This window comes from Pleuronectes platessa, chromosome 13 (assembly GCF_947347685.1).
Source record: "Pleuronectes platessa chromosome 13, fPlePla1.1, whole genome shotgun sequence".
Lineage (NCBI taxonomy): Eukaryota > Metazoa > Chordata > Actinopteri > Pleuronectiformes > Pleuronectidae > Pleuronectes > Pleuronectes platessa.
In genome coordinates this window covers 7235982-7524339 of record NC_070638.1, presented here as the reverse complement: position 1 = coordinate 7524339, position 288358 = coordinate 7235982, and the positions used below count along the sequence as shown (strand labels likewise).

Here is a 288358-nt window from a genome sequence, read left to right as displayed (position 1 = left end):
AAACACACACACACCTACACGCACACACCTACACAAACACACCTACTACGTTGTGTTTATGTGCTTGTTGCTCCATTTATTTTTAGACCAGAGGCAGGATATTGGGTTTCATTAAATGTCCCAGACCCCTTTCTATTCCTCTTTTCCCTCCTTCCCCTTCCATTCCTCCACCTCTTTGTCTCCCTCCCTCCCTCACACACACACACACACACACACACACACACACACTCACCCCCTCACACACACTCAGTCCCAGGGGCTAGGTGGTGGTGGTGGTGCGGTTTCCTGCTTGTGTTGTGACGTGAGGCAGTCGGGCTCGCTCGCAGAAAGGCCCCTTTGTGCCCGAGCGGCTCTGCCTTTCCCCACTTTCCACCCCTGACAATTATTTTCCCCTCCAACCCTCAGCTGACGATTTGGTGCGCTCGGCCGCTGTCGTCATTCTTCATCGGACGGAGTGAAAGAATGAAAGAAAGAAAGAGGGGGGGTGGGGCAGGAACAACTGCAGATTTGTATTTCAGCTGCTGCACCTTTCATTTCTCTTTTCTTTGAGTGTGGTGACGGCTCACGGGCTGGAATTTGCGTGAAATAGTCCAGGCTGAGGCTTTATGTGTTTTGTCTTTACCAGGCCAGACCACCCAGAGCTACACAACTCTCATTTTACCTGTTGTCATTTCATATTTTAACAGGACAAATACCACAAGGGCATGCCCACACAACAAGGGAAACATTCAGCTTGTTAGGCCCCGATTTTGAATCACCAGTCGTTTTCTTTTACAATATGCACTAGAGCGTCCGAGGCGTAAAAGCTTTCAGCCGACTCCAGTTGCTCCATTACACATCGCCAGCCCCTCGTCTCCTGGGGCCTCCAGCATCATCTGAAGTGGTTTCTGGGTCCAGAGCACAATCTGTGGTGTCAACAGCCGTACTTGTGTTTTTCTGCTGCAGTTTGAGCAGAGACTGTTTTTTTCCCCCTCTGTCCTCGCAAACAAACTTGACTCACATGCACAGCAGCTCTGCTCCACAGAACGTGCACCGCTGCCAAGAAACACTGCCACAGATCATTAGGCCCCTCCGCCAGACGTTCTTTGTTTCCAGTTTTACTCCGAGTGATTTTGTTAAGAGCTTCCCCCCGGTGACTCTGGCTCTCTGTCTCCCTCTTCAGGAGCCACGACTCGTCAGCTCTCAGGAGATCGAACCTCTGTCTCTCTGATCTAAGTGGTGCTTCTCTCTGCTTAAATCTTGTAATTTGCCTCTGATTCACTGCTGCCTTCCCGTCAGCTGCTGCAGAGCCGAGGAGCAACACGGGTGGAGAAACTCTCTGGTTAAACCCCTTGTTTTAAAATGAGCTCAGCCAAAGCACCGGCACGCTCGCCACAGTGGCAGGAACCAGACAAGAGATCTGAAGCCAATGGAACACAGGCGGCTCTCCAGGATCCCACAGCGACACGGACTCTGGCTCGTGTGACACGGAACTCGGCTGCAGCTCGTGAATTTGAGTGACCGCTATTGATTCAGACTTTGCTTCACAGCAGGATGCAGATAGTGAATTGTCTTGCAGCGCCACACTTGGTCGCCGAGCTGCATGTGATGTTGCTGGCTGTGGTTTGTCCCCGGCTGGAGTCAGTTTCCATTCAGATTTAGGATTAATTCAAACAGTTCCAGAGAACCAGTCAGAGAGAATGCAATTGAATGTTTGTTTTTGTTATTTGAGATAAACAGCTGGTGGTCAGGGGATTCAACCATAGACTGTATCAATATAAAGATGGCAGACAAGGTGACAGCTACTTAAAAGTGAAGCCAAATCATCTTGATGGCCCCCTGGTGGCTGGCTGCAGTATAGGTCATAATCCTTGCCTTCTCCATGTTACTAGATGGGACACTTCATGTAATATAGCCCATGTAATGTGTTTTTTCTTGGTTTGTGTCATTTTTGAGACTTTTATCACAATGTTCAAGTTTTATTTGAGGTGATGCGATGAAACGACCGAAACAGCGATCGGCTGGTTTTAACTCAGCTACACACATCACTACGCAAAAGACTACACACACACATATCTGGATATTGTGTATATGCATCGTCCATCTTTGCAGTTTACAGGTGCAACAGGTTGTCCTGATAGAAAGAGCCACAATCAAACCTGAAATAGTGGAAATGTTCTTTAAAAGTTATTTTGAGGATTGTTACTCTTGTGACTCATCATATCTGGTGTCATTGTTTGCCACTACTCTACGTTGGGGCAGAAATTTAATAGATTTGCATCATGTGTGTCATAGCGGCTTTGCTGGATCTGTTTCCAGAGCACGTTGTTGCATTTTTGATAATAAACAAACTTTTATATCCAACATTTGACTCTGTTCCCCACATTTCTGCGCAGGTTTTTTTCCTTTTTTCTTACACAAATTAAAAATATGCATGAAATCACCTTTATGGAAACTTCCAGGCCTAAAATGAGTAATATGATTGATGTCTTTAAAAAAAAATCCTTTTCAGATGACAAGGAGTGAGTGGGAAACCATTATTGGACATGTCAACAGATGAAATTGCCTTTGGCAGTAATTTCCTGGTAACTGCTTTGCACTTTACTCTGAGGGAAACACTTGATTCCTGAAGGGGTTCTTCTTCACCGACAAATTGATGTTTCATCTCTCGTCCTTCTCCAGGTCTTAGACTGGGATATCGGGACAGATACACTCAGACACAATGAGAGTTTGACGTTTTCATTGATTGCCCCTCACTTCACTCTGTGATTGATGAATTACTCTGTTGACGCACTCATCAAATGAAAACTCATTCAGGCTTAAATACAACTGCATTAACCAGCAGGTGCTCTCAGGGGAGTAATGGCTGTGTGTGAAGGACATTCATTTTTTTTTTTAATTCTCTATTACATCCCCAGTTGATTGTCAAATGGGGAGGATTGTAACAGGATGGCAAATAAGAGCCCGTGCATCTCTCTCCTGGCTTTTCTGCAAAACAATTTTTAATCATCTTTGTTACATATTCTAATCTGAAGGTTAATTTCCTGTGGGAGCCGAGCGCTCTGCCAGGTGAGATTATTAATCACGTAGTAACTGAGGGGCAGCACAAGAGCTTCCTGAAACCTCAAAAGTCTGTCAGACAAAAGCCAAACACCTCATTTGGACTTTATTCCCCACAGAGTGACACATACATCTTTAGATCAACATGATTATTTTTGCGTCCGGCTCCTTTCAATAACTGACAACACCAGCGGAGATACCTCAGCCCGGAGAAACAGGAGAGTGCACATAACAAGTGCGGGCAGGTCGAGGATGGACAGCAGGGATGTTGATGGATGATCATCTGTCAGGAAGGTGAGAGTCTGTGGATATCAGTGTCATGTTGACCCCCCCACCCCCACCCCCCTCCCCCCACCCGTCACAACATCCACAACCTCACTCGTTAAGCAGTAGTGTCATAATTCTCTTTTAATTAAACTTAGAGACAAAGCTAAAAAGATAATAATACTTATTTGTTATAATTTAATATATTGTAATAACAAGAAAGATCTTTGAAGCTTGAGAAAAAGGTAGACAAAAGTATGACAATATATATTTCAGATGTAAAATCGAATCTACTGCGCACCTGCATCCATTTATTATACAATTACTGATTATCCTTTGGGGATAATCCCAGTTGCCGTTGGCAGGGCCAGCACACACACAGACGCTCAGTTACACCCGAGGGAGGAGGCCAGAGATAAAAATGCAAACTGGGAACTGAACCAGGAACCTTATCTCCATCCTAAAATCCTACAGCCACCCATTCAACCCATATTTATCTGGTTTATACTCGTTTTGGGGGGGTTTGGGGGGGAGCAAGGGCCAATACCTGCTGATATTTGACAAATAACCAATCACACCATCACAAAAGTGCTTTTGAGCATTTTTGAGCCTCGAATTGACCTCAGCCCAGTCTGCATGTCACTGGAGTATCCCGTAAAAACATGTAGAGGGTAAAGATGCAAACCGTACCGAGCTAAGCTGGGATTCGAACCATCTTGCCAAGAGGCGACAGCACGAACCAACCACACCACCATGCCGCCCTGCAGTCATTCTAACAAAAGCCGAAAATACAGATTTTTTTGTAACATTTGTAACGTACCACTAAAATGTTGTGTTTTTCCGGAGACACCAACTCAATAAAAGCTGCAAAAGGAACCAAACGGATGAGTGGCTTGGTAAACAACATGAGCGCTTTTAATATTTGCACAGGTGACACCATCGATGAGGGAGAGAACTGGTTCAGTCATTGTGTTGCTCTCTGTTCATTTATCTTACAGAGGCCCGTTTTCATCCCCCCAGTGTGCTGACTTAATGTCCTTCCTTGACAAGATGAAGTGGTTCAAACAAGAGAGGATGGCTTGTATGCCGAAAAACTACAAATGGAAGGTTGTATAACGGCTAAATTAAACGATGGAGCCTTTTGAAAGTGGAGGCAAAGACGTAGCTTTTCATTCGTTCAGTAAGTGATATAACCGTTGATGGAAATAGGCAGCATCACAGATCAGCAGCACTGTGAGGGATGAGAGTTTTAATGAAGGCAGTCATGCAGCAGTAATCAGACAACAAACAAGCCCTGTCATTAGACCGTGACGTGTGGATATCAAGCTGCTGGTGGTTAATGTTGGGGACGTGCTGTTTGTTGGTGAACACTCACGGGGGATGAGGATTATTCTGCTCTTCTTCATTTTGAGTGAATGGACTGAACCACTTAGTCAATGAGGAATGACTGGTGGCACGGGGTTTTACCCACAATGTTGAAGTTATCAGAGCGACGCCTACGACAATGTGACACATTCACCACTGACAGAGACATTTAAATCAAAGTTTTTAGAAGCTGATTTATTCAGTCAAATGTTGGCAATGTTGGTAACTTTGGAAACAAGGCCTGAGGGGACTGAATTTATTTGAAATCACATATTGTCCATGATGGTGGCTTTGGTTCTACTCCATCATCCGAAGTGGGTGATTGCAGTGTTGGTCACATGATGGTTAACGGTGCTGTGTCTGTTTAATCAACTGGTAACAATGAACATGTAAATAATGAAGCACGCAGTTTGCACGAGTTGCATCATATTTATTGTCAAAATTCAAAGCAACAGACAGTGTAACTAGACAGTTAAGAACAACAACACAAAAAGGACCAGCAGTTGTTGCACTGGGTCTGAACTCTACAATAATAGATCTACACAGGGCTTTGGAGACACATATGTTAAATGCAGTGATGTAAAATAATGTGTAATTAAAATGATGTTTAAAGACTTGTATTACATATTTTTTGTATAATCAAAACATTTACTGAAAAATAACCAAATTATTTTGGTCTGTGTTGCTATATGATTATTATTATAATTGCATGTTTGCACACTCTCTTCAGAAAACAGCTCAGTGGATTAATTTTGAAGTGAAAAAGAAGTTTCACAGGAGACAAATCACTTCATTGTCTCCTGTGAAACAGAAATTGAATACAAAGGTTCAGCTCTTCCAGCCTTCACAGCTCAACGGTCCCTCGACATCTGATTTACAGACTTTTAAAAGAGCGAAATGATTAAAAACTAAATCACAAACTGAATATGACTAACGTGGATTTTTTATCTCAACACTTAGGACGATGAATACATCTCAAAAGCCTGACGCTGCTGCTGCGTTCAGGACAGCCTCAGCTTCCACACAAAGAGAATCTGTGCGAGGCGAATGCATCATGGCTGACATCAGAAACATGTGTCACAGACGCAAGGCTGCAATACGACCGGCTTCGAGCTTTTCGGTGAATCAACCCTCCCACATTCTCACTGGTCATCTCTTCCTGCCGGCTTTATTTAGCCTGACCAGGCCCAGTGATGTAAAAGCCTCACGGGCTGAAGATGCTAACAGTGGAGTGGAGTTATCGTTTCCAAGGTCACCAATGGGACGGTGTGGGCAGATCCATTGCTCGGCATCGATGAGTCACGGTTGTTGGAGCGTTTTGTCGGAAAATTAACAACAAATTGTGCGGTTTGCCATTAGGTGCCGTAGGACAGAGGACACACAGTGAAGGAAACAACGCACACATGTCCCTCACCGTAACATCAGGGTCAGTCCCTGACATTTAAAGATAAAGCTTTTCTTTATTTACTCTGGAGCCGTCCCCGCTGAGCAGCTTACGGCCAAATCCCACTGAGCCGACAAGATATTAATATTACCTCTATGCCTAGGAGGTTATAATTCATCCCTGTCTCTTTTCCATGAAGCCTGGTGGAGGGATGTGCTGTGGGTCAGGGTCCCATCCATCTACTGACAGCTGAATGTTATTGTACTAAAACTCAACTGTACATATCGTTAAACAGGCATTATTAAGAGTCACAATGTCAGGATAAGTGTAGTTACAAGAAAACAATGGATTTTTAAAATGTACATATCATTGATAACTTTGGTCCTAATAGATGTAAAGCACATGGCATCGTGGGGGGGAAATGCAGCACAATAATTAGCATACATTAAAAAGTAATAAGTAGTCATTAGCATTTCATTAAACATGTTATGTTTCACAGCAACACTCGGTTAAAAATAAATGACCCTGCAGTCAAGTTCAAGCCATGGAATTCATTATCGCCCCCGAGGAGGTTCTGTTTTCACTTTTGTACATTTGTTTGTTTATTTGTTTGTTCTTTGGAAAGCAAGATTACACAAAAACAACGGAACGGATTTCACTTGATGGCGGAATGGGTCAGAAAAGAGTCCATTACATTTTGGTGCAGCTTGAGATCAGTGGGCAGAGCCTGTCCTTGTTTTTTTCACTTTCTTTACCATCACAAAAAAGGGATGTTTTCAATGTCTCAGGGAATAATTCATGGTTCTTAGTTTGAATAATCAGGTATAATAAGGATACTGATATTTTTGTGTGTGTGCAATGTGGTGCACCTTGATTGAACTGAAGGGGGCGCCCTACTGAGGGACATTCTTGTTTCATGAATGAATTTCAGGAGAGTCAGTCTCCTCATCTGTCTTCATATCTGATGTTTTCGCCCGCCTGTCTTTTCACCGGGGCAGAAACTTAAGGATCATTTCCACTTCTCATCTTCAGGCTTTTTTTTTCTTCTTCCAACATTTTCACAAACGTTATTTTTACAGAAATACACACACACTTATATGGATGGAAACTTTCAGGTGCACGGGGCCCTGCAACAAACACTGTGAAATACCACTGATATTTACGAGTGTGGGCATGCTGGTGCAGATCCAAATGAAAATCTGTGTCTGTTGAATGTAAATGGGGTTTGGTATGGGGGCTGTCGGGCCTTGGCGGAGTGACAGTCGAGTTTCATTTTTTCAGATCACGCTTGGTGACATTTACTCTTATAAACCTCCAGAGTCTGTTGTGCGCATTAGTCCACCGCTCTGTGTGCAAAGTATGGCCATATGTTTTCTTGATGAATCCCAAACCTTGGGCCCCGCTCTGCTGCTTATTCACGGTTAATTGTGGAGCTCTGATTTTCCTCTCGAGACACTTTGATGTCATTCAACTGGAGACCTGATGAATGCAAGTCCTGCCGTATCTACAATTCAAATAGGTTTTGCATAAGCACCACTTTGGAAATTGGAGTTTTGAATTTTTGAAAATGTCAGTGAGTGGGATGGACAGAAAAAAGGACTGAGTCTGAATGGTGGAGAGCTTTTCAGGGACTCGGCAGATTGACTAACAATGATCTGCTGTTTTCCATTACCAGACGGCTGAACAGGTCTCTCAACAACACTGAAAAGGCCAATGTAGACCTATAAAAATACAGTGGACAGGTCCGTCACAACAGGGCCCAGGCCACGCGGGTTGCCTGCTTTGGACTTGGACCCCCCCTGACAAGATTGCAGCGGGGTATATATGTGACGACTGATTCCAGTAAACAACACCTGGATGTGCCAAGGCCCCGTTCCTCCAGTAATGAGTGATTGTGTGAGCACTTGTGTCGAGGAAGGTGTGAGTGTGACTCTCTGACACAAAAGAAAGGTAAACACGGTGTATGCTTCACCTGCTGCGACAGCTGCCTGAACGTGGTGTAAAAAAAGAAGATGAAGTGGAGGATGATGAGGAAGAGGAAGAGGAAGGAAAAGATCATCTTCTCTAAATCTTTCAGATGTAGGCTCAGAGATATTTGCACTTTAACAGCGAGATACAGAGATGGATTTTCAAAGCGTAGTTTGACATTTTGGCTTGTGCCACAGAGTTAGAGAAGAAGATGGAGAATACTCAAAGATATGTGTCTTTTCGTTTTCACATCCGGAGAGATTAATGGTCGAGATGGAGAGTTAGGAGGAGTTCATTTCTCATAAAACGACGAGCAACAGTAAAGTTTACTTCTCAGTGGTTTGAAAAAGCAGAGAGAGAGAGGTAGAGCCAATTGTGGGCCGAGCCGCACATAGTATGAATGGGTGAATGTAACTTGGACAGAGACAGGCTAGCTGTTTCCCCTTGAATCCAGTGTTTGTGCTAAGCTAAGCTATCACTCTCCAGGCTCTGACTTCATATGTAATGCTGAGACATGAGAGTGGTATCAACCTTATCGTCTAACTCGCAACAAGGAAGTGAATTAGGTCGTTACCCCAAGTGATTCAGTTTTTAAATAAAATGAATGACGGATTATTTTTGTGTCTCCCGTTGAATTATTATATGACAGAAGCAACCACATACATTTATAAAAATAGCATGTCCATGGGCATCTATTCTAGAATATTAATAATTAATTCAAAATGTACATTCATTGTTCATAAACTCTCTGTAGGTCTTGACAAGCTGCAGACATGCTTCCATTTCAGAGGAACTGGGAATCTTTTCTCCGAGTTTCCAACCCACCTTTCTTTTCTCTTCCACAGACATGAACGTCTGTCCCCGGTTACGTGCCGGAGGTGTTTGGCAGCTCGTTGGATGACACGTCGTGCCAACGCCGCCCGGCCTTGGCAGAGGAGGCGCTGACATATTGTGCCAAAGCGTATTATGAGTCTGTGTTTCTCCACATCGGTTCGTATTCATGAACATAAATAAAATGTGTCTGCCAGACGCCTCAGTCATAATCCTTTTGAAATCAGTTGATTCTCCATGAGAACATCAACACAATGGTCTGGAGGCTGATGTTCATCATCTCTGTCTTTGTCTTTCTGCAGCGACGGCTCTGGACAAAAGCTGTAATCTCATTCATCCTATTTTTAATTGTCGTTTTCAATTCACTGCGTTGTTATTGTTGCCTTCCTCTGCCGCGACGAACTTGATCTCGGCGTTGCCGGTCCTTGACGCCATGCTGCTATCTCTGACTTTGTGCTTGAACAGGAAGGGGAAGGTTTTCCTGAAGGACTTCTGGAAGCTGGCTCCCATGAATCCATAAACGATGGGGTTGACGGAGGAGTTGGCGTACGACATGCAGTTGGCCCACGTCTTGATCTTGTACGTGACGTAGTTTGGTCGGTAGTTTGGATTGAACGACTGGAACAGGACGAAGATCTGGATGGGTCCCCAGCAGATGGCGAAGAGGAAGACAATCACAACCACCATCCTGGACACTTTGCTCCTGATGCTTAACGTTCTCTCAGACAGGAGGTTTACCTGAGGAGCAGAAGGAAGGAACGCTTTTACACAAAAAACTGTTTTGATCTGCTTCAACTCTTTTTTGGCCAAATGGGGCAGCAAGAACTAATTTTATTGTTTAAACGAAACAATGGACTATAGCTGCAGAGAGGTGCTTTGCCTTTATGTTCACAGACAGTCGACATCAAAAGCAGAAAAAGAAGACGGACAGGTACCAGCCGACAAAGAAAAGCTTTTAATTAGCTCACAATCAGCACTGCTCAGCCGTATCCTCAACTCCGGCAATTAGACACAAAACAATCCTTTACCTGGTAGTTGTTGTCCACCGGCTCCACCGTGGGCTGACCCACCCTCTTCACCATCAGGGTGTAGCAGAAGGAGATGGTGAGGACGGGCAGCAGGTAGGCGGCAATGAACTGGTAGAGGATGAAAGCCCTCTCGTGGGTTTTGGAGGGAAATCTCTCCATGCAGTACTGTCTGGGACCGTACCAGTAACCCTCCTCTATGCGCTGGTACATCAGAATGGGGGTGGACAGGATGAAGGAGCCTAGGACAGGACGTGGACCACGTTAGTCGAAGGAGGATGTACGTATATTAATGCACGTATATTAATTTAGTATCTATCGGTCGAGCAGGACTGACCGATCCAAATGCAGACGCTGACGATCATGGCTACTCTCGGGGTGCGGTGCCGGAGGGATTTCAGGGGGTAGATGGTGATGTAGCAGCGGTCTCCACTCATGGCAGTCAGGGTGATACAAGTGGCCTGGACCGTCACCTAAGAAACACCAGGAAATATACACATATTATATATATAATGTATTTTGTGTTTTAATTGATTCTCAAAAGTGATGAATCATGTGCCAGCGTGTCTTTATTTATCTACATTTAGTCACAGTCTCAGAACATCTACACACTGTAAAAGGAAGAAATGTTATAACATCTCAGAGTAACTATGGCCCGGTAGTTGTCATATTTATCAAATTGACAGTTGATTGACATCTGACCGATATATTTTCTCTTCCATCCTGTTGGGCAAGAGTCCCTGCTGAACTGGCCATGTGGTGGGACCCACACAATGAGTCGTAAAAGTAAGGCCTGTGAGCCAAGATGAAACCAGCTCTAAAGTTTCCAGCTAAGATCAAGCATGGAGATAGCATCTCCTCTGGTAGTAACTTCATCCCTGGGGTTTCCCCAGAAACCCCTGCTCTGCTCCTGGCCGTTCCCACTCTGATCTGACCTCTGACACTCAATTGGCTTAAAGCCAGCATCATCTCAGAACCACACCTCAAGGAGGCTGGGCCTCCACAGGTTAATAAGAGGGGCTGCTCATCAATAATCGCGGGCCATTCCCGATTCCCTGAAGATAGAGCTGACCTTTCCAGTTAGTTGATCCAGAGGTAATTTTAGGGAGCAATTACAGACGTTTGTTTTAATTCCATTTTCTTTTATTTCTTTAATTCAGTCGACGTTTTATTTTGATAGGACTTTTTGTTATTTTAACTTGAAGGAGATCGCCAAAGGAAGTCCACTCGCCGGCCGAGATCACAGACTTTATTTTTCACGATCCCCACAACAGCGCCACAGCTGATCATCCCTGCAGAAGAGACGAGGCCGAATTCCGTTCCAAGAGCAAGAGAAGTTCGCTCTATTCGGCCCAGCGCTGACCTCCGTTGCAACCACGAGACCCAGCGGAGCCCCGCTTAAGAGGCCAGGACTTCACTCACCTAATTCCGAGGATTCGCTGACCGCATGTACCCCGAGGAACACAACACGAGATTCACTGGACTTCCCGAAAATCCGCGCGATACGCGCAAGCAACACCGCGAAGGTCACAGTAAGAGGCTTTATTGTCTGGGCAGAGACTAGTTTAAATACTTAGCGTGTCATGTTTATTTGAGTGTTTGTTTGTAGATCGCTGATCTGTTTTTAGCCGTGTAACGCGTGGCGAACTGGAGACGTCACATCCGGTTCCTTTGTTTACTATGTTCTGAGAAGCGCGCGTAATAAGCCGGCACTTCCCTTTTTAAAGTGTTACCGTCAGAGATATTGTGCGGAGATTTACATCTGTTAAAAGATACATCTCACGTAACTGGACTGCCCGCTTCGCCGGAAGTTTGTCTCTGACGATGTTTTGAGAGCTTTCCTGATCTCTCTATCTCTCCCTCTCTCTCTCTTTTCTCCTAAACCTGTTTTTACACACGTCCCGACCTACACTTACATATTTCATGTGGCATAGAAAATTCTAGATTTAAGGAGCCTTGATACATCTCGACGCCATTCGGCGCCAGAACCAGGAGATAAGAACTCTCTTTGTCTAAAGCTCCCCCTTTGTTAAGTTCAGTGACCGGCAGCCATTTTGCTTTTCGCAACGTGGCTTCATTCTTAAACCTCCATCTTGAAAGTACGTGAACGTAACATCTTGATCCTGGCCAGACTTCGTCACCACGTGATCTCGTCATTACGCCATAGCCACTCCCCTTTCTCTTTAGACACACACACCAACATAGAGACACAGACAGGCAGACACACACGACCACGCACACACACACCAGTAGATACCCAGTATTACCTGTGTGACCATTGTGATAAGTGCTTCCTGCTGCTGTTGCCATCTTTGAAATATTGGTTTTGTTAAATGAAGAATCATTGAAATAACATTAACTTTATTTCCCCTTTTTAATAAATACTTTTGTAATTAAAGTATTTGTATTTCTGTGATTATTTGTACATGTGTATGTGAATACAGCTGGATTACTATAGCCTGTGCTCGAACTTAAAACCCTTCATTGTTTATTATATAATCATTAATATTAACTATTGAGATTATTAATTTAACTTTTATCACTTGAGACTGATAACTATAGTTTGACTCGTTTGTCCCTGTAACCAGGGTGGTGCCCCGCTACGATAAGCATTAATTACAGATTGTTTCATTCTTAATTGATAATTTTATTGTTTTCATTAATTATTTAACCATTATTAATTGATAACCGTATCATTTCTAATTAATTATTTTCCTATTCTTAATTACTAGCTTTATAATTTTTAATTATTTTTAACAAATAATTTCTACTTTAATAATCATTTCTCATGATTATTAATAATTAGCCAACGTCAAATCTACTACTACTATTGCACAACAATCCCCTGACCAACATCATGAAATATTGTCGAATCACAAAATTATAGTGGATTTCTAAGGACATTTGATATTATATAATTAGATATGACATTTTTATTCAGACTTGAGACAACACATAAAAATGACATGGTTTGTCTGTATTACATATTAATAAATGTGTTATCTTTATGCTTCTGTTATTTGTTACCAACTCATTTTTTACAGCTGACAGAGCACATCATTTTCCTGTGAGCTAATGGATTTATCCATGGAAGAAGTTACGCTACACAATCAGAGCACATTCTTTTTCTGTTGAGATCAGGCGATTACAGAGTCACTTATAGTTGCTGTGACCAAACGAGTCTTTGAATGGAGTGGAGAGCTTTCCTGAGGAGACAGTGTCTTGTGGAGATTACTCTTTTCAACATCTTTGATCAAAGGACTCAACGACACATAGAACGTTCGATCGTCACTTTTTTCCCACTACGACGAACCATCCATTCATTATCTGTAGCGTTTATCCTTTAGAGGGCTGCGAGCAAGCCAATCTCAGCTGACATTGTGAAAATGGCGAGGTTATCACACAGTGAGAAACAAGTATTCACACTTATGGTAAGTTTTGAGTCTCCAGTTGACCCTAACCCCGATCTGCATGTCTTTGGCCTGGAGGATGGAGAACCCGGAGAATACCCACGCAGACAGAGGGAGATCATGCATCTGACAACCTTCATGGTTTACTGTTGTTGCAAGTCTGTCAGCTGCTGCCAAATCAGACTTCAAAAACACCCTAAGAAATTGCCTCTACTAAAAAAAACATGTGCAACAAAAATATGGAAAAGGGTTTTTATCTATCATTGAATGCTGAATGTCCTGATTAGAACATCCGGGTGCAAATTGCATTCTCAAAAAATCCATCACAAACTTTTAAGAACTTCTAAAACTCTGCTCTAATGGTGTCCCTTATAATTATTCATTCCCTTATCACAAAACAAAGAAGAAGAGTATTGTTTGTCCTCGTTCAGCCTGCATCATTTCAGCCTCTCTCCCAACTGGTGTGAGGCTTTTGCTAATGAACTCTGGGGCCATTAAAGTGACGAGCGTGCAGCGGGAAGAGAAACGTCGAAGGAGGAAATGGAGGAAGCTGCGTGTGTGATAATGGTTTTTAATTAAGATGTGAATAAATCACTCAATACAATTCTAATGGGTTTCAATAGGGCTTGATTCAATTAAAGGCTGCCACATCGGAGGGAATGCTAATTTTCCTAGAGGTTGAAATTCAAAATAATTTGAAAATAAAATAAAATATATTATCATAAATATTTCCTAGAGAGAATGTTTCTTATCATGTATTTCTTTTCTTTTCTTTTCCGTGGGATGAAGCAGACATGCCTCGCACTTCTTTTCATCCTCCTCTGAAAAACAGTTTGTTCACTTCAAACCGCTTCAAACACATGGACCTCTAAGGGCTCCTCTGTGTTGTATGTATAGGTAAGATGAGGCATATTGCTTTGAAAGGTTTGCAGCAGGGTGAGAAATGAGGGGTCAGAAGGTATCCCTGCGCTCTTTTCCAAATAGCATCTAATTGCGTCCCTCTTTTGTCTATGTACTTTATCCGCCTCTCTCTCGCTCTCCTCCTCCTCCTCCTCCTCCTCCTCTTCCTCCTCTCAGCGACTGTGAAGCCAGCATCCATTAGCCTCCAGAGGTTCGGAGGAGCGCATCAGGGTTTCAAAGGATATGATGGGAGGGATACAGAGGGGTCAGTTCAGAGTCAAAGTGGATTCTGCGATCCCTCAATTTTCGAGAAATACCTGGAGTGTTGTTATCTTTGGGCCTTAAAGGGATAGTTCACAAAAAGAGTCAAAATTCAGTCATATCCTGGGGGGGGGGCATCCATCTCAGACGTAATAAAACAACAAAATAGAAGCATAACATGCCTCCATTCTGCTCCTGTGATGTCATCCAAGTGTCCATAAGCCCCGACTTTCATATTTGACTGGAAGCATGGTCATTTACATCGTGTTTGAGGTTTAAATTTATTATTTACACTGTGCCATCCTTTCCTATTGAACTATATCTATTTTATTGATAGATTTTCTCTGCTCACGTTCCGCTGTTGAACTCCTGTTGTTTGTTCACTGTAAAGTGAAATGTGCTACGTAAAGAATATATAAAATAACGATAAACTTTTACCAGAAATGAATGAAAAGCAGCTTGTGGGCTGAGTGTGAGAAGATGGTTCTCAGTGAAACCATCTCACCATCTGATCATCTTTCCACAGGGGTGGATTCTTGGTCTGTTGCTGTTAACATTCGACACAAATAACCTGATAACGTTCATCCCCATCAACACCCAGCAGTTAATCCCTGTGAATCACAACTCATTACAGCTGACGAATATCACGCTCATCATCATTTCCTGTAACGCACCATGGGTTCAATCTCCCCACAGGCATCTCACGTTATTCATTTCATTTTTTAAGCTCTACCTTCATAAATCGAAGCTTCCAAACAACCTCTCATCTCTCCTCTCATTTCAAATCTAGTTTCTAATCCAGGAACTTCATCCCTCATGTCTCGCACTGATGTTTTAATTTTATTTCAGGAGCTGTGCAACGTTTTAATCGTTTTACCGAACTCCAAATTATCCCTAAACTAGTCTCACATTTTCATGGCAGATTTTAAAACTTGATATTCACATGATTATTTGATTTTCTTCTGTTTTGGAGATGATATCTGAACAGCTGCCGGGAACAATAGTTGCACAAACTGTCATACGAATTCTCTGTCACTTTGAGACGAATAAAAACTACTGGTATAAAGTCGGGTGAATAAACTATAAAGCTTTGTTTTAGTTTGTCTTATCAACACTGGCTGTGGCCGCTGCAGGGAACAGGATTAACGAGAGCGCTGAGACCGAGCTAACGCTTTGGGCTGTAGGAAAACGAAGGAGCTGAAATGATTCATAGATGTAGAAGTTTCCATTGATCACACGAAAACCATTAATTTTCGTTGAAGGAAAGTTGAAGGGATAAATCATGTCTGATCTGCTCCAGTCTCCTGTCATTCTCCATCCGTCCACCACCTTTCCCCCGTCACCGCACAGTGTTTATGTACCAGACGTCTTCCCTCAGGAGTGTACCACATTGTTATGTATCATTCATTAGCACACTGCATGTTGTAATTAACTTAATGGCCAAGAAGGTTATGTTCTCATGGCTTTTCATTGTTTTCATTGAAAACTACTTGTTGGAAGGAGGCTTTATGGATCAGGAAGGACACATTTTATTTTGGTAAGGACATTTAACATAGAAGGATAGGTTTTTTTACTTTTACATTTGCACTGTTTGTTCTTTCCGTCCTGTGTCCTGTTTTGTTCCTTTTACCTTTTCCTGTCAATAGCCTGAGCTGTCCCCGTCTCATCTGTTAAAATCAATGGAGGACTCCGTCCTACAAACCGTGAAACCATTCTCAGAGGTTTTCAAATACCTCTTGGTGGGAGAACATTATGCATGTTTCCTCCACTGTTGAGCTAAAGTATTTGAAAGTAAGTGGAAAACGATTTATATTTTCTGAAAGGTACAGGCGTTAGCGGCAGCTCCTCAAGCAGCAGTCGCTCCATTAGTATCGATCACCAAACTTGTCAAAGCCTCGGTTCACGACACCAGTTGTTTCCCCACCAGTGGTTTTTATTGAACTGTAGAAATTAAGAGGAAATTCTCAGGTCCATGTTTCCTTGAAAACAGAGCAGCCAGTTCCCCCCGACTCGTGATAATCAATAACATAAACCTAATCATCCTTCTCTCAAGTACACACATTAATGAATGGCCAAAAGGTTTCCCTTCACAGAAATGATTTAAAACATTTTAAAACGCGGAGCAGCAGCAGAGAAAGTAATGGGAGTCTCTGAGTCTCCATGTTCCGATGAGTGAAGTGAATCGCGTTTTTGTGATTTCAATTTAAAAATGCTTTTAGCCTCTCTCCCTGCCTGCGAACGCTCCCGTCCTGAGACTGACTGACGGGTTCGATCTTTTATGCTCAAATTAGCCTCGTCGGTCTCATCGCTCTGCCTCCATCTTCGTTCATGAGCCTGACTCGTCGTCTCCTCCTCCTCCTCCTCCCTCCTGACTTCCTCGTGAGGGAGGTACACTTAAAGCTCAATCTCCAAACAAAAGCTTACTTACATTTACAGCATATCTCATCCAAGCTCAGTTTTCTTTGAAGGAAAGTTGCTTCTCATTTTGCGTCGGTTTAGCTTTTAGCGGGCAGGTTGCGTATTATCTAAACAAGAGCTGCGGTTTTCTGCCTTTTCGTCTAGACCCTCAGTGACTTTGTTGTTTTTTTAATAATAGTAATTAGTGCGCTTGGCATTTACGGAGGTTTTAAATAACCTTTCTAAATAAGCTACATGGAGCCAGATGGTGCATTTGTGCCCAGAGAAAGAATACTTGTGGAAATAATAACGTCCATGACAAAGTGCAGGAGCTTGATGTCGAGATGTGTTTTCTGTTTCTGCGGCAGAGGGCAGAACCCCCCCGTCAAGAGCGGAGAAGGTTTTTCAAAGCTGCACAAATTGATGTGTTTGCAGACAGGAGTTACCACTCTCTCATCAAACTGAGGCATCAAGACAACAGAAAGGCCACATTAGGGACCGTAGATGGAGAACAGGGAGAATACAGATGTGAGCCACTTCAGGCAGCGATGGGGTGCTTCTGTTCTACTTGTGGCCCAGAACCAATGGATGTGAGCCCATTTAAACAGCACCTGGGCCTATTTTGGCAAACGTGCAGTGCTCTGAGCATGGTGTTATATGGATGTGAGGCTGAAGTGGCCCATGTGATAAATGCACAAAACATATTTAGGCAACTTTTGGCATCTTTGGTTGACACAGGGTTCAGCAATGGCTAACTTGTGGCCTCGATCCGGCAAACAGGAGCGGACCGCCCAAGTGCCATCATTCCACACTGTATGTGGGCCGGATGCCAGTGTTGGCCAATCATCAGCCAACGTGTGGTTTGACTTTAGACCTTGGGACAATAATCTTTAATTCCAGCTGAACAAATCAATATTTTCATGATGGATGAAATTAATTCACGTGTGAGGGAGGATGCTCTCGTCAATACTTTTGTAGACATAGCAAGCTTCCCAAAAGCGAAAGCAGATTCTTCTTGCTCACCCCCTGGTGGCCGGCTTCAGTATAGTTGCTAAACCCCACTTCCTCCATGTTAACGGATGGGGACATGGACCTAAACTAGAAAGTCGCAGTAGCTAACTCCTCCTGCATTCTTCAACCGATTTCTATCGTTCGAACATGAAATCGTTCAGCGCGCTCATTCCGTTTTTCTGCTCTCATTTTTCATGGGCGATGGGTTTACCTGCTGTAGGAAGGCGACAAACTTGCACATGAAGTTGCCAAAGATCCATCCGGGGAGAGGGTAGAGGGTGGCAGTGAAGGGCACGCAGCACACCAGGAAGATGATGTCGGTGGCAGCCAGGTTTGCTGCACAAACACAAAACAACAACCACAGTAAGGAGTGATTCATGCAGCACAGTCTGCCGCAGAGTGTTTTACAGACAGTGGGAGTCGGGTTCTTATCACGTCGATTCTTTCCAAATGCCTGGGGATAAAAGAGACAAAGAAACATCAAACCACAATCACATTCATTCACCGCTGTGATAAACCGGCCTGAAAGTGTATATACAGTTTTTTTTCCCTTGTTATCACTCTGAGCGAATACGCTGATAATTATCTGGTTCCAGGTTCTCAAATGTGACTTATTTAGAAATGAAAATTAATCTGAATATCTAAGGTTTTGGACGATTATAGAGACACAAGAAAATATCAAATATGTCAAACAGGGTTTCAGGAAAATGCAGCAAATTGTTATTTTCCATTTTATCAATATATCCATCTATCAATCCATCGATTTATTATGTACAGTCTCCTAAAATAAAAAGTTAACGTAGAACTCAAGGAATATTGTGTGTGATCTGTGCAATCGGATGTAATTTGGTGCATTTCTCTTCGGTAAATGTTGTCTCCCTGCAGGTGATGATGTTTCCTTTTTCATCCAACTCCTTGACTGAAGCAATGATTTGGTGTCCACTTCAGGATTGTGACCATTTGCGTTGGTATTGTTTACTTGCTGTAGGTGGTTTAAGGAAATCAAGCAGCTGATTGACAACAGGTCGAGCAGAACACCTACAGGCACACACACACACACACACACACACACACACACACACACACACACACACACACACACACACACTCTCACACTCTCACACACACACACACACACACTCACACGCACACACACTTAATTCAAATTCACGGTGGCTGCCCAGTATCTTCATACGAATGCACACGCACAAAAAACTCAATTTCATGTTTGGGTAGCGCACCACTCAGAGGTCGGAGTGACGTGCGGTCAGATCTGGTCCCCCCCCCCCCCCCTCCATCTGATCTGTCATTCTGACACACGATGTCCTGTTTGCTTTACCTGCAGATCTAATCACATCACAGCAGCAGGGCCATTATGTTGAAAGGACGGGTGCAGATGGTGCAGGCGCTAATCTAATGCTGCTGCATATTAAACAGTTTCCATACAGCAGCCTGGAAATATCATAAAACATGGAAACCTAGTCACATGCACGCCACGCTGTGCGAATGCAGAAACACGAAATCATACAAACCATACAATCAGTAATTTACACATCAACAGACGAGCTCATTTACAGACATGTAGTGTCCGTGTGACAGTTTGACAGGTGACATCTCATTTTCTCTGGACTTGACCTCCATTAACAGGTCACATTTTAAATTCTCCACACTTCACAGGTGGCGCCACAGATCCGTCAGATGTGCTGTAATTGACTTGATCGGCAAAAATCAATCACACACGTTTTCTTGGCACCGAGAGGACGTGCGACGGGTGCATGATTAATGTCCTTCTTTGATTTCTCTCGTCTTGTCGACACGTGGACGATTAATGCATTCCTCTAACCAAATACTAATGGTATGGATTGAAGACCTTTTATGTCTTTAAGAAAGTAAACGCTTCCACTTGACTCAAGAGACAAAAACTTGCAGTAGAAGAAAACAGCAGATCTGTGGAGCGATGAGAAGCCGGTGATGTGTCTAAAATTACAAAAGAAACAATCATAAAAACTTAATTTTCACAACATTTTCTTCACTTTTTCAGCGTTTTGAGGCTGAAATTCTTTGAGTTACATCTTCTCGCCGTTCACTCCTACTCTCTAATGGTGTATGGAATAAGCACCGTGACAAACCAGCTTTAAAACACCAGTGCATGGAAAGGCACATTCATTTGCATTTGCAGATTTTCTGGATATTCTGCCAAAATTTGCACAATTTGGATGAAAGCCTAACTTTCATCTCTCATACTTCCAGCCTGAATATTTCTCCTGTTACGTATCAAAGATGCAATCTTATTAAAAACTTTAATATTGATGACTTTAATATCTTTAATGCCCTTGGCTTTATTTGCAGAGCCAGACATTATCGAATATGCACAAACACATGAAACAAGCTTCGAGCCCTGAGCACTTGCACGATAAAAACATCCCTCCTGCGCAATCCAATAATCCCATATTATGTCAGCAACACCTGCTCAACACCTCCAGCAGATCATTATTATACCTGCTTCCTCATTAGGCTCTTAGGTGAACATCTTAGAAACTGCTTTGGGATTCAGGACTCTTCTCAACCCCTGTCTCCTCCTCTCTTGGGGAAAGTAAAAAACCTGTAATGAACATGGCCATCGATGCTGGCTGGTTTCTAATTGGATTAAACAAGAATGCCTCCTCGTGCACCCCCGACAGTCTTTTGAACCCACCATTGGTATGCGATGGAGGTTCACGGGGCAGATGAAAGAGACGCACATCATAAGATCTGAAGCATTAGATGCACAGAAGATGTATTTGAAGCTGAGTCCGTGATCCGCTGTGTATCCTCTCCCACTGAGAAGAAACTCAGTCCTCTCACGGAGCTTCTTCTGCAAACAACCAAAACACAAACTTTCACACACACACACACACACACACACACGTGCTTCTCCTCTCACTCACCGATGTAGAAGTTAGTCGCCGTCCTCATCTGCCTGTGCTTGGAGATGACATAGATGATCAGCGAGTTGCCCACCAGTCCCACCAGCATGATGAGGGAGAACAAGAGGGGCACCAGCCAGGCGTCCGTGAGGAAGGGGTGCTGGTCCCCGTCCTCCTCCTCCTCGTCGCTCCCGTGTCCTCCCAGAGAGAAGTTCATCCTCTCCGTGCCGTTGAGCCAGACCTGCTCGGTGGAGTTCCACGGCTCCTCGGAGGAGAACATTCTGACAGGATGGATGCGAGGGATGGTGTGAGAGAATGAGTGCTGGGGAGGAGGAGTGGGGTGCGAGAGGAGTGGAGGAAAGGGGCTTGGAACTGGGAGGGAGAGAGTGCAGAAGGTGCACACTGAGTCTGCCCTCGGGCTAAGAAGAGGAGAGTGGTGGATACTGGTGGAAACAAATCAAAACAGAAAGACACATGAGGGAGAAATGTAGAGAAAAGTGCAGGTCAGAGGAGGAGAGGACAGAGAGAAGACTGAGGAGAGAGGTGAAGATGTGAGTGAAATAAAAGAAGGAGTGGAGGATAAATAGTTACGTGTGAAAAGGGAAAACTTAGGAGAGATAGAGCCGAGGTGGAAGGGCGGACGAGGAAAAAGGTTCCTGAAGTTGCGGAGTGTTCATTTCATCTTTCGTTCCCTTCGCGCTCACAGAGACAATTCAGATTCAGCTCAGGAGAAGCAGAAAGAGAGGAACGGTCGGTGCAGGAGAAGAGGAGGAGAAATTGCTTCTTTTTCTTCAGGCTGAATGAAAACTAACCCCCCCGACTCCCCCCCTCGCTGGCACCACATCAGCCTTCAGAGCATCTGAGGCGCGTTGCGTCTCTGCTCGTTATTTGTGGAGTGGACGCTGAGAGGCGGACGGATATGCCTCCTGCAAGCTTGACCATCAAACACCCCAGAGTAAAACAACCCAGGGCACTGGCAGCTTCCTCTCCTCTCACCTCCCTCTGTTCCGCCGCCCCTGGTGATGTTCCAGCATGTCTCCGCTCCGTCTCAAGCTTCCACCCAGGTCTTTTGTTCTGGAGGAACTTGATTCACAGAAGACGTGTGATGTGTAGGAGGCGATATTTGCTCTGTAGCCTTGACAAACGCACGCTCGCCAGATAGCTTGGTATTAATGAAAAATCTGAAGTATCATCCGCTGTCCATCCTCCAGGCACAACTGACTTAACTGGGATTTATGTTTCGGCAACAGCAGCCTTGACTAAGAGAGAGAGAGAGAGAGAGAGAGAGCGAGAGAGAGAGAGGGGGGGAGAAGAGCAAGGGAGATGCTGATGGCTTTATAGTACGAGACGGAGCAAGGACACACAGACGCAGCCACACACACACACACACACACACACACACACACACACACACACACAGTGTACTGAGCTACTTGATTCTGAGATAAATAGCTGATTTCAGGGGGTCTCCTAGCAACGTTATCTATCTTGTTTGGAACATTTTGCCCCAAAACCCCCCCCTCTCTCTCTCTCTCTCTCTCTCTCTCTCTCTCTCTCTCTCTCTCTCTCTCTCTCTCTCTCTCTCTCTCTGTTGTCTCCATTCATTCTGCTCAACAGGTTATGTGAATGAAAGTCACTGAAGCAAACACAGGTTTCTTAAAACATGATAACAGGAAATAGCAACAGGGTCGTTGTTAGGTTAAATCTCAGGTTTACACATTGAAAACAATTTTTTAAATAACTTGATAAATAAAAGTTGTTTTCCAACATGACACTACAAATTAAACATGCCTAAAACGGTGAATTTATGTACTTTAAATACAGATTATATTTCCATTTAATATGATGTTTGCACTAAATACAAGATATTTTTTGCTTTTGTTTAATTCAAATTCAAATAAATTTAAAGAATCAAAAAAAAAAAAAACTTTATCTATACTGATAATCATTTTGAGTGTTTGCAGGGGAAGCTGAAGTCAAAGACAGCTGACATTGAGCAAGAGCAAATCCCAGAGACAAACCACCATCACTCCCATTCCCACCAGCGACAACCTCAAGTCTCCATCTCACCGGATTCCAACATGTCTTTGGACTGGAAGAGGAAACTGGAGAACCTGGAGAAAACCCACGACACGGGGAGAACATGCGAACCTCACACCACACACACACACGTGCTGCTTCCTCAACCCAAAGCAACAAACTCCACCATGAGCTCAGAATCAGAATCAGAATCAGAATCAGAATGTGTTTATTGCCAAGTAGGTTTACACCCACCTGGAATTTGCTCGGGTTGTTGGTGAATTCACTGAACATAAAAACATAAGAACACAATAAATGCAACACATAAGAAAAATAAATAAAAAATATATAAAATACAAATATATAAAAGATAAAAGATATAAAAAGTAAAGTAAAAAGTGAAATGCAAAATGCAAAAACAGGAGAGCAAAATGCAAAACATCTGAAAGCAATGTCAATTTGCAATATGCAATGTAATGCAATATAATATAATAAAATAAAATATTAATGAAACACATCCTTGAGGCGTGGGGGCAGGATAAAAGTCCAAGTCAGGTGGGGGTCCCGGGCCTTGTTGATAAGGCCAGCGATACAAGATGCTACACTACAAGTCTCAACTGAGAAGTCTCGCCACCTCACCGGCTGCAGAGCCGAGTGAAAAGAGGACAAATTCATCTCATATCAAGATACTTTTCTTTCGTAGAATTCAGAGTCAAAGGGAAAACATATATCTGAGTGACAGCAACTTCAGGTCCCACAGCTCTGACTCAGAGCCCAATAAGAAGCAACTCCAAATCCCCCGGGTAGGATGACAGGTTTGTGACAGCTTTGTATTTCTCCCCTGAAGGACCGGAAAGTAAAATCTGCAACTTGACCCACACAAACTGGACTTTTCCTTTTTCAGACAGGTTCCACTTTAGGCGCAGTTTCCCTGAGGAAGACTGTCATCTCCCGAAGTCATGAGATTCAGTCAAGTGTTTGAGTCACATTCACCTTAAAATGTAATATTTATTCCACTTATTGTGTTTGTATCATGTGTTTTTTGGTCTTGAACTTTTTCAAACTACTTGTGCAACAACACACAGTCCTCTGGCTCCAGCACACTTTAGGTTCGGCTGAGCATTCGGCTCTGCATCATCTTTCTCATGAGACTTTATCAGAACACATCAGGCTCTAACAGTTCTCGGAACAAGATAATAGGAACAGCAGCGTTTCTCTGATCTCGCATGAGTAATTAAATATTCAGATTCTCTCTGGCAGGGGGAGTCAAATGAATTGTTCAACACGCCACAGTTCCTGCAGCAGAAATGAAGGCTGTCAGGATTTTCACTAACAAACACTTTTTGACAGGAGATGTGCTGATGACAAACGTCTGCTGAACACGCATCCAGCAAACGGAGCCGTTCGTGCGAAAGTTCTCTGAGAATAAAAACAAAGACTCGACTGTGCAAGGTCAAACCCATTCAAATCATTGTTCTGCAAAACTGCTGAGCTCTTTGGATTCAGTAGAGACGTGCTCCTTGCTTTTATTTCTCTCCTATTTCTGAGACAAATGAAAATATAAGACCTTTTATTACACTAGACTGGCACTCAGAACAGGCCATGTGCAGGAGAGCTGATGAGGGAGATGGAAACAAACACACACACACACACACATGCACCAACGCTACAATTGGACGATGGGACTCGAAACGAACACAAAGAGACACAAACTGTCCACAAATCCCCGAAAAAGACGACACACAAGATGATGACAATTCATGATAAATGGATGAAAACATCAAGAGAAACAAAAGAACTATAAAGCGACCACACACAACGTTTCATTCCAGGGGAGCTTGGTGGTCCCTTGTTTAAGGGATGAGGGCCCTTCACTAAAGGGCGTCATTGTTCAAAGTTACATTTTCGTTTTTAGTTTAAGATCTCTGCACAATTACACAATGTTCCCACTTCAGAACAAAGCTTTCATTGTGTATTTATTGATTTTTTGGGCCAATATGAAACATCATTATTTTATACATTCTCCGATGCGTCACTGTAAATAAAAGGTTTGTTTTAAGCACCCTGCTTTCAGAGATACACAAAGGCAATCCTGTTAGAGTGGCTGTTGTCTATTGTAGGGATAATGAGACCTGACAATCATTGATGAAGTGGAGCCTCTTGTAAGATCAGGTGGGTGTTTTGTATTTTGTGTATTGTTGATAACAGGAGAACAGAACATACTGTCCCATATTTCAACTATTGCAGTAAGTGCAATAATATTAATATCTAATAATAAACCTGATTCGTGCTTGACGGTGAACAGACAACAAATCAATGAAAGGGACAAAAGTCAAATCAACTAAAGGGTTTTCTTGTAGAAGTTTACTTTTGTCAAGATACAAATAATAATATTATAAGTAGTATAAATAGTAGTAGCAGTAGTAGTAGAAATCATAGTGGTGCAGCTTGAGGATTAAGAGATTGTAATTGTATCAGTGGTGTTTCCTATAATCCCCTTATAAAGCAAGGGGGGGGGGGCATATGGAATCTTTTACATTCTGTACATGTACAATAATATGTACAGAGGGGGGGGGGGCATGTGGAATATTTTACATTCTGTACATGCACAAGAACATGTACAGAAACATATGGAATCGATGGAAGACATTTTTGCTGAAGCGTCTGTGCAAGCAACGTGATTTTAAATCTGAAGCAAACCAGTCAGTCAGATGTTAAAGTAAAGTGTGATTTCCACAGCCCCCCCCCACAGATTCCACCGGGACGTGTTTCCCTTTGGCCTCCGACCGGTTTGAAGAGATCAGTCGATCTGACCAGGGAGAATTTAACAGGCAGGAATGAGTTGACGTTCCTCTGGTGCCCCATCGCCCTGACAGTTTGACATCTTCCTCACAGGAAGGCTGTGGCTCCCAGTAGCTCTCAGAGATCGTTCTGCATTCAGTTGGATAAAGGCCATCAATAATAATCACGATCAATCATTGATGGGCAGTTGGGAAAGTAAGAATCAAGATGAGAGAGAGAGGGAAAGAGAGACTACTACCATTCACATAATGTTTTATTAATTTACTGACATAATCTAATCATAACCTACTTTGGATTTCTGCTATGATTACAGATGACATGTAGCTTCACATTTCTATTATTTCAATATCTAAAAAATAATAAAACTGAACATGTTGCTTTAAAAATGTGTCTTTTCAATCTGACAAATGTGTATATCAAGAATGAAAATGAAAAAGAAACTACATTTGTGGTCGTTTTTTATTTCTCAAAGATGGATTTCAGTATTTGCCTCACAAAGCCAGTATCTGCCAGGCTGAAAGTGCTCGGATTCAGACTTGTGACATGTGTAGGCGTTAAAAGCCAACACCAGACTGAATATATCGATCTCTGGTGTTCTGTGGAGGGTCCGCGATGGCACAGCTTTGGACACTGTTTGGCATTCTGAGGGCAGAGGACTTGAACTTTAGGATCCATCAATAGACGACGCAGAAGTGGAAAGGGAACGAGTCAACAGAGACAGTGGGGAAGAGACAATAAGAGAAAAGGGGAGGAGAGGCTAAGGAGGAGACAGACGAGGGGGGGGGGGGGGGGGAGTTGCACTGGAGAAAAGTGGATAACTTTGAAAGCGGTGATTGGTTTGTGGGCAGAGAAACTCCAGCAGCCTGCGAATAAAGTCGAGTGCTGTGTGTAGATAGAGTTGCCCGGCCTCCAAGGCAATCGACGAGTATGACTACGGAGGGGTTCACATTTAAAATGGTGTTTTTATTTTGTATCAGAGGCAAGGAAAATAAAAAATCTACTCAATTAACCAAATCATAAAGTCCTGATTTAGGGATTTAGGGGAAGCAGGAAGCAAACAATGTTTTCAGTGTCTTTCAGCTCCTTGTTTTGGTTTCTGAAAAAAGACACACACCATTCATTCACAATTCTTTCTCACTCTCCCCACCTCCTCTCATCAGCTGATTGTTGGGTGTTGATAGTAGACCAATCGGGTTGTGCCGGACCGGGATCTCGATCGGCCAATCATGTCGTTGCTTTCAAACTTCAAAAAACGATTTCTCCTCTCTGTCGCTGTCATTTCATGGATTTGCTCCTTCTCCTGCCCAATCACCTCCTGTCTCCATATCGTGGGGGGGGGGGGGGGGGGTCTAAGCACCAAATCAAATGGTTGATTTTTCAATTGAGGTCACTCCTGATTGAAATTAAGTTTGTTTGATGGCCTTATTCTATGTGTTGATTTTCCGAATCTTGTACTCACTGAGAGAGGAGCCAGCAATTTCCCCCCAGTCTGGTGGAAATCGTTTTACCCTCACCCCAGGACAGGAGTGAATGAAGTACAATTGGGTTGAGTACCTGGATCAGGAGCATTGTCCTTACGGCCCCAATTTGTCCAGAGGCAGCCGTGCTGAGCAGGCTGAGCTCACTGTCTTCCCAAAGATTCCCTTTCTCTGTCCTCATCCATGAAAGGGAGGTATTCTCACATACATCCATCCGAGAGAGCGCTGCAGGATCTCATGTGCACACATGCGTTGTTCGGCATGAATGATGAAAATACGTCGTGCGGGGAATTATAAGTTGCTGACATTGAGTGAAGTGTCTCGTGCGGGCTGTGATGACCTTTTGCGACCAATCCCAGAGGACTGTTCCTGATGTAAAATGAAGGAGCCGGGTGATGCAGAAGGTCCTTGTATGTATGAGGATACAGAATAATTGGATATTACCTTGTATGTTTGTGTATGTGTGTGTGTAAATGTGTGTGTTGAGGAGAGAGAGAGGGATGTGACATGCATGGTAAATGGGCCTATGGGGGTCGGACCAGTAACAACATCCTCAAACAACAAGTATCTCCACCGTTTCCCTGTAATGACTCACCGCACTGTTGTTTTCACCTGTGCTGAACGTGCTGAAGCATCTCAAGTGCAAACGCGGGGGGGGGAACCTTGTCTCTATCAAAGTCCCTTTCATCCTGAATAACATCCTTTGTGCTAAATTATTTAAAAGTGAATTTGCTACAGGTGGAACTGCATCTCTTTGGTGAGGCACCTGATGTCAGATGATTGTCAGGATGATGCTACCCACGGCTGATACTCCAGGTTCTCCAGGGCTGCTGGGTGGAGCATCCTCTCTGCGGAGCTCCGACCCCAGGCAGGGGATTCAGGGGATAGAACACCTCAGCAAACCAAAGTTAAGATGGTTGGTTTGGCTGAGCCGTGTTGGTAGCATGGCTAAACAATCCACTCACCTTGATTTTTTACATGTGTTCAGGGTGTTTCTCTCAGATTGACGCTTTTACAAAATGTTGCACAAAGACCTGCTTTATATTCAAAAAAGCCAAAAGGTACCTGTGTGATTAATATACAGACACTTCGGTTGCTACTCCTGACAAAGGAGAGACGCTCAGTCTCTGTCTGGACTTGGAGTAGAGATTCAATTATTTTTCCAGCGGCAGCAATCGCCATTCATCGAGCATCTGCACTCTGCATTCACCTCTGTTGGAAGATGACGTCCGTCTTGTTTTTCTTCATCTTTCTTTTTTTATACCTCATTTTAGGGCCAAGTTTCATAATGTGAACAGCATGACTCACTGTGAATCAAGCACTTTGATACTATCCCAGTTAATAGCACCTGGGCCTGTTTTATAATCGTAAAAGTCATAGAAAGCCCACTTCCCATGAGGCACAGCGGCACAGTGGTCGACACTGTTATCTGACAGCAAAAAAAGGTTTTGGGTTCAAACTTTCTTTCCGAGGTTTTTCTCACCGGAGTTTGTGTTTTCTCTCTGTGCTCGTGTCTCCAAATATATACGAACCAATCCCATTACTTCTGGGACTGGTTGGTATGTAACCAAATTCAGAGTGGTTGTTGATCTCTCTGGCCCAGTCTCCGCTGGGACTGGCTCCAGCCACTGAGCAACTTATTTCCTGGAGTGACGTTAATAGATTCAACAAAATGATATCATCTCCTGCCTGGGATCCCTTAATTCAAACTTTAAATACAAACTAATCTGCCCTAACCCGCTCGCTGATTCCAAACCAGATTCTTGCCATTTAGAGTCAAGGTCTTAGAACTCAGACAGTCTGGTTGCAACAGAGCGATGCTCTCATGTGCTTTACATTTCCAGCCGCTCAGGGCCGTCCACCTGTGATTGTTGATTCAGGTCTTGTGGGCAGTCGCCACAAAGTGATTCCTCTGCCTTTCAAATGTAAATTTTTTATGGAAGAACTTCAACACATAGCCTCCAGCGCCTCACCTCTCTTACTCAACTAGAGGCTTCGGTGGGAGTCAGGCACAGCCATGTGATTGTTTGAGTCTCAAGGTGTTTCATCCACCACTGTCTCCACACCATTCTCCGTTTGAAGGTTTGTACCGTTACTCTCATTTCAACCATTAGTTGTCCCTGGCCTCTGTTTTTCACATATGGCCTTTTTTGCCCCTGGCTGTTCAGAACAGGGATAGTATTACCCCCCCCCCCCCCCCCCCATCCAAAATGAATTTCTACGTCTGATACAAAAAAAACACTGATAAGAAACTTGTGAAAATATTTCCTATACTATATAATAATTGTTTCTTAAACAGCATGAAAGCTCCATGATATCAGTCTCCACCACTCAACAGCACTAATGGGAGTCTTTTCTTTATAGTGACTAATGCTGCAGGATACATGTTAATAGTTAATTAAGTATTTGGCAATTTTTCTTCGTAAAGAACAGAGGCAGTAAATGATTGGCCCTAAGTTATCAGCAGCAGAGTTTCTGCCCCTCATCAGCCGCTGAGCGCTTGACTTTGGCTCATCAAGCCCATTTAAATCAATTAGAAGTGAGCGGGTGCGTCGCTGCCTGCTGACACAGCGCAGGAAGGAGGGGAGGCAGACAATAGATTCAGTCTAGTCATTTTCTAATTGTGTGCTATTAAGGCTTTTTCCTTTTTATCTCTAATTTTAATTTCATTTTAAAAACTCTCAAATTCCTCCATTCATGCATTTTTCTTGGAAGCATTTAATGTCACAGTGATTTGCTTTATTAAATCTGACTGAGGTGATGTTACATGAGTGATGTCAAGATGCAGAACAAACACGTGTGAAGGGGCAGGTGACAAACACACGTGCAGGGCTGCATCAAGACAAATGAGCCCTATATGACAAATTGTGATTTGTGAATACGGGCTGTACAAATAAAATTTGATTGATTCATGACACACACCAAACAAAATAAAATATATCACATTGATGAATAAAATGAACCGGGAACATTGGACCATCAGCCTAGTCAGATAAATAAGATCTGTGGTTCCAGAACACATATCATGTAGATAATATACGGAGTAACAGCATCCAAGCTGAATACATATACATCCCTGATTACACCATCAATGTGGTATTATTAATAAATTATACACCGAGATTTGGGTATTTGAAGACGCAGAATATGGTGGTTGATTAAACAAATATTACTTCATGTATTTAGTGTAACTACCGTCCTTTTATTGTAAAGGGGTTGCACTGAAGACTGCATTAAGTAATGATGTGATGTCTTTAATAATTCATGCTCTTGAAACCATCAATAATACAGACTTTTGATCATATAGAGAGTTCTTTTCTATTTTTAGCTCAAAGGCCTTCATTAGCTCAGCGTCGACCACACTGTGGCCTTGGTCCTTTCAAGGACCCATCACAATGCCTTTTGAATTATCAGGCATTCATATTTGAAATGGATATTATAAACAGTAGGATTATGGTAGTTTTTATCCATAATACTAATGTTGTAACAGATTATGTAAAGAAATGACAGATAAGGCCTGCATGAGACTGTTTGAACTCGAGAGGAGAAGCGGTGAGGACAAAAGATGCATGGATTCGATTATGAAATGACTAAATGACTAGAATCCCTCTAAACATCTATTTCCTTATGAACCGGTCACAACCATATTGACCCTCTGTGTGATAAGGTCTACAAGCAGTTTTGAGTTTCCCTGACGTCTTTTGCCCTGGATTCAACCTCACAGGCTACAGTACATACAGGCCCCTCTCCCAAAGAGAGGTTTGCTTTATTACAGTTTAAAAAAAAGACACACAAAAAAAAAGGCAATCCCTGTGCTCTTTATTGCAAAGATGAAACTTCTTTGCCTTTAAACACCACTGCTCCTGTCACCTCCTCCCGGTGCTGCATTTTCATACAGGTATGTTTTTTCCACAGTGCGACATGTAACAAGTAAACATTGTACAACTTAGCTTTATAGAAATGACCTTCAGAATCATAAGACACAAGAAATGTGAGGGACCAACGCAGGCGACAAACACAAGCAGAAATGTGTTGATCTCATAATAAAGATGCCGCTGTAGGTTTGACCTCTTCTGATCATTTTCACATTTCATGTACAAACGTGTGGAAGCAGCACAGCGCGGAATTATTGTTTTCTCCCGACATTTTGTTGCTGACAATTTTTTATTGAAATAACAACACATTTAAACAAATTTACTGTTTCCTGCTCACATTGTAAAGGTTAAAAAGTGTGTGGGTTTTATTTGTGATTTAACTGCGTCTTTACTTGTAACTGCTCAGGAGGATCGAGTCGTCCTACAGGAGCTACAGATTTGGTTTCTCTTGTAATCTAAGAATAAACTAAGATTTGAGCATTTCATTGGTGAGAAAAATTCCCTTCAGTGGACTGTTGCAGTTGCCCCATTCGATGACATTGCAGCCACTGTCATCATGTCCCTGCTGCTGGCCGAGGCGATCGACGGGACCCACTGCGAATTGTTTTGTACCTGGATTTCCCATTAATACCCCCCCCCCACTCTCCACCCATCCATGAAAACAGACTGTTCAGATTTGGGTTTGTTTTCCTGATCAGAGCCAGGAAGCGGCAAAACAAAAGAGCCCTAATGGACAAGCCTTTTTTGCCATTGCAACTCAATGTACTTTTCCAGGGTAGTTAATTTGTGTTGCTCAGGGCTGGAAGGACTGATTACTGGATATGCAAAGGGTGGGGGGGGGCTGCATCTGTAGCATTCACACACAAAATGATAGACTCACTGATGTCAATGAGTGATGATTACACACACAGAAATTTCTGGGGAAATTTCATGTACACGCCGCTGTTTGAGTGGAAGCTAACATCCTTAGTAAACCTCATTTTACAACCGGCCGTGTTATGTTCCTTATTTATGAAAAAAAAAAAAAATCTAATCGCCCGTGTTCATGTGAGGAGAGGAAAAGCTATTATATTCATGTTTACGTTCCTTTTCTAGTGCATCACTGTGATGTTTTTCATAATCAAGTATCCCAGAGAACAACATGCATGTAAACACAATCACTTTAGGTTTGTTGATGGCCCTGATGGCTGTGAATGGAACATTTTCACTCCGTCCCGTCTCTTTTATTAACCCTTTGGCATTTGTCAGCATCTTAAGGAGACATTTGTATTTAGAGGGGGAAGACTGCGGAGACATCTAAATACAACACGTAGGAGCACCGTGTGCTTCCTGTTAATGGAATTTGAAATGAACAGTCCGTGCACGTTGCATATGTGAATAAATGGTGCAGTAATAATTGGGACCATTTCCCATCTGACAAAATAAACAGAGAAAAGGAAAAAAGAGAGAACCTGTTTTCACTCAAACAATTTCTTCATCTTCAGGACACTTAATGTCATTTTAAAAGCTGTTGTTTAGATCCACACAACCCACTGTCTGTTTCTGAAATTAAAGCACAGAAGAACAGTTTGAGATTAAATAAATAATGCTAATCTATTTTTATACATATGAATCGGCTGAACTCACTTCTGATCTCTCGGAAATGGAAATCAAACACTGTTCAGATAATAAGTCCCAATCCTGTTTCAAATCAAATCAATGTTTTTATTTGTAAAGTCAAATTCCACAGTTTTCCTTGTACGGTTTGAAAAATCTGTGCACGGTGCGAAATTGTCTTTAACTCTCGACTCGAAAAAAAACTGAAACCTCTGGGAGATTTGAATCTGTTTCATATCGTTTCACACAGTTTTATGTCTTTAACCTTTTCTGGAGCTGTGTTTGCTCCAATCCACGAAAAAAAGTCTTTACCCCAAAGAATAATTTAACCATTTGGTGATTATGAGTGTTTCATATGGAGGAAAAGTCATTTTTAAACTGTCAGCAGTTCGACAAAGTTATGGATTCAATTTCAGTAAAAAAAAAAAAAAGGTTAAATGTGGGGTTTCCATAACTGATGAGAATTTTGAAAGTATATATTTCAAAATGATAAGTGTACATTTCATATTTAAGATCTCAGTTGTGAATATATTCAAAAACAAAAGGAGATGATATCAACAAAATGTGTATAACTTTAGGCACTGATACACATGTGCATGTCATCCTCTGTATTAAGTTATTTTTGTATATATAGTATTGTACATGATCTGTTTCCATGACGCCTATCGATAATTTTATTTATACAATGTGTTTCAGGGCATGAGGATGCATTAAACCGAGCAATATGAATAGGAGCTGGATTTGGTTTACAGAATACTGTGTGCATGTAAACACATTCATACACACAAACCCGCCGGGGCCACTGATATGTGCAGACGTGCCGTGAATAAGTACAGGTCATTTTGGACAATATGGCCTTTTTAAACTGCATTGCATTAACATTAGAGCTGATGGGGTCAGTTATAAAAGGAAACTAATGATCAGTTTTTATGTAATGTGCAGTCAGGCATGCACAGGCATACTTTGGTGTTTTCTTTGTATGGAAACGGAGATTCAATAGGTTTTTCGTTACAGATAAGTTGGGAAAGAATCTACTCACTGTTGGTATCTGTTGCACTACATGGCCAAAAGTATGTGGACATCTTGAGGTTCCCACATCAGTGTGGAATCAGGGAATCTCTGCTGAGGTTGGTGATAAGGTCCAGTTCAGTTTGAGGCTTAAGTCCTTGAACTTAGCACCAAACCATAAAAATCATCCGACACTGAATGGGCAGAAAAGTATTTATCCAAACTTACTTCAGCCAAGGTGCGAATATGAGGGTGGGTGTTTCGTATTTAGGAAAAATCCTGAAGAAATGTGTGGGAGCAGGACACAGTCACACCTGTGAGTGTGATGTGAATATCGCAGGTCAAAGTTGAACTCTATTAAAATCCAGTCTGCGTTTTTATCCCCCACAGGAATCAAAAGTTCCCGCCTGCTGCCACAGACTGGAATTGAACAGGAGGCAAGGGTTCACCACTGCTAGGTTTTCTTAATTGTGACTGTGCCCTAACTCTGTGTTAATGTTAGGCTTTCTCAGAGCAAGGACCCAATCGCAGACCAAGATGCAAAAAAATACTTCTTTATTTCAAAAATAGGTAAACCAAGGATCCAAAAAGGCAAAAAAAGTACAAGAGCAAAAAACTGAAAATCCAATTCAGTAATTTGGCAAAACAGAGTTCCAAAAACAGAGAGGCTCAAAAAACAAAGAGGCTCAAAAATCCGAGTGAAAAATCCGAGAGTCAAAAAACACACCAGATAACAGAGCTCAAAATTGCAGTGTCCTGGCATGGCTTCTTCACAGTCAAAAATGATACAATCCGACAGGGGACAACAGAAAGACTGGGCTTAAATAGAAGGGGGAACAAAGACAAGACACAGGTGAACAAATCAGGCAAACACTCAGGGTGACGATAGGGAGCAGGTGAGGGAGAAAATGAGCGGGAAGCAGTAGAGGGCGGAGTCTCAGGACAACAACAGAACACACATGGCCTGACAACATAAACACAACAAGCACATGACAACATAAAAAAACAGGGGGAAAGATATGACATAAAAAGACACAAGCAGGAAGCACAAGGAAACATTTCTTAAATCACCGGGGTCTTAACAGTTAATCTGTAAACATGCCCAATGCTCCATTGCTGGTGCTGTCGTCAAAACAACAACAATCACAATTGCATGCTTGGGAAACGTTACAGAGCTTTCATGGCAATGTGCCATTGGAGCTTTCAGTCCAGAGCTACAGAGAAATAAATGATATAAATAATAAAATCCATGACCTGATGAACACAGGGTCACCAGCTGCCTCTTCCTCCTCGGTGCATTGATGTGATGTGATTGGCTGGTGCCTCCGTTGTCGCACCCAAAACGTTACCTTTGCTCCACATCTAATGTACGCAGGAACCACACTGTAGCTCAGCCACGCAGGACGTCACCCAATTCAAAGTGAATGAGCAGCGTTTGATGACTCCAGCTGTCACGGGAGAGCTCCTATGTAAAGTTGATATAGGAAGGATTTCATTTGTATAGCCTACACACCAATATGGAATCCATGGGTAACTGATTGGTTATCTCTTTCCTTCCAATCAATTTCCAATTAAAGTTAAAATCCCATTGCCCTCAAACACAATCAACAGGAAAGGACATCACGGTCACCGTTCAATACCAATATCGGCTCAGAAACCACTGGATGCAACTAACCTTTCCCATCCGCTGAGGACTGACGCAGGTTTCTGATCGTTGGAACAGCTGAGTCCAAATACCAATGTTCTGATTAGAAAAACAGAAGTTTAGTTGCTCAAGGTTAAAACCCAATTAAACGGTTGGATTTGAGCAGCAGGTGCAAATAAAAAGCGATGTCACAGAAGGACGGGCTGAAAGAGACGGAGGTCAAACTGACCCCGGAGGCAGTGGAGCACAACGTTACCTGGAGGTATGAACAGATTGATTCAGGGAGGAGACAGCAGAGGGGCGGATTTAAGTTTAATCGAGCACACACACATATAGTTGAGTAAAGAATCATGCAGACGTATATAAGCAGCTTCCCTGGCTATTGTGGTGCATACCCTGGATAATTAATGAACAATATGGTGTCGCAGCATAAACAGAAGTGCAGCTGGGTGTGATTTTTCAAAGGCTTGGCGAAGGGGCGCAGATTAATTCAAAATGAGATGAATTTTTAATCGTTTTAGACGTGCGTGTGCTGAGGAAGAAAACAGGGAAATCTATCATCTAATATATAAGAAATGTTGCTTCAAGTGTTAGTTTTAGTTTTAGCTCCAGCTCATAAGCTAAACTAATATTGAATTAAGATATGTGGCGCATTCTGACCTTAATCACATCATAACGTTGTGTGGAATTACCAACTGCTTGAAGACGCATGCCCTGAGTTCAAGAGTAAACAAGAGAGTGAACAAGACTGAAAAATAAAAGCTGTAGATGTAAAACACTGTGGGTATCCTGACTTTTACTGTACACCGATAAGATGTGTTCTGTCTTTGATATCATTTTAATCTTGTGTTTTTTGAGACTGAAATATAAAAGATGTTTCATCGATGTCCACTCTTCTTGAAATTGATTCCTATGGATGACATTTCCCCGGTTGACATTTAGTTAAAGTTATTTACGTCAACACAAGCAGAGAAGCGAACCAAACTGTTGGAAGGAGCTTGATTCTTTTATCTATTAAATCAAGTTTTGGGATTGAACATTATTGATTCAACGCACAAATGAAATGTTAATCAGAAACCTTCACAAAATAGAAGCAAATATAAAGTCAAGAAATGTGTTTTTTTGTTTTTCTACAAGCACGGCTCCTGACAGCGCTATGCAGGCCGACAGCTGGGCAGAGAACAGGGAGGCTTTTGGCTGAGAGAAAAACAGCCTCAGGTTAGATGCAAAACAAAATTCAACAGTTGTAAATAAAACCCAGAATGTACTACATTCACAATTTCCACAGCTGTTAATATACATGCAGGGCTTCTGACTGCAAAGCAGCTGCATACTAATGGAGGGGAGGTTCTTGTCTCCATTCCAAACCCTCTGGTTTAGAATGGAGTGGACGGCTGAGAATAACAGAAAGTGTTTGGTATGATTGCGGCTGCAGCTTCTTTCTGTCAATTTCGACTCAGTCTCACAAGCACCAGAAGAGCGAAGCATTCAAATCCACATTGGACTTCTGAATGAGGAGGAGCACAGCTAGAGGTCGAGAGATGAAAAAGGAATTCTGAATTCAATGAGCAATCAGAGAATCCACAGCGCCTCATTACAAAAAAAAATCATTTTCAGAGAAATATAAGACAATATTCTTTTCTCCAATCGTTTTCCGCTGCTGCAAAGGGTTTCATATCACAGCTCCCTGAGCAAAGTAGAAATTGTTTTCTTCACGTGACATTTTCTTCTGTCCAGCGTCGTTCAACCCACATGTGTAAGATCTTTGATTTGGATCTTTTTGTTTTTATTTGTACAGCGACCAAACCATCATCTCTTTACCTCGCCAGGTTGAGACATCACAATATTATAGAGAAAACCAACAGTTAGTGCACAAAGCCAACAGCAAGCAATTACGTAGAGTGAAAAACCAACAGAACAAGACTCAATTCAAACAGTCATCTACCTCCACTGGTTAGGGTAAGAGGAGAGATGGGAAGAAGAGACACAAACATAAAAAACAATAATTATCTTATTATTATTGTTGTTGCAGTTTTTTGCAAGAAAGAAAGAAAGAAAGAAAGAAAGAAAGAAAGAAAGAAAGAAAGAAAGAAAGAAAGAAAGAAAGAAAGAAAGAAAGAAAGAAAGAAAGAAAGAAATGACGCATACAACCTCGTGTGACTGCTCATAAGTTATCAACCAAGCTGATCAACAGTGACATCTAGTGACCACTATCCGCTATTGGTGTGGAATGCGTTGATCCACAGACCAGGTAAATTCACGATGAGGTAGATAAAAAAATCAAATAAAGAATAATATATACTATATATATATATATATATTACTATACTTATTAATATATTTTAAAAAGGCAATAGAATAACAATAAATACAAATTCCCTGAGTATATCATATAAAACACTTTCAAATCTGAATTTGAAGAGTGCTCAATAAATATTAATACTTGGGTAATAGGTAAGTAATATATAATGGAACAAGTACTCGAATCGTCGTTGAGTACAGTACTTGAGTAAATGTACTTAGTTACTATGAGTCCTTGTGATGTGTGGTGAGTAACCTTCGTGGTTTCCTTGTTAGGACGCGCACGCTCCTCAGAAGGGAACGCGGCCCCGGTCACATGCTCGTGTGTGAGGATCAGCTGACTGACTCTCCTCTTCCTCCTCCATCAGACTGACAGCTCCTCCTCACACACTCGGGGTCCTCTCCACCTTCCCGTCTCTGGCGTCTCGTCTGACCCCTGAGTCCAGCGTCCCCCCGCCGCCGATCCAGCAGCCTGGGATAGATGTTGTTGGAGTGGATGATGAACGGACACGCCATTCTTTACACGGGGGTCACTGTGGCCTTCTGGACCACCATACTCGTCGTCGGTAAGATCGCAGTTCCCCCCGGAAAAATGAGTCAGGATGTGGAATAAAATGAATGCACACGTTTAATCCCTGGATTCGTGAAGCAGTTATTATACAGTTGCGTGTTGTGTCTGCGTGGAAACGTTTTTTTATCAGCATTTGACAGCGAAGATTAGGGACCAGGCTAAACCATGGAACCACAGCGGCTGCGGCTGTTTCCGTTTTTATTAGCTAGCATCCGCTGGCAAGTGGATTTAGCGGCTAGCTAGACAAGGTTATATTTGCACAGTGGGACGTGGACAATGGGACACAAGTGACAACGCTTTACTGTCGTCGTGTCATATGTTATCATTCGGTGCAAGCTTATTTATCTTGCGTGCTAGTTAGCATTTCGCTAGCAGTAGCGTAACGTTAAGCCACTGTTAGCTCGTTAGCTAGCGTCTGGCTAATGGCTAACCGCTAGCATCCTCATCCTCAAGCAATGAACAACAGTGTTAGAAATGGCCGATGATGAATTCTCCTATTTGTCGTTATTTATTGTTATTTACATTATTTCCCCCCCGTACGTTTGAAGTCATTTAATGAAGCTAAGCTAACGTTAGCTGGTTGGCAGCTCGCACACACAGCTGACTGGGTCCAGATATAGGAACTGCAGCGGGTTTCACGTGAGAGTGACAATCACACCGAAGCTGCAACTTCTCTGCAGGACTTCAACACGTTCATGTGACTCTGCCTCACACACTGGGCAGAGGAAAGGCTCCTTTATACAGTCAACACGCAGTAAATAGATGTAGTGGAGTAATGACGAGCTTTTAGCTCAGTGTACTTGGGCTGTCTGATCCTTTTTTTATTTACATTTCACATGTGAATTAAGAAGTTCTCTGTTTCCTCAGGCCTCTGCTACACCATATTTGACCTTGGTTTCCGCTTCGATGTGGCATGGTGAGTAGTGTGGGCACAAACCCACAAAGTAAAAGATGTGTAAGAGTGTATTTGTCTGATAGCTTCATCTTTTGATTCACAGTTTTACACAATTAATAAATGCCTCATTCAAGAGTGTAAACCCTGAAACAATCCTAGACACAACAAACCTCTAAATATCAACAACATGTATAGTTGAATAGAGTTTTGGAAAAAACAATTCAAATTGGACTTAGAAAATTGGCCAAACAGGACAATTCAGTCTTAAATGCATGTTATTCTGTCATCTCACAACTTATAAGTGTGAGTGTCTGTTGAGTTACTAGTGACTACTACCCTGACTCTATGGCAGTGGCCAAATGATGCTAACTTTCCCCAGATTTCACAACTGCAAGGCAGAAGTGTGAAGCAGCACAGTGGGAGTGCGACCTACAAACACTAGTTCCTTCAAACTGTTAAGATGTTGCCTTTACACTGCTGTGACATTCAGCCCCCCCCCCCTTCTCAAGACATATTTACAAGTCTTATTTTTCAATACACTGCAAATAACAAAAAAAACTGAATACATAGTAAATATTGTTTGTAAAATTGCAACAAATGAGTGTGTTCCTGACCAGCTTCAATATACAACATAAGACAGTTATGCTGTAAATCTGACACTTTAATGTGAAATACAGTTTTGCTGCAATTTTAGATGGCAGTATTTTTTTCCACATCGGCATGTAGCTCGACAAAAATGCATCTGGTCTGTGTGAGAAATTGTCATGAATTAATTGTTCTGTATCCACTTCATGTGCAGAGACATAGCTTGAAATTGGCACTGGTTTCCACTACAGGAAGCAAACCAGTGTGTGACATTCAGTTTTCCATTATCAACAATATTGTGATCCCTTTTTTAAATGAAATTCAGAGGGTTGAACTGTGCATGAGATTGAAAACGTTGCAAAATAAATAGTTAAATAGTGTTCTACTTTTTTATCAAAGTTTAAATATGACATTAACTTTTGCTTCTTGCATGTGTTCAGTAAACTGGCTGTGTTTCCTAATAGTTCAGATTCTAACCGCTCTACTTCTTTACTCGCAGGTTCCTCACGGAGACCTCTCCCTTCATGTGGGCCAATCTGGGAATTGGTTTGGCCATTTCTCTGTCAGTGGTGGGAGCTGCCTGGTGAGTAGTTAACATAAATCATGGTTTAAAGTGTGTATGCTGCAGACGTCTGTCAGGTCATTTCAATGTGTAAGGCAGATGTTGTGCTTTAAAGTCCTTTTTATCATTTCCTCTTTCTTGAATCACTCAGGAAAAACCTTGTGTGTAATAGAGGAAGTGGAAAATCTCAAATTTATTCACATGGGAACTTTTGTGTTCTCTTCTAAATATTTGGACAGTTACAACTTGATGCTCACTTATGTCTGATGCATTTGACTGAAGTGAAGCACAGACTGCTCCCGTATCATGAACTAAAACCAGTATGTGACTTCCATCAGAAGCCGTACATGCCCTAGCAGAACCATCACCATGGCTGTGTATGGAACTGAGCACTAATGTTTGTTTCCTTTTGTACTACACACTTCTGTTTCCATCTTTTTGAGGTTGAGAGAACTCGGCCAGATCATTTTTGTGTGTTGTAATGAACTGAATCTTACTTCTTTCTTTAGTAAGTTGTTTATTATTGCCAGAATAGATTCTCTCTATACCTTCCCTATTCACACTGACTGAAAACTCCACCTCAATGGAAAATGGCTTTTAATCCTCAGTCAACTCTGCGAAACACTGCACGTTACTCCAAAGAACAGTGCAGAGAGATTAACAGATACTACCCAACCTGTTTGAATCTGATTTAACAGTCCCATTATATGCTTGGAATACAAATTGAGAGTTGGTTTTGTGAATCTTAAGTAGAAAAGATAAATAAACCTTTGCCTTTGCTGTCAGCCCATTGGTGAGAGCTCGTGGAAGAAGATTAGTCAGAAATGAAAATTCAGAAAAACTCCACTAAAAGGTTAAAATCGTTTTATTCGCTTGATTGAAAAGCCACTCAGAGAGCTTTTTCAGCCCTTTCTTCTGATGCAGATTCAACAAGCTGTACTAACACAACAGCTGCTGATAAGGGCTGAGTAGAGCCAGCAGTGCAGGACGAGCATCAACGGCTACAGGCGACTGTCGGCCACACACAGTTCACAGTGTCGTTCAGATGTTGTTGGCCGGTGTGTCAAGGCTGGAACGTATTGTATCCACTCTGGATTTGAATTTGCTCGAGTTGGATAAAAGTTTTATACCTCAATGTTTCACCTCTCTGATTTACACATTTAATCCCTGATCTCACTTTCTTTTGCGAGATTATGACGCATGTCACCTTTTGAATAAGTTGATCAAATTCTGTTCTTTGTTAGAGTTAAAATATGCTGCCATGGCGGCCACATTGTTCTGTCATCACCTCATTAAGTGGAGTTTTACAGTTTGACAAAGTGGAGTCAACCACCAGCCTTCTTTTAGTGACATTTAACTTTTCATACCCTCTGTTTTCCAGAACAGTAGATCTTTGATGAGGCGTCATCCTCCTCCACATCCTCCTCACCTGCTAGTTTTTTGTTATGTTAAATATGTCTTTCTGGTTGGTGTTGTGTTTCAGGGGGATTTACATCACAGGCTCAAGCATCCTTGGTGGTGGTGTCAAGGCTCCACGAATCAAGACCAAGAATTTAGTCAGGTAAGTTTAATATAGAACAGAACCGGTTTCAGTTTCATTCTGTTTCTTATGTTTTATATTTAATTCTGTATATTTTACTTGCATACAAACATTGTCAGCTATGCAGTAGCTGTGCACATACTTTAATATTGCGGCTAAACACCAGCAAACAATCTTGTAACATTAGTAGGAACATCTCAGATTATGACTGCAACTTTTTACTGTTTGTTTTGGATATCACAGTGTTAAGTGATTCCCAAACAAAAGTATTTTCATTCACATCAGCAAAATCCCAAGTTATAAGCAAAACTAACACTTAGCAGCCATTGAATGAGAATCCCTGAGTTCCTGTCAGGTTAGACAGTGAGTTACAGTCCTACCTTGCTTTCATGATTGCAGTTTGATTGTTAATCCACAGCAGTGCTATGTAGAATTAGCTGCATGATTTAAAACCAAATAATTTCACTCCATTTATTTCTGATTGTGTTTTTTTATTTCTCCCTCCAGCATCATCTTCTGTGAAGCTGTTGCGATCTATGGGATCATCATGGCCATTGTTATCAGCAACATGGCTGAGGTGAGCAATGAGCGTCTTCATCGTTAATGTTCAGAAAACAGCCAAGTTATCCGTTTCGTGTCTCCAGGGGAATTTCAGGCAGCAGAACTGTACAGGAGAAAGTACTTCCATAACCTACTGCATTGTACACATGGGATATGAGGGAAGCTGCACAGCAGAACAATGATAGTTGGTTGCTTCTAAAAATACATCTTTTGAATCTACAGAACTTCAGTGGAACAACCCCCGAGACCATCGGAGCGAGGAACTATCAAGCTGGTAAGAAACGGACATAAAGCTGCTGAGTGAAGCCGTAAAAGAAATATCCACCTCGGAAATTTTGAACATTAGTTTTAGTACGTTTTCACATGCCTTTTTATGAATTTGTGAATATCGCTGACTCGTTTGATCTCTGTTCTACAAGGTTACTCCATGTTTGGAGCCGGTCTGACTGTGGGCTTTTCCAACCTCTTCTGTGGCATCTGTGTCGGCATCGTGGGCAGCGGAGCGGCTTTGGCAGACGCCCAGAACGGCAGCCTCTTCGTCAAGATCCTCATCGTGGAGATCTTCGGCAGCGCCATTGGCCTGTTTGGAGTTATTGTAGCCATTCTGCAGGTGAGTGAGTCCGGCTGAGTTGTTTTGTCTTCACTGTTCTTTTTTCCTTTGGAGAGGAATCTATGAGAAATGTCAGTGCTAAGTAGAGTGTGGATACCCAACCGGATGCCAGGCTGTGTTTAGACAAACATGGATCAGGTTCAGAAATTAAACAGAATCCTGGTCAGGTTGGTTTTCTCTCCAGTTCGGACAGGCTGGAGCTGCACTCTAAAACAATTATAATTTCCACAAATGTCTACATGGATGTATGTCCTGAAACAGGGACTCAAGCTGTCTTTGCGTTTACAATCCTTTAATAATTTGTATATTTGTTTTTTCTCTTTTTCCCCCACAGACGTCGAAAGTAAAGATGGGCGACTAAAGCGCCTTCACACACTGAGAAGATGAAATGACACTGCTGGAAAACAAAAAAGATGGATTATTGTGTATATACATCGTAAATTATTTAAATGTCTCTATTTGCCTCGTTTTCTTTAACCATTATTCATTCAAGAGTGGTTAGTGCATCGGTTTGAAGTTGAAGCAAGAAAATGTCAATTAGTGCAAAGACAAACCTACATTACATGAAGGATTGTACATTAAGATCATCATAAATGTTTTCCGACCACTCTTGGATGAATGATGAGCTAAAAATTACACTAGAGTATTTGAAAATATTTGTGTGTGTGGCTGTGTGTGTGTGCGCGTGTGTGTACACTGGATATGTGATTTCTTTTTTTCTATTTTCCTGTGAAGCATGAGTGTTTCCCTTTGTGTTTGTAGCTGGGTCTGTCATTTTTCTTTTTGTTGTTGCATCTGTTTTTTTGCGTATAAGCAAGTGGCCCTTACTTCACATCGTGGCCCAAACCCAGTATTTGCCAGGTCTCTTACTTTAGTTTTCAGACAGAATCTGAGGGTTTTGAATAAAAAATCATTATAGAGAGGTAAGAGGGACGGATCCCAGCAGCAGATCTGCTCTGAATATGTCATCCTGTCATTCACTTCATTACTTGCTGAAAATTTTCTTCATTTGAAATCCATGAGATTCTTGAACCTCAGCCACAAGTCCCGGTTTTTCCCCAGAGTCTCCTCGACTTTTTGAGTTCAGTTGATGTTAAGAGGGAAATACAGATGGCCCTTTTGGAAGATGGCTTTAGAAAACCTGGTCGGTCGCAAGAACAAACAAACAAACTTCTGTCCTCTCTTCTCTAGATTCGTCAACCTTGTCTGTTCTTAGACTGGAAAAGAGAATCGTTTATTTTTATATAGAACTAGCTTAATCTTGGTTGTAAGTGCATGAAATCTTTCAGAAATTAATACTGTATAGATGCACGAGTCCACTGACGTGTATTTTTAGCAATCTCAGGTGCTCTGGTGTCCAAGACTCTGGGTAAAAACTATCACCTTGACTTCCTCTTCATTTTACACCAAACATCATCTGCTGACATTAATATCAAATGTAAACTGTACACATCTGTTTTCCTTTATGTTTTCTAACATTCCTTCGTTCGTGTAAATCAGAGTTGTTTGTATGGAGTCCACATTGACGATAAGAACCTCCTGGTACATTACAACAAAGCTGTACACTATTGATGTTACTGTCAACTGGCTGCTGTACAGTATTTCAGGTGTAATTATTTTATGTCAACTTAGAAATCTGGGTAAACAAGTTATGTTTCCTGAGGTTCCTGAACCGTGGGCAGCCAGCTGACATCATAGAAAAGAGTGGATTTAGACTCTGAGTGCAGAATGCTGCATTATTCAGTCTCATGTTTGTTGGTGACATGTACAGAAACACGTTTCGTTCTTTAGGCATCATTCCACATGGGTGACAGACCACAGCTCATTGTGACTTGTCTGAAATCTTTCTTTGACCCTTCTTGTGAAGCTCTGAAAGAGAATAGTGAACATTGAATCTAACAATGGGGGGGGGGGGGGGGAACTGAGTAGACTCAGGAATATGTAGACCTGACCTCTCAGTTGTGTCTCGGCTTCAGTCATCTTTCCCCTTTACGGCGGTTTTATGATTAAACCCAAGATGAAACTCCACCAGGCTCTGTACCACACCCCTGGCTTTCAGTGACTGTAGTTGGTACTGTGTGTTTACTTTGTTGATGTGATGGTGATGAGAAAATAACTGATGTTTTTGACGTTGTGTATAATAAGAAAAACAGATCATCCTTCTGGCTTCCTAAATGTCCATGAGAAAAATAAAAAGGTCCAATCAAGATCTCTGATTCAACTCCTCTGCGTGGTCCTGCTTTGTTGTTTGATCTGTTCACGGTTACATTGCATCCATGCAGTCCACGTGAGTTTCTTCTGATCTCCACTAGATGGAGCAGTACACCGCAACATCTGTAGTACTTAATAAAACTGGTACTGTACATACATACATTTCCAATTTAAAGACCAAACAAATAATGATGTTGATTTTAAAGATGAAATGATGAATCTAATCAGTCAAATGAATTAGATGGAGAGCAAAGATACAAACTGTTGAAATAAACCTTTAAAAAGTGTTATTTAGACAAATTTAATGAAAACCAAGGGGTAATATTTTCACGATGGTTATTTTGTGATGTAAAGTTAATATAGCTTATTTCAAATTTCAAAGATATTATTCTTAACAAACAACATAGTTAATATACAAGGTTGAAATTTATTTCTAAATAAACAAGAAAAATTTGGTTTGTTCGACATAATATTGTATTTTACCCTTTTACCCTAAAACTTAGATCAGCTTCGATAAACTTTTAAACAAGGGACCAAATTATTTGCTGTGAAGCAAGAGTTAACAAATAAGGTAGAAGTATTCAAAGTCAATTCGACACAACTTTATTTGTCCCTGGGGAGGGCAATACTAAGGCAAATAGGGCGTGTGATCGTTGGAGTGTAGATACATACTGAATGATTGAAGAGAAAGGAGTGCAGGCATAAATTATGCACAGTTAAGTTATATATGTACAGGGTATTTGAAGAAATCAAATTATTTACAAATACTTGATATTTTTGTTACCGCCTTGTGAGGTTTGTTATGAAACCTAATGTAAATAACATATATATGTATTGTTATTATTATTGTGATTTTTTACGGGATCATAATAATAATGGGTCATCAAATCCCCCCCCCTCTTTGATGATATCAAAATAACAAAAAGGCGAAGGGGTGTGTGGCCCCTCCCAGCTTCCGTCGGCAGCCGGAGTGAAAGGACCTGCCTCGGAGCATCCTTCCTCTTCGCTTTCTTCCTAATCCTCACCCAAACACAGCGGGATGACGGAGGCATCGTGAGGATGGCGTCTCTCCTCTCTGCGGTTTGCGTTAGCACGTCGTTGCGGGTGATGTTAGCCGCTGTGCTAACGTAACATCACGCTCTCCTCCACCAGCAGCGGCGGCGGCGGCAGCAGCGAGGACGAGCAGACATCACCGGGAACGAGCAGAACTGGACTGAGCCTTTTCGCTTCTCTTATTTATTTTATTTTGTTTACTCCACCGTTGCAACATTTTACGCCTTTGACACTTTATTGCCCCCCCCCCCACCACCACCACCACCCCCACCCCCCGCTCCACCTCCTCCACCTGAATGCAACCAGCTCCAGGAAAACACCGGAGTCCGCCTGACAACATCGAGGTAGGTGCATCGCTGGGGTTGTGCATCGCATCCCCGCTTTCTTTCTTTCTTTGTTTCCACGCGTCTATCTCGCAATCCTGCACAGCTCCAGCCTCCATTGAAGACGTGGCTACTACAGAAATGTGTTTGCATCGCTCTGCCCTTCTTTTGTTATCATGCACACACACAACCACACACACAGACCCACACACACACACACCAATCAGCATCCTTTCTCTTTTTCTTTATCTCTTTTTTTTTTAACACACGCCATACTAGGCTTCACCCTCCACAGTAGATGATCTCCTCACGCTGTTGGGAGGTTTCATTCAAAGAAGATCTGCCTCTGTTTGCAACAATCTCCTCCATCTTTTTTTTTTTTTTAATAAAAGGGAAGGATGCTGAGGAATACAGCATCTCAGTTACATTACAGTGAGACCACCAGGATGTGCATTACACTGGAGGAGTAAGAGAGGAGGAGGAGGAGGAGGAGGAGGAGGCTTCCACATCATGAACTAACCAGGCGTTTACACAGAAGCTCGGCACCTAGACCGTAATCCAACCTGACATCTCTCCCATTTAGGACAAAGTATCCCTCTACAGGAGCAAGTGGACTGGAACTACCTTTGCTCTCAGCATCAACTAAGTTGCAGAGCAGCTTCAGGCAGGAGTTTCCAATGTTCCCTTCCACGCACAAAACATATTCTTATCGTGTCCAGGCCCTACTTTTATTTTGAAGTGATATTTGGTTGGTTTTTTAAATTGTAATTCAGTGAAAGAGCAACGTGTGTGTTCATAGGTTTGTGTAGAAGTGGTTAATGGTTGTTATCACTGTTTATTTGTAGTTGATTTGCTGATGGTTTCCTTGGTTGATCATTCTATTTGTTATATACATGTTAGAAAACAGTGAGAAGCGTCCGTCACTGTGTCTTCAAGCCCAGGATGATCTGGTGAAAACACTTGTGTTGTTTAACCAACTGCTAAAAAACCTTCAATACTAAGAAGCTGGAGCTAGGTCTGGAAATTATGATGGGGATTATTATTCGATTAACAGTTTATATATTTGCTCTTTCCTGTTCTGCGCTGACTGATTAGAGTAGATTCTATTGTAGATCATTTATCCTTTGAGATTAACATCATTATTTCTTTACTATTTAGTTATTTTTTAAACTAAATGTAATTCTATTCAAAACCAAGTTACTAGTGTTGGTAGTTTTGAAAACAATGTTTTAATTACGAATTTGACTAATATTCAAATAATCAAAAGATTGATAAACTATTGAAATAATTGTCAGTTGCTGTCTTGAGATGATCATGTTGTCAAATGAATGAATAACACTTTTCATTCACTGATGATGTAATCTGTACATTATGTACCCTTTGTATTTCATATAGCCTCCATGAAAGTTTCTCATTTGGCTCAAGGTCCAGTTACTGGAGCTTTCGACTGTATCACAAAGTTCTCATCAGCAGATTGTATCTCCATGGATTGATAGAGCGTGATACAGAAGTAAGAAGGTGTATAACATCACTGCCACATTTAATTCAACTGCTCAAGTTGCCGGGTCCTGGTACAGCGCAGGTCTCCTCTCGCTGGGACACCTGAACAGAACATTAACGTGATGAGCAGGTGGACCTCGAGTTGAAATGATTTCCTCGGCTGTTGGATTAAGCTCTCGCTGCTCCAGCATTTCCACGCACACTCGTCTGCAGAAGCGTCGTCCGGCCATCTGCTGTGGAAACCTGCGCTGTCTGTGACTTAACTCCAGGCTCCTCAGATGGAGCACAGAGATGTCTGTGGCGTCAGGCTGTTGAATTACTGGTGGCAGGGTGGTGTCTGGGTCTGTGGTTAATCAGGCTGATCTGAAGTCAGAAGATCACAGTCTCACTCTCGCTCTCACTGTATGTGACGTTAAGTTCTCGGTAACCGTTAACCAGTTTCAAACTAGTGATGTACGTAATCAACTCACACCGATATCACTTGAACAATAGTCAAGACTGAAAGACTGTGCTGAGCTTTTATTTTGGAAACCGTTTATCCCCTTCCAATCAACAAACTAACTTAAGGAGTAGTTTTTACAATATTTGTTTACAAGGTGAAATATGTACTTCGGAGTTGTAGGAATGAAAGTTAAGTAATTTTTTTTTGTGACATGTGATTAAGATCTAACTTTTTACATGATCATGAAACAGAATCTTTTTGTGTCAGGTCAAATAATGTTTGTTGACCATATTTTATAAAAAACTTTTACTTTAAGTTTAAAGGGGTCTAGCATTGTTGGTAAGCTCAGTTATCTATATACCAGTTAGATTTATCAGTTAAATAATTACTAAAGACTCGTCTCTACTGAAGAACTGGCCTGTGTGATGAAACCTGTTTGAGGGTAGTGAGACACAAATGTCCACAGCACAGAAGGTTTGTCTGGAGGTGAACCTGCCTCCATCTCTGGTGAAGCTCAGTGATGCAAACCAGTGAGGAGCAAAGAGCACGTTGCTCACTGGTTTCTGCAGGTTTCTCCTCACTGGTCACTCTTTCATGTTGGGATTTGTTGTCATGGGAACTACTCGGGCCATCCCTGAGCAACCAAGGGTCAGAGTTCAGAGAAGTAAACATCTGTTTGTGTGTGTTTGTGTACTTATCTTTTTGAGACCAAGTGTGACTTTTGGACCCCATGGACTCAGGACTTTGCATTCAGATTTATTGTTCAGTCCACACAACTTTTTAAAGCTTTTTCATGGTTAAGATGTTTTTTTTTAAGAAGTTAATCCGGGAATAAACAAGCTTCAAAGTGAAGTCGGTTAGTTTACTCGCGGCTGGACAGGGACGTGTAGCGACAGCAGAGACTGATGACGGCTAATGAATCGTGCTGATGATTATACGTTAGAACCTGTGAGCTGCAGAGGTTCTGTACAAAGACTGGCTAGCTGTTTCCCTTTGTTTCATGTCTCTTTGCTAAGCTAAGCTAACATGCCTGTAGCTATGATGTGAATTATATAGATTGTTTTCTGAATAATCCCAAACTGTCAAAATCTGTTTCCTGTTGTCTTTGTATAGAGAGCTGTCCCCCCCCCGGCAAAGCAACGATAACTAAAGTCCGTCTATTTAAAGGTAAATAAAGCAGCCGTTTGTCGAGTAGTTCTTCATATATTATTGTTAAAGCAGTATTCCAATTTTTCTCTCTCTATAGTTTATCTTTTGGTTTCTATTTTCTATTCAACATGACTACGGATAACAGGGTGCATGTTAGTGTTTCCCCCTTTACACTTAAACAGATTAAACACTGCTTTTCAAAGTCAATAGAGTCACAAAGAAAAATAACTTCCGAGGGCCCACGTTGATTGAGCCGACAACCATTGAAAGCGTAATTGGACGGTAGTGGCCTTAAGCCTAAAGTCCCACAAGCCGAAAAAGAAGACACTCATTTAAATAAACTGTCTTTAAAACCCCTCACCAAATCCTCATTGCACTCCCTCTACCCACAATCCCCCCAGTGAAGCTTCCCTTCTTCTGAAGCACTTCATTTATTTCTTTGCTCCGATGCCAAATGAGCAGCTGGATTAGAGAGAGAGGGCGAGAGACAGAGAGGAAGAGCACACAGAGAGAGACGATGAAGACGATGATGGTGATGATGACGTTTCCACTGTATGGATTGTAGCTGCAGACGGGACTTTGTTGTACTTGCATATCTCGGCCTGCGCGCTGAGAAACGGGCATTCAGCATCTGACTTAACATGGAAACACTCTGGCATTTCACCAGAAGCCTGTTCACGCCACGCCGTCTCGTTGCTTTCCCTTCGTGTTGTCACTTTCATCTGAAGAAACAAATTCATAAAAAAAAGAAGCGAGAGAAAGAGTGGACCCTCGGCATCAAAGCAGGGAACTGGGCTCCACAGAGAGAGAAGCAGGAACAGCAGAGATGCAATGTGATCTCAGACTTTAAAACAGTTCAAACCTCCTTCAGATGAGAGACAGCTGAGAGGCAATTTAATATCCGCACGGACAGAGCTGAGTGGAGCCGGGTTGAACACTGGAGTTTTGTTCTGATTTGGTCGGGTTTCTACTCTCTCCTCCTCTGTTCTCTCCTCCTCTGTTCTGCCTCTCACCGCTCGGCTCTTTTCATCTCGACTACTCCTTTCTTTTTCTGCTCCACTCCGATTGTATCCTGTTGTCTTTTGTTGTTGCAATGAAATCCACAGAAAGCACCAGGCAAAGGTTTTTTTGGGCCCTAATGATCAAATGGATGGGTAGATGGATAAATCCTCAAGTTAAACAAGGTACATCTAAACTGAACTATGAAGTAAGATTGAAAAACGTACGATCATCCTTATTTTCTTCCAAACTAAGATGAAGCTTTGTACCTTTCCTTTGAAATTCACTTACAGAGGGTTTCCCTATATAGTACAAACTTGATTGACATGTGTCTTAAACAGTCAATGGTTGTGTGTCAAATTTTGAGATTTACTGATTTACTTAATATATAACCTTTACTCTTTGTTTGTCCCTTTTTCTTTGCAGGGATTTAGCCATTTTAATTACAATGATCACCTCATTTGCAAATCCAGCAAAAGAAGTTGACCCATATTATTGCGTAAGGGCACCATCCCCTGTGACCCTGGGAATAAGAAATACAAACTAGAATGTGCAACAAAACGCACACACTCATTAATATCAGTCCCCTAAATATACCAGATTTCTTTCATCAAAATCTATGAGATGTTTTCTTGGTGTTTTGTAAAGATTTTTTTTTTTTTAAACGGCCAATAGCTGTCAATGTTAAAGAAAGTGATTAAAAAAAGATTCCTGTTCTCCTTTTCCAGATCTGCACACTAAGGACGAATGTGTCCTTCTTGGCCTATGTCCTCCTCATCCGCCGAGTTTCTCTGTAGTCTGTTCAGTGCTGCTGAAAAAAAACAACATACAAACAGTCGGGGGTGAAAACACAACCTCTTTGGCGAAGGTAAAAAGTCAGAGCGTTTATTTGTCCTCTATCTCAGAGTGATGGAGAATTCTCCAGTGATGTGAGACGGGTCCAGAGGTCAGAGGCACTAATTTCCTCTCCTGAATTCATGTCTCCATTTTTTCCCCATAATTTATTGCTCCTCTCTTTGCAGCAAACTGTGATCTTACCTTTTCTTTCTCTGTCGGTTTCATATTCAAATACAACAAATATATAAATATCACAACGTTGAAAAATAAACATTTACTACGATCATTGCAAATCTTGGAGAAATGTCAGCCTGAGCCCGGCTTCGGTGTAGACACAGCTTCGTCTCATTTCTCCCTCCAGGCAGGGGAACCGCATGGGCTCTGGTGTTCACCTCCAGCAGATCAGTGGATGCTTGTCATCGATCATGTAATCTACGCTTTGGCCTCGAGTTATCAAACCCATCTGGTGGGACGAATCCGAGGTTATCACGGGACGAGTCTGTGCTGCGAGCTCCACTTTGGACTTCCCTGGTCCCAGATCCTCTGCAGATAAACATTTATCTAGTGAAGTACCAGGGCAGAGGGCAACTAATTGTTATTTCAGCAGCATTACATGTTACGGTTATGAAGTGATTTTTTTTTTTTCCCCTGTTGTAAAAAACTATTTTCTGATCAGTAGCCAAATATATTGACAATGCAACAAATATTTACAATAATATAAAACATGAAAATCAGCCATTTTACTATTATCTTACTTGTGAAAAGCTGTAAAGAGTTTACATTTTTGCGACAGATAAACAAGTTATTAAACTGGATGATAGTCTACAGAACCCTGAAGCTGTGCCCCCCCGCTGCTGCACAAAGAGCAGTTCACCTGTGTCTGGTGAAGCTTGACTCTGTAGAACTTCAATTCATGATCCACAATGTCACTTGTGTTGATGAGTCCCGGCCTCACACAATCTGTGAATACATTGTTTTCAATGTTGATTCTACCCATGAGTTGTTTGGGTTTTAAGAGGATGTGGATATATTATTTACTCAAAGATACGTAGATACAAGGTGCTCTGATTAAAAGCTTCCCTAGAAAGGGGGACAGTTTTATATTTATATGTGTGATATATCTCAGCCTGATAATGGCATAATTTACTTTGGCTTCAGGCTGAAATGTATAAACTGTGTACATATTTTATGATCGCACAATGGTGCAGTCGGACAGTAGGTCATTTTCACAATATGTTGTCAGTGCCATCAATGCCCTCCTTCTTAGTGACATGACCCAGATCCTTCATAATGACTTGTGTAGTGTGCTGTGTCTCTGTCTCTCTCTATTAACATCCCCTCTTTCTCTTTCTCTGTCCTCTCGCTCTTTATTTTTATATCACTCACGGCTTTGAGCTTTCAGAGCAGGGATGTAATCCTCAGCCGAGACCCGGGGAAACATTGGCTTGCTTCGATAATGTATTTGTCGTGTAGAGAAATTAATTTAGAAATTCAACACGGAGATGATTCAGTCAAAATTGTGTAACTTTTATTAGGAAAAACTCTTTTTAAAGTGGCCTCTTTTCAAATATAGATTTACTTGCTTTTTCTAATGTACATTCCCAGTTGGGGGCTGCCTGTGCCGAACCAAACATAACTTCTGTACGTCCCACTGTGCACCAGTTGGTCTGTGGGAGACGAACTTGCCAACAGCAGGATGTGCTGGAGCCATGACAGAGCTCCGAGGCTCCATACGATGGAGTGTAGCATGGCTAATGCATTTTTGATAAGACTGGGAGGGCTGGCTTGTAGGTCAACACACAAGAGGCCCCGGGAAATTTCTATTCTCTGACTCATTTTTATACAATGATCATCTGTTTTATTTACTGTTTTCCTAGTTTGACTATATTTGACGTTATATTATTGTTTAGCCTATAATGAAATACTTTTTTTTCTGGTCACTTGGGAGAAGCAGGAACAAGCCGTAAACCTAAACTGAATTATTACCTTTTTAAAGTTGACATGGCGAACCGTATTCTTATTTACACATCAAGCAACAGCATTTGGAATCGTGTTCCTGTCTAACTGGTCGTTTGGTTTGGTTTTTGGTTTCTACCGACTCCTGTGGGAAATATCTGTCTCTTTAGCAGCTAAATGTTCCCGGTGAGATCACTACCAAGTTGCTAACTTTGTCTTTCTGCTGTTTGGTGCTGAGCAGCTACAGGACACTGGGGACTGATTATCGGCTTGGCCTTATTGGAAATGATGATCAGGAAGTCAAGGACCGTGTACAGGCTACTATTACCGCCGCCAAAGAGGTTATATGTTGACTCTTATTTGTTGGTTGGTTTGTCAGTAGGATTATGCAAAGATTGTTAGATGTACTCTCCTCCAAACTGTTGTTAATTAGCTATATTATTGGCTTTGTATCAGCTTTGTATTGCTTGATGTTTGACTTTTTCCTTTTATAGTATCGATAATTGTGAAAACCTGGTATTTCCTCTGAAAAAAATCTTGGCACCAAATGTTCATATAGTGAAATCCCTACCCTACATACAGGGTGGGTGAAGGTAGCAGCTGTAGAGCCGGCAACCACGGGACCAGTCCTAGTGCAGCCTAGGCAGGTTACAGCTGTGGTGTAGACTGGGTGCTGCAGCATGAAGGGATACCAAGCTGATCATAGGGTGACACGTTGAGAAGAAAACTGTGTTTATCTAACCTTGTTTACATTGTTTCCTTAGTGTGTGATTTCAGCTATAATGGTGCTAATAAAGTTGTTTTGTATTGTTGTTATGCAAACATCAATGCTGTGAGGCTTTTTGTATTAAGGATAAAAAAAATAAAAGATCAGTTAAGCCCCTGGTTGTTGCTATTAATTGAGCTAGAGATCGGACATACTGATACATGTCCCTTTACATAACTAATCTGACGCTTCCGTTTGGCAGCATTCCCGACAGCAAGAGTTACACTAATGTCCCTATCTTCCTGCAATAGGTCGTTTCATGGGCTGAAATCAGCTAAAATCAATAGAAGAAAAACATAAATATTCTGGTTCTATCTGCTGATGTACTCATTAAGAATACAGTTGACAGAAATTTTTGTTTTGTGCATCGGTTTCTGGATTTCTTAACTAGATCAAACTGATTATACATAATTTTGTGTCTCAAAATATATCCTTATAAGGAAAGATGCACCACTCTAAACAATGTTGTTCAGAATTGATCAAAACTGCAAGATGTTGCCATTTTTAAATTTCTGATGGAAATAATTTATGTTGGGAAATATGTTCCCTTTGTGTTCCTGTCTCTGAGGAAATTGTGAAGCATGGCTGCACTTTTGAATATTTGACAAGTCAGGTTGTGTAGTCGGAATGAGAAGTGAAGTGGTATTGCACAATCGAAGCAGAACGGGGAAGAAGGGACAGTCAACAGGACAGAATGAGTGGAAGAGAATGTAGGAATCTTACATTTGCTCTTAGCGATTCAGACATTTAATGAATCTCAAGAATTGCTGGTGACCATAAGTCTCCTTTCTGATGCTTTGACTCTACTTTTCTATTGGCTGGATAAAATCATTAATGTTGGATGTTTTGTTTTGAGTCGTCCTTTCACATTCAACACCCTGAGTTCAGTCACAGTCCATCTCTCCTTCAAACATATGCTTGGCCTCGACTCCATGAATTATGTACCCTCACATATTAGCAGTCTGGCCACCCGTCTGGCGACCAATTAAAATTTTAAGATGCAGATGTTGTAGACATGCGGGCGAACGCCTCCTTCTGAATGTTTATTTTGACATGTCTCAGCGTTTGTGTTAAGTTTGAAAGTGAGAAAAGATCGGACCTTATCAAACAACAGTGTCTCATGGGATTTCATAACTTGATTAGACAGACTGCACCTCGTTGGGACAGATTGGTGTGAACATGCTCACACCATGACTGAATCATTAATGTCTCTTATCACTTTCCTTTTAATTCTTCATGTGATAAAATGTCATACAGATCCACTTTGTTCCAGAACTCATCGAGTGTATTTTATTATTCTGGTCTTGCAGCATCACATCTGTAATTGTGCGTATGAACAACTCGGAAGCAAAGGCAGAAATTACTGCACTACAACTAAGCCCCGGGGTGTTATTAAAATGTAAATTTCAGGACCTGTATCTTAAAGGGTGAACTTTGGTAAAAGTTTAGCTTTCAGCAGAGCATCCTAATACTTCAAATAAAACCTATCACTAACATAAGTTTGCAGTGAAAACCGTGGCAGATTTATCACTCTGAAGCAGCTGGTGGTCAGAGAAACATACACTTATTAAAGATAAAACTTTACAAGTTGTTGAGAAAATATTATAATATAAGCAACATAAAGGTCACAAGATTGTAACCACAAGTTGAGACCAAGGCCGGGTTCAATGAATGAGTATTTATCTCTGGTTTCCAACAATAGACCGGAGTTTCCTAAATTGTAATAAACATGCACTTGCTAACAATGTAATTTGTTCATTGAAGTGAAGATGCTGATCAAATAATAAATATTTATCTTATTGGAGTGTAGAGTGGAGGAAAGGGGCCCAACAGATTGTGCAACCTGGGAAGCTTTGCTAATTGAAAAAATGATAAAGACCATAGTCTTATCTGCAGCTCATTGCTGTAAAAAGTCGTTAGCCATCCAGACCTTTAGGCCAGTCTGATAATTGTAGAAATAGTGTATCATTCTTATAAGAAAACAGTAGAATATCATCAGCAAAGCAGCGTAGCTTAAAGTAAAAATATACAAAGAAAAAGGGCCCAAGTCAGAAGCTTGGGGAACACCACAGAAGAGAGCATCAGTTTCAGACATGTTGGGACCAAAAGACACAGAAAAGCTCTTATCTATAGAGATATGGTATGAGAATCAGTCCCGTACACTCTCATAAAACCCCACCCACTGCCTCAGCCTTTTAATCAGTATGTTGTGATCCACAGTATCGAGAACTGCACATTCACACACTTCACAAGACACCATTATGTCATCGGAGACTCCAGGAAGAGCCGTCTTAATGGATTGCTTCTGAGGGGAGCTGATTGGAATTGATCTAAAATGTAAAGTGTGCAGTCGAGACAGTGAGCTTCTTGGCTACAGCTTCCTCTAAAACGTCTCGGATAAAATGCAGCCCTGACAATAGTTGGGGCAAGGTTAGATCAGGCAAATAAATGCATGTTTAAAGTAAGATGGGTTACGACCAGATTACAGGTACAAGTACATTTTAAAGCATTGAAGTAGGTAAGATACCTGCAGGGCTGTAGGAGGGTTTCATACTGCCCACCAGATCAATGAGGTCCTGCAGGGAGATGGGGGAGAGGGACTACAACATTGATGTCCGAGTTGGATCAGCAGAGAAGGCTGTAAGGGAGGGGATGTTGCCGATTACACCTTCACATGGCCGTGCAATTCAACGTGACGGACATTGTTACTGGCGTCCCTTACCTTATTGAGGTATCACTTCTACCTCTTGATCCACTATGGCTATACCCCTTTTAGAGAATTTCCCTCTTGCAGTCTTATAATTAATCCACAACCCACTGAACAATGAGTTAGCTTGGTTGTTAACCTCTGTGACTAAAGCTGTACTTTCTATAGCTTCTCCTAGAGATTAGTCGGCTCACTAATCTCTGTGATAGGAGACCTACTGGAATGTGCTACACAATTTACAAATTGGTAAATGTCTACACTTGGACCTACCTCCGGTCTAATTATGATGAAGGTGTTGCCTTGTTCAAATGTTCATATATTTTCTGTGACATCATTTTGACCCCCATCATATACCCACGCCAAGGACATTATGTTTCAGCCCGTCTGTTTGTGGGGTTTGGTTTTTAGCAGCATTACACAAAAACTACAAAATGGATAACCATGAAACTTGGTGGAAGGATGGGACATGGGCCGAGAAAGAATCCGTCAAATTTTGTTTCGGATCTGAACAAAGGGGGAGATCCTGGTAGGGTCAGGATGAGGGGGATCATTCATTTTTCTGACTTTTTTTACTAATTTCCCAATAATTGAAAGATCTTGATGAAAAGGAAAAAAATAAGAACAGGCATATTAAACTGTTGGGCCTCGGGGAAGGTATGAGCTCTACTGAATGCTCTCCTAGTTAACTTGTTTCTAATCGCTCTCTGATGACCTTCTATTATCCCTCCCCTCTTTGGCTGCCTATAACTTACTATTTGTCAGCGGTGATGATGGAGATACGGGTCATGATGATGATGGTAGTGGTCAGGCCGATAATGATGATGATGATGACGATGGTGGTGGTCATGATGATAACGATGGTGATGGCGGTGATAGAGGCTGATGATTGACGTCTCCTCCTCAGATCGTCTGGAGCGTCTAGTCTCGAGTTTGCTCATTCAGAAGAAGCCTTGAAACTTAATGGAGATGGAAACAGCTGATTATATTCCAGTTCACATATTTTTATTGCATTTCTCCGTAGCATTCTTGGCAGACATGCTATGATCAGGGACAGTTAGGGAATTTATTGCTGTTGTTAAAAAGACAGTTACGGGGATTGTTGAATAAAGTGGATACTTAAAGGGTCTATTCTCTCCGTCGAACAGGGGCCATCTTTTCTTGTCTCGGCCTTCTCTTCACTTGCAACCTTCAAACTACTCACAGTCTTGAGTCCCGGATTTGTTGTCTCACCCTCAGTTGACATTTACATATGAAGGTCGGAGTAAACAAGTGTGCAACCCCTGTGAGATGTTGCAGATAATGAAAGAAACTCAAGGGCTCGGGAGACGTGAACAACAGAGCCAGTGGAAAAACAGAGATTTCCTCTGCACTGTTTCATTGTCTCTTGTTTTGGTCTGCTGACCTTTTAGCGAGACAAAAAAATCAAATGAAATCTCAAGATTGCACTGGATGTCTCGAGAAAATCCAGTTGAGCAAAATGTCAGCAAGTAAAGAGGCCGAGGTGCAGGTGGATTTCGACCTCATGGACTTTGTTTTATACTTTGCACGAGAGAAAAAGCACTGACATGTATTTTATTTTCATTGATATGTGAAGTCCTGCGGCGGCTGGATGTCCAGGTCAAAGCAGATTGTTAATCCTGTCTGTGGATTTCCTTCTTCTGTTTCCCTGCTGCTGATTTCATCCGTGCCAAACTCCCCTCTTACACGGTTTAACACCTGTTGGACACAGAGGGCAGCCCACTTTGCCCCCGAGCTCTGTAGTCGAAGCGGAAAATGGGGCAAGACTCCTCTGTCCATCTGACGGCCTGAGTATCTATCTGGCTGCCTGACTGCATGTTTGAAACATTCAGACGCGATGTATTACACGGCAGCGTGTTAAGTCGCTGAGGAGCAGCACAGCTGGCAAATAAATCCTGACCTGCACAAGCATTTTGGTGTGATTGGCGTGCGGTGTCTGGGTCCTTGGGTCGAAAGAAATCCATCTCATTAACACACACACACATAGACACACACTTCCCTCAAGGCTCTGTCTTTGCAGTCTTGACTTTGCTGCCCACAGACAAAAGACAGATGCAGGAAGCAGCAGCCAAATATCTGGACGGGCAGCAGCCATCAGCTCCATCACCGGACATATGTTTCAGTTTGCTGCTGGATATAATTCAATTTGTACCAGTTGTATAAATATAATCTCATACCAGTTACACGCACACATTTTACCGCTCAACATCTGTCGGGATAACAGAACGAACTTCCCAGTCACATCCAGAAATAGGTGAGGATCCAAACGCGGATGATACACGAGGAGATTTTAAATCAGACTGGTGAACTACATTCGTTGCGATCTGCGATTCTGGTCTTGATGACCACTCAAAGCATCTGGGTTCAGTATCTTGCCCAAGCACACTTCGGCATGCAGATGAGGAAGAGTGAGATCGAACCGCCAACCCTCTGGTTAGAAGGCAATCGCTCTGATATCACTCTGTTTTTTTTTTTTATCGTCTCCTTCAACCTCATCTGTTTCTTTTCTCCGACTAATTGGAAAAACAATAAAGCAACAGAAAGCATCGCCTGTAGAAAAGCTTTAAGTGCCCCCTCTTTCTTCTGTTTTGTCTCTCGTCGTCTCATTCCATCATCAACGCTTTTTAAACCACTTGCCTGGAAAATTGACTTGGCATGTAAGTTCGGCTGAACAGTCAGGGCTGCTTGTTTGTTTTCATCTGCAGATGCTTTTTTGTTGTTTGGTGTCTGTCGAATACCTTTCTACTGAGATCTTCTAAATTCCTATTTCCAACACTATTCAACCATGCATATAAAATAAGAACAAGGTCAGTGAGAACTCTTAAAATGTCACAGGAAGATCGATGATGTTTTGGTTTGATTTTACTCAACGAATAATTCAACAAGTCACCGCACTGAAAATCATTCACAGCTATAATGAATCGCCCTTCACCTGCTTTGGTTCAAGTAAGCAGTGAAAACATTTACCAGCACAAACTGTCCATTTAGTTCAACATTTGATAAATCTGTGTAATTAAATAACATTTCCTATTGATTAGGCTTCATCCTGTCTTTTGTCTTTTATTGTCCTGCAGGTGCCTGAGACTTTCTGGTTCAAGACGATGAGCGAAGAGGCTGATCTCAGGCCACAAGAAGGCGACGTCCTGACTGAACTGTCTGCAGGCCCACACATAACAAACTGATGAATGTTTCTCAGCAGCAGTCAGAGATGTGCCATCACTGGAATCACCTATTTCTTGGAAGTTTTGGAGCTAGCTAATTCTTGGACTATCTCTTAACCCTGGGGTACCACATGACTGCAGCAGCAACATGACACTGGGATAGTGTCCAATGCAACATATGATTACATGTCCTACTAAATCTAAGTCTGCATTGGGGCCTTATGTCTTAGATCACTCTGCCATGTTGGTAATGAAATAATAATAGTTCTGGGACCAACAGAGCTGATGAAAACATTTGAGTACTTGTCATGCATGTAACCTGGGTACACATAGAACAAGCTGATTTCTCAGACTCTATCTTCCCGATTGAGCCCATGATTCCTGCAGAAGTTGGGTATCAACCAACCCCATGTTTCTAACAGAGATCTAACAGCAGCTCATATTGCCCACTCAGTCGTGGCTATGAGTGCATAACCCCGCCACGCCTGCATTGTCGTGGCTGGCCGTCGCAGGACGGTCACCTTCCTCGGCCATGCCCCGGCTGATGTTGGGCCGGACTCTGGAGCGCATCTGTAAAGGCGTCCTGCTGCTCTGCCTGCTCCACTTCCTCATCATGATGATCCTGTACTTCGACGTCTACACGCAGCGCTTCGACATCTTCAGCCGCTTCAACAATGGACGCAACGGATCCAGGAATAACATCAGCGGAGCAGCAGGGAGTGGACATCATTATTACTATTTCAACCTCTCCAGGCCAAATGCAACGTTAGCCAGCTACCTGGCCACGGGCGAGCAGCTGATGCCGAGCGCTCAGCCGGAGACCAATCAGACGCCTTCGCCCAAGCCGCTGCCGCCGTGCCCCGAGAATCCACCCGGCCTCGGTGAGTAATGATCTCATACAGTGCTCCTCCAAATCCACTACCATTTAAAAGTGATTTTAATATGGTTTTGTTCTGAATGTGATCATCACGAGAATTATGATATAACAACACAGGTACTCATAAGTCATAAAGTAATTTAGATGATAACATGTTTGTCTGTTAACTATACGTTGAACAGTTTCACTACACGTCCAAGTCGTCTCCCGGTCTTCAGGCGAGCTGGTTGTGTCTGTCCTGCAGTGAATTTAACAGTCGCATCCATCAGGGTGACGGCCAGAAAAAAAGCTCAGTCTGTGCTGAGACTGATTATTAAAGTGGACATCTGTGCTCTACTTGAGGCATGTGGCACTGACGGCCCTCAGACATATGGGATAACATTTTACTATTCTTACGACAGGCTTGCAGGTGGTTCAGGTCTTTTATTGTTGTAACTCATCTTTCACATGGAGTCATAAAAAATAGGAAGTTCTAGTCGCGCTCTAGATCTTAAAACATTTAAAACATGGCCTTTTTTCTCATATTGCCCGGTGATACATTTTTCTGTATCCCAATGGAAACCAGGAGGCTTTTCTCCTTGTGTCTTGTGCTTTGCGTACACTCTGTTTTTGTGCTGGTGTGTAATTTTAAGCAGTTGTGTACCTTCCATTCTCAGCTGTAAATTCCTGTTGTACTTTGTTACAGCCCTGAAAAAGTCATATACAAGTATTTGATGTGCATGAATGAACTTGAGATGAGTTTTTTTCTGTCTTAATCACTTTCTGTCCCGCTGAATCACCTCATCCAATGTCCTCTTGGCTTCATTTGTTTATCCTGTCGGCTCGTTGTATTTGTTTTTACAGTGTATTGTACGGCCGATAACGTAAACCAGGAGGATTTGCACATCATTGATTACTGTAATGAATAGGCGAGATGAGACCCTGATCTCAGCTCGATGCTAGAGGCTACTATTTTATATGCAGGAAATAAATGCATCTCCAGTCTTTTTCCAATTAAGGGGAGAGGAAATGTAGCCATAATTTAGTTGTCCCCCCCCAACCACCCCCGGTTCTGCCCGCAACACAAAACGGATTTAATGTCGACGATTTACACGGCAGTGTTTCAGCCTTATGGACTCACAGAGGAGCTATTAGCAGAGATTCATGCAGCCGGACCAGTAAACACACATTTACAGGAAGGCACGCACACAGAAGCACAGGAGCACACCACGGCTTCTGGAAGATTTCTATTGTGTTAACTTCTTCAGAGAAGGCAAGATATTAATTCACTAGTTTACTATTAGAAATCATCTGCATTGAATGTATGAGCCAACGCAGCACTTGGAAAAATTGCCTCACTTAAATGTAAGGAAGAATTTAAGCAAGGAAGAATGGAAGCAGTTTATATAGCTGTGAGAATTGATACTTGCTTTTAGATACTTGACTTTTTTGCAGCAATTTTTCCCATAACTTTCTGTAATTATCTCTGTGTATTCATATGATAAGTTTATGAACCAGAACTACTAATGCACTGTGCAGTGTCTGGATGTGGTATATTCATCAGTGAAAAGCTTTTGAAATAACTAGCAGTGAAAATGAACACACACACACACACACACACACACACACACACACACACACACACACACACACACACATCAAATAGGATCGCAGTATATGTCATATACTCGGGTCATTAATACCTCTGGGGGAAAAAGGTATATCGGTAAAATGTGCCATGTAGACGTGAGTGTGCACTTATGAACACACACATTCCTCATTATCATCAGTATCCATCCACCCAACAAATCAGAGGTTGATTGAGTCAGACTAAGCCTGGGGTTTGCTAAATCTATAATTACACAGTGGACACACACACACACACACACACACACACACACACACACACACACACACACACACACATCTCCCTCTTTGCTCCCTGTCATGAATACTCCCTCATAATGGTTGCACAGAAAGGAGGAACTAACTGCTATCATTATTTCACATTATCTAAAGTACAGGCCTGATCTGCTTCCTGTTTGTCTCAGCATTGTTATACCAGTCAACTCATCCTGATGCCAGTGAGGCAAAAATAATTTGGCTTTTGGCTTTCATCTAATGAATAGAGAAAGTATTTAGTTGATTCTAATTAAGTAAAAGACAGGCTAATAGAAAAAGCTAAAATGTGCTAATCATATTTGTTCAAATATATAAATCTAAATGTGAAAGAGTTTCTAATGGTAAATAAAACATTAGTTATAGATGGTATTCTGTATTACCAGCATCCAGGAATCTCTCAGTACTGTATTAGCATGATGCGTATTGAGATATACACGGACAGATGATGGAGTCTAATTCTCTCTTCCTTCAGTCGTTAACCGTGAATATGTTTCTTTTCTTTGTCATTGAAACATAGCCCAGTGTGTTCAAACCGTGTGGTTGTTAATATAACGGATTCACATTTCAGCAGAGACTTTTGCTGATGAAATGAAAACATGTTTCTCATTTTCTCCCACCTGTTCCATCTGTAAAATGAGCTCTGCAAACTCAATCCTGTGCGAGCGGTGCATTGTGGCAGTGTCAACGTTTTTTCTCTTTACTGATTGCTTTTCTCATTTGATAATGAGGTCTGTAACGTGCTGTGAAATCGGGAGTCGGGAGATAAAGCCGTCAGGTTGATTTGTCTGAAGCCGGGGTGCGCTGATTCCATTATTTGGCCGGGAATTGGCTGTCACTGGCTGCTCTGGAATTTGGCATTCATACCAGGCAGAGGTGTACTCTTGTAGCTTATCTCAGCCTTTTTTTCTGTGTGATGGAGTGGCTGCCTGGGGCCTGTAATGAGCAGCAAGACAGAGAGAGGAAGACTGAGCGAGTCTGTTTTTCAGTCACAGGTGCAGAGAAAGAGAGAGAGAGAGAGAGAGAGGGCGAGAGAGAGAGGACGAGGGATATCTCATGGATGGTGGTATGATGGTTGGTATGAAGGGAGAAGGACGGAGGCGGAATAGAGTGAAGGAAGTAACAGCAGGTGGAGAGGTGAGGGGGTGTGGGAGAAAAAGAGAGGGACCTTGAATGGAGGTACACACACACACAGACACAGAGAGAGACATGCATGCATATAGGAAGACAGAGAGAGAGGGAGGAAGCCCTTGGCTTTCCCAGTACACCAGCTGACAGGTGCTGCCTGTATGAGTGGCTACCATCCTCTGTGTGTCTCTGTGTGTGTGTGTGTGTGTGTGTGTGTGTGTGTGTGTGTGTGTGTGTGTGTGTGTGTGTGTGTGTGTGTGTGTGTGTGTGTGTGTGTGTGTGTGTGTGTGTGTGTGTGTGTGTGTGTGTGTGTGTGTGTGTGTGTGTGTGTGTGTGTGTGTGTGTGTGTGTGTGTGACAGACATACAAATCAGCCGCTCATCAAGAAAAACTGTGACCGAGGTATTGACGAATGTCGGCAGAAGCAATGTTCCTCTGTGTTGCTTCTAGTTCACAGTGGACCGATGAGACCAACTTTAATGTTTGGTTCTGATATGCAAGTTATTATAGCCGGTGATGCTCAGACATCTGTGTGTGTGGGGGGGGTGTAGTCTTCTGAAGCTCGAACCCTGTTATTTATTCTCGCTATTAATCACTACCTTCCACACAAATCACATGTGGATGCTTGAGAACACGCACACACACTCACACACGCACGCACACTCACACACACAAACACCCTGACTTTGTGGGTGTTTAAAAGCTATTTTACAGACCTGGTTTTAATTGGAATCTCTACAGGCTTTGATTCCCCAATCAAATGTAATTAGCAAGAATTAACTGTCTTCTTTCATTGTGTAAAAGTGCAGAGGCCTGGTGCAGAGCAGGATGCACCTGAGCCGAGCTCTTCCAGACAGGCAAGGAGATAATGACTGAGCAGAAGTGTTTCCCCGTTATCTCTGCATCATATGTGCGGCATGTCGGAGTGCACATTCCCTACGTTCAACCTGACGTCTAATTCCCTGCAGATCCTATATTAACTGTAAATCCTGAAATGTTTGCTCTTGGGAGTCATGTTGTCAGAGGATGGAACTCAAACGCTGCACACTTCATTCTTTGTTTAATTACTTTCTTTATCTTGACGTTGTCATTTTCTTGCTCCTCTTTCTCCAACGCTCTACTTCAGCCTCCGTCCCTGCAGGATGGAATTTCACAGCCGGCCGTCACCCGACCAATTCACGCTTCAAATAAGTTCTTGAGTTTCTTATCCTTGTCGTGAACCAGCTGGAAACTGCAATTCCTTCAGTGTGAGGTCCGCGGCGAGGTACCTTCCCCATATGTAAGGAAACGAACAGCGGCTCAATATTGAAATGCTGCTGCATCACAGAGCAGCTCATCTATCAAGTGGTGTGAGAGAGTCTGAGATCTCACTCCAGAGAATCTCGACTTTGCTGCTTCTGCCTCTTTCATTCAATCCTTGTCAAACGAGTGCAGAGTCTCTGAGGTTTGGAACAAAGGTATGATTAACTCAGAGCTTTGCTTCATTCCCTCGATGTTGCTTTACATGTTCCCTTATAATTGATGTCATTAGACTTGTATCATTTACTCTTATGTACACATACTAATGTGAATGATGATAGAATACAGTGAATATATTCCAGACTCTAAAGGAAGGAGTTGAATGAGAGGGATGATTTGTCAATTTCTTCTCCTTCAGAATCGTTGAGACTGGTCCACATAATGTGAGCTTGGTACTGTGGCTGGAAAACACTGAGCCTCTTACAGAAACTGGATTAATACACGATCCTGTGACTTTCACATTGTTGAACTCACATAGACTCTGGTGAGATATGTATTTATAGCCTCCTACATTCAGGAATCAGCTGGGATTATTTGAGAGCTGGAAGGTGTGTTAACCTTCACTGAAGCTTTCCTGTGAAGACGGTCGTGCCCACAGGGTAAAGGTAGTTGTTTGTGGTTTTAAATATGACTTCCACCAAGAAGGTTATTAAGAATATGCAAAAACATCTAAATTGGTTTCCACAAAACGTTGTGGATGGATGGGAAATGGGTTGAGGAAGCATTTTGGTATGGATCTTGATAAAGGGTCTTATTTGTTTTGACGTTTTCCAAGGAAATGATTAATGGACCCTGATTTAAATTTTTTTTTTTTTTATAATAATAATTTAGAGGACTATAGCTATTACTTAGATGGTCCAGTTCAGTTGAATATAAGGGACTGTTGGGCCTTGGTGGAGGTTTGACTGTGATAATTTGATGAAATCTTTTTGACTCGCCGACATATGGACATACTTGTAACCATGGCCACCATATGATATTTGGGCACAGTATGCGTCTCTCACATTAAGACATCACCTTCCAGACAGGTGAGAAATGGCCGTGAAACCCCTGTGGGGCCAAATTCATGAAAGTAGCTGTGCTTTTGAATTCCTGCTGAAATCCCAGAATATCCTGTGGCTGTTCTGCTTCACCTTCACATCACAGATAAAGCTGAAGAGTCAGATTTGAACTGAACCGAACTGAAAGCCACATTTTCAAGCTGGATGCATCTGGTTGTTTAGTCCTCGCCAGAGGTTGAACATTACCTCTGACACCAGTGTGAATAAAACCAATGCACCAGACATGATAAGTGTGAAAAACACCCTTAATGTGTTGTTTTTCATGATAAAAACAAGAATCACCTGACGCACTAAGATGCTTCTAATATTATTCAATGGTGTTATGTTATAAAAAGAAAGTTGTCCAAAGGCATGTTCACTTTTTCATTTGATAAACTTAAACTATTCATATATCGTGTATTTGAGTCTTATTTCCAGGAACTTCTGTTGGTGTAGAAGCTCAGGATTCCCACCTATCGCTGTGTTTATTAGATGGGAACTAACATCAGTCCAGTCAGTGAGAAAGGAAATCTGCCTCTTTCCCTCACAGCTTTCAATCAAGCCAATAAACAAGGCCGTTCCCTTCGCCTTGCACGCCCACACAGCGAGGAAACCAATGCAGCCATGACTGCTGAGGCAAAGGGCTCTTGACAACATAATGGCTGCCATAACTTCATTAAAACAGCCCTGCTTCCTTTGTTCATTGACGTTCGCTTGTTTCTGCAGGCCGTGCTGTGCGTGAGAGTTTCCATCCGTGAGTTTGAGCGTCCATCAGTCTCTCGAGATATCTGGCTATTTGTTTGTGTTATCCGTCTTTCTTCTAGATTTATTCGCTAATCGTTATTCTCTCCACTCTGAATACAAACAAGAGATTGTGCAGCATCAGCGACGTCTGTGCTTTCACACGGCGAAATATGAGCAGCGACTCAGCACCAGTGTGTCGCTGTGTGACTCGTCTGGAGCGACCGTCCCAGCCACTTCATCACCTTGACTGATCTCTGTGGCAGACGGCAGAATTAGTCCTTTCGCCAACACTGTGTGGAGTCAGGGAATTTGATGCGGCGCTACGGAGAGAGAGTTCACCTTCAGGACTCGGAGATTGTTCTCGAATGGGCTCGATTTGGGGGTTGTTACAGCCCAGTTTGTGTGTGTGGGTGTGTGTGTGTTTGTGTTTGTTATTAACCTCAATGCTCTGCTACAGATGAAACCTCCCACCTGCACCAGTTTTCTTTCGATCTTGAAATCTGTTGGAAAACCGTTGCGTTGAGATATTGTTGTTAACTTCTGGCGTGTAGAGGTACTGTCTCCACTGCTGCTTAGCATTTGTTTGCTTATGTTGTACATACATTTGCCTTTCACATGGGCTGCTCCCTTTATTCCACTCAACACATTGTTGGGACGGTGTTCTAAGTGTGTGTGACGCGGGTCGGGCCCCGTGTTTCTGAGTGAGCACGAGCGCAGTCTGAGAGAGCAGTAACCGGGAAGGTCTTGAAATTTGGTAAAGACATTTATTTAGTGTGTGTGTGTTTTGGTCTTGAAGGAGCAATAAAATGCCTCCTCCCATTCCAGTTCTCTCGGTGCAGAGTGCCTATTAAGATGTGTGTGTGCTCTAACAAATAAGCTCTTCAAATGATAAATGACATAACAGACACATGCTTCCACACACTGTGGGTCTCTCTCTCTCTTTGTCTCTCTCTCTCTTTCTCAAATCTTGGATTTTTTTTTTCTCGTTCACAAACATAACAAAAATTGAAGATGAGATGGAGAAAAGATTCGGAGGAAAAGCAACTGCTGTGGTTTAAATTGAAAACACAACAACACGGCAGGAAGCAAGTGAACAAAAGATAACATTTCTGAAAACGGTACAAAAAAACAACACATTTCCATTGATAGAATCTGAATGTGAAGATAACACGGACCTGGACATAGTCTCTAACAGAGAACATATTCATACTCTACATAGTTTTTACATATATATGTGTTCTTTAGTTTTCTAATATCATATTAAAAAAGCGCACCCTCTGCTGCAGATGAGGAGCTCCTGTGTCAGCCTGGCAGACAAATTCAAGTGTCGACTCATCAGCCCAGTTTATTTTGTCATGTCCTTTCCCTCATTTTTATTGCACTTTATTGCCTTTTGAGTTTGGGATGCTCTTAACCCATTGAGACCTGAGGCGCTGTCTATAAAAGGATCCTAAAACCAAAGCATTTCAAAACAACCTCCTTAATCCTGAGGGTTTCCTGGAAAACGTTACGTTCTCTGAAGTCTTTACTCCTCAGCCGCTGAGGCCGATAGAAACATGGGATTCAAAACACATCTTAAAGCTTTTACTGTAAACTGTCACTGTTGAGTTTATTGTGTTCACTTGGACTTGAGGATAAATTGGAATCGATTTAGTTGGTCATAGGTCAAAGTCGCTCAGATGCAGTAAAACATGTTTCGGTCTTTTAACTTAAAAAGGATAGAATAATAAGGTGAAAGGTCAAGTACCATTCTAGTTTCCATCCATATTTTCCCCCATAGAAATCTATCTTCTGTATTAATTCGATCCTGAGTATAAGCGCTTAGGGAATTCATGGATGTGTGGCCACGTCCGAGTAATTGTGTCTTTGTGTAATTTACGTGTGCATATATATGTCGCGCTAACAGCGGATGGCTTGAAATGATCACAGGGATTTGCTGACATCCATATGGGATAATCCCTCAACCTGGTAATGCAGTAGGTTTATCTGACCGGTCATGGGGAGACGAGAAGGGCGCCATTGTTTGACGATTCGATCATGACCCAAGGTGCCACACAGCACGCTCCAGTACCTCAGCACTACGCCACCTTTGTTCGACTTTCTGTCATGACAAGAGAAAGTGGGCGGTTCACAGGTTGGACACGGTGAATTAAGAATACAAGGTGCCCAAGGTCAGACGACTGTCTTTGAGCACAAGGACACATGCAGAGAGGATTCTGTTTAGTCTGAATCAATATCTATATATTTATTTAGCTATATTTCAAACAGTCGACCGATTTTAAGTGGGTCATGTCTTGTTCTGTGTGAACTGTGTATCTGCACTGCAATGTGAGATAATGGTTTCTGCATTTGAATTGCATATGATCTCATTATCTATTGAGGAACTTCTCTTTTCTAATGCTTAAGTGTTTAAGTGTTTTCAAAGCCACTCGATCGCCCCCTGAAGTACAGGTCATAAACCCCACCTCCTCCATGGTAGTGAATGGGACATTGTTTCTGGGACATGGTTTCTATCACTAAGATTTTTCTATATCTCATTGATGTTTGTCCATTTCTAATTTAGTAAATTTGGTTTTATTTAATCCCAAAAAATGGTGGAGTTTGCAGGACAAGCGGCTCAACCTCTCTCCAGGTCACGTGTAATGATACAATGCAAATAAATGTGAATCTAATCTAATACTGTATAATATAATCGAATGATATTTCCAGTCTAAGCTGCTAATAATCAAATGTCAGTGTTCTAACTGTCACCTATGAATGGGAGTATGTTAAACATTATACCTGCTCACCAGTAGTGTATCAGCATTGTCTTTGTGAGCATGGCAGCATTGCGGAGTGCAGCCTCACAGAGCAGCTAGTTGTATCATCATTAAAACCCTTCAGGTTTGTTTAACGCTTTGACATATGAATAAGAAATACTCCAAAGTGTAGCTACAGGCATCGTGTGATTGATGACAAACATCAGGCGTGAAGCTGCTGTAATGCCTCTGCGATATATTCATGAGCTCAACCTGGTTTGATCAACGTGATCTGAGGGAGCAGGCGCAGCACCAGAGCACCAGCAGGAGATAAGGGAGCAGTTTCCAAAATCAAAACTCGTGTTTGGATCAATCTCGTCACGTTGCTGAAATCCCTCGCGTCACTCCTGTCGTTACAGGAGAGACGATGAATCCACGAGTGGGCCGACGTTTTGTCATATTTTGTCGTGAGTGGGCGGAGCCTGGTGCTTTCGATGAGGGATTCGCTGCGTCTAGAAACGAGCGCTCAAGGCGGAGTCTGTGCATGTATATTCACTCGCTGCTGTATTATGCAGTCGCTGTTCCAATGTAAGGTCCCACAGAAACAACCGCCTGGAGGAGTTTCATGGAGACGTGGTAAAGAACTGCAGGGCACTAGTTAAGTAACCTTGAATAGGCATGAAAAGTTGATCAATATTTCTATCTGTAGGTTTTTAATATGATCGAGATCTAAGCCTGTGAGGCGGTTACATCATCGCATTAAAGACTCAAGACCTTTTTCTTTTTACAAAGAAATGAGATTGGACAGAGCAAAGCAGAATCGGGGGATGTGGGTGTTGGTGTAGACAGGTGCGTTTCTTTCTTTAACAAGATGCATTCTGTATCTTAAAGCTTCACAGATGTCATTACAGCTGAAATAAGACATGCTTAAGAAGATGTTTTGTTTCTTTCAATTCAACGTGTATTTTAAAGTCCTTTTTATTATAAAAGCATAAACAGAACATTCACATATTTTGGTTGAATATTTAGCTGTTTAGATTTGTTGACAAACTTTAAACTTCTTAGGTTGATGTTGCCTTTTTGACCATTATTAAGAAATGATGGTTATTATTGGTGCAGGTCAAGAACTCCAGAAAATGTTCGATAAATTGAGCCCAGACATTTTGAAGACGTGTTTCACATATGAAGAACACAGCAGGAGGTTATTTCACGAGAGCAGGAAAAGCCTCTGAGAGCATCTATCAGGCGTTAATAACGGTGTCAACACACCCACTTCCATATATTGTGTTTTATTTTTGTGTGTAACTTTTTAATTCTCCTCCCTTTCTACGATCAGATTATCTTTCTCTTGTTTAACCGCTGTTCTATTTAAACCTTTTCTTTGTTAAGCATTTTGTAGCTTTGTTCAGAAAAGTGCTGTGAAAATACAGTTAACTATTAATCTAGCTAATTACCTTCCCTCCTGTGTTGCATCCTGTTATCTCATCCATTTAAGTCCTATCTGTTGTTTCTTAACATTTTTGATAATACATGTTTTAATTCAAGTGTCTTGCAGACTGAATCGCATCCTTTTTAATTCGACAGGTTGTAATTTTCTGTCTTCCTCCTTCTCGGTCACATCACGCTTGTCTTCTCCATAATGCACAACTGCAGCGTGTCCTTTCCCCCTATGTGAACGTGTGAACACCCACCACGTGAATAGATAAACCTTTTGGCCGGCAGTTCAACAAATTACCATCACAATTTAATAATGCATGCCGGAGCACAGATGAACGGCTGCCGTGGACCTTCATGCCTGACCGATTAGCATTGTAAGAGATTTGATGTGGATTAGTTAAAAGGATTATTACTAGTTGTCATTTCACCAGTGGACTACAAATAAGGCTTTTGGGTATATTTGGAATGTGAGTGAATGGGATGAACCTGGAGAATTCACATTTGAATAGAAATGTCACCTCGTCCCACTGTCTCTATTTCTGTCACCTGTGGTGTGAGGCTTCATTGTGCTTTTGCTGCCTACTGCAAATAAAAACGCAGCCCTCTTAAATTCCCTCTGGACATTTACAACCTTCTCTTCTAATTTCGTTAAACACGTCTCTAAAATAACTATAAAGTGGTTTGAATAGGTCTTATGAAGCGACGAATCTGGCACAAAGGCTCATATCTGTCGGCTGTTATTCGCTCAATTGGCCATTCTGTACAGACGTCCCCTTACGTCCTGTAGCGCCACCATGAGGTTGACCTCTGTGGTGAGTGAAATGTCTCTTTTTGTTGTTACGTTTGTGTTCCTCCCTTCATTGTCCAACACTTTTGTGTCCAAATAACTGCACAACAAGAGACATTCCCACCAGCCTCGGCTGTATTTTGTGTTTAGCTTTTTTTTGAGTGTCTCGCTGCTAGCATCCCTGCAGACTCTTCTGGAACTTTTACTTTTGTTTTTGTAGTTATGACTGTCAGTCTAAACGAGATTGCAGTTTTGCATATAGTCATAAAATGAGAAACAAACCCCCAGGTTAGTCATATTCATTTGAGCACAGCTACTCTTCAAACTGTTTGGAGCATTCATTACAGTGTACAGCCCCTGCAGCAAGTTTAAAGTACGATACTCGCACATGTTGTGCTATGAGGTCACTTTTGGTTTCTCCCTCAAATAACGTTGTTTTGATTTTCAGACTTGGACTAATTTATAAGATGCTGTCTGGATTATCTGATTAATTGTCTTACTACTTGTTTTGGCCTCTATGACTTTGTTTTACTGGAGTTACACAGTGACTGTAAATAAAAATGGACTCCAAACTTTCAGGAAGATTTAAACATCTGAGAAAAATTGTTGTTTACTTTGAATTTTTTGTTTGCTCCCTACCCCATCCACTAACATTAAGAAGGTGGGATGCATGACCTATTCTGACCTATTCAAGATAGGCTTCACTTAAAAATATCTAATTTATTTGACGTGTACTTTGTTATTTTAACTTTTGTCAATGTCCCATCGACTAACATGGAGAGGGCATGTTGGTAGATGAGTTATGTAAATGGGTTATGTGGCTGGCTATACAGCAGTCAGCCACCAGGGGTGATCCAGATGTTTTGGCTTAACTTTTAAGGACCTTCCATTGTGTTACCATAATTGCAATGATCACCTGTATGACAAAAGTAATAAATTGGCATATTTCAAAGTTATTCTCACTATAGAAATATCAATGGATACTGTTGAAGATATAAAAGTCAAAAGTTGACAACTTTTTACGACTCGACCATTTGTAAATGTGGTGCAGCCATATTTAGTCTTGAGCTGCAGTGAAACTACCCAATAACAGGACCTGATATATGAGATCAGATAATACATCATACCTTTTGGTGCTTCATGTTTCATGGTGCGAGGAAGTCTCCCAGGTTAATAATGGGCGACGGAGGAGAAAGAGACAGAACAAATGAGAACGGGGAGCAGAAAATGAGCGGGGAAATGAAAAGATAAGTAGAGGGAGGGCTGGAAGAGAAAGATGAGCTGATGATGAAGAGATTAAAGATAAATAGAGGAGTTGGTGTGGAGGGCGAGAAGGGTGGGGGTGGGGGTGGTGAGAAGAAGGCGGAAAAGATGAAGAATCGGCGTGGATTGAAGAAGAAGAGTTTAGTATGCCAGAGGCAGCGGCGTTGGGGAGAAGCCACATCCTCTCTGGGGTGAATGGATCCATTTAGTTGGTTCGGTGGATACACACACACACACACACACACACACACACACACACACATTGAGGATATTACATTCTAAAATTTGCATAATCCATCCTGTATGGAGAATAATCTTTGACATCATAATAAGAGCACAATTTAACATAGAGACATTCATTTTGCAGCTCATCTAATCTTCTTCTTGAATTTTTTGTTTAAAAGTTTCAGGTACATTTTCCCATGTTTGGACTACTTCAGTATTTTACCTGTTATGCCCTCTGATGAATCATCTTAATAGAGCCGTCTGATGCATTAGCTAACAGCTCTATTCAGGCTTTTAGGTGACTCACACAAATGTCCAATTAAGGGGGAAGAGTGTGAAAGTTGTTCTGAGTCGCGGGACATAGTTTGATGCATCATCTCCACAGTTTGAGGGTTCGAAAAGCACTTAACAGGTCAACAGACGTCTGGTTAATCAGTTGAATAACAGACATTTCAAACTCGAGGCTTCAAACAGCTGCTCATGAACCAGTGGGCGACGTCGAGGTGGGTTGCCTCTTACCCTTAACTCAGTTAAGTCACCAGCAATAAGTTGGAAAGATAAATGTCAAAATGGAAGGAAGCAGGAGCTGGACCTTTTCTGTTATCAAATTATAGTTAGTAATAGGTTTCATTTAGAGTTTAAGTGGTCGTCAAGGCTAGAAAAAGCTCTATATAAATACAGAAATTTTTTTTTAAACTTTTTTTATCAGTTGCAGTTCTTTGCATTAAGAACATCAACCAAAATAAAGTCAGGTTGGACTTTATTGCAGCGGGGCTCAGGTACGAGCTGTAAAATGCAGAAAATGACTATCCTATTTTCTTTTTTCAAACCATTATAATTTGCTGGTGCACTTTCGCGATGACTGATAGCCAAGCTGATCCTGGAGGATATGTCATCAGCTCTGATCCGGCAGCCTGTCAATCATCTCAGAAGCAAGATGAGTTTTTTTTATGAGGGGAAGCCAATGAAATCTGTTCCATCAATTCTTAAAAGCTATTGATCCTCGTTTTGACAGTGGCTGTTTTTTGACCGGTCACAAATCAAGCTGCTCTGTCGCGTCCAATCCATTTTGTGTCAATTTAAAAAAAAAATATTCTGAGATGCTCATTCGTCACTTGTTCAAACCAGCAGATATAATGTTTACTTAAAATTAGCTTCTGATTAATTTTCTGTTGTTGATTGATTGATCAATTAATCCACTAATCATTCCTGTATTGATTGAACAATCAGTCTGCTGGATCGATATCAACCCTCTAACTGACCTTTTTAACGATGTTTGCATATTTTCATGGAGCGTCCACTTTAAATACAGTTTTTCTGTCAGTGTCATAAAAAAAAATCTGTATTTCTCCCATCAGTACCATTTTTTTTTTTTTTCTTTTTTTTTCCCGAGCTGCTGACTCAGTTCCTAGTGTCACAGCGATCCCCTGACCTCATGTTGCTGTATCCGCAAATACGCTGAGTCAAGGTAACGGCTGGGACTGTTTCCCAGAGAGAAAACCGTCGGATTGGTGCATTCGTAAATCGGAAGCAGTTTTAGCATTTTTTCACTCTGCTGGAGGAGTGTGTTGCATATTTCATGAATTTATGTGTCGGCGTAAAAGCAAACGACACAGCGGCAGTAAGGGGGCGATGCCACAGATTGACAAAAAACGATTATGTCGTGATGATAAAACTGACAGACAGTGAGCTGCATAAAGTTAATGACACATTTTACTCCTTCATTTGAAACGGCACCGCTCAGTTAAAGTGCATGTTTTCATTTAAAGAGTGATATTTTCCCCTTTCTTCTTATTCACAGCCGACCAAATGTATTCAGATGAGACGGAATTTGTAGACGCAGGTAGAAGTTATTAAAATGTGTGAAGAACTCTGGCTGTGCAGTGACGTGCAAACGACCGATAAACACCACTTCCCTCCTCATACCTCCGCTTATCTCTCAATTTCTTCATCAGGCTTCCTCCGCGACTCCCTGTGGTGCTAAATTATTGTTGGGGAGTGATTAGTTGAGGTAATGTTAAATACGTCAGGTTGAGATTCATCAAACTTGCTCCCAGGCTCCGTGCTGCTGGATGAAGATGCGTTAAAGGTCCGTGTGCCTTGGACGAAATTGCCGTTCAGTTCAGAAATATTAATCTCATATTTAATGTCTAATGAGTGAGGCCATTATTTAAACTGTCATCTTTATCGCCGGCGAGATGACACTTGTCGGGGAAGGACTCAATCAGGTCAATAGTTAACTGATCGATCAAACTTATGGTACGTTTGCTTTTCAGTAATGACTCATCGTAATGTAGGGAGATTAGTAACACTGTAATGATTGATCAAATGCATATTAAAACGTATTGAAACAGACAGAGGGAGGGTCAGAGATGTGGCTACCTTGATATATAGGAAGTGGTCTGTTTCATATTCTACACAAAGAAATATACGCCTGGGGAAAATACAACCTTTATTGTGTCTCTTTCTTTCAATGAAGAAATATATCCCCCCAAAAAAGGCTGAACCCTTAAGTCATGATTTATTCATTTAGTTATTTAGTCTGTCTCCATAACAATATGTTGTTGTTTTAATCGATCCACATATGTCACCTCGACACAGCATAAAACATTTAGTAATGCTGGCTTCAGCTTCGTTTTTTCCATTTGCTTTTTTTAGTTTTCATTCAGATCTTCATGCTCATACTGAAAAGATTCATATTGTGCATCCGTGAACATCAGACTCTGCGGTGAAAGAAGCCCAGGTGTCTCTTTCACAGATATATTGGTATCTGCATTTGCTGATATGAAAACGATAAAGAAAAGATGTGCGTTCATGTTTACTGAAAAGGTCATAGGTCTAGAGTGGTGTAGTGAAACCATCCATGTGCAGAGAAGATGCTGCTGCTGCTGCGGCCAAAGAGGGTTTAGATCCAACAGCAACATGAGAGATGCTGCTCGACTGTTTCTGACTTGTCTCAAACCGAAGTCACCTGTTCACTGTGGCTGCCACTTCTCATCCCACGCTCCCTCTCAATATTTCTAACTGTCGTGTTCTCCACAGATCCGATGTGATCTTCATTCCATGTCAAGCTTTACCTAGTCAACAGTGATCATTGTCACTGATAGAATTCGGCACAAGTGCCTTTCACTGCACAGTCTCCACAAAGAAGTACTTCATGTAAGAGCACAGTCGCTGCTTCCTCTGGAGACCGGAGGCTCGTTGACCTCACTGTCAGTCAGGCACAGACACACACACACACACACACACTCATACAGACATGCACACACACAGACACACACAAGGTTTTATGTCAGTTCACCTAAATATAGAATAGAGGTATTTTGGTGCTGTTCAATTGCTAGACAAAAGCAAAAGCTCTGAGCACAGACCCAACTGAGACTTTTACCCTTTAACCCTCTGTGTGCCTGTGTGTGTGTTTGTGTCTGTGTCTGTGTGTGTCTTTGCCTGACTAACCCTCTAATAAACACACACAGACTCACACAGACACCCTCAGACAGTAAGAAATCAATGCACTGAACAGTCCTGGTACTTCCCTGGAGTTAGTGTAGGCTGTCAGTTCAGGTGGACGTTATTTAAAGGTTCGGCCTCTTGATCATAAAACGCATCATGTTTTCCTTCATTTCTTTATTTATTTACTTCCTTTCAGCTGCAGCTACTCTGCGCGTCAAGGTGCTCGACATCGATTTGATTGATTGCGCCTTGACGTGTAAAGAAACACCACCAAAGAAAAAGAAAAACAGCGGCAACACGGTCTTTTATTAACTTCGGGTGGATCTTAAAGGACCATTTCTCTCGCTGTCATCTCGTCATCTCATCCTAAGAACTCCTCGCGGAGGAAATCTAAGCTGCCTTCGCCCTTTCTTCAGGCTTCGGTTTTGGGAAGACGATTTGCATCGTGAGCATTTCATCATCGTGGCATCATCTGACCGCGCTCGGTTTTGAATGTGTCAGAATCAATTAAAGCTCACGGATCCAACCAGTGATCTCCGAGATGGAATCTTTGATCAGTCGTCTGTCAGTGCGAGCAGCCGTCACGTGTACATGCTTGTGCTGTGATGTTTAATGTTCTACCATATTTAAGATGAGATTGCAGTGCATGCAAATTAATGTATGCTTTAAGGGGACATATTATGAAAATTCCACCTTTTGTAGTGCTTCTACACGTTAATTTGGGTATCTGGCATGTCTACTGCCCCAAAAACCACTCCCGCGATTTGTTGTGGTTCCTCTGTCAAAAACGATACGCTAGAGTGCGTCGAATGGGTTAATGACCGAAATAAAACGGCCCGGTTAGCCTGGCTCCCCTAGGTCCTTAGGGGCTCCCCCCGGCTATAGGAGCCCGGCTCCCCGGCTAGCCTTAGCTCGCGAGCTAACCGGGCCGTTGGAGCCTGGCTAGCGTTAGCTTGCTGCTGCTACCCGTCAGACATTTAAGTGGCCGCATAAACAAGGGACCCCCGGGACACCTCTAAACGTTGACTCAACAGTGTGGAAGGATGCTGCTGCTGCGCCAGCTCAAGCTCCCACTGCTCCCACTGCAGGGCTGCGCCGGGGAGCTGGGACTCTCGCAGCCAGGCTTCGGCCCACCTGACTCTGGTTCAAAACGAAATGGTTGCAAGATTATATCTTCATCTCCAGTAGCCATATTTCTACAGAGGTAATGGATAGCTAAAAATCTGGGCGCTTGAATCGCGTGAAGGAGGGAGGTGGGGGTGAGGGTGGGGCGGGGCACTCAAAACAGGTCAATCTGAGGAGGGCTGTTTTAGACAGGGTAAAAAGGTGCTGTTTTAAATGATCCTTGTGGTATTTTGACCAAAATATGTTACAGACATTTCATTAAGACCCCAAGGAACCATATCAACTGTGGTAAAATGGGCCTAATATGTCCCCTTTAAAGTTCTGATGTTGCTTATGTGTCGCCGTTGCCAGCTCGCAGTCCTCTGCCAGCTGTCAGAAAATAGCTATCTAGAGGGATTCTGTCCCAACTGTCTCTTAAACCTCTTATGCCTGCTGTCCCCCTGCTGGTGGAGTTCAGTTCCCCTCCCGCTGTGCCCCGTGTCTAGTTTATTTTGTAAAGCCTTCACGTTCCCCGTGGATGATCAGCCACTGTCTCTTGACAGTAGCCTCTGACATGTGCAACATTATTTAATCTGAAATTAGCCTGCAACATGCTTGACAGCCGGGGGTTGTTTTTGTCATTTTGAAATGTTCAGCATGGGGAGCGGAGCCGCTCTGGTCTGTGTGAGGCAGCAGGTCCAGTCAGCCTGGCATCTGAGCTGATTAGAACTGATGCAGCTTAAAGCGTGGGACGTGGAAACAGCATTTACAAGTCTTCGATGACAGCAGAAATTGGCCTTTGATTTCATTTCGTTTTAATTTGATGTATTTAGTGTGCAGGATATTGGAAAGGGACACATATTTGATGAGTAATGAGGCAGCAACATCCACAGAAAAATCCACAAGCAGATAGGAAACACAAAGTGCTTGACAATACAAGGCACACGTACATAGCAGGAAACTTTGGACTGCACACTGAAAGAGCCTATAGGATCGAACCAATGACCTTGTGGGTAGTGGACGACCCACTCTACCTCTTGAGCCAGTACAGAGATGTACATCTGTAATCTTCACTTCAGTCTACAGGGTTGCCCACTCATCCTTCCTTCCATCCATCAAACCATTATTTTTCTGCTTGTCCCTTATGGGTCGCGAGAGGACCGAACACGATCCCAGATGGTCGAGAGGCGGGTTAGACCTTGGACAGGTCACAGGGCTGATAAGAGACGACCATTCACACTTGTTACTCAGTTTAGAGGACTTTGTGTCAGTGACTGCAGCTTCCAGCAAGCGTGGCCTAGAAGGCACTTTCAATTAATTCTGCAAACAATGAATTTCCTTGATTTAAATGTGAAAAAAGTGAAATGTGTCAATCACAACCAGCCAGAACTTCAGTAAACATCTTTAAATCATTGAGTTTTTCCTACAAAAACCCATAGTTTCCCAGTTTACTAACATTAAACCATATATATGAACTTTGAAATTTTGTAAAAAAATCATTTTTTTATTGATTTAATTGTGAAAACCTTCAAGAAATATTTTTAAAAATACTCTTCAGAGAAAGGAAGGAAACACAATCTTAACAAGTTAATAATAATACTTTTTTACCGTAGTTTACTACTATGTTTCGGTAGTGACCATTTTTGGGAGAGGAAAAACATTCCAACCCAGTCTGAAAATACAACATAAAAATTGAGGGTTCTTTTACTAGATATGTGTACTTTAGATATGGTACAATATATATACGGGAAAAGTTTTGGGAATAAAACATACAAAATTTAAAATATTTCCAACCTGACTTTGCACCAATTTGGTAGAATGGCCCATATACAAAAGAGAACTGCAAATATTTGGCATTTAGCTTAGAAGGTTAACTTGGCTCAGCCTTCCAGATTCATGGTGAGGAGCTCAGATACCCTGCTGGAGCTGCTGGAGTAGAGCCGCTCCTTCTTCATGTCTGGGTTAGGGGGACGTCCAGCGACATCCCACTGGTCAAACGCCCTGAGAGGGTCAACCCAGAACACGCTGGAGAGATCATATTTATTTCATTTGGCCTGGAGATGCCTCAGGATGCTGCAGGAGCTCGGCGCTGGAAAAGGTTGCTGTGGAGACGGACCACTGGACTAGTTTGCTTGACCTGCTGCTTCTGCAAACCCGACCGCAGATAAGCGAGACAAAGTGTGTAAAAGGTTGTGAGATTAAATATGAAGGTTTGTGTGTACTGCCGCCTCGAAAGGTCTGCGGCTCCCTGGAAGTGGCCCACTTTCTCTGGTGTGTAATCCAGCCTGGGTTATCTCACATCATGCCGGGATCACGGAAGGATTAAAAAGTGTCTGCTGTTGTTACCTGGACAATGAGGAGGCAGGGATGTTTGTGTGAGGTGGTTCCTCACATCATCATCATTCATTAAGACCCTTTATTTAATTATATATATATATATATATATATATATATTTAAATGCTGTTTATGCACTGGGCATCTGTTAAACTAAGCAAATTTAAAGGATTTGTTGGCACCCTCCAGGCACCCCGTCTCTTTTCATGAGCCCTTTGAAATTCAGCTGACTGATGGATGAGTGTGTGTTTTTGTGAGTCAGAGGAATAAAGTGAGGAAACGGTTTTGTAAGTGATCCGTCATAGATCTCGAGGACTATCGGTTTAATCATCGCGTTTCTTTATATTCCAATATCTTTGGTGTTCAATAATTGCATTTGAAAAAAAAATTCTTCTTGAGGGACGTCAAAATATCTAAAACTGTGGACTCTTCATTTTATCTGAGAAAGCGGTTCTAATAAAAGTGGCCTGGAATTCACAAACAAAATAACTGACAGAAAAATATGCGATTTTCATATGTTGCTTTGTTCCCCCCCCCCCCCCGGCTTACATTCTCCCAGCACTACGACCAGGAGCGTTTGTGTTTATTTGCACATTCGTTTGAGAGTCAGATGCTGCAAAACAACATTTTGGGTAAATGGCCACCTTCCTTTTCACTTTCATTTAATTCAAAGTGGAGCAGAGATTGAAAAAGACACACACATGCACACAGAGAGGATGTGCGGTGCCTCGTAGCTGTGGCTTGCCACATCTGGTTAATTTCATCTCCAGCTCACCAGTCATGAGGTAATTATTTATAGTTAAAGGGTTCCGCTGGTGAGGGTTCTCTTCTGTGTGTGTGCTCGTAGTAACTTATTCTACTTCTACAGTGTGTAAAGTTGCTCCATCGCCTCTCTGCTTGTCACTCCACTAGAAAGTGGAGTTAATACGTTGGTGGGTGTGTATAATAACACTACAATGGTGAAGATACAATTTGGTTTAGGTGCAAAAATTACTTGGTTGAGGTTCAGAAAGTCTCATGGTCGAGTATAAGCTTGAAACACAAAGTGAGCGACCGCTTGTAAATTGCTTTAAGGTTTTACTAACTCATTAATCCACCTTTTAAACTCTCTCTTTGCAGACAGTGGACAGTGTGCGATCTGACCACAGACTGTAAATAAAGATAGACGTCATTACCGCCCCTCAAAAGTGAAGCCAATAAATCCCATCTTCTCCATGTTAGTGAATGGGACATGGAGCAAACTTAAAGGTCAAAATACACTTAAATAAAATGTTCCTAAAGTGTTCATTTAGTTATTTGATGTTGATCACACAATATCACACAGCATTAATTGGTTCTCCATAAGTACATATACATATGTTTCCTGTTGTGCCTCTGACAGACCTGGAGGAATTTGGTCAAAATTAGAGGACGGTTTATGTCCCATTTGCTTTCGAATAATATTTTGCACAACAAAGGGAAATATGGAATTGAATGGACAGATCTGCAGGAATAAATCCACTGACACTTACAGCTATTCTTAAATGATATGTCATGTTTATGGCAGTTTTACCTGGAGATAAAATTCAAGGTTTTTCCTACATGTGGCCATGTTTTCCTCGTTGTGCTGTGTGGGCCGATAGCAGAAGCCTAAGTGGTGGTTATAACCTCATCCTTTCTGCTTTGTGCTCTATATATCTGTCTATTGACAGAGGGGCCGGCAGATGCAGTGCTAACAAACAACATGTTGTAATTCAGGATATTTGGCTGTAATATTTACTTAATACATTTTTAATCATTTGAGCTAAATGAATGTTCTTTTCTGATTTCATTTCTGAATACAAATTCTGCAAAGTGTTAAACATTGTACAGTTTAGTGTGTGTGTGGAGAAGAGGCAGCTGGTGCAAAGTACACCAGGAAACATACAAGAGTGAAGGGAAGAAAGGAAATGTGGTTTATTTCAATGGCTGTTTTCCAGGCTACTGAGAGGAGATCCAGTATGGTACATTAACATGGTACCTGAATTTAGGTCACCGCTTTGAACTGTAGAATGCTTTTATCTTTACCTCTTCCACACTCACACACACATACTTACACAGACACACTCACTTGTGCACGCCTACCCTGCACAAATGCAAAGTATGCATACACTTACACATGTATTGGGTCCACGCCACAGGGGGAAAACTCCTGAACAATTAGCAGTTGCAGTAATCGGTAGCAGCAGACATGAGGAGGAAGCTGTATGAAGCTGTTGGAAGTGTATCCATCACATTCAAAACCTGCAACAGCCCAATGACTTCTTCTTTAGTATTTTGCTGTTGGTTCCTGCTGAGCCTTCATGAACTACAGTTTAGAAATAGAGTAAGTCAATGTATATTTTTTCACATTTTTTCACACAAGTATTATCTGAATAACCAAAGCCTGATTTACAGTATTTTATTCTTCTTTGCCATATATTGTAGTATTGTAAATACTCAAAACTAAATGATTCAGTTGCCCGAAAATGGGCAGTTGCTACAAACCCTACAAATGTGTATTAATCTGCTTATGAAAATAGTTCCCTATAAAACCCAATCTCCTCCTCGTTGATTTGATAAAACTGCAGAACCCAGCTGTTGTAGGAAATCGCAGCAAATAGCATAGTTCTATGAACAAATCTGTGTTTCTCACACTTCTCCAAGAGATTTTCAGCCTCAGAGAGTTTAAAGTCTCAATAGGGATTTGAGATTTGGCCAAAAATGTCGATAGTTATCACGATAAATTAAACATTATTATTTCTCTGAAGTTTAAAGACTGATTGTTTTCTCCTATGTGAAGTTAGTGTTTTTAAATGTGCCTCTACTTTGATGGAAGAATGAAAAACACTTTATAAACAACAAAACATTTCACATCTGAGATCGATTTATAATTGTTTGTACCTCCTCAATGTGCTGGCACAATATATTGATCTCTGTAAATTGAAAACTATATTGCAATTATGAATTCTTGCCCAGCCCTACCTTGTTATTTAGTATGGTGTATTTTGACATGATAAAATGTAAGAACAATGTCAGGCTGGTTCGTCCCTGCAGCCTCGTCCATGTGGTCCACTGAATCTATTAGTGACAAGAGCTTAACACGAGGAGCAATTAAGTGTTAACTGAATTAAGTTTGTTTTAATTAATGATATTTAGCTGAGGACATTAAGAGACTGAGGAGACCAGATTTTTGGTTCTGGTCCACACTCGGGCTAAAACCGTCTGGTTTGGAAATGATCCTTCTTTCCTCTGCTCCAATTAGGCAGAGATCCTGGATCAGCCTCACAGCATTTGGAGTGGGACTCGGCCATCTGTGTGTTCCGTTGTTCCCGTGCCACGACTGTTCTCAGTCAGAGGCTGCACGCGTGCTGTCGGCTCTGCTGTATTGTGTTTTGGGGTTTTGTGTTTCCCTGTGTTCTCCCACAATCCAAAAACACACAGAGCTTAATTAAGTTCTTACAAGTTCCTCCTTCACATCACTTGTCGCATTTAGTCTCAAATTATTAAAATCATCTCATCTCCGGCACCAGAACTCTTGTTTGCTTTGATTTAATTTGACTAAGTGCTGCAACTACTGAAGCAACGAAATGGAGCTGCAATAATAAGTCCATCAAAGGAGAATCAATCTGCAACTGTTTAATATTTAATTAGCAATTTGTGTAATTTAAAAAATAAAATAAAGTTTCACGTTCTCCCTGTACCTGCGTGTGGTTTGTTCCAGCTTCCTCCCACAGTCCAAAGATATGTTGGGTCGATTGGCGTTTCTAAAGGTGTGAGTGAGAGCTAGTTGGATGGAAGTGGGAAATCTTACTACTATTACTTCACAAAGCTAAAATAAGACCTCTAATCAGTTTATGTATCGAGCTATTCAGGTTCGTTGACACTCGTAATCTCTTTCTCTCCGTGTTCCCTCGTTTCCCTCCTACTATTCACTCTTTGCCGTTATTTCCCTCCCTGTCAGTTTCACTTCCCTCCCAGCCGTCCATCCATCGTGTGTGTGTCTGCCACGCGGCTTATCGGGTCTCGCAGAGCTCGAACTATGCTAATGTGGTGCTTGTGCTGACATAAACAGTCTGTGTTCCCTGTTTGCATGGCTTAGCAGACAAAGACTGATGCCCCTTTACCAACCCCTGCACTTGTCTGGCATCTGTTCTCCTCAAACCTCCGGCTCTGGGTTTTGTTGTTGTTGTTTTTTTTTTTTTTTTTCTGCAGCTACATTTCCATCCCACACGCAGACGTTTCGCTGCTTATTGTTTCCAAAGTGGTGAAACCCTCCCCGGTGTGTTTGTTGTGCTTCTGCAGCGGCTCCAGATACAGTGTTTCATATCTGTATCTAAAACCTGCTCGACTGAATTTTCATGTATTGAGCTTCAGCCGACTCCCATTCAACATGAGGCCACACTGACACAAAACGCCAAGTTACACAACAGCCACATTGTTAAAGAAAAAACACAATACAACATTTTGCAGAGTGATGAATTCCAGCAGTGGGGGGGTGGTGGTGGTAGACTGGCATTTGAATATCGGCCCCAAAACACCTGCATCAGCAAATGTCTGGCAATACATCACGTTCAAATTGTCCTTTTCCTCATATTGCTTTCATGTAGCTGCCTGACATGTGTCAAACAGCAATAAAAACTCTTTTTTCCTGGAGTCCAGTTGGCATAATGAGAATAAGATTACACTTATTTGTGTTTTTACTGTAGTTTTTGCGTCTGGCTTTCTTTTCTCTGTGCAGTCAGGCCCTGGTTTATTCAGAAGTCTCCTGTCTGTCATTTCTGTGGCAAATGCTGCATCATGCTGCCTCAAAAATGCCGAATGCGTTTGCTGAGAGAATTACTGGACGGAGGAAAGTACAAGAAACAATAATAATAATTCATCCAAATCATGGGAGGAGGAAAGAAGAAACCAGAGGAGTAAAGTCTGGGATAAACAAACCGTCACGTCATGTTTCGGGGCCCAGGTTATGTTCAAACAAGAGAGGCCGAGACCCGCAGGCTTTTGTAGTCGAGAGGAGCCACTGTAGCCGGCGTCAGGGGGCAGGAAGATCGGTTTACCTCGAGATGTCATTAACCCTGCTCTTCTCCTCCCCTCTCAATATTTAACTGTTTCTCAAATCTTTCATCTCTCCTCCTCGCCCCGCCTTCCCTCTCTCTCTCCACAAAGCGGCAGCGCAGGGATGATAAATGTTTTAGACGTATATTCGGAGCGATTTCTTGCTTGTTGAAGTTTTTGGTTATTTTTTTATTCATCGCCAAAATGCCTTTTGCAGAAATGCACCCTCTTTGTTAGCCTGAAACACAGAGCGGCCACAGAGGAGCTGTGAACCCCCTGAAAGTTATCGACTGCTCCCATCTCAACACAGAGTTTTACCTACTTTAAGCTTATTGTTTTGGTTTGAAGGCTTGCTTTACTATAGGAACTCAGGAAGGTGTGACTTATTGCTCTGCCCCTTGAACTGTGTCTGTGTTAAAAAGTGTAATTTTCGCTAATTCCAGAAAGTAAAACTAAGCATGAATGCATAAATCAATGCATTCAATTAATATTTACTTGCTTCATTTTTGTTGTAGGAAATGTATGTCATTTTATATTACTTTTGAAAACTGTTCCCTCTCCTCTCAAGAAGTTTGTTGTGAGCAACATAGTTCACTTGTTTCCCATCGCCGTCGGTATGATAAACAGAGTTAAAGTCGTGCTTTGGCAACTCAAACCAGAGAATGAGTCTCAGTTGAACATTTGACCTCAACACTAACTTTATCTATATTCCACCCAAACTGTTTTCCTAACCTTAAGCACTTGTTTTTAGGAGCCTTCATCGTGTGGGATGGTTTGAACCATAGACATCCGCTCGACCTCCCCCCCCCCCCCCCCCCTCCTCTCCAAGAAGGAGATCCATGGACAGTGTGATCCAGGCAGCTTTTAGAAACTCTAGATCTGAGGTGTCTGAGTTACATTGCTTTGCATTATGGGAGTAACAGGAACTCTTCAGATAATATCTGCTCCCAGGAAAACATCTTCTATTTGAATGCAAGACGATAAAAACGTCTTTTCCTCCTTATTTCTTTTCTTCCTGTATACAGTTTCATTTTCTTAACACCATGCATTTCGGTGTGCAGGGACGTTTCAATGGAATTTGGGGCCTCCTGGCCAAAGGGGTGCCGGGGGCCCTACACCCCTGTTACCTGCCTGGCCCCAGTTCAATGCCCCTGCCAGTATCGTATGTTGTTGCATTAAACACAGGAACACTGGGTACAACATGTGCTTCATTCAAATGGTGACTATAAGAGTTTCAATGGATGAGGGATAGCTTCCTCTCCTCCTCTCCTGCTCTCCTCCCAGTATTTATCTCTGCACGGCTGGAGATGAAAGAGCATGTTGAACAGGGCGGGGGGGGGGGACAGCTGCTGATGAGGAGGAAACAAAAGAAGCCTTCTGTCCTTCCTCTGTCCTCCTCTTCCTCCTCCTCTGTGCATGCATTCCCCATCTCCCTCTATCTCTGTCCCCATAGCGCGGCCTCTCCCTCGTCCATTCATTCAATTCTCTCTCTCTCTCTATCTCTCGCTCTCTCTCTCTCTCTGCAGCTCTGTACTTTACGTTCTCCCTCTCGTTTACTAGACATCTCTCCCTCGGCTCATTGTTCTCTCCCACTTTCAGCAAAGCTCTCTATTTCTCCTCCTTTCACCTCTCCCACCTCTCCCGCCTCCCCCCTGCAGAGTTCTCCTCATCCCTCTCTTCTTTCAGAGCACGGTGTTGAAATCAGATCTGTCCCGGTGTCTTTGGAGACAGATCGCGTTGCCAAGGGCTTCAACCCAGCAGAAAAGCAAAACTGTGGCTACATCAGTTAAATTGGCTCCTGTTAGAGCCACAGCCAAACATTGAACTTGATGTGTGTGTGTTGTCCATGGATGGCTTTACATCCCAATACTGTATTATAGCCTACTTTTTTAGATCTAACACAAAATACAGTTGAGGTTGGTTCGACTGCCATTTATTGGTATTTGGTCGAAAGCCAAAGTTTTGGACAAATACAATTTTGACCCGATGTAATTGTCGCTGCCCACACACCTCCATGTGTCTCTTACGTTGGCAATACATCCACGAGAGAAGTCAACAGGACTAATGTTTAATTTCACACATGCTGCTGTAACCTGGAAACGTGCCACATGTTCAAAGAGATCTGACATTTTTTTTCTTGAACCTAAACAAGAAACCGACAATCGAGGAAAAAGCCCATTAGTTTTAATGAAGGAGGAATAGACCGGGAGTAAAAAGGTTAATTTTGAGATACCATAATTGCATGAAGTGTGTCCACCATTAGCTGACACAGTACAACAGTTTCCACACTAATAATCAGCTACTCAGTTTCATAATGGCAAAATAATTACTTCTCGAAACACTTTTTTTTACCATTAATTAAATACGACCATTTTTTTTTTACTTCAGAGCCGTGACATTAATGAAATGTGGCTTTCACATTATAATTGTTGTTACACTTCAAATGTTTCTGCACAATTATGCTCGACTGCTGTTGGAAAATATCTCGCTATTCCCCCTTATTTTGCATCGATGCCTGTTTCTACATTCATTAATTTACTATTGGAGTATTTCTCCCTCACGCGGTGAAGAAGCCGATGTGGCTGGTGGTCGTTTCAAAACACCCCCCTCTCATGTTTTCATTTCTGTATTTAGTTCTTGATTCGGTGACTGCTGCTGTTCACAGGGCACAACATGAAAAGAACCAGAGGTGAAAAGAGCTGATTTGTTATGAAGGCAAGGATTTATTGTTTATTGAGCCTGCTGTGGCAGTGCAGTGTGTAGTGGGTAATTGAATTGGCAAAGGTGTGTTTATTGTGTATTGCCAAACCTTGAATGGAATCGTGGTTAACTGTCTGTTCCCATTCCCACAGATAGATATCATTGTCAGCTGCCGTCGGCACAGGCTAACACCCACACACACAAATCATGTGTGGTGTGTGTGTGAGCTCATATTACTCATGTAGTGGGGACATAAACTGGCCATTATGGTTGTGCCGTTTCTTTGCCAGAGACTGTAAATAAAGACGGACAGCGCGTTTCTACTTTTCCTACCATCCAGAAACGAAGCCAGAAAATATCCCATGTGTGATCGCTGCCATCTTGTGCATTTCAAGCCAGGGTCGGGGGGGATGGAGAAGATTCACCAGCTCGACCAATTACGAGTCGGTTTGAGTCGTCAATTATGCCTTTTTTACAGCATCAAACAACATAAGTTAAGTTATGTTTTCATTAAAAACTAAACACTTGGAAAAACGACATAAAATAAAAGAAACAATCCAGTAAGATGGAGGAAGATCTGTTTTATAACCCTCACTGCAGCCAGCCACCAATTGGCAATCAAAATGTCGTCCATCTCAAATAGTCAAAACCGACATGACAAAATTTGATTGATAAATTTGATTGAAAACCTGACCGGAATATCATTTCAAAATTTGTGTCCAAACTCCTCCCGGATCATCGGGTACTGACGGGTCCTGACAAGCTTGAATCGTGTGTGTTTGTGTGTGTGGGTGGGTGGGAGTGGGTGTGTGTATTGTGTAATGGTTCCTGCAGATGGAGAATGCAGTCTGAGACTTCGAGGCCAGAAGAGAAAAGGTTTAAAAACAAATATTATTTTGATTTGCTTTCGTCCTTTTTGTTTGGAAAACTCAACAGAAGTCTTTACAGCAGCAGTGTTTGAAAACAATATAGAAATCCAGAGTCGCTGCAACAAACAAAGAGTCTGATTGTGCTGGCACAGTGAAAAAAATCGGCTTTTAACAGCAGCTGCTGATTCAAGCCACAGCTCGCAGCATAAATCATTAACCTGTGCAGGTTCGCTGCAGCGGAGGTTACTGAATAAGAGAAATGTACCTTTATGTTTTTCCGTCTGGGCTGTGGACCAGGTCTGATCTTTGAAGTCAGATTTCTAAAAGGAGAGTGGCAGAGACCTGAGGTGGGGTCGGGGGGGGGGGGAGTCCGCATCCTGCCTGTCAGGGCTTCTGGCTGAGCAAACACCAGGCGGCTGGACAGACTGAAAACATTCCCCTCCCTCCTCTGCTCTGTGTCTGTGATGCTCTGGCCGTCCCTTCATAATTGAGGGTGTTTTCAGCCTGAAGCCACAGACGGAGCCGGAGACTTCCTGTCAGTCGTCTACCTGCAGAGCCACGGAAACAACATCTCCTGAGGGGAGCGATGACTCACCTCATTATCCTCTGTTCATCATAATGAACTTGTTTCCCCTTCACATCCATATTTGATTTTTAACCACCTCATGCTCCTATCTTATTTCTACTGGAATTGAAAAGCACTTGTTTACGTGATCCTATTATGGTATTACTCTACCACCTGTGGCTTACTGGAACTTTATGGGATTTTTCACCACCACAAAAACGTTTGCCTGTTCAGCTTCACCAGATCACCATGAAGACTGTGATGCTGTGGTCAATGTGATAATACTTTATAAATAAAAACCCGAAAATTCAAAATGTCCCATATAATGAAAACACAGCAAGACAGTTTCCATCTCCTTCTGCTGATATGACTTCTCTTGTGCATGAATATCAGTTGATTGGTCACGATGGACCTCCCACGACTCTACTTATTTCTGCTATTTACACAGCACATTAAAACCATATTCCTTTTTTTATATTTTTCTGTTACTCATCCGTGACTCTGTGTGGCTCCTAATTAAAGTGAAGCACTGTGGAGTAAATGAGGGTCTGACTTATCGGGCAGCTTTTGATTCATTGTGCCTGGAGTCTGGAGACGGGCACGGACGACTTCACTCCTAGTTTTTCTGTGCTTATTTCCCCTAATTGAGTCAAAGAACAAAAACCAACAAGAAGTCATATGCTGCAGCGCTTCCAAACGGCCACTGTTCTGTTCATATCTTGTAGCTGCAAGGCACTCAAACTAAAACACATAGCCTGCTTTTTTACCCTCACAGTCATTAAGTCATTTTACACCCAGTCTAATTGCAATAGAGTGAAAAATCATTAGACAACGAGCCGCAGTGCAAACGCTCTCCGAGGTTAAATTAAGCTATTTGCAGGAGAGGAACCGCTCAGAGGACTTTTTATGTTTCAGAGATGATTTAATGGAGGATCATGTTCAATTTGAGGATTCGGCTGCAGCGTATTTACGAGGATCTGTCTTTGAGACGTAGACTTATTCGGTTCTTCCAAAGTAGTAAAGTACATCTTCATCTCCGTGTCCCTGTATGAGCTGAGTCACTCGTCCGTTTCCATCTCCTTATGTTTTTGCATCACTCATCTTGCTCCATCCCGTCTCCAGCTTGTCCAGAAACACGATGCAAGGCTTTTAATGAGCTCAAAAGACAAGATCCTATTAGGCTGGTTCTTGCAGTAGCCACATCATTTTTTTCTCTCTCCTGTTCTAAATCACAAAATGCATCCTTTGCATTTCTAAACTCCTGCCATCATCAACTTCAGATCCTCTAACCAAAAGCTGCTTCCTGTTTCCACGTCCAGGATTCATCAGCAGCCACTAAACCTCACTTAGATTCCTTCCTCTCACTCTGTGGATGCTTTTAAGATTCCAATTCATTTGTTTGAGTTCCTTTCACGAATACAGGTTCACCAGGGTGTGTCTCTGGTGTCCGTGTGTGTGTGTATGGTGTCCACACACAGTTGGACGTATGTGAACGACTTCCAGTGGTGACGAACAGAGACAAAATAAATTGCAGGGAGAAGAGAAAGAGAGGAGATTAAAGCAGAGGGAGATCAATACAGCTGTGAACAGAGGGTACTGATACTCTGTGTGAAGGTGACTTTGTGTGTGTGAGAGTGTGAAGTGAGGAGTGTGTGTGTGAGTGTGTGCAAACACATGCAAATACAAACAAGCATGTGCAACATTTCTAAATGTCATATTTGTGCATATGTTTTCAGTAAAAAAAACATGTGCTCAACTTATAAAGTATTTTTCTTTCTCCATATAAGCAGCTGCTAAAAAATGTATTATAAAGGTTAATTATCCACATGCTGGTAAATTCATGTTTGTGGTATTTATAGTTGATCCAATCATCCGGATTGACCCACAAGTAGCCCCCTGCAAATCTTATTAGGATTTCGAGTTCTGATCTTAAAGTTTTATGAGAATAATTCACAGTTTGTGTTCAAATTGCTGAAAACAGCTATTGAAATTAGTTGGCTCATATTATGGGGGGGTCAGACCGGATGCCAGCAGACGTATGATGCTGATAATGTGACGCTGATTCAATGAGGTCTGCCTGAGGCAGGTCTGAGGCCTGAAAGTATTTTTTTAAATATTAACTGAGCAGCTAAGATGAGTGTAACTCAGCCTGGCTTCAGCTTTTAAAATCAAGAGCTTTGAGTTCTTACTATCTTAACTTTTGTGAACATAACTGACATTTTATTTTATTTCACACTTTGCCTTCATTTTGAACAAAGTCAGTATGAGTGAACTTGACTGAGATGCAGTTTGATCTTCACATGAGCCCATTTGACGGACAGTATTTCTTTCTCGGTCTGTCTGGCTTGGCTCTAGACAAATCAAGACGATTTTCAGTTCAGTTCCGATTTATAAAACTCTGATGATATGCATGCTAATCCTCTGGCAGCTCCCTGCATCATTTCATCTCTGACCACAGCCTCCTCGTGGAGCCCTGGCAGCATCGTGACCTTGGAGCCGGAACGCACTTGGCAGCAGTTATTTCAGGAAACTGACTCTTCTGCGAAAAGTGTTATTTAAATTTTTTGGGGTGTTGGTGTGTGTGTGTGTGTGTGTGTCGGCAGCAAACGTGCCAACCACCACATCTGTGTGCCAGCTGGACAGTGGGAGTGAGACCTGTAGCTGTGCCGCCAAACAGGCAGACACACTCACATGCACACACTTACACATGCTGTCGTGCCAGCGCTGCTTCTTCTGCCAGTCGGGCAGATTTGATTTCATGTAAGAGGGAGTCCGCAGTCCACATCACACCAACACAAAATGCATCTAGGGAAACACACACATTTGAATTGTTGGTGGAGCCAGATCACAACTCGGCTCCTCTGTGGCTGATGTCCCTCGATTACTTGGGATAGGTTTATTCCAGATTAATAGGATGATGATAATCTGGGATTACGCTCACATAATTGTCTGTTTTCTCTAAATTGAACAACAGTTTGTGGGATTAAAAACAACACTGGATTATTGTCCCTGCCTCTTCCTCCTCCTCATTTCATGTATCTATGATGGAGTTGACACAATTGCTGCGGCTGTTGCGAGCTTACTGCACATTTCAATTTGTGTTATAATGTTTTTTGTCTTTTAATCACACATTTTTTTTATCATTATCATGGTTATTATCCTTATTATATATAGTAATACTATAGCAATTCCAAATAACCTGTTAAATAATCAATTAAATGTCTGACATTATTCACTACTTGAATTACTTCATACATATATAAATATCACAAGAGAGTATTGCTTCACTTTCGGGAAGCAGCCATGTTGTTCATCTTTATTTAAAGTTTATGTAAAATCTGTAAACCTGAACATGAAACTATCTCCACTGCACTTACCTGCATTCTTTGTGTGTTTGGGTCCTTGAACACAACACAACTTAAATAAGTTAACACAACACATGAGTAAATGTTAGCATAAACTAGAATAATTCATTCTGTCAGTGGCTCATCCGTCCATGAATGTTCTCTGTATCATGGTCCGGGTCATGTAAAGCTCAAGTGCATTATTATCTCCACTGGTTTTGCATCATTCTTCGAAACTATGGTATAAACTTAATAACTATTCAAATGACCCCTGACCCAGACCTGGTGAGTACTTTGTTGGTACAGTAAACGCAGCTGGTGTGAACCACTGTGTTAAATTCAAGTGGTAATTGAGCCAAATCCACTCTTTCATTAGTTAGTTCTGCTCGGTGTGTGTGTGTGTGTGTGTGTGTCTGTCACATCCACATTAACTCTCTGGCTAGCTACATGGATGACAGCCTGTAATAAAAGAGAACCTGATAATCACAGTAGAGAGCTCGGCCGCGTAGTGAAACAGCACTTTCATTTCGGCGGAGTTATGTTGCTCATGGAATTTGGCTCACACACTCACCCCATCTGTCACCGGCTTCACTTTGTCTTTCCATCGTTTTCTTCCTGTTTCCTCAGCTCTTTTGTTCTCTCCCTCTCTCACTCTCACTCTCTCTCTTTCACTCTCTCTCTTTCTCTCTCTCTCTCTCTCGTTCCCTGTATTTGTTCTCTCCTGCTGCCGTCTTGTCTGTATCTCAAATCTATATCCGACTCCTTTTCCCTTCTGCCACGCTCCTAACCTTTTTCATATTTCTGATATCGTCTTCGTCCACCATCTTCACACGCTCAGTTTTTTTTGTCTTTGCCAGGATGAGGATACATCGTTGTGTTCCGCTCCTTCCTCCATCTGTTTCTCGCCCTCTACTTCCAACCTCTTCCGTCTCCGAACAGAAACACACAGGTGAACATACTGCGCACATGGATCGGAGCCCCTGAGTGCTTTTTGCCTTGCTTGTTTGGGTAATGATCCGCAACACTGGTATTGAATAGAGGATTGAGCTGCATGTCAATAAATGCTGACAGAAGTACTGTTACTTGGCGCGAGGAAAGCACTTCAACGAAAGACATCTCCACAATAAAGGTCTCTCTATTGTAATTCTCCGTCTTCCTGCCTGCGAACCCGTCTCAACCTGGGAACAGAACAGATCCGAGGGAAAGGGCCAGTGGCAGATTTTGAGTCTTTCATTTAAAAAAAATATACTAAACTTAAAGTGGATTTTTTGATGGGAAGCAAAACAAACACCCCAAGTAAAATCATTTTACGAAGTGAGTTTATTCACTGGAGGGATTTAAAAAAACAATAGGCCCTTTGAAACAGATGAGAAAAAGCTCCACTCCAACTCTCCCAGGAGCGTTCACTCACAAAAGAGTTTGGCCTGAAATGCAAACTTTATGTATTTAAATTAGATATGACATTTTTTTTCATTTAATGAACAGGTTTATATCATGTAAATATAGCGAATAAATTGAAAGTGATATAATTAAATAAAGTCATACATGAGAAAAATATATTTAAATATAATTTACTTAAATTTTTTATTACAACATCTCCTTGTGATCTCTTACTGGAATGACCTAACTTTAAAGTCTTTGAGTTTCTGTTGTTGTTTTAAATCTTTGTGTTGTGGCAGTTTTTTCTCTTTGTAGTTGTTGTGTTTCTCTTCATCGTTGTTTTGCATCACTTTGTTATTGTTTTGCCTCTTTTTGTTTTGTTGTTGCTGAGAGCTGCTTTTTGTAATTTTTGTTGGATCTGACTTCCCTTTGTCACAACTTTAAATCTCTTTGTAGTAATTTGATAGTCTTAACTTCAACCCAGTCTGCCACTGGGTCTATCCCAGTAGCCACATTCAGTAATGTAGCTGTGACTGTAGTTAAAGGACCATATGAAGCATTTCTCACAAAACACTAATGCTTATACCAGTCAGCTGATCAGTGTGAATCAGTTCCATTTAAACAGGACTCAATATTTACTTTATTTTCATTTTAATCCCATACTCACTGGTTTCCTCCTTCACAGAGATGAAAAGTTTATTATTCTCGAAGCGGGATCCTCATACTTTATCATCTCAGTCGTTCATGTGATGTAACACAATTTATTATTCATGTTTTGCCCGTTACTATTGGAATATTTCCGCTTGATTTTGGAGACGGCTGCGTTTCTTTGTCAGTTTGGCGAATGACTGTAAACACACTACATCACCCGAGAGCCTCAACCGCTGTTTCTGCATCAGAGAAGGAAGAAATCAAAGCAGATTTCAAACGGGAAGTGATTTAAACAGCTGATATTTACCGCATGTTTACAAAGTGTGAGTTGTGGCTCCTCTTCTCAGCGTTAGCGGCTCATGCAACTGAACGTCCAGCTGTGTGTTTCTTACAGAAAGGCACCTTGGGAGTCGTAATTCCCCTTAAATCTGTAAGTACGCAGTTTTTCATCTTTGACTTATCAAAGAACAGGATATTTTCAAAGTTTTTAATCTTGATAGTTCAATGTGGAGAGGTATCACGCCCATCGAAGGGCTCCACCGACACTTTCAACGACAAAACCTTACGTTCGCTCTCCAAAGCTCCTTAACTTCAAACTCTGTGCCTTTTATCTTTCGTACAAAACCCTTTCAAACACACCATGACTTTTTCCTTATCTTTAAGGATTTCTGTCCATTTCAATGCAAATTTTTATCAAGAATAACCTTTCTTGAGGATTCCATCATCTGTTATATATGTATATCTTTGCTCTCAAGTAAAGTGGCTTGTGGTGTTAGAAGAGACAGACGCAGTTTTTCCACATTAATCCTTTTTCGTAAAAGTCATGTTTCCTTTTTGTCGTGAGGATTTCATTTTCAAGTAAAATGGCCTGCGACAACTAAGCTTTCTGTTTGTGGATGTTGCTGCTTGTGATTGCTGCGCACACACAACTGTTAACTCCTCAGCACACAGACACACACACACACACACACACACTGGCTGTTGAGCATAAATACCCACCCCCGTGAACAGATGACTGGGTGTTTTGCATGTCGAGGAGATTCTTAGATACAGATAATCCTCTGATCCAGTGAATTCAATTCACACGGAAACACACATACTTACATGCAGATGGAAAAACACAGTCTTACACACACAAACTCTCACTAACAGAGATGTGCATAGTGGAACATGGTCTTTGCTGCTAATGATCTCCACACTGGAGACCCCTTAAAAGGGGTTGTGACAATATGAGGAGAAAAAGAAACGACAAAATAAAAGATAAGTGTATAAGCAGAAGTTTTCAAAGTGTCCTTTCTTCACTTGAAGCCTTTTTTCCTCCACTTTCTCCCCTTCTCTTCATCTCACACACATTTTACCTCCCTCTCATCTCCTCCCTCCGTCACATATTTTGCCTCCCCAGCCCTCTCTGTCTTCTCTCTTCCTCCATCTCTCCTCCTCTCCCCAGAGGCACTTGTAAATGATGGCATGAGAGGAGAAGAAGAGGGTAGACAGGGAAATACATTTCAGAGCTGAAACTCTCTATTGTCACCGAGTCTGTCAGTAGAAGACGGGAAGAGAGGAGCCATCTCTTATTTATTTCTTTCTCCATCCTTTCACTCTCCATTCACTCCTTTTTTCTGTCCATTCATTCACTCTCTCCCCTCATCCTGAGGCCGAGGAGCCAAACTCCATTATGAGGTGAAATCCGACAATGGCATGGCTTCACGTGTCACTTAAGTAACACGGAGGCAGGAGGTGTCTCGGAACAGGACGCCCGGTTCACAACCAGCCTGTCGTGTGGTGTCTGTGCTCAGTCTGTGGTGTCTGTGCTCAGATGGCCTGACCAGTGGCTCTGCTAGGACAGAACAAGTCATGGAGAAGTGAACACGGAGCCAGACTTCACAGGAAAGAAGAAAGTTGTAAAGTGATGTCATAAAAACAGCAAATCAAACCACAGAACATTTTCTTGTTAAAATCACTTCAGAATTTGGACTTTTTGTTTTGCATTGATCCGTGCATAACAGTCTCAGACAAAGCAGTGGATATGTTATTTTACTATTGTTGGTTTAGCATTTCTAAATGTGTTGATTTGCTTCCTTTGGACAACTTTGTCACATTATAAATGAATTGATATATTAGCTGATCAGTAAACAAAATGAAATACACAACTACTCACAAGTCACAGAACTGCAACACAGATCTGTCAGTGAAGTGAATGTTTTTTTTATGATTAGAGCAGTAATGATTTGTGCTGTGGATCAATACGACCCTCTGCCCTTTAAGAGCCACGGTAGAGATGATGGATAAGATAAGTTTTGACTGATACAAATTGGACACATGGAAAATCCGGGTTCCAAAAATAGATCTAGTGCCAATGCTGGTAAGATTCAACGTGCAGTTCACACTCTGAATCTAATCTCCTAAAAAGAGCATGTAATTCTCCTGAGGTGATTGACGCACTGTGTAATCAGATCTGATGGAGATATTGACACACAGACCCCCCCCCCCCCCTCTCCCCAGTGTTTCCAGTTGGCTCCATTAAAACCAGATGAATCTCAGCTCCAATCTCTGAAGCATTTCTTTTGTTCAGCTTTGATTCACGAGTCATGTGGTGAGAAAATGGAAACAGCACGAGACAGGAAACAAGAAACAGAAGCAAAGAACTCACACAATCAGTGAATGAACGACACGTCACACAAAAAACCCTCAGAACCAACAAAACACACGGGTGCTCCCATTTTTCATCCCATGTTTGTTATCAAGTCGGACCCAGTCTGAATCACAGCCTCAGATAGGCCCACTCGCTCTCTGTGTGTGTGTCTGTGAGTGTGTGTGTGTGATTTGCACTCATGCTAACTACTTCAGGTCTTTTAGTGTGTCGTGTACACGTGCTGCTATTCTAATAGCTCTGAGATTTGGTTCATTATTGTGGGGAAATGTGTGTGCTTGTGTGTGCTTGTGTGTGCTTGTGTACAGTGTCTATTTGCAGACAAAGCAGTGATGTATCCCCCAAAGTGCAGTGGGTGTCCCAGATAGAGCGATCAAGCAGCATGATTATAATGTATGCCTCTAATATCAGCACATGAGATATAACGTGTGTGTGCGCTTGTGTGATAATTGTGCTGCCATCAACAACACATTACAACTCTCACTTATCATCTCTCTCTACCAGCATTGGCTCCAAACAACATTCTAGCTTGTTTTTCTCACATGTTCATTATTTATGTTTCCTCACACTTTCTCACACACTTGGTTTCTTCTATCATTTGCATCTATCTACTCAAATCATCAAACGAGTAATTTCAACAGAATCAACACTTTCCAACTCAAATTTGAATGAACACAGATCTCTGTGGTTCTTTAATCCTAACGTGGAGCAACATTAGAGTTTATAGATTTGAATATCCCTTTAACAAAGCCTCATATATCGAGGACTGACAAGGCTTTACATTTTTTAATTTAAAGGAGATGGGAATTAATGTATATTTAATATGTGGCTTCAATAATGACATCACTCAAAGGCATCTGAACTATTTAAATTATACGAGTTTTGGTATAAAAACAACACAGCTTGTGATATAAAAAAAACACATTTCTTTCTGAGAGAGCTTTTTTTCTCGTCCTATTTCTTTTGTTATTGTGTCTTTCATGTATCGCCCAAGAGCTAAGTAGCAGCTCGCTGAGACGAAAAGAAAACACCATGTTCCACTCACTGTCTCATTAGTGTGAGCGAGGAGGAAGAGAAACGGATGGGAGTGGACAGGGTGATGGGCAGCGGGGGTCAGGAGGAGAGGGCTGTGGGGACTATTTGCATTCAGCTGGTGTGCGATGGTAAAGAGGTGCGTTATGAACACACAACCTTGTTGGGATCGATCACGCTACTTTGCCTGTGCGGTGTTGATTTGAGGAGACCTCTCGACACAGAACACCCGTCAATGCTAAGTGGATTATTAGCTCATGTACCTGTACGGGCCTCATCTCTCCGTCTTCATGTCCTCTTGTCCCCTCTGCTCTGCAGGGCAGCAGACGTTCATACACATGTGTAGCACCAAACTTTTCAATATTTCCAAAACCATGTCTCTAGAAACTGGGATCACTGATCTCTGAGAGTTTTTGTAACTTTGCAAAACGACGAGCAAACATGTGATAATCGTCCAGATGTGTGGAGCTGAAAAAGGAAGCAGGGTTTCAACGCTCATTTTCGTTTATCCAAAGTTTATTATTGGAAGACGCCATGAATGCCTCTGAGGAGACCGTAGGGAATGTGTGCCGTTTCCCCACTTTGCCTTTTTCTTATCCTAATGTATTTTCTCACATATTCCCTTGTGAATTAAAATGTACCGCAAAGGCGACTAATGTTTATGTAATAATATATTATGCTCATATGAAGGTTCATCATTTTTAGTTGGCTTACTACTTGAAAAGGTCTAATGTTTGGAAAACGCATCACTTTCCTCACACGGTCCTTTGCTGCTGCTCCTCTCCTCAGCCTGTGTCTGAAACACTTGGTTTTAGCTCCTGTCTCTTTAAGGCCGACTTGCCGCCGGTCATCATGCTGTGTTGACATCAGGGTGATGAAGTATTGGCCAGATTAAAGAAGAGGTTTCTTTCTGTGGGGGGGAGGAGAAAATACATAATTTCATGTTTGCGATATGGATTCAATGACTCTTTCACAGACATGATCCTGTTTAGAGTTATTAATGATTACATTACATGTCATTTAGTCATTTTATCCAAAGCGACTTACATTTTTAGAACACTCAGCATTTATGAGGGGCCATTTAGGGGTTCAGTATCTTGCCAAGGACACTTAGGCATGCAGAGGGGATAGAGTTGGATTCGAACCGGCAACCTTCTTGTTGCAGAGCACCCGATCTATCCCCTAGGCCACGCTCTCCCAATGATAAATATGAAACAATAGGGTTTTTCTTTCTTTTGAACACGTGACACTGACACTGAGGGAGAACGCTCACTAATGAGTGACATTTTGGATTTTCCTACAGCGAGGGCTCTCAAACTCCGACTTGTTTTAAAAGGAGGTTGTGGTTAGAGGGTTGTTTTGTTGGAGCCCAAACAGCGAAGCCTGCTCCTGTGTTTTAATGATCCCGGCTCCCAGGACGACAGGGTTGTATTTATGGTCCGGGGCCGGAGATTTAAAACCAAACGCTCTTTTAAATTAGTCTGAGCCGGCAATTTCTCTCACACACACACACACACACACACACACACACACACACACACACTCACACTCACACTCACACACACATTTAGATATGATTTGATGCATTTGATCCCTGGTGCTCAAGGGGGATAGATAGATTTGAGATGATATAACATATGGCGTAGCTAGATCACTGAGCAGCGTAATTACTTTTCATGTTGTGTTTACACTGACTGACTTCAAAGTCTTTGTTTATTTTATTAGGACTATGTATGTTTTCTGGAGCCTATGCATCTTATTAAATGCTGCATTATGCAGCTCCCTTGATATCATTATTTCTGCACATATTGCTTTGAAGCTAAAAGCTCTCCCTGTCCCTCGATCCCATCGTCTGTTTCTCTTTCTCTTTTTCTCATCCTGTCTTTTTTTCCGTTATCCTCTCAACGATGCTAACTGGTCTTCCCTCTGTCCTCCTCTCCTCAGTGGGCCGCTTGCTGATCGAGTTCAGCTCCCAGATGACGATGGAGCGAGTGCAGAAAGAGAACCCCAACGTGACGGAGGGAGGCCGCTACACCCCTCCTGACTGTCGGCCTAGATGGAAGGTCTGTAACACACACACACACACGAACACACACACATACGCATGCACACACACACACACACACACACACACACACACACACACACACACACACACACACACACACACATTGTTCACATCTTCTTCACACATCAGTTTTATTTAATGGGCCCTTATTCCAGGAGAAACCTATTAAAGAGTACATGTCTACTATCTTTAAAATAACACCTACTCTGAATTAATTTACATTATTTGAGGTCTATCGATATAAAGGTCAGACCACCCCTTGCCCTGATGATCTGATCTTGCTCTTTGTAACTTTAGTGAGAGCGTATGATCGCAAGAAAGTTTGTAGCTGACTGATATTCAGTGGTATTATTGACCACATTCAGTCCCCACAACTTCAACAATAGTGCTGGGCCTGAAGTAGCTTAATGTAGTCATTTCCCATCATGACCAGTGCTCCCTGGCAGAAGAGATTTTGTATCCCAGTGGGAGCTTCCTGGTTTAATAAAGGACAAACACAAATAGATAGTGTATAAAGTGGCAATTTCCTGACACACAGTTAAACGCATTTCTTTTGGGAAATAATGTGAATTACTTCCCTTATTATCTTTAGTTATTTGTGTCCCACACTCTGAAATATTGATTGGAGTCAAATACATTTTTTTCTACAGGCTCATCTAGGGTCATTAAAGCAAGCTTTATTCCCCCCCATTAAGGCCTCATCACAGAAAAGGGCATTAACGCTGATAGATGCTGTATTCAATGGCGTGATTCAATGAAAAAGATAGTGTTGGAAATGATGTGCAGTGTGGCAAATTAGACACAATTAATTACATATGATGAAAAGTACATTTCATTATTCACAGATTGGTGGCGAGGAAGTGCTTAAAGTTCCCCCGATATATTTATATTCTCACTAGTTACCAGACATTCAAAATGAAAATGGCCAAAATATGCTAAATCACTTTGTTGTACTCATAACATCTCCGAGGCTTTAGTGATAGAGATCTCCAATATTCACATGGTGTGAGTTCCCAGTGCCTTCGAGGTTTTACATCTTTATTCGGAATCTATGTAGACATTTATAGAAATTAAAAACGGGATGAATAATTTACATTTTGGAAAATGATTTGCAGCTTGTACAACGTGGACGTGTAAGTACATACAGATTGTTTAGGAGAGTGACAATATGTGAATGAAGAACATTATGTATTTGAGTCGTGAATTATAATATTACCAGTGTTATTTAAATAACAAAACTTGTATATGTGAAATTTAATGTGAAACATTTACTACTTCAAAAAATTCTTTAGGATTTTTTAAATAACTAGAAAGACATTTTGTCCTAATAATTCGATTTGGCTGTGTGGGTCATGGTGTATTTTTAGTTTCTTCTATGTTTCCCAATCAAGCATTCTCCCTCATCTTCCACAAATGTATCCCAAACTTAATCCCTCTGCCGAAATAGGATTATAAATTCTGCATTTATCTCATGACCTTTGATATTTTCCAGTGGATCATGTCTGTGTGTCACTGCTCAGAAAGTAAAAACATCCCCAGCATCAGGAAACATTAGGTATTTATAGTACCTATCCCAATAATTGAGAGTAGACGATTAATAAATACAGTGGGTCTACATTCAGCTTCTTTTTCTAATATTATTAATTATGTTGTCATTTTGGTTTTAATCTTCTACACACAGAAGTGTAAATAAACGAGCGGTCACTGAGGCCGGCAGACAGTCATGGTGAGTCTATAAAGAAACCAAGGTCAATCTGCTGCCAATCTTCATCAGAGCACAAAATTACCATGAACCTACAATTACAGTTCAACCTTGAACTGTTTGGACAGATGAGAGTGACTCACTGCCTCACGAGCCTGAAGCCGCTGAGAGAAGCTTCGCTCATAATGAACATGAAGCCACTCCACAGACCCAGGGACATTAACCAGGAGGAGGATTTTCTACGGAAATGATTTTGTGGTTGGGGAACAGTTCAGTGTCTGATGAAACAAAGCTCATTTTATAATAATCAGTCAAATGAACAGCACTTAGTGCTCTGACAGAGAAACACTCTCTTATTCTCTCTGTTTCTACCTACACAACCGTTTCAGATATGCAGATTATGCTCGTGTCTCGTTTGTCAACTCAACCAGCACTGATTCAAAAGTTGAAACCATTGATTACAGCATCTGCCAATAGTTTTCTTGATTAATCAGTTGGTCTTTATAACACATAAACCAGTAATGAAAAATACTTGTGAATGCCAATGGTTATTTACCAGGGGGAATTCATTTTTGATCATTTGTTTTTGTTTTGCCCTGGCAGCATCAATGAGTGTATTGATGTTTGAATGAGCAGAACAGTCTCGTTAAATTGTAAATTGACTAATCACCGGCCAATCGCTGCAGCTCGTATAGAAAAGACGTCGATTGTGTTTTATAATAACTGGAGCTGTTGTTGTGTTGCGTAGGTGGCCATCATCATCCCGTTCCGTCACAGAGAAAACCACCTGAAGTACTGGCTCCACTACCTCCACCCCATCCTCCGACGGCAGAAGATCGACTACGGCATCTACATCATCAACCAGGTCGGTCAGCTGAGGTCGTTGGATTAACGATTAATCCGCGGATTGCTTTTCCAATTAACTGTCGCAAAATGACTGACAGTCGTGTAATTATTAGTATCGAGGCGATTGTCGCTTGTTAGCACACAGCTTGTGCGTTTGTTTGAAACAAAAGGAAAACGAAACTGGCTCAAGTTGTGGGAGTTATTGATGACCTCAGCGGTGCAGCTCAGTGGAACTCCTTGAAAGACGATGTCATTTAAGTTTTGTGGCCGATCCAAAACTTAACAAAATGTGTGGGTCGTCAATTTATCAGGTCTAACCCTAACCCGGTTACAGACACAGAGACAAACTGGTTAAATGATAAACTCCTCTAACTACCAGCCAGGAGCAGAGGGGAAAGTGATCATGTGAACTGAGAGAGATCATAACTCAATTTAATGAAAATGATTAAATATTCATCACATCACAAGCTTTGTTATGAATTTAATAAAAAATAAAACAGTAGCAAGCAAATACTTATACACATATGTAACATATGAAAAGCTGGAACCACCAGACTTCAGGATTATTTTCATATTTGCGATATTACTTGTTAATCATTGATCAAACTTGTTGGGATTTAAATTTGTTTTGGTTAACTAATCATTTAAAAAACAGGTTCTTATCCTCAGTAGAATTTTAAAATGTCACGTCGCCTCCATTCAAAGTCAAAATTCAGTTTAAAGAAAACTCTCCGGTCAGAGTTTGGATTTTAATTTGGTCGTGGGTTTACAAAGAATAACATCTGCATCTTCTATCTTGTGATAAACAGAGTTAAAGGCCAGGTAAGAAGCTACAGATACATTTTATTCCAAATTAAAGTTGACATGAGCTAGCTCTGTCAGCTTATGTCAGGTTAGGAGCTTTGCACAGGAATAACTAGAACACTAAGGCCATCGTCAGGTGTTCACTCATATGGTGGAAAATTAAGAACATGTCAATTTGTATTTATTTAATCACGTGACCCTGCTGCTTCACATCTCTGGTGTTCATTCACTGTTTTTCTTCTTCTGACGAGATATATATATATATATATATTTCTGAGCGATCTTGTGAGACGGTCTCTTCCACGGTGTGGTTGGGTGGGAGATCTTCCTCTCCCACATTATGGGTAATGAGTTCTCCTCTCTGCCCTCTCTCCCCCGTGGGCCTCGCGCGACACCTTAATCACTCCCCATGTGGAACAGACCTTTGGTTCCACATGCCCTGCCGTGCTCCGCTCTTGATATGGCGACGGTTCCAGTGTGGTGCGCTCGCTCCTCTCTCTCACACTCATAAACACACATATTCTCTAAGCAGCCGAGTCGTTCCTGACTCAAATAAGAAGCAGTTCCAGAGGCCAAGGGGGAATCGAGCTGTGAGAGAGGCCACAGCATTCAGAGCACTTCTTAACCTGACTGTCTCTTCTTTCATTTATTTTTAGAATGGGGTAATTGAGAATACTTTTTCTCCACAATAGTATTATTTTATCCTGAGGCAGTTTTAATGTGACTGTAAAATAAAGTTAGAAAGTGTTTTACATTGTAAAAAACACAATTTTTACAATTTTCTTTTGAAATTAACTTAACTCAAGCAAATGAAAGTGCAGAGAATGAACTAAAAATAAAATGAGAGAGGATTAAAAACTGTTAAGTAAACATGCAGTACATGGAACATATTGAAATTCATTAATTGTAATCACTTGAATCGATCCCAGTAACAAAAGGTCCGGTTTCACACAAGGAGATTTAGTGCCTTGCTCAAGGGCAGTCGCACAGGACGTTGAACCCGCTCATTGTAAAAGTTGAATCCAGACGCCGAATCCTGTGTCATAAATTTCTCGAGCTGCAGCTGCGGCTTCAAACCGTTCAGCTGCACTTCAAACACCCACTCATCCTCTCACTCACACTCTCAGCAAAACTCTAAAGCTTGCTCCTCTCCATGAGAATTTCAGGCTAACGTTAGTATGAGATGGAAATGACCCACATGCATTTTTGTAAATACATTTAACCCCTTGGAGAAACTTTAACGTGCAGCCGGCGATGCAGATGTCATGTGGTGGATTTTTTCCCCCGTTTCTGAATTTGTTTGAAATTGAATGAAACATAAGCAAGTAATAACGAGTCAGTGTTATCATTCATCATCAGCAACTGCTAAAGGAAAACATTTGTTGTTTTCTTATTTTTTTAATTAAATTCAAATCGATTTTATGTTATTTATCAGAAAAGAAAGGTATTTAGTTTAAGGAAATGTAAAAAGTTCCCACAAAGAACTGGTGCCAAAATATATTTTCTTTAAAAAAAAGTTTCACTTTCTCTTTAGACAGATTTTTGTGGAGAATTTTAAATGTATATGTGCATAAAAGCTCTCATTCACTGATATTTGCATTTCAAAGTGAAACCTTAAACGTGTCTGAGTTTCGTTCAGAGAGGTCACTGTGGACACGTGGACACTCGTGTTGCCAACAACCTGACATGAAGCGGTGAGATCAGACAGCGAGGCAGGTAGATCGAGAGAAACCGGAGTCAAGCCGACAGAGGTGGCATTTGTGACGACAAGACGTCCTGATGTATCCGACACGTTGGGCCGATGAAACCTTTACACCCGCCGCCGCTCTCCGGGCGCGTGGTGGAGAGCACTTTGCTATCGTGCTCGCTCGAGTGTTAAATGAGTGAAAGTCTGGAACCTTTTAACGCTGAGCCACTGGAGGAGGGCCGTGGGGGGGGGGGCAGTGATAATTTCACCCCTGCAGTCTCCTTGCTAACAGATAATGGCTGTCATGTCCTCAGAGTAGAAAAACAGGCGTTTTGTGGAAAGAAAAGTGGCCACTGGAGATTAAAAAGAAAGCCCAAGGTGCACCTGCACTTCAGACTGAGGCACGCAAGGACACACACACATGAACACACACACTAACATGTACAAGGGAAGGTCAGTGTGTCTTTATTCTTATATATATATATATATATATACAGGTTAAAAGATTAAATCATTTTATATCATATTAACTAATAAGTGATGTCAGAGTGAAGATGTCAAACAATGTTATGTTTTGCTTTTTCAAAAAATTTCTAAAAGTATTTCTGAATCAAGGTCTGTATCTTAAGCTTATGTATGAATATAAGTATAATATACAGTATAATTTAGAATATATCTTCTGAGAGATGCTGAAAATACTATGTATTTATATCTAGTAAAGTATATAGTGCTGCTGAATACTTCAACTATGCCTGGGTTTCTTAAGTGGTTCAAAATTTGAGTTTGACTGGGAAAAAAAGAAGAAATTACCCCTTGATTCATCCTTGACTTTAGAAACCTTTCTTTGATTCAAATGTTCCAAAGAAAAAGTTTCTCTGGAGCTTTGAACCCTGATATTTCTTGGGCTCAACAGTCATAGTGTCTATCTATATATCCTTCAGTCTCAGAAACGGCTCCTCAGTTGCTGGTAAACCTGCATGAATCCCCGTGAACATTACTTCAGGTGGGAGTTCAGTTTATCTTTCGGCTGCACCCGTCCTTCCGCCCTTGTTTTCACCTCGGACGGACATTTTGAAGCAGCCGTCGTCTGGCTGTGAGAAAGCTCTGCTGGTGCTGGTGCTGCTGGTGGTGGTGGTGCTGCTGGTGGTGGTGGTGGTGGTGGTGGTGGTGGTGGTGCTGCTGGTGGTGGTGGTGGTGGTGAGGTACGGTGAGGGGGCGTTGCAGAGGGATCACGCAGAAAGTGATATTTCAACCTTGCTGCTCTGCCCTGCTGCTCCGTGTCCTCGCTTGCCGGCCGAGGACCGGGGCCAATGTTTGTTTGTTGGCCATAAGCTCATCATGTAAAACTGGACAGGGGCCCAGAGAGAGAGAGAGAGAGAAAGAGAGAGGGACAGAACAAAGAGAAAAGCAGGTGAGAAAGAGAATGTGGAGGAGGAGGGGTGAGTGACAGAAAGGAGAAAGAGGAGCCATCTGCTGTTCTGGTTTTGATTGAAGCTTCAGGTCGATTCAAGCTGGATATACATTTATACCATCCAATACTCTGCAGCCATCGGGGGGGGGGGGGGCTCTCTGAGGAGTTGAGGGATAAGAAATAAGAAAACACAAAGTTGAGCTTGACGCATTGTGTTGAATGTGTTTTAATAAGGTGTTATAATGAAACTGAAACTACGTGAGAGTCTGCTTTAATTGAAACATTTATCCGTTTATATTCTATCTCCAGTTGTTATATAAGTGTGGTCAAGTAAAATACTTTTATTTGAAGTACTAAAGTAGAAGTTTTAAGTGATAGTTGTGTGACATTTAAAAGGCCGACGTTTAATCGCTAAGTGTAAAGAGGTAGACAAGTTCTTGAGTCTGAAAGCCCTGGGTACATTTGATCCTTTGCACAAGCGTCCACACCGATTTCCCCCCCCCCCCCCCCCCCCCCCCTCTTTCATCCTAAGTAGCTTATTTAAAAAAAAAAATGTACTCCTTAAGATGTACCTCAAATGTTCTGAGATGCTTTTGAGTCTCCTAATCTCAATTCTGGTGCCATTTTAGCACCACTGGAAAATCGAGAGGACACAAAGGAAAGCGGGATGAAACGGGACATGCTGACATCTGGCCTCAGCACACAACACTGTACTAAGCTTCTGCCGGGCGCCTTGCTCCGCTAATCCACCAAGATATGACCCGACACCTCCTTTCACCCTCTGCCACCTCTCACACACACACACACACACACACACACACACACACACACACTCAGCCAGTAACTCCTCTGCATCTGTCCAGAGTCTCAGGTTGTGTTGTAGAGGAATGAATCTCTGGTCGGCCTTCACACCGCTTGTGTTTCTTATCCATGTCGGCAGTGGAGCTCCAGCAGTGTCCGGCACTGAGTGGACACCAGAGGATCAGGAGGGATTAAGCTCCGTGTGTCTCTGCTGGCATTTGTTTGGGGGTTTATGGTGAAGGTCACATCAAGGTGGCCCAGGGAGGGAGTGAGTGAGTGAGTTGAGTGAGTTGAGTGAGTGAGTTGAGTGAGTGAGTTGAGTGAGTGAGTTGAGTGAGTGAGTTGAGTGAGTGAGTGAGTGAGTGAGTGAGTGAGTGAGTGAGTGAGTGAGTGAGTGAGTGAGTGAGTGAGTGAGTGAGTGAGTGAGTGAGTGAGTGAGTGAGTGAGTGAGTGAGTGAGTGAGTGAGTGAGTGAGTGAGTGAGTGAGTGAGTGAGTGAGTGAGTGAGTGAGTGAGTAAAACTAAAGTTGGTCAGTGTTAGATCAGAGGCTGAGCAACATGAGCTAAATCAAACTAAAGCCAAAGATCGGTTTTTGAACATTTAAAAAGGATGGATGCAACGCTGGAAAATGATGTTATTTTATTGAACCTTTTTTTTTAAATGAAATACAACCAGCAGTAATCAGTGCATTGACATGATTGTAACATCAAACAAAACCACTTATTGAACAATTTGATTAAAATGATTCATGTGGACACCAGATATAAAGATAATGACACCAATATGATAATAGTATTGGTCCAAATTGAAATACCAGTAAGTATAAGCCTAACAGAGGACGTGAGGCTTCTGCTAGGTGTCACAAACCAAATGACCTCACAGCCACACCACTGTACGTCTGTCTTCCTGGACACGGTGCAGTTACAGCTCGGTGTACAGAAGCTGTGACGGCACGAGCGTTGAATATTCAGTCCACGCTTCTCTTTATCTGTAGTTAGCATTAGCATTTATAATTCAGGTGATAGACGGAACAAAACCTATTGAATTATAACATTCATTATTCTCTTATCTGCTTGGAAAAGGGTGCAGGCCTGGGCGAGATATTTAGACTTAAACCTCTTAGAATAAAGAAAAAGCCTTTTCCCCTCTCTCTCTCTCTCTCTCTCTCTCTCTCTCTCTCTCTCTCTCTCTCTCTCTCTCTCTCTACCTCATGCATGGTTAATGCTCTTTCTATCTTCCTCTGCTAGAAATTGACAATGTTGAAGAAAGAGCTAAAGACTAGGCACGTTTTGTGCAGTTGACTGTGGAATAGGATATCGATCTGATGAGCATCACGTCGCTTCCTCCCTCCTTCTTCTTCTCCTTCTCCTCTTCCACGCTCTAGTGTTGTGCTGCAGCCTCGTTACTGTTTCCTGAAGTACAGTAAAAATAATGTTCTCATTTTCAACACACTCATAAACCCTGTTCAGTCCTGGGTGAAAGGTGCTTGATGGGATTGCACCAGTATGAGCTGTGAAGGATGATGGATTTATCTGATTTAGCCTTTCCCATCCTCTCCTCTTTTCCTCTAACATCCTCTCCTCGCACTCGTCTGTCGTCTCGTCTCCTTTCTCCTCCCCTCCTCTGTCTACATATCCATTAACAGAACTGCTTGATCAGTTGACGTGAGTTTCTATGAAGGCCATGACACCTGAGCAGAACAAATATAATCTGGCTCTTAGACTAACAGATGGATTTCAGACAAATCAGAAAAGATCCGTAAACAGTATGATCTCATTTATACATTTTTCGTCGTCTTGTATAGTGATTATCAAAGGCCCCCCCCCCCCCCCCCCCCCCCGCCCCCCCTACACTGTGTGACTGGTCATTTCATCTTCAGTGTAAATGGAAAGTACTTGATTAAAAAAGATATTGATTAACACATTAATTAACATGCAGTTCAATCACGACCTGTCCTCATTTGATACCTGCATGTTTTTCGCATCTTCCTTTTTCGCAGCAACATTTCACGACTCAATAGCACAGCACGCTCTGGTCGGCTGCTGTTCTACTTCTGATGGTTCGTCTCACGTTCTCACACGCTTCAGGTCCAAGTCAACTTTATTGTCTTCAACGGGCGACGGGAGCTGCGGCGAGCATGAAAAATAAATGCGCAGCGCTCCGCCAGGACCCGAGAGTGAACGGGTACAGGACGTACAAACATAAAACCGGGAAGGAACTGGCACAAATCAATATTTAGTGTGAATGGAACAACTTTTCTGAGGCAGGTCCCGATTGTATAAAGGTACACTCTCCACAGGAGGTGTAAAACGGACAAGCTGTTCTGCTGCTGTCGACGCTGAACGATTCTAATCTGACAAACTGCAACGTTAATTAAAACCCCCACAGTGACGACTCACACAACATCTGGTGGTGGATGCACATTTAGAAGGACGAGCCATTCAAGCTGCTCCGCGTATTTATCAGTGACAATCAAGGATGAAGGGATGATTTTGTCTAAATGTGGAATAAATATTGCAAAGAAAATATTGGCAGTTCAAAGCTTTATAAACGATGTGTTTAGTCCACGATACAGAAGGCAACACACTAGATTGAATCTTCTGTACATTTCGTATATTTCATTCATGAGAGGCTTCAGTGGTAAAATGACTCAATGCCATTTTATTATTAGGTGGATTTCTTCATTGTTCATGGCTCGGCAGGTTTTTATTAATTCATTTGTATTTCTTTCTCTGCAAAACAAGCAGACCAGTTAATTAAAACAGGTAAAAACACTTGATAAAGTAGTTTCAACTAATAAAAATCAGTGTTTAATCTGACATGCCTTAGTGGACACAGCACACGAGGAGCTTGTTTCTTTATAACTTCAGATCCAGACGTCCGGTGACTAAATCTTTTATCAGGTTAGGTTATAGTTGTAGAGTCAAGGTGATGCAACATGAAAGAGTTGGAAAGTATTTGCCTGGACATATTGGAATGTTGATCCTCCTTCCTCTGCTGTGCCTCCACTCAGGGCCTCGGCGCTGGGATGTTTGGACAGCAGCCACTCACTCTTGATGTTTTCATCCTGTGCTTTCAGCCTAACAGCCAAACTTGATGACCTCGCTATTCACAGAGCTGCATCTTGTGTGTGTGTGTGTATGAAACCTTCTAACCAACTCGACAACCTCTCATTAAAACGGCCTGGAAATGTCACTCTGAATCAAACCCGTGCTTTTCGTGGCTGCCTACGAAGCACTCACCTCCTCCTCTCTCTCTCTCTCTCTCTCTCTCTCTCTCTCTCTCTCTCTCTGCTGTTTCCCTCCTCCTCGCTGATCCGGCAGAAAAGACCAGACAAATAAATATGTTCTTTCCCTCCTGCTCACAGAGATTACAGGAGAAGATTAATTATGAGTGCGCTCTCCTACTTTATTGATGATTTGATAGATTTCGGCGTGTTAGCCTGTAGCCTTGCGTGGTCGGTTTAATATTGCTGATAATCAGCAGAAAATCACATTCGCACTGAGAGATTACTGCAGATGTTGCAGTTGCATATTTTTTTGAACTATTGACAGTGTTGACAGGTTCAAAGATGTTTTTTCCTTTGGGAGTTTTTATGTTTTTTTCGAAGGACACGCAGGTGATTCAGTTCTGCAACAGACTGGGAAACCATGATGGAGCCCAACCTACCCAGTGTGCAGCCGTATATGCCACCTCCACAGCAGAGACAAGCATATATACAAATTTTGAACTTTACGTGACCAACGATTTTGCAAACAATAGTATTAACAAAAATGTGATGCATAATCAAAACAGTTTTCCTTTGCTTTAAACTAAACACAAATCATAATATTATTCTAAGTGTAAGAGCAGGGGATCATGGAAGATTTGGCTTCTAACTGGCTGTTCAGGCTGAAAATAAAACTAAATAGAATGCATGTAAAGATAAAAGTGTCTTCGTTGCTGCTTCAGAACCCGATGGGACAATTAATCCAAGAAGATTCAAGATCCAAGGCAGCTTTGAGTAATCCTTGATCCTGAAGGTTTATCAGACGCTCTGCCGTGGTTTACAATGCAATGAAACAAGATTTTACAACTCCTGGAAGTAGTCACAGCCGTAATCATGTTTACACTCTATATCATCAGGGCTGCAAGGTAAGCAGTAGATTCCCCCCGCTCACATCAAGTTGCTATTCTATACAAAACTATTTATAGCTTTTGCTTGGATTTGATTGACCAGCAAAAGTTGAGCCAAGTTAAACTTTTTTTTTGCAGAGGATCCTCAGCCCTCCACGGCTGTAGCCTCATCGAAGTGAATGAGCGGTTATTAACCGTCTGTCTGAACAACGCCTAAAAGCTATTCTTCCTCTCATTGAGCCTTTGATAATAACATCCTGCAGTAATCCTCCGTGTCACAGACTTTTATTTCAAGGAACTTTATACAGCAGATCCATTTCCTGAGTGCAGGTCGTCTCTGAAGGGTTTAAACGATACTGCTCTTGTGGAGGAGACATTAGAAGCAATCAGATTTCAGTCTGGACACAGGAAATCAATGTTAGTGTGGAGGATGAATATTATAATGGCTTGACAGACTGTGGCACACATGCTTATACAAGGTAGGTGTCCTGAGATGTGTGGGGGGGGGGGGTTTGAAAGTGAACAGATGGAAACAGAGAAAATCTTTCAGTGAGAATTGAGCTTTGCATTTCTAAAGAAAGACTCATTGTTAACATCCCACGTGTTTTTAATATTCTGCATCCCATGCCTCCTGATTCACTTTGTCATAAAGGCAAACAACACTTTAATGTTATCGCTCTCTCTCACTTGTGTCTCATTCTTCTCTGCTCCCATATTCCCTCACTTGAGTCTCCTACTGGCAAGACCAGAAGAGCTGAAGATAGGTTATAATAATGTCAGCAGTATTAGAGATTATCAGCGGGGATGGGATCATTGTGTCGAGCCGACTGTGGTGAGCTTTAAAGCACAGAAGTGGGACGGATAAAATACTGTTAGTCGTAATTGTTGAGAAAATTGCCCCAAATTGCTTCTCATTTGTCGTCGTTTCCTTCTACTGGCTGCAGAGAGGGAACCCAGAGTGAGAAGGGAACAGCTGAGACGTCCTGTAACTTCCAACGCTCCCCGAGGGCCGCCTTGTTGTTTGTTACCTCTTGTTTAGAAACAAACCTTTGTCAGCACTGTCTCTGTTTCCGTGTGGGTGTGTGTTCATGTGTGTGGGTGTGTATGTGTGTGTCTGTGTGTGTGTGGGTGAGATCCCACCTCTGCAGCACTATAAGTTCTGCAAATCACAGCGTCTCATCCGTACGATAGTGTTGTGCTTTGTTGTGCGAGATCAGGCTTCGTAAGACCACAACCGAGTTATGACACATGTGAACCGATAACACATGTGGCTATTTATCATGAATATATTAGTATAATCTGCCTCCTCTATAAAGAAACGTCAATCATTATATATGAAATATAATCACATGCGATTATGAGAACTCCCAACAATGTGATATTTATTCACTCCACTCTCGGAGTTCTGAATATGTTTGCACAGAAGTAAACATATTACTATCAAGATGAAGTAAATGAAGAACTTCCATCGTTTTGTTGTTGTTGTTGTTTTGAGTCCCTCGGAGATATTTAGCAAAACAAAAGTTCTCATCTACGTTTCTCTCTCGTCCACATGCAAACACAATTTAATTCACAAAACAGAGATTTGATGGTGTCAAAATTTACGCTGTTGCTTTTTGTCATTAACATAAACAACATCAGCAATGGCGGTAATATATCGGTTCTTCTGTTTGGTTAGCACTGCTCGGCCTAATGGCAGCTAAATTCAGGATCCCTCTATTACCTGCATTCATCAGCACACTGTTCGAGCAGCTGGGTCTCAGGGGGAGAGCGGGGGGGTTCGTCCTTCATCTTTTCGATCCCAGTCTCTCCCATGTCCTCGGGCAAGATACTGAACCAGAAATAACCACATGCACAGTATGAGGGTGTGTGTGTGTGAATGGGTAAATGGTAAACTGCAGTGTAAAGCGCTTCGAGGGTTGTCAGGACTAGAGAAGGGCAGTTTACCATATACTATTCATTATCCGAGATTTATTTTGACCAGAGAGTTCTTCTCTAGTATTTGATGGATCGTAGATGTTGATATTTTGTAAAGCGAAGGTCATGCTGATGAAGGGGAAAACATCAATTTGAAAAAAATATTCACAGGAGTGTTGACAAGGCCTCAGATTAATACATGAGAGTTTTTCTAAGCTATTCCAAATATCGCTTTCAACGTAACTCCAGTGAGTTCATCCTTTATGACTTAGTGTACATTTTAAATTGTCATTCCTCCTTGACAAAAGGTTTCATTATCAAGGACAGGGCTGTTCCCGGTGTTGATGATGGTTAGTGATGTAGCGTTTGCATGATGGGATGTGGTGTGATGGCAGGTGTCATCGTGGCGTATATATATATATATCGAGCCTTACCTCGGAGCGGACTGACCTTCAACTTGTTTATCTCTGCGGAATGAGAAAAGCTATTCGACACCTTGATGAGGGAACTCAGGAGGATATGAGCGAGGATAAGGCCCCGTATTAAATCTGGGAAGGAGAAAGAAAAAGAAAGTTATCTGTCAACAGCAGCTAACACATCTTTGAAAGTAATGCATATTGATTTTCCAAAATGGATCAGATATTGTTCTCCTCAAGGTCTCAGCGGGAGAGGGCTGATATAGTCAGAGCGGCGGCGGCCAAGCCAAAGCTTCCTTTTTGAAAATCAGACAAAGAGGGGCATTGTACCGCATGTGGGGAGAGAAGAGATATCTGACGTGGCTTCGGTTCTGTGGAAGAGGCCATTATGTCTCTTTCTTTCCCGCTATTCTGCATCCTGGGTTTTCTTAGTGGTTTGGTTTCTGATAAACAGGGTTGGAGAAGAGATGTTAGAGATGGAAACTGGGAAGGAGAAATTGAGGACTGTCGATTAAAGACTAAAGTAAGTTTTTTAATTCTGCTTTAGGTTAGTGCATGAACAAATGTAAAGAGCAGCTTCATTCTGGCTATTTGTGGTTTAAACAGGGCCACAGTTCACCTGAAATAAATACTCGAAATTATGCTTCACACCAAATACACATGTTTTGAAGTATTGGAGCAGATTTTGCTGCTCACCTAGAGGCCTTAACTTCAAATTGATTGTGTGATATCACGGTTTTCACAATCATTTTTTATGTTTTCTATAATTTTGTTAAAGTAACTCTACTCCCCCCATCCTGCCAGAACCTGTGCAGGTAATAGAGAACAACTTTTGTGCTTGTTCACTTTGCAGAGTCCTTGTTAGCAGCTTTGCATGATGGGAATGTTTTCAACAACTCTCTTCGTCCTCACCTCTACCTCGCACAAACCAGTGACACCATTGGTGTGAAACACGGTTCAAGTGGCAAACGTACTGTAAATGAACAGAGAGAGTGTGTATTGGGATCTGTTATGATAGAGAAGCATAATTCAGATAAGACAAGATTGTATGAGATCAGTTTTAAAACGATGGAGACCAAAGACCCGCTAGGCAATCCAGTATTTTTTTGGAACAATCTCCAATCTCAAATTGTCCAATCGGTCTTGTGCCTGGTTTCCACATGCAGGAAGCCATCTTTCAGTTCAAAACAAAAGTAAACCTCATCCGGTTGTGACGCTTCCCAGTCAGCTCGCTCTCATTGGCTATCACTCACCCAATGGCTTTCTTTCATACGAGTAAGAATAACCTTTAAAACTTAGTGGACAATACGACAACGAGCATCCTGGTGTCACGAGATACAGCTGACATTTGACAGACCAATCAAAGGAGTGGAAGTGTGTGAGGACTAATGGGGATTCAATCAGAGTCAACATCTTGACCTCGCCGACACCGTGTCATTCACCTGCCCAATCACAAAGGAGCGCTGCCGACTGAAAGGCGATGTTCCCCGAGACCATTGTATCGGCAGAGAAAAAGAAACATCTTTATGCATAAGACGGGTTAGCTCTATTGTGTGTGTTTGTGAGGGTGTGTGTGTGTGTGTGTGAGGGTGCATCTGAAAGAGGCTGTTTATTCCAGAGAGCTGCAGAGGAAGCAGGCGTTCAGCCCTGACTAGTGTGTGATAGGTTAGTGTGTCTCTGTCTGCTCTTGTTTCCCCTCTTCCTCCTGCCCCCTCGTCCTTTCTTCCTGTACATTTCTCTCCATACTCTGTCTCATACACTCTCCCTGTTTCCTGTCCTCCTTCCTCCTTCCTCCCCTCGTCTTCCACCTCACTCTCTCCACCACATGGCATCTCCCAGAGGATGAGAGAGAGAGAGAGTGTGTGTTTTTTCTGCTTTATGTGTGACTTAAATGTCGCATTATCCCCCAGAAATAAGGTTTGTGATACAAGTTATCCTGTCCTCAGCTCTTGTGTCATGTTAGCAGAAATAATGTCGAGCAGAAAGAACACGTTTGTCTTTCAAGCCTGAACATTTTCCTGGTTGTAACACTGCGGTCAGCACAACCTCAGGTCACCATAGGTCCTCTGTGCTAATTACCACTGGGACAACCTACACCCACTGTGAAACTGTGACTGTAACAACACCTATACCAGTCTCATGGTATGTCAATGTTTTTCCTTGCAAGCATACTGTCCCAGTTTCAAAATGTCTAAAAGGAAAATACCTATTAAACAGTTCTGGTCAAAACTGTTGCTACACAGAGGTTAACAGTATTATCTGTTTCATGTCTGGAGTTTCATTCAGTCTTGAGGTTTAAATCCAGCTTTTGCAACATATGTGAAGAAAGGGAACCAAGCACTTGTCCGAATTGAGATCAGTGAGAACTTAATATAAGAGGAGAACTGCTTGGTGTTGCTTCTTTCCCCGAGCTGTCCCCGCCACACACTTCACTTTCCCCTGAACGATCTTAATTCAAGGTAAATATGCACCGGATAGCTTCATTCTATTCCCTCGCCCTCCGCCTCCAATCATATGTTTGACCTTTTAAAGCGTTGCAGAATGGAGGGCAGCCATTGTCAGGGTGTAATTATAAACTGACCCGAGGTCATCTCATACCGCAGAGGGCTCTCGCATATTATTAAAGGATTTTTAGTCCAATGACGCCCTGTTGCCAGGTTACTGCCAGAAGACAGATGACAAAGCAAAACAGAAAAGACGAAAAAGGACAGAAGTGAATTTAGGTCTAAAGTCCTTCAGTTTGGGGCCAGTGCAACAAATCTGACAATGTGTTGAGGAGCATCACGGCTTTAAACCTGTGGGCAATATTGAAATCCATAGAAGGCTCTACTACAAAGAAGAAGTAATTCTCTCTAATCCTCTTATGATCAAACCAATTCTGATCCTCTAAATCCAAAACAAAGATATTAAATCAAATCCATTCTAATCCACTGTGGTGAACTTTCTGCAAACAGCACGTCAGGGTCTGTTTAAAAAAGAGGTTTCGACTCAGTTGTGATTGAATTTCATCGAGAGATTGGTTTTTCATTATGATTATCATGGGTGAAGTTAATTGGATTTTTAATTTAAAGTTTCAGAAGTTTCTGCAGTGATGAAGCACAATGTAACAAACTGTCTTGTACAGTGCTGTTTATCTGAGAACACTCACTACATTTCATACAAGGTCTGAACCTATAAGCCCGGTGTGATATATTATATTTAGTTTGTCGCTCACTTCCTGTTCATGTTGTTCTCATCGGTCTGTTCCTGTTTGGGATTTCTTGGAGCGAGTTCAGTTTCCTCCCTTACACGTTTTGAACATATTGAGACACGAGCAGGCAGATGGTGGTAAACTCATTTCTCGTGGCGTCCTGATCATATTCCAAGACCGGAACCCCCAGTGGAACCGGTGCTCTAATTTCCTGCACCGAGTCTAATAACACGAGCCTCCTCAACAACCACTTATCAGGTGTAAAACTAGCTGGAAAACACGGGGGGGGGGCAACCGACCCTAATGACATGCCTGTAAATGATTAACTGCACAACGTGTTTGGTGCATTTACATATCAAACTGCAGAACTCAGGAATGTTTCAAAGACTGTGAGGCGGCGAGCAGTATTTCAATCAGAGCTTCTGTATTGATCACCCTCAAGATTCGATTCCCAGCCAGTTACATCAGTTATGTTCTATTTAATACTTCCCTGCTGGGTACTTACAGCTAGATAGTAAAACTCTGAATATTTGCAGTACTGTATACAGCATGGCAGCTTCCTGCCTGTTTCTTCTGGGTGCCATTAGACCAGGTAATGTAGACCACATGTCTCTAATCAACAGGAAGTAGACTTTTAAAATAACCTTTTAGTCAAATGGTCTTCAGCATCTCACAGCGGTGGCTCGGTACTCCTCAGCTTATTGTGCAGGGGGGTTCTAATGGAGGCGGCGTATAAAAAAAAAACACACACAATACACGAGTGGCATTGAAGCAGCCGCTCTCTGTTTGTGACAAAGGCAAAGCAGGATGGGTGCAAGGAGAAAGGTTACTCTTAATAACATTAAATATCACTTTGCTGTGTCCAAACTATTAACCAATTTCTAAACCAATTTCCTCAGTGAATTTAAAGCGCCATACATTTGTAAAAATACAGCGACAGATTTACATCCTACTGAATTGTGACAAGCAGCTGCTGTTTCCCCTGGAACTTGACATATACGTGACTTGCTTTTGTATTCTTAGCCACAAAATATGCGGATTAAAAACGTAATAGATAATCAGCTCTCTAAGCTTTGCTCCCTTATTTTCTTCTCTTCCTCCTTTCTTCATTTTTTTCTTTTCCACCTAAACTCCCTCCTTCTTCCACCTAAGCTTTATGTCCCCATACTTTAGCCTTTGTTTCCAGCCTCAGTCTCCTGCACTGGCTTGGTGAGCTGGTGCCTCAGCTGGAGCTCAACCTCCAGCTGAGGCACTTGACTGAACGATCCTCCAGGACGGCTCCGACAGACAAATGTAACCACGGGCCGAAACGATTCCATCCTCTCACGTGGGGTCGTTGCAGAAACACAAAACATGGAAGTACAGTGAGTCAATGCTGACGACCCGGAGGAGAGGGAGGGGCCACTCCCTTCTCGAGCAGCATCACGTCACTCCAAGGCAGGAGAGATGGACTAAAATACATCCACCCCCGCCCGTGTGCAGCGTGGAGCGGCTGGATGTAGTGGTTCAGGGTTCAGCAGACCTATTTAGGATTAAACCATCCAGTGGGTTGATTATATTTCCATCCTGCTCTATGAATCTGCCTCGACAGTGTGTGTGTATGGGGGGGGAGGACAATGACACCTGCTAAATTCAACATGCACCGAGACAACCACCCTTCAATAATGACTTTGTGCCGAGACAGTGACAGAGAAGTGTTAATTGAAGGCGGTAGATAGTTTGATCGACTGATTTGCTCCTCGTTTCCCGTTGTAGTTTGTCTCTATGATACAAAATAAATAATGATTTTCATCTTTCATAACAGCATTTAGTCTGGAAATACTCCGAATGTGATGATCGTCAGTGTTTGTGTTTGTGCTGTGCGGCTCCCTGTGTTTGTCTTTCCGTCGGATTATGATGTTGTCTCAGCTGTGTTTGAAACTGTCAGTGTATCATTAGAGGCTTTGCAATCAAGCCTCAGTGCTCCAGTGTCGGAACGGAATCAAACCAATGTGCATTTTGCTCCTATGTGATTTATAAAGTGTAATCAGGGAGTTGTGTGCGTTCAAAGCGCAAAGAAGTTAGAAGAAACTAGAGACTTTATATGTCAAGTAAGATCAAGTCATCGCTTTACTGAGCAGCACGGTGCTGAAAAGTAGGATAGTGCAGTAAATAATATTCTTGTGTGAAAGTTGCCTCAATGCCAACGGAAAGAGAAAAAGGAAAAAAGTATACTATAGCCAATTTCTTCACTTTTTCAGAAGAAAAACAGAAAGACAAAAAAAATTCAGGAAAGTAAAAGTGAAAGAGTTTTTAGGAGTGACTTAATTCTTCACAAATTGCAGGAGGAGAACGGTTTATTCAGCATCCTGTAGTTTAATCAAAAAACATCTCTCTACCTATTTATTACAACAATATACACACAGACAAACCAGTTTTATTGTGCCTTAGTTGAATTTCTCGAAATTAATCCCAGTAGAAATGACGGCAGCATGTGGATATTATCTTCAAATCCTTCAGCTGAGTGAAAGTGAAGCCGCGAGCCAATCGGATCAGTGTATTACACAGAAGCAGTGGAGATGGACGGCGGCAGCCTCCTTAACCTTAATGACACGAGGTCCTCTTAAACATAAAGTGGTTTTGTTAACAGCTAGTGCCTTGAATAATACCATTAGTGTAATAACCAGCTGAATCACATCATTTGAAATGACCTCACATGACATCCACACATTAGCTCCACAGGCTGTTTCAATTGATTTTCATATTTATTTCCTCATGTGAAACAGCCTCTGAACCAGTGACTTGGTAATGGTTCTCCTCTCTCAAACCCGGCTTCTCCTCCCTCTCAGCTCCGAGTCGACAACATTCTACTCTCGATCCCGGTTTATCGTGTTGAAGTTGCCACTGAAGCGTGTTTCAACCTCAGTCACGTGTTTAAACCATCAAAACCACTCTGAAGTATTTAATTCCTCCGTCCGCTGCCACCATGGAAAAACATCTTTAAGTAAATCTGGTCAATATTCTGTGATCCTCTGTAGTAAAAGGATCTTATAAACTCATGAAGCAATTAATTTTACATCCACTGGTTATTTGCTTTTCACAGGGTGTGAAGTCTAATCTCTCTCTCCCCCTCCCTTCTCTCTATCTTTCTCTCCCCCTACTCTCTCTCTCTCTCATTTCGTTTCATCGCGTGCCAATCATAAAAGTTGATTTCCATCATCGCTGCCGTTAAATCGCTCGCTCTCTAAATCGGCAGATGATATAAGCTGATTATATAAAGTTGAAAATAAAAGTGTGGTAATTCTCTTGAGCATGTGGAAATGCAGAAATTCAATTAAAGCAAATATCTAGGCTGATATTTAGAGGGCAGGAGGATTATAGTACCAGGAGTCACATATAGAAAAAACCTTGTGGCTGATAGAAACCATGTTTGACACACATATTATGATCATGTAATATTCTTAAATTGTATGAATGTATTGCTGCATTGACAAGAAAATACATTTGCAACTTGAAACAACGTCTCAGTTTTGCAGTGTACGAGTTGTCGGTATCACCAGAAACATACAGAGACACTTTGATGTTGCTGTATTCAGATGCTCGGGTTGCGTCAGTAAAGATTTTGTATATTCGTCAGACAGTTATTCCTCCTCCAGCACACGTCTCCAGCTTTATGCCAGGTGTAAAAACTAAAGAGGCTCTGGAGGAAGTATTTTTGAATTAAACCTCTCGATGGAAGTTTTTAGTGCTGCAAGTAATATTTATCCCTCTCGTCAGTTTGTTTAATTGCTGGAACAAGTGTTTGAATTTTTTTCTTTTCTTTGTTGGTTCTGATTTCTCGGAAGACACTCGATGCAAATCTGTTCAGGCAGAAAGACGGAGTATGTTTATTCTGCATGAGAATTGAATTAGGAATAAAGCTCTGCAGTTGTAAACAGAGCATTGCAGCATTTGAGTCAGAATGGAGATCTGTGATGCTTTGCTGAGACATGAGTGTTTAATAGGAGAAATGCAGCCTCGTGCATGTCTGGGTTTTTTTCTGGGTTCTCCTGTTGTCTCATACAGTCCAAAGATGAGCATGTTAGATTAGGTGGAGATGGTCTGTCTGTGTTTTGTAACTAAATATCAGAGATTAAATAAAACAGAAGTGATTTCAGGATGAATTTTTGTGGCGTATTCTGAAAGATTCACTTAAAACCAAAGACTCGAAATAATAACTTTCTTTCTGAGTCACAGAGATTTTAGAGAAACTGCTAATTAGCCACATGGAGATGTTTTTTTTTGTGTCCAGAGAGAATAATGACTTGTTCCTTTTCCCGTTGCCCAGATTGTATTTTTTATCCAAATTCAATTGAAATCGATCACACAAATAAAAGGCTGGAGACACGAATAGCAATGAGACGCTAATTATCGTCCAGTGAGATGTGAGCCCCGGGGGTTTCTAATTAGCACAATAAATTGAGTTGCTTTTGGTATTCCTTATAATGAGGAAGGAATTTTTAATGTGTGCATATTATCTAAAACCCTCTTGTGTCTGATTAATATTTTAGCAGATCTGTGTCATAACTGAATTCACAGCATAATAAGTCGAATTGTTATAGCTATTATTTAAAAGACTATATATTGATTCTTATCCTTTTCCATTTGGGCTTTTCTCCCCTAGTGTCAATGTTGTTGTTTCTGGTCTGTTATTTCTCTTATTCTAAAATGATGGAAGCCTGCTCTTCTTATTTTCACTGCATCATACACAGACACAGACACAGACACAGACACACACACACACACACACACACACGCACACGCAGACACCACCCCTGCTGTGCAGTAAGCTGACTGGCCACATTCTGGGCTTATACAGACCCACTGGGGCTCTGTACCCTTGCAGAGCTCAGACTGAGAACTCCTCATCTCTGCTCACTCTCCTCTCTCAGCGCTGTGCTGGCTTATGACAAGGGCAAATCGTGGGCCTATTCTTTTATTGGACGGCAGAACAACATGCCTCCATCCAGTTATGAGTCAAAGGTTGTGGCCCGTGATTCACTACATCACATCAAACCAGATTACGCCTCACCGACCCCACCGCTTTCTTCTCTCTGTTAATGCAACCGTGGTGTTTTCCGTAAACGTGAAAAGAAGCTTGTTAGTTCACTGTGAGCAAAGAGAGTCTTCTGTACAGAGCGGAGCCGCATGTCAAGGTCGAGCCCCGAAGTCTGTGATGTCTGTAGCGACGATGACATTTACCTCCAACCGAGGAGGCTACGCTTTCATTGCATCCTCCTCCTCAACTTATGCCATATGCTGATAAAGTGGACAATCAGCCTTGGCGGAGGCGTGTGTTCTTCAACTGCCCTTTTCCAGTTTGTACATCCAGCACCGGGCAGTAAACCTTGAAACCCTCTGAGTGCTGTGATGAAATTCTCATGACCTTGGTCCAGACTGAGAGAGTTCTGCACAGACGGTCGTGGTCCCCAGAGGATGAAGCACACAGACTTTGGTGAATCTCTCTTTCTCTGTGAGCTGTCTCGGTCCGCTTCAAAATGTATCATGCACTTTCTTGTCCCGTGATTTTTCAAAAAATAAAAATGATTTGTTGAAGTACAAAATATGTTTGTTAAACAGAAAGTACGTCTCCAGCAGATGTGTTATGAACCAGTGGAGAGTTTCTCTGAGGACTTCAAAGACTAGAATGAAACAAAATAACACAAACTACAGTAGCTTTATACTCGTGTGTAATCTAAAATATTCATCGTCCAGCATGAATCCTCCAACTCATAAGCAATACATGGCCAAGCAGTGTCCTCCGGCCAGGCTTACAGATCAGTACCAGAGAAGTCTTCTTACGACGGAGGGCCGTAACAATTCATCGAGAGCGATACAGCTCTTCTTACTCCCTGAATGGCCACGCTGCTGACCACAGTCATACATGGTGATGAATCATATGGACCAGCTTTAACGATCCCGATAGATCACACGGCCTATCTCCTCGGAGAACAGCTACTGCACATTTGTTTTAAAAAGTCTGATTTATGTCTCTGCGCCTCTTGAGTTTATCTGCGATCCAGCGACGTGCAGCTTGTCAGCGAAGTGAGTGGAAACCCTGGATCTGGATCTGGAGGAGGAGGAGGAGGAGGAGGAGGCGGCGGAGGCGGAGGAGGAGGAAACCAGCGTGCTAGGAAGCTCCTGATGGCTGCGGTGACTTCAATTATTTTAATTAGGGCTGATTGGTATTCATATTACAGTGCGGTCATGTTACCAGGAAACCTTGACAACTCCCCGACTTCCCACGCTTCCTTCCTCTCACACCAACATGCTAATTAATAAATCCTCTCTGGGCAGCTATCGGCTCTGATTAGATCTTCGTCGTTGTCCTTACACCCTCATGATGGAAAAACTGCCCGTGCAAGCTTGATTTAATTTTAAGTGCAGCGACTCGCACGGGCCTCAAGTTTAGAAACAAAATACTTAACTTAATTGTTTTTGAAAGATGTCAAAGGTTGGCTGAGACTTAAGAGATGACGGGAATGACAAACAGTTTAAATCTGTTAGACTGAAAACTGCAGCGAGGGACAAAGTAACGACTGCAAGTAAAAAATAGATGTAGATATCTGCAGTGTAATCAACGAGGCACAGACAGGACAAATGTATCTGATGAAGCATTGTTATTATTATCGTGGACGAGTCTGTATTAGGGAAGTTTTTAGAGACAAAGAAGGATGGAAAAGAAAAATGTGAATTTGGAAAGCAGGTACTTAGAAAGAAGGAGATATGAAAATATGATGTCAGGAAATGAGGCAAAAAGAAGGAAAGGAAGTAAAAACAGAGGAAACAATAGAAGGAAGCAAAGAAGGGGAAATAAATTGTAGAATATCTCTCTCTCACATAATGTCATTGAGATTTGGTGTTTATCTGTTTTGAATCTTTGTGTTCTAAGTGGTTTCTTGTCAGTAGAATCTTAAGAAAGAGGTTAAAACATTTGTTTTCCCTCATTCTCAGGTGAACTAACATCACATCATATAGATGCCTGTAGTTTCTGAACAAAGATTTATTTCTCGTGTTTTACGGTCGTCCCTACTATTGGCTACACTGCCCCCCCCCCCCCCCCCCTTTTCATGTCCCTATACAGATCTAATGTTGAACATGGATATGCCTTCATATTTAAAGGTGGTTCAACGTAATATAGGTGTAGTGACTAATCAACCTTTAGAGATCCATCCGCAGATACACTTAAATTCTGCATTGAACTGAGGGAAACTTCTGTGAATCAGGTGTCAGGGAAAGAATCATGATGTCATTATTAGCTTGTCATCTTATTACATATACACACCATATATGAGGAATGTCTCCTCCGGCAAGATTGGGGAATAACTCATTGGTAATTTGCTTGAGTTCTAACTCACACACACTCTCTTGCACAAGGACACACACACACACACACACACACACACACACACACACACACACACACACACACATACACACACAAGCAGGTCGAGCAATATCTCATACTGATGGAGGGGAAATTGGAGAAGGCTCCGTCACTATTAGGGCGAGGCAGATGGTGTCCCATATTGGTCCTGATGGGAAACGGGCACGGATGAGTCATCTGACTATGGAGCTGTAGGTTTGACGTGCTGTGTGTTCGTCCCTGCTCCCGACACAGAGAGGAGGCGGAGCCAAGACGGCACAGAGAGGAGGCGGAGCCAAGACGACACAGCAGAGGAGAGGCGGGATGTTTACGGCCGATGATGTTGTCGTGATATCGATCAGGAAGAGACGCCCGTGTTCCAAGCGAATCATAGCGATTGTGACATTTTCTGACATTTACATTCCTACATCTACCTTAATGACATGAGTCCACGGCATGTTGATAAACCCCGACAGTGATTTCCTACTAGATGATTGTGCTGATTGGCTGCATTACTTCATGCCTCCACCGTAGGGTCTCATTCAGGTGTTTGAGAAACAGTTCAATGGGAGCTAGCATCAGAGTGGGTGAGGAACTGGGGCCAAAAATAGGCTTGATGTGAATCCTTTGAGGCTGAAGACGCAGGTACTACAGATTCAAGATGGATTCAAAAAGCCTCTGTCTGTCAAGTTGTATGGCCTCGTCTCGGTTGTGATTCACCGACGTTTCCTGCCGCTGCCCAAAACATATTTCTGAATTATCCTGAATAATTCCTGGCTTTTGAATCTTGCCTTTTCAATGTAGAAATAGTATGAATTGATGGTATAAGATTGTTTTTTTTAACCATGGCCTACCTTACCCCGTTCTTCATGTGGCCTTAGTGCTGCCGTCACTTTCTTAAATATAACTTTGTTCATAATAAAACTCCAGGCTGCTCCATCATGTCGGCTTTCCCTTTGTGGATAGTTTTTTCTTTCGGATGCTTTTTCTTTTTGGTATTTTTATCTGGACATTTTATTGGCCGCGGTGAGCTCAGTGTGAGAAATGAGTCAGTGCTGCTTGGAGCCCGATGTCTAACACAGCAGCAGCAGCAGCAGCGGCGGTTAACTTTGCAGGAATATAGTTTCCAGCCGAGAGTGTTGGAGTCTGTGTGTGTCGGAGTGTCCTTGATGCTGGAGAGGTTAGATGTGAGGAGGCACGCTACGGCTGCGCTGCCAGATAGAGAGCGAGGGAGAGAGAGAATCCTGTCTCTGCGGAGGGCAAACCCCTCTTTTGGGGTTTCACGCCATCACAGTTGTTGTTGTTGTCCCATCCAGAGCCCCATATGTCTGTGAGAGCAGGTCGGGTCAGAGCAACAAGCCCAAGCAGCCATCTGGCTCCACATTTGTCAGAATGTCAGGTGGGTTGGATTCTCTGCCCTTCACCTCCCTGCCACTTCCCTTTGGCACGCCGGTCCCTCTGTCTGCACATGTCAGGTGGCTGTGTGTGTGTGTGTGTCTGTCTGTGTGTGTGTCTGTGTGTGTGTGTCTGTGTGTGTGTGTGTGTGTGTGTGTGTGTCTGTCTGTGTTTGTGTGTGTGTGTGTGTGCTTTATGAATCTGCTGTTTCTGAGTGACACATGCCGGCCAGCTCCTGCAGGGCAGCTCTAACCTTTCCTGCCATTTCATTTCTGGCAGCTCCTCTGACATTATTATGATCGTCACCTTTCTTTTTGTCTTTCTCTCTTCTCCTCCCTTTTGTTTTTGTCCATCAGTCTCTCTCACTCTCTCTCTCTCTCTCTCTCTCTCTCTCTCTCTCTCTCGGTCCGTCCGTCTGTCTGTCTTCCTCTCCCTGACCCTCCTCCTCCTCTGTGGCTCACGTGTCATGTTGATGCATCTGGCTCCATGCGAGTCACTCCTCTTTTCTCCTGCTCTCTCTGACGTGTGCTGTCATGTCAGCGTGCTGTTAACTGAACTCTGCTGTGTCTCACCCTGTGTTCCAGCGCCACAGTTTCTGTTTTCATGCATCAGTTACATCCAGCTCTGTCCATCCACATGTTCTCGGGACTTCGCAGCCGATATCTATTCAAGGTTTTGCAGTTTTTAAGGTCCCGAATATGCCCAGAATACAGAACGTGTGAGGCTGATCTTTAGTGAAATGTGTAACAAGCTGATGCAGCGTATGCAATATCCTCAGAGAGCGGTGAATACGGTGACAGCCAGTAGCTGAAGGCCTTTTTATTTTGAGGTTGTTTATTCGTCCATCCATTCTTGTGAATGTAATATCTCAAAAAGGCCTCAAGGGGATTTCTTAATATTTTGTATGTCTTGCGGTCGCAATATGTCAGGGAACAACTTTAGGAAATTTATTTATATTTACGGATTTTGCTCACACACACACACACTCTTAGTGGGAGCAACAATGGATTTATCTGGTGATGCTCAGATAGGGCTGATAGGGTTAATTGGTTTTCATATGGCAGGTAGAGGGAGAGAGACACTGACCAGATTACAACAGAGAGAACTGCCAGGCACAGGAAGAGCAGGAGGCACAAGAGGAGCAGAAGAAACTTTAGGAAATTTATTTATATTTACGGATTTTGCTCATATTCTAGTGAATGTGATGTATCAGGAACCCCCAGTGGGAGTTTCATTACATTTGACACAAACATTCACATTCATTCAAGAATGACCTGATTAGGATAAGAAACCAAAAATGCAAAATATAATTTGTGCAGTTGTTCAAATATTGCAGAAATGTGACTTTCCCACACGGAATAAAATGTATTTAAAAGCTATAATTATTTTGTGCTGCTGGTTTAATCTGGCTGCGCAATGAATCATGCTGGGATTTTAATTTCCAATGCCGTGTCAGCTTTGGGCCCCTTGAGAACATTTGGCCTTTTGGAAGAACCTTTCAAATCTTTATAACCGTTAATTAGGAATAAAACCATTACAGTTACAGTGTGTGTCAGACTATCATATAGAGGGCAGAACTATTGTGATTTCCTTAACTCCTTTTTTTTTCACGAAAATTAAATGTATCTCACATTTTGAATCCTCCACACAATATCTCAGAGAGACAGTGGACTGTTCCGCAGCTTCACTCGTTATTTCCAGGGGGACGTCTCGGTCCAGATTCCTGCAATAAAACACAAGTTCCTGTTTCCGTTTTTTTTATTTACCAACAACAAATGACTTGCCCCGTTGTTTTTAGGCGCAGCGGAGGAGCACGTCATCGCCGGTTGTTGTGGTGTCGGTGTTGTCTTGATCTGCGTCTGTAGCGAGGACACGGAGAGAGGAGCAGTAATTGAATTGCCTGTCGTGGCCCTTCGCATTATGTGGGAGCTCCTCTGTGTCCGGACTGCCAGGAAGTCATTAGAGCAAATTAGTTACTCTGGCCCCACGCCAGCTCCGTCACACTCCTCACTCCTCGGTGCCAGGCTCTAAAGCTGCGTACACACTGCCGCGACTGTGATTGAAGACTGTAAGGTTATGAATTAGATATACACAGACCAGCATTTGTGTGTGTGTGTGCATGCTTGACTGCGGTATCTAATCAAGCTTTGATGAGCCTCCTGTTTCCCAGGTGGCCGGGGGAATGAAGGGATCATCATCTTTTATTAAGAACGCATGGCCGAGTGCATTGAGTCACAAATGCTCATCGAGGCTCTAATGAACACAGCAGCTCTTCGTCCCCCTCTTCTTCAACGCGCTCTTGCTTCAGTTCCTGCTGCAAAGTTCTGATTTCACATGGTGGTGGCTCGGGAGGAGGAGGAGGTCAGCTTAACCAGAAGGTCAGCGGTTTGATCCCCAGCTCCTCAGGCAGGAAACCGAACCCTAGATCCCCTCTGATGGCTGTGTCGTGGTTCAGTAGAGAAAGCACATGGCTGTTTGAGAGGTGCTGTGAATGGTTGTTATAGAATTTAAGGCTCCTGGATCATTTACATACGCTGTTTATTGTTAGCTTCTTAATTAAGCTCCGTGAATTGGTACTTTCCAGAGTTTTGAATGTTTTCACCAGATGTGATTTGAAACCAAGCTGCTGTGGAAAGGGTTGAAAATAGAGAAACATTTCAGAACATTACAGCGAGTCGACCTTTGTGTTGACGGCCAGGTTTACCACCTGGGGCAAGCATTTGTTATTAGGCCCCTGTATTGACCCCTCCACTGTACATGACCGTTTCCCTATTTCCCCTGGCGCTGTGGAACCAACCGGCACTGGAGCTCAAACAATAAGTGCGACGGTTGTTTTTCACGACACAAAGGCAGACATGCACACGGTCATTAAAAGTGAATAAATAATGACGTGTTAAGGGATGAAGGTAGAGAGAGGAGGCAGAGTGTGAGGTGGAGGGAATGAGTAGTTGGCCGGATGCTCTGGCGTGCTGTGGCAGGTGAGTGGGTGTGCGGCGTCATGAGAGGAGCGGCCTGGCAGGGGATCTGGCACCGGCGTCCAAAGGCACCGGAAATAACCAGCGAGCGGCAGGGGAGAGAACACAAGGAAATTAACAAGTGGACATGGGACTGGATGCCGCTGAGCAGGCGTGACAATCTGCCGATGATGGTACTTGAGCTGAGTGGGATGAGATGTGAGGCAGGTGCAGATATAGATGAGCCAGGAGAGACACAGACAGGGGAGGAGACACATGTAGAAACGGGTAAAACACAGGGAAACACAATTAAGACAAAAAAAACTCACTCTCTCACCTAATTGATTGACACAAAATTAATTGGCAACAAACTTCATATTTGCATTTTAAAGCAGAATTCTAAATGTTCTTGGTATCAGCTTCTAAAATCCAAACCTCTCCCTATTTTTCTAGTATTCCTAAGACTGTGCAATCTCTCGACCAATCGCAAGTCGGTTTCAGCCGTCAATCATGGTGTCTCACCCTGTTTCTATAGCATCAAATAACTGATATCACCAGATTTACAGGACAAACATCATAGGTCCATCTTGGGTTGATGCACCTGCCGCGGCTATTTACAGTTGCTAAGCTATGACTGGACTCGTGAGAGGTCAGCTCATTTTTCTTCCTTGCACATGAGCACACACACACACACACACACACACACACACACACACACACACACACACACACACACACACACACAGACAGAGCCACGCATTCAGCTCGGTCTCCATTAGGAGAGATAAGGTGAAATCTCTCTTCGTCTCCTGCTGTCTCGCTCCCCCTGCACTGACCGGCCGGCCAGATGATAGGAAGTGAAACCCCCCCCCCCCCCCCCCCCCCGCTGTCTGTCTGCAGGAGACTGATAAATCCCGTCACACAAACACGGACACTCAAAATTTGTACACAGACCCACACACACACACACACATTGCATTCAAATGCGCACACTGACTCTCTGTTTGGTGACAGTCATTCAGGCAGAGTACAGGCTGGTCCTTAATCTGTCTCCATGGCAACTCTCCAGTTGTGTTGTTTGTGTGTGTGTGTGTGTGTACGCGGTGACCACACTTTGTAGAAAGTTATATGCCGGGCCTCATCACTCACGCACTCACACACACTCTCTCACACACACTCTTAGTGGGAGCAGCAATGGATTTATCTGGTGATGCTCAGATAGGGCTGATAGGGTTAATTGGTTTTCATAGGGCAGGTAGAGGGAGAGAGACACTGACCAGATTACAACAGAGAGAACTGCCAGGCACAGGAAGAGCAGGAGGCACAAGAGGAGAAGAAGAAAAGCAGGTGAAGCAAGTGCAGAGGAGGATTCACCTTCTAGTTTCAGAGAAGAGCCGACTTCATAGAGTGAAACGTCTTTCTTGGCTTTGTTTTTATGTTGTGTACAGAGGAGGGTTTGGGGTTAGAGAGGCCCCCCCCACTCAATCTGCCAGCATGAATTCAGTTCACAATAAATCAAGTGTGGATGTTAGGGTTCTGAATTAGAGCCTGAGTGATGCATCGGCCCTTGTGCAAGAACATTTTTGTTCTGGTTTGGTCTGGACCTTCAAATGTTTCACTTAAGTCTGAACCAAATTACCAGGAGGGAAAGTTGTCCTCACCACCGAAAGGAAATCTAGTCCGATCTGGATCAACTGTACACGTCTGTGCTTGGCTGTGAAAAAGGCAGAGAGTAAACGCTGATGAGGAAAAAAGTTTCAAGAGCACATTTAGCTTTCACTGGTTAGAGATTTGTCCACAGTTTTATCTTAGATTGTTAATTATCAATTTCATTAAAGTTTCTTGACTCAGCGTGGATCAAATCTCATTACTAAAGGATCTGATACAAACCTGAAGAGGCTCCGTTGCACCTTCTCATTATTTATCAACGTTAGTATTTATTTCCCAATTTTCCTCACACACACACACATACACACACACACACACACACACACACACACACACAAACACACTGGTGCACACAATACAGGCTGCCGCTGCCAACAACCACAACAAGGAGCATTACAACCACAGTTTCCTGCTGTCAGTCACTGAGCTGCTGCAGTGGAGCCACTGGACACCTCGATGGCAGATGATGAGCGTTTTCCATTCAATTACCCCTCCCATATTTTCCCAGATAGGCAGGCGGTGATTTATCTGAGCGGTTTTCCAGTCAGAGGTCTGAACTCCCAGCCGCTGCCCACGCTTCATCCCAGTTATCAACCATCTGCTCTGGGGCAAAAGTTGGTGGGATCTTGAAAAGAGAGAAAGGATTCATCTAAAACAAATGACATGTAGCACGTACATTGTGTTTGCTGTTGTAATTGAAAGGACAAACTTAAATTATATATTTATATATTATTAATAATAATATATTCTCTTTTCTATCATGATTTTCAAGCCATGCCAGACAGAAGCTTCTGCCAGTGTGATTTCATGTAAAAATAAATATCAGCGTTATTATTTATAAATGCCAACTGCTGCATAATCAACTAGTCTGTGGTTTGTAGACTCTTGTCTGGATTGAATCAGTCGTGGCCCATTTAATTTGAAGAGAACCCCTACAGGGAGAGGCGGCTCGGCGATGCAGGATCCGTCACTGTGATCTACCTGCTCAGGTTTTTAAATGAGTTGTGTGACAAACGCAGGCGAGCAGCTGCAGAGAGAAAGAACCCACACAGCAAACTCATCTGAAGGCTGAGGGGTCGGATGTAGTGCTGGCGCCGTGCGAATGTCTGTCAAGATCACATGATCTAATTATTACCACCGGGGACAGAGTAATAATGTTTTCACTTCGGTCCCATATCAAGATGGTGTCTAGTCTTCATTATGTTTCCTCTTAATAACTGTGTGAGCCTCAAGAGGTCTGGGCTGAACTGAGGGAAATAATATTTGTTACACACACACATAAGTTGTTGTCGTCGGTAAACCCATTTGCACAATGGTCAGAGTGCACACTCAAATACACATGCACGCTGCATTATGTCTAGCCTGATCAAAAATTAATGGAGCAGAAATGTCCTGGAAAGTCAAAAAGATGCCTGTGAAATTGAAAATGAAAGGAACCAAAAAGTGTCCTCTGTTAAATTGAAGCAGCCTCTCTCCCCCCTGTCCACATCTCATTTCTAGATTTGTCAAATATTCACACTTGAACAGTTTTACCGGTCCCTTTGGGCCCCTGTCGGCAAACTGTGGCCGAGCAGCTTGTTCCAGTGCATTCTGGGTGAGAAGAAAATGGAGGCGGCTTTTGGTCAGGAAACAACAGCCTGAAGTAATAGGGAGGGAGAAAAAGAAAACTGCAGCTGGCAGCAGAGCGAAACGCAGAGTCCACAGAAAACACTGTGCCAACAGAATGAAATAACTCACGCTGAGGAAAAAACTCCACAATAGAGTGGTTGGAATTAGTTTGAGCACGGAGGAGGAATCTGTTCTCCTCTTCCTCTCGGTGGCTTGCCCGGTTGTGTTGCTTGATTCAAAGAAATACTGAAAAAAACATGAATTTATATCTGAATTTCCATCAAGGCATCAGAAATAGGATGTGTACACTCATGACAGCCTGGAAACCGCTGTGTCCGTGCCGCTGAGACATCCCCACTACTTACAGTAAATGGCCTGTCAACTGTAATGGGTGTCAGTTTGATGTCAACTCGCTTATGGCAGGAAGTGATTAGGAAAAGATGTAGAGCATCATAAAGCCGAGACGCCCCAGAGGTTCACACACAGATGTCTTATTAGAACAATAAACAATAACCACAATATTGCTTCATGAGGTGAGGGGCTCAAAAAAGAGGCACTTGTGCTCATCTGCTGCAAGACAGCAACACAACAGGGGGGAGGGGTGATAAGGGTTGATGAGGTGTTTGTGAGAGAGATGGCGATAGAGCGAGAGAAAGAGAGAGAGCAGCAGCACTGGTGCGAAAAGGACTTTAAATCTTTTATGTTATAATGAGAAGTGTCAATACATCCTCGGATGATTATGAAAAGGTGACCGGACAAATTAGACTGAGGCGGGCCACCAGAGTCCAAGTGATGAATGTAATGAATCTATATAGACCTACTTACAGGAGTGGAACTGAGACTCGGAGGCGTATTGAAACATTCAAACAAAGGCAGTTTATTGCAGAGTTTGTGATCTGCATCTTAATCGCTGGAGCGCGGCAATTGCAAAATACAGGAAAACTGAGCCTGGCCGGGCAATGGAGTGAAGCAGGCGTTGGTCCGATACTCCAGTCAAACCAGCAGAGAGGTGAGGTGCTGAGCGGGGAAGGCAAACCACAGATCAGCACTAAGGACCTGAAGCACACGGAAAACAAAGGATTAGACAGAGTGGCACAAAACAAGAGGAAGATTGAGAGAACCGACAGAGGTGATCGTAGTGTTTCTACGACCTGGTGAAGTGTGGAGAGGAGGATGAGGATTTAAATAGGGCAGGCGCCGGCTGAATTGATGAGAAGATGGAGAGGAACATGAGAAACCACTGAACTGTAACACCAATACAACAGAAGTCCCGTATTTATCCATGCATCCATAGCGCTCATTCGGGAGCCGACGTCTCGCTCTGTCGCATCCCATCGGTGTTTCTACTTCTAGATCCAGATCAGGGGACCATGGAGGCCTCGGAAGTTCACTGGAAAATCACTGGCATGTCCCCTAAAACCAGTTTGAGAGACGACTTCTGCTTTGTGTTCATTATCACGCTGGAAGGGGCCATTAGAAGATGGTAAATTGGGGCCATAAAGAGACGCACATGGGCAGCAGCAACTCTCAGATAAGCCGCGGCATTCAAACCACGATTGATTGGTATTAAGTGGCCTAAAGTGTGCCAGAGAAATCCTTCCCCACATCATTACACCAGCAGCAGCAGCGGCAGCCTGGACTGTTGACACCCGGCTCGTTGGGTCCATGGATTCATGCTGTTGATGCCAGATTCTGACCCGACCATCTGCAGCCTCAGCACAAATCCACATTCATCCGACCAGGCTACGTTGTTTTGCCCACTGCGGCGGAACTCTGCGTGGTCGTCTGTTCCATCCCATCTGCCTCAAAGTTTGACTTGTTGTGCCTTCGCAAATGTTTTTCCGAACACAACACATAAGACGTGTGGTTGCATGAGTTGCCGTCGTCTCTCTGTCGAGCTTTAACCCGTCTCTAACCAATGAGACAGAACTGCCACTCCCAGGATGTGTGATGTTGTGTTTTTTTGTCACCATTCCGACTTAACTTGTTGTCGCTGGAAATCCCAGGAGATCGGCAGATTCCTAAATACACACAACAGCCTGTCCGGCACCAACGATCATTCCATGGTCTCACTCACTTCACGTGGTTCACCCCATTCTAATTTCATGCTTCGCTCTGCTGCCACATGATTGGTCCGATAGATAATTGCTTGAATAAGGAGGTGTTCCTAATTCTTCCCTACCTTTTGATTGGAAACACGTTTGGAGAAAACATTAGAGACACCTCAGATTATAATGTTCCGGACAATCATTTCACCCTTGTATTGCATTAGAATTCACATTGGGAAAAATCTATTATATGATGATATCATGTGTTGAAATTTTGGAATTAAATCATTGTTTTTCTCCAGTGTTGATTTAGAAGTTGATCTCTTTACTGCCTTGTCTACACTACAGCGCATATTTTGTTGAACAGATATTTTCCCCTCCGTCTAAACAGCTTAGTTTTTCAAAATATCTCTTACGAGAACAACTGCAAAGCTCAAACAAGCCTGTAGGTGGCGTTAGTGACTTCAATCTCCCGTCAATCAGTTTACAGCTTCTATTGCTGTTGTTGTTTCTGGTGCATGTGGATGAGCGGCCGAAACGCAGCGGGAAAAGTTAGTTTTGCTAAATATCCACGTTTGCCTGGACAGGGGCATTGGACCGAGCTTTTGAAATTCTTCTATAGTCATTGTTACGGCTGATAGCTTTCAGTTGGAAAAGAGAGCTGCTACAAATCGTGTGAAACCTCATGACAGAATATTGTAATGTTAAATCCAGAATCTTTTGGAAGGTTAGGCCGACATCAGTGATGTTTCGCTCCCCCCCCCCCCAATGATGCTGCTCCAACCTACTGAACCCAGCGTCATTTAAAAAAAAAGAAAAGGGCAGAAGCTGATATTTGAGGCCCGGTGGATTTGTGACAATGGATTTCTTTGTTACCTGCACAGGGGATTACGCTCTCAAATCTCAGGTATTAGCGGGTTTACCAGAGGGATTACACATTGTACTTGATTCACAGTCACTCTGAACTGATAATGGACCAGTATGGAAGCAAGTGTGAATGAAAAAAAAATTATAAAAGAAAAAGAAAAGTGTCCTGAACCGAAAAATGAGCAGCAGATTCATTAATTATCTTGGAGATTCTCTTGTGCTGTCAAGAATGAGTGGTTTTCTCTAATGGCCTATAGGAATATGTGACTTCTGCAAATCTGTACCAGTGGTTCACTGTTCTTGTCGCGTGCTGTAGATACTGATGAATTCTTCCAACTGGGAAGTCCTTTTCTATGATGTGAGAAATGAAGCTCCGCACTGGGACCCAGTCTCATTACCATAAACGTGTAATCTTGTCTTGTGGGGCCCCTCACATCTCACACACTCTGCCAATAGGACTTAACTGGGCTACACCAGTCAGATTCTCATGAAACTATAATAGTCATGATAATTCAGAAAGCTCATTACCCAGAGTAAACAGTCCGACTCTCTGCAGCTGAACCGAGGCTGTGATTGTGAGAGTATATCAGGAGCTGTAACGTGCATAGATTACAATGAATGAATGGAAGTTTTTCTTTTTGTGTCACAAGGAAAGCAAAGCTCACAATGAAAAAAGGAAAAACGTCAAATCAGCCAATGATCACAACCCTAAAGATAAATAGCCATTTTCAATCAGATGTTTTTAATTTTAATGTTGGTCTGCTTCAACTACTCGTTGGTAGTTGTTCTGCTTTCAATTTAAATGTTTCTCTCGTTGAGATATCGTTTCATCAAATGTGCCGAAGCCGTTAATTAAAACATAGCAGTCATTTCATGTTTTGTCTTTGTTGCTTGATTCTTATATTTATAATCTTATATGTGACGAATGACACAAATACATGCCATTATAAATTGGTATACTGATTATTTTAATACTATGATATGAGCTTCACATCTTTGAAAAATACTAAGTCGGCCACGGTCAGGACAAAAACCATCGACTGACTATATATTTATTCAGGTGGGTGCATGTAGGTGTATGCATGTGAGTGTGTGCGAGTGTGTGCCATGCACCAATATCAGCAAAATGCAAGATAGAAGAATACAAAATATTTTTTTTATATCTGAAATATTTTGGCTTTGAATCAGACACGGCCGTGAAGCTGAAGGACCCAAGTGAAGTAATGTGTCCCACGTTGTCACACAGTGCAAAGAGGAACTCAGTGACCGAACTGTCAGGCTTCAGCTGAGACATTAGCTGATACTATGATGATTGAACTCTCTCTGGGACTTGAGGCTATTTGTACCTGAACCAATGGAGCAGTCGAACCATTAGTGATCGAAGTCATTCCCTGAGGAGAGACATCCTTACGACTGTCTGTTAGTACCAGGCAGGTACAAAGGCTCTCGGCACCGGACACCATATCACTGTCTCTCTATCCCCCTCCGCGGCTTCATCAGTGTCACGGAAGTTGGAATGAATTCAGAAAAATATCCAGGGAGAATCAACTGTTATCAAGCGACAGAAAGGTTCCTGCCAAAAGAACCTTTGTGCTCGCTGACGTCTCTGCAGCTCGACAAGGACTCCAACACCAGGCTGTTGCACAAGAACGCCCGCAAAAAGAGATATGCAGCACACTACACGCTGTTGAATTTATAATGCGCTGCTTGGGAAGACTCCATTTATCTTCAGCCAAAGTGTTGAACCCGGGCCATGCACCGGCTGAAAAATAGATGCAACTCACTGCTGCGGTCAGCTCTCTGGAGGTCAATACACAATACATCAGCTCATACTGCATGCAGAGATGAACACACAGCAGCACTACACACACTTCATTTCTGCATTTAGTACGAACTACTACATTTTCATGCCTCTGTACCAGCGATCGCCAGTGGCTGCAGACCTCCTGTTTAGGGCTTGTCCGTCCTTATATCCCATTCTTGTGAAACCAACATCTCAAGAACGCCACATGGGAATTGGATGGAAGGAAGAACCGATTCAAATTGGGTGATCAAGCTATTGTATCAGCTCATCTCAGTGTAAATGTAAACAATGAAATCCTGATCTTTCTTGTGTTTTTTACCCACAGTTGGGTGAGGAAACCTTCAACCGTGCCAAGCTGTTGAATGTGGGCTACACGGAGACCCTGAAGGAGGCCGAGTACGACTGCTTCATCTTCAGCGACGTGGACCTGATCCCGATGGACGACCGCAACCTCTACCACTGCTACGACCAGCCGAGGCACTTCGCCATCGCCATGGACAAGTTTGGCTTCAGGTGAGGTGACAGCGATCGACTCGGATTGCTCCTTATTAAGTTTGGCACCCATCATCTTAAAGCAAGACCGTACAACTTGTTCTAGCTTGAAACAACAGCTTTAAAAGGATTTGTATAATACACTTGACTTGGACTAGGGAGAATGGAGCTGTTTACATCTCCAAGCTTAAAGGATGTGTTTTCTGATTGGCTCTTCACCTCCCTGCCTGTTCAAATCATTACTGTAGATCCCTTTCACACTTTACCACACTTAGTTTGTAAAATGGAAATGTATCAAATTGAAATATGCAGCTGGCTTCCCAACCAAGCATTTAAGAAGTGGCCCCCAGTCTTTGTTGTGACAGGCAGTTGACAGAGCGATATTTAATTTGACTAAACCGTATTATACTTTGAAATCCTTGTCTGTGGTATAAATTGGCATGAAAATGCATCACAGTCCACCGCTGCCAATTCTGATTTGCTCATATTTCTGTAGTCCTAACAAGAGCAGATGACACAAAGCGTAACTAACGAGTTCGGACTACAGAGTTGAAAAGACCCTTATTAACTTTGAGGTGAAGTGTGTGTGTAGCAGGTCGGAGCCAAGACAATTTGTCACGGCTTAATTCGCAATGTGCATGTTTTGTTGGTTAAACTAATCGATGAGAAAAGAGAGAACAAAAAGTATATTAATTGATTTGTCTCTCAACGGGAAAGTAATATCTTATTCTAACAATAATGTGATATTCTGTTTTTTCAAAGCAAAAATACATAACATCAAATATTGATAACTAATTTCATGAATTCTTAAATCAATCAATCAATTTAGAATATCTTTTATATTAAAATTACTTTGATTCAGTGCTGCAAAACAATCAAACATTAAAACCTGTTAAGGCATAGTCCACCTTTCAGGCCCATCACAAAGTCTTCAGTACATGATGGCCTTTAATGCACGTTGCAGTTTACTGTTACTCCCCCTGTTGAAGTTGTTGCGTTTGCATAATGACACCACACGTGCCCTCAATTTTCCTAAAAGCTGTGGAAGCATTGATTAATGTCCTAAACATGGCCGGTGAATGTGACGCCCCCGTCCGAGAGCTGTCACTCTACAGGAGTTATGTCAGTGGATACTCCTCGCAGGGTCACAGCAGCTCGCTGATCCTAGTGCTCAATAAGCTCAAGCTATCTCGCAACAAATACAGAACCATGTGATAAGCGGTGCTGCAGTTCTTATTTACAATTAAGCAGTAAAGACTTCAAATTGTTTCAACGGACTGAGAATGTGAAGAAATCCAGAAAAAAGTAGAAGCTCAACGGTTTGAGTGGGTGGAAGGTCACAACATCGACTGTGGTTAATTTGCTGATGTAAAGATCTGATCATTGTGAAGAATCGGTTCCCGAGGTTAAAGTGGTTTGAAGCAGAATGTCTTTGGACTCTGCATATAAATGTGAGTCAAGTAAAATCATAAAACTATGGAGGGATTAGTCATATAAATTGATTGGCGTTTACATTAGACAATAAGGTTCAATGTGCGTCAGCCCCCTGCAGCAGACTCTTCTTCTTCTTCTTCTTCTTCTTCTTCTTTTTTCTTTCCCAAACAGCCCTTATTGTTCAATTTGTCCATAAACACACAAACACACACTTACACATTCATATACATAAAGACACACTTTGCCATATTGTTGCTGGGAAACGTTGTGCAGAAACATAAGGTCTCATTAATTTCCTCTTGTCAGGAAGCTGCCATACATTTGACAACACATATTGTTCACAACACACACACACACACACACACACACACACACACACACACACACACACACACACACACACACACACACACACACACACACACACACACACACAAACACACGTATCCATGCATCCCCCTCAGGTTAGTCTCCATGTGGCTCACTAACTCTCCCAGCTGACGTCTCTCTTGCTCCACTAGTCTCACAACTGCTGAGGGAAGAATACAAATTGAAATATTGTAATGTAAATATTATACGGTTGATACTTTCCCAAAGAGGACCCTGACCCTCTCCCATTATTTTATTATTCTTTATCACCATCTCTCTTCCCTCATGTTCATTTTAGTTTTTCCTTCCTTTCTGTATTTCTTTTCCTCTATTCCTCTGTTTTTATATCTCGTTCTCTCTTATTATGAGTTCATTCTCCTCTCAAATCTCTTGTCTGATTTGTTTTCTCAACTTACTCATGTCGGAGCACTTAAGTACTTAAAGTAATTTAAACGCGAGTCATTAAAGACTGCAGAGGAAAGTCTTACTGGTTCATTTATGATGATTGATGAAGTTACGATGAACTCAATCGATGTGTTGATACTAATGTGGCTCCATAAGAACACAACCTGGATGGGGACTGGGTTTGTCTGTTGTCTGCTATGGTCCCTGTTTATGTTCACCTGGTCATTTCATGTGTCATAAGTGGATTTTTTATGGTTATTGATTAAACACTTAATGAAAAACTGCACCCAGAAGAATCATTAAGAGATGTCCTGGTTCGCCTAAAACATTTAAAGAGGTTTTCTACTTTGGGTTTTCACTCTAAGGCTGTTTCAGATACAACATGACAAAGGCACCGCTGGGCCCTCAAACCCATTCCGTTCAATGGCCTGCGCCCTGCAAAGGACAGTCACATGTGTCCAATAGAAACAAAGCTTCCAGCCAGCCAGATATCGCACAATGGAAGAAAAGCTGATAGGCTCTGAAGGATATGACACAATTTAACTTTGAATATTGAGACCTCAGGAGGAATGGAACCAGTTTGAACCTGCTTGTCGTAGGTGGAGGGAAAATGTACAAACAAAACGACAGAACCTCTCATGGCATTTAATCAATTGCGATCAAAGGTAGAATTAATTTAGGAAAGAAACTGCTGTTCCTTTAATCAATTATAATAACAAAACTAATGATATGGTATTGCTTGTACTCAACCGCTCCCTTATAACGTCTCTCCCCTCTCTCCCTCCATCCATCCCATCCCTTCTTCCTCCTTCCTCGCCCCCTGCAGGCTGCCTTATGCAGGCTACTTTGGAGGAGTTTCCGGCCTCAGTAAAAAACAGTTCCTGAAGATCAACGGCTTCCCCAACGAGTACTGGGGCTGGGGAGGGGAGGACGACGACATTTACAACAGGTAAGAGTGCATGAAGTGACGGATTTCTTCATTAAGGCGTTTAGTTTGAAGAACCCAAAAATGTTTCTAGATACTTGTCGAGAGCAGCATTTCCCAGTGAATACAGATCACAGAATATTTAATATGATACCTTCTGTCGGGGCTGTGTTCAAAGATAACGCTGGAAAACACATCATCATTCTAGTTTCAACTAGATTCTGTTTACGTGGTGAAATCACTTCCCTGAACTGTAAGTGACGCTGATGTTCTTTGTGGTTGATTTAGTATAATTGTTCAGAGAAGGAGAATGACTTGAAATAAATTAACCATTTGAAGCGTTTGAGTCGGCTTTGAATGACTCGCTCGACTTCCCTATAATGATATTACTGTGGAAGTGTGCCAGCATCAGACCTGGGAGAACGTTGTCTGCATGACGGGAAGTGGGAAAGATGACTTCAGACCGTTAAATGCATTTCAGGGCCATTAGTTTACTTTATCGTTTCTTCTCCGATGTTTGTCTGGATTGAAGATTCTTTAATTTTCTGGTGGACTTATCCTTCGAACTATTAAACAAATGACTGCAACAATGCACAGTCATTCAGCTGTGCCATGGAAAAGCATTGAAATACTGGAGCTATAGGTATAAAAATGGACAAAGACTCTAAAAATAAGTACATTTCTATAGATGTTTTTGAGAAAATGACTTGAGTAACATTTCCAAAAGGAGTTTCCAGAATCTTCTACAGCATGAGGTTAATTTTGTCAGATATGGTCAGTTCTGTCAAATATGGTTACTTCTAGTTTCAAAATACCAGGAGGGTGATGGAAAAAAGTGGATTTTTCTCAGGTCCATTTATATTCATTGATATTTGCTCATGATATCAACTTCCAAAATTGCATAAAGATTTTCACAATTGAAGAAATTAGTTTTGACAGTAAATGTATTTCAGTCACATGAACAGATGAATTATTATTCAGAGACTGAGGTCTGGACTGGATCAATTATGAGTACACACACTCAGCTACACACACTCACGCAGGACAATTCTGTGCAGACAAAATGCGACCTCCATCTTTGTATTCCATCTCTTTTCTTCACTATCAGTTATTCTGTGTGTGTGGGTGTGTGTGGGTGTGTGTGTGTGTCCTGCTGTCACTCCCTGTGAAGCTTATCTTCCTCCTCTCAGTGTAATAGCATTATAAGAAAAGTTAAACTCTACAACATGGAGAAGCAATAACATTTGAAAATTGCTGCTTTTGAGAATGGACTGTCAACACAGTATTCAGGAGGGATTACACTTGTTTGGCAGCGTCGGGCAAGATATGATCGAAAAGATCTGTGTGTAACAGTCGTGTTGCGTGTGTGTCTGTGTGCGCGTGTGTGTGTGTGAGAGCAATTACGTGCCTAAGGATGACAGATAAAGTTAAACCTCAAACTTTTCAGTGGCTGATGGCTGCGCTCGGCCATTAGATGCTGTAAGTTTCCCTCAAGATACTTCCTCCTCTCCGACTGCCATGAAATGTGAATGACAAGCAGGAACATCATTAAAATCCCAGTATTTAAAAAAAAAAAAAAATCTAATTTACCATAACTTTCAAAATTCCTCCTCAGACAGAAACTGTAGATCTCAAAGGGGACACTTTAATAAATAAGCTCTTTGTGGTATTTACCTTCTGTTGTAGTATTTTAAACTTCAAGACAGTGTAATAGAACTTTTACTTAACATCAACAGCAACAGGATGATGGCAAATTATATACATTTTTCAAGACTTTTCATTTTGTCTGCTGTCGGTTGCTTTGATAATATCAGTGAGGGAACCGGTGGAGTGGAGGTTTAAAACGTCCTGTAATCTGATCAGTTGAATGCGTCACCTTCAAAACTTGAATTGCAATAAATACCTCCGTGCTCATACAATTAAAAGATTAGCAACGATGACATTTTGCAAATGGAATACACATTGATATATTACTTTGTATGAGTTGGATTTATTAGTGCATTAGCTGTGGCACAGTCAAACAACATGTTTACAACATTCTTATTATTAATTTAACAACTCTCTAATGGATGTTTCTGATTCCCAGAAGATGAATTCTAACGACTCGGGTGATGTCATTATGTTTCATCTAGTTCCACCATTAGAGTTGATATTTGTGGTTGTAAGTAAATTGTCTCAGCAACTCTTAGATGGAATCGCTATAAAATTTGATGGACATTAATTTCCCCTTCCGGATCTATAGTGAGGTTTTATCTCTTAACCTCCTCTATAGAACATCGTCTGGTCCAATACTTTGTTTTTTGGGCAAACACACAATAACGTTTCTTTTTACTTTAGTGCTCCTTAGCAATATACTCTCTTGCCCATAGGCCTCGAACTTGAGTGATCTATAGCTGATAGTGTCCGGACCATTCGGCTCCAGTAGAGAGCAGAGGGGAGCGCGGAGACTCCAGCTGAGTGAACTCACAGGCAAGTCGGCTCCGTCTCTCAGGACCCTGTGAAATGACCAGAAGAGAAGAGAACAGGAGGCGAGAGAGAAACGAGCAGCGGTTGAGATCGCAGTGTTTTGATCCCATGAAATCTGCCCTCTGTTGTTAAAAGGCACCAGGGTCACAGGTTTGAACCCTGCGAGCAGCCTGGTGTCCAGAAGTCCCTGAACCTGACGTTGAACCCCAACCCCCCCCATCTGATGACTCTTCTGATAACCTCTCGAGAACAAAGGAGCATCAACTAAATGACTGAATCGCTCTTTCATACTCTACCAGAGCAACCCTCCGTGCCTTTGCGTGCTTCCCACTCTTGCTGCCCTCCAGCGATTTCCCTTTTTATGCTGGTTTTGATGCCACAGACCATGACATGGCCACTGCCTGAAATGGGTCCTGCTAGCTTACTGGCCGCCCGAGGGAACGAGCTGTTCCCGCTGCCCGAGCCTGCGGTGGAGAGCACACATTCCACTTAGATGACTCCCACTGCCACTTACCCATGACCCATTCCCCCGTCTGAATCTAAAACGTTATTAAAGAGAGGGTAGAGGAGAGGGGAAGGCTTTATTTCCCTCGCTCTATTCTCACCTCCCTGAACACGCAGTAGCCTTGGGTAGAGGCTGCACCTCCCCCCAGGGCTTCCCCCGCTGACTGGCCTTCAATGCACACTCCCGTCTGTCCTCGCCCTCCTCCCACTAAACCTCCCACCAGTGGCTTTCAACATAAGCCTGAGCCAGCATCATGAACACACGCAGCCACAAGGACGACACATGTTCCCCTGACGCCTCGACAGTGGTGAACGTGTCAGGATATTTCTTGTATTAACACTTGCAAGCCTTTGACAGACACTTTTGAGTTTTTAGATGAATCTGCCAGAAGCCCAGAGTTGCTTGTTATTGTATTAATAAACTCATTAACATAGATTCCTTCATTCAAATAGAATAAACCTATTTTTGTCCCCCAGACTCCAGTTAAGTCTAGAACATCCAGTTCATCCTATGAGAGGATATTTGACAACTCCACGTCTGCTAGCTGGACAGTTTCAGCTACTCAATGTCACAACATTTATTTTCATTCTTCCTCGACATCTCTGACCTACATGATGTGTTGCGCAATAGGAATTTAAAGGCTTTACATGCCAGATGAAGGAATTATAACAGATTATAACAATGAAAGTTGAGCAGAGACACAGGAGGTGACCTTTGAAGTGTCAGCGTTCATCAGTTAAACTTTCTATATGGAAAAATAGAAATTAAAAATTTTGAAACCCTATTTAATTTTCCAGTTTTCATTTAGAAATTGTATATGATAAGTGTTACATAGTCCCACAATCCCCTTACATTGTTTCCCCATGATATTTAAAATATTGATAATTGCAGGTTGATTCTTCTTCTTCTTCTTCTTCTTTTTCTTCTTCTTCTTCTTCTTCTTCCTCTTCCTCTTCCTTCTCTTCCTCTTCTTCCTCTTCCTCTTCTTCTTCTTTTGGTTTATTGACAGGTGGCAACTCACATGAAGGTGCATTACTACCATACTACTGCTCTTCTCTCTCCCTTTGCATTTTATGGTTTAACTCTTAGGAAATGACTCTCCTAGTTTTTCTTTATTTAAAACTTGAACACAATTCGCTGCTTGGGTTGTAGCTGTCGAGTTGTACTCACACATTCTTCATTTCCCTCATAACACCATCGGAGTACCAAGCTGCCTGGTCCTTTCTCGGAAATATTCTTGCAGCTAATGATCCAGAAATGATGAGGAGAATTTAGCAGAAAATTGGTTGGAATTACAGCCACCATAAAACACAGCATATTTGTGCAAGAGATCATAAGTTTAGGCCTTAAATTTATACTCCGTTCCTAAATTCATCCCCCCAGTTCTCCCTCTGGGTCTCTATACTTTTCTAATCTATTTATTTTATTAGCTTCTCAGGCTGATTTAGAGTTAGTAGCTTATAAATCTTACATCACTGCTCAGATCGGACAAATAATTTCCTTTAATTTATTTAGATTGGCGACTACATTATTAAATATCCCTTCTTGGAAAGTGTGCAATCTTTGATTTTGTGTAAAAAAAAAAGACAACAAGCTGAAGGTTTCAAATCTGTCCTCTTTCTCCTATTCACTCCCACATGCAGCACTTTTCCATTACTTTCTCTCTCTGCTGTGCATCCTTCAACCCACACCACCTCCTCCTCCTCCTCCTCCTCTTCCTCCTCCTCATCCTCTCTCATCTCATTTGTGGAGGAAGAGGGAACCGAGGCAGGACGTCAGACTTAACTCCCAATTCTCCTTCACTCCATTGCTCTAATGCAATTAACTCCACTGGTGGGAACGAGAGAGGAGAGCCTGAGAAATTCCTGATTAATTCAATCAAGTAGATCCTCGGTGTGTGTGTGGGTGTGTGTGTGTTGGGCTGTGTCTGTGTGTCTGGACCACTTACCCAGAAGACACACAAACACATGCACTCCTTCTTTGCCTTAGGCTGCAAATAAAACTTTTCATGGTGGATCATATAATCAGGCAGAGATTTCTCCAAGGAGAGAGAAGCACTGGACTCTACTTCACAAGATTACGAACTTTTGAAACGGACAAGGTGCTGCTGTTAGTTACACCGTTTATACTATTGAATGGATTCACTCCATACTGCCCCTATATGAAGCCTTTAATAACCAGGGTAGCAGCTCAAACATGAGAAAAATATCTTATTTGAAAAGTTTACTGCATTAATTTCAGTCCACAGAGCCTTTCTGTGACTGCTGGAGAATAGAAGGCGAATTATCTTTGATGCTTTTAATGGGAAGAACAATGGAATTACACTTTTACCTGTGAACCCTCTTGGTTAGAAAATGAATATATATCCACAGACGTCTGTACTTACACAAACCTCAACTCCGACTCAAGAGAAGGGAACACATTTAGGTGGTTGAAGGTCGCTCTGAACTCACAAAACGTGTACCTCCTCCATGTTAGTGGATAGGACAGTGACCAACATAAAAGCTGCATATCAAATTAATTTAGTCAAAGATGGTGTCTCTCATTGTATGTAGATCTTCACACTGATGTAGGTTTGATTTTAATTAGTTTTATAGCTATAGATATGTTAGCTTCATAGTGGGATAGTGGGAGGAAGTGGAGAAGCTTCTTTATGTGCAGTCTGGACAGACATGGGTGTAAGCTGTAACTTGACTGGTAAGTGTAGGTGGACAACCTCGTTTTAGAGGCTGTTGCTTTACTCTTACTGTGGCACAAATGTTATTATTTAATACTGATCCAGTCTTTGAAAAAACAGTTATCTCCGTTTTTATTGTTTCCATCATAGCTCTCGTCTTTTCCACCTGTCTCCTCAAAAAAGTGCACAGAGGACACCCCCGACTGTGGGGAGTTTTACAGCCGCCACCCACCCGCTGTGTTTCTGTGGAGGTGGCTGTCGAATGGTTCGGCTCAGGATAGTGTTCATCACACAGGAGACACTGAAGAATCCCATCCTGCTTCTTCACTGTGTCCCTCAGCACCGTTACATAATAATATCACCATGCTGTCACGCTATGTTACTGCCTACTGCTGTCACAGCAGGGAGAAATAATCACTCCACCGATGTGGTGTGGTGTTGGAGTGTGTGTGTGTGTCTGTGTGTGCCTGTACGCGCATGTGTGTGTGTGTGTGCACGCTTCTGCTCCAGTTGAAGTTTTGTTTTGGTCAAGGGCAGAAATCTCTGCTGTCGACAAGGAGGAGGAGAAGATAGTTGATTAGTTTCTACACAGCACATTACAACACACGTATGCATCCACACTCACACACACACACGACCCTGCAAGGTCACGGCTGAAGTGGATGATTCTTCTTTTGCACTGACTTCATACATTACCTCTAAAACCACACACACCCTACTTCACAATCGTGTGTGTGTGTGTGTGTGTGTGTGTGTGTGTATCTTTTCTTACCAACTGTCTCAGACCAGCATTTATATCGACAGACGCGCCCCACGCTCTGTATGAGACTCACAGAGGTTTCTGAATGCTGCAGGAGAAGCTATGAGATATAGGATGAAACAAAAGTTACAGATTTCAAACAGGCACTGGTAATATTTATCCTTAGGCAAACACACTCTGACCAACCAACCTGTGTTCAAGAAGCCCCAAACAAACGGCTTCTATTTTGTCGGAGGATTATTTTTATTTAGCTGTTTGCCCACGTTGGACAAACAGAGAGGATGCTTCAGTATCTCACAGTCCAGTTAACCATCGCCTCCAAAGCTTGAACATTTCCCACTTCCCACAAGAACTGAGCACAATGAGTTTGACTCCTTCTAATTATGCGAAAACACAAGCAGTTTAATTTGTTTTTTCCATTCAGCAGATACACAGCAACAGTATCGCTCCTTTGGAGTTGTGTTTCTGTCCGTGTGATGAATTTCAGTCTAATTTCTCGTTTTATTTCTGCTTGTTTGCTGCTGTTTATTAAAAGTTTGATGAGAGGCTGAACCATTTAATTTTTCGGCCCAAAAACCCAAACAATGACTCTGGAGTGTCGAAGGCAGCTGCAAACTTCAAGTGCCTGTGCGGCCTCACTTTTCAGAAGCTTCCACGCATCATAAGTCGTGGCCTCCGTAGATCTGTAATTTTCCTCAAATGTCTGGACACTTCCACATTTACATTTCCTGAGAGTGATGTATTAGATATAAACGCACAACCGCACATCGCCAATTAATAAAAAAAAACACTCACAGACCTCAGTTAAGATATATTATCGCAGTTCGTTACAGAGTCTCTCAGAATCTCTGCCACCAAGAACAGGATTTGATGTGGATGTTTGGCTTTAATGTAATTTGTGCTGTATGTGACCAGAGAACTTTATTTATACTTGTACTAAAACTAGAACTAATCATTAGAACTGCAATTTTCCCCTCTCTTTAATAACCACAGTTTTAACTGTTGATAACTGTTGAAACTTGTTTGTATCTTACTTTTTAGACAATTAGTCTTATTACATATTATCAAAAGCTTTAAAACTTCAGGCATTGTTGCACTGCACCAGTGGTTTCAAATCTTTTTGGCTTGTGACCTCTGTGTCTTCTTGGGTCACCATGTCAAGATTTCAGATGGTTTCATTTCCACTCTAAACTCCCGACACGGTCTTATTTAAATAATCTCAAATTCTACAATATTTAACAAAAGACTAAAAGATAAAAAATAAGTCTGTGAAATGATTCCAAAATGTGGGCAGCTTCATCTGGTGACCTTTGAGAGTTTGGCAACCACAGGACTTGTTTGTAAAAGCTTTGACCAGCTCTAATAATAAAATACTGTATTTATACATTAATGCATCAGTATTGATTATGCAGTATATAATAATGCATATGTCAAAGTGTTGATTTTCTGCAAATAGGAGTACTTTCACTTTAAACAGTAACTAAATTGACCTGATAATAATACATTTGTACTCTTTCTTATATGCAGGAGTTACATTTTTATTTGAGTATTAAGTATTTAAGGATCTGGCAGATGAAGAACAATCAAGTCATATTTCTATCTCTCTCTGTGCAGAGCAATGGGCACAAAGAAGATAATTTTTAAGATGCAGAACTGCACATAACTTAATATATAACTAAGCTCACTGAAAAGCTAAGGAAGTGGAGTCTTGCTCACTCTCACATTATTTGCACCATAATAAATCTGTAAATTATGCAAATGCATGCATGCTCAAATGTGCACGCACACACACACACACACACACAGACAAAGGCAGTCATCTATGCAGTCGTGCCAAGTCAGCAAAGAGAAGGAGAGAGAGGCAGAAGATTTGTTATTTAGTTTCTCAGTGAATTTATTTACGGGAGGGTTGTTTTATTGGAGTTTGAGTTTTGCATCTCTCGCTGGTTCCTGTGCTTTTGAGAGGACAGGAGGAGAAGGAAGGGGAAATGTGCAAAGCCGTGAAGAGAAAAGCTTCCTAGCAGGAGGGAAGAGGTGGAAAAGAACAGAGGAGAGGATGCAGGGAAGGAATACAGGAAGAGATGGACTGAGAAGGAGGAGGGGGGGGGGGGGGGGGGTAAAGGAAAGGACAGTGTAGCAATAAACAACACAGCCTAGTTAAACATAAACACTAGCGGCAGGGGGAAACAGCTGGCGTATGGTGGCTCTGTCCAGAGTTCAAAAGTATTTACAACCTCGCCTCTAAAACTCATTAATTACTCTGCGCATCCATCCATCCATTATCTATACCACTTATCCTTTGAGGGTGGCAGGGGAGCTGGAACCAATCCCAGCTAACGACGGGTGAGAGGTGGGGTACGGCCCAGATCGGTCGCCAGCTCGTTGCAGGGCCGACACACAGAGACAAACAACCTGCTCACATTAACCCTCACAGGCAATTTGAGTGTCCAGCTCTTCTAGGCTGCATGTCTTTGGACTGTGAGTGAACCCGGAGGAAACAGACACAGGAAGAACATGTGAACTCCACTGAATGACTCTGTCCAGCTCACATGTTTGAACCCAGACTCTTCTAACCAGTGCACCACCTTGCATTTCAAATCAAAATTGTGTTACATGTGTTTCTGGAGATGGAGTCAGCTCGTTTTCCTCTTTTTCCACTCTTAACACTCAGATAAATATAGCATTCCTGACTCTGGCTTCATATTTCAGTCTTCTCGTGTGTGACAGTTTAGACCACTGTCCCTGTTTGGCTGCCTGTCGGCGGCGCGCATTGATGGATGGTGTGAGCGGCAAGGCCCTCAAGCATACATTCTCTTTGTTCAAACACTCACAAACAATCTTACCCGCTCACCACGGCTCTGTACTGCAGACTAAAAGAGTCAGGGTGGGGCTGAGGGCTTTAAATATGGTGTCAGGAAATACCTGCTGCAACTGATTGGACTGATTGGCCATGTTTGGGCCAAACCATTTTCCCTTGTGTCAAAGGGGGACACTGGACATTGACATTGGACATTAATGAGTGACAATTTTAAATGTACTAGTGAAAATCACTAATCTGCTAAATGAAAGTAACATTAACATGCATGCTGTATTTTTTGATGAGTGTATTCATGGTTGGTTGGCAAAATGCTCAGTATTATAATCCCCCTGTTGATTGGGCCTGTCTAGTGGGAGGGGCCATGGGGTATATAAGGGGTGAGCTGCTGTCCTTCTGACAGTCTGCTGCATGCTGTTGCCGGAGGAGGTTGTCGGTGTTGTGCAGGGTGCTCAGCTCTCCACGGAATATCTACTGAGGTGATTATTCTATTATGTTGTAATTGAGTTTAATTTGCATTTATTTTGCTAATGGATTATTTGATTTATTGACATTGATTATTTGAAGTACCGGTATTTGATTTTGAATATGCTTTGATTTATTATAGAGAATATTTGATTATTGATTATTTGAATTGATTGAATTATTTGATTGTGGAATTGGTTTTGAATATGTTTTTATTTGACTATTTGCAGATGTTTGGGTTTTGGCCTCCTATGTATGTTGTGCACTTATTTTGACACTTTGGGAGAATAAATGTTGTTATAAACCAATTTGCAACTGTGTGCCTTGCCATCTTTGGGTTTGAAAGTCCAGTCTTTTTAAGGTTACATTACCTTCACCCGAGGCGGGGTGTGACAATTGGTGGCAGTGGTGGGATGGCAGGCCGCAGAGGTTTTAACAAGCCTGGCAGAGGCAGAGCGAGAAGTGGGTTACGATCCCAAGTGTCAGTGCTAGCAACTACAGAGGAGGCTGAAGAGGTGGCCAAACCGAGGGCCATGGCTATGGAGCTGGAAGGGGCGGCGGCCATGGCTGAGGATCGTGAAGGAGTTGGATGGAACACCGAGGAGTCTGATGAAGATGTTCAAGGATATGAGAACTTGGGGGCTAGGCCTAAGCGGGACAAAGAGGGGTCTAGTAAGGCTAGGTGGTCTGCTGAGCCACCGAGGCCTACAACAATGCCAGGTGAACCTACACTGGTTGACATGTTCAAAGACTTTTTGATTGGCCAGCAACGTAGGGAGGGTGTATTGGTCCGTGAAATTCAGCAGTTAAAAACTGCCATTACAGTGCCCAACATAACCGCCTCACCTGTTAGCCAAAATGCTTACCCTCCTCTTAACCTACCTTCTGATGGTAGTCTTCGTGTGCAGATGCCTACAGACACACAGACACACACACACACAGCCACTCCCAGATCTCAAGCTTCAACACCAAATCCCCCTCCGTCTCCGTCCAGAGATTCTTCCAACACACCGCTGCGTCCAGGTCCAAAGATGCTTCCTTTCCAAGAGGGAGAGGACATTGAGAACTTTCTTGTGCGCTTTGAGCGGATCGCTCGCACCTGGGGCTGGCCTCCGTCTGAATGGGCTTGTCGGCTCATTCCCCTCTTGACGGGTAGAGCCCTGGATGCCTACTCCGCGATGGAGGAAGACGACTCCAACGTCTACGCTAGCCTTAAAGAAGCACTCCTTGCAAAATTCGACATCTCTCCTGAGACATACAGACTTCAGTTCCGGTCGACCTACATACCTCCTGGTGAATCTCCCAAGGAGACTTATAGCAGACTCAAAGGACTTTACAGAAGATGGATCAAGCCAGAGCAGCGGTCCAAAGAGGACATCGCCGAGCTTCTCATTCTTGAGCAAATGCTTCGCATGCTTCCCGACGAAATGAAGACCTGGGTCAAGGAACATGAGCCAGAAGATGGACTTACTGCGGCTAAGCTTGCAGGCCAGTACTTGAATGCTCGCAAAGGTCTCAGAATGCCAAGGCAACAGAATACCCGAGTAGCAGCCCAAGGGGCAGCTGACGTGTCTCACAAAGGAGGTGAGCACAGAGCCATTGGTCCCGTGAGTGTTCCAGGCACCTTTGGGGAGAAGAAAGGATTCTGGAGACCGGGTCCAGTGAAGGACCTCATCTGCTACCACTGTCAACAGCCAGGGCATTGGGCCTCAGTCTGTCCTCTGAAAGGGCCCAAACTGTCCAGCTTCTGTTATGTGCCACATCCATCTCTCCCAGCTTCAGTTGTGGCACCGTTCCTAGCACCAGATCCTGAACCTGAGCTTGAACCTGACACTGAGCCTATTATGATCCCAGCTCGTGTTAACGGTCGTCAAGTGCAAGCACTACTTGACACAGGTAGCTCTATGACACTGCTTAACCATTCCTTTGTCTTGCTTGGCAATCTTGACTATCGGCATGCCACTGCCATACAGTGTGTCCATGGTGATCAAAGAAGATATCCAGTGACTGATGTGACTGTCGTCATTGAAGACCAGGCTTTCTTGCTTCGTGTGGGGGTTCTTGAAAACATGCCCCATGACATGATTTTGGGCAGGGACTTACCCATTCTCCCTGACCTTGTGCATCAGGCACTCCAGAAGCGGGTGAAGTCCAATTCAACCCCAGCCATTCAAGAGGCTTATCCAGTACTTACCCGTTCCCAGACAGCCAAGACAGGGCTGGAGCCTCTTCCTGACTTGGACCCTTCTTTATGCCAGGCTGGACAAAAGGGACCCCGGAAAAGCAAACGCCAGCGCCGCCTGGAGAAGATCCAAGGTACTCCACTGTTAGGCAATCTATCTAACTTGAAACCTGATGAAGAGTGGCAGGTACCTGAAGACATCAGAGAGCTACAAAGAGCCGATGCCTCACTGGTACCCCTACTGGCGAAGATGAAAGATGCTAACATCACCTTGCAGCCAGACCAGAGTGAGAAGTACCTCCTGGAGGATGGAGTCCTGTATACAGCAGGTCAGCCAGAGAATCGCTTGGTTGTTCCAACTTGTATTCGGCCTCTTGTACTCCATCTGGCTCATTCCATACCCTGGGCTGGTCATCTTGGGCAAGAAAAGACTCTGGCTCGAGTCAAAGCTCACTTCTTTTGGCCTTTAATGGTCAAAGATGTCATTGAGTACTGTCAAACTTGTCCACAGTGCCAGAAGACTTCTCCGAGACGACCTGAGAGAGCTCCACTACTACCTCTTCCTCTCATTGATGTTCCTTTCCGGAGGATTGCAATGGATATCGTCGGACCACTGGAAAAGAGCAGTGCAGGCCATGAATATATCCTTGTCCTCTGCGACTACGCAACCAGGTTTCCAGAGGCCTTCCCAATGAGGAGTATCAAGACACCTAAAATCATTAGTTCACTTGTCCAGTTCTTCTCACGAGTTGGAATTCCAGATGAGATAATTACGGACCAAGGCACAAACTTCACTTCCAAGCTTATGAAGCAGCTTCACAAACAACTTGGCATTACTGGCATTCGCACAACCCCCTATCATCCACAAACTGATGGTTTGGTGGAAAGATTTAACCAAACACTGAAGTCCATGCTACGCAAATTCGTAGGCGACACCGGTCGAGACTGGGATAAATGGCTTCCCTTTGTGCTCTTTGCTTATCGAGAGGTACCTCAAGCCTCTACCGGATTTTCGCCCTTCGAACTAATGTATGGGTTCCCTATTCAAGGTCCTTTGGATCTCTTGAAGAAATCCTGGGAGTCCAAACCACCCGCGCCACAGGGTGTGCTTTCTTATGTGCTGCAGATGCGAGACAGACTAGAACAATACCGAGCTGAGGCGAAACTGAATCTTGGAAAGGCCCAGCTGAAGCAGAAGACCTGGTATGACCAAAAAGCACGACACAGGGTGCTACGGCCAGGTCAAAAGGTCATCCTCTTGCTTCCAACCTCCAGCCATAAGTTGCTAGCCCAATGGCAAGGTCCTTACTCCGTTGCCAGACAAGTTGGACCTGTCACTTATGAGATCTCTCATCCGGACAAAGGAAAGGCATCCCAGGTATACCACATCAACCTTCTAAAGGAATGGAAGGAGAGGAAAGGATCTGTGGAAGGAACTGACGTCCAGGACAGTCCAGAACTTGTGGAAAAGGGGATGCTGGCACGGGAAGTGGGAATGGAGGATGCCGAAGAGGATACAGATCTAGCCATGCTTACTACATCACAGCAACCTGACGTGAGTCACTTGCCTGCACAACCAGCCCTTGAACTCTTGCAGGTGTGTGAGGAGTTCCCAGACCTTTTCAGTGGAAAGCCCGGGAAAACTCCATTAATCGAGCATGTCATTCGGTTAAAGAACCCTACCCCTATCCGTCAACGCCCATACAGGGTGCCTGAGCGAATAACGGAACCCCTCAACAATGAGATACAAACCATGCTGGATCTAGGAGTGATCGAACCCTCAGACAGTGAGTGGTGTAATCCCATTGTTCTTGTTCCAAAGAAAGACAACACTATACGACTCTGTAATGACCTACGAAAAGTGAATGCGGTTTCTAAATTCGATGCTTATCCTATGCCACGAATTGATGAACTCCTTGAGAAACTTGGCAAAGCTGTGTTCATTACCACCCTTGACCTGTGTAAAGGATATTGGCAAGTGCCTTTGGAGAAGGAATCAAGGGAGTACACTGCCTTCCGTGGCCCAGAGGGTCTCTATCATTACACAGTCATGCCGTTCGGACTCCATGGAGCCCCTGCCACTTTTCAGCGGCTTATGGATCGAGTTCTGCAGGGATGTGCCCAGTTTTCTGCGGCGTATCTTGATGACGTGGTGGTCTTTAGTACTTCCTGGGAAGACCATCTTATTCACCTGCATCAGATCCTGTTCCGGATCCATTCCGCTGGCCTCACACTTAACACCCAGAAATGTGAGTGGGCCAAAACGGAGGTTTGCTATCTGGGCTACCATCTCGGCAATGGCCAAATACGTCCTCAGGTGGACAAGGTGAAGGCAATCCGAGACAGTCCTAGACCACGGACAAAGAAGCAAGTCCGGTCATTCTTGGGGCTTTCTGGGTGGTACAGGAGATTTGTGCCACATTTCGCTACCATCACGGCTCCTCTTATAGATCTGACTACCAAAGCAGCCCCTAATCCAGTGAAATGGTCAGAAAGATGTGAAACTGCCTTCTCCAATGTCAAAGCCATCATGTGCTCTTCCCCGGTCTTGCAAAGTCCTGACTTTAACCAAAGATTCCTTGTTCAAGTCGATGCTTCTGGTGTGGGCCTTGGAGCCGTCCTAGCACAAGGAAAGGAGGGTGAGGAATGCCCTATTCTCTATTTGAGCCGTAAACTGCATCCCAGAGAAACTAGGTACTCTGCCATTGAAAAGGAATGTCTTGCAATCAAGTGGGCATTGGACAGCCTTCGGTATTATCTTCTTGGAAGGACCTTTGATTTGGAAACGGACCACCGGGCATTGAGCTGGATCAACTCCATGAGGGATAAGAACTCCCGTGTCACCAGATGGTACTTGGCATTACAGCCATATTGCTTCAATATTACTCACAGAGCTGGAAAAACGAACTTGCTTGCCGATTACCTGTCCCGCCTGCCTGAACTTGCAGTTCCTGGAGAGGAGGGAGGTGATGTGACAGTTTAGACCACTGTCCCTGTTTGGCTGCCTGTCGGCGGCGCGCATTGATGGATGGTGTGAGCGGCAAGGCCCTCAAGCATACATTCTCTTTGTTCAAACACTCACAAACAATCTTACCCGCTCACCACGGCTCTGTACTGCAGACTAAAAGAGTCAGGGTGGGGCTGAGGGCTTTAAATATGGTGTCAGGAAATACCTGCTGCAACTGATTGGACTGATTGGCCATGTTTGGGCCAAACCATTTTCCCTTGTGTCAAAGGGGGACACTGGACATTGACATTGGACATTAATGAGTGACAATTTTAAATGTACTAGTGAAAATCACTAATCTGCTAAATGAAAGTAACATTAACATGCATGCTGTATTTTTTGATGAGTGTATTCATGGTTGGTTGGCAAAATGCTCAGTATTATAATCCCCCTGTTGATTGGGCCTGTCTAGTGGGAGGGGCCATGGGGTATATAAGGGGTGAGCTGCTGTCCTTCTGACAGTCTGCTGCATGCTGTTGCCGGAGGAGGTTGTCGGTGTTGTGCAGGGTGCTCAGCTCTCCACGGAATATCTACTGAGGTGATTATTCTATTATGTTGTAATTGAGTTTAATTTGCATTTATTTTGCTAATGGATTATTTGATTTATTGACATTGATTATTTGAAGTACCGGTATTTGATTTTGAATATGCTTTGATTTATTATAGAGAATATTTGATTATTGATTATTTGAATTGATTGAATTATTTGATTGTGGAATTGGTTTTGAATATGTTTTTGTTTGACTATTTGCAGATGTTTGGGTTTTGGCCTCCTATGTATGTTGTGCACTTATTTTGACACTTTGGGAGAATAAATGTTGTTATAAACCAATTTGCAACTGTGTGCCTTGCCATCTTTGGGTTTGAAAGTCCAGTCTTTTTAAGGTTACATTACCTTCACCCGAGGCGGGGTGTGACATCGTGCAATCTCCTTGCGAAAAAACCAACAATTTCCCCAATGTTCCTTTAAATTTCGAAAGAAAGCCGAAAATTAGTCATTCTTCAACAAAATAAAACATGAAAATCATATTTTTCTTCTGCGTGATGTTTAGACGATTGTTAGCCACCTCTCTGAACCTTTAATATACTGTACAAACATGTGGCTTCAGCCTCAAAAGCCCATTGATACAAAAGAGAGATGAAACGAAATTAAGAGGGGGAAGGGGGGAACAAATTAAACAAGGGGGTAGAAAAGGAAACAAGAAATGTGAGAAGAAGAGAGGATGGACAATAAGGCAGAAGAGGGTCAGGTGTTCTGACGCCAGAGCAGGCATTTGAACGCTAGAGAAGACGAAGAGTTGCTGAGGAGCAATATCAGGCCTGAATGCTTCCTGAGACCGAGTCTGCATCGGAGCGTCGCGGGCGGCGGATGAGAATTGCTCATTCCGTACTGACACACAATCCTCGATATGATTGCAAGTATGAATATCAATGTCTCCGTCAGCCCCTGGGTTTAAACCAGGCTTTGTGTGGAACAGATCTGTTGTTTGTGTTAGCCCCGTTCTCCATTTGTTGTTGCATTAGATACAAATCTCTGTGCAGGTTTTGCCCTTGTGTTGCGTCTCGGTGGAAATGCAACACAACCACTCTGTGTCTCAAAGTCTCACAGTTTTTGTTTTAACTGACACTGGCTGTAGATCCCCGGCTTCTCTCCCAGCTGGTGTCCGTGAAGTTCACCGCTCCTGTTCTCTCTGTTTAGGTTTTACAGTAAAAGCTGTCACTGTCAGTTTTGTTTGTTTGTGGTTGACAATGTTTGCAATATGGCTGCAATTTTCTCGAGGGGCTGTAAGTGAGACTTAGCCTTTCACTAAAATATCTCGAGTGTCCGAGTGAGCCCACGTGAGAATACAGCAGGAGTTATTCTAGAATATGTACAGCAAGCGAGTGGTGGTGTTGATGTGGTTTCAAACACAGACAAGAAACTGGAGGAATACAAATACCCCCCGATGAAGAGGAGGAGCCGTACACTACAAATAGACGATGACAATGAAGATGTCAACTTGGGAAGACAATCAGATTCGAGGGCTTTAGCCGTAAGACCCAATTTTCTGGACATTTTCCAGAGTTCATGTCTGAAAATGGCTCAGGAAAGAGAGATAGCAACTAAGGATTTTGGATTTGTATCTATGTGCATATCTATTGACATAGTTATGACTCACTATAATCTGTCCTCCTCTCTGTCATTGTTATTGCATTGCAGATACATATGTGCACATTGTGGAGGTCAGCATGTTTGGGGTCACAGATTAATAAGTTGAACTTGATAATCAGCGTAGCACTCGTTGTTCCGACTGCCTCAGCTGACCGGGCGACTGCAGCCACTGTCTTTATGAGAAGTAGTGGCTTTGGTCTGAGTCGACAAAGAGATCTTATTCCTCTTTATGGAAAGTAATGGCTTTGGCACGAGATAAATCAAACTTTGATGCTGTGAAAAAAAGAGATGTTTGAAAGTTCAGCTATTTAAGAGGCTTCCAGAGTCTGAGTTAAACAAATCAATGGGGTCTCTGTCCTGGCAGGTATCACTGGGGTTCGTTTTACTGGTGTTTCGTAAAAACAATAAAGTTTCCACTAGCAAACTGTGTAGAGAAGATCTAATCCTTCTCTTTCTACGCCTCCACGCTGGTGACAGACAGTGGCATTATGTTTTCAGTTTGTCCATCTGTTTGGCCATCTGTCCGTTTGTCTTCTTGTGAACATTAATATCACAAGAACACCTTTCTTTCTTTCTTTCTTTCTTTCTTTCTTTCTTTCTTTGTTCTTCTCATTTGGTACAAAGGTTCAGTTTGACTCAGGGATGAACTGATTAAATATCTTAATATCTTAAGATGCCTAAAGAGGATCCTTGGCACGAATGTTCACGTATGGATTTATTACTATATGGAGTTATGGATTCATTGGTTTGATTTTCACCTCAAGTCTGCCTTTAGGGAATTTCTTCAAACTCATTTGGACTCGTAGATGAACTCGTTAGATTTCAGTAGTCAAAGGTTAAAGGTCACATTGATCCATATTATTGTGAATGCAGAATGTCAGGAACACATGGACGGATTATAACCGCACTGGTTGGTGGAGGCACACAACCACAGGGCGGTACTTCTAACTTATCTTCCAGTCTCCCTCTTTGCCTCTTTGTTTGTTTCCCTCTCTCTCCCTCTAATAGATGTGGTCTCTGGTTGTGTTGCAGGATCACTCTGAACGGGATGAAGGTGTCCAGGCCAGACGTTCGCATCGGCCGCTACAGAATGATTAAACACGAGAGAGACAAACACAACGAGCCCAACCCGCAGAGGTACTGCATCACTGTCCAAGCTGCTTCTACGGCTTTGCATCGGGATCGATCCCACCGCCGCTTCTGTTCCACAGCTACACACTCTGCACGCCTCGAACTTCTTCACATCTGTTTGAGAGAATTAGGAATGTGTGGCGCTGCAAATGGCAAACTATCAATAGCACGTCCTGATAATTAGTGTTAGCTACAGAGCAATATCACTGCTCAGAACACATGAGCACAAGAAACAGTAGGGGTCCAGCTGTGAGAGATGATAACACACTATCACGACTCCTCGGTTCAATGTTGTATCTGATTTCATTCTGTCCATTTTTCCCAGTTAATCTGAGATGCTTCAAACGAGAAGACTTTCCTTTTGTTTTTCACTTAAATTGTAATTCAGGTTAGCACAAAAACACTATGGCTGCCATTGCTGCTGCTACAGTTCTGTATTTCTACAACCTAGACGGATAAATTGGAAGTATGAAACATAAAAAAAAAAAACATAAAATTCTACTTTAATCAGACATTTTTTATTGTTTGAAAAGTGCTTAACGTTTTGATGCTGCTTGATTCTTTGCAATTAAGAATCTATTCTGAACCACAGCGTTTCAGACCAATCAGCATTCGATGGAGGAGGAGCTACTGGCAGCTCAGGGCAAGTCTCATGTGCATCAGTTGTATCAAAACAGGAAAGAATATAGTCAATGAAAAATGAGCAAAGAAAATAACACTGAAGACTCTTCTTGATGGTTTGTGTCTTTTTCCAACTGGCTTCTGCAAACACAGACAGATGGTTCATTCAATCACCTGCTGAGGATTTCTTGAAAAATCCTATTCCTCTATTGGCTTCAAACAAAGCCTCCTCAGATGGTTCTGCATCAGGTTAAGGTTTTCAGAGACATTTTTCTGTAATGATATTACTCCTAACAGGATGCTTAAAGAGGCAAGAAGCCGCTGAGGTCTGGAAATATGCTGAATAAATAACATTTGTGGATATCAAACATTTCTGGTACTTTAAATTCATAAACAGTAAAACTGACTGTAGAGTTTAAGTTTGCTGCAAAGTCAGTGCAGTGGAAACAGCTGTATCCCCAGACGGGGTCATCAGATAGACTAAGCACCAACTGATGAAGCAAAATAAAAGTAAAAACTTCCTCTGCAGACTTGGACTTGGCCTTTCCGGTCAGTGACAGATTTGAAGATTTAGCGAAAACATTTCCAATAAAACAAAAATTGCTTTTCAGAGATATGGCCGAGGGGTTTAAATGTTGCTCTTCTGGCTTCGTCCCTTCGAATTGCTGTTCAGACAAATGTGGAAAACTGCTTTCCCATATAAATGTGTTAGGGTTTGATGAATGAGAACCAATATGCTGAGATGAGCCCTTCTAGACCCATTTATCACCAGGAGTATAGCACCTCATATTAAGCTGCTTAAACATGGATTATCGCTGTTAATTCTCCTCTGGAAAAGCCCTGTTTTCATGGCTGAGTTGGCCGGTGCAGCGATGCCTCTCAACACAAGAATCGATAGCTGCTGCAGCTCAGGCACAATGGAGACATAGTGAACCCTGTTCCCTCCTCCAATATTGTTTTAGTTAGATTTCTTGTGAAATGATTGTGGTCACGGTGTTTTGACAGGACTGCACCGCCTCGTGGTTTTAGCTGTGGCTCTTTAAATTGGTTTATAAGATGATTAAAAAATTGCTGGCAGCGAAAGTCATGTGAGAGAGAAGTGACCGTTTTTTCTCATGCAGTAAACACAGATAAACAAATTGGGTCACGTTTGCTTTGAATTTCTGATTCGCAGTTAAAAAAAGGAATTAAAAGTTTGATTATTCTTCATTATTCATAAATAATTGCATCTATTTGGTACAAAGTACTGGAGAGCACCAAATCCTATGGAGAGTTACATCCAGAGATCTCACTGTATTTTACACATAAGTTGTTTTCCTGTTTTAAAGGAATTACACATTTTACAGCTAAATTAATCATGAGCTTTTTTGAAAACTGAACTTTTGACTGTGGGAGTGAAACTACTTATATAAAGTAAAATTAGATTCTTACCTTAACTGAAAACAGTCCCTTAAAAATACAGCACCTACTGAGTGAGTATTTCAAAAATACTGAAAATGTTTTAGGTGAAATTGACAAAACATAACTGAAAGTCTCTAACCTTCTTTTGAGAAATCTAACCATAGATTTACTCAACGCTTGTGACAAATAAGCAGCCAATGACTTATTAATGAAAAGAAGTTTTATAACAAACCATAGATTAGATTTAACATAAAAAAAAACTTACACTCCCTCTGGCTTCACATCTATATACTGTTTATAGGCTGTTTATTGTTTTGGTATTTTGTCAAATTTCCATGTATCTTACCCTTCAGCAGAATCTGATGTCTGTGAGAACTGCTACTTAGCCAAAGGTCAAGTCTGCGGCATCAACAGAAGAGAAATTACACTTTCTTAGCGACATTAAGATGTTTTGCTGCTGAAATAAGTGAAACGTCTGAACTTCATCTAGAAGGGGATCAACTTTCAAACTAACAATCGATACTGTAAAACGGCCACAATATCTTCAATATGAAGAAGTCTGAAATAACCAGACCTGCACAATACGTCATCCATCATTGTTTTAAATGAGAGAGAGAGAGAGAGAGATTCAACGATCCCGCTGTAATTGCCCGCTGAATGGACACCATAGAGATGGGAGCCGGCTAGGTCAGACCAGGCTAGTTGCCTTCATCAAAGTCAATAAATCATGTGTGTGTCAGTGCGTGTGTGTGTGTGTGTGCGCGTGCCTGCTTGCAATGTGTGCGTGCTTGATACTTCCCGTTTTCCTCCTCCTCTCGCTCGCTCGCTCGGCCCTCTTCTCTCCCTCTCTGGTCTGTGGACCAGACTTCCTCAACAAGAGGTGACCCCATCAGCGACACTATTTATTTGAAGCCGATACATTATTCATAACGGTAGCGAGGGGCGGAAAGTAACGGACCCATTAGTCGACACAAACCTCATTCCTGCAGCCCTTCTGGACACTCATTATACAGTCTCGGAAATTTCGGCTTAAAGGATATTTTTGAAAAGAAGTGGGATTTAGACTTGAACACAGCAAAGTGGCTCGGAAGAATCAGGACGGTGTTAAAGGAGGGATGACAGTGTAGGGGAAGAGGGACGTTTTTTTTCTCAGTTTCTCTCGCTGTGTCTCTCTTCTGGCCTGAAATTTTATTCATCATTTTTTATCTCCTGAAGATAAGATAAAGATTTAAGTTTTTATTTGCAGCAGAGTGTAAATCTCGCAGTCCATCAACCAATTGGAATTTTCTTTGACTGACAAAGTCGTAGGAAAGGGTTGAGCTTTTTAAAGTGTTTACTTCTTTCATTACCTTAATCAAGTGACTGAAGATATTTCCTTCAATCAGCACTAAGCGCAAATAACATCATTGAAATGAAAATATTGGGTAAATAGACTATTTTAACCTGAGGATAAAACCAGATTAAAAGCTTGTAACTCATCAAAGTTATTAGAGTTCGTCCTCTGAGGGTCAGGAAGGTCTGCACCAAATGTATTGCAATCAACCTCAATAGGTGTTGAAATATTCTACTATTAAATAATGAGACAACAGAAAGTCGTATAGTAAGTAATTATAAGATATGAGTATATCTTCTAGGAACTTTTTAACCCTAACCCTTTTTTTTTATGATTTCCCGATTTCTGAAAAGTTGCATTTCCAGCTAGAAAATAAATTTCAACCACTTTCTTTACCTTAAGGAGCTTTACACACACAGGTCTGTGCTTTGCCTGGATACTCAACCTTATTTTTGTCTTTTAAGATGATCCCCATGACAGACTAGATACGTGTAGAGTCATAGGTTCCTGGAAACGTCACTTTCACTTACCACACCAACAACCTCCAACATCAATTTGTCTTTCAGAAATATCTTAAAACCCTGAGGCTGTACACGCAGAGCTCTGTCATTCAATTACACAGATAAGCCGAGCGTCTGTCTCCGCTCAGTCTTCAGGTGCAGAGTTACCTCTGTTTTGATTCAGATTAATGATAGAGCCTTTCAGGAGAGTTTTTCTGGAGTACCTGCGTAATGTCCAGCGTTTAAGGGAAGTGTCGTCTCGACTGCTTGATTAATGTTTACCGTCTCCCCCTACACACACACACACACACACACACACACACGTTTGCTCAAATATGCACACACTCTCACACAGGAGTCCATTCTCTCAGCCCTTTGAGGTGGTGGTTAGGCATAGAAATGAGATACTGGGCCGGCAGAAGGAAGAACGAGACATTCATCACCAGCAGCGAGTATCAGTTAGCATGCACAGACACACACCAACACACACAAATACACATAGTCCAAAGACGGTAACATATGAATGGAATATTGAACAGTGTTATTGTGCAACTCATTCATCTGAGATGCACAAAGCCACGCTTGCTAGGGAGAGTGAGTGAGTGAGTGTGTGTGTTAGACAGTTGTAGAATCTGTCAAGGGCCATTTCAATTTGTACAACATCCTTTGTGGGCCATACAAAATTATTGAAAACAAATATTATACTATAATTTGTACTGGTTTGTTCATCTCTGTCCTCATCAGATTTTATTACTGTTTTTGTATTTGAATCTTTGCTGTTTTTAATATTGTTTTTAATTGTGTATTTTTATTGATGCCTGGATTTGCTTCTCCTTGGTGATGCGCCTGATGTCAGATGGTAGTGATGATGGTTTTAGCCGAAACGACTTGAAACTTAACAAAAAAATTTTTTTTTAAATATGCTTAATTACTTTCTATCCAAGTGTTTGATGAAAAGATAACGCTCCCATGTCTGTATGCTAAGAATGAAGATAGAGCAAAGAGACTAGCTTAGCTTAGCATCAAGACTGAAAACAAGGGGAAACGGCTAGCCTGATCGTGTCCATGCTTAACAACATCTGGTTACCATGAATCTGGTCTCATTTCAAAGACTTTTGTAGTCTCAGGTTTATTTTCTTTCACATCTCTGGATGGACTCAGGCTCCATATTATAGCAAACAAAGCAAATAAGCATATTTCCTTAAAAGTCAAACATATCCCCTGAGATGTTTCTCTACTCAACAGTGATGGAATTTATGCCACTGGGGCAAAATAACCCCAGACGCTGGCTTGATAAGCTATTGTTGAGATCCTAAACCAGAAATGTTTTCCTGTGAGACCCTCAGTGGAATTTAAAATAGACCTTAATTTAGCCCAGTTAGGAAATCAGACTAATGAATATAAAAGGAGGGCTGCCTTTGTCTTGTCCTCTAACTCTAAAATAAAACTGAAATGAGAAAGATGAACGGGTTTGAGGTGATATCGCAAATACAGAAGTGCACATGTGTTTGATTCTCTCTGTATTTATACAGGGATTAGTTTATTCCTTATAATCTCGGCTGTTGCAGATTGATCCAAAGAATTTCCTCTCTCCCTCCGATCTGATTCACTCTATTTTTAATATCAGTATATCTCGCTGTCTCCATCTGTCACTGTCTCTCTCTCTCTCTCTCTGTGATTTATATTTATCTCCCTGCCTATCTGTCCTCCAGCCGTCATATCGCTTGAAGCCGCCTGATGTTTCTCCTCTCGTTTGCTCTCTGCCTCTTGAACTCACTCCCTCCCCTCTGAGATCGAAGCACCATTCCTTAGTGGACGTCAGTACGCGTAATTCTATTTATACCTTGTTGTATTATAACGTTCAAGGGAAAGGATGCTCGACATCTTCCAGCTTCCATTGATGGTAGCAAAGCTCTTTTTGATTTGATTTGAGAGCGACAGAAGAAGGAGGCGATGCAGACAGACGAGAGAGACGCTCACGAGTCACTTCTGACAAGGACTCGTAGACTCAGTGGTCCATGTCGGACTGAAGTGTCAACTCCAGTTGTACGTCCACGCATATCAATAGGACGACGTGTCATGTTGGACTCCATCACTGTTTTCTTTTGAAAAGTGAACGTGCACATGTGAGCTCCTTTGCTGTTCTCAGATATAAGAAAGGCTCTTTAAGATTGTACTCACACTGTGGCCTCATTTCCAATGCACTGCTATTATTGTTGTGAGGGTGGAGGGAGGGTTTTTGTTAGGAATCTGTTGTGAGGCCAGATGTTGCATCACACACACAGTTCAGTGTGTTACCGTCTGACAGTGTGTGAATTGTTTTTCCATCTTTAATAAGAAAACACTGAAATCAGAGCGGCCTCTGATGTAACTGCTGAAGCTCAGCCAATGGGGAAGGAGACACCAGCATAGCTCAGGCAAACCGAGGCGGACATGATGGATGATGCCGTTCCCTGGGTACTTGAATGAGGCCATAGCGCCACCTGTTGGTCATGAGGAGCATTGCAAAAGAAAACCACTTCACCTCAGTTTGAACAATTTAGCAGAATGGTCGATCACCTTACCATCGATGTCTATGCTGTAAAATAAGTTTAGGATGTTTGTGATTATTTTATAGCACTTTATCCATTATTTTCTCTAACGTATAATTTACAAAAGTTTTGACATACTATTGTTTTTTTGTTGGTTAACCCTCAGGTTTTTGTGTTTTTAGCGCCTTATGTTATTGTGTAGAGCTCTGGGCCCTGAATGTTGAGTGAGCATTTTTTTTTTTTTTTTAAATAATGCCATCTTCAAACACTATTATGTTCTTTAACTAATCAAATTCTCTCTCTCTCTCTCTCTCTCTCTCTCTCTCTCTCTCTCTCTCTCTCTCTCTCTCTCTCTCTCTTTCAGATTCAATAAAATCCAGAACACAAAGAACACGATGAAGAAGGATGGCATCAGCTCGCTGACCTACAGAGTGGTCCAGGTCAAGAAGTGTGCCCTCTACACAAACATCTCCGTGGAGATCGGCAAGGCACCGCCTCGGCCTATCAAGGGCTAGAGAGAGAGAGAGAGAGAGAGAGAGAAGATGGGACGAGAGGAAGATGAGGGGGTGATGCAATTTAACTGGAGAGGAAAAGGTGGAAAGAGGAGAGATAACTGAAGGGCTGTGAAGAGAACACACACTGTATGTGGAGAGAACCTGGGGAGTTGGAGGGAAGCGTTGTCAGGAGCACATCACAGTCTCTTAATCTCTCCTCACCCTCTGTCAGTTTTTTGAGATTTCAGCTTGTCGTGTCTGTTTCCAGGATTCAGGCTCTCCCCGATGTGTTTTTTTTTTTTTTTTTCAAGCAGCCAGTGGCTTCACACCTCCTACATTTACCAATCAGTGACTTCATGGTAGTGGACCAAAGTATCGGTGGCAGAATGGAGGTTGGCATCAAACTCAATGTCTTTCTGTTCACAACCTTTGCAAACTGGAGGGCATCCAATGGCATATCTACAGAGGCCGCTGACAGCAGCTGTGGTTGGGTGATTAAAAGATGAGACACTAGTATCCTGGAAGGCTTTGGAAAGTGTTTCATGTCATGTTCTGGAAATGATGGACAGCTTCCAGAGGGACTTCTTGGAATATATTGATTGAGGTGATATAAACCAATGATTGAAAAACAGGTCGTTAACATTGAAACTCAATCGGACCGAGAAATTGAAGGATACAAAATGTGCTGCCTACTGGTTGGGACATTTTAGGAAAAATAAACCTGGCTAAGAATTGACTTCCTCAGCATTAGCAGTGACAGAGGAGCGAGGAGCGCCCCCTGGAGGAAGCTGTAAAGTTAACGTGACGTGACGACGTGCAGTGTTGGACAATGGAACTGCATCGTGACGGTTTGCATATCAGAGGTATCGGCTGACGCTCAATGGACACGTGACAATTTCATATTGACATTTTTCATCAGGGAGTGTCCTGTTTGGATCTAATAACTCACTCGAACCCTCCACTATCAATTATTGAATGTGTTATTGTGCCTGCATCTACAGCAGAAGACTCAGAACTGGAGCTGATACATGTTCTTCATCGGCGACAGACACCGGAGAACTCTCTTTCTGTTCTCATTGTTTTTTTTTATATATGAAGTCAAACTTTGGAAACCGAATCTGACTTATTGGAGGTTTTGAAACGAAAGTGAAAACATTGATGATGTGGAAAGTTTTCTCTTGGGTCTGAAGGCGACATGGTGGAACTACCATGGGAAGGCATTGTGAAATAAAATGGAGGAACTGGGCAGAAATATATATATATACTGACAGCTCAGTTAAGATCTTAACCCCTATAGCCTATACTGGAGATCTTTTCAGATTTTTTTTGTAATTTCTGCATTAAAAGATAAAGTTTTTTTTCTCTTTGAGAAGGAATTAATTCGAGGAACATCGATAGTCAATATTCACAGGTAGGCTATTTTTCTATGAAGCTCAAATGCTGTCGTGCACAGAATGTCGATCTGCTGTGATCCAGGTTTATTAATACAAAGAATCTGGCAAACTGCTTTTTAATCAATCAGCTACTGAAAAGTCAATAGAAAAACATCTACAGGGACATGGGACCATGTTTCAAGGTTAAACTACTTAGCTGTTTGTTCATTAGCCATCATTAGACAGCTGCTTATTTTAGCATTCAACCACTTCCTGGCTAGCATCGCCGTCAAAGGGACTGGACTCAAGCTCTAAATGCTGAATTCTCCATCCAGAAGAAAGATCCAGAATGCAACAAACTTCTGGACATTACATAGGAATATGTTCCAGTGAAATTACTGACTTCTCCAGAATATTTCAGAGGTCTAGTGAAAAAGACACAACGACAGTTAACCTTACTTCCTGTTAATTTTCCCACAGTCTTAAATAAATGTGTCCATGAGGTGCTTCGATATTTCCGAATAGAAACGGCCGTCATGGGGAGGAAATCTCTGAATGCTAACGTTAGCTGTTGTCTAATAATGTCCCGTATCCCTCCAGTTTGAAAATCTGTAACATTCCGTGTGTTTATATGATTTATCAACCTTGATCACAGCAATACAACATGATTCTGTAGACGAACGCTTCCCACCTTGAGCATGACATCACAGGTAAAAGTCCGCCGTGGGGATATGGTCTTTATTTGTTTAAATACAGATTTAATTTGGTCAACTTTCCTAAACATATTTGGCTTTTAATATCAGAAATGAGCTGTCAGGATATAGTCATGACTCATGTTCGACAGGAAACATCATGGTGACTAGAGATTAACTGAGATATAATCTACTTTTATTTTTTTATTTTAGCCTGTGATGTAACCTGGAAGTCAGAATTTCTTTTAATTATTGCAAATAATTCGAACTCTATCGCTACTATTACTATGCCATTTTCTCTCTCTACTATATTGTTTCTTTTTATCGTTCAGAAAAAAAGAGAATCATATCCGGACAGAGGAAATTATAAGGTCCTAGTCTTCCGCTGTTGGAAATTGTGAATTTTAAAGCAGTCATTTTTATCGATTTAGCCGTTTGACTGACGTCTCTGTTTCTACTTCAGATTTTATCGCCGTCAGTTCTTTATTTTAATCCGTTTCATCACGCTGTCAGATCACAGACGTGATTCAAATGAATCAAACGTACACTTTTTCTACTGAAGCGGTTTTCATTTCAATTCTGGCAGATGAACAAACGAAACCGGTTTCCTCCATCATCATCATATCGAAAGCCTTTGACTGTTTTATACTTTGATGCGTTGCTCACATACTTTTTTGTTGTTTGTTTGTTTCTCCTCATCTCTGCTGTTGACGCCTGAACACCAAACTGATGCCTTCGGAAATGACACAGAGAAGCATTGAAGGTCATTATTTTAGGGGTAATACTGTATCACTAAAGGAAAATGTGTATAAACGTGCGTTGTAAGACAGATGATACTGATTTGAACACATATTTGTTGCAGCTTAATAACTGTGAAAAGATATGATTGGATCTCTCTTCAGCATTCACACATGGATACACACCCTCTTCTCCTCTTTCTTCTCTCCATCGTGTCATCTTTCTTTGTGTTCTCTTTCTTCCTCTGCCAGTCCAGGCTCTGTGTGTCGATGCACAGTGTTGTGCTTTGTGGTGAGTCCACTGCAGACTCTGCTGCGTCTCACCGGAGCTCTTCTTCCTCTTTCAGTAGATATCGACAGGGCTCCTCTTTGTGTCTCTGAGTCAGTGCCACTTACTGTATCTTCGTTTGATCTATACTCTCTCTCTCTGTACTTATTCCTTTCTGTCTCTCCCCCTTTTATCATCATCCTTTCTTCCACTTTCTTCCACCTTCTTCCCTCCTAATTCACCTTCACTCTTTTCTGTCTTTTCATCCTTTTTTTTGGTCAGAGTGCAGTTTGCTCTCCTGGTGAGTTCCAGTGTCCTTGGTAGACAGACAACACATGGAGAGGTCATTGCAGTCCTTCCTCTTTGCTGTTCACATCTCACCCTGTGCAATATTCTTGTTTTATTCATATCCTGCTTTAAATCATCGTTTATGATGAGGTTTGGTTTTCATTTGGTTTCTAACCCGGTCGTATGTTGTTTTTTTTCTACTTTATATCCCAAAAAATTCTTCACGTTTTTACCTCTTATTCACCTTTTAATTTGAAAACCGTATTATCAGCACACCACAGACAGTCACAGCTATTGCTTTGATTTGATTTTAAAGCGTTAATGTGGCAGCTATTCAAGTTCTGAGAGTTTGATATCTTGACAGAAAAAAAACAAGAAAAAATGGAATCTATATTCGAGCAGCAGCTTGGACTGACGTGAAACTCGCTGGAGTATAAGAAAATATTTGCTTCTTCAATTTTCAAATTAAAAGCCAGTTTGGCTAATCAGAATCAGTGGAGCGTAATGAAGTGCTCCACAGATCAGTGACACATTTGAAAACAGACAGGTTCTAAAACACGTTAAAAAAATATAGGAAAAACTTTCAAACTAAAGACATTCTGTTGATATTTGTGATATGATAATAACAACGAGAAAATGTTTGTGAAGAAGAAACATCCATCGTTTGCCTTAAAACTTATTTGTGTGCAGTGCTGATAGTTCAAACTACAAATTACACTATTCTGAAATCAGATTTTTAACACCGGTGGTTTTGATTCACTCACTTTTGGACATTAGGTCAGTTGAGGGTGAATGAACAATTGTGAAAAATCATGTTGAATTTTCTCTACTGGTGGCCATAACATACACCTTAAGTTTCTAAAATAGAAATATGTTTGATGCTTCCCATCTCCCAACACCCAAATACCCACTTCTTTCAATCCTCCCACCTGATCACACAGACCGAGTTGTATAAAATGGCTGAAGTGTCCCGAGCTTCATCGAGGCTCCTCAGATAAATTACTGGAAAAACCTTTATGAGGTCAGTTAAACAAAGAGAGTACGAGCTGAGAAAGTGAAGGAGTTATGGAGACAGACGTGGCCACAGGGTGTATAAACAGTGACATGGATATTTAGATGTAAGCGACAGAAACCTGAGCAAAACTCATGTTTGAAAAGTTTCCTGTTACTCGAGAACAAAGGGGAGCACGAGGGGCGCTTGATGTTTCCTGATGGACGTTCGATTTCTAAAGCCGTTCCACTCGTCGAGCACGCCTCAGGTGTTCAAGTCCTCGAAACGCTTCTTCAAACACTTCTTCTTTTTCTGCCGCAGAGAGCAGACGGAACTTTCAGGCCTTTGGGGCGTTTTTAAAGATTTACCGTATCTCTAGCTATGGGTCTTTTTTGTACATTGAATGTTGAAAATGTTATATCTTATATAGAATGCATTATGTCATAACAAACCTACTTTTTCTATACAATCAATAAATCTGATGTTAAAGATTGTATGGTGGTGTTGTCTTTTTTTTATTGTGTGGGTGTAAATGGACCTGCTTCTTTTTCTCAGGTTACACAGGCACGTCACCTGCAGACCGAGGTTTCCCCCGGAGCGGTGATATCTGCCGATTTTTGGCAAACCATATTACCTGTTGTCATGACAACCTCCATAAGCCTGTTACTGGTGTTCGTGTGTGGTCGGCTCCGACTGTGAGCTGAAGTGCTAAGTACCACCCTGAGGCATCCGGCTTCTTTAGTTTGTATTTTCACCTCCATCTTGCTGTATCAACATATCTGTAAACCTCTCTGTCTTTCTCTCTTTTATTTTCTTAATCTTTACATATTTTTTTTGTATTGTTTATTATGTGTTACATTTTTTTCAAAGCGGCAAATTGTTCTTGTAGTGTAGAAATTATGGACTGACGAGAAAACACAAAGTGAGCAGTAATTAATTGACATGAAAAGGTGTTTTAATTTGAAATACTTTACAGGATGTAGGCATATCACCAACAGGACACATAACATGGTTTGGGGGGGGATATGGGAGTTAGTTCCTTTTGGTCGATGGATTCAAACCTGCACTTAAAGGAAAGGGATATACACAGTAAACATGTCAATAGGCCTGTTACCTTAGTTTAGTGTAAAGGTACAGTGGTGTTGAACTTCTCATCTAAGCAAAAACGCAAGCATTTAGAAGATGTTCACAATCCTAAAAGTTTGCACTTCCTTCCAAACCTTGCTTTAAAACAATGGAGATTTAAGACTGAGGAACTCGTCAGTCGTAACATTACACAACCTTTTAAAAAGAAGCTCTTTTGGTGTCTTAGATATAAAAACAGGCTCCATCACTGCACATAGACACATACTATTATTTTTGGTTTTCATTTAAATGTCCCTCTTGATTAAAATACTTGCAAAATCCTTGTAGAACGACCGGCTGTGTACAAACTATAAAATGACAATATATATATATATATATACTTCATGCTACATTTCATTTTGCATGATTGTGAAGACAGTAAATGATCGTGTTAACCTGACATGTTAATAACAAGGACTAAAGCACTAAATTATCTTTTCTTTTCCTGCTCTACAGTTTACATGCACAGATCAAAGTCCATTAAATGAAACCCTGTTGTCTACCACTACTGTACAGTTATGTTAGGCTATAGCAAAGTCTCTCACACATCTCTTACAATGTCTCAGGACACAGTCTCATCCATTATGTTTCAGTTAGAACGGAAATGGAACTTTGAAATTTATAGAAACGTTTCAAATGGTCTATTGCCTCACTGAGCCATTCACTCGTCTAAATTGCATCACAGCTGTGCAAACGTTTTTAGTGCTGCATCAAGTCGTGACAGGTCAATTACAAATCCTGTTCAGGGGAATCTCATTGCATTTGTTATATGGCTGCTGTTTACCACAGTACGTCTGGAAATTTACTAAATAACACCATCTGGGTTTTTACCTTAAAAATTATAAAAAACATATTGATCCACTGGAGTCAATCTTTTTGAAATCTAAAGGCAGAAAAATGGAGTCAGTTTTATTTGTAGTTCCTATCAGATTTGTTTAAATCTTTAAATTTTCAGTAGAAGCCCAAATGCTGCACAAGGGTGGCTTGTGTTTGAGATCCCTTATTCTTGCTTTATTTTTAACACACTGTCCCTTGTTGTCACCCCTGTTCATTTGTCGGTGGGTTACTTTGTTTGTAAGCGTGATTTACACAAAATCGACTAAACAAAAAAAATACTCAACGGATTTACACAAAGCTTGGTGGAGGGATGTGGTATAAGTCAAGTAGTACCCATCAACCTTCGGTGCGGATCTGGATCAGGGGGCAGAACCTGGTTTTTATTATGTTATTTGATTTAATATAGTGAGATATGGGTTTTTTTCACTGATTTCCCAGGGAATCATTCAAGGGTCTTGAATTAAAAAACTCTCAGTTTAATGGGAGTGTTGTTTGGCCTTAGCGAAGGTTGTCTAGTATTTGAATGAAGACATGTATTCCTGTTTTCCTGCGTCTGGTGTCTAGTTTAGAACTATGAAATCGAATCTGCCCGTCTTTACATAACAGTGCGGTGGAAGCATGAGGCTGGCAGAGGCCAAGAGGTGAAACAATTAGCCGTTGGGCCCATATTGATGGAACCAGTACGCCTGTGGTTGCCCTGAGGTTTCTGTGGGTCAGTTCCTTTTTGGTAACTAATTAAAACGCATAGAATAACAGCAACACAACAGGGTCACAACTTCAGAGGATAGTTCTGGACCTCCGGCCTCGAATTTCCGCCCTGTTTGTGCAGAACAGATAAGGAAACACAAGGATCCACTCTTGTCCACCAAAGTGACAAATTCATGGGGTCTCGTCAGTGATATAAAAATGTTGGATGGATTATCCTTGACACGGCAGCTGAGCTTAAAGTCTTTGGTTGCCGTTCCCAAAGATTTCTGTGGCTGCCGATGATCCGTTAAGTCTGACATTTAAGATGACATTTTGATTTAGCAGCGGAGAAGGGTTCAGCTTCGTCTTAGACACGGCAGGTTTGCAGCTGATCGGACCCTCGAGGAATGTGTGTATTTTAAGACGACAGCTGACTCTCTGCTGCTGACAGGCCCCGGATCAGTTGTGCTGGGCGGACGGTTGTTCAGGTGTGCAGTTCTTGAGGCGGGAACAGGTGGCGAGACGGTTTCCCTCCCAGTAGCCGGCGTCCTGGCCGTCATGACAGCGACACTTGGTGCAGGAGTCGACCCACACGGGCTCTCCTGCAGGAATCACCTGATGGCGGGAGGCGTCAGTGTAGCAGTTGGGACCTGGGGGGACGAGCAACAGACAGGTCAGTGTGTTGGACTGCTTGGGTGGATGGTGTTGGGTGTAGTACACACCTACCCACCACTGCATGCAAAGAATAAACTGAATAAAGATCTCAGGGTGGTGCCTGTTACATCTATGAGAAGCTTTCAGTGCTTTTTAACACAGTTCTTTCTCCAGCTTACCGTCCTTGCATTCAGGGCAGCACTTTCCAGGCTCGTAGACGGGGTTGACGCACGGTGGGGGGGCGCAGTCTGCAACCAGACAGCGGGCGATGCCATCACTGTCACAAGTGCACTGCTCACACTCTGACGGCTGTGAGAGAACAAACTCAGTGAGACGCAGCATGCCTTGTTTTAAATCTCCTCAGGATGCAAATGGTTGAGCTGACAGTTTGTTCCCCAGGCACTCCTCGTGCCTTCTCGATAGGGGGCGCCATTTACCTCCAATTCCCTGCTCTATACAATCAAGTTAGACCCAAGTAGAAATCATATGGTTCAGAGTTTTTTGGAAGGAATTCCGATCGTGTCCTCATTTATTTTTAACACGGATGTTTAGTAAAATTATAAAAGCGTATATATATATATATATATGAATCAAGAGGAACAGTGGTTACAGTAGCTACATTTTTAGCTTAGTGAAAATATTTCTAACAAACTGTTATATTTCTTTAAAACACATATCTATAAAACATTTTTATTTAGAAGTGTTGGACTTGGCAGCCTCCTTTAAATCTGTTCCTAGTCTCACACACTCACATTTGCACAGATATCATTAGGACTGTGCTGTTCAATGTTTAATGTACATCCTTTTACACTGTTCCGCTCACAATATTCTGTTTAAATTACATATTCTGATGACACTGCATATATTATTTCTATTTAAAAATAGTTACATATATTTACTTGTGTTTGTGGTGCATGTTTACACTTCCCAATTGTGGAACTAATGGGGATTGTCTCATCTCATCTCATCTCGTCTTTGCATTGACTTCCATTCGACAGGTTTAACCAAAACCAACCAACCAATTTTAACCATGACTGATTCAGGCCTAATCCAACCTCAACCAAACTACAATTCACATGTGACACTCAGAAAGTAACTTCAGCTTTGGTCCCCGTGAGGTCCCCACAAGGTCAGCGTTTAATGCTGGAAAAGGCCTTTACAAAAACCAGTATATATACTAATGTATAATATAATCCTTTATTGGTCCCACAATGGGTATATTTGCAGTATGACAGCAGCAACAGTCAAAAAGATATCAGCAAGTAAAAAGTAACATGCTGCAATACTTAAGTGTAAGGAATGTAAAAGACTATAGAAAAATATGAATGTTATTAAACAAGGATAACCAGTGTAGACTTTCTTAAGGCCCTTTAGTCACAGTGGTGTATTTAATGGGGATCATGTGTCATCACTACCTGGAAGCTTTGTCCCAGCTCGTACACCACAGCTCGGTACTCGCAGCCGATCTTCTCGCACCGGGGGCAGCAGTCGGTGGGATAGTGGCTGACATGGATGCACGCCGCCGGCAGAGTGGTGCACTCGGTGCGGGCGCACGCGGACCCCTCGGCGGTGCACTCACACTGGGTGCAGTGGTCCGAGTCCAAAAAGTACCACTCCCCGACGTAGTAGAGGCTCCCGTTGGCCTCGCAGGTGCTGTCCTGCTGCCCGGCGACGGAGAACCCAAACCCGGCCTGCGCGCACAGCACCAGTGCCAACAGCCCCGCGCGTATCCTGCGCGCCACGGAGAGACGCTCCCTGGAAACCGACGCCATCATTGATCTCACTTAGTCCAGAACAAGGCAGAAGTTAACGATGGAGCGACAGGGAAACCTCCACAGCAGCTGGGATCAGTGGGTAAAAGTTCCTGCCATTGTTGGATGAAGCTCGGTCCGTGGGTCCTCCCTCCAGCAGCGCTGTGCCCGGGCTGCGCTCACTGCCGCGCGGAGCCCGGAAGGGGGTGGAGGGCTGAGGGGTAAAGAGGGAGAGGTGTAATCACTGGTTCTTACAGAGTTCAACAGTCTCAGCTCATGTGTGTGTGTATCTGCCCCCCCCAGAGGTCAAAACTTCTACATAGACTTCTATAGGAGCTCAGGTGCGATGGAAGCGGATTCAAACATGAATATCACCGTGCATTGCACATGTGTCCATATGAATATGATGCATTTCAAACATGCACGTATTCATATTTATTCTAACACAACATTAAAACACAACATTTATCCTCGAGAGAAATTCAATGATCTCGCGATATCTCCCCCTCAGCAACCGGGATGTTTACCCTGGTTGCCACAGTCTTGCTAGCTGCTAACCACAAGACCCAAGCTGAGGTGAGCGGATGTTCTTTAACACTTTATACTAACTTAACCGAAGCTTTTACACAGTTAGTTTCACTATTAAATCATTAAAGTGTTAAATAAACGCTCCGTGAAGTCTTCATGTTGTTTAACTAGCTTGCTGGCTTGTCCTGGGAAGAGGCTGTAGCACAGGTAATGGGGGATTCAAGAGTTTATTGTCATATTCACAACGATTACATGAAGCAGTCGCTTGCAATGACATGCTTGGGTCACAGGCTCTCTTATAGTAATGCTCAGTATATTACAAGCAGACCAAAAAAAAAGTATCCTAAAGTCCTAAAGTCCTAAAGGTTCCTACAGTCATGGAAAACCTGGAAAAGTCATGGGATTTTAAAAAGTGTTTTTCCAGGCCTGGAAATGTCATGGAAAAAAATAACATCCCAAAAGTTTTGGAAAAGTCATGGAAATTTGTTATATTCATATTTTGAGGTCGTTCATTTACGCTGAGTTTTAAATAATTCATATGCTTTTAAAGAAATACGCTCAACATATAACCAGTCAAACTTGGGGTTGTGTCATTTATGGTATACTGGTTGCCTGGGAATTCTCATTGTTAGTTTAAATACTACATTTGGTCACTTTTTCGCGTATACACCGAGATTTCACAAAACTTTCGGTCATGAATATTTGGTTTAAAGTTATTGAAAAGTCATGGTAAAGCCCTGTAAAGTGAAAGTACAAATAAATAGACCCAGTACAAGTACCACATTCCCCTTTCTGCTCGAGTCAAAGTGAGTAAGTACCTGCTTTAAAATACACTTAAAAGTACTTGAGTGCAGGCTGTTGATTTACTGCATCATTAACTGTGCCCACTGTGGACTGTAAGAATAGTAGAGACTCATATTAATGAAGAATGCTGCAGATGAAGAAACTGAAAACACTTGAATTGTCACATTAATTAATGGCTGAGTCTATATCCTAATGTATAACTGCTTGAATTACCCTCTTGCTATTGATTACTTTAAGAAATATAAGTTAAGATGTTAAATAGGGCATTGTTAAAATGTAGCAGAGCAAAAAAGTGAAGACATTTGCTGATGTAGAGGACTAAATGACTTGGGTACAGATGCATGAGATGTTCTTTGTTGCCTCCCACCACTGCTACCAACCAACAACATCCATTCTGTACATTTCTGTATATTTATAGTTTTACCACTTGCCAGAGGAGATCCTTATATATAAGTATATATCCTTAGAATTTGACGTCTCTCCAAACTAAAAGCAGTATTTCAGTAAATGCACCATATGTTTCCCTCTTTATTTCACTGTATTTAACTTTACTGTCTGTTCCCTCATGGTCAGACGGCCATTTGTATGCAGTCCCCTGATGAGAGGCTCTGGTGCCGTGGCCCGTCCCTGTGGAGCCTTATCTCTGAACATGTTCCCGGGTCGGAGTTGTCAAAGATCCACATGGCACTGGGCCACTTCCTGGTGGACATGTACACAGAAGTGCACACTGAGGTGAGAGTTTTTTTTTGTTTTTTTTTTATCAACTGCAGTGTTTTTCACTTCTCCTGCCAGTCTGTAGCTCGGTAGCGCTTGGCTTTTTTAAAGCTGTAACATTTCTCTATCACACTTTATCCCTTCAAAGACTCCAGACGCTGGGTCTGTTTCGAGTAGGATCGCTGCAGAATACCACCACAACATCTGCAAGAATTTCCACTTGAGCCGGTTGCATCAAAAAAATGTGCTCAGCTAAGCATTCCTGGCCAAATAGCTCAAGAAGCGTCGTTTAGGGTTTTGTAAGTAGGTTAGTTTGGCTGCATACGCTTATTTATTACAATGACCAGTCTCCCCAATAAAAGTGAAATGTGGGTTAACTGGCGGGGTGCCACAGTGAAGTTCAAGTGGGAGCCGGGCAGACATCAATGTTTACGCAAGGCCAAGTAAACTATTTGAACCCAAAAAGTGTGAAGTACTCAGCTCTGGCTAAGTGACCTCACTCTACACACATGCACTCTCAATAAGAGACAAAAGTACACATGGCCAAGGTGGAGTGGCACACATCTCACTAAAAAGGCCACGTCGAGGGAAAAGACTGAGGTTCTAAACTGAGAGAAGAGAGAAGTATTTCTTTTTAATATATAGCTATATCAGAAAATATGTTGATCACAGCCCTGAGTGATGTCCTCAAACTGTCTTCTTTTTCTCACATGGTGCATAAACCCCACATTTTGACACCGATCCCTCCATCATCTCTGCTAACCTCTCTCTTTTTCTTTTTCTTTCTTCTTTAATCCATCCATCTGTAGATATTATCAACTCTCTCCCCGCAGTGCACCAACAGGCCGGAAAAAAAACACACTCAGCCTGTCTCAGCTCTCAAGTGGCAGTTAACATGTAAAGGCCACATGTGGCAACTATAGATCAGAAAATCTGCTTTTTCACACAGAAACATGCAAGATTCCCACAAATTATTATACACACTGCCCTCTACATACATCCCCAGGGCTCAATCAGGTTCAAGTCACAATTAGATCATCATGTTTTGGGTCAAATTTACATCACAAAACATTGTTTAAAGCAGAATCAAAGAAAAAATCCCAGAATAATTCAACTCATATAAAGACACTCTCTTCTTCAATGACACACATACAGAGAGAGAGAGAGAGAGAGAGAAAGAGAGAGAGAGAGAGAGGCCCACTAATCTTAATGAGTCAGGGGGTCGGTATAACAGGGTTAAAGAGGCTAATCCTCAACTGTTGATAAGACTGTTAGCACATAACACGTATCAAGTGTGTGTGCATGTGTGTAGCAGTGAGATAGATAGAGGGAGTGTGCATCAGCGTGTGTGTGTGTGTTCTTGTACAGGGATCTGTGTGAGGACCATTTTGAGCCTAGAACTTGAGGACATGTTTGCTGCTCCTCTCTTTCAACGGGATCTTTAAGGGTCAAGATTTGCTTATAGGGCTACGGTTAGAATTAGGACTATAGGTTAGAGTAAGGGAGACATTATACCAATGGAAGTCTTCACTAAGATAGAAGCACAACGTATATCCACCTACAGCTGTGTATGCAGCATGTGGCGGCTGACTGTTTAAACCCTAGATGGAAGGAAAGTTTTAGCCGTTTGAGACATTTCCAGGGAAACGTGAATACACCCATAAAGCACTTTATCAGATATACTGGCTAGTTCCTCCTTCTGCTCTCAAAATAGCCTCAGTTCTTAGTGGCATGAGTTCAGGAAGCTGTTGGAAATGTTCCGTTGAGATTCTATCTCATGTTGATGTGATTAAATCACATCCTCTCTGCAGATTGGTCAGATGCACATCCATGCTGCCAATCCAGGCTGCTAAGCCACATCCCAAATGTGTGCTAATGGATTCAGATCCGCTGCTCACTGGGTGTTTCTTTTTTGTTATTGGCCCTTTTCTATAAAGACTGTTTTGCACGAAAATCCCAAGAGATCAGCAGTATCACAAAATACTGAGAATAGTCCAATGTAACTGAGATCACATTTTTCCATCCATCCATTTTCTTTTCCTCATCTGAGGTCCAGTATGTGTAATCCCTACTGCGGGTTCTAGGTTTACCTTGGGGCTCCCTCCCAGTTGGCCATGCCCGGAAAATCCCCTATGGAAGGAGGTGTCATGATAAGATTCCCGAACCAACTCCCACTTTCCCTTACAAAAGAAGCAACAACTCCTCTTCCACCTTTCTTCAAATGTCCGAACTCCTCACCCTCTAGCTAAGGCTGAGCTCACTGTCCTACTGAGACACCCACTTCGGTTGCTTGTATCTCAGAGCCTATGACCACAGTTGGATGGTTAGAACATATATTAGTTGGTAAATGAAAAGCTTTGGATTAAGGTTCTTCTCCTTCTTCACCACTATGGTCCAGTACAACAACCGCTGCACTGATCCTTCTGTCCATCACCAGCTCCATCTTCCCCTCACCTGTTAAAAAGACCCTGAAACTCCTTCACTCGGACAGAGCAACCCTTTGTTTCCTGGCAGAGAGGAGTCAGGAGGAGTTCGGCCTCACTCTAATGTTTGATGTGGACGTTTAATGAAGCTCCTGACCTGTATCTGCACGAGTGTGTACATTGCACTGCCGCAACATGATTGGCTGGTTGGGTAATTGTATGAATAAGCAGTTGTTCAGGTGCTCTTAATACAGCGGTGGGCGAGTGAACATTTACTGTGAGGTGGACCATTGCCCTCTCTCTCGCTTTTTTTCCCTGTCCTTGTCTATCTATCTCTGTTCCTCCTTTTTTCTCCTTTTTCTCCTCTCCTCCATCCCATCTAATGAAATCCATCCCTCAGTAAGCCACTGTGAAAAGTAATATTGGATTTGCCGGCTACTCCTTCATTCCTTGGCACGGCCATTCCTCTCTCCATCAAGGTCACCATTGTCTCCGGCGGTGAGATCAAAAGGAATATTTGCCTCCCTCTTCAAGTCTGCCCACGGGGCCATGCTCCCGTACCTGCCCCTAAACTCTTCCTCTCTCCACCGAATGAAAATGAGCTGTTTTGGGTAAATGTTCTCTAAAAGTCAATTTAATTAATTTAGAGTAGTAGCTCTCTGTAGGTTTTTTTTCTTCTAACTGACAGGTTTCAAAAGCGTTCCCTTAAAATAGCTCCTGGATGAGATCAACAGTATCACAGCAGCGGGAGGGGAGGGGGAATTCCAGGAACAACTCGTTAGCTAGTGGGGCCTCGAGTCCTGTAACATAAACACCTCGACACCCAGAGACAGACGCAAGAGATCGTGTGAGTGGAGGGGGCTGTGTGTGTGTGTGTGTGTGTGTGTGTGTATGTGTGTGTGTGTGTGTGTGTGTGTGTGTGTGTGTGTGTGTGTGTGTGTGTGTGTGTGTGTGTGTGTGTGTGTGTGTGTGTGTGTGTGTGTGTGTGTGTGTGTGTGTGTGTGTGTGTGTGTGTGTAGTGGTGGGTTCAGTGTCCTCCAGTCGATTTCTTTCAAGTGGTGTTTTAAAACTTGACAGCATTGATTGACAGGCAGCAGGTTTTGAATCCTTCGTTTTCACAAAGATATTTCACATTTTCTTTTATTTTTATTTCCTTAGGCATTATGATGAAATATGGTTAAATAGCTCTAGATTAAAGGTGTGTGTTCGGATGCAGAGTACAAACTGCAAAGTCTGGTCCTGGGCACTCAGCCCTTCTCCCAGCTTAGCAGGAAGTCACGCATAAAGACTAACTTTTTCACTCTTTTCCTACAAATCCTTCATCTGCAGTAATCCGAGCAAAAATACACAGAGTGAAAAACGGCATGGTCCTGCAGCACACGAGACTGTTTGTCTGGCGAGAGGGCCGACCACAAAATGACTGCACTCAGACACATGCAGTTAGTGTTCCTCGCTTGCAGACATAATATAGTGTGAAAGCAGTTTTACAATGTGTGACACAGTTTTCAGAAAGTTTAAAAAGTCCCATTGTGTCCTGTTTCAAGAACACTGTGTTCACAACAGTTTACAGTAAACAGGGTCAAGGAAACAGGGACTAAAAACCTGAGATTTTTGAAATAGTAAGAGAAAATTAAGATAAAATTGAGAAAAGGTTTTTTAATATACAATATACCTTCCATGTAGCACATTTAGAAGCTTAGCCTCTTTGTCGTAATTTAGTAATAAAACAACAGGGAAATGTTGTTGTCCACTCTGCTGCAATGCTTCTTTTTGAGTCATAATGTTTTTATTATTTTTAAAATCATATGTCAGGTGTTTGTGTGAAATCTATGGTCGTCTTCATTAACTGTGGTACTTCTTGAAGGCGGAGATTTGGTACACGATGTGGCAGGAGAGCCAGCGAGGCGGAGGCCATGGCAGCAGGGCAGGAACCCCGCTCCCACGTCAGCAGGGCTCCCCCCTGGCTGACCCCCCCGCCGTCAAAGAGCTGCTGAGGGCCGAGGTCAAGATGTTACTACTGATGCTCAGAGAAAGAGCCGGCAGGGAGGGAAGGTAGGTGCACGTTCTCCCACACTTAAATCTGCTGTACATAATGAGTCAAGGGCACGGAAATGTTATTTATTACTTTTTCCTTTGGACATATTCTCCCAAAAATATAATGGGTTATATTAATTTGTATTCGTAGGACAGTACTGATGATAACAGTAGGCATCTTATGTAAATTAGAAGAAACAAAGTAGATCCTTCCTGCAAGTTTTGTAGAAATCCATCCAGTAGAGCAGTTATCTTGCTTAAAAACAAACCAACCAAGAAACAAACAGACAGGGATGAAAGCCGTGGGAGTTATATTTATACTGGAAATATATTTATACTGGGAAAATGGTACAGACACTGAGACAGATGACAGAAAGTACAGCCGTAGCTTTAATATACTCCACATGTCCCCAGTTTCACAGCACAGCATAAAACATTCATATTACAAGACAATCCTTTATTTCTCAGACATTAATTGAGCTTAATGAAGTCTGACAAAAATGGCAGAAATTGGGCTTTTATTTACTTTTTATAGTAGAATTCAGATGGAAAATTTGATTCATACTTTTTTAAGGCAGTTTAGGTCCAGATGTACAAAACAGCCGTTAAAGTCAACTCTTGCTTGATCTATTTCTCAAACATTCGATAAATGGAATTCCTCTCTTGCTCTAGTTTGTCAGTGTGAGAGACTTTTTTTAAACTGGAAACGCAGGCACTTATTTATGGCTTTTTCTCAAGCAATGGGATGGGACCGGCTAAGTAGGTTAAGACCCTGCTCTATGTCTTTTTTGCCCGAACAAAGACAGCCATAAAATTCTATATTGTGTTCCCTTGTCAGTAACGAATGGGATGGGAAACCAGTGGAACGAAGGGGGTTTTCGCATAGAAAACCTGCAAACTAATTTGGGAACAGTGGAATAATAAGACAATTATAGGAGGGAGACATCCATGCCTTCCACGCCAACAAATACTAGATTTCAGAACTTGGATTAAAGGCGTGTTTAAACCTTACATCTGGGAAGCCTGGTACTTTGTGTGTCGCTTTTATGAAGAAGTCGTCCGTGAGGTATAAGTAGTGTGGTAATAAAACGTTCTAATTGCTGCAGCTAATCACACAACTCAGATCAGAGATGAGCTTGTAGCAATTTCTAATTTAATGACTTGTGTTAAAATATCCTGAAGAATGTCGTAAAAACTTTTGGCAGGATAATATCAGTTAGTAAAACTGCCTTGCCCAACACACCCTCACATTACAGTTTAATGGCCTAAACGATGTGTCACAATGTGTATGTGTGAGTGTGTGTGTGTGTTTGTGTGTGTGAGTGTGTGCAGTCGTGTGAGCTGGTAACTATCCCAGCAACTGGCTCGCTGCTGCCAGGAATGTTGCCCCATGACACCTCTCTGGTTTCACTGAGGCCTTTTATGAAAAGCACAGATGGACTGTTCTCCGTTTTTGTGACAAACCATTTATTGCCTGTCAATTTGTCGCCTTCCTTTTTATTGTGATTTGGTCTGTGTCCCTGTATGATGTGGTTTTAAGCTGAAGGCAGCAGGAGACTGTGTGTTTGTGTGTGTGTGTGTAAACAGGTTTGTGCCAGGTTGACTTAAAAAATTCAATGACCTGTCTATCGTCCCAGTGGGATCATTTGTATTTTAGACAACTGTATCCACACAAAACTCAGTTGAACACAAGAGATGGACAATACACAGATTATAAAGACATTAAACAACATAAACGTCATCATGATTCATGAGATATTCTCTGAGAAATTAATGAAAGTGTTGTAAAACAAGCCATACAATGTTAAAAATAAGGGAAAACGAAATAGATTCTTTCCTGACTCATACTTCAACTTTCCACCAAGTTCTGTACTTTGTGCGTAATCCTTCAAACTCTCAGACAAACAGACGGACAGACAATCAAACGCAGATTAAAACCTTGGCGTAGGTAACAGACGCTGACAAATATATTCCCTCATTTCAATCTCCTGCACAATTAGAAGAATTTTGGAATCTAAACTGAAGCACTGGTGCTTGTAGCGGCAGCTCTGTTGAGAGGGACAGCAGCACGGCCTGATGTTTAAGTTGACGATCAAGTCACCATGAGGCCACTGAGGCACCGTGACTTATTGAAGTGCCCCTGAGCAAGACACGGACCGGGGGCCGGATCCGCTCACACATCACAAGTCACTGTTGTAAAGTGCTGCGGCTCGGATGTAAATGGATTATGATAAGTGCCATTCAGAGGGAGAAATGTAGCCCTTTGTTATTGGCTGCATGGGAGCAACGCCAGAAAAGTATTGGTGCCGCACAAGGCAGCGCCAGCACAAACCGCTTTTGCTCTTTGAAGTTGGCTTTAGTATACTTGTTGATTTTGAGGCATGGTACTGTGTGTGTGTGTGTGTGTGTGGGTGTGTGTGGGTGTGGGTGCGTTTCAGGCCTTTGATCGCACAATTAATTAGGCTAAGTCCCACGTGTATATCAGGGATAAAACTGTTCACACTCTAATTGCACTTTCACTTAATATTGCTCCTCAACCAACTTTGTTGTTTCTCCTTTTATTTGAATTTGTATTATGCCTTGTTGGCATAGAAATTTGAGAAAGTATTTCCAAAGCATCAGCAGTGAAATAATTATTTAACTTAATTCCTCAGACCAGCTAACCAACGACACTGAACTGGATTTGCAGCAAAGACCTAATGCTACTTATCTGTGTGAATTCACATAAACAGGAGCAGCCGAGTGCCGGGGAGGACGACATTAGGACCCACTCCAGATTTCTCCTGTGATTTGAATCATTTGTTTTGAGGGTGTGGGTGTGTACCTTGTAAAAGTCAACTGATTTATCTTATTGGCCTCCTCCTGTGTGGCCCTGCTGCCCCAGCCATCCACCCACACCTTAATGTCATTGTCTGAGCAGCCGGAGAGAAGGCATTCCCCCTCAGTCAAAGGCTATAAAATGAAGCAGAAGCAGCTGCCTGCACCAGGAGTTGGTTTCTTTTTCTCCCATCATCAGAGATCATTCTGAAAATCCAGCATTTTTGCTTTCTAAGCATGGAATCTTGTAAATACACATGTTGAATAGCTTTTATTCAGCTCAAAGCACCAACAGATCAACCTGCAGAGAGCAACAGTTTGACTTCTATTCAGACTCGGTTCAGCTACTCAATTAAGTGCTTTACAAGTGAAAGGCAAGCTGATAAAAAGACCAAACGACAGACTGTTGCACATGAAAAAATAGAGATCATAAACCTGAAATAATGAAACCACTCAAATTGATGACCGGCAATAAAAATAGATTTGAATTATCCACAGTAAAACATCAAGTTTCAAGACTGTAACACTCTCAGGTCATGCACATTGTTCAGCACACGGAGAAAGAGCAGATAGAATTAACTGACTGAGGTTTCATCTCTGTCTGTGCTGTCGCTGCTATAGAGCCGGGGAGGATCTCCTGTTTCGGTACAGACCTGAGACTGTAAGCTACGCCCTCGGTCACCTCGACAGACGGTACAGTGACTGTATGAGCCCTGGAGACACTGACAACGGAAGCAGGTTTGTCACACTCGTTTAAAAAGACTTGACTGATGTGATGCAGTGCTCCTCATCGTGTTGAAACATCTCTTGATATCCCCCCCTCTCCCTCAGACCCAGCTCCGGCTGCTCAGTCCAGTCCAGCGCTGAAGACGAGATAGAGGCAGTGAGAGACAAGCTGAATGTCACTGACATTGACCGAGTGGTGGACCGCCTCAGGTGAGTGGCGCACAGCAGCGGTTCCAAAAACACTTTTATGGGAGCTGTCACGTCGTCCATCTTCTTATACAGTCTATGGTTCCCAACCCGTAGGTTAGGATCCACTGGCTGAGAGGGTCCAGCCATGACGCCAGTAAATATCACATATGTAAATGAACATCATGGTCGTCTCTGATTTGTAACACTACTGAGAAGACACACACCACTTGTGTTTACTGGGTCTTTTTCTATGTGGTATGAGTTTTTCATAAAAGACATTCACATGTGCTCAGTTAGTGAGTTCCTCTGAGCCAACCTCCCCCCCCCCACAGCTCTCCTCTGTGCCCTCCGTTACACTCCATCCCTCCTTCCCTTCCTCTACGTCCCCTTCTTTGAGGCCCACGGGGCAGGGCAGTCGCTGGGGCTACCTTGGAAGGGAGCCTCTCTCTCTCTCTCTCTCTCTCTCTCTCTCTCTCTCTCTCTCTCTCTCTCTCTCTCTCTCTCTCTCTCTTCCTCCTCCTCCTCCTCCTCCTCCTCCTCCTCCTCCTCTCTGACTCTCACTCTCTTTCTCTTTCTCCCTCTCGACCATTTCCTGAGGAACCCGAACAAAAGGCCCCATTGTCAGAAAATGGATCCCAGACAGGACACGAGCGAGCAGATTCTTTTTCATTTCAAAGTAGTGAATACAGTCTATGGTTATGTAACCAGAGACAGGGGAAATTGGGGAGAGAGGGAGGGAAGAGAAAGATAGGACACTGTTTCCTCGGAACAGTAAGAAAACCACAGAGACTTTACTTTGGACAGACGTCAGGTCGGAGCCTTTCTGCTTATATATATAAACAGCCATTACACTCCATATGCTACTCATAAAACTGCCCATGTTCATAAAATAAGTATAATTTATTTGTTGAATAAATGTTAAGTTATCTTAATCATTTAAGTCCTGGTTGGGTTGGTGATACCTTTCGCAAATGTGGTGTAATAAGGCAAGACAGAAAATGTTGTTATTGTCGTATTGTGTTACCTTATTCAGTGAGGGTTAGTGCTTTAGTTTTTTGTGACACTGAAACACATAGTTTCAGCTTTGACGCAGTTTTTAATTTTTACCTCAGCTGTTTATTTAATGAAAAGCAACTGTGCTGATGATAAACGTGAACACTATTTTCTTTCTATCTATGTCTCTGTCTGTGTGTGTAGGGCTGTGCTAATGGAGGAGTGTGAAGTGTTGAAGAGACTGGTGCAGGATTTGAAGGTAAGACGAACATGATGGAAAACAAATTCATCTTTATCTTTCAGCTGACAGTATAATAAGTGATCCAAATTCTAAAAGTATTTATAGAAAACCAGGCCGCAGTTTAAAAAACTGACTGATGTGCTTTTGTTAGACGATTCATTTCAGAATTAAAACCTTGAAAGGATCCTGATTTATGAAGCTATCCTTGACCTTGTACTTCTACAGCCTATTCAGATTACACTATATGTACATTATGATCATTCTTCAGACATCTCTGAGTCCCTTGCAATTGCACACTGTGAAGTTTTACTAGAATGTAACACCACAGTTTTAGGATTTGATCAATGTGTATCCAGTTTGATGCATTTTGTTTAATGAATAATTTATAAATAAATATAAAATCATTACTGAGTGTCCTACAGAATTCATTGAGTCTGTGGCAGTAGTGCGGTTGCAGATGATCGCACACACCTTTCATTCTCATGTGCAACAAAGCCTGAGTGACAGGCAACAGACCAGAGAGTAGAAGTTGTGGTGAGAGAACTGCATTGAACGCCACTGGCAGCTACACACACAGCTGCAGCTGAAAATGAGGTGTGGCTGTCTGCGTGGACAGTAAAAACTTTATGAACAGTAGTGCAAGTGTGCGAGAAGGAGAGACCAAGTGAGCATGAGGCTAATAGTGCAGCTGACTGATCTTACAAGGAAAGTGTACATTTGTTGGGTTCGTTATGAAACTGTGGCGGGCCAAATTAGAATATGGCGGGTCGCCACAGTCTGCATTCCTAATGGGAGACACGGACTGTATTACTCTGGTGATTATTTCCATTAAAGATATATTGATTTCCTCAACCAGGGGCACTCCTTTCCACAAATGAAAAATTTAAACCCTAAAGTTTGAGTCACTCCTTGGACTCCCACAGGTAGCTCTTTTAAATCTATTTTGCCACTGAAATTAAACCAAGGTATCCATTTACACACACATACACACATAAACACAAAGACAAACTTGCACACACACACACACACACACACACTTGAGGACTGCAAGGGCTCAGTCTAAAAGCTTGTTTTTCCATCTGTCTGGCCAAGAGCTTTGCAGTGCTGAGTAAGATCAGTCTCCTTCCAGTCACTTAAATGGGTAACTGCATACATATACATACATGTAGACACACACATGCATGCGCGCCTTCAATCTGGTTACACTGTCATGCGTGTTTAGCCTTATGAAAGAAACAGGGAGGGAGATAGTTCCAGGCCAGATGTCAGACTTTTCTGCAGAGCAGATGTGAAGTGTGGAGTTCTGCCACATGTGTGTGACTGTCTGGAAGTATTACATCGCCACTTCGTCTGCAAACTAAGCAAAGCTGAAAAACGGGAATTTGCATATGGAGGAAAAATGACCTGTCAATAACATGACAAAGTCCGTTTTCCAGGTGTTTATGCAGAAAATCTTCAAACCTTAAATAAAATGGCAGCGATGTGAAGATAAACCAAGCAGCACAGATGATGTTGGTAGAACACGTCATCAGGAATTTTTACCATAAGCTAAATAATAATGATCATAATTTAATCAAATTGTAATTCAAAAAACGTCCTATTGTTAACAAATATGTTAATTTACGTGTTGTCCCAAGTTCAAGGCTTCATGTAGCCACACCTGCTGAGACGAGGATACAGGAAGTGGAAGCTGTAGAGGAGCTAGTGAGCATTGAAGTAGTTGTTTGCAATTCTCACTTTTCTCACCTTTTTCATTTTTCTGCTGCAAAAGACTCGGTTCAGCTACCGAGTCTAGAGGCATTCTCCTTCTTACTTGATTTTTTCAAACTAAAATGTCTAAAATATTCCTTTAGTCAAAGAACCTGATTCAAATTCTCAGCGCGTGAACGTGTTGGAAGGAGAGAAGGAATTAACATTTTAACTTTTCCAACTCAAATCTCAGAGCATGATTGTGAACATCTGTTTTGTGTTTTCCAAGGCCTGTCACAATTAGCCGGATCTTTCTCGGTTTTTATTGTCTGTGCTGGTAATTAACTGGAAATGAGAAGAAAATGTGTTAAAGGTCTAAAATAATTCTGTCGGTGTTTGTCAGTGAGCTGTAAACAAGGTACCTGATTAATATGGAGATAAGTGCCGTGTCTGATGAGCGCCAGCAGCTTCTCATCCACCCCCATCGTGTTTGATCGGAGATTGCTACAGATGTCGTGTTATTGCATGAAGTTAAATCATCTAGTTTTTGTAGCAGCTTTTCACTGCATTGAACTGCATTGTGTTTGATCGGAGATTGCTACAGATGTCGTGTTATTGCATTGAACTGAAATCAAATTGTCTTTGTCATCACGCAGCAGCAACTGTTTCTACAAACAACAGTGATGACTCATTGTTTCCTAGATAACAAAACTTTTTAAACCAAGTCTTAACAACTGTGGTAGTTAGAGACTGTTTATCGGAAACTATTCAGAAAACCTGTACCGCCAAAGTTAGGGTGGCCTTATTACGTGGTTTTGTTTTTAGCTCTGTCTACTTGTTGGTTGGTTTGTTTGTTTGTGAGAAAGATTACACAATAAGGGGAGGATCCAGGAATTTTTTTGGCGAGATTTTCAGGGAATAAATCATGTGTCTCGATGAAAAAGAAAACCAGGCACATTTAGGGAACTGATATCTATGAGTGTGTGTTATTTAGTGCGTTGGCAGAGGTGTGGGCTCTATTGAGGGCCATTGTAGTTCAATTATGATATTCTTGCTTTTAGTTTTTACTGTATTATTCCAACACTGTGATATCGTTTAGCTTTTGCTGGTCTGGAGACACTGCATCTCCCAGTTAACTTCATCATACCAACCTACGCACCAGACGCCACAGATATCGACCTATAATCTTCAATAATCAAGCTGTTGCAACTTGCATATCCATGTGAGGAAAACCAGCGTAGAGCAGCATGTTCCCAGTATACAACAGAAAATGATCACCTGAGATGATGAAAACATGGCCTCTACCACCAGCAGCTGGTTTCAGATGGATTTTGTAGCAGGAATGGCGATCCGTGTTCTTCTGTTTCTGGTTTTGCATGAGCTGAAGGGGGAAGTTCTGTGTGTGTACGCTGTGTCGTGGGCGGATTCTGGTTTTAGAATCTCATGTAAGGGAGAAATGACAGGAACATAGACTCTTTCCTTAAATATCAGTAATTCAGTGCCTTGGTAAAGGATTCAATCCCCACATGGACCACAAAGCCTATTTTCATTTTGTGTATGTATCGATGTGTGTGTGTGTGTGTGTGTGTGTGTGTGTGTGAGAGTGTGTTTTATAGCTGTGTGGGATTTCAGTCACTTTGCTGTCAGAGACACCACACATACTTCAACTGCTGCTCTGAAAGACAGCACCAGGAGGTTTGGGTTTGAATCCCAGCGGGAAAATAGACCAAAAATATATATATTTTATCCGTCAGTCTACAGGCCTTGGGTTTGTGTGTGTGTGCATGCGTGCGTGCGTGCATGTGCACGTGTTCATGCGTGCGTGTGTGTGTGCGCGCTCATGCTTGTGTGTGTTTGTTTGTGTAATGTGTTATTCAGTCTGTGGTTGCTAAAAAGACTCTCTATTAGCATTTATGCAAGTGTAAAATGAGGAGAGGAGGCTGGCAGTCATTCAGACTGACTTTACAATAAGGTCTTTGGTTTTGCAAGCGATGGACACACACACACACACACACACACACACACTCACACAGAGACGAAAAAGAAAGAGAGCGAGAGAGTGAGCTATGGTTTTCGTTGCTGTGGATGTAGAATTTTTAGGCCAAATTATGATGGAACACTGCTGCTCAATCGTTTAGTGGTCACACACACACACACACACACACACACCAAACATTCCTTTCCTCTTTGTCCCACTGTTATTTTTATAATTTTTCCTTATTCGCTATTTAAGTGTTTTCGCGAACGTGTTTAAAACATTGACCCCGTGCCCTCCTGATTAACATAAACTGTTATCTGTCCCTGTGTCTTGCAGAAAAATATTAAACACAAGTTCAGGAGTAGAAGTGAACTTGAGAAATCCGAACCTTCACTCACAGGTGAGTCCAGATAATGACATGTTGGTGTTTGCTGCCATCTGGTGGCACAGTAGTGTTTAACATGTTGATCAGCAAATAGATTTACAAATGTAAAATTAATGCTGATAGTTTTACCATGCCATGCTTTTTCATATCTCATATCTGTTGTGTTTGTGTGTCTGTGCAGAGTTGAGAGAGTTAAGAGGTGAAATCCAAATGGACTTGGAGCTTTACCCCTCTTCACTTGGCGCTTCATCCCCGGACCCGCCATCTCTCCCTGTGAAGGAACTGAAAACAAGGTTCAGGTTTGTAGGTTTTGTTGTTAACCACCGCTCAGAAAAGGCTCAGTTTGATAATAAGAACTTGTAAGCACCTTTCTTAACATGGTTTCATAGTCTTTGATAATGTGACCATATCAGCATGAATAAACTTTTCTAAGTCAACAGCAGACAAATAGTTTGATTTCAGAGATGTTTTTCATTTCATAAGAACAGAGGAAAAACCCCAAACTATTTTGCTTTCAAAGTTCAGATCTTTTTAGGGGATTTTAAAATTATTCATAGTCTTGTGGAGTATAGCAGAGAGAAAAAGCAGTTTAAAACAAATTGAATACAACCTCAAAATGTATTCGAATTAAATAAAAAGGAAGGGAATTCATGCAGGCCAGCCACAAAATGGATTGTAACCTAAAACAAAATTAGAATGAAACCCTGGAAAAGGCCGGTTTCATCAGCCCAAACAAATGAGTAACTCTAATTTCCAATTTGATTCCTCTCCTCCAGACGGTCAACAGGACGAAAGGCCTCTGATGAGACTCTACAAGCGTTCCACTCTGCATCAGTCCCGAGACCACATCCACCTGCCTCACTGTGCCAGCCCAGGCCCCCAGCCGGACCTCCTCCCAGTAAGACTTCTGCGTCCAGGACTCATGGAAGCACATCAGCCTCCAATGTGTCAAGCAGGTCACCTATCTGCCTCAAAATCACGACTTCCAAGCACATGAACAGTCACTTCACCAGCGACGTGACAACAATTAGGAGCGACCCCCACCCCCATCTTTCTCCAGAGCAGCACAGAGCTGGTGTCCACTGCAGGCCCCCGACTTCTAGTCCTATTTTCAGAATAAAAGCTGAGAGGAACTCCCCTGTGCATGAAGTCCATCTTCCATCCCATCGCAGCCTGAGCAGAGAGGAGGATTTACCACAGAAGGAGAGGAGGAGCAGCTCAAGACACATCAGTGTTACCCCCTCACACATTCCAGCACTCAGCCCTGTGAGTGATGCAGGCAGTCCCCACAACAGCAGGACTGTCCAGGCTGGGTCATTATTGGGGAGATCAGAGACTCAAAATGGCCAAAGGAAAAGTAGCTGTGGGGCTGGTGCAGTGTCAGCAGATGATGAAGAGAGAAGGGAGAGGAGTTTTTATTCTTCAGTCATGTCTGAAACTGGGAGCCGTCCAGCAAGAAACGGCGACATAAAGAGCAACAGTCGAATTGATAGATATAAAATCTGTAATCTTGAGAAGGGAATCACGCCTGGTAACCATCATTTGACAGCTCACTCCTCAAGTCATTCAGAAAGCAACTGTGAACAAGGACAGATCAGAGCAGCCATTCAGCCGGCGTCTGTACAGTTAGAGGGGGAAATCTTTACTTTCCCCAAAAGACCACTCGGAGGCGCCACATGTCAACCAGCGAGTGTGGAGGAGCCACAGACAGAGCCGGTTATCAACAGGTTTCACCAGCCAGCTCCTCCTTCAAGAGTGTCAACATGAACTCAACACCAGACCAAAGAGAAAGTGTTTAGTGTCTTTCATAACATAAATATTTGGAAGCATGATGTGAGGGTTTTTATTAGTTTTTCCTTAGTCTTATTGAGGGTTAAGGACAGAGAATGTCACACCATGTTAAAGCCCTCTGAGACAAATTGTGATTTGTGAATATGGGCTATAGAAATAAAATTTGATTGATTGATGTGTTGATGTGTTTATATTGATTTGCTTTCTTGGTGTATGTGGAGAGAATTGAATAATTTCTCAGTTATACCTGTTATTTATTTTATTTTTTTCAGTCAGACATGATTTGAAAAATTCTATTTAGGGCAAAGGTTTCAGTTTAGGTCAAGATTTGATTTCAGTTCTTGTAATTGTTGTGTCCAAGTATTTGATGGTAAAACATATGTTGTCATATCATGGTAAAGTGCAAAAATACTGTTTCACAGAACGTATTTGAATATTGAGAGAGTAGGAAAACTGCAGGTGAAGCTAACAATTTTGAGTTTTGGTTTTTATTGACACGTGTTCTTTTCCTACATTGACACATCCAAATGTCTTTTGTACCATTGGCCTGTTGTAAACGCTTTATCAGAGGCAATTTTAATGACCGTGTTGACATAGATTATCAGTGTGATAAATATGTGAAGTGTGGTGCAATAAAAATGAAACATTGATTAATTCAGTTAAAAAACAGACCATCATGGAGTCCTGCTTCAACATCGTTTATTCGGGTGTCACTGTCTTTAGTGAAGTCACGTACTGAGCATGTTCTAATCAAATTAAGTGAAATCTGCAGTGAATAGAATTATCTGTAAATTAGGCTTGAAGAATGTAGACAATCGGCCATGAACAGATAGAAATAAATAATTTAGTAAACCTTGGATAATGAATGTGAAAATTTACCAATTATAATTATGAAGGTTAGTCAGAGACAAGTTGTCAAATGTAGTGATGATGTATTTAGGATTAATTTATTTTAATCAGTATAAAACTAATGGTTTTTACTGTGAAGTGGATCCAGGAAGTGTTGACGTGTTGATTGAATTGATTTATTTTCAGGTGGGAAATCCTCAGGAGGGGAAGAGGCGCCATTCCACAGCTTCCTGTTCTATGGATGAAGGTGAGGGTCCACGGTCGCCATCTTTGTTTTGACGGCACCTGCCCGGTCTCAAACTGACTTCACTGATTAATGAGGGAATTTCAACTTTGCCACAGAACATATTTGAATATTGAGAGAGTAGGAAAACTGCAGGTGAAGCTAACAATTTTGAGTTTTGGTTTTTATTGACACGTGTTCTTTTCCTATACTTTGACACATCCAAATGTCTTTTGTACCATTGGCCTGTTGTAAACGCTTTATCAGAGGCAATTTTAATGACCGTGTTGACATAGATTATCAGTGTGATAAATATGTGAAGTGTGGTGCAATAAAAATGAAACATTGATTAATTCAGTTAAAAAACAGACCATCATGGAGTCCTGCTTCAACATCGTTTATTCAGGTGTCACTGTCTTTAGTGAAGTCACGTACGGAGCATGTTCTAATCAAATTAAGTGAAATCTGCAGTGAATAGAATTATCTGTAAATTAGGCTTGAAGAATGTAGACAATCGGCCATGAACAGATAGAAATAAATAATTTAGTAAACCTTGGATAATGAATGTGAAAATTTACCAATTATAATTATGAAGGTTAGTCAGAGACAAGTGGTCAAATGTAGTGATGATGTATTTAGGATTAATTTATTTTAATCAGTATAAAACTAATGGTTTTTACTGTGAAGTGGATCCAGGAAGTGTTGAAGTGTTGATTGAATTGATTTATTTTCAGGTGGGAAATCCTCAGGAGGGGAAGAGGCGCCATTCCACAGCTTCCTGTTCTATGGATGAAGGTGAGGGTCCACGGTCGCCATCTTTGTTTTGACGTCTCCTGCCCGGTCTCAAACTGACTTCACTGATTAATGGGGGAATTTCAACTTTGACGCCATCTTGTCTTAGAAGGTAAAATTAACACCTATAAACATTAGTGTAACTGTCCCAGGCTAGTTTTTTAGCTAAGCTAGCCGACACAGTTAGCAAAGCTGGCTATGTTAAACTGTGCCAGTCATTTAGCATTAACATTAAATGTTAGCTAACTGTAGGAAAAGTCCACGTTAACAAGGCCCCGTGGTCAGTGTGCTCATCTTAAAGTATAATTATGAATACTGTGTTTCTTTTAAAGCCTTTGAATGAAACTTAAATCATGTTTGGAAACTCATTCTAGCTAATGTTAGCTAAAGTTAATGTCGTGGTTTTGATGCTACTTACATATATATATATATATGGTGGCTGTATATTCCTGTTAATATGTATGTGTGTGTGTGTGTGTGTGTGTGTGTGTGTGTGTGTGTGTGTGTGTGTGTGTGTGTGTGTGTGTGTGTGTGTGTGTGTGTGTGTGTGTGTGTTTCATTCAGCTGTGGTTAGTGATTCATTATAGATTTGATATGATGTGTTTAGTTATTTCGAAAATATTTTGTAGAAAAAAAAACATAAAATATATTTGTAGAAACAACAATGAATGATAAACAGACTTTCAATGAGAAACATAGATTCACAAATGATTTCTTAAAAGGAGAAGGGAGAAGCAAGACTGCTGGTCCAGCCTTAAACCACTAATCTATATCAATACATTCATAATTAAATTCATCCTATAAATCCTCCTCAAGTGAATTGTAGTTCATATTTCTACCCTTTTGATTTGAAGTAATGCAAAAGTTAATTATTACTCTCTGTTGGAGAAGAAACTGTATATGTCTCTCTCTCTCTCTCTCTCTCTCAATCTTTGTTTCTGCACCATGACTCTTCTGGTCCTGAAAGATGGCGTACGTCAGTGTTTTTGTGTGTATGTTTGTTCCCCAGTGTTGTTAAATACTAGACATAACGACTTATTATACGTGTGCGTTGCCCTTTTTAAACTTGCCCTGTTTGGAACGGGCTGACTCAGTCTGAACACAACCCTGAAGCTGCATCACCCTCTGCTGCACAAAGATAAAAGTTCATAAGCTGTTTTGGCGATCAGATGCTGTTTGTTGGACAGCCCATTTCTAGGTGTCTGGAGGCGTCATGGTGCAGCAGATGAAACCTGAGACGATGTGATCAACACAACCGAGAACTACGCCACTCTTATTCCCTTTCCAGTTTCTGTTGGAGAGTGGAGGAAATGGCAGCAGCAACAGTTTCCGTTGAACATAACCAGTTCTGTTGTTGCGTGTGCCTGGACATCTTGAGACTCCCGGTGACGATCCCCTGTGGACACAGCTATTGTCTGGGCTGTATTGATAGGCACTGGAACACGACAGAGCAGATAAGCAAGTACAGCTGCCCTCAGTGCCGGCATGTGTTTAATCTCAGACCTTTGCTGTGTAGAAACACGGTTCTGGCTGAACTGGTGGAACAGTTTAAGCGAAGCAGATCTGAAGCCTCAGCCGGAACTTTGGCCAAAGCAGATGATGTGAATTGCAGCGTTTGTACGGGGAGAAAGAGCAAAGCTGTGAAGTCCTGCCTGGTTTGCTCTCAGTCGTACTGTGTGGCTCACCTGAGAGTCCACGAGGAACGCTTTCATGGAAAGGCTCATAAACTGGTGCCAGCTTCAGATCAGCTGAGGGAGAAGGTGCTCCCACCAGCTGGGAAGGAGGCTGTGCTGGGGGCAGATGAAAAAACAAAACCACAGGTGTGTTCTGAAATTACTTCGTCATTCATTTTAATTTAAGGGAGTTAGAATATGTTTATGAAGCTTCATTTACTGTTAAGATCAGAATTCCCTTTATTCTAATAATTTATTAGTCATCCAATAAAACTGTGCTTCAAAATTCAGATAGAAAGCATATTCATTTTAAAGGGACATTCCTCTCATTCTTATATGTCAAAGTCAGTATAAAACTGTATCTTAATTGAACATAAAGCCGTATCCAACCTTATTTAGACCTCTGTAAAACTCTGTGCTCATTTAATCTACGATTTCCATGACTCCTTTTCTACAGTATCCATTAATAACCTATTCTGTTTGGTTTCACTTTCATAGGTTTCGTTTTCTTAGAAATCAAACCATACTCAAGAGAATGAGTAAACAGAAACTTAGTGATCACAGCTGTGCTTGGCTACTGGCTGCATACATAATATTGTGTCCCTTTTAAATGATAAGCAAACAATATGATGCAACAATAGCTCTCTTACACAACACATCGTTAGCAGAAACAACTCATTATCATTCTTTAAAAAAAGTGATCTGAAGTGATGCTGATAGTCAAAACCCCTCCCCCTTTTAATTAGCTTGAAATTTGGTCATGTTTTTAGACACATGTTTAACAGTGGAGACAATCTTTCATAACTGAGAGACAGTTGTGCCACACTGTGATCATATGTGCTGCATAGAACCTTTCAACACTGGCAGATATACAGGGATGCTGATTAATGCTGGTTGTCCTTCAGTCATATACTCCCTCTGAATTTACTGTTCCAGTCAAACGCATTTAATTTCTCACTTGGTAGCTCATAGAGTATGAATTATATCATGTTTATAACATGTTTTCTATCATTTGATTATCATTTTTTATCCCACTGGATACTGGCACTATCTTCAGTTTGCAATGAGGGCAGCATTGTATATAGAATTTCATAATATATTGATTTATATGTTATTTCAGACTGAATGTAAATAAATTATTATTCTCTCAATGTCTTTTTTTAGATGGATCAAATATTCAACTTACTGAAGCAGGACAGACTCGAGTCATACTACAATCAGTTCCTTCAGCTGGGTGTAAAAGATGTCAGAGATTTGCTGGATAGTGTGACAGATGAAGATCTACATAACTTAGGTAAGAGTGTTGAAAGGGTTAAGATTTCAGTTTCATATGATGCTTGGTTAGAAAATGAAAGTTGGCAGACAACTGAAAATATGCAAACCTATGTAAATATATGCTTGCTGGAAAGGGGAACTGTAGCCTCCTGGAACACTTAAGTACTTATCTGACTTGTCTGACTTCATCATTACATCATATTACATTACATGTCATTTGGCTGACGCTTTTGTCCAAAGCGACTTACAATTAGTACACTCGACATTTATGAGGGGCCATTGAGGGGGTTCAGTATCTTGCCAAGGATACTTCGGCATGCAGATGGGGAAGAGTGGGGATTGAAACCCCGAGCCTTCTTGTTGGAGAATGACCACTCTACCCCCTAGGCCACACCATCATACAACCACCGATGAGCTGTTAAAGACATACTGTCACCAGTCAATGGAAAATAAGTTTAGTTAAATTGTATTTCTTGTCCTAATTTGTATTTTACTGGCAATTCCACAACTCGACAAATTAAGAGGAAGATAAGTTAGAAGTGTAAGTCCTGATGTGTTTTTCCATGTACACAAAAGAAGAAGGGCAACACCATAATAAGGTACAGCCTCACAGTCACAACCAATTAAACTCTTCTCAGTAATATTGAAAGGCTGTATGTTTCCCTGCATTACATTACAATGGTATAAAGAGAAACAAGGTTTTTTTTTGAAAAATACTTACAATACATATGTCGGGGCTAAGCAGAAATAAGTAAACATAATCATTTAGAGCTAAATTGTTTATTGATGCTATGGAAACATCCGTATCTTCTTGGGCTGGGCAAAATGATATCAATAATCATTGCCACTGCACTTAGGTCAAACCTCATGCACACAATAACCTTGGTTGGCTACAGCAATAGACTTACATACAGTGCCTTGCATAAGTACACACCCCCCGTGGACTTTTTCCCATTATGTACTGTTACTAACTGGAATTCAAATAGACTTAAATAAACTTTTTCCCGTTTGATCAACAAAACATGCATAGTACTTTGGAGGTGCAAAATAAATTTTATTGTGACACAAACAATAATGAGAACAAAAAAGTTGACATCTGTTGGGTACATAAGTATTCACCCCCCTGTGTCAATACTTGGTAGAACCCCCTTTCGCTGCAATTACAGCTGCAAGTCTTTTGGGGTATGTCTCTACCAGCTTTGCACATCTAGAGATGGAAAGGTTTGTCCATATTCTTCTTGGCAAAAAAGATGAAGCTCAGTCAGATTGGATGAATACCGTCTGTGAACCGCAATCTTCAAGTCTTGCCATAGATTCTCTATTGGATTGAGGTCTGGGCTTTGACTGGGCCATTTTAAGACATTAACATTCTTTAATCCAAACCATTCCTTTGTAGCTCTGGCTGTATGTTTAGGGTCATTGTCCTGCTGGAAGATGAACCTCCGCCCCAGTCTCAAGTCTTTTGCAGACTGCATCAGATTTTCTTCAAGGATTTCCCTGTATTTGGCTCCATCCATCTTTCCCTCTATTCTGACCAGTTTCCCTGTACCTGCTGAAGAGAAGCATCCCCACAGCATGATGCTACCACCACCATGTTTCACTGTTGGGATGGTGTGCTCAGGGTGATGGGCAGTGTTGGGTTTTCGCCACACATAGCGTTTTGCATTGAGGCCAAAAAGTTCAATTTTGGTCTCATCTGACCAGAGCACCTTGTTCCACATGTTTGCTGTGTCTCCCACATGGCTTCTGGCAAACTCCAAACGGGATTTTTTATGGATCCCTTTCAACAATGGCTTTCTTCTTGCCACTCTTCCATAAAGGCCAGATTTGTGGAGCAGACGACTAATAGTTGTCCTGTGGACAGATTCTCCCACCTCAGCTGTGGATCTCTGCAACTCCTCCAGAGTAACCATGGGCCTCCTGGTTGCTTCTCTGATTAATTTTCTCCTTGTCCGACTCTTCAGTTTGGGTGGACGGCCTCCTCTTGGTAGGTTTGCGGTTGTGCCATATTCTTTCCATTTTCTTATGATGGATTTTATGGTGCTCAGAGAGATGTTCAAAGCTCTGGATATTTTTTTATAACCTAACCCTGCTTCATATTTCTCCACAGCTTTATCCCTGACCTGTTTGGTGAGCTCCTTGGTCTTCGTGATGCTGTTTGTTCAGTAATGATCTCCAACAAACTCTGAGTCCGTCACAGAACAGGTGTATTTATACTGAGATTAAATTGCAGACAGGTGGACCCTATTAACTAATTATGTGACTTGCAAATGTGACTTGTGAATGCAATTGGTCGCACCAGATCTTTGTTAGGGGTTTCACAGTAAAGGGGGTGAATACATATGCACTCAACACTTTTCAGATTTTTATTTGTAAATAATTGTGAAATCCATGTAATATTTCCCACCACTTCCAAATGATGCACTATTTTGTGTTGGTCCATTACATAAACTCGCGATGAAATACATTTTAATCTGTGGTTATACCATGAAAAAATGTAGAAAAGTCCAAAGGGGGTGAATACTTATGCAAGGCACTGTACATCACATGTATATGGCCTAAACAAGGAAAGGAAATGCATAGTTGGAAATGTAAGAATGCCTCAGACAGCTGTGTAAGATAAAAACTGTAACATGTGTAAGACTTTTTGAAAGTTGCAGGGGAAAATGTTTTCTCTATTTTTACAGGTTTAAGTCGAGTGGAAAAGAATCGTTTTGTGACGTTGAAAAACAACATTAAAAGACCCCAAGCTTCAAAGGGCCAAGTTCAAACTGTGGCATCTGTGCAAAAACCAAGGGAGGCATTCTTCCTGCAGTACAAGTACCCTAAATGTCCTCAACCGAAACGTATTACAGGTAAGAGGAACAAACCTTGTAATGAATTTTTATTATTTGTATTATTTATTTTGTTAATTTCATTTACTTATCTACAGTGTACAGTATAGGCGCAACTTACTTACAACTGTTTTGTTATTTTGAGCAGAGAGCTGCTTCCAAGCCTAGTCCTGAATAGGCCACTCAAAAGAAGCACAATTTAATAGTTTTTTACATTTTTTTATTCAGATATGGATCCAACTCAAAACACTGTTGAAGATCTCATGTTGAGGATCTGTCACCTTGAAAACGTGGGCAGCAACACAGGAGTTTGTCTCTACACAATTGACGGGATGCCATTGACAGATGATCCTTTCTTCAACACGTGTGAGCAGCCATTTTACATTTGAAGTAGCTAGGTGACAGGGTGGTGTACCTCAAGTTCTTTTGAGCAGATTGAAAACTTTCTATTATGTTCTGTGTACAAACATACAGTGTGGAAACTGCTTACAGTGATCATCACGTTTTTACACACTAAACCGATCACTATAAGGGGTTATTTACTGTAACCGCTTTACGCAGCATCTGCATGATAGTCCCAGCACTTCAGGGTAAATACATACACACTACTTTTTTCTCTCTCTCTCTCTCTCTGTCTCGCTCGCTCTCTCATTTGGGGTCAAACAAGTACAACCACAGTGCAGGACACAATAAAACTCATCGTGATTGCATATAATAGACTTAGGAAGAAAATGTATTGCTCTGTTTTTTTATGTGCTTCAGTACAAGGAAATGTAATCTTTTTATTGTCTCTTCTTACAGGGTCTCTGAAAGAGAGATACATTCAAAGTGGAGATATGATCTATGTGATTTTTACACCAAAGGAAAACCTGAAATATGCTCCTCAGACACTCAGAGGGGAGTTTGTCGAAACACCTGGAGAGGAGGTTATCCGATGCCACATCATGCTCAGGGTGCGTCTTGCTTGTGATACAAGTAATTTTAAGTGATATTCTTAAAGAAATTACTAAGTGATGTGATAATGAAACACTAGTCAACTCAAACACTAACCATAGCTCAGTTTAAGGTTCTGATTGCTGGTGCCAGATGGGCTGGTGCTTGATAGGTCAGAGGACAACCAAAAGAACGCATAGAAATACATAAGGTTCCACATTTTCTCTGGAAAATGGAAAATTACTTCTGTTGTAATTAACACTCCAGAATAGGACATGGTGATGATGTAAACAAGTTTGAGTGTACATGAAATTATTAACTTAAAGTAGATTTGGTGTTAAGTTACTCTACAACAATGTTATGTGTAAGTCAGAAAAGCTAATTTCCCAGGTGACAAACCAAGCAACCCCCCCCCCCTTCCTTCATCAATATAATCAATATAATATCAATAACACATAGAGTTTATAAATTGAATGGAGTTGAATCTATATTTTGAATATGTTTTGTTGATTTGTTTAGGGAGACTTTGACTTGATGGTGAACTTCAAAAACGACACCATAACCAGTCTCAGACTCAAGTTGGCAAATGCAAGTGGAATTCCAGCACACGTCCTTCAATACAAGTAATTCAGAATTACCTCCATATCCATTGAAGTGTTTCTTTTATCGTGAAGACCTTGGTACTCAGGCACTACCTCTGTTCTCTGGTGTGCTTATTTTACTTGCAGAGGTCAACGTGATGGATGTGACAAACTGGAAAGCTGTGGAATCTCTGAGGGGTCAACTGTTGCCTTCTCTTTATACACAGATGATGAGATGTCATTCAATGAATCTTTCTTCATTAATGATGTTGTGCCTTCAGTCCAGCAAACCAAGAAAGGAATCAGTGTGTTCCTGTCCTCACTTTACATTGTTGTAAGCAGTGTTGATATTATATTCTTTCCACGCTCCTGCTATCGTGACCGTCTTGACTTTAGTACCGATTTCCCTGTTCAGACCTGGTATTAACATCCATCCTGGGGGATCTGATCACAAGTCACATCTCTTAGTACGTGTATCCACACCTGACATTCAAATAGATCCTGAATGTGTCTCCTTTGACCGCTTGGGATCGGAACAGGCAAATATATAATTTGTGTTTACGAAGAGCAAATTCTTTAGTTTTAACCCAGTCCGAGTTTACAGATGTGTCTGTATGTCAATAAATGTGTACAAACAGCAAAAAAGGACCAGTCGCAAAACCTCCTCCAAATGTGGACTAAGCGACCAGATCTTGGGACTCATTCAGGATGTGTGTTCAGACCTGTACCACTAACCCCCTCAAGATGGATGTTGATAATCTTATTTTGGTACACACACACACACACACCTCCTTCTACAACAAAGTGGAAGCTATTGGCTGACCCTGAATAGTCCATAAAAAACAGCTCATAAACAAATCAGGAAGTTGCTCTAGATTTGGCACGGTGCCTTTGTCCTAACTTAATTCAAACTAATCTGAAAGGGTGGCTTATCTAACAATACTGATGGTTCATTTTGTAGGTTACTTCTCCAATGTTCTTCACACTGATTTTAAGTGCATCTGTTTTTTTACTTTTAGAAAAGGTATCATCCAAAAATACAATATAAATGGATTGGCTACATCCGGAGACTGACTGGATGTAACCCACTTGCCCAAAGTTTGCATCAGCTACTCAGCAGGAATGAAAGAATGACCAGGAATCAAAAGGTAAACAGTATGAGGCGGTATTGTTTTAGCAATAAAAAATTTTGAAATGTAATCCTGATTACTTCACACATACTTGTTGCATTGCTGCAGATTTCAATAGTTGAAGGCTTGTACGTGCTCTTCAGAGAGCTTTTGCCCCAACTTGGCTCCGACCGAGGGAAGAAAGTCATCAAGGACGTGCATGTCTTTGAGAATTCATTGTACTGCTGGGCACATCTCATCTCAAGATCACAGGTATGATGATTGTGGGGTTTGAGGTAACTGGGCTTCTGTAATTTCTAATTGAAACTTTATATATTTTGTGTAGATATCAATATCTCTTTACACAATCGGGGACGTTGAGATTATCCTGAGCTTTTGGTTGTTACTGTACTGTACTTGATTGTATTCACCAATGTGTCCTAAATCGGATTCCCAGGTAATCACTAATGTGTTTTCCTATTTGAATAGCAACAAATATCAGACTTTGAGAACTTCGCAGAAGTCTCTCTCACATCTCAAGACAACAGCCGTTTCTGTGAACCAGTGAGAGTGCCAGGAGTGCCAGTTGCCTTTGAACGAGCAGTCATTCTCCAGAAAATCAAAGGTAAAACTAGAAGAACAAACAAATTGAGCCACACAAAATTGCACACACTAATGGATATTAGTCTCCCTTTTCCTTTCCATCAAGATATATAAATTATACCTTGGGAAACTGGTGATAATAAAAAGTTTATAGCACTCAAGTGCCATCATTTATTGGTTCTTTCTTAGCCCATGCCACATATTTTCATGAAGTCTTGTGGAAATCAGTAATGTGGTTTTTGCCTCATCCTGCTGACAACAAACATGCCAGGGTCATAACAGTAAAAACTATGAAAAGTCATAATACCACCAAACTATTGTAACTGCAGTACATTTTTCTCAAGAATGCCTTGAGATATTGCATTCAGAGTATGAAAACTTTCACTTGAACTTGGATTTCATCTAGGTAGCCAAAGGTCACAATGGCCTCACAAAGTATGTTTATGTTGTTCTTGACAGAATATCTTAAAACTTGGTAAAAACTTCCACTTGCACTCAAAGATTAACTGATTAGATTTTGGTGCCTTTGGGTCAAAGGGCAAAGTCACAGTGACCTCATGTTACTGTGAATGTGACATGTTAGGACAGCCCATAGGGAATTACATTACATCTGGCACAATTCACTTGGACTCACTGAGAAATTGATTTAATTTATGTGGTCGAAGGTCAAGGTCACGGTGGCTTAAAAAAACGTGCTTATTGAAAGCATGTGTTTTATTTTTTCCTTGATTTCATGATCTGTCTTTGTTTATTAGATGGGGTGAAAATCCCAAACTGCACAGAAGAGATTTTGCGAGAGACCTCATTACAGAGAGCCACTGACATTGAGAAAATCCTGCTAAGCTTGCCTCCCTTCATCAAGACCTATCATCTCTGGATTAGTAATGAAAAGATAACCGGTCAGAAGTATGTACCATCAAGTTTTACTTTCATTAAACTACTGAAATTAAACTTTATTTTATTTTTGTCAATTTTGTATTTTTATACATATAAATACTAACTGGAAAGCCTCCTATTAAGTATTTCAGTGCTTTGTTTTAAAAATACATTTAACAAATGTTTTGTTTTAGACATATGGTTATGCTTCATCCTTCAATAAGCAATCACATGACAGCTTTCAGGTCCATGAACAGTTGACTTTTGGAGAAATGGTTGAAGGATTGAAGTCTTTCCCTCATCTCAATGTGACCCCACCCCTACATCTGAAGAAGCTTGGAGAGAATAAGGTCTGCCTTGTTCTGCTGAGTGAAGGTACCCAATTAAATCAGTCTGTAGCACCCTCCCTTCAGCATGTTTCAAAAAGGTTTCATGCTCTTGACGTGCTTCTTTTCTCTTTGCAGATAACCTTGGTGTTTATCTGCAAAAATTCAAAGGATCCACAGATATGATCATGGTGCACAACTGTCTGGATGGCAAGAGCATTGTAGAGGATGTGAATGAACTGGCGGCCAAGTAAGCGTCCGAACTACAGCGTGCATAAAAACAACCATAATGAAATCAGTATGAATTATGTTTTGGGGTTATCCGTCCGTCCAATGCCTTTTAGTCATTATGTCAAGAATGCCTTGAGGGAATTTCGTCAACATTTTCTGATACATTCACTTGGACTCAAAGATGAACAGATGAGATTTTGGTGACTGGAGGTTAAAAGGTCATGGTCACAGTGACCCCAATCAATGTGTTTACCTCTTGAATGTGATAGCTGAACACTGAGGGAATTTCTTCAACTTTTGATCAGTTGTCACTTGGAAAGATTATTGTGACCTTTATATGAATCTGTAAAAAGAGTATGTAAAAAATATATACAGAAACTACACTGGTTGGTGGAGGCATACGTGCGGTAATTCTAGTCCTTTAAGATAATACAACATGAGGTTCTAATTGACTTATACAGTACAGCTTCCACAATCTTTCACAACACTTCATTGCTGTATATTTAAATCAACTGTCATCCAAAGTATTAGTATTTCCTTTAATCCTGTATGAAACTGACAAACTAAATATAAAAATAAATATAAGAATAAGGGATAATAAGCATTGTTTAACTCTTTTTTTTTTACATCCAACACAGGACTGGTGACCATAGAGAAGATGGATCATTTGTCACAACTAGGACTCCAAATGAAGCCATACTGGTATAACACTGCCTGGCTAAGTCTTGACTTAAAGGATACTTTCAAATTTTAAAAACACACTTTTAAGCATGAACAGAGAAAAATTCAAATTCACTTGAGACAATACAAAACACATTGTCAATATCTGTTTATTATGTGAATTTGTTTTTTATTTTCATCAGGTCCTGATAGATACAAGCTCATCCATGGATGAAGAGTGCTATGGAAATGTAGGGATAAAGAAAATTAATGCTGTGAAGGAGCTCTTTGACAACTTTGCATCAAGAAGCATGGCTTATGATTTCCATCATATCATTGGTCTCGTGAGTTTTGACTCAATGGTGAAAACTCTGCACACCTTTACTGAAAACCTGGAAAAGTTCAAGGTAAAAAATCAGAGGCAAAGGAGGGTTCTTTCTGGGAATAGTTGCATCTCAATTTTAATGTTGTGTACCCAGTAACAAATGTTCAAAGATTAAGAGTTTTTTTTTTTTTTCATTTGTAGGAGTTCATCCGTGTCCTTCAACCGAATGGATGCACTCTGCTGTATGATGCCCTACGATGGGGCTTGTCCGAGTTGGAAAAGGTCAAGACGAAGTTTCCAAAATGTCGACTTCGCATTATCTGCCTCACTGATGGAAATGATTCTGGGTAAAGTCCTTCTATGTTCTAATGTGATACACTACCACCTTTTACATATACTACAAAAATACATATGAAATGCTTACAATGCCTTTAGTTGAGCAGGCGTTGACTGATGCTAATTTGTAATTGCCAGGCAGCTAATAAGATTCTTGATTCTGTAATCTCTCATTGTTTCTGAATGGTTAGGGGCTAGGATCAACCATTCTAATACACGTATTTCACAGAATAACTTTAAGTAAAGCTTTTTTGTCATCAGATCATTTTATTGTCTTAAACTGTATACTGAACATTTTCCTCTTCCCACAGATCCTCGATGGAGCCAGTTGCCATTACAGCCAAGCTGTTAAAATCTGACATCGTTGTGGATTCAATCCTTCTTGGAAATGTGGAGAACAATATGCTGCATGGAATCAGCAATGCAACAGGTAGGCTTTCATACTCTGATGAGTATTGTTGTCAAATCTATCTACAAATTCGAAAAATGTGTCCGTCTGTGGCTCCCAATTCTCCAGAATTGTTCAAACTATCAGCTTCACGCTTGAGGGCCTGAGGAAGCCCTAAACCTTACAGACAGTCATCACCTCCTCAGTGAAGCCAACAATAATTAATAGTCACTGTTACGTCCCCTAAGCTGTCCAGGGAGAGGGACGAACAATTAGAAAATAAAAACGGGAACTGAACAAGGAAGCCAATAAGTTAATAAGTAAATAAGGATTTATTGAATAATCGCGTTAACAGAAAACACCCTTCCTACACAGGAAGGGGAAAACCAAGAACCAAACAAGAACCAATACTATATTACATTACACAGCAAATAGCACACAGCACAAAGCCTGCCCACACGGCACGTCAATCCAGCAAGTCTGCTCCCGAACTGCTGCCTCGCTCACCGGTACAGCTGAGGGTCTTTATTGGCCACACCCTGATACCAGAGTGGCCTCAGCTGTGCCAGTGGAGGGGCATCTGAAGCTCCCACCTGGAGGAGATATGAGAGGGGGAGAGAGAGAAAACACGGCACGTAACAGTCACATTTTCTAAACCGCACACCACTGCAAGTCCTAACTTTAACACTCACTCAGATATTCACTGCATCTTTATACCACACCTGCATTTTGCCTCCAGGCGGCTGCTGTTTCAAACCACAGACGATCAAAGAGGGTTTGAAGCTCTTCGAGATCGAGACAGTCCTGTCTTTGGATCAGAGGAAACCAAAGAAAAAACTTGACCCGTCCTCTGTCAGTGAGGTCAGTGGCAGTATGAAAAATACTCTTAATTAAACAAATCAACCTTGCAACTTGTCATCGTATGTTCATTGACTTTATACCTGTTATTCCCTGTTATAGCCTACTTTAATGAGTATCTTTGCAACCACCGGATATGATGAGTATCCAGATACATCCTTACCAACCCAGCTAAGCAACAAAGTGACCGGGACAGAGAGGTGAGAGATGGACACAAACAGCCTCTGGATACTAATAATAAACCTGATCAGGTGAAGATATTGTTACCTTTCTTGATAAGTATAATAAATACAAAACAAAAAGATTGACCTGCTACAATCCTAGAACGGTGAAATATCGTAACCCAACTTTCCTAGAGCTGAAAGAGTATTCTGCAAAAACGTATTTTCTCTGATGATGATTTAAGAACATTTATAACATATATACATTTATATTTCTGTCAAGTGAAATCAAATGATTAACTAAGTATCAAACTTGCACAGACACACTTTGTTGCTGATTGTTTGCAGACAAAATGTAAACCAAAGCATTTCACACACCAAAGCCAAACATGGCCCTCTGAACCGTGTGATATGTTAACATTAAAATTGATGTTAGACCTTTTAAGATAAGAGCATTACATTTGAAGTATTAATTCTTCAAAACAGTGCTTTGAAAAAGAAGCTTCGGGAGGCGAAGGATAAGCGCTTCATGGAAAAGGACAGACGTGTCCTGGAGGAGCTGAAGAGCCTGCACTGTGACCCTCATCCCTTCTTCAGTGTCTTCACATCAGAGTCAGACTTCGGTAGGTGGCGCTGTCTCTTGTTTGTTTCCACAAAGCCGGATATTTAACTGAGATATCTTGTGTTGTGGTTGACCCTCATTTTGCTCATCAAAGCTAACATGTTAATTGCTGGACAGGATAATGTTCGGTCTGTATAGTCATGAAGGGACCACCTTTGATTCCAATGTAAAGTGAAGTATTTTTCTATAATTGTTTCTATCTCTTCAGCATTCTGGAGGATTCTCATGCAGGGCCCTCCTGACACGCCCTATGAGAAAGGAGTGTTTGAGCTGTACTGCAAGTTTGGTCCTCAATACCCAGTGAAGCCTCCACTTGTTCGATTTGTCACACGAGTATCCTGCCAAAACACAAACAACTGAAAACGTATTACAGGATTCCACAGCAAAGCTGTTTTCAGCTGTGGGTGTATGTGTGTGTGTGTGTGTGTGTGTTTGCGTGTCTCATTTTATGACTGCGATTGAAGTGATGTATACACTGTACACGTTTTTCTTGCAAGATTTCCTTAACAGGATGGCAGGTGTACCATTGCAACATCAACAGCGTGGGCCGCATCTGCCACAGCATTTTTGACCGCAGCTACAATGCTCACATTACCATCAGAGACATCTTTGATGCTGTGTATGGACTGCTCATCATCCCTGAGCCTGATGATCCACTGGACAGGTGAGTTATGCACATTGATAAACTAGAATGGTGCTCGGAGATTTGAGGTATCTGATGTGATATCGAACGTCTATTTGAAGCATTTTGGCTGAAGAGTTCCTGACGAACCGTGAGAAATATCTGCATGAAGCAAAGAAATACACTGAGCTTAATGCAGGAAAGTCACTGGATGACATGGAGAAGGTGAGTGAACTAAGATATTCAAAGATGTGGAGTATTCCTACTTTTCATATAACATCAACATACCTGGTGTCTTGACACACTCTTTAATGTCTTGTCTCTTTCTTTTATTTGAAAGAAATTGGTGGATCCTGTGCAGCAGTTCATACCCCAACATCTAATCTGTCCACTCACCAATAAGATGTTTATTGATCCCGTGAAAACTGTGTACGGCACCGTGTATGAACGCATAGCCATCGAGGAACACCTCAAACGGTGAGTTAATCTACTACTGATGGCAATAATTACCTGCATAACTACAATCTCCCAACAATAAATCTCAACTCTCCATCTCATCTGCTGCATTGCCATGTACTGTATTTTCACAGTTGATTGTACACACTCTTGCAGACACCAGTATGACCCGTTGGCTGGCCCAGGACACGACCTTGATCTTTGCTATGTAAGAGCCGACTGGGACATGAAGAAAATGGTGATGGATCATCGATCTCGTCAAATTCAGTGAATGTGTCGGTTGTCATTATCACAGTGGTTCGACCTGTGTTTAATGTACATGAGACCTTATTGATGATAGATTTTCACTCAAATTTTCAGGGACTTAAAAGGAAAAAAGCGTTAGTATGTTTACACAAGATAATCTCTGAAAATCCCCTTAAAATGACCTGATAGAATTTCTTATAAAGTTTTCAATAGTTTGAATTGACATAATTGGATAAGGTGATGCAGTTCTAGAAACGTATATACCAGACTAATAAATGTAATGTAGCTTCTAAGTGTTTCTTAGTGACTATAAAGTGAATCTTCAGTTGTTGCAGTTATAGTAATGTTGTTCTAACTAAGCATTTTATGGTTAATCATGGTCATGTTAGTTCCTCTGCTGTCTGATGATTGTTCTCCAGTTTGTTAGTTGCTCCTATACTCTGTGATAATAATGAAAATGTTACCTTTTAGAGTGGTGAATAAAAGTTTGTTAAGATTGATTGATGGTGATTACACAACAATAAACCAAAGAAAGAGGACACAGCCTTTCTTCTATTATACAGTAAAGAATATTTTCATTTAACTTTTATATACAGATATCTTAAGACATTTTAACATGCTACTAATGGTGCTCACAACCAGGATTTCTGTTCATACATGTAGCGTGAACTAGGCTGAACTAATATGAACTGAAAAACTTTTACTGTTTGACCATCAATATCTAGTTTTAATACTATAATTGTAATATTTGTGTTGACACATGAAGCTTACTTTTGAATATTTTCAGTCCTGACTGATTTAAGAAGAAAAATGGGATTTTTTACAATATATCTAATATTTATAATACCCTTAAAGCAAAGACAAAATGAAGACCATTAAACCTTGACTTATAAAACCTATATTAGATCATTATCTGTGCATTAAAAGGTTTCCTGCAATAAACTCTGAAGTAATGGAGATTTACACTTTACATGACTTTTACTGGTAGATTATGATGGGTGAGTAAACAGCCAATCATAGCCAAGGATTTTGTTCAACGTCACGTCCTGATAACAAGAAGAGACTCAGTCGCCTTCAGAACAAATGTCCTCATATTTAACACTTAAAAAAGAAAACTCAGTAGACTCACTCGTGATCTGAAATGGCCAATGCTGGAATACATTTTATACAATAATAATCCTACTTTTTAAATGTTGTTATTTATTGGATGTTGAAAACGCCAGTTCTTGATAAATATAATGGAATACATATTTATTTTGAAAACCGTATCCGGAAGAAATCTGGTTAAACTTTACCCCGTTATGGAGAGTTAGCGGAGGAGTGTGTTCAGGTGTGTGTAGCTGAGTGTATTGGGGATTGTATATGTGTGTGTCTCTGTGTGTGTGTGGACAGACTCCGCAGGTTCGTGTAGAAACAGCAGGAATCCGCAGGTGAGATTTCGTGGATTTAAGTATTCGCTCTTATTTCAGCTTATTTACGTCAGTCACGTAAAGTCAGAGCGGAAACTGCAGATTCAACAGGTGACTTCACTTCAGACCTGCGAGTAACTTACGTCGGAAATTAAATGAACGAGGCATCGACTCCTGTCAAAGACCTTTTAGTTGTTTAACTCTCAAACTGTGTTCAGAGGTTTAAGCAGTTTGAACAGAGTTTGAACAGAGTTTGAACTAGAGCCTGATGATCCTGTAGAACCTGTTTACTCCTTCACGTGTGTTTTTTAAATCGATCCTGAAAAGTCACTGATACTCATCAGGTTGGTCTGTAGCTTCACTTCATGTTTGAAAGAATCAGCTCCAGAAAGAACAGCAGGATTCAAGTGGTTCAACACTGCTTCGTACTTTCTGTCAGAAATACTGACTTAAATACACTAAACTAAAATACACCTGACGAGTATCACTGGTTTTGGTGAAACAACACAAACCTGACCACAAACATTAATCACCATGGTTTCATTTGCTACCACTGTCTTATAGGCGGCTTTAAAGCTGTTACCTATATGTTTAATAATAATACTACACTTTATTCATACAGCACCGTTCAGAAGACTGTTAGCGTGTGCTTTACAATTTTTAAATGAAAAATAAGAAATCCTTCTCAAAGCAATATGGCACAGATACAGATAAAAAAAGTTACAGATGAGGAAATATAATAAAAATTATCAAAAAATGATTAAAATAGAGGATAAGAGCTGAACTAGGAGAAAGCGCCCCTGTTAAAATGAGACTATAAGAGAGAGCTGAAAGAGGAGAAGGAGTTTCAGGTGCTAATTTCTTTTGATTGAAGAAACGGAAAATATAAATACAAAAAAATTGAATTAAGACCAAACATATTTTAAATGTAATAAGAATAGACACATTTTCTGCATCATTTATCAGCACATAAAGACATAAACTCGGGCACCAATATGTCTGTGTACTTATACCCATCAATAGGATGGAATATCATGAGAGTGGCACATAGATGATGTTGCTCTCACACATCCCAGTAACCCCACTGCTTCCTCTGCTGGTTTGTGTCCTCTCACAGGGATGTGTTGGTTGCTGTGGGTGCTCGGCGCCTTGCTGGCTCTCTTCTGCAGCCTGGATGTGTGGTACTTCCTCCGAGGGGCGGCGGTGATCGCCCGGGCCTGGTTCCAGCCTACGATCTGGGACGTCACAGCTGAGCAGGTGGTGACAGGCCGGGTCACTTCCAATGACATTGACATGTGCCACATGAACAATGCTCGCTACCTCCGCGAGTGCGACTTCGCCCGCTTCTCTCTCTACACACGCAACGGCGTGTTCAAGGCCGTGCGAGCCCTCAGAGCTTCGATGGTGGTGGCGGCCACCACCATCCGCTACCGAAGGGCTCTGTGTATCGGTGAGGGCTACGAGCTGCGGAGTCAGATCGTTACTTGGGACGACAAAGCCTTTTACCTGGAGCAGAGATTTGTGTCAAAGAAAGACGGCCTGGTGTGTGCCGTCATGTACTGCAAGCAGAGTGTGATCCGCTGCAGCCCGGACCAGATCATGCAGCATCTTTGCAAGAGGAAGGTAGGAGGGGAGGCCTCAATACAAATGCAAATTGAACACTGGTAATGTTTGAATCAATCCTTTGCTCATTGAAGGACGTTTGCTCGTTGCAGGTGCAGTGCCCTGAGTTTCCAGAGGACCTTCAACACTGGGTCAACTTCATCTCAGCCAGCAGCCAGGCCCTCAGGGCAGAGAGCGGACTGGAGGACAAGAACAAATAAAGCTGTTAACAGTTTGGTGTTCTGTGGGGCAGCTTATTAACAGGATTCAAAGTCTTCCGAGAGAAATATTTGCTGCTGCTGGCTACTTGACTGTAACACACTTGTGCCTACTTCACTCTTAATATAGAGCTTGACAACACTAAAAGACACGAGTTACCTCTAAAGAGAAGTAACATGATTATATGTATTCATGTACCGTATTAGCATTAAAAGCCATACAAGCATTAAAACTATTTAGAACTCCTACTGATGCATGTTTATGACCTCACTATACATTTAGGTGCAGACTTCCTCACCCACTTTCAGTGAGAAACAAGACGGGGTTTAGATTGAGGTTTTTTCTGTACAGCAAAATAAACAGCAGTTGGTACAAATCTGAAATTGATGCAATACAACCGTTGTGAATTTGTACAAAATAAAGTTGTTGAGTAACAATCAAATCAAAGTCGGTGTCACTCTGTGCCTTGTAGAAACCAGGTGTACAGCAATTTATCTTTTAAACCGATTCTACAAGAGCAATAAAAGGCATCACATTAAGAGTAGCTGAAGAGTAAATGAACAGTGAGCTATAATATTACATTGGCAGTGAATCAGGTTGAATATAGCTATCAGTATGTTCCTGCTAACTGGTATAAAGAAAGGCTGAACCTTTCAGCCGCCGGCAGGAGGAATACTACAGACTGAGCTGTTTACGTACCGTACTTATAAAACTTCACTTTTTATTGTGCCTTTGTGTAACTATCCCAGTTGCTATTTGTCCAAACTCAAGCTGACACAGATGCATCATGGGGATGTGATGTGTTCAGTCCAAACAAATCCATCACCCACACTGAAGATTATTCATTCGTTGCAAATAATCAAATACAAACGGACTAATTCCATCCAGCTGATTTTTGTTTTAAATCTTTTTATAGATTCTGTGAATAATGTAGGTTTTGTTGAGCCCTGTCAAAAGGAGAATATCTGTCAGTTTTGGACAGACAATAAAAGTATATCTGTCTCTATGTCTGTCTGTCTGTGTGTCTGTATATCTGTCTGTCTGTCTGTATATCTGTCTGTCTGTCTGTATATCTGTCTGTGTGTCTTTATGTCTATTGTCTATCTCTCTGTCTATCCATCTGTCCATCTATCTGTCTGTCTGTCTCTATCTGTCTATCTGTCTCTATTCATTTGTCTGTGTGTCTTTCTGTCTCTATCTGTCTGTCTGTCCATCCGTCTGTCTGTCTCTCTGTCTGTCTATCTATCTATCAATCTATCTGGCTGTCTTCCTGTATATCTATCCATCTATCTGCCTGTCTGTCTGTCTGTCTACAGTGCCACCCAGTGGCTGATAAAATGCAGGGAAACAAAATAAAATAAGATCTTTAGAATTTTGCGAGTATTAATATATATTAATATTGAATACGTTCATAACAACTATTTAATAAATACCAGCAACTGAAAATATTCCAAACAGTAATAATAACAGTTATAATTAAGATGAGGCTGAGGATGATGATGACTTCGTAACCATGCCGACACCGGCAACCAATGAGATTTCAAGTATAATTGTTTCTATCTCTTCAGCATTCTGGAGGATTCTCATGCAGGGCCCTCCTGACACGCCCTATGAGAAAGGAGTGTTTGAGCTGTACTGCCAGTTTGGTCCTCAATACCCAGTGAAGCCTCCACTTGTTCGATTTGTCACAAGAGTATCCTGCCAAAACACAAACAACTGAAAAGGGATTACAGGCTTCCACAGCAAAGCTGTTTTCAGCTGTGGATGTATGTGTGTGTGTGTGTGTGTGTGTGTGTGTGTGTTTGCGTGTCTCATTTTATGACGGCGATTGAAGTGATGTATACACTGTAGACATTTTTCTTGCAAGATTTCCTTAACAGGATGGCAGGTGTACCATTGCAACATCAACAGCGTCGGCCGCATCTGCCACAGCATTTTTGACCGCAGCTACAATGCTCACATTACCATCAGAGAAATCTTTGATGCTGTGTATGGACTGCTCATCATCCCTGAGCCTGATGATCCACTGGACAGGTGAGTTATGCACATTGATAAACTAGAAAGGTGCTTGGAGATTTGAGGTATCTGATGTGATATCGAACGTCTTTTTGAAGCATTTTGGCTGAAGAGTTCCTGACGAACCGTGAGAAATATCTGCATGAAGCAAAGAAATACACGGAGCTTAATGCAGGAAAGTCACTGGATGACATGGAGAAGGTGAGAGAACTAAGATATTCAAAGATGTGGAGTATTCCTACTTTTCATATAACATCAACATACCTGGTGTCTTGACACACTCTTTCATGTCCTGTCTCTTTGTTTTATTTGATAGAAATTGGTGGATCCTGTGCAGCAGTTCATACCCCAACATCTAATCTGTCCACTCACCAATAAGATGTTTATTGATCCCGTGAAAACTGTGTACGGCACCGTGTATGAACGCATAGCCATCGAGGAACACCTCAAACGGTGAGTTAATCTACCACTGATGGCAATAATTACCTGCATAACTACAATCTCCCCACAATAAATCTCAAATCTCAATCTCTGCTGCTGCATTGCCATGTACTGTATTTTCACAGTTGATTGTACACACTCTTGCAGACACCAGTATGACCCGTTGGCTGGCCCAGGACACGACCTTGATCTTTGCTATGTAAGAGCCGACTGGGACATGAAGAAAATGGTGATGGATCATCGATCTCGTCAAATTCAGTGAATGTGTCGGTTGTCATTATCACAGTGGTTCGACCTGTGTTTAATGTACATGAGAATTTATAGATGATAGATTTTGACTCAAATTTTCAGGCACTTAAAAGGAAAAAAGCGTTAGTATGTTTACACAAGATAATCTCTGAAAATCCCCTTAAAATGACCTGATAGAATTTCTTATAAAGTTTTCAATAGTTTGAATTGACATAATTGGATAAGGTGATGCAGTTCTAGAAACGTATATACCAGACTAATAAATGTAATGTAGCTTCTAAGTGTTTCTTAGTGACTATAAAGTGAATCTTCAGTTGTTGCAGTTATAGTAATGTTGTTCTAACTAAGCATTTTATGGTCAATCATAGTCATGTTAGTTCCTCTGCTGTCTGATGATTGTTCTCCAGTTTGTTAGTTGCTCCTATACTCTGTGATAATAATGAAAATGTATCCCTTTAGAGTGGTGAATAAAAGTTTGTTAAGTTTGATTGATGGTGATTACACAACAATAAACCAAAGAAAGAGGACACAGCCTTTCTTCTATTATACAGTAAAGAATATTTTCATTTAACTTTTATATACAGATATCTTAAGACATTTTAACATGCTACTAATGGTGCTCACAACCAGGATTTCTGTTCATACATGTAGCGTGAACTAGGCTGAACTAATATGAACTGAAAAACTTTTACTGTTTGACCATCAATATCTAGTTTTAATACTATAATTGTAATATTTGTGTTGACACATGAAGCTTACTTTTGAATATTTTCAGTCCTGACTGATTTAAGAAGAAAAATGGGATTTTTTACAATATATCTAATATTTATAATACCCTTAAAGCAAAGACAAAATGAAGACATTAAACCTTTACTTATAAAACCAATATTAGATCATTATCTGTGCATTAAAAGGTTTCCTGCAATAAGCTCTGAAATAATGGAGATATAGACTTCATGACCTTTAATGGGAGATTTTAGTGGGTGAGGAAACAACCAGTCATAGCCAAGGTTTCTGTTCAACGCCAAGTCCTGATAAGAGACTCAGTCGGCTTCAAAATAAATGTCCTCACATTTAACAATTAAATAAGAAAACTCTGTAGACTTTTTGCGATCTGAAATTGCCAATGCTGGAATAAAATGTATTTAATAATAATCCTACTTTTTAAATTGTGTAATTTATTTGATGACGAAACGCCAGTTCTTCATAAATATAATGAAATAGATTTTTATTTTGAAAACCATATCCGGAAGAAATCTGGTTAAACTTTACCCCGGTATGGAGAATGAGCGGAGGGGAGGGTTGAAGTGTGTGTAGCTGAGTGTGTTGGGGATTGTATATCTGTGTGTCTCTTTGTGTGTGTGGACAGACTCCGCAGGTTCGTGTAGAAACAGCAGGAATCCGCAGGTGAGATTTCGTGGATTTTATCGACTCTTCTCAAGATCTTGTAGTTGTTGTTTAACTCTCAAACTTTGTTCAGAGGTTTAAGCAGTTTTAACAGAGTTTGAACTAGGGCTGTGCTCAAAAAATCGATATGGCGATATGTCGTGACGTCGTCATGCCGATGCACGCATCGATGCAGATACTACTGTATCGATGCAGATGCTACTGTATCGATACGGCATCAAATGCTTTGACGGCCGTCTTGAAAACGAAACTAAACCTATGGTGCAGTGCACAATAATGCCAAAGGGGGCAGCATAGGCAAAAACAGCACACGCCTCAACTCAAAACAAGCAAGGAAGAAACACCGGAAAAACTGGCGGAGTTATTGCACATGAAATGCTTTGCTCGCAGTCTGAATTTGGCCGCTCAACGTGCGCTCGAGACGCCCACTGTTTCTTACTTATTCTCCACTGAGGTGTGGAAGAATGCCAAGGAGCTGTGGACCTTAACTGAAGCGGACCTGGCCTGTGCTGAAGATGAGGCTAAAGCCCTGAAGCCGCAACACTCGTAATGTCCGAAGAACATTATAGCACCGCTGAATGCCCAGATGTGCAACTGCGCTCATGTTCAAGCAACAGACTCGGCACTTACGAGGGAAATTAAAAACACCGTATCCGGGGATCTTGGGAGGAGATGCGTGAGCGACAGATCCTTTCTGTGCATTGGCTTTTTTTTTTTTTATTGGGATTAGAATGATAATTATTTTTATTTTACTTTTAAGATATTTTATATCCAGAATTTTAAGTATTTTGAGTGGTGCGATCCCTAGGACTGTTTACTCCTTCACGTGTGTTTTTTAAATAGATCCTGAAAAGTCACTGATACTCATCAGGTTGGTCTGTAGCTTCACTTCATGTTTGAAAGAAATATAATAAAAAATATAAAAAAATGATTAAAATAGAGGATAAGAGCTGAACTAGGAGAAAGCGCACCTGTAAAAATGAGACTATAAGAGAGCTGAAAGAGGAGAAGGAGTTTCAGGTGATAATTTCTTTTGATTGAAGAAACGGAAAATATAAATACAAAAAAATTGAATTAAGACCAAATATATTTTAAATGTAATAAGAATAGACACATTTTCTGCATCATTTATCCTACAAAACAAGTTTTCACATCAGCACATAAAGACATAAACTCGGGCACCAATATGTCTGTGTACTTATACCCATCAATAGGATGGAATATCATGAGAGTGGCACATAGATGATGTTGCTCTCACACATCCCAATAACCCCACTGCTTCCTCTGCTGGTTTGTGTCCTCTCACAGGGATGTGTTGGTTGCTGTGGGTGCTCGGCACCTTGCTGGCTCTCTTCTGCAGCCTGGATGTGTGGTACTTCCTCCGAATGGCGGCGGTGATCGCCCGGTCCTGGTTCCAGCCTACGATCTCGGATGTCACAGCTGAGCAGGTGGTGACAGGCCGGGTCACTTCCAATGACATCACAGGGTGCCACATGAACAACGCTCGTTACCTCCGCGAGTGCGACTTCGCCCGCTTCTCTCTCTACACACGCAACGGCGTGTTCAAGGCCGTGCGAGCCCTCAGAGCTTCGATGATGGTGGCGGCCACCACCATCCGCTACCGAAGGGCTCTGTGTACCGGTGAGGGCTACGAGCTGCGGAGTCAGATCGTTACTTGGGACGACAAAGCCTTTTACCTGGAGCAGAGATTTGTGTCAAAGAAAGACGGCCTGGTGTGTGCCGTCATGTACTGCAAGCAGAGTGTGATCCGCTGCAGCCCGGACCAGATCATGCAGCATCTTTGCAAGAGGAAGGTAGGAGAGGAGGCCTCAATACAAATGCAAATTGAACACTGGTAATGTTTGTATCAATCCTTTGCTCATTGAAGGACGTTTGCTCGTTGCAGGTGCAGTGCCCTGAGTTTCCAGAGGACCTTCAACACTGGGTCAACTTCATCTCAGCCAGCAGCCAGGCCCTCAGGGCAGAGAGCGGACTGGAGGACAAGAACAAATAAAGCTGTGAACAGTTTGGTGTTCTGTGGGGCAGCTTATTAACAGGATTCAAAGTCTTCTGAGAGAAATATTTGCTGCTGCTGGCTACTTGACTGTAACACGCTTGTGCCTACTTCACTCTTAATCAGAATCAGAAGTATTTTATTGCCAAGTAGGTTTACACCTACAAGGAAATTTGCTCTGGTAATTGGTGCTTACAATTAACATAGAAACATTAAAACGCAATAACATAAAAACGCAATAAATACAACATACATAGGAAAAGCAATAAAAATAGAAAACCAGTATATATTTACTCACTGTTTACTTCTTATTTACTCACTTTTTTCCAATATCTATACAAATTAACATAAATTTTGACATAAACAAATATAGAGCTTGACAACACTAAAAGAAACGAGTTACCTCTAAAGAGAAGTAACATGATTATATGTATTCAGGTACCATATTAGCATTAAAAGCCATACAATCAATCAATCAAATTCAATCAAATTTTATTTGTATAGCCCGTATTCACAAATTACAATTCGTCTCATAGGGCTTACAAGCATTGAAACTATTTAGAACTCCTACTGATGCATGTTTATGACCTCACTATACATTTAGGTAAAGACTTCCTCACCCACTTTCAGTGAGAAACAAGACGGGGTTTAGATTGAGTTTTTTTCTGTACAGCAAAATAAACAGCAGTTGGTACAAATCTGAAATTGATGCAATACAACCGTTGTGAATTTGTACAAAATAAAGTTGTTGAGTAACAATCAAATCAAAGTCGGTGTCACTCTGTGCCATGTAGAAACCAGGTGTACAGCAATTTATCTTTTAAACCGATTCTACAAGAGCAATAAAAGGCATCACATTAACAGTAGCTGAAGAGTAAATGAACAGTGAGCTATACTATTACATTGGCAGTGAACCAGGTTGAATATAGCTATCAGTATGCTCCTGCTAACGGGTATAAAGAAAGGCTGAACCTTTCAGCCGCCGACAGGAGGAATACTACAGACTGAGCTGTTTACGTACCGTACTTATAAAACTTCACTTTTTATTGTGCCTTTGTGTAACTATCCCAGTTGCTATTTGTCCAAACTCAAGCTGACACAGATGCATCATGGGGATGTGATGTGTTCAGTCCAAACAAATCCATCACCCACACTGAAGATTATTCATTCGTTGCAAATAATCAAATACAAACGGACTAATTCTATCCAGCTGATTTTGTTTTAAATCTTTTTATAGATTCTGTGAATAATGTAGGTTTTGTTGAGCCCTGTCAAAAGGAGAATATCTGTCAGTTTTGGACAGACAATAAAAGTATATCTGTCTCATTGTCTGTCTGTCTGTGTGTCTGTATATCTGTCTGTCTGTCTGTATATCTGTCTGTGTGTCTGTATGTCTATCGATCTATCTCTATGTCTGTCTATCCATCTGTCTGTCTGTCTCTATCTGTCTTTATGTCTCTATCCATCTGTCTGTCTGTCTGTCTCTATCCATCTGTCTGTCTGTCTGTCTGTCTCTATCTGTCTGTCTATCTATCTATCCATCTATCTGGCTGTCTTCCTGTATATCTATCTATCTGCCTGTCTGTCTGTCTGTCTGTCTACAGTGCCACCCAGTGGCTGATAAAATGCAGGGAAACAAAATAAAATAAGATCTTTAGAATTTTGCGAGTATTAATATATATTCATATTGAATACGTTCATAACAACTATTTAATAAATACCAGCAACTGAAAATATACCAAACAGTAATAATAACAGTTATAATTAAGATAAGGCTGGGGATGATGATGACTTCGTAACCATGCCGACACCGGCAACCAATGAGAATTCAAGTCGTCACCGACCACCCGGAAGTCGCGCACCCTCATTCTACCGGTTCCTTCAAGTTGCAGCAGCCTCGCATCTCATGGTCGCTGTGAGTCCGGGGCGCACGGTAGGTTCCTCCGCCACATCCACGCACCCTGTCGTGTCCGTGGCCAGCGCCCGAATCCCCCGCGTCGATAGAAGCAGAATACTCGAACCCGGATGTGGTCTCGCCGAGGCCACGGTCCGCTCGCGGCTAGCGGCTAAGCTAGCAGATTTGCCTGTGACAGCAGGTTGAATGGAGCCGCGCTAGCTCCACGGTCCTCAAGGTTGAAGTGAAACCGTGTAGAAGGCTGATGCTTCCGGGTTTTTTTACCCATAATATTCGGTTTGGAAGCGAATCCTCGTGTTTTTCTTCGCATTTACATCATAATTGATTTATTGATTTGATATTTTTAAGGTCGTGAATTTAGAAACAGAAGCGAGGAGTTCCTATGACAAGGCAAAGTAAAGTTTATTCAGGATAACAAGGGGATGTAGCGTGATCTACATACGATGTACATGGGATTAACATTATGGATGGATTACTGAATGGGCCTCAGTTGTAATGGCACACAAAGATAAAGTTTGTAATACAACCACAGAGAGACACACAAACATGACTATTTAGAGATGCTTAACATGAAGAGACAGACACAGGACTCTAAAGATGGACAACATTAGGTCACAGTGAAGCAGGACATGTCCATAAGAGAGAGAACATGTTTACAGGGAGATACAAGAACAAGATGTCACGAGGAGAAACAAATCAAATGCAAACAACATGGCTGCAGGGTTTGTAGTCACTGTGTCCTGCTCCAGGAACCTGAGGGCTTCATTAATTAAGTCATAATAGACAAACATAAGATAAAATAGGTTCTGATATATTAAACTGTAGATCAAACCTTTTACTACAGTGCAAGATATTATTAAAATCTATCAATTCTCAATAACTCAGACCTCTTGTTTTCTAGAAGTTGCCTCCACATATAGGATTGCTTTAGTTCCGACTGTGGAAACAGAAATGCGAGCGTCCATCCCGTTGTGTTGTGAAACGGCAGCTGGGTCAACAGCTCCGAGGCAGTTTGGCAAACGTACTTTTACTTGTTGACTCTGTTTGCACACGTTGGGCTTTCATAGGTTCAGTATGATCCCAAACTTGCAACCTCGAACGTATGTCGTTTCGCTGTATTGTGTTTCCTTTTCGTTATATTGGGTTATTTTTTACTTGGTTTTATTAGAATGTAATTATTGCCCTGTTTGCACTGCTGTGCTGACCTGGCTTTTTGGTCCACCACGTCGTTTCACAGTTGACTTTGTTAATTTACATATAACAAGTTCAACTTAAATATCTGAGCTGTTTAGACAGTTCATAACAGAGCAGCAAACCAGAAATGTATTTTGGCCGCAAAAACATCCAGCAGCAGTTGCGGCCTCATCGACTCCTTCGACTAAAGATGTAAATACAGCGTAATGTAATGTGATCCTCTTTGAACCCTTTGATTCACAAGCTATGCAAACCCCAAGACACACCCACAACTCCAGCTTGATCATGTAGAACATAGTCTAGGTCCTCAGCCTCGGAGGATAAAGAAAGTCAAAAGCATATCAATAAGTGTATTAAGTATAAACTGTTATAAATCAATGTTTTGTCAAAGTTGATATGTTGACCCTCAGGTCTGTTTATAGTTTATATCTGTCTTGTTTCAGAGAGATGATGCTGCTGGTGTTTGGAGCCCTCCTCCTGCTCTTCTGTACTCTGGATGTATGGTACTTCCTGCGCGGGGTCAAGGTCTTTATCCAGGCATGGTTCCAGCCCAGAATATGGGACATTCTAGCAGAGCAAAGCATCGATGGCATGGTCCTGCCGCATGACCTGGACTACATGGGCCACATGAACAACTCTCGATACCTGAGGGAGTGCGACTTTGCTCGCTTTCACCATTACATGCGAAACGGGCTGTTCATGGCCTCGTGCAGGATGGGGGCCAAAATGGTGGTAGGGGCTTCCACCATCCGGTACCGGCGCTCCTTGGCCTTCCGCGAGGCTTTTGAGATTCGGACCAAAGTATTGGGATGGGACGAGAAGGCCTTTTACTTGGAGCAGCGCTTCGTGTCCAAGAAAGACGGCTTTGTGTCTGCAGTGATGCTCTGCAGGCAGAATGTGGTGCGCTGCAGCCCGGAGAGCGTTATAGAATTTGTATGCAAAAGGAAGGTGAGTAAAGGCAGAAGATGGAATAAAGTATCAGTAAACAGCTGTAGTTCTGCAACTAACAATATTTTTCTTAAATACTCTTGTTTGGTCTTTTACAGAATTTTTCAAAAATAGATAGTGGGCCTTCAAATAGGGGCTCCAGTCAAAAGCAGGGAAGGTTCTATGAATGGAAGTAAAACAATTACTGTAGTTATGTCAACCAAGGACTTAAATATAAAGCTGACCCAGATAGAAAGCCGATACAGTATCAATATTAGAAAGTAAAGATTTTTCCAATACTGATACATTTGCTGATATATATATTAAAAAAGGAAATTGGCAATTTTTCCTATTCCTATTATAAGACAAAGAAATGTTATCGAGGCTTGATATTTCACAGTTTAATGAAGAAAATAAACATGATTTGTTTAAAGCAACATGTTTACATAAATGCAGTTATGTTTTAACTTGTTTATCTTAGAAAATTACAGTTATCATATCAGTAAACATGGATGACGATATGCCTGTGATGGGCTAATATATGGGTCAGACTCTACTGTAAATGTGCTGTTTGATTTACGATCACTAAGGATTAAGAAAAAAATCCTTAAAACTGAAGGCTCTGCATCTTTCCATGAAAATCAAATTGTTTCCATTTAGTGTGCAAACGATAGACCTTTGTCTTCAGTTCCGATCAGCACTCGGCTAACGTTTCTGTGTGTGTGAGCAGATCGAGTGTCCCAAGTTTCCAGAGGACCTCCAACACTGGATCAGCTTCATTACAGCCAGCAGCCAGGCCCTGAGAGCAGAGAGCGGACTGGAGGAGAAGAACAAGTGAAGCCACACCATGACACCATCACGCATCATGAGTGTAGACGCGCATATCATTTGCATTGCACGCACACATAAACCGTTAACATCCATACACACATGCACACACACAGTTAAACATCATAGACAGTTTTAATTGACTTATAATATTCCACTGATTTGTTCTGGGTCAATCCTACCTGCTGTGTATTTTTGTAGGAAGTGAACCAAATATGAAACTGCTGAACACGCAAAACTTGAACCGTAGGTTTTACATGTTTTAAAATGCACGTACGCACTGGGATCATAATTGAAGTTTCTCTCTGAGAAAAGGGAAACAATAGCTTTATCCTTGCAGCTTATTCAGTAGTGGACTGTGAGTAGACTGGCTTTAGAAATCGTCGTTCTCATTTAGCAAACTCCTCTAACGTCAGATAAAGCATGTAGAGGAAAAGTTCATCTTCCGCTGACATAGATGCATGTTTTGAAAAAAAAACTGAATATATTTTTTGTGCCTGTTCCTTTCCATTAGTGGTGGTCTGCAGTTATGATTTCAGAGAATTATAACTTTTTATGAAAAGCATACAGTATGCGTGATGAAATGCTTGAATAGACATAATGTAACAGCAACTAGTTTTAATCTCCCCATCAGCACTTTGCACAGGATAATACAAGTGAGTAAACAAACTGTGTCTTTCCGTGTCAAATCGTCACACCTTTGGGCCGATCACAGAAACGTATGGATCTTTTTCAGATCTAAATTAAGAAAGATAAGAGCTAACGGATTCCAAACTTTTTGCATTCGCACCAGCATCATGAATTTGAATGTCGGGGGTTACAGACACTTGGACGACACCACAGAAAAGTGTTTGTGGAATCGAACAGTTCACCCAACCCTCGATCGGCCTAGTGGTGAGTAGACAGAGTGAATTTTCATCTTTGAGGGAACTTTCCTAGATCCTAGGTTTGGTTCTCATATCGTTTCATGGCTCTTTTCCAGCTCCATATTTATCTTAACAAGTCCATAATATAGAAACTCACAGTATTATGAGTAATTATAACAATTCAAATGTATAAAGTCATCAAGACATCCGGAAAGTTTGAGTTTTGAGTCGTTGCAAAGATATCGATATCTAAAGTTGCATCCCATTACCAGCTCCTCACAATGTGTTGGGACAGCAGTTAGTGATCCGTGCATGCTCGGGCACATGTGTGATGAAGCAGCCCCGAAGTGTGATGATTTGACACAGAATGACTTGAGAGGGAATCTTGTTCTATTTTATTTTTGAGGGATCCTTTTACCAGTTCACTTTTGTTCCTTGACCAGATTTGTAATCCATGCATATAAGGCGGGGGATTCTTGAATTTTGTGTTCTGCTTGATTTTTGGAGAACGTGTGTGATCCAGATTGACAGGCGTGACAAACAATTGTTGATATGGTAACGAGGTTGCTGCCAACTTTTCCAAACTTGCGACGCACAAGAAACCCAGAATGTTTGGATGATGCTTGGTTTTTATTGAGGCAGCCTTATGACAATCTGGAACCTTTTCCTTTAATGTTTAAGTTTGTGACCAAAGTAATGTATTGTTCTGTATGAAGAGGAAACTGAATTCATTTTTAAAGATGCACTGTCTAACCTTTTATTTATGTTGCCCATGCACAATACTCATATTTAATTCCTTTCAATTTGAAGAAAAGTGTTGTCCTTTTTGTTTTCCACTCGTCATTATTTATGATTTACTGAAATGGATACACTGTACCAGAATACATTTATTGTGTTTGTCAATTATATAATAGCATTTTTAATAAAAAATGCATTGGAAACCATTTTACTGTGTGTGTTTGCTTTAGTTGAAGTACTTGTATTTGAGCATTCACCTGAGCTCCTGATGTGTTGTTGATTTTTGGTCCTATAGGAAAATAACTATTTTGATATTTAATGATTTAGTGATTTTTCGAGCAGAAATGCTCTCTGTCCTGCACAATGAAGATATCCAACTTTAAACTGTTAAATATTAATGTAAAGTATTTTTTACAGTTGGTCGGATCACAAGACATTTGAGGATGTTACCTTCAACTTTTAGAAACTTAATAATTTCTCAGTAATTGATGAAGTGCAGAGGGCACTAACAACTATAGATGCTATAACAACACATACACACTGCTGGAATTTTTTATTATTATTTTACTCAAGTACTTTAGTCTTTTTACTCATTTCATTTTGTGCTATTTTATAATTCACTACATTGCTTTTTACGCCAATCAGTTGTATTTACCATTTTTCTGTTTACTGTGTCTTTGTATCATATTATTTAATGAAACGTTTTATTATTATATATTATTTAGATATTTTGTGTTATTTAAAAATAAAGCTACCACTCAGCTACTATTTCCAGGCATTCGTTTTACTTTGGTTAGGGTTATTTTATGCTACTTAATACTTGTACTTAACTAAATAAGTTTCTCTCAAATTTTGCTCTCATAGTGTTTCTATGTCAGAGATAGAGCTTTTTGTTTTTGTACAGCCTTTTGTTGTTCGAGGGCTTCGCTAGAGTGTAGTGGTCAAGATTACACCTTTTTCAAGCAGGCCGGTAGACCCGCTTAGTATCCCTTTCTCTCTCTCCCTCTCTTTAACCAGCCAGTCTGTCTCCCTCTTATGAAAACTTGTTAGCTTCACAGAATCTATCAGACCCCCCATCATCCCTCCATTCGGTCTAATGCTATTTTAAGCTGGAAATTATTGAATGGGATTCAATGGGAGGCTTCAGTGTTCATAGATCAGAGAAACCTTTGAAATCATCTGACAGTTGCAAGGGTGAAAGATTTTACCTTTTTTAAGGGAGCCTCTCGCTCTCTCTCTCTCTCTCTCTCTCTCTCACTCTCACTCTCACTCTCACTCTCAAACTGAAACAGTCTGGACCTGGCAGATCGCACGCTGCACATACTCAACATTTCTAGGGAGGAATTTTCTAGACACTATTTTTGTTTATAATAATAATAATAATAATACATCTAATTACATTGAGTTATTTTTTGAAATGTTGTGGTTTTAAATGTTAAACCCCCTTATTTCCGCTTCCGGCCACGCCCCTTTATTTCTGGACTTCCTGTAAACAAAGCGTCAGCCTCTGTCTTCTCCAGCTTTCTGCAGCTGTCCTGTGTTTTCTCCGGGTTTCGCGTTCTTCCCTTGTTTTCTCCGGGTTTCGCTCTCGTCCCGTGTTGTCCCCGGTCCTCCTGGGTTTTCTCCGGGCTTCTCCCTCTTTCCTTGTGATTACTGTCGGTACTGCTCGATGGCTCAGGCCGGGGTGGTGCTGGACCGGGACCAGTTCAACTGCTCCATATGTCTGGACGTGCTGAAGGACCCGGTGACGATCCCCTGCGGACACAGCTACTGCTCCAGGTGCATCCGGGACTACTGGGACCAGGAGGACTACCTGGGGGTCTTCATGTGTCCGCAGTGCCGACACAACTTCAACCCGAGGCCGTCCCTGGCCCGGAACACGATGCTGGCCGACGTGGTGGAGAAGTTCCGGAAGACCGGACTCCAGGAGGCCGCGACGCCCGAGACCCAGAGCTTCGCGGAGGGCGACGACGTTGAGTGCGACGTGTGCACCGGGAGGAAGAACCGGGCTGTCCGGTCGTGTCTGGTGTGTTTGGCCTCCTACTGCGACGTCCACGTCCGACCCCACTACGAGTCCGCCGCCTTCAAGAAGCACCGGCTGGTGTGGGCCTCCAGGAAGCTGCAGGAGACCATCTGTCCCCGGCACGACAAGCTGCTGGAGGTGTTCTGCCGCACCGACAAACAGTGCATCTGCTACCTGTGTCTGACGGACGAGCACAAGGGACACGACACGGTGCTGGCTGAGGTGGAGGTCCAGGACCGACAGGTAACCAGTGATCGAGTCACAGCTGATCACACACACCACTCACATGCTGATCTGATCACGTGTTTAGACTGATGCTCTGATCAAACTTCTAATAGTTATGCAAAACAGTAAAGATCCTTCACTTGTACTCTTCTTCACGAGCTTAAAGATACAAACCTATGGTGCCAGTTTCTTAATAGTTTATACACTGGTTTATTAACTGTGAATACATTGTTTACTGGTTATTGATTGATCCTCCTCCAGCACTTATCTGGTCTTTTTTATCAGTTCTTTGATTTATTAGGGAAATGTTTGACTCATTTGATAAAGCAAACAACTGCAGACTTGGACTTTAAAACCTGTTATCAGTGATCAGTGATTAAATTAAAGTCATACAAAGAAAAGTTGAATCGTTTACGGGCATTTTATTATTATAACTCCAATAGAAACACAGAGCAGTGTTATCATCAAAGCATCTGATCCAAACAGGCTAAAAAGTACTTGGAAGTACCTGAAACAAACGTCTATTGCGAAACACACAAAGCGTGTTGTGGTTTTTGAATCAGTGCCTCCGGGCCACCACAGCTCCCACATCTTAGAGGTGTGACTTAAGATTCATGTTTTTTTTTTCCTCAGAGGCAGGTCGGCGACATGAAGCAGAGCTCACAGCTTCGAATTCAGCTCAGAGAGATGGAGGTTCAGGAGCTGAGACAGGCCATTTGCTCTGTTTCGGTAAGAGCTAAGTCCCAGTTCAGTTGAATAGATGTTAAAATGTCTCTATTTTTCTTTATTTGCGTAAAAACAATCATTTATTCAGATATTTCTATTGTGAAGCGCCAGTCTTTTGTGGCAAGTGAATCACGTTAGAATCTTTGCTCTCTGCGTCCCCCCCCCCCCAGCGCTCTGCTCGGGCCACAGCTGAAGAAAGCGACGCCCTCTTCACCGAGCTGATTCGGTCGATCGAGCTGAAGCGCTTCGAGGTGAGGGAGCTGATCCATGCCCAGGAGAGGACGGCCGTCAGTCAGGCTGAGCAGCTGCTGGACAAGATCCAGAAGGAGATCGCCGAGCTGAAGAAGAACGAGGCCGAGCTGGACAAGCTTTCCCACGCCGCCGACCACATCCACTTCCTCCAGGTAACTGCACTCAGATTTATCCTCTCCTTCAGATCCTCAGGACAGGAACTCTGTGACTTGAACCCACACGTCAGACTTCATTTCCCTCCCGCTTTCTGTGTTTGTGATTGCAGAGCTGTCAGTCTCTTCACGCTCCACCTGTGCTGTCGGCTCTGCCTCCAGTCACCGCCGACCCCAACATCACCTTCGGCCCAGTGATGACGGCTGTGTCCGACTTTAAAGGACTGTTGCAGGAGGTCTGCCAGGGAGGATTTGTCAGCATCTACGAGAGAGGTAGAGGCAAAAAGGCTGGTGCCAGATCTGTGTTTTCATCTGGAACATATTGTTCCTGTTATCATCTCTGTTCATGTGATTTTGTGTTTCTGTGATTTGCAGTGAGAGAAGTGGTGATCGTAGGTTCTTCAGATCCGGCTGCACAGACAGATACCACAGAGTCTAATGATTCTGTGTTTAACGGACTAATGGAAGCTACAGCAGGTGAGTCGATAAACCAGTTCATGCTTATCTACACAATACGTTGGACACTTCAATTAAAAACAACACAGTATCAATGTAAAAGCATCTTTAAAGAACGTTTGTTAGATTTTGTTATGACACACTTGTCACTCTTACTGTTTTAATGGTTTTTGGAAGTCAGGTGTTTTATGTTATACACATTGTAAAACACTTTAGGCAAATTTAAGATTTTTATCCTTCCACAAAGTTTGGTTGTTATCTGTTCTGTAGATTTTGCATAATCCTGCTAAGTAACGGACAGAGAGACAAATACAGATATAAACATAACGTCCTTCAGAGGTACTTATGGTTATAAAATAAATATAATGTAATATATATGTCTTTAAATTGATGGACTTGGTTAAATATGTACTCCTGTAGAAACTGTTTGCTTGTGTTTCCACCTCTAACCACATTATCATGCTTTACAAAGACCTTATTCAGCTGGTTGTTTAAAGGGTATTTGCTGAATCTGCACTGGTAGAGGACGAGAGTCGTGTTCCTGCTGTAACCTGACACTTTGGACAGCTGAGACAACTGTCTTTGTCTTTTTGTGTTTACAGCGATCTCTTCGCCTGGGCTGGACCAAAGTCCTGTGAGTCCTCTCAACCCCTTCCTCCCTCAGGGATCCGCTGTGCCCACGTTTGGCATCTTGTCATTTGGTAAATAGAGACATTATCAGAAGTAACGTGTTTCAATGAAACGTGCTAATTTAGTACATGATGCAAATTATGTCACAAATATCATTTTAGTGACAGAAAGAGGGGACAAATTCAGCATATGTAATGTATCTTTGCTGTGGTTGTAGGAAAACTTAAATTAAAGTTGTAAATGAAAAAAATTAAGTTATATTCCAAGAAAAACCCTTCAATTTACAACTTCATTCTTGCAAATTTATGGCTTAAGATGTTATATCACAAGAATTAAATCGTAAATATAAAAGAATGAAGTGGTAACATTAGAAGAAAGTAGTAAATTTACAAGAAAAAGGTCACAATATTACGACATTGTTCTTGTTTTTTTTTCTTTAAATGCCCCCAATACTCCGTCATAGTATGTAAAGTATGAGTTTTATCAATAACGGCATAACTAAGTACTGAAACAGCAACTTCTCACATGGTATATTAGGAAAAGCATTTTGCGTTCACCAGCTCTCCTTATAGTCCAGCACAGGAACATATGTGTGAGCTCTGCTCTTATCAGTTCACCACAGTCCTGACGTCCTGTCTGTGGCCTCCTGCTGTTGTTGACTAATAATGACCCGTCTCTCTGCTCAGGCACCAAACTGTCCTCCGGACCCCGACCCAGGCACCTTCAGCGACGTGCTCACCCCAGGAGGAAATAGACTTCTATCAGCATTTCACGGCCTGAACGCCCCTGGACTTGACCGCCCTCCCTCTCCTCTCACAAACCTGTACCGCCATGTACGAATTGAAAAGCTGATTGTTTGGTTTTGACCAATCAGCTGTCCTTGCATCTCGCAGTTAAGTGCAGGTGGGAAAGCGACGAGGAAGGAAGAGCTGCTGAAAACCACACAGACGAATCATCTACCGCTTTAGTATTAAAGGTTGTGTGTAGAATTTAGTGACAACAAAAATCAAGTAATAGAGAAGAATACCCCTCAACTCACCCTCCTGATGTAAATATAAAGTATTTAAAATATAAAGGGCTCTTTCTCGGGGTAGAGAAAACCACAATTTCTACATTTTAGATGATTATAGACTAGTGAAAGTATCACTAGCATTATTTTATCCCTCTCACCTAAATCTCACAGACTGGACCTTTCAAGCGGCGAGAAGCAGAACTGAATTCACTGTCTCATTTCATCATTTGCAGGAAAATGTCTGGAAATTGAGTTCAGTTTTTATTTAAATCATGATTTTATCAACTCATTTTCGTTTTTTTTACTGAAAGCTCTAACACTAAACATTCTGCCTTACATAATCTATGTGTAATAAAGTATTGTGATGTATGATGTGCTGACATAAAAATAAAAAAACACGCTTGTTTTATCAAGGTGGTGCTTATTTCCACATGGGCTGGTTTATTTATTTTATTGTATTGTCAGCATATTATCAGTATTGTGTGTGTGTGTGTGTGTGTCCGCGAGGTGGAAGTGGACAAACAGGTTTTGCTGTGCACACAAAAACACCGCAGCTCTTTAATGAAAAATGTTTTGTGTCCAATTTCATACGTCGATGCATTTTGTGAATTTACCTCCGTATGTAAACTCAGCGGCTGTTGGTTCAGCAGGTTGTTCTTTGCTGGGTTTACTGGTTCCTGGTGTTTACTGGTTCCTGGTGGGCAGGCTGTGATTGGAGGCTTCACGGCCTCAGCGTGTGAAAGCCTAGGAGCTGACGTCAAACTCACCTGGACACCACGCCCATCTTTGTCCCTTTCCAGTTTCTGTTGGGAGTGCTGGGGGGGAAATGGCAGCGGCAACTATTTCTATAGAGCAGGACCAGTTCTGTTGTTCCGTGTGCCTGGAGGTTCTGAGGGACCCGGTGACGATCCCCTGTGGACACAGCTACTGTTTGGACTGCATCGAGGACTACTGGAGCGGGACCCGGCAGAAGGGCCAGTACAGCTGCCCCCAGTGCCGACAGGTGTTTAACCCCAGACCTCTGCTGAGCAGGAACACGGTTCTGGGGGAAGTGGTGGAGCAGTTTCAGCGAAGCGGACTCATAGCTTCGGCCCAAACCCCGGCCAAACCGGATGACGTGAAGTGCAGCGCCTGCTCGGGGAGGAAGAGCAAAGCCGTGAAGTCCTGCCCGGTTTGCTCGCAGTCGTTCTGCGCGTCTCACCTGAGAGGCCACGAGGAGCGCTTCCACGGAAAGGCTCACAAAGTGGGGCCAGCTCCAGAGCAGCTGAGGGGGGAGAAGCTGTGTCCGCAGCACGACAAGCCACTGCGTCTGTACTGCCGCACCGACCAACACAGTGTGTGCACCCAGTGCGTGAGAGACAGACACAAGGGCCACGACACAGTCCCAGTGGCGGAGGAGAGATCTGCACAACAGGTGGGTTCCAACTCTCACGATCTAGCAATCCGTCAAATATGTTTATAAACACATTCATTTACTGTAATACAACTGAGATTAGTATTAACTTTGTTGGAGTACTTTATCCACGTCATTCATACAGTATATTAATCATTATTGGAACTTCAGGGAACTTTCACCCGGACTCAGATGAACTGATTCGATATTGGTGCCCGGAGGTTAAAGGTCAACGTGACAATATTTGTAGTCATGAATGAACTGATTAGGATTTGGTGTTCAAACACGTTTCGCTTTGTGACTGTAATATCACCACAAGCCAGCTCTTTCAAATTTGGCGCTAACATTCACTTGGACTCACGGATGAACTTCAGTGACCTTGTATGACTCTGGAATTTCTTTTTTGTAGACTATACCTTGAATAAAAATTACTATCAACTTTTTGAAACTAACAATTTAGTAGCACTTGAATGGCACTTACTTAAAGCACTTTATAGTTTTGCTTTATTTTGAAGAAATTGTACTTTCTTGATTCTTGTCGTCCTGTGTCTGTACCCTCGGGGTTGAATGCACTAATTGTAAGTCGCTTTGGATAAAAGCGTCAGCTAAATGAAATGTAATGTAGACAGAAACTGCAACCACACTTTGGTAATTTGAAAGTATATTCCTCCTTTTTCAATTTCTACAATAACTCCCTCACCTCACCTCTGCATTGGACAATCATTTGTTTGCGGCACCTCCACCAACTATCTGGATGTGAATCTCTAAATGAACCTAACTTAGCTAAACTTAAAGACAAATTGATGAACAGACCTTTAATTTGTAAATCTGGAGTCCGAAATGAAGGACATCCTAGGCTTCAGGGTTTAAAACATTGAACCCAGGGAGAGTGAGATGTGCTCTGGTCCTGCGGCCGCATGTTGTGAGTCCAAAGCTTTGATTGTAAAAAGAAAAACATCCATCTTGAAAGTCAAGGGTGGAAAGTACATCTGAGCGAGCAGCCTGAGGGGGGGGCACACTGTGTGATATCTTCTATCTGTTCATCTTCTGCATTCTCCCAGAAAAAGCTCCAGGAAGCCGGTTTGAAGTCTGTGCAGAAAGTGAAGGACACGGAGAAAGAACTTCGATATATAATCGGATACATTAAGGTGAGTGAGATTTACCCATGTGGACAGAGAGAAATGTTTGGTGTGTGTGTGTGTGTGACTCCTGGAGACCAAGCCGATAAGGTAAGAGTTGATCCTCTGCAGCACTCCACAGAGGCGGCGGTGGACGAGAGCCAGAGGATTTTCTCCAGGCTGATCCGCTCCATAGAGAAACAAGGCCTGGAGGTGAAGGAGCTGATCCGAGGCCAGGAGAGAGCGGCTGTCACTCAGGCTGCGGAGCTGCTGGAGAAGCTGCAGAGGGAGATGGTCGAGCTGAGGAGGAGCGACGCTGAGCTGGAGAAGCTCTGCCGCTCAGACGACCACGTCCACTTCCTGCAGGTAGGAAACCAAAGCAGAGGCTTGTCCAAGTGCTTTCACTTCCTGAAACTTTGACTATTGCAGCAGCCTCATTACACCTGCTGTCAACCTCAGGAACTGTTATCACCTCTGCCAAGGAGGTTATGTTTTCACCCTGTTGGTTTTTAAACAGGATTACAGCTAAACTCGGAGGGATGCAGTACTGGTGACGGAAGAACTAGTGCAGATACAAATCTGATCCAGGATTAATTTCCATTTGGAGAAAATCCAAATCAGTTTTCTCTTGGAATAACAAATATCAGGCACATGTAGGGGACGGATATCTGAGTGAAATTTGGTGCCACTTGATGGATGTGAAGCAAAATGTTCTGCCTCGGCCTCTAGCTATTTAATCATTCTGATGCTAGAGGAGCCAGAAAAAGATGTACTCTTAATTTGTATATCGAGAATAAAGTCAATGTTGAAATTTGACAATTTGAGAAGAAATATTTGATTAAATCAGAAGTTATTTTGACTACAGATAATAGTGAAAGTTAAATAAACTTGAAATGTCAAGATTTAAATTGAACCTTTCTAGAACACCAAACTATTTAAGGTTTAGCTTATGACAGCCTCAAAATATTGAACCGGATAATAAACGTTTGTAATGGATCTTTTCCTTCTGAAGCACTTTTTCAAACAATAACTATCCTTTTCCGTCCTGAAATTTCTTTGATGCGTGACGGCAGAGGTCAAAGTCTTTTCAGTTCCCTACCAAGACGGTGGAGCTTCCCAGCACTGATGCACTTCAATATACAATGTACAAAACCACGAGAGGAGCCCTGGCTGATCTGAAGAACAGTCTGGATGAAACCTTCGAAAAAGAATTAAGCAGAATCTCTGAGAAAGGTTAGTCTTTCTTTCAACAAGCATCGGATTTTGTTTTAGGAAATTATGAAGCGCATTTTCTAAAAGGTATTTTTTAATCTGCATTTAGTGATTTCACTGAAGGAAACCAGCAATCAAGTCACCTCAGAGAAAACTAAAGGTAGAAGCATTTTTTCTCTTTATGGTGAAATTGAGTTATTCAATAATTCCATGTTTAACTCTGATCTTCCAACAGCAAAACATGCAGAAGTATCGTTCAACACCGAACCGAAGACGAGGGCTGATTTCCTACAATGTGAGTAAAATTATTTATTTTTGCTTCTGAAATAAAAATTCGTCAAATATAATCATTTCTGGTTAGAATATCATAAGATTGTCTATTAAATATGGAATTCTGTATCATACATTTATTCTTTTTCTTCCCTGTCCAGATTACAATGATTTAACTCTGGATCCAAACACAGCCAATCCTTATTTATGCTTCTCTGATGGTCGGCGAGTGTTGACCACGCGTCCGGAGCCGCAGCCCTACCCCGACCACCCGGACCGCTTCACCAACTGGGCCCAGGTGCTGTGCAGAGCCGGTATGGCCGGACGCTGCTACTGGGAGGTGGAGTGGTCTGGGAAGGGAGGGGTTTCCGTCGGCGTCTGCTACAAGAACATGAGTAGAGCTGGAGGAGGGAGCGACAGCAAGCTGGGGCACAACTCCAAATCCTGGAGCCTGGACTGCTCCAGCTCCGCCTGCTCGTTTCAGCACAACAAGGAGAGCCTGACCATCGCGGCTCTCGGCTGCAGCAGGATCGGAGTGTATCTGGACCTCAGGGCCGGGACTTTGTCTTTCTACAATGTTTCTGAAACTATGGGGTTGCTTCATAAAGTGAAGACCACGTTCACTCAGCCTGTGTACCCAGGATTCTGGGTGGGATTAGGCTCAACTCTGAAGCTGTGCTCTCCTTAAACATGAACAGCAGGAATGACCTTAACATTTCACAGAATAAAAACCAAACAGAGATGTTTGTGCTCAAAGCTTTAATAACCGTGTCAGCGAGGAGCAGCAGCAGCAAAGGAAGAGCAGGTGGAGCTTAGATCTTATTGAAGGCAGCTACATCTACACTCTGGACCTGCAGAAGAAGAAAAACAAACAGGTCAAGGTGTGTGTTTGAAGGTATTTATGTTTTTGTGTTGTAGTGATTTGTTGTACATCCAAGTTGTTTAATTTAAAAACAAATAAAGCATCAAGTGTGATATACACTAATGTTTTTTTGAGTGTATTTTTTCTCCTCAACGTTTAAGACAAATGAAAGATTTTTGGAAATAGCATTCTTTATTTTCTAGTAGATTTGAGGATAGACATGATCAACAAAGTCTCGATAATTATTGGGAAACACGTCTGTACGACTCTCACCACTGTCCATTTGATCTCCTGATGCTTCAGTAGCCTACATGTTAAACATCAGGTGGATTAAACCATTCAACATCGGAGTTTCTTTTAGGGAGACACACAAATGAAAGTTGACCGTTACTTACAAAGTCCTCAAACTTGGTGATCTCCTCCTCGAGGATGTCGGTTCCGACCTTGTCGTCCTCGACCACACAGCCGATCTGCAGCTTCTTGATGCCGTAGCCCACCGGCACCAGTTTGGATGCTCCCCACAGGAGCCCGTCTATCTGCACCGTGCGCACACACTCCTCCAGCTTCGCCATGTCCGTCTCATCGTCCCACTGAGGAGAAATGGAGGAAAGACATTAATGTTAAATCTGATTTGAAGTTGTAAAGACACAATTTCTATGGCAGGACTCTGCTTGACAATTTTCCGATCAGCCTATAATGTACCGCCTGCAGATGTAATACTTTGCACACAATGTAAGACCTTCATTTCCTTTATCTAATATAAACGCTGTGCTACTCACAGGTTTGACGTCCAACAGGATCGATGACTTGGCAATGAGTGTAGGTTTCTTGGCCTTCTTGGCTGCATAGGCATCAATGCGCTCCTGCTTGAGGCGTTCTGTCTCCTCATCATCTTCATCACTGCCGAACAAGTCCATGTCATCATCTTCGTCATCACTGTCTTCCACCTTGGCTGGAGCAGCCTGGGAAAAATACAAAACAGTCATTTGAGCCGTTTAGTTTTTCAAACAAGGTTGTTAACTTTTTTCTTTTCCAGCACCAATAAATTCGAATTGAGTTATCTACCTTAGCAGATGGGACGGCTGCTGTTGCAGGGGTCTTTTCCAGCAAAGCTACTCTGGACTCTAACTTCAGCATGGTTGCTTTCATGTGCTCCACCACTGAAGAAGCAGAAACACGACACACGTCAATTCTGTTAATACTATTAATACTGTGAAACCATAACATGTGAGCAAAAGCAGTCAAGCAAACACACACACACCTTTGTGCAGCGTCTGGTTCTCCAGCTCCAGGCTCTTCATGCGTGTAACCAGCTCCTGGTCTGCTCCTGCATGTGAGGATGACTGTGGAAAGATGAACACAGACCAATTATCCCGGTGTCATGTCGCAGATCAGGGTGGAAATTGAAACGCGGCAAAGCAGGTGCATTATCATCCAGAATGAGATCCAAACCAGGTCTGATGTGAAGCAGCAAGCCACAAAAATCAATTATGATGTGCAAAGACGTGCAGGTTAAATCAAACGTGAGCTGGGGGGGGTGGGGGGGGAACCTGCCTTCAACAAAAGGGTATTAAAAAAACAAAAAAAAAAATCGAGTCGTTTGCATGGATTCAAATCAGCGTTATCTAAATTGTTAAGCAGTGAGATCTTCACAGGCTTTAGTGGTGGATGTTCTTTTTTCCAGTTCCAGGTTAGATGTTTCCAGTTGCACAGAATGATACGACTGTAGTGTTGATCTTTTGGGGCAACTCTTGGCAGTGGTACAAATTTCCCATTAGTCAGACTATTCCTGTAAGTTTTATCAATGAATAACCATCTCATTCAGACAGTATATGAAATCTCCTTTGTGAGTAAAGATTAGTGTTAAAACCACAATAAATTAGCATTTGAATTATATCTGATAATCAGCGCATTATCCTCAAATAAACATGAAATTATGCAACATGAAACCAGTTAGTGTTTGTGCAGGATGTTTGGTGAGATGCTGATCCAGGGTCAGACATCTTCGTGCTGTGATAAAGACGCAGCAGACACACCTAGCGGTCCGTCTCAGGCTCGCAGCGTTCTCAGGTCTGAACACAGCAAAGCTCAACGTGCACCACTTACATTTCTGTGCTGGCGTTTCTGGTTGCGCCCTTTGGCCGGCTGCGGGGCCGTTTTCACCTGCACCCGCTGACGTACAGAGTTACAAGTGAGGGAGGAAACGAAGAAAAGACAAGAAGAGAGAAACAGTCGTTGGCTGAAGTAGAGAGTCGGCTGCTACACACGGATCATCAGAGCCATCAAAAGTCACATGATAGAAACGGATGTGAACGCTTTGAAACTTTTATTTCTTCTATATTCATGACATTTTTGAATAGACTTTATAAAAAAAATTTCGGGGCACGTTTCTCAAAATTAAGAAAAAAGCACATCACTGAATCAATCTGGATTATTAGAAATCCCAGAGTACATGGGAAGCTGTGCCCTTTTCTAATTACGTGAAATTAGCCTTTAAGTACTAGAAGCGACCCCACTATAATCTCTATTGTTACAGGGCCTGTGCAGTGAGAACACTTTGGAGCTGCAGGCCCGGGACAGCCCGACAGGCAGAGGCAGCTGCCAAACCACCTGACCCTCCTCTGAAGGACGAGTCACTTCTAAATCGAGGGGCTTAACCCGCATGCACGCGGCTGCTCCGAGCGGCCGAGCGCCATTACGGACCATGATGCAACTGGCGCTTTAAACCAACAGACTGACAGACAGCTGTGAAGGAGGAAGACAGGAAGAGAAAAAGCGCCACAGGTGCAGGTTTGACACTCAAAAGGTGTAAAAAATAAAAGACACGCATGTAGAACATACAGCCCTGGAGACCAGGTCTCTGGGTCTGTGGCTGGAGATAAAGTGTTTGTGGTACCTGCCCGTTGGCTCCCTCGTAGAAGTGCGTCTCTGCCTCATCGTAGCGCTGTTTGTCGAACCAGATGTTCTCGGAGGCGAGGCACTGGAGTCCACTCATCTTGGTACTGAGGAGGTAAGAGGAGAAATTCAGGAGAAATTCAGACAGTGTAAAGAAATCTTCATTAGAACTTCGGACAGTTCATCTAAGAGTCGTGACCGGGTGTTAAAGCGCTGCAGTCGGCACAATCAGACACAGGGCAGGAGCAACAGGTTAACAAGACGCTGGTTTCCATGTTAGGACAACATGCTGAGTCACAGATGTCACGAAGGTGGGACAGGGAGAGACAAGTCAAACCATGAGACAGACATTTTCTTTTAAAACAACCAGCAAGCAGACATAAAAAAAAAAAACGTGGAATCACAGTTTGTGAAATAACAGACATAAAAATATTTAAAAAACTAAACGTTATAATAACTTGACATCTTTGTTTCAGCTCCAGTTCGAGTTGAACTGGTGGGTTAACAGCAGCAGACTGGTGTCTGCACATTCCTCAGCCAGTGAGAGTTGCCTGCTCTGCAGAGTCTGGATTATAGAACAAAACACTGCTCACCACTAAATCAACAAGCCCCCCCCCTTAGTGATAGCAGAAACCTATTCATCAAAACACAGAAGCAATTTACTACACATGACTGAATATCACTACAAGTTGTACATTGATTCTCATGTAACATTGATACATGCCTAGTCTTTGTTGGTGTTTAAACTTCATGCATGCGATTCCTGCAACAACACAAACTAGGGCCACGTTGTAGCACTGACGGGCCCGAGCACACGCATTCTGAAGCCGGTTGCAGTTAGTGGAGACAGTGATCAATGACCAAGCGCACGTCTCTCCACACTGCATGCGTTTTGCACACTGCGACAAGGACAACCGCTTCACTTCCTGCCTCTGTCATGCACCGCTGGACCACGATCACACCGTGTGACGAAAACTCAAAATTCAAGGTTGTTTATATCTCCATCTTGTTGTGACGACGCTCGTGTCCACATGAAGTTGATCTGTTGAAAACCCTGGGACCAGTATGTCAAAGATTTTTGGGGGAAAAAGGCCAAAAATCCCAAAATGGCAGGCTTCCTGTTGCGTTTTTCCCCATTGCACCTCGAGACTTATTTCTTGTCTAGTCACGATTTTTGTGAAGATCGGTGAAAGATAACTGAGGGGAATTTTCTTAGATGGCGCTGTTGAGCCATTTTGCCAATTATTTTCGGACAAGTCAGGCAACCGTTAATTCAGTCAAAATGTGTCTTCAACAAGAAACTACAGTTTAAATAAATCTGCCTATCAAAAATATTACTAGGGCTTGAACGTGGTGGGAAAAGACCCATTTGAATTCAATATATACCGACTAGAAAAGCCTCAGAACATCTGTAACGGTTCGTCTTCCGATGTATGAATACATCCGAACAAATTATGTTTAGCTTCAAATTTGTTAAAACTTGAATTTTTGAAAAACTGAAAACCCTTTAAAACACAATACACAAGTTAGCATAACGAAAATGCAGACGGACAACAACTGAAAACCAATCATCAGTTATAAAAAACAACTGAAAACACACAGCAAGTCTCTCCCATTCCTTATGCGAGGGGTCATACTTGTCCCATTTGGGTCGGCTTTGCGTCTCCGAGTGGAGCCTCTTCCTGTGGTAAGGCCCCCTGCTGCCCTTGCCGCCCTGCTCGTTCTCAGAGGAGGTGCGGTGGCGGCCTCTACTGGACTGACGGTGAGGGGTACCGGACGCCTTCACGACAGGGACAGGCTCCTGCTGCTTATTGCTGATGTTTCTGGAGCGGAAGGTCAAGTGGCCTTTGGTGCCTGGGCTCCGTGGAGAGGACGCCAGCGGTCCATTGCCATTGGAGGCCAGTCGGCGATAGTGGTTGCCCTCAGCCTGCTCATGGGCACTGCGGTTGTGCCAAATAGCTTCTGCCTGCCTGCACTGCTGACTGTTGGGCGAGGACTGATCCATTTCTCTATTAAAAGGGTTATCTGATCTGAAAGGTTAGTTTTAATAGACAAGTAAGTTAATTGAGCAATTACTTTTTTGATCGTCACTAGATTTACATGAAACCAGTTCGATGATCAATTGTTTTTCTTAGCAAAAAATGCCAAATGTCCGTTGATTCCAAATGTGATTGAGTACTTTTTATGTATAGTGCAATCCATTTAATTGTAACAGTGACGATCATTTTGTATTCTTTTTAATAATAATTACTCCTTGATTAATCGAAAGCAGATTAATCAATGGAAAGACAAGCTTTCATTTTGTGTACAAGTTAGTATGATAGCCACATCCTAGCCATACCTTTCCATGCAATTAAAGGATCGCACAAACTGCCCCCTCGAAAAAAACTCATCAACACCGGTCTGAAGAAGTGGAAAGACGAGAAAAACACCAGACATTTGTCTTCGTGGAGTGCTGGTGAATTGCTGGTGCAACAAGTTCCAACCTCTCCAAAACTGCAGCAATCCACAGTATGTGGTGAGGAGCAGCCCCAACGTTAAAACTCACCTTTGTTTACTGGAATGAGAAGCTGATACGCAAACAGAGAATAGATAGAAAATACAAAACTCAAACCCTTTATAGTCCATCGTGGAAGCAACAAGTGCGGAAGATAAAATGAACGCGGAAAAACTCCGAACAGCTGGTGACTTCAGATGTTAGCTCTGAGAAGTGTGCATTTCATGTTTAATACGAGTCTTGTTGCCTCAAGTTACTAGGGTTGTCAAAAAAAACTCACACTAAAATAGATGCTCATTTGCATCAGTATCGATACCAACACCTTCACCTCCTCCAGTCGACACACAGCCCCTCCCCTGGCTCGCAGCTGAACACATAGTTAAAGGTTCAGTGTGTAGAATCTAGTGACATCTAGTGGTGAAGTTATATGTTGCAGACGAATACCCCTCGTCTCACCCTCCACTTCCAAACATGAAAAACAACCTGTGGCAGCCTTCACTTGTCATAAAGGTGTTTAGTTTGTCCAGTCTGGGCTACTGTAAAAAAAACTAAAAAACATGGCAGCCTCCGTGGAGTGGACCTGCTCCCGATGTAAATATAAAGTATTCAAATGTAAAGGGCCCATTCTAGAATAAAGGAAAGAACAATTTGTACAGTTTGGATGAAACACTTGTGTTTAAACATCACTAGGGTTATTGTATATATTCAATTACTGCCATTAAATCCCTTTCACCTGAACCTTACACACTGGACCTATAACACTGAGTTTCTGCAACTGCTGCTGAAGCAGGTTCGCGACCCGTTTTAGTTTGGCAGCGTGTTGCATATGAGGCAAAGAACCAGGGAACGACTGAGGATGATGATAAATAAACAATGTGACCAAGTTTGAGCAGCACACCAGACGCCCCCCCCGGGCCTTTGTGAGACCAGTAAAGCTCCAGTTCCAAACAACATAGAAGTATTCAAACAGGTTAGCCACATTAACAGTGTATTAAGTTACCATTGAGCTAAAGACGGTCCTGTTTGTCTGTAACGGTTACAAGATAACATTTAACAAGATAACACAATTACATTGTTTCTCTCAAAGTCCCAGACTGAAGCTGAGAAAACCCACAACTGCACCTAAACCAGTGATGTTGGTGTTAATGTCCGTTTTGTTGTTATCTTTACTTCAAGCACGTGTTATGAATCTTAATGTTTAATAACGGTACCGAGTTTGAGATTCTAGCTTCGTGACAATCCTACAAGTTTACACGGCAACTTTTTCTTTTTTTTTTGACAGCCGCCTCCAACTCGTAGTTCACTTTGACCACGTGGCGCTGAAATAGTCCCACAAGCACAACATGTCCGTCTCTTTACGAACAGCTGCAGATCCAGGACCGGGTCCGCTGCGGGGACATAAGACTTCTCGGGACTTACTCTGGGTTTTGTTCGACGTTCGGCGGCTCGGTGTCGGTGCTGTCGCGTGCTGCCTCGCCTGTAATCCGACGGTGGAAGAGAACTCGCGGTGCCGGGACGCGCGTATTCAGCGGTGACGGAGAGGGGAGGGGGGCGGACATTGGCTGTTCGACTACTTCATTCATCAAGTATTTACACTTTTATTTAACGCCCTTTAAAAACGAAATGATATGAAACTTACTGAAACAAAGCTATGATTATACATTCTTAAAATAAAGAATTAATTTGCGTTTTCCCTGCTATTTGCGTTGGACTTTAAGATTGGTATGATCCACTTTACTAAAGACTACATTTCCCATAATCCTAAGGGAACGGCAGTTGACGGGCAGCTGTAAACAGGATTTACCCTGATGTAAAAAAATATTGTCGATTCCCTGTCCTGACATGTCCAGCTATTTTAAGTATATTTAATTTAATTTAATTTAATTATACAGTGTTGATTTTGATAAACATTTACGAACAATTCACATGGGCTACTTGTATCTCCCTTTTCCTGCAGAGGGCAGACTAGTCAATTTAAACAGAATATTAGTCCTGTATATAAACTACAGCCATTAAGTATCCTGTGTATTATCATTTAATATTTTGTATAAACAAGACGACAGACTGGAGTATTGATATAGCCTTATTTGTATTTTCTATTTTTTGATATTTTTGAATATTACATTTTCATTATGGTTGACTGTCATAAGATGACTACAGCTAATTTCTCCAAAAGTCAGACATCTAAAAGTTCATGAATAAATAATCAATTATAATCAAGTTTGTCCTTGGTTAGACAATAAGAGTTTAAATACAGAATCTAAAGAACTCTAACCTCTTGCCTCGGGTATTTCAGCTCAATAAGAGTAGATATAGACTTTAGTATTAGTGTCCATCTTACCTCAGCAATATCTGTTCTAAAATGCTTTGTCTAGACATTAATAGTGAATTATTAGCAGAAGGCACATCACAGTTCAGTCTGTGCACTTTTAAGAACAGGAGAAAAAAAACCTTGAAGCTTTCTGGCTCTAAATGATCTGCCCCGCTGACGTAGGATGGAGCGCTCACGTTCTGGAGCCTCAGCTGCTAAGTTGAGTTGTCAAACCAGATAACTTTCACATTCTAGTGTCGCTAACAGGTCTGAACCAGGGTGTTAACATAATTTGGCCCCGAGAAATGAAACACAAGGCATTTTATGGCTCAGTAAAGTGAGCAGAGGCTCATGTAACACTCCACTGACATGGAAAATGAATTGTTAACACTTGAGCCTTGACTAGTGTCTCAGCATCCATGTGGATTTCAGACCTCCAGAGGCCTCAAATGTTTACTCCACATCATTTGGATAAACATAATTTGATTAATCACGTATACGAACCACTTTATTTGAGTCCTACATCCTGTGGTCCTTTCAGAAGGACTCCAAATCTAGTTAGAAGACCTAGACCGCTTATTCTATATTGAAGACATTTGATTTAGCAAATAGTTTTAACATTTTCTGTCAAGTAATATTAACAGAGAAAAGCCTGGACAAGGTCGTATTTGTCTTTTCATAGAAGTACTTTAAGGCTCCAGCAAACACTGACTGGTATTTGTTGTACAAATAGCTAACATTTTCAGGCTGCTTCTTTTTTTGGTAAAAAAAAAGACAAATGTTATGTTTGTGGAAAATGTTTTTCATGAGAAATTAGTGCCGGGGATATTCTGGTAAAAATGATTGCCAAAAATGTGTCTGTGGTTCAATGAATCAACTGATTACATCAGCTTTTAAGTGCTGCTTGGTGTCACACAATCTTTAAATATTGCAGTGCACTCTGAGGTCAGTCGAATCTGTTTTGCTCCAGGGCTGCTCGGGGGTTTGTCTGGTCATGCTGACGGCCCTCAGGATTTAAGGACCAATCACGAGTTGCAAGGTCCCAGGATTTAACCAAAACAGGACTGTTGCATGGGCTCGCCTCTCTCTGTCGTTCCTATAACTCACTGTCATGTCCCTGTGTGTGATTTTGATCCATGAAGGCATTTAAATGGCCAGAAGTAAATGCAGGAGTTGGCTTTCAGTTCTTTTCACTTCCCCTTTGTCTAATTATGTTAATAGTTATCAGAGCCCAGTGCTGCCGGTGTCAGGGCCATCGAGGTTTGTGTCAATCCTCAAATCTATGTGGGTGAAGTGTAGGTGAAGTGTGTGTGTGCTTTAAAGCTTTAAATTAACATTTAAAAGCCATTCACTTTTCTTAAAGGTGTAATCATGAATGAAACTTATCAACAAACAGAACAAACTCAAACTCTTCAGCTTTGGATCTTGTTGCCCCTCTCCCCTTTTGTTTGTCTTTCATCATTTAAAACAAACCAGTCATGTGAGCTGGTAAACATTGGCATCCTCAAGCACTTTACAACCATTAGACAGCTGCTTGTTGACATTCACATTGTTAGAAGTCATTCTGCCTCCGGTTGAAGCTCCCGAGGTGTGAAATTAATATTTTGCGCAAGAATACAGATCAAAACTTAGTCAATTACCCGATCAACTGATCTGCAATATTTTGATAGTAATCCGTGATAATTTCAGTAATCTCAACAAAAAAAAAAAAGATCATTGGAATAAATATAATTAAGAAGAAAAATAACAAAATATTGAAAATATTCAATGTTCAAAATATTCAATATTCAAATTTCTGTTTTTTGTGTGACTATCTTTTGGTTTTACAGATTTTATGATGAGATCCTAAATCTGTCTTGTTAAACATAATTTTGAGGGAGTGCTTGATACAGATTAACCGTTGAAGAATTTGACACTTTATGAGGAAAAAGATCAAATGAACTTGTAAATTGTTATAGACAAAACAGGAAACATGAGGATGTCACTATAAGGGCCCAAGAAACTTGTGATGAACTTCTGTGTTGCTATTTTCTGGTATTGTATTCACGAATAATCAGGAAAATAACTAACTGAAAAATGAAAACAACTTGTGTTCTCAACCACTGGCTTCATCTGTACAGTGTTCCTCCCAACGTCAGCTGTCATATTGACATTTTAAGCACATCTTATTCAAAGGATGCTCACATAGCTCTGGGTTGTGAAGATGGTTGAATTTGACACAGTCTCTGCTGTGGGGATCAAACACTGTTTTCAGCCTCCTTCCAGCAGATACATGACCCAGACTGCTGCACCAAACTGAAACCAATGTTTGAAAAATAGGAAAGTTTAATATAATGTATGATAAAATAGGACAATATAATAATAATATAATAATAAAATAAAATAGGACCACTGCCAGTTGGCATTATTCGTATCCTGCAGACATTTCATTCACGGATATTTGTAAAAGTGTAACAGTGTTTTATTATTATATTGATAGGAACCAGATAAGGAAGTAATGACAGTGGGCTGATAACATGACACCTGTTACCATAAGGTTTGTTTTTAATTATTTGAAGCCACAGGGACACAGGTTCATGTCCCCGGGGAATGACCAGCACCTCAACAGTCTGCTGCTGTTTGCACCTGAAGTCAAATGTTCCCGTAAATCAAAGAGTGGCTGAAGGTTGAATCCCACGTTCTTGCTCTTACAGGAACTGCTTTTGTTTTCAGTTTGAAACTGCACCGATCCACATTCACACTTGGAAACAGCCTGATATGACCACATTTTCAACTACAATGTCAAAGTGCAGAACACCACCACGGCCCAACAGTTATAAAATCACATTTCAATTCCCCATAGCCCCCGATCTTTATTTGGATCTGCACCAATTTGCCCTGACACACACATGTCATTCAGACAAACATGTGATTTCTTTTCATCAAGATTTGTATATTATTATCTGAGAATAATAAGGAAAATGTGGAAAATGCCATATTAAAGAAATATAAAGAAAAGTCCCTGGATCCCTGACCTATAACAAATCCTTCCACCAAGTTTCATGGTAATCTGCCCAGAAGTTTTGTGTGATCTTGCAAACAAACAGACCAACAGACCAACAAACAGACCAACAAACAAATGTCAGCATTGAAAACACAACCTCCTTGTCGAATTTAATTACGAACCACAAACCACCACCAGTGGAGCAACATGGAAACACTCTCCTTGTCAAAAGTAATACAATGGTAGCAGATGAGGGTTTTGTGTCAGTCATACACATTCTCCAGGACATGGAAGGTCAGCTGTCCTTCAAGTCCCAACCCTGTTCGGCAGCCTCCAGGCTCTTGTGTCCTCCGTGTCCTCCGACTGCTCGTTACCCAGACGGCCTGTGTGGGAGAATTAAATGAAAAACATCCATTTGTTCGGGGCCATAAACATTCAGAGCATCGGAAGGTTTTCAAGTTTTTGATGATTAGAGATGACAGCCTCTTCATCTGTTCCTGCAGTTTCACGGTCATATACTAATCCTTTTTAATCCACTGTGATATAATGTAAGATACAAACCTCTCACATTGTTGATGCTTCACCAATCAAATGTGTCTCTGTTGATCGACGAATCTCTTATTCAATTTCCAATGAATCAAACTACAGCAGTGACAATGGGGAAAACATAGATTGGCAAAGATGCAAACTACCCAAGGTCATATATTCAAGTATTATACCCGTAACATTTTGAAGTACCAGTACTATGCTACCTTCTAGGGGCAAATACAATTACTCAATTACATTTATATGGCTTTTTATACTTACTACAGATTCAGAGTATCAAAGCAAAATATGATGAACATCAGAATCAGAATCAGAATTATTTTTATTGCCATTTATATATATATATATACAATAAGAGAGTTGCGTGTGGTTCTAAGGTGCAGAGATTGGTGATAATGCCAATAATATGGAGTTATAAATTATGTGCGAGGGGGGGGGGGGGGGTCAGCAGAGTCAGTGTGATGCAGAGTCAGTGTGATGCAGGGGGCTTGTTTGTGAGCCCCACTGCTCACATAGACGGGAGTCTCTGGAACAGGTTGTGACCGGGATGGGAAGGATCAGCAATGATCTTGCATGCTCTCCTACTGGTCCTGGAGTGGAACAGGTCTAGGAGAGCCGGCAGGTCACAGCCGATGACCTTCTCAGCTGACCGAATGATCCGCTGCAGTCTGCCCTTATCCTTGGCAGTGGAGGCAGCAAACCAGATGATGATAGATGAGGTGAGGATGGACTCAATGATGGTTATATAAAACTCAACCATCACTTTCCGCTGAACGTTGAATTTCCTCAGTTGCCGCAGGAAGAACATCCTCTGCTGGTCCTTCTTGATGATGGAGGTGATGTTCTCCGCCCATCTCAGGTCCTGTGCGATGACAGTCCCCAGGAATCTGAAAGACTGTTTTAACTGGGGATTCACACATGATGAGGGGAGCTGTTTGGGCTGGGCTCCTCCTGAAGTCTGCTACCATCTCTACAGTTTTTAAAGCGTTCAGCTCCAGGTGGTTCTGGCTGCACCAGGATGCCAGGCTGTTATTTATAATTTGTTAATTTGCCAGCGGTATAAACTTATCCAATTTTTCAGTTGAGGGTTTTAGAAACAGATTCATTCACATTTATCGTTCATTCTTCCTGATGTGTACATATGGATATTAGAAAATTTACTATGACTGCTTTTACATCTGAATACAGGATTTCTCATCCATCCTAATAGACTGTTGAACAGAATGTTTCCTTCTGTGACTTCACAGAGTACAAACAGGGTTTTGTCATAAACAGATGTTGACGATTGCAAAGCTTTAGTGACTTGAAATTGGGAAACTAGGCCACTCACTCTATGTTTTATCTCCCTCTCTGAGAGAGGAGGGGTGATGTTCATTCACCTGATTTTTGGTCTGCCTTGAGAGAGGGGGGGAGAGAGGGAGGGAGGGGGAGAGGGAGGGGGAGAGAGAGGGAGAGATAGAGAGAGAGAGAGAGAGAGAGAGAGAGAGAGAGAGAGAGAGAGAGAGAGAGAGAGAGAGAGAGAGAGAGATAGATAGAGAGATGCACGACAGCAACCAGCAGCCTTCATCATCATCAGTCATGCAAGTTTGCAGCTCGCAGTGGGGGGAATAGGGACTCGTCTATTTTGGGCAGAGCGAGTGTATTTTCATACCGAGGAGGTTCATGAACAAGGAGCGAGTCTCGGAGCCGCGCCGGAGGAACAGAAGCTCCAGGATCTGATCGCTCTACGGCCGAGGAGGGATTTTTTTACCGACAGGATAAGAAGAGCGATGCACAGTGAGAGGAGGCTGCCGGGACGACCGGAGACATTCATGCTCCTCATCCTCTGTCTGCAGCTGTGGCACGGGCCCATGGTGAGTGGCACGGCGCGTCCGATCCGTGCGTAATGTCACTGTTATCCCGCGAGGAAGCGGCTCAAAGTGCGGCAAAAAGTTGTAGATCACATGAGTTCCTTTTTCTACTTTAATGATATTTGTATGGCGACGCGCACGAGAATAGCGACGCCATACAAATATCATTAAGGTGCTATTCTCGTGGTGCGTTTTGACGCGCACTCCAATGTCCTCATTTTGCCGCCAGCGCTGATTATCCACCACCTCCCTCCTCCTGCTACCAGCCAACCAATCAATCAATCAACCAACCAATCAATCAATCAATCAATAGAAACAAGATAAATATAAATGTCTGCCTGCTCCAGGTGTTGACCTGCACCACCCTTTTGAAGTGGATTTGCAAGAGGCAGTGTTTGAATTTTCTGGCACCAAAAAAATCGACTCGATTTCAATTTGCGGAGGAATTCAAAGACTCTTTTATTTGTTTTCGACTTTCAGCATTTCCAGGCGTCTTCTGAGACTTTTTATTTATGACGCGAGGAGCCAGTCTGTGGGAAATGACGCGTGTCTGTTTGTTTATTTGACTGATGTACGTTTTTAAATCTTCCGTCACCGCAGAACCCACTCACGCGTCATTACTCCCCAGAGAGAGAGAGAGAGAGAGAGAGAGAGAGAACCCAGGAGCGCCGTGTGTCTGTGTGTGTGTGTGTGTTTGTGTGTGTTTGCGTGCGGGCTTCACTGTGGATAACTTTGGTGTGTGTTGTGTTTGTTCAGGCTGAAGCGATTCACCCGGACTGCGCCATCATCCAGCAGCACCTGAGGGCTCGGGAGATCTGCAGCCAGACGAGGAGGAGCGAGGCGCAAAACCAGAGCGACCACAGCGGTGGGTTCATGTGTGATGCTGCTGGGTGTGTGTGTGTGTGTGTGTGTCGGTGTGTCGGTGTGTGTCTGCAAAATAGTTGTTATACCCCAGAGGGTTCAGACGATATATTTCACCATGGAGGCCGAATGATGTGTCTAAAGTTTCTGTTCTGACCTTTCACCTCATTTGTTGTGGTGGTTTCTTCTTCGTGGGATGATACTTGCATGAGAAGACCTCATGTTTAACTAAGTTCATTTGATGATCCACTGATGCATGTGATATATGTGACTTCATGTGTGAGGCCGAAAGCTGTTAAAATGCAGTCACAATGTTGAAGACTCCACTTGACAGAATCAAATTATTGCTAGAGAATTTAACTTGAACTAATATGAGTATTTTGTTTCATTATATAAGATGTAACATGTTGTATTTTATTTCCAATTAGGAAATACTACACTCGAGTGTTTGAGGGTATAGTTATTAGTAAAGTTTCAGATAAAAAGTTTAACATAAAATATTTAATAACCAAAACCACTGTTAAAAAACAACAAAAAAAGGTGATTTCCAATATGTGCCTTTTAATATCTAACAAGAAACCAGAGCTTTGTCATATTTCTGAAGCCGTTGTCAGACATGGACTCCAGAAAATATCTAGAATGTTGAGTCCAGACGAATTTCAACCTTTGACATTTAAAGGACATACAGTGCCTTGCATAAGTATTCACCCCCTTTGGACTTTTCTACATTTTGTCATGGTATAACCACAGATTAAAATGTATTTCATCGTGAGTTTATGTAATGGACCAACACAAAATAGTGCATCATTTGGAAGTGGGGGGAAATATTACATGGATTTCACAATTATTTACAAATAAAAATCTGAAAAGTGTTGAGTGCATATGTATTCACCCCCTTTACTGTGAAACCCCTAACAAAGATCTGGTGCGACCAATTGCATTCACAAGTCACATTTGCAAGTCACATAATTAGTAAATAGGGTCCACCTGTCTGCAATTTAATCTCAGTATAAATACACCTGTTCTGTGACGGACTCAGAGTTTGTTGGAGATCATTACTGAACAAACAGCATCATGAAGACCAAGGAGCTCACCAAACAGGTCAGGGATAAAGTTGTGGAGAAATATGAAGCAGGGTTAGGTTATAAAAAAATATCCAGAGCTTTGAACATCTCTCTGAGCACCATAAAATCCATCATAAGAAAATGGAAAGAATATGGCCCAACCGCAAACCTACCAAGAGGAGGCCGTCCACCCAAACTGAAGAGCCGGACAAGGAGAAAATTAATCAGAGAAGCAACCAGGAGGCCCATGGTTACTCTGGAGGAGTTGCAGAGATCCACAGCTGAGGTGGGAGAATCTGTCCACAGGACAACTATTAGTCGTCTACTCCACAAATCTGGCCTTTATGGAAGAGTGGCAAGAAGAAAGCCATTGTTGAAAGGGATCCATAAAAAATCCCGTTTGGAGTTGCCAGAAGCCATGTGGGAGACACAGCAAACATGTGGAAGAAGGTGCTCTGGTCAGATGAGACCAAAATTGAACTTTTTGGCCTCAATGCAAAACGCTATGTGTGGCGAAAACCCAGCACTGCCCATCACCCTGAGCACACCATCCCAACAGTGAAACATGGTGGTGGTAGCATCATGCTGTGGGGATGCTTCTCTTCAGCAGGTACAGGGAAACTGGTCAGAAAAGAGGGAAAGATGGATGGAGCCAAATACAGGGAAATCCTTGAAGAAAATCTGATGCAGTCTGCAAAAGACTTGAGACTGGGGCGGAGGTTCATCTTCCAGCAGGACAATGACCCTAAACAGACAGCCAGAGCTACAAAGGAATGGTTTGGATTAAAGAATGTTAATGTCTTAAAATGGCCCAGTCAAAGCCCAGACCTCAATCCAATAGAGAATCTATGGCAAGACTTGAAGATTGCGGTTCACAGACGGTCTCCATCCAATCTGACTGAGCTTCATCTTTTTTGCCAAGAAGAATGGACAAACCTTTCCATCTCTAGATGTGCAAAGCTGGTAGAGACATACCCCAAAAGACTTGCAGATGTAATTCCAGCGAAAGGGGATTCTACCAAGTATTGACACAGGGGGGTGAATACTTATGCACCCAACAGATGTCAACTTTTTTGTTCTCATTATTGTTTGTGTCACAATAAAATTTATATTGCACCTCCAAAGTACTATGCATGTTTTGTTGATCAAACGGGAAAAAGTTTATTTAAGTCTATTTGAATTCCAATTAGTAACAGTACATAATGGGAAAAAGTCCAAGGGGGGTGAATACTTATGCAAGGCACTGTATGTGTTTGAGTCAAACACCTTCATAACAACAGGAAAACATCCAGAAGATTAAGGTGAGACGTGGCCCCTGAGCAGAGCCTGACATAGAGAGGAATTCCACTTCGGCCCTTAAAACCAAAAAGCTCTCGAATGTCCTCTTCTTTCCAAGGTGACATCTTCGTCTTTGCATGTATGGCTCCTCTATCTAAGCTCTGCATGGCTGGATTATGGCTGCATTCTCCCATTGGCTCAGTTTGACAGGTGAAAAGTTCAGGACAATATCTGGAGCATCTCACTCCAACATTTGGATTGTCACATACATTGTTGTCACCCCTCTGGATCATTTCAGGAAGACGTCAGGTGTTCAGTGCACATCTGAAATCAGCGTCTTAGTTGTCACCTTAACCAAAAAACATTAGTTTGAACATTTCAGATCATCTTATGACTGTGAACCTTTCAAACTGTTTCATTTAAACAGTTTCAGGCTCAAAGAGGTGACATTTTCCAACATTTTCACAAAAAAAGTAGAGCTACAAGAGAACTTGTTTCTTTTTCTTTTCCTCGCTCTCAAATGATCTCACAACACTTCAGGTTTATCTCTTTATCCATTGGAAGTTTGGGAAACAACCATATTAAACTTCAAAACTGTAAATACAGCAGAAAGAGATCCATGTTCCGCATCCATGTGGCGTCTAATAGCTTTTAGTAATACTACTTTTATTTGAATATAATTTTGAATGGATGACTTGTTATGGAGTACCATGTGTTCTCTGTGGTTTGGGGACAATTCCTTCAGACTGGCGTTGTTTACTGCTCTGCCAATTATTTTCTCATTTCATCACTCCGTTGATTTGCATACTATAAAATGCCATGACCATCAATATTCCCCCGATCCCGAGGGGGAATGTTCTACTGTTGTTAGGCCCAACCTCCTAAATCCCACAATAGGCTGTTTATTTTCCAATATGACAAAGAACAGCAGCAGATCCCAAACACCACAGAGCACCGGGAGCCAGTGAAAACTTGACATTTATACAAAAGATGATTGGATTATCAGAGCAGTTGCAGATTAATTTCCTGTCAGCTGAGACATTGATTTATTGAGAAATATGTTCAGCTCCGAGGCAGCTCTTCTGTTTTAAAATCTGAATCTATAAATACACACAATACATGTTTATATTCATGTAATGTAACTTTTCATAGCAGTAGCAGTCAGTGCCCGTGTACAAGAGATGGTAATTTAAATACAGACACTGAACTTGTGGCCAAATTTGGAGGATATTTTTGTTATAAGACATAAAAAAACTCCTATTTTCAATGTTTTTTATTTGCACATACAAAATCCAGAATCTACCGTGCCAGTTTGCAGACATCTTTGACCTCGTCGAGTGTTTTTACTTTGGATACTCGATTTTGTGGCCAGTACTACACTGAAACTTTACTGACTGAGTATTCTGATATTGTACTTAGATCATTTACTTTAAGTCCACGTGTGTGACAATTAAAGTGTTTTTTTATATCTTTTCTTATCTGAGTGAGTGTGTGCACGGCCACAGGGACGGTACACCATGTTATCTTCACCGTACAAACACACTGACACCTGTGCTTCCTCCTGGTGAGGCCTCACCTGCATGTCCTCCCAATCCGACTCATTGACCTAATTAAACTCTAACGAACATGGCGCGTGTCTCCACACCGCTCTGCACCTGTGACGCCGCTCCGCTCGCCACTTCATCAGAAACCACTCCGGAATACCATCATCATCCCCCCCCCCCCCCCCAAATTCATTAATCTTGATGAAAAGACAAATCTGACATATGTAGAAGATCGATTTGGTGCAGCTCGATTGAATTTAAACAGACTGTTGGTGGAGATGTGCTTTCTACTGAGTGCCATTGTAGGTTTGCATGTTATACCACTGAAAAAAAAGACAGCAGAGAATTAAACTGCTGTACGGTTGCAACAGATCAATATTCCTTTATTGACGCATTAAGAAACTGTAATTCTCTGTCAATAGACAAATTGTATTAAGCCCCCCCCCCCCCCTATAAATTTACATTAAGCATAAAAAATGAAATCCCATTAAGACGTAAGAAGCCACTTAGAAAAGTGAACGAATGTGGCTTAATAAATGATCATCCACTTCCTTCCTCACTCGGGCTCTGGAAGCACTCACTCGGTGTCCACAGTCATTTGGAACGTCAGCTCTAATCCAGGATGAGGTGACATTTAAGTGGCTTCCTCTAGAGCTGCCTTTTAATAAAGGCCTGGGAATAGGGTCGTGTTGATCGGTGGCAAAAACATTTGAATGAAAAGAAACGCTTGAAATTAATCATCAGCCTCTCGACACGACTGTCAATTGTGAACAGTGGCGGACGCACCAGGGAATACAACCTTATGGTTTTCCCCCTAGTGATTAACACAAATACAAAGATGTCGATCCCAGTGAAACCGTGGACGTTTCCATAATTCATGCATTCATTGTCATTTTTGTTATATGGATGAATTAGGACACAGATCAAATGATTGTGCCTCTTTCTTCGATGCCTCTAATCTCAAACTAACAAGGAAATCTTTGCATAAGCAGGACATCAGGGTTTTCACGTCCCCCTCAGTTGAATGAATGACTCCAATAAATAAGAATGAAAGCATCTGGAGGTGGGAACTCCCTGATGGGAATATTGTTCCACCACTGAACAAACAAGTCGATAGAGATACCGTGAGATGTTCACGATTCTCGATATCTAATTCGAAAACACGCCAAAACATATAAACAAAAACAAACAATCCTATTCACCGCAACACAAACTAACTCATATAAAAAATATTAGAACATTGGCTATAGCCTTAAAGTGATGAATACAAAGAAAAGACTATAAACATAATAGAACAGAAAAGTGGCCTGTAGGAAAATTTCAAACCTATTTTTCACCTACATTTTTGCTGACTTGGCAAAAATTAGGCCATTGACAATATCACTAAGAAAATTTGTATGATTTAAGTTACAGTCATTTAATTAATAAAGTGTCATTGCGCTTCTTTTTTTTTTACAGTACCGAAAAAGTCGCAACCCGTACGTTTGGGGTTTTCTCAAATTTCAGAGCTCCGATGTCAGAAGAGGAAACTGGTAGGACTTTGTTTGAAGGCAGCAGCGTATTTCAGCATATGTAGCAAGAGCAGAAACTTATCTATAACTTTGAAGGGATCACCAGTTAAAAAGGCTCCTGTGGGGGAACATGAACGTCAACAAGATTTCTTCCATTCATGGTTATGTTTCTCCCAAATCCACTGAGGTGTCGCAGGAATAGTTGAGTATCTTCTGGGAATCAGGAACGTCTTCTATTCGAACTCTCAGCATCCCATCCTGTAGATCTTCTAAAGTGGAGGAGCAGCAGCCCGACAGACCACAAGGTCAACAATGTACAAAAATACAAAACCTGCCTCAAACCACCAACCATCTGTTTTCTATGTGAGTCGTGTAGATGCGCATCCGCTCTAGAAAACGCTACTTACCTTTTATACATTTCTAACGATGCTACAACTTTGACGGATTCATTCCATCTCCGTTGCCCTTTGCTCCACCATGACTTAATGCGTCCTAACAGCCTGCCACGTGAAATTTATAGAGACGCATCTGAAGTTCGCTAATTAAATCAGGTCGACCATCAGCCCCCCTGTTCGTCATGTCATTAATGCGCCAGGGTCTGTGTGCGATTGGTTTTGTTTGTGTGTCCCCGGCAAAGTGCCCATAAACGTTCCACTGTCTCTGCCGTCAAATCTGAAATACTACTTGGAAGCTGCCTCTTTTTTTTTTTTTTCTTTCTGTTAGGATTTGATTAAATTAAGATCGGAGGCGCATCTCGAAACCTCCCACACACAGTACGCTAAGATGCTTCTCACAAAATTTACAGTTTGGAGAGAACAACATCTGTTCGGCATTAACCACAGTGGAATAAGCACAACATCCCTTAATCCCTGGTGCCAATTGTGTTAGCACAGCCATTTAGCCCTTTTGAGAAGATACTGTAAAATAATCTGCTAATCCCTAACAGACAACACAGTTAACTGACAGTGTCCAACCTCACCCCTTTATTTGGAGAGCGGTACTTCACGGCCAGTTTTAATTGTCTTGAATGAATTTCCTCCCCCAAGGGGCGGTTTGAAAGCATTGTTTTTTGGGGTGTTATTAATTCAGGATTAACGTGGATTGAAGCCCAGAACACAGAGGGAAGATGTGTTTTATAAAACCAGGCAGTTTATTGTGGACACGCACTCACGAGGATCTTCAATATGACATGAAACATCCGTTTTCACCTCATTCACTTTCCATGTCCCAGGAAACCAATGAGCATTGTCCTGGGACTGATTGGTCTTACTGTATATGATGCAGCCATTATGTATGTTATTTAATACAACTGGGATTTTCCATTCTCTGAAAGTCAGCTTCGCTGAGGGTCCAAGCTTTCCAGGATCCCAGATCTGCCTTTACTAAAATGTATTGTGGCCCTGCAAATATATATCTGTAAATATTTCATGCTTTAATTTCACACTGCGCTGGTTTCCCAAATCGAATCATTTATATTTGACCTGTATGATACAGAAATGCAATTTCAGAGGACATTTATTTGTGCAGAATTGAAACAAGTTGTTCTTCCTTTGCAGTTTTGGGGCAAAACAAGTACTGGTGATATTAGGTTGTAGCTGGTTGTAGCTACTGGTGTCACTCAACATTAAACACAATGACATGTATATAAATAATCAAATAAAAGACAACCCCACCAGCTTACGTAACACAATTTGCATCAAGTAATGGAATAAACACTGGATAACATCCAGGGATCATCCGATCACCCGACCTCATTATCATGAGTTAAAACAATGTCAACCTCATTAGCATTTTTCATACAGAGAAAAACTATAAATTATACAAATCAACTAGGGACTGTGTATTTAAACATGTATTCTATATGTCCGCTCAATAAGCCCATCATTAGGGACACCTATGCACCTGCTTTTCATGCAAACAGCCAATCACGTGGCAGCACAAAATCATGCAGATGCAGGTCAGGAGCTTGATGCTCACATCAAACATTTAGGATGTAGAAAAAAAATGTGATCAGGATTTTAATCAGTTGGATTCTGGAGAGGCCTTTCTTGGGAGCAGTGGAGATCTGTAGGGGAGAAACATGGCGGGGGAGGCGGGTGTGACACAGTAAGCCTGAGATGAAGAGCGTATTTGAATGGTAAACAGTCAATGACCCAAATGCAGGTTTTAATGTGGGTTAAGAGCTTTTCTCTCAGCTCGAGCCACCTTGGCATGGAGACCTCTGGAAAATGACCGTATGGTGGACAACAAGTGGCTCCCACCTTTAAAAAGAAGAAAGAAAAGGAATATGTAAGAGTTTTGGAAACTGGAAAAGCCCATCATGCTTTCTATGCTTCCACATCTTCTTTTCCCACGCACTGATTGAGAATAATTCATGAACAAATGTGATAAGATATACGACAGCCTCGGCACAGGGCGGCATCCTGCTGAGTTAAGAGCAGGGATCCTGGATTCAGCCGGAGACCGACTGCACTGATGTTTTTACTCAGAAATCTCTCCTGGTTCTTTGAAACTACTTTACATTCCTGGAAACTTCTAGTGCCTGAGGAGGTTCCACTCTTCATTTTTATTTCGTTTTAAAGGAAGACATTTATTTTGGGCTCACTTCAGCCTTGAGGATAAATGAAAAGGAAAACCTACTAGCGTTGCTGTTTCTGATTCACTTCATCACTGCTGTTTACATCTGTGCAGCCTGGATGAAGATGGCTCCAGATATTCACACTGACACGTTTATCACCATGATTAATGAGTTTCAGATGTGAGTCACTTCTGCCACCTTATCTCCTGAGACCACGTCCGAGACGCAAAGCAACAACGCTGATATGCAAATGATAGAATCTGAAAAAATGTGGGACAGAAGACGGAAATATCTGGTGTGTGGGACATTAAGCAAAAAAAGCTCTTACCTTAATCCATTTACAGGAACATGACAAGGCGAAGGCAGGACTCTGGATAAAACCTGTCAGCTGGTTCCATGCACTTGAATAGATTTATTATGTCGGGATTAATATAAATATCCTCATTTTGGTTACAGGAGAAGAAGAAGGTAACCAGGTCGCCTGTATGCAGTGGTGGAAGAAGAACTCAAACGTTTTGTACTTAAGTAAAAGTACATTTAAATAAGCTAAATGGGCTCAAGTCAAAGTACACATACATTTTTCTTGTGACATTTACAGAGACAAAGTAAATGTGCTTCTCTCCACTGGTTTGAGAGGCTGCAGATTGTTTTCTCTGTAGATCTAACATCAGGACGAATGGGAGGCTGTGAGGAACTCATTCATTGTGATACTATATAGAGACATTTAATTGACAGGCTGCTTCCTCTGTCTGTGTCCGTAGGGTGTAAAACAGAGTGGGACGAGATCGGATGTTGGCTGAGAGCTGACGTCGGGCAGGTGGTCAACGTTTCCTGCTCGGAAGTTTTTCAACACTTTTCCAGCAGTCAAGGTTTGTCCTGCTGAGACTGAGCTGACATGGAAACACAGAAAAGAACATCTAGTTCCCCAATTATTCAATCAATCTGGTCGTTAGTATACAGAAATATACTTTTTTTCTCAGCAACAAAGTACATTTATATGTTATGTAAAATCTTTAGCACGGATGCTGACTCTCTAATGAGGGAGCATGAATTTTTCATGTATGTTTGTTGGCGATAGAAGACAGTCTCATATCTCCTATATGTGCTCTGGGAGATTTCTGGCAGAAGACATTGTTTGAAATCTTCTCCGCAGGGTTCACACGTCACAATTTGTTCTTCTCAAAGTTACAATAATAGAGTCACGAGAAGTATTTTACATTTAGATTTATCTTTTTTTTTTTTATCAACAGGTGGCTTCAGGAAACATGTACATTTTGTGTTAATTTATTCTTTACCTATGGTTTTAATTGTGTTCATAGGACAGGAGGTAGATTTTCAACATATGGAAACTCTCTGTCTTCCCCACCTCTAAAGACATACGGACATTATAAATAAATCAAATAGATTTCAGTTTGTGCTGTATGACCCTAACAGGATTGTCATTGTAACAGGATCATTAAGGCAGGTTAGGCTGGGATCATTAAGGAATAATGTTCTTTCCTCCTGATGGAAATCCTGGCTCATTATGATGTGAGTTGCAGATCAACTCAAACACAACAGAGTCTGAACTCTGCACATTTCTGTTTGTTCAGTTCATAGCAAACACAAAAAGACCACCGCTGTGCATTTGTTCCTGCTAATGCCTGCATTGGGTAGATATCGTATCAAGGGACTTTAGGGGCTTTAGTCAAAAGGGTCCTGGGGCTCCGACATCGAACCTAATCGACCCTCCCTGCTTGTTACGTGCAAACCCCCACCATCATCCAAGTCACATCATACACACACATTTATTTGATTTATTCTAGTCGTTAACCGAACCTCTAATGAAGCACTCACACCAAACGCAAAGCCAAACAATTCCCGAGATTCCAAACAAAATCAATGCAAAAATACAGGTAAACATTAATCTCACCAGACAACGATAGACACAGAGAAGCGGGAGGTAATGTGGCAAAAGCCAATTAGCGTTGAGAATGAAACGGGTTCTGGCACCGACCCAAGCTAGCACATCATCAACCTAGCACAGGAAACGGCTCCAATCCACACAAGGCTTCTCTGCTTTGGCTCCTTCTGCGTTTCCACAACAGGTACAAGGTAGAGTTAGTCGTCACTTTAACAAGTATCTCTAAGTTTCCTCTTTTCCAGAGGAGAAAGGGCGAATATTCGTGGATTGTAGATGTAAATGTCCCAGGAAAATGTGCCTCCCGTTTGGTGTGAACACAGCACAAGATTATGAAGCTTTGGCATGGGGCGTTGTTCGGGCGTCTCTTATCATTTTGTCACCGCAATCTCCTTCACGTAGCTGATCATAGAAATTGAGGAGATTCTAACAAACATGTGAGTGGGCTGGGTTGCAATCAGACATTTCTCGGCGGGTGGCCTTCTTTGCCTGTACCCTGTCACAAGGCAAATAGACAGAGCAGGGCACACGCCGATCCGGCAGGCGAGCGCCTCCTGACACCTGCTGTTTCCAAGTGGACGTTAACCAGGAGCAAGTGTCAGTAGACATGAACGAGGACATGGAAGCCTCAGAGGTTTTCTGACTGAGAGCTCTAATGGAGTGAAACGGTCCAAGAGAGGAAACGTCAGCGAGGTGAATATTCAAGTGCACAAAAAATGACAACTTTCCATCGCAGCGTAGCCGTGGTGTGTCTTATCTGTCTTATAGATGAGAAGATAAACGTAATAAGATCCTTTTAAGACGGAACATAAGGCAGCTTGAAGCGGTGACATGAGCTTGTTTTGTGTGTTTTTTAGATCACAAATAGGTTTTTGTAAAGAGGGGTCAGGGTTTCTATCAGACTGTGACTCCTGTTTCCTAAAGTGAGGCCACACAGGGGCTTTCTATCCTTTATTGAGCTAATAGACTGAAAGATTTATTGCTCTATTCCATTCATCCCACTTTTTTAGGAACCCAGGAAACCTTTAGGAACGCAACTTTGACCGAAGGAACTGCAGCTTTTATTCTTTCATTCAGAGCTTTTTAACACCAGGATATCCAGCAGCATTTCCCAAAGAGAAAATTAAACACAGGGGAACTATGAGACAATGAGATCAAACAATGTCAAGTCATTTAATGCCTCTTTCAGGGGGGCGCTTTCACACCTTCCTCATTTGGTCTGGACCTTTAGACCAATGGACCTAAATTTTGTCCGACCAAAAGAGGAGGTCTTGATCCAGATCTAACAGGAGCCATGGATCAGTGTGTTTACAGTGTAAAAACACTTTTTTTGGGATGGTTTAGATTCACGGATCTATTGCAGGAAGTTGAAAAGGAAGCCTTCATGACAAGAACGTTTATTAGCTGTTTTTTTCTGGTAATTTAACATCTCTTTAACATCTAGTTTAAACGTGTCTTTGTGCTCTGTCCGCCTCAGTCATCCTTTTTCATGAAATTCAGATAAAGTTCAAGAGGTTTACAAAATTTAGTGGACATTTTTAGTCAAAGAACTGTGCTGGTTGGATGTTAAAATATATACGTGCATATGTAAAAAATTGAAATTGCACCTTGTCTGAAGAAAAGCAGATTGATTGCCTCTCTAATTAGACTGCACGCTGTAGAAGGAAACTCTCTGCAGTGGTGAGATCGTGTGAAGGTCTCAGCGTCTCCTCCCTGTCTGCTCCCACACCAGGGTATGTTTACAGGAACTGCAGTGCGGACGGCTGGTCCGAAATGTATCCACCCTACGAGGAGGCCTGCACGTTCACTGAAGAGCCTGAATCTGAGGTACGCCAATCAGTTAAGCTTATTCATATTGTTCCTGCTTCCTCTCCGCTCTTCCTCCCGAGCTGCTTCCCTTTTCTGCACAACCCCATTTGTAGGATTAGTGGAAGGACAAAGCAAGAAACAAAAAAAGGAATCGGGATGCTTTTGTTTTGTTTCAAGACGAAATATAAGGTAAATACAATTTTTATCTCCTCAAATGTCTGTCTCTGTTTCTCTGTCTCCAGATGAGCTACCTCTCAACGTTCAGACAGGTTTACACTGTGGGTTACGCCACGTCCCTCATCTCCCTCATCACGGCCATAGTGGTGTTGACGGCCTTCAGGTGAGACCAGGAAAAGCACACACTGTCCTAGATACACACTCAGAGGACAATAAATAGGCTAAACAACTAGAGCACTCCCTCATCCTGCATTGATGCAACTATGCTGCAAAGCATGTGTGGTTACTGTGGTGGAAACTGTATTTTACAATTAATGTAAAAACCCATATAATCCATTATAGACATTTTTAGATCAATAAAGAGAGATTCAGGTTTATTAATCCACCTTCATCTTGTGATTGTCTCGGGAAATATTGTTTCCTGACACTTCCACTAAATATCATGATAATCCCTCAGGCAGCTTTTGTGTAATCTTGTTTACAAACAAACAAACACACAAACAATACAGATGCAGATACAACAAACAGAAAAAGGTAAAAATGCAAAGCGTTTAGGAGGGAATGTCGTGTGAGAATCTGTGCAGCAACCTCAGGATTAGTGTGCATCTCCGAGCCTTGTGCGAAATCTATTGAAAAATGTCTCGATATTAAAAATAGAAATGGAGATTTGCTTATCGGTAAAAGATGGAGGAGACGTGAAGTTTGCTCCTCTTCCAGGTGACATGTCCCTGACACCTGGCGTGAAGAATGAGATGAGACAAAAGTCGAAGAAACTTGCAACTTCATACAAATGAGAGCAGAACTTGTCTGCAGGCTCTTCAGTGAAGCAGCGGAGCCAGATGTTCAGTCTTCACATGAAGGAGGAGAAAATCATTACAGCTGTTTCTCCAGATTTTGGACGAAGAGAGAAGAAAATCCAGAATGTCAGAGAAGGATCTAAAAAAAAAAAAATCCAGATTAAATGAATTTACACAGGGTTTCATGAGGGGACTGTCCTTGGAGGATGTGTGAACACTATTGAGTGACATGCTAGTTTAGTAGTGGAGCTCAAAGACCTTAAATTATTATATGAATGTGACATGTTCACATCCATTGAGGCATCAGTAGTGACTCTTAAAGAGGCTGGTTTGTTAAGTGTTACTGAATGTGACCTCTTTTCAGAAAGTTCCGCTGCACCAGAAACTACATCCACATCAACCTCTTCTCCTCGTTCGTGCTGAGAGCCAGCGCCGTCTTCATTAAGGACACGGTGCTGTTCGCCGACGAGACGCTGGACCACTGCTCCGTGTCCACGGTGAGCTGACTGTCTGTTTCCGTCCCGAGGGACACGTCCACATCTGGAGCGTGATTGAGTTATCAGTGGAAAAGGAGGAGTGAAAGAGAGGGACTGCCACATGTCTGTGAAGCCACCTCATTAGTGGACAGGATTGATGGAGCCTCGTGCAGAAGTTACAACATGATTTAAAGATGTTTCACAAAGTGGATGAAAAAAAAACAACGTCCAGGGTGTGATCATGTGGATGAAATATTATCAGTCCATGTGTTCTTTGTCTTTTTTATAGTAGAATGTAAAGGAAATCTAAATTTAAATCAAAAAGGATCAAATTGTATATCTACTTGTCGTCGTCCTTTTCATAAGAGAACAAGTTGTGTAATGATTCACCTGCCAGACTGTGTAATGACTCACAGTCACTGCACAGATTGTCTCATTGTACAAGTCACTTTGCTTTCCTCCGTGTCCTCTCCAGGTCGCGTGCAAGTCGGCCGTGGCCTTCTTCCAGTTCAGCATCCTGGCCAATTACTTCTGGCTGCTGGTGGAGGGCATGTATCTGCAGACCCTGCTCGCCCTGACCTTCGTCTCCCAGAGGAAATACTTCTGGTGGTACATTCTGATTGGATGGGGTGAGTGGAGGGGGGGGGGGGGCTCTGGGTGGCAGGCTCACAGCAGGCCTCCCAAGCATTGCATGTTCGGATGTGTGAAAAAATAATGAAATAAAAGAAAAGAAAAACTTCCATCAAAAGTTCGATAAACTATTTTACAAGAAAATAGCCTCATGACCTAGAGAACAAAATATGTTCTGTTGCCTTTTTAGGTTAACACTTAATCTGTGTTATAAGGGGGGATATTAAACACCCTGTATTCTTTTTTAAATATTTCTTGTGAGCCATTCATTCAGCAAAAGATTTTTCTTTCATTGACATCAAAAAGCTCAGTCTGGGATTCAGATGAGGTGACGTCAGATTCACAGTCTCAGATATAAACACCAGAGGGAATTGAATGAAGCTTTCAACACGAGACATTTTATTATTGTTGCTTTTGTCGTAGTTAAAAAAAGGTTTTGTTGAACACTGATTTAGCAACACACACACATACACACACACAAAAAGATGATGTAACAGAACCAGTACTTTTTATGGCATAACGCTTTTCTTCCCTATCAAAAACCCGGTGCCTACATTGCCCACAATGCAACTTGACGGCCAGTTGGAGATTGTGTTGCTTTAGCGTTGAAGGAACAAGTTCGTTCACCCAGACAGTGATGCAGTGTGTTTTGGAAATCAAGATGTATACTCCTGGGGATTTGTCCTTTGGTGCATTAGTCACATGTTCCCTGTTTGTTGTATTTCTTAAAATTCACGTGTTCTCCCATTGTCTTGTCTCTCGTTGATAGATTATCACATGTGGGTTGAAGATCTGTTTCTAGACTAAACTTCTCTTGTTTCCTCATCGCTTCCTTTGTTTTTCCTGATGTCTTTTGTTCCGCGGTTGTTTCAAGTGGTTTCTATTTGTGTTATATTTAGTGTTTACCAGTTTTCCACCGGCTTCCCATTCCCGTCCAGTTTACTTTTTCCTGTCTGTGACGTGTTCCCCTGTTTCCCGGTCCTCTTGAGCCACTGAGGCCCGAGGTGACACCTACCAGCTCTGTTAAGTGCAGCAGTGTAGTTGAGAAGCGGAGCCACAACTGTTGTGATGTTGTGATGTTGTGAGGTCGGGACATGTTTACAAAGCTGCAGTAAAGGTCTCTACAAGCTGAGGTCACGGGCGTCAGAATCAATAAGATCCTCCAGTGCGCTGCCATCTCTGAGGCAAGGGCTGCATTCACAAACAAACGTGAAAACATCAGGATTTATAATCAGGAGATAGTCGGAGCTCAAACGAGATGTGACAGCAGGACGTCAGCTTGAATCAGATTGTGTCACACAGCCGAACCTGGAGGGTAAACAGCAGCGGCTGTAGTTGGCAGCAGTCTCATTAGAGATTAGCTGGTTCCTCAGCATTCAGGCTGACACGATCCTTCCTGTAAAGAGGGGTCGGGAGTTTTGTGTATCTATCTAATAATTGACTCTACAGTTTGGAGTTGTGTGTAATGAGTTGAGCTTCATTAAACTTTGAATAAACAAGTGATCAGCTGGATCAGGGTTCTGCAGAGTGAGTCCAGCAGCCGGACAATGTTTTTAATTTCTCAGAGAATAATTTGGGATAAGTTATTGATGTATTAATGCAATTTGGTGTAGAGCCAAATACTAATCAAGTTTGCTTGTGGTTTCACATGAGAACTGTCTGACTCTATTGAGTGAGATCCTAGTGCAAACATATAACTGAGATAAATCTGTAAATAAACACTGCTGTGCTGAGCATCTCTCTTTGTTTGCAACCTGACAGTGTGTGTGAGTGTGTGGATATATCAGTGGTGTTCACTCAGTATCCAGAGTGGCTCTGATGTTTTCTTATCAGCATCTTTTCCGGTTTGTACAGTGACTCTCTCTCTCTCTCTCTCTCTCTCTCTCTCTCTCTCTCTCTCTCTCTCTCTCTCTCTCTCTCTCTCTCTCTCTTCTCTCTCTCTCTCGTCTCCTGCTTTTATCCTGTGTCTGTTTCTTTCTTCTTGTGGCTTCGAGACGCAAGTGGGACACAGATAAATTTGATCCACACAGTTGTATACGTGCCTCACAACACTTTCGTAATAAATATGCAGTACACATGTGAATGGGCCGGGTTGTTGTTAAGATTAATTTTACTCGACAAATGCAGAACGGATGAATAATGCATCTGTGTTCTTACGTCGCAGGGCTTCCGTCAATCGTTCTCGTACTCTGGGTGTTGACCAGATTCTTCTACGATGACAGAGGGTACGATATGTGACGTTATTATATTTCATTTTTTATTATAAAAAAACGTTCACGTGATGAACTACATGTTAAACAGAACTTTGTACTTCTTGCAGTGCTCAGACTTTACTTTGATTGCAGCGTAATTCTAAATGAAAGTCTCATCTGCCTTAAATTGCAGCTGCTGGGATGACACAGACAGTGTTGGTATTTGGTGGATTATTAAAGGACCAATAACAGCCTCGCTGCTGGTGAGTTATTAAATATTCTACCTGACTGACAGACTTGTTACCTCAACCCCAAGATATGAGTTAACCCCTGCTAATATTTGTCTTATACATAAATTAAAATCATTTTAACACATGTGGTACCAAAGTGAGAGTCTGGCAGGTTTTCTCTTAGTGTGTGTGTGTGTGTGTGTGTGTGTGTGTGTGTGTGTGTGTGTGTGTGTGTGTGTTTATGTGTCTGTGTGTGTGTTTGGAGGTAGTTATCATTTGGGTAATTGTGCGTGTATCTCTACCAGGTCAACATAGTCATATTCGTCAATGTGATCCGGATTTTGGTCCAGAAGCTGAAATCATCAACCATGGCCGGGAACAGCGACACTGGACATTTTATGTGAGTCACAACAAACGTTTCTGGACATTAAAGTTTGCAGAGGTAATAACTTGGATTTATGTGGCTCCTTTCAAGGAAGCCAGGTCTGCTTTACAGAGGGGGTAAAAAGGAAGACAAAGAAAAGCAATATATACATTAGAGTATATTAGCCTCTCATGTTGGTAAAAGGCCATTTAAGCTCTTTCAAAATACAGAAGTATAATTCTGTCAAAAGTAACTGCAAAAAACACATAATGACCAAAAGTTGAAGGACAAACTTGGCAGACAACTCCCAAATGTGCAGCAATAGTGAGCAGACGACCGACGAATGAGAGGGAAACTCACAATTATTCAAGATTGCATTGAAGTGATGAGCATGTGCCTTCCTGTGTCTCTGATGTCTGCCTGTGAGCAAACGCCTCTTTCTCCCTCAGTTCTCCTTTTGTAAGAGAAATACTGAAACCAGGGTCATACATAATATTCATGACGTAACTTGATTGGTAAAGGTCAAAAGTTGAGGGATTCATTTGACCCTCTGATCTATTTAAAGAGAACATAAGACTCTGATATGAGAAGATCGGCACTATTTTATCTAAATGGTTAAACTTTTTTAGCTGGTGACCATCATTGGGGCAAATAAGTTAAACGATCAGAATTAAATTTAAGAAATTAAATTTGGAAATTATTTCATCGCAAATGAACAGCGGTTTATTTGCAGAGTTTGATATTGAGAGGAAGTTACCTGATTATTTATTTTTTTCAGGTTAATAGAGTAGACTGTATATTGAATGTATGAATCTGCAATGTTGAGCCTTGAAATCCGTCTTCTCCTAAAAGAATTCCACCTGCATCTCTGACCTTTGGTTGCTGCAGATTCCAGCGTCGCTGAATTAATTCACCACGAAGGGATTTAAAAATAGCAGCTGATCCAGAAATAGATGTCTCCTCCGTCACCCTGGGACAGGATTATTCTACCGGTCCAATGAATGTTTCACAACTTTCAAAAACTACATCCGTGTCTTACAGACCTCAATCAGTTTCGGGCGGATCTGTGATGGTAACACAAAAGCACAAATCCCAGTTCTGACAAAAGACAAGATCAATCCTATTACAGGCTTTAAAATAAGCCTCAGGTTTTTCCGTATCTCTAAACTTTGAGCTGCCAAGGCTGTGATGTTATTTCTGATCAAAGTGATTATTTTGGTTTTCTGAAAACTCAGACGCCAGACGAGTATATCGTCAAGTCCTACAAGGTGCAGATTGACTTAGCGGCTTTGAATCTGATCTGAGCGTCAGGGAACCAAAGAAAATGTCAGGAGTCAGATTTACTGATGTCTATTGATCTTTGATAAACTGACTCATGTTCTCAATTCATTTAGATATATATACTAAGCTAGTTTAAAATATGAGAGACGTATGCTTTTTTAATTTCACATGAAAATATATAAATAAAAGGGGGTTAAATTAAGGAGAATTGCCTTAAAATCAAACATTCATTGGACCTTATGGACAATCGATAAAATTGGGTTAAATTAAAAACGTTTATGGGCAGATATCTCCATATATTGGACCCTACGGGAACGGGGGGGTGGGGGGGTGGGGGGGATACGTGTTCACGACATCATGATGTCACCAAAAAACCTCAATGGAGACATATTGGGACATCACTGATCTTTTTTAAACTAAGCTCTGAAGCCGAATTGTGCATTTTGACAATGTGTTCCGCTACCCTGACTGGCCTGATGGAGGAATGGTGCATTTTGCTGTGATTTTACACTCAAGACTTTGAAATCACTTTCTATAATTAATGGCAAAGTGATGTCTTTTCTGCTCTGTGTTCTTTCTTTCATTCTGCTGCTTCTGTTGCTCTCCCCAGGAGGCTGGCTAAATCCACCCTGTTCCTCATCCCCCTGTTCGGGATGCACTACACCGTGTTCGCCTTCCTGCCCGAGAACACCGGCGTCGCTGCCAGGCTCTACATCGAGCTGGGACTGGGCTCCTTTCAGGTAACACACAAAAGGAAGAAGGAGCAGAATAAAAGAGCCCAGATGCACAAATCACAGAGAGTGTGTATTACTTACAGGCGGATGCTCTCAGGATAGGCATCTTCTTCACAGCAGGCATTTTGACTTGTCGTAGTGGGTGAAGCGTGTGTTTCTAATAACATCGACTGGGGGCTTTGTTCTGTTCAGCACACAATAATAAGCCATCATTATTTCTATCTCATCACATCTGTGCTTTTCCCTCCTGTGAAAGGACCAAATGAAAATAATGCATTACTCGAGGGAGTGGTGGGGGTTTGTGGTCTGCACCTTGAATGTAGTTTATTTGTATAGCGCATTATTATAATATACACTATCTCAAGGCAAGATCTAAAAAATGACAGAGAAACCCAAATGTTCCCACAATGCACTCTGTCGAGAAAAGCTCCCTCATTTAACTGGAAGGAACCTTTGGCAGAACCAGACTCGGTGAGGGCGGCCATCTGCCTCGACTGGACGGGGTGAGCGGAGAAAAATGGGTTGAGCGGAGAGATGGATGGAAAAGAGGGGAGAAAAGAGAGAGAGAGATGGAGAGAGAGAGAGGGAGAGAGACCAGGAACAGTTGTGCACCATCTGGTTGTCTCTAAACACAACCTGTCTGCCTGATCTTCAGCCACGTGTGTCTCCCCCTGGTCTTCAGCCAGGCAGACAGGTTGTGTTTATTACAGGTCTGATTTATTGATGTGTAAAGTGTCTCAGAAACCTCTTAACAACCTTTAAGCTGGCAATACTTCCTAAAAATATGTATAAGCAACCATTTACATTTTCTTGGAAAAGTCACTGCAGTGTCCCGGCTGGCTAATAGAAATGAGACAGACCATATATAGAAGTGAAAATAACCATTTAGGTTATTTGTGTCTGTTTGACTGATCTTTTTAAAAAAGTCAGAGAAAATGTACAACCAAGAGTTTTTTTGTTCTTCCAATAAAACACATTTTACACACCTTTCATGTCTCAACCTTAATATGCCTTTAAAATGTTACTGAATTTATTACCTTTTATTTTAGTTCATTCCTTTTGTGCCATGGATTTTGTGAAGCACGTTGTAACCTTGTTTAGATAAGTGCTATAGAAATAAAGTTATTATTTCTCTTTTGGTTAAATACATAATGTGTCCGTCCCTGTCTCTCTGGTGTTGCAGGGGTTCGTGGTGGCGCTCCTTTACTGCTTCATGAATGGAGAGGTAGGTGGATGTTTGTGACACATAATCCATCAAACATTTATCATAGCTGATTTTTAAGAAAGTTCACCTTAGACAAATATATTGATTATAAATATACAGTATATGTAACTCTTATTATTTGCCCCGTCTTGATCTTCAGGTCCAGGCAGAGCTGCGGAGGTGGCTGTGGAGGTGTCACAGTCAGAATCATCTGACTCCAGCTAAGAGAAGTATCACTCAGATCACAATCCGAACCCAGAGGGGGCTCGGGGAGCCTCCTTCTTGTGGCAACATCTCCTCTGTGTGACTTCAGTGACTGTCCATCAGAAAACAAATACAGAAAGGCAGAGACTAGAGCTGAAACTGCTGTTGACATCAACTCAAAAACGCCTCTGTGAGAACACCGGACTATAACAAACCCTGCTGAGCGACTGGAGACATGTGTCAGGAAGCTTTTCATCAGCTGACGCTGTGGGGACGGTACACCACATGCTTCTACACTGTGGGCTCTCCAACAATAACCCAACAAATGGGAACACTGGTGCTTGATCTGGAACTGTGTCACTGTAGAGTCCACAGTGGAAACGGAGGTGACGGAAAAACCCTTTCACGTGGTTTTGTTTACTGTTTGAACCTCGTGGGTACAATACGAACAAATGTGGAGCGACAGCCGAGGAAACAACGCATGTCTGAGCTCGGCTGGATTACGTGAAACGAGCTTGACTTGCTTAATGGACGTGTTTTATTGTTACAGGAGCAGTTACGTTGTCTTTGTGCAGAATGAAAGGATGTGTCTGACTTCTGTTTACTAATATTTGAATTGATGTTTGTGCAACTCTATGAGAGAAACACAAACACAAAGATTCAGAGGAACTTCAGCAGGTGTATTTAAGTGTGAAGCTGCAGTTCGTTGGTACATTGTGTCTTAAAACACTTCTTATTCGTAGGAGTTGTCTGCTTTGCTGAGCCATCTTTGAAGAGTGTGTGTGAACATTTATGGCATTGTCGTTTTTTAATAATATGTTGTCATTTGTATTTGTTGCACTAGAGGTGAGTGGTACGGTGGTAAAGTGGTTAGCACCGCTGTCCCCCAACAGGAACGTGCAGAGTTTGAACCTGCTGGAAAGAAGGGACCTCTCTGGGCGGAGCCTCTGGGTACTCCAGGCTCCTCCCACAGTCTGATGACATGCAGAGCATTTCCACTGATGCAACGACATCATCTTCACTTGTTTTTAAAGTTCACGATTTAGGGCACATTTGTGTTGCCCAGAGTTGAGAATAACTTTCTTATAATTGAAGTTCTATGAACACAGGTTGGACTTTTTAACAGTGTTTATGTGGGATGAGAAATAGCAGAAGTTGTAGCCTCTGTGTGTTAATTTTGTTTTTAATTCCTACTTTGAACATTGATATTTATACTAACATTCTTTATTGAATGGATCGATATTCATGCCGTGATATTGTAGACACTTTCAAAGACTCATTGGTAATTAAGTGTATTGGTAAATACACTCATGCAGAGCTTAACGAATTGATTAATACCACTTCAAAATTAATCTTCACATGATAAACTGCCGTAGCCTCATATTTACCCTAAATACTTGAGTGGTATTACTCTTCTCATACACTTAGAAAGAAACCAAGTATGTGTACTTTCTCTAAAATCCATAACCAAATTTACTATGACAAAATGCACTTGTAAGTGGTCTTAATGTGTATGTAGAGTTAGCCTCGAATTATATGGTGTGGTGTTAAGATACATGTATAAAGTTTAGGTTTATTTTAGATGGAATCATCGGAAAACATATTCAAGATTTGTTTTATAGTCATGGCTGATATTGACCTTATTAGGATTTAAAACAAAAATATAAACATAGTTTTTTTGGTTTCTTGTTGAACACATGATCTTTACCAAAAGTTTACTTTAAATGTACGATTTTACAATTTAGCAACAACAAAAAATATCACTGCTCTCAGAGTTCAGATTGCTGCTTCCCCCGATTTTTTTTGTTAACTATGAATATTGCACTGTTGTGTAACTTTAAGCACTTTGACTGTCGTCAGTGCACAATATGTTTTAATGTTGCACTTTATTTTACATTAAACTCTTTGTCTTTGTCATTGTGCTTCTCGTGGAGCTGGTGAAGGTTGGCGCACTGAAATAAATGATGAATTTCATTTCACAAACAATGACTGCTCTGTTGTCTTGGTTTTCAGAGGGTGAAGTGGGACTGTCAGAGAAAATGATCCGGAGTGATCATAACAAATGTTTACATTGAATTTGATTTTTGAATTTGAATAAACAATGAAAGGATGAAAAAAGGAAAAGACAGCATTAGCTACATCAGTTTTCAACATTTAACCGTCTATGTCAATAGGTCCCCAAATATTTCCCAGACGGTGATTCCCTCTTCTGATGAAAAGTTAAGATTATAACTATAATGGAAAAATGAAATATAATCCTCACAAGGTACAACTAACCACAGACATTTATTTTGCAGTCAAATATACACAAACTGGGACATGAATGTCTGACACCTAAACACATGTTTACACACAACAAAAGTTGGATGAAATTTTATATTTTCGTTCACATTTAAGTTAGCCTACTTATATCCTTGTGAATACTTGCCATTACGTAGACATGCATACAGAATACAATCCAACTTTTAAACATACTCAGACGCACACCCGCACACACACACACACACACACAGTCATACACACAGTCATACACACACACAGGCTCTGAAAACTGGTACATAAACATCTACAAAAACACGGTCACAAACATTACAGGTCATCAAGAGGTTCACCTGTGTGCCAAAAATATACATATACAGTGTATCGTAGATATGATCAAGAAAAGACATCATTTGTACACTATGGCAAATTCATAGCAGGCGACATTTAAGAGCAGCAGAGCAACGACGGTACATTCAAAAATTCATTTGCAGTCAAAACTACTTGCACTCGAACTCAGCACTGAATAAAAGTGGCTCAATGGGCACAAAGTAACACGGAGATGATGCCCCAGTGAGATTTATTACATTTGAATCAAATGTTTGGGAAACGGGCTCATTCGTTTTTTTGCTGAGATTTACATGAGAAGATTAAAATCACAAAGGGGAAATCAAAATCTACTAATTTAGATGGTTTTCAAGAGTCTTAAATATTATTTCTTACTGTTTTTGTGGCTGAACATTGGCAGGAACATTAAAATGGGTTTTTCCTGTGTGGTGTATTTACGGTAAGTTGAGTGGGAAATTCCCTCGGGCTTCTATCTCGGACATCTATCATTTCATCCATCATACTCTCTATTGTTGATCCAATGCAAAGGAAATGTTGTAATTAATATTGAACAGTTGGGAAGTTCTGACACAATCGGAATAGGAAAATAGGGACTCCCAGTTTCCAGCCCGTGTGCTGAGCTAAGCTAACAAGCATCAACCTTCTCATGTAACTCTCAGCAAAAGATTAAAGAGCATAATTCCCCAAAAAGGTCAAACCAAGGAAATTATCAAAGGGTTTTTTCTTAGACCTTATTCAGAGTTCAATTTACATCGATGTAAAATTAACAAATATGTCGTGTGACGGATGTTAACAATGGGTCATAAACGCATCTTCAAGCCTCACTCTACAGCGGCTCCCTTCCAAAATCCAAGGTTCAAAAAGCAAAATCAGTGCTGGCCAAAACCTTCCCCTCCGCATCAAGCGGACAAAGTAACCCTCCAACGCTGTGCTGCCACCTTGTGGTTAATAAGTATACAGCACTGACATGGTCAAGTCTGGAGTTTTCTCCTTGATTTTTTTTTTCTCGGACAGTAACAGCTTTGAGACATGGTCGTTTCCATCTGAGCCGAGTCGGACTCAGAGTGACGGCTGGTGATACAACACGTAAGCAGCAGCAGAGTGTTCGGTCCAGAAGCAGCGGAGAAGAGGCCTTCTACAGGTTGTGTTAACATTACATCTCTCCTAATCATCCTCGCAGCTTTGGACGGCAATTTACTGTGAGTGGTGTCGTTTTTTCTTTAAAGTCAGAATGGCACAACATGTACACGTGTGTGGCACTTTGACCCCGGGAGAGTCAACATGGATCTGTGTAATGAAAATTGCACGAGTCTTTAAAAGTTATTACACAGTGAGAAGCGTGTGCACTGTACATTGAGATCTGCACATCAGATGGCACTGGGCGATGGGAAATAAATATACATCCTTACAATATCACCGGTTCATTGTTTAAAGTCGATACATTCGTTTTAATTCCACTCAAAAGACAGTACAAAAAAAAACAACCAAATAAATAACGTGAATAAATATGGTGGAAAAATTCCCTCTGTACAAATGATTTCCCCCCTTAATCCTAACAAATGGTTTGCCCCACCTGGACAGGTATTGTTTGTCGAGACTGAAAAAGAGAAAATGAGCAAAACGCAGCGATTGTCAAGAGCTGTCACGTTAAAGCATTTTGTGATGACTGTGTGTTTTCTCCACGATGAAGCTGTTGAAATCGTTTTACTAACAAACGAGCAAAACACAATCCACCGATAACCCCCCCCTCAACCCCCCTGTACATTCTCTCCAGCAGATGAGCGGTTGCACTGTAAAATAAAAGCGATGGTTGTTTTTTGTGACTAACTAGGCACTTTTGGAACATGAGTGTGGGAGATGGAGTTCATCTCAGAAGTCAAAAAATGAAGAGCGGTTTTAAATATGGCACGATGGGTTGAAGGAGTCCTGTCATCGCAAAAAAGAGCATGTTTGGTTTGATTATCACCGGCTACAATAACATACTGCACAGAAAAAAACTCATGGCACTATGAGAAGCTTCGGAGAAAAGCGTCCACGAAAATGGCACATGTACTATTTATGTTTCACAGTCTGCATTAAAAACACGTCTGATAAGTGTGCGAAAGAGAAAACCCCACTGGAGGAATCTACTCCCTGTGCAGGTCGAGACCTCGACAGCGACACGGGTCGGTTTTCAGTGTATTTTTCCTTTTTAAATACATATTTAAAATCCCTTTTTGTACTTTTACATCCTCTACAGCGATGGTTTCAACCGTTTTTTGTGTCTGAGTCTATTCACTGTCCCTCATCAGGCAAATAAGGAATTTAGCTTCACAGCTTGTTTATATTCTACAAGAAAAGAATCAAACACAATAGTTTTATGGAGCAGAAAATATGTTCTTCCTTAATTTAATTCAGCTCCGAGGTTTGGGAAACACTGTTCATTTGTTTTGGCACTATATTCCTACATAGACTGTTCAATAGGATTTAGGATATGGGATGAAGTCTACAGATCTGGGCTCCAGCTCCTTTAGTTTGTTTCTAAAAGGTCGTTACATCACTGTGTTATGCCAAGAGAAAGAGATGAGACACTGAACGTTACTATTTACAAAGTCCATGAGTTGTTGTTTTGTTTTTTTAAATATATCTTTTGACATAGTCTGTACTTATGGCTGATTGTAGAAAAATGTTCAGATTCAAGATGAGACATTTAAACTGGGAGCATTTGTACAAGCAAGGCGAACATTTGGTTGATATTTCCCTTTGGACTGTTGTGAGGTCAGATCCAGTCTGGGGACCACTTTGAGTCACATCTTTTACACCAACAGCCAAATATGACCCCAAAATGTGATGTTTAATTTTTGATCTGTTTCACAACTTGTTTGTTTCTATTCGCACAAACTCTGCGTTTGTGTTATTTGTAAATAAAACAGGGAATTGGGCAGAAAGGGAACTCTAAATATCTCCTAATGTTTTAATTCATAGAGAAGAATTTGTTTTGTAAAAAAGATTAAGTGCATCATTAATCAGGTTTGCAACCTACAGACATGACTGCAGGATTATAAATATTTAAATAAATACAATTTGAAGTGTGGAAGCCAGCTAAGCACCTCCAATGACTCTCCAGTAAATGCTTTCAGAAATACTACAAAATAGAAGAGGTGAGTGGGGCCACTTTGGTCTGGTCTGGTCGCTCTGGAACGTACGTTAGTGGGACGGCACCTTGAAGTCGACTCCGGGCCAATCAGACGCTCAGGTCGGGAGGCTGATGTTGGCGTTCTCCGCCAGCGGGCTGGACATGCGTATCTGCGAGCTGCTCTTGCTGAGGATGGACAGCTGAGTCCCGCCGTTCACCCCACTGCTGGCCAGCGAGGGGTGCCGCTGCTGCTTCAGGTCCACGGCAAAGTACCGGTTCACGGTCCAGCTGCGCCATTTCCTCTTGATCTCCGACTGCACCTTCAGGGAGAAACTTCACAAGGTCATTTTTAATGTACTTTAGGCTGCACCGGCTCCATGAAAAGGTACAGCACACCCCATTAACAGGGAAGGTATTAGACGTTTGGAGAGTTAGTACACGTAGATATTAAAAGCAGCAACAGTTGTTTATAGAAGAAGCTTAAATGTTTGCTAATATCTCCATTTAGTGTTTTCATTAAGGTTTTTCTTCCCTTCTGGGTAATTATCTTAAACACAGTTTCCTTGATGTTAAACTGGTGTATTCATCAAAAGCAGCATTATGAGCATTTCTTGTTATCAGTCTAAATGAAAATCAAATGTGATAATATGAGGTAGGACAAAATCTTACTTCTCCGTTGAGGAAACAGTAGAGAACAGCGACCACAAAGCCCTGAGGAGGAGAGAGGAGAAAAATAAATAAAGAGTCAAATCAGCCGTAAATATGTTTTCACCTTTCAAAATAATTACAACTCTTTTAGAAAAATATTATAATAATTATAGTAAGAGTCTTAACCCTAGAACACTAACATAAATTACTTACACCATCAATAACGTCGGGTAAATTTTACCCGATAGGATATACCCGATAAAACATATTTCTCATCAAAACATATTAATGTACAACAATATATTGCAATTTGAAGTACTCTTCTTTTATATTCCCAGATACAACATCTCATAAAACGAAAAAAAAAAGGTATCATGGGGGGGGACCCTATACAAAGGCTCTAAAATTATTGAAAAATTAGGGGGTCGTTAAAGGAAAATTCCCCAAAAAGTAAATAATAGAGCTGGGAACTTGTTCTTCGGTCCAGTTGTTCCTGGGACATGTCCGGTGATGGAACAGTCTCCCTGCATCATTTACATTGAGAGTCGGTGCCTCTCGTACCTGGAAGGATCCGAGTCCCAGTTCGAACACCAGCCGCTCCCTCTTGCTGACGTCCTCCGGTGAGAAGGCGAAGACGGTGTAGTGAATACCAAACAGGGGGATGAGCAGGAGGGTGGAGCGCGCCAGACGCCTGTGCACACACACACACACACACACACACACACACACACACACACACACACACACACACACACAGATTGTAAATCAAAGTCGTTCTTATGTTAACATGTTTCACTGCTGCTGGTCATCTGGATGTGATGCAAGAACAGAGCCACTGATGAAATGTCATGATGACACAGTTTCTGTCTATTGATGTGACCTGGTTCTCTTATGAACAAATTCCATTTTAGTCAAAACACACATTTACTTTGCAGATTGGATCAAAAGGAACTGTTCGTTTTTATTTATTTTAATTTTTAATTTGTTATCTTATTGTCAAAGAATCCCACAAAAATGGATTAAACTTGATTCTTCCAACATGTACTGTCTGTGTAGACATGTCATCCATCTTTATTCACTGTCTGTGGTTTAAAGTTTATGGGAATTGTTGGTTTTCCTCTTTTAATGGGATTTGTTGACAATAATAATTGTATTACTTTTAAAAACCAGATTAAAACCACTATTGTTGACTTGCAATCGATCCCCAAAGTCACACAGATGGACAGAAACACACAATGGACACACAACAGATGAAACCTTAAAAATGGAACAACAGACAATTGTGCAACACAGTGGTTTTCACAGTGCAGTTCTATGACGCTCAGGGGTCCTTCAGGAACGAGAGAAAGTCCAACTCACTTTCTACTCTGTGATAAAACACAAACGCTGATTTCCGTTTTTCTAAATGTTCCTTGAGTTGACGTGTTAACGTTGTAGTGTTGCTATCTGGAGGCGCACAACTATAACAGCCGCTTGTTAATGTTAAAGACGCAAAGCTAAGAAACAAAAAAAGAAAAAACGAACATGTCAGGAAGAGGAGCCACACATGCAGAAGACAGAGACGTCAACTTGGAAAGACAGTAAGATTAGAGAGTGTATGACGATAAGGGTTGACATCAGTGTTGTGGAGTTCTGTGGTGAGATCTATACATGATGTCCTGCCTCGTGCATGCAGACGTCCCTCCCCTGAACGGTCCAGATATTCTCCAGTTGTTGTGAACGTGTCGGACACAGACAATCTCGAAAGGAAAATGTCGACATATTAGATTTTTGGGATATTCTCCAGAGGTCATATCTGAAAAACTGTAACTGTATCTCCAGTTGTCGTGTCGCGATCCAATCTTATGAGAATATTCTCTTCGGTTCGAGGTCAGACTCTGGGTTAGAACTGGTGTAAGGCACGTGGTTGTGATGGTGAAGGTTAAAAGGTCAATGAGGGTCCTCACAGGGACAGAACATGCACACATGTGTACTGTATGTGAGAGAGAGTACACATATGGGAGTCCAGACCGTCGGAGCAAAACTCGAAGAACTCCTGGAGTGAAACACACACACACACATGCGGTCGGCAACGACAGACACACAAACACGCATGTCTGAGGACGAACACACACACACACTTACAGCGTGATGGTGGATAACTCTGACATCCTGCACGAATGCTGAACAGCCTGTGTGGGCTCACTGAAGCATTTCTGAGCACAGCTGCTACACAGCACAAAGACAACACAACAACACAACAAAGACAGTGTCTTTAGGGACACAGACACACAGTCTAACACAACACACACACACACACGCACACACGTCTTCACACTTGGTCACGCACATACAGGTCTAAGCAACAGATGAGAATGATATTATCTGCAGGGCCTCAGCAGACAGGATCCAGTGGGAGCGGAGCAGGAGAGATGTCTGGCTACAGTACAACTCCATAATGAGGCAGGAGCTTCCTGCCAACAGGTAGTACAACAGATCAGCTGTGGAAAGTGTCTGGGAGGACGTTTCAGAGATTTACTGAGACGTTATAAATGAGACTGTTACAGCCCCTTCCTGGAGCTCCACTGCTTTTAAAGAACACATCCAGGATTTAAAGTGTGAGTCAAGAAGAGGTCCAGGGTTTCCTCTGGTGTTTCATTGAAGGAAACATGTGACTTTTCTTCTTATTGACAAAAAATCCACTGTAAAAAATCCAAAACTATATCATTTATCTCTTCCACATCTAACATATCTTTTCTAAATAGTGACAGGGCAGCTTTAATAGTTTTTTCACAACAAATGAGCTCTTTTATTTAAATGAGGCTTTATGTAGACAGTATATAAAGTGAGGCCAAATCACCTGGTTCGCCCCCTGGTGGCCGACTGCAGTATAACTCATGAACATTGACCAAAAAGTCAAAGTACATTTTAACAAATTTAGTTTCTTCTGTCATATATATTCATAAAGTCCCTTCTTTAGATACATAGGAAATACTTCTTAGTAATTATTGTTTTTTGTAATCAGTTGTTATATTATTGTTGTATTGTTGTATTGTTTTGGTCTTATCGTGGGATTTGTTGAGAATAAAAAATACAGAACATCAGCAGACTTATTTTTAAGCAAAGGTGGATAACATTTATTTTACAGTTGTTTCTATCATAAACATTCTATTAATATGAATCTATCATCATATGCAGGCACACACGCACAGAGACACGCGCACACACACACACTCACAGTTTTGTCATTTCTGAAGACAAACATCACAGGTGTCAGTGACTTGGTGACTTACAGGTAAATGCTTGATTCATTTCCTCCGATATCAGGCGACTGCAGCTTCTGCACCAGGATGATGATGATTCCGACGAACAGGACAAAATTGATCTGAGGAACAAACAGGAACAAACCAGTCGTCACCTTATTTCCAGTTCGACAAAATAACATGAAAACACAAGAATGTGTGAATGAACAAATCAGTATCTGTTGTACCATTATTGAGGCCACCACAGGTCCCTTGATCACCCACCAGAGGGCAGTGTTCTCATTAGTATCCCAGCATCTGGAGGAGCAGCAAAGTGTAAATCAATAATCATCCAGCATGCTCCACTTCACTTTCTCTCCACCTCGTGGTGGTACACAGCGCAAAACAGAGCATCAATCAAGTGGCCATTTGCAGAGAGACAGAGGGAAGGGTCACACGAGAGTGGGGGGGAGAGAGAGAGGGGGGGGGGGGGGGGATTTAAAATGGAAGCAAAGCTGACAAGTTGGGCATCAAAATGTTGAATCTATTTTTAAAATCTGACTATTACGTATTCATTACACTTTTTTAAGTAAATATATATTGTTTACAGGAGATGGTAAAAAACAAAGGTGGAGTTAAGGGTATGGAAATCAATAAGAGCCTGCTAAATCAATTATATGCTAGATTTTAAGATTTGTAAGCAATGTAAATAAAAGTAACTGTCAACAATGACAAAAGTTATTTCCCTCAAAGGTGTCACATGTTTCCCTAAAATTCCTGCAACTGCAAAGCTCCTCTGCTTAGATTTGGGTGTTTGATTTTGAAAGTGGATTATTGTCCCTTTGTTAAATCATATATTTGTCTATTTTGCATAAATAACCTGAGGCAGTGAAGTAAGTAGTTTTACTAAGCTGTACTTATTCTCCAGGGGAATCTCAGGAAGTGGAGGTCGGGACGTACCCAGTGTTGTCAAAGTGGAGCCTCAGAACTGCCCAGACAGTCACACAAATAGTGGGAGTCCCTGTGATCATAAAAACACAGAAAACATACATGTCATCATTATGTCATCATTGTCAGAGTTAAAAACAAACGGTGGAGGGAAGTTCCCACTCTTCACCACTGGTCAGCCGCAGACTCACCCCATCCCACGATGGTGTACCAGTAGAAGTATCGTCTCTCGGGGAAGAAGGTCTCCACCAGCAGAGTGAAGAGATACAGACCTTCGATGAACAGCCAGAAGTAGTTGGACATGACACAGTAATGGAAGAAAACCATCACCGCTTTGCACGCCACCTGCACAGAGAAGCCCAGGTGTAAACAGAGAGGGGGGGGGGGGGGGGGGGGGGGGGGACACCCGGCTCCGGTTTCCCTCCGAACACTTTGCACGACTCCATGAGCGACGATTAGAAAGTGCCTCTAATATTTCACAGCCTGCAGGAGGAGACCCACCTAGGTCAGGTGGACTGTAATCTAATGAGATCACGCTAATGAAGAGAGTCCATACTCTGAGTGTGTGTGTGTGTGTGTGGGGGGGGGGGGGGGGGGGGGTCAACCAATTACAGCTCTGATGTGATTTCCAGTTATACCATGTCATGATAGTGACCTGTGATAACCATGGCGACCGCGGTAAAGAGGAGGGTTTAAAAAAAAAAAAAAAAAGGCCGAAGGAGCCATTGATATGTTAATGAGCCTCTGGTAGAAGATTTCCACCGGCCTTGCAGAAGCCATTAGCGTAGCTCATTAGCTTTATTTATCATGGCTGCCCCGAACAACAGTGAGCAGCGTGTCGCTACCAGACAGAGGCTATAAGAGCTTGTTCTGCATGTGTAATCAGGAGCATTAGTCATCTAATTGTGTGTTTGCTGTTCCTCGCATTTGTGTGTGATTGAAGCTCCATCACAAGGTGCAGATCACAGACGGTTGCTTTCTGAGCCTTGTTTTGCATCTTGGAGCAGATCAGACCTGATTGTTTATTTCACTCTCTACATTTCTGTGAATCTCTTTATTGACGTTCTGTGGAAACAGTCGACTTATGATCAACACAAACATCGTTCGACAGATTCCAAACCTGCCAGCGATTATTTTGTCCGAGCAGGAATCACTCAGAATAATGAAGGCCTCATTTTTCAATTATCCGCATCAAATCTAAATTAATGAAATAATTCACCCGTGGAATTACAAAGACATTCATTAACAACCAAACCAGCGGTCATGGCGGTTTTCTTTCCTCCAGATGCAGACCACAGATAGTGTTGGTTTCATAGAGCCTGTAAATGGCCATGCAGTCCATTTGTGTGAATGAGCTGCTGCCACTGACCGTCTGGACGAAGCAGTGGTCGCTGTCTTCCTGAGCGTACAGCACTCCGTCCTTGATGAAGACGGAGATGGCTCTCAGGATGAAGGACACAAACAGATTCATGTGGATGAAGTTTCTGGTGCAGTGGAGCTTCCTGCAGAGGAGAGAGGAGAAATAAATCAAATCTCCTCTTGGTATTCACCCCCCTGTTTAAAAATGCATAGAGAGATACAGATAAAGTGAATAATTAACAGGATTTTAATTATAACTTGCACCTTTTGAACCTTTGGCTGTTTTGACAGGAATTTCATTACCTTGCTCACTGGTTCATGGCATCCTCATTATACTGTTTTCTTTAGCTCAGCATGTGTTTTTAGATTAAAATGACTCAGAAAGTCAGATTTAGCTCGTCAGTGAAGTGCTTTCATGTTACAGGACAGTTTTAATTGAAAAAGTGGCTGAAATTGTTTACAACATGTGTACAGAACCAACCTGTGGATAAAGCTAGTACAGGCTTTCATTTAACCTTTACATTTTTCTATTACATTTCTGATTTACTTTTCTGTTTATTCTCGTAATTGTTTGATTCAGGAAATATAAGAAAAAGTAAAAATAATTCCCTGACATTTTCTACAAAACAATTTTGTTTGAAAAAAATTAAACAGTCCAGAGCTGAAGAGCCTCCAGGTTTATATCACACAATTCTGATAAATTCAGCAAATCCTCACAACTGAGAAGCTGCAATTTGGGAATATCTGGCATTTCTACTTAAAACAAATCTTCTGTTCATGGACCAATGAGGATAAAACAACTATTTAATCCAAAGAAACTCAAAAGTCCAGCTACACATAAACCAAACATACAAAATACCCAAATAATAAAAAAGAATAATCTGCTCAGTTTTCCTGTTCTCATTTCCAAATGGGGGAACAATGATTTGAGCTAAATGGTTGAGGAAATGAACAAAGATGCTTGAATGAAAACATGTGATGATGATGCTCACCTGAATCTGCAGAGGATAACCATGGCTGTGGTCAGGGACACCAGCGATGTGCTGTATCCGACTGTGTAAAGGGCCTTGACTGACGCATAGTACATGTCCTGAGGTCACACAGAGAGGTTTAGAGTGAGTGATTGTGTGTGTGTGTGTGTGTGTGTGTGTGTGTGTGTGTGTGTGTGTGTGTGTATGTGTGTGTGTGTGTGTGAGATAAATGTAACAGGATCTTGAGATGCGGTGAGAGAGCACGTACAGGTTTGGTGGTGTTGTCGTAGAAGAGGCAGACGTCCATGTAGTGAGGGAACGGTTCGGACCAGCCGTCCTCGGTGCAGTTCCGACTGACCCTCCCCATTTCTGCACAGAAGGAAAACTCTCTCTCAACTCAACAGAGACACAGTGAGCTGATGAAGGAGGCTGAAAGGGACACGACAGGCCACTGGTAACCAGTCCGGGTTCCACTCACCGTCCTCGGGGCCCATGAATTCATGGAAGAGCTCGGGACAGTTGACCACCACGACCTCACCGACATTGGCCCCCTGCCAGCAGGTCAGGTTGTCCCACAGCCAGGGACACTCTGAGGACGAGAGGAAGAGGAACACACGAGTTCAGCGGTGTAACTGTGTCCTCTTCTAAATCCAAACCTTTTAATTAACACTTTTAATAAATCCTTATTATTATATACCATGTATGATCTTTCCTATTTTAAATTTTTTATTTTAAGCACATTGAGTTCAAGCTGCTTTCACTATCACGTGAGCCGTTATTACACTAAACAAATGACACTGACACTAATTAAATTGAACCGAACTGAAATGAATTGAATTCCAGGATAATTGAATCGGAGATAACAGCATTTCATTTCCAAAGATATCGAACATTTTCAGGAAACCCACACGGAGGAACCTGCTGCTCACGATGAAGCTGCCGGGAGATCGTTCTGCTCCTCTCTGCTTGTCTCAGACGTTTCAGTTTGAAGGAGACGTGTGATGCTTCTCTTTCTTCTCGTGTGTGACATGTATGTTACAGGTCTGCAATGTTAAAAAGCCAAAAGCTCCTGAAACCCCTCGTCAGACGTCCGGCCAATAGTATCTCAATTTAACCCACAGGCTCATACCTACACAACTTTATCAGGATGTCATTTAATGCAAAACTATTGCATCTTTCCTCTCAGGTCTCCAAGGTGCACAGGCCCTCGGCACGAATGATGCAAACATGTTGTAACTCTCCTTCATTTATCAGCTGATCCACACAAACGTCACAGAAACTACATTAAGAAGAACGCACAACTCTGACAAAGCTGAGCGATGATTGTTGATCTTATAGTAAACAAAGAAAAAAGAAAAAGGAACGAGGTCTAATAACCTAAATTATTTATTTGTCATTAAACACAGTTGGAGAAACTGAAAACAATAAATAAATCCTGGATCAGCAGCCAGGCCCCGTCCCTGCAGGTTTGGTGAAATCAGTTTGGTAGTTGTTGTTTTTTTTGCCAAATCCTGCAAATAATAAAGGAATAAACAAATAAACTGTATGGACATAGTATTAGAAAGTATGTCTCTCAGTATAATGGAATAGAAACAACTGAAAAGTGTAACCACAACTTTCACGAAGGTTAGATTTGTAGTTTTAAAAGGATCCAACAAACTGTGAACTGAACGTTTGGGTTTCAAACTTTAATGTTTAGATGTCATCTGTTTTTTGTGAAACGTATTATGATACAATCCACTGGTCGGATTTCCCCAAACTGGCTGAATTCTCCTCAACCCAGTTCAATCCATTTGTTCTTGGTTTTGTTTATGGTTCCATTCATCTGCCTCCGTCATTACCTGACTCACGCTCAGGAAAAATCTCACATCTCTTATTTCCAGCGCCGATATATCACAGCTTTGTTTTCTCTGTCTCTCTCGTTCTGCTTCCACGTCCTTTATCTTCAGCACCTCCCCGTCCCTCCCTCCCTCCCTCCTCCTCCTCCTCCTCCTCCTCTCACCAGCTCTCTAGGTTTAACCACGTTGTTGATGCTCGGGCGGGTTTTATAGCGCTGCAGTGGCAGGTCTCCTTGTGTGTGTGTGTGTGTTCACTCGCATGCATTTTGAGTGTGTTTGTGAAATGTGTCTCTGGACATGCAGTTGTGTACGCCGGTGTGTTTTTCAGACCTTCCTCTGTTCTGCACGGCTCTCTAATCTGTTTTGGTTCTGTCTGGTGAGCCGGACACGGAGCCAATTACCTTTTAAAGGGCAAATCGGAGCCAAATGAGCCGCACTGAGCTACGGAGGTAACCGGCTTAATAAAGCTCTCTGTCTGCATCACTGGCTGCTTCACACAGGATCCCACAGCGGGGCTGAATCTCCACTGAGCTGCAAAGCCACGGAATAATAACTACACATGTAGTGCACATGCACGGAAACAGAGATCCTGGAGATGGACACAGATTCTTAAGCTGATCTGATCAAACGGACCGAATGAGATTTGGGTTTTTGTAACCGAGTCACGATGTGTAACTGTAACAGAATACTGAGCAGAAATTCAGAGGGGATTTTTTTTATGTGGGACCAGATGCCACAAAAGAATTCCTTCATGATTTTAAACACTATGCTCCTGTTTTAATCTGAATCTGGTTCTTTTAAATCATTTTACTCATCGTTAAAGAAGACAATGAAAGCAGCAAAAATGAAGCAAGGCCGCGGATAATGATCATTTTCATCACCAAGTAGTGAGCCATATATTTTCCTTTTTAATTGATTGGTCAATAAAATGTCAGAAAATAGTGAAAACTGTCTAATGACGCAAAAAGATATCAAACTGTTTGTTAGTCCCATACAGACAAGATATTTAAAGATGGAGAACAATCTAATAAATGTAATTAACAGTGATGACAAAACCCTGAAAATGTCAGTTAATTGGAAACGTGAAATCAGAGAATGTTTTGTGTTTTCATCTAAAAACTTATTTACCAGTTTATTTCCTGTCAACTGACTAAACAGTCGCTCTACGGGAGAAGTTTGTGTCTTTTCAAATTTATTCTCTTTCAGATTTAGGGATGAAGATGTTTCAGTTCTGCATTTCATTTTGTAACAACAATACATTTTTTTTGCAGTGTCTAAATTCACTTGGCTGGTGATTACAGCAACCGACAGCAAATCATTATGGAGCAATTTCACATGAGCTGCAGACCAATCTACCGCAATTAAAAATAAAATAACAGATCAATCATGAAACATGCATTTAGAAATGGACCTGGATAAATCAACAGGGAAACTGGGTCCAGACCAGCTGAAGGAGGCCACCTCTCACTATTTGTTACCCTGTCCTCATTTCTCCTCTTTCTTTCTCAACGTTTTCTCGAGGCCTGATGTCAGATTTCTGCAAAGCAGGCGTTTTCTATCTCCTCATCAACGATCTGCTGTCAGCAGAAACACTGGCTGGTTCCTCTTGAGGGAGAGGAGGGGGTGTGTGTCAGCGAGTGGAGGCAGTGTGACGACACAGTCTGAAAATGGACATCTCAACACAACATGAACAAGCTGCCCAGGTTTCAGAGGAATAAAGGAATAAAATGGATTTTCAACTTGAATCCAATCCAGAACGAGTTCTTTAAATACATGATGCACCCACTGGAACCCACCACAGAGCAGAGAGCGTGGATAAGAACCCACGCAGAGATCACATGCAGTTTGCAGGGAGACTTCAGGGCCGACCTTTAAGATCTGCCGATGAGAAACGAGCTGAACTTACACCTCTTCTCCTTAAACGTGTTATCTCTCACACTGGCGGCTTGGTTTTTAACAGGCTAAGCACAGCACAAAGTTTGAATGCACGATGCAGGTGCATTTAAAGTCGGCTTTTACTGGTGTAACGCACAAAAAAACCATCACGGCAGCCGACACACATGTCAACAGGGTTGTATTTAGTCTGTTCTAATTAATCTGTTTATTTTTTAAGGACACTTCCCTGCAGTGCACGAGAATACCTGTGTGTGTTCGGATGGGAGCAAGTGTTTCTCCTACTCAACCCATTCAGACCGGATGCAGCATATGCGTGTATATACCTTTAAGTCCGAGTGCTTCTCCCTTTAGAGATGAGACATATGCTTCTCGTCTCATTGTTTTCAAGACACGTGACTGATGAAAAACATCGTAATCCACTGAAATACTCGTGGGAAATGCGCTTATTATAGGAAATGTATTTTTTCATATCCACATAACAATTCAAAAAAAAAATTCGCTTTTCAGACAATGGCTGATGATACAAGACAGGGGAGAGATTTTGAAGCAAATGAAAATAATAATGAAGACAATTCAGACCCTTTGGAGAGGTGTGTGTGTGTGGGGGGGGGGGGGGGGGGGGGCACTGTGAGAATATCCACTAAGCTCAAATAATTTATGAAAAAGCCAAATGTTTACTTAATGTCTCTATCTCCTTCAGAGGCCGAGAAATTTAAGTTTTTACGCAGCATTAGCAACTGAGCTCTTTAGAAAACCATTTTCAAACAAAGCTTTGGTTTGAGAGTGTGTTTCTTATCCGGTGCTTTAATTCTTAATGGGTTTTAAACAACGTGGGCGATGGATGAGAAAGTGGCAACTTGTGTTGGTCTGAAACTAGTGAAGACACCTGCGTCGTGTAGAGGCGGCCCCTCGATCTTTCATGTCTCATGCTCTCTTCTTCTGGTGGCTGTCAGAGAAGCCGTGAGTCACAGTGCAGGCTGGGAGATGCAGTCTGCTGCGCAACTGTCGAGCCGCAGGAGGGCTGCAGCAGTCGCTAATGAAAACCACAATCCATAGCCAGGAAAAAAATAATTGCTTCCAGGGATCACATGACAACTTTCCTGTGTTTCTGGAGGAGAAACATGTGAACGCGGCTCAGCGTGACATTACAGGCACACATTTGGTCTGTGAACTGTTTATCCCCCGATGATCGTCTGTGCTGCCAGGTGATTTATTTATAAACTGAACATGACATGAAGGAACGCTCGTCTTTCATCCGTGCGTGTCTCCCTGTGACCTTTGCAAAGCCTGATTGGATAAACTGAAAAATGCCAGATCGCTCGGCCCAAAAAAGCCTGTTTTCAATCGGTTGCTGGGAAATCGCATGACGCTCATCGGAGTTTTCAGAGCAACACAATATGTGAACAATTTGAACACACAGCAGCAGAGCAATGACCACCGGTCAGTCGCCCCCCCCTCCCGATTGTGCAAACAGAAGGACGCGAGAACAGAGACACACACTTACCCAACTCGATGTCTTCACCGGGGTTGTGGAGGGCGATCCTCTCCATGCACTTCTCATGTTCACGCTTTATTAAACAGTGCTCGGACTCTGAGGCCACCTGGAGAAAACACACAAACACAAACCATGACACACTACGTACTGACACTGACACTGTGCCATCGGAAAGTTGATGTAATAAGCTTCTTGGGGAAAAGTATTGTTTGTTAAAATGATTCAAGTTTTAATGGGAAACTTGTTTCTCTAACAGTTGATTCATTACACACTCAGCTACATTATGATTAATGTTGTAGTTCTGTCCGCCCGGTGATTATAAATCAAATATATAACAACTTTTAGCTCTAATTTTAGTTTCTACTAAACATAAAACTTCTCACTTATCTGTTTGTATAAATATTAGATTTATTGATTTATACTACCCCCCCGCCCCTATCTCCCCCCTATTTTTGATGACTATTACTGAACCCTAGATGTAAAAATGTAATCAATCAAATATGACGTGGGGTCGACTATAAACAGATTCTGCATGTGAATATGCACGATGTGAGATTTGGGGGGGGGGGGGGGGGGGGGGGGGGGGGCTAAGAAACCTTCTTGTTTCTGATTCCACAGTTCACAGTTGAGCAGACACTGGTTGCCTGCAGGTAAACAGT

The 288358-nt window shown here is 41.9% G+C and overlaps 14 protein-coding genes across 18 annotated transcripts; 10 read left to right on the top strand and 4 right to left on the bottom strand.

The window, feature by feature from the left end:
* Positions 1–9208: 9208 nt before the first annotated feature.
* kiss1ra (KISS1 receptor a) lies at positions 9209–21050 on the bottom strand. Its single transcript, XM_053438013.1, has 5 exons — positions 20783–21050; positions 18067–18191; positions 10214–10349; positions 9880–10118; positions 9209–9589 (listed from the first exon to the last, which is right to left on the bottom strand). Exons 1-5 carry the CDS (start codon positions 21039–21041, stop codon positions 9209–9211), a joined length of 1140 nt encoding a protein of 379 aa, XP_053293988.1. The 5' UTR covers positions 21042–21050.
* A 16754-nt stretch (positions 21051–37804) lies between these two features.
* atp6v0b (ATPase H+ transporting V0 subunit b) lies at positions 37805–45030 on the top strand. The gene is made up of 8 exons (XM_053438188.1): positions 37805–38051; positions 38924–38972; positions 40036–40119; positions 41582–41659; positions 42146–42215; positions 42422–42473; positions 42619–42809; positions 43144–45030. The coding sequence occupies exons 1-8, from the start codon at positions 37967–37969 to the stop codon at positions 43168–43170; spliced, it is 636 nt and encodes a 211-aa protein (XP_053294163.1). The 5' UTR covers positions 37805–37966; the 3' UTR covers positions 43171–45030.
* Positions 45031–60463: 15433 nt separating this feature from the next.
* b4galt2 (UDP-Gal:betaGlcNAc beta 1,4- galactosyltransferase, polypeptide 2) lies at positions 60464–170615 on the top strand. The gene is made up of 7 exons (XM_053438628.1): positions 60464–60812; positions 100429–100547; positions 103003–103119; positions 137496–137683; positions 140697–140819; positions 158857–158961; positions 165706–170615. Exons 1-7 carry the CDS (start codon positions 60464–60466, stop codon positions 165854–165856), a joined length of 1152 nt encoding a protein of 383 aa, XP_053294603.1. The 3' UTR covers positions 165857–170615.
* A 506-nt stretch (positions 170616–171121) lies between these two features.
* zgc:113531 (uncharacterized protein LOC541359 homolog) lies at positions 171122–175425 on the bottom strand. Its single transcript, XM_053438626.1, has 3 exons — positions 174903–175425; positions 173667–173796; positions 171122–173483 (listed from the first exon to the last, which is right to left on the bottom strand). Exons 1-3 carry the CDS (start codon positions 175260–175262, stop codon positions 173293–173295), a joined length of 681 nt encoding a protein of 226 aa, XP_053294601.1. The 5' UTR covers positions 175263–175425; the 3' UTR covers positions 171122–173292.
* Positions 175426–175757: 332 nt separating this feature from the next.
* On the top strand, positions 175758–192526 carry ccdc24 (coiled-coil domain containing 24). The gene is made up of 9 exons (XM_053437936.1): positions 175758–175814; positions 177144–177302; positions 181572–181759; positions 185180–185296; positions 185390–185494; positions 186671–186725; positions 190711–190774; positions 190941–191058; positions 191536–192526. Exons 1-9 carry the CDS (start codon positions 175758–175760, stop codon positions 192524–192526), a joined length of 1854 nt encoding a protein of 617 aa, XP_053293911.1.
* A 3056-nt stretch (positions 192527–195582) lies between these two features.
* Positions 195583–215992, top strand: LOC128454616 (uncharacterized). 3 transcript variants are annotated; one of them, XM_053438056.1, is made up of 26 exons: positions 195584–196234; positions 197252–197381; positions 200050–200217; positions 200425–200562; positions 200998–201149; positions 201649–201752; positions 201858–202044; positions 202730–202858; positions 202949–203092; positions 203309–203444; positions 204178–204328; positions 204537–204673; positions 204763–204874; positions 205494–205557; positions 205719–205922; positions 206042–206187; positions 206488–206606; positions 207304–207425; positions 207525–207622; positions 208070–208206; positions 208414–208538; positions 208724–208869; positions 208950–209052; positions 209168–209304; positions 209440–209596; positions 209654–210029. In XM_053438056.1, exons 1-25 carry the CDS (start codon positions 195725–195727, stop codon positions 209552–209554), a joined length of 3714 nt encoding a protein of 1237 aa, XP_053294031.1. In that variant the 5' UTR covers positions 195584–195724; the 3' UTR covers positions 209555–209596; positions 209654–210029. The 3 variants fall into 3 exon arrangements, with proteins under 3 accessions (XP_053294032.1, XP_053294031.1, XP_053294030.1); XM_053438057.1 differs by lacking the exons at positions 208414–208538; positions 208724–208869; positions 208950–209052; ... (1 more) ...; positions 209440–209596; positions 209654–210029 and adding exons at positions 214328–214452; positions 214648–214793; positions 214874–214976; positions 215092–215228; positions 215364–215992 and having other exon boundaries at positions 195583–196234; XM_053438055.1 differs by having other exon boundaries at positions 195585–196234; positions 209440–210029.
* Positions 210802–213206, top strand: LOC128454622 (protein THEM6). The gene is made up of 3 exons (XM_053438063.1): positions 210802–210959; positions 212056–212561; positions 212654–213206. Exons 2-3 carry the CDS (start codon positions 212058–212060, stop codon positions 212759–212761), a joined length of 612 nt encoding a protein of 203 aa, XP_053294038.1. The 5' UTR covers positions 210802–210959; positions 212056–212057; the 3' UTR covers positions 212762–213206.
* A 727-nt stretch (positions 215993–216719) lies between the features above and the next one.
* Positions 216720–219281, top strand: LOC128454621 (protein THEM6). The gene is made up of 3 exons (XM_053438062.1): positions 216720–216872; positions 218181–218686; positions 218779–219281. The coding sequence occupies exons 2-3, from the start codon at positions 218183–218185 to the stop codon at positions 218884–218886; spliced, it is 612 nt and encodes a 203-aa protein (XP_053294037.1). The 5' UTR covers positions 216720–216872; positions 218181–218182; the 3' UTR covers positions 218887–219281.
* Positions 219282–220723: 1442 nt separating this feature from the next.
* On the top strand, positions 220724–225560 carry LOC128454623 (protein THEM6). The gene is made up of 3 exons (XM_053438064.1): positions 220724–220819; positions 222439–222943; positions 223653–225560. The coding sequence occupies exons 2-3, from the start codon at positions 222443–222445 to the stop codon at positions 223758–223760; spliced, it is 609 nt and encodes a 202-aa protein (XP_053294039.1). The 5' UTR covers positions 220724–220819; positions 222439–222442; the 3' UTR covers positions 223761–225560.
* Positions 225561–226799: 1239 nt separating this feature from the next.
* ftr67 (finTRIM family, member 67) lies at positions 226800–231260 on the top strand. Its single transcript, XM_053438060.1, has 7 exons — positions 226800–227620; positions 228236–228331; positions 228499–228732; positions 228846–229005; positions 229108–229209; positions 229791–229889; positions 230505–231260. Exons 1-7 carry the CDS (start codon positions 227024–227026, stop codon positions 230570–230572), a joined length of 1356 nt encoding a protein of 451 aa, XP_053294035.1. The 5' UTR covers positions 226800–227023; the 3' UTR covers positions 230573–231260.
* Positions 231261–231392: 132 nt separating this feature from the next.
* LOC128454617 (E3 ubiquitin/ISG15 ligase TRIM25) lies at positions 231393–235808 on the top strand. Of its 2 annotated transcripts, XM_053438059.1 has the most exons (7): positions 231396–232244; positions 233285–233371; positions 233474–233707; positions 234415–234574; positions 234663–234713; positions 234789–234848; positions 234985–235808. In XM_053438059.1, exons 1-7 carry the CDS (start codon positions 231657–231659, stop codon positions 235509–235511), a joined length of 1707 nt encoding a protein of 568 aa, XP_053294034.1. In that variant the 5' UTR covers positions 231396–231656; the 3' UTR covers positions 235512–235808. The 2 variants fall into 2 exon arrangements, with proteins under 2 accessions (XP_053294033.1, XP_053294034.1); XM_053438058.1 differs by having other exon boundaries at positions 231393–232244; positions 233285–233707.
* eef1da (eukaryotic translation elongation factor 1 delta a (guanine nucleotide exchange protein)) lies at positions 235568–242614 on the bottom strand. Its single transcript, XM_053438061.1, has 7 exons — positions 242497–242614; positions 238582–238687; positions 236947–237028; positions 236751–236845; positions 236465–236647; positions 236081–236275; positions 235568–235674 (listed from the first exon to the last, which is right to left on the bottom strand). The coding sequence occupies exons 2-7, from the start codon at positions 238678–238680 to the stop codon at positions 235636–235638; spliced, it is 693 nt and encodes a 230-aa protein (XP_053294036.1). The 5' UTR covers positions 238681–238687; positions 242497–242614; the 3' UTR covers positions 235568–235635.
* A 5835-nt stretch (positions 242615–248449) lies between these two features.
* On the top strand, positions 248450–271581 carry LOC128454615 (pituitary adenylate cyclase-activating polypeptide type I receptor). Its single transcript, XM_053438054.1, has 13 exons — positions 248450–248770; positions 249524–249632; positions 258365–258472; positions 261236–261330; positions 261555–261652; positions 262651–262783; positions 263238–263391; positions 265557–265617; positions 265778–265847; positions 266120–266214; positions 268070–268199; positions 269377–269418; positions 269558–271581. The coding sequence occupies exons 1-13, from the start codon at positions 248687–248689 to the stop codon at positions 269702–269704; spliced, it is 1326 nt and encodes a 441-aa protein (XP_053294029.1). The 5' UTR covers positions 248450–248686; the 3' UTR covers positions 269705–271581.
* Positions 271582–271864: 283 nt separating this feature from the next.
* On the bottom strand, positions 271865–287805 carry LOC128455030 (pituitary adenylate cyclase-activating polypeptide type I receptor; the record flags this gene model as incomplete). 2 transcript variants are annotated; one of them, XM_053438657.1, is given in 13 exon segments in its annotated part: positions 271865–275643; positions 275993–276034; positions 276533–276662; positions 278096–278179; positions 279244–279335; positions 279441–279510; positions 280153–280213; positions 280332–280485; positions 281510–281642; positions 282492–282589; positions 282739–282839; positions 282949–283059; positions 287709–287805. In XM_053438657.1, coding segments are annotated over 13 exon segments (1377 nt in total), but the record flags the coding sequence as incomplete, so codon positions are not given.
* Positions 287806–288358: the final 553 nt, after the last annotated feature.

Bases quoted from the DNA above. Each gene is read 5' to 3' on its own strand.
- kiss1ra (XM_053438013.1), bottom strand. From the start codon at position 21,041: ATGTTCTCCTCCGAGGAGCCGTGGAACTCCACCGAGCAGGTCTGGCTC. The intron at 18,192-20,782 runs GTGAGTGAGAGG...GTGTTTGTGCAG, and splicing joins GGCGACTAACTTCTACATCG to CAAACCTGGCTGCCACCGAC. The intron at 9,590-9,879 runs GTAAAGGATTGT...TCTGCTCCTCAG, and splicing joins CGGTGGACAACAACTACCAG to GTAAACCTCCTGTCTGAGAG.
- atp6v0b (XM_053438188.1), top strand. From the start codon at position 37,967: ATGTTGTTGGAGTGGATGATGAACGGACACGCCATTCTTTACACGGGG. The intron at 41,660-42,145 runs GTAAGTTTAATA...TTCTCCCTCCAG, and splicing joins AAGACCAAGAATTTAGTCAG to CATCATCTTCTGTGAAGCTG. The intron at 42,810-43,143 runs GTGAGTGAGTCC...TTTCCCCCACAG, and splicing joins TTATTGTAGCCATTCTGCAG to ACGTCGAAAGTAAAGATGGG.
- b4galt2 (XM_053438628.1), top strand. From the start codon at position 60,464: ATGCCCCGGCTGATGTTGGGCCGGACTCTGGAGCGCATCTGTAAAGGC. The intron at 140,820-158,856 runs GTAAGAGTGCAT...GTTGTGTTGCAG, and splicing joins GACGACGACATTTACAACAG to GATCACTCTGAACGGGATGA. The intron at 158,962-165,705 runs GTACTGCATCAC...TCTCTCTTTCAG, and splicing joins AACGAGCCCAACCCGCAGAG to ATTCAATAAAATCCAGAACA.
- zgc:113531 (XM_053438626.1), bottom strand. From the start codon at position 175,262: ATGATGGCGTCGGTTTCCAGGGAGCGTCTCTCCGTGGCGCGCAGGATA. The intron at 173,797-174,902 runs GTAGTGATGACA...GTTCTCTCACAG, and splicing joins AGCTGGGACAAAGCTTCCAG to CCGTCAGAGTGTGAGCAGTG. The intron at 173,484-173,666 runs GTAAGCTGGAGA...TCGTCCCCCCAG, and splicing joins CTGCCCTGAATGCAAGGACG to GTCCCAACTGCTACACTGAC.
- ccdc24 (XM_053437936.1), top strand. From the start codon at position 175,758: ATGTTTACCCTGGTTGCCACAGTCTTGCTAGCTGCTAACCACAAGACC. The intron at 175,815-177,143 runs GTGAGCGGATGT...CCTCATGGTCAG, and splicing joins ACCACAAGACCCAAGCTGAG to ACGGCCATTTGTATGCAGTC. The intron at 185,297-185,389 runs GTTTGTCACACT...CCTCTCCCTCAG, and splicing joins GACACTGACAACGGAAGCAG to ACCCAGCTCCGGCTGCTCAG.
- LOC128454616 (XM_053438057.1), top strand. From the start codon at position 195,725: ATGGCAGCAGCAACAGTTTCCGTTGAACATAACCAGTTCTGTTGTTGC. The intron at 197,382-200,049 runs GTAAGAGTGTTG...CTATTTTTACAG, and splicing joins TGAAGATCTACATAACTTAG to GTTTAAGTCGAGTGGAAAAG. The intron at 200,218-200,424 runs GTAAGAGGAACA...TTTTTTATTCAG, and splicing joins TCAACCGAAACGTATTACAG to ATATGGATCCAACTCAAAAC.
- LOC128454622 (XM_053438063.1), top strand. From the start codon at position 212,058: ATGTGTTGGTTGCTGTGGGTGCTCGGCGCCTTGCTGGCTCTCTTCTGC. The intron at 212,562-212,653 runs GTAGGAGGGGAG...TGCTCGTTGCAG, and splicing joins AGCATCTTTGCAAGAGGAAG to GTGCAGTGCCCTGAGTTTCC.
- LOC128454621 (XM_053438062.1), top strand. From the start codon at position 218,183: ATGTGTTGGTTGCTGTGGGTGCTCGGCACCTTGCTGGCTCTCTTCTGC. The intron at 218,687-218,778 runs GTAGGAGAGGAG...TGCTCGTTGCAG, and splicing joins AGCATCTTTGCAAGAGGAAG to GTGCAGTGCCCTGAGTTTCC.
- LOC128454623 (XM_053438064.1), top strand. From the start codon at position 222,443: ATGATGCTGCTGGTGTTTGGAGCCCTCCTCCTGCTCTTCTGTACTCTG. The intron at 222,944-223,652 runs GTGAGTAAAGGC...GTGTGTGAGCAG, and splicing joins AATTTGTATGCAAAAGGAAG to ATCGAGTGTCCCAAGTTTCC.
- ftr67 (XM_053438060.1), top strand. From the start codon at position 227,024: ATGGCTCAGGCCGGGGTGGTGCTGGACCGGGACCAGTTCAACTGCTCC. The intron at 227,621-228,235 runs GTAACCAGTGAT...TTTTTTCCTCAG, and splicing joins TGGAGGTCCAGGACCGACAG to AGGCAGGTCGGCGACATGAA. The intron at 229,006-229,107 runs GTAGAGGCAAAA...TGTGATTTGCAG, and splicing joins TGTCAGCATCTACGAGAGAG to TGAGAGAAGTGGTGATCGTA.
- LOC128454617 (XM_053438058.1), top strand. From the start codon at position 231,657: ATGGCAGCGGCAACTATTTCTATAGAGCAGGACCAGTTCTGTTGTTCC. The intron at 232,245-233,284 runs GTGGGTTCCAAC...GCATTCTCCCAG, and splicing joins AGGAGAGATCTGCACAACAG to AAAAAGCTCCAGGAAGCCGG. The intron at 234,575-234,662 runs GTTAGTCTTTCT...ATCTGCATTTAG, and splicing joins AAGCAGAATCTCTGAGAAAG to TGATTTCACTGAAGGAAACC.
- eef1da (XM_053438061.1), bottom strand. From the start codon at position 238,680: ATGAGTGGACTCCAGTGCCTCGCCTCCGAGAACATCTGGTTCGACAAA. The intron at 237,029-238,581 runs GTACCACAAACA...ATCTTTCCACAG, and splicing joins ACGAGGGAGCCAACGGGCAG to TCATCCTCACATGCAGGAGC. The intron at 236,276-236,464 runs GTGAGTAGCACA...ATTTCTCCTCAG, and splicing joins TCCTGTTGGACGTCAAACCT to TGGGACGATGAGACGGACAT.
- LOC128454615 (XM_053438054.1), top strand. From the start codon at position 248,687: ATGCACAGTGAGAGGAGGCTGCCGGGACGACCGGAGACATTCATGCTC. The intron at 261,331-261,554 runs GTACGCCAATCA...CTCTGTCTCCAG, and splicing joins CTGAAGAGCCTGAATCTGAG to ATGAGCTACCTCTCAACGTT. The intron at 262,784-263,237 runs GTGAGCTGACTG...TGTCCTCTCCAG, and splicing joins ACCACTGCTCCGTGTCCACG to GTCGCGTGCAAGTCGGCCGT.